Here is a 288358-nt window from a genome sequence, read left to right on the forward strand (position 1 = left end):
TATATATATAGTTTTTGTTAGTATTTATGGTTTTCAGTATCGGGGGGGGCTTGGACCACTTGGACCCCGCAGAGCATATGGGGGTCCTACTGTATTACAGAAAAGTATGAGGATAGAGACAGAGGTCAAGGGGTTGAGTAGGTTTGTCACCTCACCAGCATCCCATTCCTTGAGACATCAGGACCAAAAGCTGAAATTAGGGAGGTGAGGTGACACAGAAGTGCTCTTCTGATATCCTGGGATGTCATGGACTTAGGGCAAGCAAGAGATAGGAGGGAGGTGAGCACAAGCATTCTGTCATCACCTTCGTGTTGAGCCAGTGAACCCTCGTACCAGTTGGGAGGGTGTCCAGGCTTTCATTACACCTCATCCACACCAGGACAACACAAATCAAGCTTTCCCCTCCTTTACAGCCAAAGGTTTGTCTTTCTCTCTGGAGAACTGCGGTTTCCTGAGACTTCAGCTGATGCCCGGAGCAGTTCTGGTGAAAAGACAGTGCATCCAGAACTGCTGGGGGGGCAATGTGCCTTGCTGGGGAGCAAGAAGTTGGGAGTTCAATTCCCCCACTGGGCCTTCTTGACAGGGGCTGGACTGGATGATCCACAGGGTCCCTTCCAGTTGAGCAGCTCTGAGATTATTAAGAAGATTTCCCCACTAGAAGAAAGTACCGTGTTTCCCCGAAAATAAGACAGGGTCTTATATTAATTTTTGCTCCAAAAAACGCATTAGGGCTTATTTTCAGGGGATTTTTTTTTCATGTACAACCATCTACATTGATTCAAATGCAGTCATGTCATCTTCTTCTGGCTGCTGCACAAGGGCAGGGTTTCACTTAACTTGGGCTTATTTTTGGGGTACAGCTTATATTATGAGTATCCTGAAAAATCATACTAGGGCTTATTTTCAGGTTAGGTCTTATTTTCAGGGAAACAGGGTAGCATTTGAATTGCATGATGCTTTATATTGGAATTCGGTTCTTCAAAAAGACTGAATATCAACCAGAGGTTTTAAGTCATTACCAAGGGGGAAACGCCACATTGACTCAACCAATCTGTAATGTGTGTCTACTATAACAGGCAACCATTGTCACTTAGTCCTCTGTATTTCCACCAGGTTAGGGTGCCGTCTATAAATGATTGCCAGAAAGTCCCACTCTTATGTCTGAGGAAGTGGAGTTAATCTCTGAAAGCTCACATTAAAATGTGGAAGTTAGTCTTTAAGATGCCACCATCCTTTTGTATTGTTTTTTTTAAGTGTTTTTTGGGTTTCTTGTCTAAAATTCTTCAAACACATCTGACTCGTACAGATTTTTTTCTTCAGACAGGTTTTTAATTTACTTATTTAATGAGTTTCTCCTGAACTGTCCGAGAAGTTGTGTCCTTCCTTTGGGAAGGATTCAGCAAAAAACTGTGCGCCCCCCTGCCCCCAAATGCACAGGGAAGAGAACTTTAGTTAAAACGCTGGTTCTGGAGTTAATTAGGCACATGAAAATCTTTCTGTGATCAGTTTAGTTGTGCTTGAACCCTACCTGGATCTTTTTCCTACCTTGGATCCACATTGAGTATCAAGTGTTTCTTTTTTACTTCCTGTGCTGAAACCAGCAGGCATACCTAACGCATTTAACTAAATGTCTACATTTCCCCCATTGACTAATGTGGACATCTCCAGCACTGTACATTCCCGTTAGAAGATTGGTACATTATTCTGTGCACAGTGTATATGTTTTCTAAAAGCCCGATAAATGCCACGCCTGTGTCTGTCCTTGAGGAGAGATGCCTTTCCTTTCACAATGCGTCCTGAGAGGTGTGGAAAAGCTACTATTGTTGAGAACGTCTAAAGGGAGCAAAATCTTTCTCGTCTCTATTTTTAACACTATTGAAGGGAGCAATGAGCTTAGACCTCTTACAGGTCCCAAGTCCCTTCCTGTCACTCTCTAGTGTTAACCTGAAATGATGCTTCAGTCATAATTCATTGAATCCAGATTACTCAGAATTTCCAAAGTCCACCCCATACCCTTCTAAACGGTTGGAGAAGGCTGCCTTGCCCCAGATAATCTTCTGGGGCCACCCTCCTCTTCCAATTCACACCACCCACACAGGGGATTTTAAGAGGCCATTTCTGCCCAGTCTTGTGGGTCTGTGGTATTCTCTTCCCTCCTTCCCCCCCCCCCCCCAACATCCTTAGTTTTTTGATTCCAGAGGAGAAGGTAGTCCGGAAGCAAACGGGCAAATTTGATTAACTCTCGTGGCAGATATTCGCATTTTCCACATTCCTTTGGTGCCGATGAGAATGGCTGGCCGCTGGGATTTCAACAACCTCTCGGCCGCCCAAACCCAACGAGCAATGTGTGAGTGGCCTTGTTTATTTCCTCTCCTGGTTTGGATAGTCTGTCAAACGTTGGAGCAGAGAAACGTTTTCTTTTCCAAAACACAAATCCGTCTTTGTATCAGGTTAGCGCTGTAGAGAGCAGCCTGTACAACGTTTTCTGCCCAGCGAGGTTCACGATTGCCCTTCTGTTTCTCTCAAAAGCATTCCTTAGCGTGTATTCACATTCATTTCACTAAACTTGTGGAATGAAGCAGTTCCTAGGTAATATTCCTGCCTGTGTATTTTTTTTATTAAAAAACATTGTTTCCTAGCTGTGGCTTGTTGTGATTCATGTGCTGCCAAGCGACTTTTCAAGTGGGAGTAGATTCAATCCCCTGTTTGGGAATACGCCCATACCAGAACCCATTTTTAAAAAAAATCTAGGCTTCCCCAACCACTTTTGTTAGTCCAGGACAGAGAATGTATCAGGAGAGAAAACCCAGAAACAGTGTTTTTCTCTTCAGAGAGTTGAACTGAGTTTGGAAGAGAGAGGATAACTTGCAGTAAAGGTAAAGGTTCCCCTTGACATTGAGTCCAGTCGTGTCTGACTCTAGGGGCCGGTGCTCACCCCCGTCTCCAAGCCGTAGAGCGAGCATTTGTCTGCAGACAATCCTCCATGGTCACATGGCCAGTGTGACTAGACACGGAATACCATTACCTTCCCACTGAGGTGGTACCTATTTATCTACTCGCCTTTTTACATGCTTTCGAACAGCGAGGTTGGCAGGAGCTGGGACAAGTGACCGGGGGGGGGGCTCACTCCATCATGTGGATTTGATCTTACAGCTGCTGGTCTTCTGACTTTGCAGCACAGAGGCTTCTGCGGTTTAACCCGCAGCGCCACCCCGTCCCTTACTAACTTTCAGTAACCTTGCCTTATTTTGAACCCCGGGAAAGGAGTTTTCTTTTCAACATTCAAAGAGATGACTTGATGGCACATAACAACAACAACAACACCTAACAAGAATGAGTAATACCGACTGAAGCCTCTCATTTCCCCTTTCTTTGTCCCTGTGCCCCTGCTGTCTGTGGGCTAATGCAACAGAGCAATGAAGAAAACGAGTACAGATGTCCTGAGTTCAAATTCTTCGGCTCGTCCTTCAGCAAGGTCTTACCAAGCCAAAACTCTTAGCCTCTGCCCTCCTCTGCCACAAGGGAACATGGCAGGACTCTGTAGGGCTGCTGTTTGAGAGGAGGAGTGGACAACACAGAGCCAAGTATCCCTGGAGTACAACGCCTGCCACCTCTGGCCAGCATTCCTAATGGTTGTCGTCAAACAACAGCAGACAACAGTCTGAGGGTGCCCACGTCTACAGCATGGATCAAGAGAAACCAACAAAGCAGATAGGAGATATATTTACCTCTCACCCAGATAAAATGTTTGATAGAATCCTAATGCAGGAAAATCGCAATTCACCAATGCAGTTCCTATTTAACACTTATCATTGCATTTAAGAAAGACCTGCTGGTGGAAGTAGACAAATCAGGATGGGGTGGGGGGACGCACATGCCCTGGTGCCCCGCCAACCTCCCCCACCTTGGCCTCTGCCAAATATTCACACCAGACTAAACATTTCCCCTTGGTCTCTGTTCTAAAATTAACACAGACCCTGGTGTGTGTGTGTGTGTGTGTGTGTGTGTGTGTGTGTGTGTGTGTGTGTGTGTGTGTGTGTGTGTGTGTGTGTGTGTGTGTGTGTGTGTGTGTGTGTGTGTGTGTGTGTGTGTGTGTGTGTGTGTGTGTGTGTGTATCTCCACTTTTTTTAAAAGGACAGCTGTGGCTAGGCATTGCCTTAACCTTCCTACCTTGGCCCCAGCGTTTTGGAAAGTTTATATTCATATGCTTGCCCTGCCTCCTGCCATTTCCTTAGCTGGCCTTCTCACTCCTTCCAACTGTTTATTTAATAATTCTAAGAGAACTATTAAAGCTTCCTGGGTTTAAAGTTTGCTAAACTCCCTGTCAGTTCTACTTCACTTGAGAATGCCCGGGGTTGGGGTGGGACAAACATTTCAGCTCTTTCGAGGACGGTCAGAAATGTGTTACTTGTTGAGCAAAACCCAGCTGGGACCCCCCCCAGCCCACCCCTTACCCCATAACCTCCTCAGCCTGCAGACCTACAAGTCCCTCGACACAAGTAGGCCTGAGAAACAGAATTAATGGACAGTGAAGGGATTAAGCCCTGTCACACTCGGATCAACCTCTGTTGAAGAGGGCAGGGTCACCCGGGGACCTGGGGCTCGAAGCCCATATGGCTGCGATTAGGGGCCTTTATGGAAACCGGAGTGGCTGGCTGTGTTTACTATCTCTGCATGTCTTGTATAGCTCAAGGGGCTCCTCCAGTGTTTGGTCTGCAGCTGGAGTGGATGGACACAGTGGCTTGACAGGCTGCCCCATGCAGCCCCCCTTTGCCAGAACTATCACGCTCACTTCCTCGGAGCTTGGCCATGTTGTTCTGGTGCGCCCTGTTTCCCAAAGCTCCCCTCCACAGACTCCAGGAGATGTAGTGAGAGCTACCAGGTCTCAGGGTGCTGGCGGTGGTCTTAGGGGATTGATCTGCTCCTCTGGGTTGCAAATCTCAAGGTAGCCACTGGTGGGAGGAGAATGTTTGGTGCCTGCATCTAAAGTAGCTTCAAAGCCTCAGATAAAGTCTGGGTTAGGAGAACGGTGGGAGGTGCCTCTGCCTGGTGCGGCCTGCTAGCCTACCAAAGATGTTTTCTGTCCCCGTTGACTCCCAGTTGCCATATACTCATTTATCCCATGTTTACTTAGGTCTGGATGCCTTCATATCCTTTTCTGCATTCAGTTGGTCTAGCACAGTGGTTTTCAAACTGGGGTCCCCAAATGTTCTTAGACTGCAATTCCCAGAAGCCCTCACCACTGGCTGTGTTGCCCAGGGTTTCTGGTCATTGCAGTCCAAGAAGATCCGAGGACCCAAGTCTGAGATCCACTGGTCTAGACCAGTGGTTCTCGACCTTGGGTAACCCGTGTGTTCTTGGACTGCAATGACCAGAAGCCTTCACTGCTGTCTGTGCTGGCCGGGGGCGTCACCCAAAGTTGGGAACCACTGGTCTGGAAGCAATTCCACACCAACTCTTGTCTGCCCCACCTTTGTGACATCACAAGGAGCCCCTTCCTCACAGGGACACCATCCCTTTTAGAGCCGTGGAGTGCAGCCCATCGCCTTATCCTCACGACGTCTCAGGAAGTTCGTCTCTCCTCGCCGTGTCCTGCTGGCCAGAACACACTGAGCTGCTCTGCCAGTTTCATGGCACGGAGCCGCGGTGTGCCAGCCTTTACACAGAGCAGTACACGATCTGGGTCCAAATTTCCTCAAGCTCGGACTGAAAAGGGGGAACCTCTGCCATTCTCTCTCTCTCTCTCTCTCCCTCCTTCTTTTTATGGCAGAGAAAATGCCCCCGGGGGGGGGGGGCCCTTGGCGTCCACAAAGCCCTTCCAGGTTCAATTCTCCTTGTCCCTAACATAGACCATTTCTGTCACAATAAACTGCACAGAATGGTTAATCTCCCTGGGTAACTGTGAGGTGATTAGATTCTGCTCCTGCTTTTTTGCTGGGTGACTGACCCTGAATGGGGCGAGTGCTCCCTGTTTCCTGCTGGCTGGAAGGCTTTTTAATGGGGCATTGTCCCCACCGAAACCTAAGGCTTTTCAGAGTCTTGGCAAAGGGGCCCGAGAGCCCCGGGTTATATAGGAGAAGAGGCCACCGCTGCGGCAGCAGCTTCGCTGGTGCCGGAGCCATTCGGCGCCCTCACCCAGCTCATTGGGAGGTAGCCTTTCGGGGGGGGGGGGTTTCTCGTCTTCTTCCCCCCCATACATGCTAATATAGACATCTGATCGCAGAGACATTGTGCAAGGCAAGAAAGCTAATGCTAAAAAGATGTCAGCTTGATAACCTAACCTTTGCTGAGCTCCTCAAAAGCCTTGGGAAAAGATTTCTTTACGCAAATTTCGCTCCCTCTCTTTTGCTCCCACACACGAAAATCTGTGCATTTAGTACGGGATTCGGGGTACATTGTTTGAAAGAAAACACAAGAGAAAGAACCTTTTTAAAAGCCATTTTCTCTCTCTCTCTCTCTCTCTCCGGAGCTGTCTTGTTTCCTTGCAGCACTTAGGGAACCCTCTTTTTTCCCCCCAGGAATTTAATCTCCCATTTTGACTCTCCAAAACCGTGTCCCTCACTTTCTGCTTTCCGTGTAGCTTGAAAATTGGAGACAACGGAGACCGTCCTTGTGCTTTGAATTGAGCATTTTGTCAGGGCACTGCATCTGTTTGCAGTTATGGGATGTGGTGTCGCCTGAATGTGTTTGCGGGTTTATGGTCTCTTTAGGACATGGTCAGATTTTATAGACTGATAGGAAACTGTTATCAGTTCACAAATCCTCAAGTCATGAGGGGCGGGGAGGAAGAAGAAAAGTGTTACCGTTGAAAAAGTTGACATTCTCTCATCATGGCCTTAACTCCCGTGGATGCCACCAGGAATTCCTAGGTCCTGGAAGAGTTAAGTTGTTGTTATCATTATCATTATTCAAAAACAAAAGGCACAGCCAATCAAAATTATGAAAACATTGACTGGTGTTACATGACAGATACAAGTTTAGACCAAAAACGTAAGTATCTGTTAAATACCAGCAGAGTATGTATGCTGTTCCTAATATTGCCATTTTTTGTAGCTCTGATGGTGTGATTTCTGAGATGAGTAACTGCTTATAGTACTGTGTGAAGTTTCTTGATATTGTTCCCAATGCCTCAATGACTACGGGGACCACTGAGTTGTGTTTCATCCACAAGCGAGATGTTTCAATGGCCAGGTCTCTGTATTTTGTTAATTTTCGCAATTCTTTATTTTCAACTCTGGCATCCCCTGGAGTATTATTATTATTATTATTATTATTATTATTATTATTATTATTATTATTATTATTATTATTATTATTATTATTATTATTATTATTATTATTATTATTATTATTATTATTATTATTATTATTATTATTATTATTATTATTATTATTATCATTATATAACAACAACAACAACAACAACAACAACAAAAACAAAAACAAAAACAAAAACAAAAACAGATACATGTACTTTATTAAATAAAAATGCCCTGAACCCTATTATGTATTTATGCTCACGTAACTCCCTTGGCATCAGTTCTGAAGGCAAATTGTCACCAGTTAAGGAGTTGGTGTGGGCATTAAAGTTATAGAGCTGGTAGCTGTGTTAGTCTGTGCAAGCTGACCAACAATAAACATACCGTATTTTTCCGTGTATAAGACGCCCCCCCCCCCCAATTTTCTCATCCAAAATTAAGAAATCTAAGTGGGGCTTAGCAAGTGTAGGGAGAAAGTTCTGCAGGATCACTGAACAGCATACTGTCAGCACATGGGGATGCACCAAATGATTGCTGCACAAGTGTGCAGGAATATATCGGGCTGATAGCAGCATTCAGCATTCCATAAGCCACTGCCATTTATACTTGTTGAAAAGCAGCCTTGGCCATTGCTTTGTGTTTTGGTGAGAAGTGGTTAACTGATGAGAAAAAAAGGACTCCGCTTCTAGGATTTTCCCCTGTACGGTGTCACTTTGTGAATGGCAGTGAGCAGAAGAGGGTATTCTGTAGACCATCTTGACTGCTGCCATTGGTGTTGTCAACATTCAGGCTGCCCTTTGCTATGTCAAGCTTGGCACCCTTTTTCCTGCTGGCAACGCGGGCACAATATTTTGCAGCAATATTGGGCCACTTCCTGGCTTGTTGAATCATGGGTCCAGAAGCACAATATTCCACATTCTTAAACCGGAGGCTTCTTTTTGAAGAATTGAATTCATTGCATTAGTCAGAAGGAAAATATTAATAGGGGGCTCCCAGAAATCTTTATTTAATTAGAAGAAACACCCATAGTTGTGGTTTGTTTTCAACCTTTCAAAGCCGGCCTGGTTTGTCTGTTATAGAAATATTTTCCATGTGTTGTCTGTCTCTGTTTTCCCTGGATGATCTTCTGCAGGAAGAACCAGCATCTGCTTATGGGTCAAAGCTCAGAGGACAGCGTGGGGCTGAAGTGGAATTCAAGGAAAGCTGGAATGCAGAGCCTGTGAAGACAACCCCAAGATCCTCCTTAGAGGTTTTCCTTGGAATGCTTCCGTTAAATGAAGCAAGGTGGGTGATGATTGGGAAATCAGCCTGTGGGGTGGTGGCACCCTGCTTATGGGAAAGCCTTCACAGAAAGATTCCCTTCCACCATCTTTACATCTTTTCTTCACCGGGCAAAAAAGTTTTAATTGGTCTTTGACATTTCCCGTGTCCCGTCCTTGATGCCAAAAGACCTTAGAATCGCACTGAGTTTTGCGGAGTGGCTCTTTTGCTAAACCCACGTCTACAAAAATGTGTCCAAAAGTGACTGGTTGGGCAAATTAGCCCCCCCTCAACCCCCCCTGCAGATGTTCACAGAAGCATGACAAATATTTACAAATTGATCAAGAAACAGGTCATGGAGCTTTGAGGTCCCCCCCCCCATTAGTTTATGGACCACCAACACAAAACTGAACTTGGCTAGAAGTCCTTTAAGCAGCTCCTTCCAAACGAGGATTGGTCCCTCCCGGCAATTTGGACGGTGGGCTCTCCTCCCTTAAAGGGGACCTGCAGTCACTATTTTTGTATTTACAGATGTTTTACCTCTGTTTGGAAGTTGGGGCTCTCTCTGGCTGTTTTCTCCTAGTCGTTGAGCACTCTGTTTTGGCATCAGCGCATGTTTTGAACGTACAAACTGGTTTGTGGTAATGACTTCCAAATGGCTTTGTCTAAGGGCATTGGTGCCATTGCGACACCCAGCCACCAACGGTGGAAATTGTCGAAATGTTCTTTATTGAATGTGTTCTGGAAAGTTGTCCCTTGCAATAAATAAATAAGAGAAGCCAAAACAAAGACACATGTTTTAATTCTGAACAGAGAGGGGACATTTTCCATCACATCCTCTTCCACATCCATTCCCGAATCCAGTTTTTCTCTCCTCAAATCAACAGGTGGGATGTGGCTTAGGCATCTGGCTTCAGACCCAGAGGTTGGGAGTTCGATCCCCCACGGGGCCTCCTTGACAGTGGCTAAGAATCCATGGGGTCCCTTCCAGTTCTGCAGTTTTAAGATGCCAATGATTTGGGGGCAACCTTTAGGATGAAACAGTTTTCAAGCTCTTTCCCTGAAGTCTTGAAGAGCCACTGCTTAGTCATGTACAACAGGGCGACAAGGATGATCAGGGGACTGGAAAGCAAGCCCAATGACTGAAAGCACTGGGGAGGTTCAGTCCTGAGAATAAAAGACGGAGGGGAGATAGGACAGCACTTTTCAAATCCTTGAAAGGCCATTCTACAGAGGAGGAGCAGGATCTCAATCATCCAAAGATCAGTGTCGGCTGGTCCCATAATAATGGGCTCAGGCTACAGGAAACCAGATTTAGGCTGGATATCAGGAAAAGCCTCCTAAGTGTTAGAGCAGTATGACAACAGAACTAAAGAACTTGGGAGGTGGTGAGTATTCCAGCGCTGGAGACGTTCAAGAGAAAACTGGACCACCCTCTATCAGATCTGCTTTGATTTGGATTCCTGCCTTGAGCAGGTGGTTGGGCTCAATGGCCTTAGATGCCCCCTTCCATCTCAATGATTCTAGGATTCTGTGATTCTGTGACACACTGAGCATCATGGGCCAAAGAGTCTGAATGGGACAAGCATGTCTAAATATTTTAAACATTATAATATTTAAAAATGATTAACCAATATCACCTGTGTCTGTTTTCCACCTGCTATCAGTGAAGAAACATTCATATATATTTGGGCAGAACAGCTTGGTCCAACATGAAAAAATACTAAAAAGAGAGAAATTTTAATCCAGTGCAGAAAAGATTACAGAATTAATTGTGTATTTCAAACCTCCAATGTAGACATGGATAGTGAAAAATTCAGAGAAGGGTCTTGTGATAGTTCATGGGGGAGAATCGGGTCCTTGATGTGTCTTGCCCCTCAGCCATCTAGAGGTTCAAATCTTAAAATTTCACCCTGAGTGAGGGATGGGGGAAATGAGTGTTTCTCTCTTTAAAATCTGGTCTTGAATTCTTGCTTGTTTAGCCATGTTTGTGGGACTCAACCTTTTCTTTCTGCCTCGTGTACAAGTTGGTCTTAGCCCATGTTGGGAATAGCTGTACTCAACTCAACTTTCCCAATGGAAATATGGCAGTATTTCAGTTCAATTTTTGAAGAATTTTCCGAATACTTCCACATTTCTTTGTTTTTTGGGGGAGAGTCTAGGACAGGGGACCCCAACCTTGGGTCCCCAGATGTTCTTGGATTAAAACTCCCGGAAGCCTTCCCCGTCAGCTGTGCTGGCCAGGATTTCTGGGAGTTGTAGTCCATGAACATCTGGGGACCCATGACTGGGAACTAGGATTCCAGTCTCTAAATATTTAAGCACAAGAGAGAGCAGTACTGATGGATTCCCCAAACACTACCTGGAAAGGAGCGTAGAAATATCTACAAAAATGAATAAAAGAATGGAGGGATGGGGTGACTCCAGGAACATGATAGGTAGCCAAAATTTATCCTATTTTTTTTAATGAGATGTAGGAGGGAAGGATGCCACACATGTCGAAGCTCTCCATGAACCAGCCTGGAGAAGAGTCTCTCCTTACAAAAAGTTTGGCAGGACACACAAAACCAGCTTTCATTGTGTCTGCACGCTGAAGCTCGGACCAAAATTTATTTCTGGGATTAAAGTGGCTTTTATGCTCCTGAGGACTGGCTGAATGCCTCACACAGCACTGGATTCCAATTACGGCCTGGCAAACCTTTGAGGGCCGTCCCTCGTCCCTCACCGCTCCTTCGCAGGGCGGTCTGAAAGCCAGGGCTAGTTTGTGAAGGGAGGGAGGTCAGCTCTTCCAGAGAGCCAGGCGTGAGGGGAGGGCTCTCTCTCTCTCTCTCTCTCTTTGTGTGTCCACCCTCCCTCAACATGCTTCTCCCTTGCTCTTCATCCTGAGATTTGTCTTTTCCCTGGAGGACCAGAGAAGCAGAATAATTCCCTGAGATTTTTAGCTGGCACCTTAAGATCGGACAACTCTACATAGGAAAGGCATCTCACACCTCCCATTGTTAACAAACCAGCTTAGGTTGTTTTGGGATTGGTCTTTGGGAGAGAAACACACCATTTGCAAGACCTGCTTCTCAGACGTGAAAGCCTACTGGAATCGTGTTTCTAGAACACTAGGATGACACCACTTCTAATTCTGGTGTACCTAAAGTGTATATTCTGTTTTTTTTTTTTAATATACCAATAATTCTTCTGCAGCAAAATAGTATCTGGTTTTAGCTGTAGCTCCAGGGTATGTATGGCTTAGGTGCACCTTATACTACAGGTAGAGATGGGCATAAACTTTGGTTTGGAGGTTTGTGTTGATTTGTATATGCAGCCCGGCAGGTCCTGCTTGTTCCCTTCCTCACCACCCTGGCCAATGACCCTCTCCCCAGTTGGTGCATGGCTCCTCTCCTCCTCCTCTTTGGCAGTTCAACCAGTTCCCAGAAGGAGCATGGGGTTGCATGTCCTGCCTCCTTGTCTGAATGGGCGATCCACCAAGGAGACAGGACAGGGAACCCCATGCTCCTGCTGGGGACTGGTCGAACCGTCGAAGAGGAGGAAGAGAGGAGCCATACACTGGCTAGTGAGTGGGGGATCCAGTGGGGGAGGCAGGGGAAGAGAATGCGTGGCGCCTGTGGTTGCTGTGTGTACGAACCAGCACGAACCTCTGAATTGAGGTTTGTGCCCATCTCCAACTACAGGCCAATAACTGCTACCATTTGAAGTTTTTGGAGATCCACCAGAATCCTACTGAGATTTTACTCCTGATTAAGTGATATTGCATAGATTTTGGTGTCAAATTGCAGCTAATTAATAATAATCATGTGCTTGTGTGTCCATTCTGATTTATGGTGAACCTTTTTCAGGGATTTCTAGGTAGAAAGTACTCAGAAGTGCATTACCCTTCCCTTCCTCTAGAGGCAACCTTGGGACTGTGCAGCTGTCCCAAGGCCACCCAGGCTGGCTCTTCTCCCAGGAGGCACAAGTGAGGAATCAAACTCCCAACCTCCAGCTGCGCCGCTAGAGATATAACTCATTGAGCAATCCAGAGGGCTGCAGCTAAATAATGAGATGCCAATTGAAGGCATGTGGGGAGCCGCTCATGTGACGAGGATGCAATCACGTGTGTACCTGCCATCTTGCTAATTTGCTGTCATTTGCTGCCACTACTTAATAAGATTTCAGTTACTCCGAAATGAAATCTAAATAGGATTCCAGCTATTACAATTAAAGCACCAACTAATTGTTATTAATTAATTAGGTTTTTTGGTGGGTGGGTAGGTGGGAAATGGAATTGAAAGTTAACTTTGCAAGTTCTGGACAGATGTGTGCAGGGTTTGACCCTCAACAAGCTGCTTCTGAGCAATTTTAAGTTATAGGGCCTCTTGGCCAAACACCTAGCATGTGGTAGGAGGCTAAAAAAATCAATGACGAAGGATGGAAGGAGGGGGGGGGGAGAGAGAGGCAGGATTGGCACAAGCCGAGATAGGAAGTGCCTGATCCCCTTGGAGAAGTTTTACACTCCAACTGAGCGCCAAATGTAAGCAATGCTGACATAAGGAAAACTCAGCAGCTCTTAAGTGGCGTTTATTTATGAAGATGAGGCTGTCTTTCAAAGAGAGATGGATGACAGGCTTTGCCTGGGAAAGTTGGAGGAGTGAAACCATAATCGGCACTCGGCACTCGGGTGGTCTCCTCGGCCTCACCGCTTTCATTTGCTGCAAGAGCAGGAAGCCAAAGCCGAGACGGGCAGGGCCTCCCCCGGACTATGATTCCATGTGGCGTTTGGAGCCCTCCTGGCTTCGCTGGAGCTGCTGGGGACCGAAATAGGATGTTCCCAGTGAGTGTGTGTTTGCACACTAATCTGGAAGCCGCAGGCAAGCTAAAGAGGAGCAAAGGGCCGAAGGGAAAAGGAGGTTTCAGTCCAAAGAAAAAGAGAGCGAGGAGTGTGAAAATCTCTCAGACAGAGCAGGAGGGAGGAAAGAAGCCCGGCTTACTCCCAATCCAAGCATAAGAAACCCTCTGAGAAAGCCCAAGGAGGTGACCCCAGGTTTGATCCCAAATGCTTTGTCGCTTTGTCAGGAAAACAGCAAGATGATAAGGTACCTGATCCCCAGTCCACATGGAAAAACCCACTGGATTGGCAGGGGACCCTTATTTTCTCACTGTACCCCATCCTGGGGAAACAGGATATCTTAATAGGTCCTGGAAGTTCTGCCTTGTGTACTCGTGAAGGGATCTGTCATGCAAAAAACACATTCAATAGTATTTCATGAATGTCATGTTGCTACCTTATATGATATATCTCAGAACTGCAGAGCTGGAAAGGGGGACCTTCTGGATCATTAAGTCCAGCCCCTGTCAAGGAGGCCCAGGGGGGAAATTCGAATTCCCAACCTCTGACCAGGAGCCATGAGTTTGGGAAGGAACTGTGTGTAGGATCCTGAACTGTGACCAGTTCTGGCAACGTCATTGTCAATACAGTGTATATTGCAAAAAACAAAAAACACCTGTTTTGACTTAATTCTCCTAAGTTCTTTGTTTTTGCTCCGAATGTTCGTACCACTAGCAAATTCCAGCTGTCCTTTTTTACAAATTGCTCACCTTGACGATGCAAGATTCTGTCTTGCTCGTTCTTTATTTCTATTTAGAGTAGGACTCTCTTACCAGTGGATCAGTATCCACTGAATTACTTTTCCACGGTCTGAAAATATTAAATGAAAAAATCTTCAAAATATATATATTGAGGATTTTTTTCATTTAATATTTTCAGATCGTGGAAAAGTGATTCAGTGGATACTGATCCAATGGTAAGAGAGTCCTACTCTAAAAAGAAATAAAGAACAAGCAAGACAGAATCTTGCATTGTCAAGGTGAGCGATTTGTAAAAAAGGACAGCTGAAATTTGCTAGTGGTACGAACATTCAAAAACGAAGAGCTTAGAAGGAGAATTAAGCCAAAACAGTTTCTTTTTTTGCTTTTTAAAAAATGAGGTATGCTTTCATTTCTTTTTTTTCTTTTCTACCAACCTTTTGCTTTAGCCTGGCTTTCCTCATTTCAGTTGTCAAACCCCCCTGCTTTTCTCCCCCTCTTTTCCGGGGTGCCCTTGTCCCATATGGAACACTGTCTCTGTAGGTCCACATTTGTTTTTCTAAGCAATTAAAATACCACCAGACATATGTCGAAAGAAGGCTGAAGAATATCTGTAAAGTTTTGTTAGTACTATATATATATACTAACTATACTATATATATAATATATATAAATGTTGGCGTTTCCATGGGGTCAAAGGGCTTGGCTGAACGTGGGAAGTGTTTATACTGAATATGAAAGACAGTTTTTCCTTAATTGGTCTCCATGTTTTGAAATATCTACTCTGTATTTACTCAAGCCATCTGTATCGCCTCCATACAGCCACTGAAATGGATTCATGGTAATATGTATCTGGTTCTTGAACTTGTTCTTAACTTAACCTTTTACCCAAAACACATTAGGCAGGACAAAGGTGTGGATGCAAGGTCAACATGCGTGGAAAGTCCTCTATAACATGGTCTTCAAAAGAAACATTGCCGTGGCGATTCCCCTCTTTAAAAGGGGAGTTATAAATCTTCACACAATGTAAGATTAATATAAGCATCAGGCTTCAGGACTGTCATTGTACTACTTTATGATTTTCTCGGTGTCATTATCCCTTGATCCTGGACACTAAATTATCCTGGGCAGGTATATTTCACTGCCATGAAACCGCTGCGATGCTACACCTTCATAAATTTACTGGCAAGAATCTTGTAAGTTCCCCCTGCTGGAATAATGCCAGTGGCAAAAATGACAGCAGTGAATTTAAGAAGTTGGTGTAGGCATTTCTTGTCGCACGCCAGGCACATAACTGGGCACACAACAGCCAATGGCGAGGCGTGGATCTGTGAATCCATTCTGAATTTTAGCCAACACTTTACAGGAGCTCTCCTTGGTGCTGAACCCAGGGAGGGGCAGGATTCAGCACCTTGGAGAGCTCATGAAAAGTGCAGACTAAAACCCGGAGGGAATTCACAGTGTCACCGAAGTAGGAGTCATTGGCTGACACTGTCTGTCGGTCACCCTCTTGAGTCAAGACATCCTTAGCACCCAGAAAGAAATGCATCCAGGAGAAATCGCTTATTTACTGATTTATTTATCCACAGTCTGAAAATATTAAAGATATTAAAAGACAAATCCCCAATATATATGTGCGTTTCTCTGCGAAATATATTTTCATGATGTCATTACTAGAACTAGCCGCTAGAGAGAACTAGAGATCACCATATACTGTTCATTATTAAAATAATGTTTGCTACAATCCACTTTCTTCAGTATCGGGAGGGGGCTTGGAACCAATACCCTGCAGATATGGGGGTCCTCCTGTCCTTCAAATAATAGTGTTTTAGGTGCCTGCTCTCAGCCCATGAGTCCATGTCATATAGAATACACAGAACTGTACAACACACATTTGTAAAGCCAAACCTGAGATCTCATTGCGCATGACCTTGTTCACTCTAACGAAGTTCCCTGGGCACATCTCTCTTCCGACTTCTGTTCTAGAACCACGATCCCATTGTTCCTCCCACCCAATTCCAAGGTTTCCCAACATGCTCCGCAATTCTGCTTTGGATCTCGAACTGCATTGCTGGGGCTGCTTGCTTTTTTATTGATTACCATGAGCCAGCTTTTGTGCTAACTTTTAAAATGCATATTGACATGCAAACATCCTTGCAGATTTTTTTTTTAAAAAATAGAAACAAATTAAATTCCACAGAGTAACGAAGAAATGGGATCTAGCAGACCGCAGAGTATACATAGAGATGGTTTAAAGATGGTTTTGCAGAGGGTTTCCAGATTTCAGCTAACTTAACCCTTGGGGCTCTCTTTGCTTTGGAAAACTGGGTGCAGAGCGGCCTGCCTCTCGCAGCTTAAGGGAGATACAATAACTCTCTGTTAAAAATAGCTCCCACTCTTTTATCAAGCCCCACACACTGTTCTGCTATTACAGCACCAGTTCATCTAATGCTCTGGCCACACTTTTGGAAGGAGTTCTGCTCCCAGACAGGTCGGTCTTTGTTTCTTCTTGGGCTTCCCGATCTTTGCATGAATGAATACCCTCCTTTCTGCCAGCCAGCCTTCTGTTGCACTCTGTCAGGTTTTTTAACTCGGACATATCAGCAGATAAGATGTTGCCAGGAGGAGAGCAAATAGCCTAGATGACTTGCAAGAAGGGAGTTTGCCAGTTCATATCCTGCAAGTCTGTTGATGGGTCTTGGCGTACTGGAGGATTAGTGTGGCCCTGAAAAGAAATGGTGGAGACCAGGAAGGACATTCCTTTCTGATAGGGAAAAATCCCTGAACTGGTATTGCTCAGGGGGCTGGAGCACCCAACGACACAACCAGGAAGGAAGGGTTCAAGTCCCCACCATGGTTCCTGTTGGACCATTCCAACCTTGTATGCTGCCTGTAGTGGGGAGGGATCTTTCTGAGTTGGGCTAACTGTCAATCAATCCAGCAGGAATCAATTGTTCCTTCCCTGCCTCTGATTTCAAAGAGAGCCATGACTTTCTGCTTAAGCATCTTTCTCCCTCTCTTTTAGTCTCCTGGCAGTTAGTATTAGCCGTTAGACCAGTTACGTGAATGGAGTCTGCAGGAATCTGTTGGAAGCTGGCTGTTAGTCTGTTGAGGCCTTTGCTAGAAAGCAGGACAGAATACCGTTTTTGATCTGTTCAGCTGTGAGGAAGTGAAACCTTTTATTCTTTCTCTTACCAATGTCTCAGAGTGAGTTACTGAGACTGTAAGTGCCAGTTGATGAGAGAAAAGGGGTGGTCTACTCTTAAAGCCAATTCTGCTCTGTCAGTCCCTGCACTTCTGCTACTTTAACTAGAAATTCAAAACTCTGCAAGACTTTCCAGGAGAAGGCACCAAGATTATCCAAAGCATGTGTGATTGATGGGGACATCCACTTGCTTGGTCTTGGGCAAGCTGCATAGGCTCAGAGGGCTATGAGAAGGCAAGCTGAAGAAACCATGCCTGAGTATTTTATGGCTCGAAAATCCAGGGAGAAATGCCCAATGTTGGAGTCAACAAGATGGCTGATAATTATTATTCTTAGGCCTGGAAAAATATTTCAGTTTTGGATTTTCCCACATTGGGGTTTTATAGATTTTGGTATACTCTGATTTTTTTTTAAATGAATGGACACCTAAACATGGGACACAACACTTTAAAAGGAACTCATTGCATTACACAATATTTCTGGGCAGCCAGGTTGTTATTCTTATTCTCGCGCTGATCGTGGAAGTAATTCATTGCATTGTGAGTTACTGTTCTCGTGTGTTGCCTTTTCCAATGGGCCAGAAAAAAAAGAGGGAACTACTCTCGGGCTCCCTTTAGTGGCCAGTTCTGATATTGCACCTTAGAAATATGAATAATAATAAAAAATCAAGTGCCATCAAGTCTGAGTGAAGGTGACACTTTCTAGGGTTTGCTAGGTAGACTATATACAGAAGTGAATGACCATTCTCCTCTTCTAGGATCACTCCTGAGATGCTGCAGCTTGCCCAAGGCCACATAGGCTGGCTGTTCCCTTAGGAGGCACAGTGGGGGGATCAAACTCCTAACCTTTGGCTCTGCAGTCAGAGACCTGAACCAGTGAGCTATCGAGCAAGTAGAAAAGACAGAAATTGAAGTATACTTCTCTTACTGGTTAATAATGTGAGACATCAAGTCAATTCTGCTTTACGGTGTCCCTTTTCAGAGTTTCCAGGTAGAGAATATTCAGAAATGTTTTATCCTTCCTTTTTTCTGGGGGGGGGGGAGTGTTGGGACCGTGCAGCTTGCCCAAGGCTACCCAGGCTGACTTTTCCAGGAGGCACAACGGGGAAATTGAACCTCCAACGTCTGATGCACTGAGCTATCCAGCCAGCTTTCCCTTGCCAGTTAGGGTTGACAAAAAAAGGGGCCTAAAATCTGAAACATTATTTTTAAAACCGTTCTGAAAAGGTCTCATCGTGACCTGGAAAAGCAAGTTGTTTCTAATCAGCGTGCTGGATCAGATGGATGAATGTTGGTCTGATCCAGAAGGCCGGTTTCAGTGTGGAATTTCAATTTGCACTAAAAGGAAACTGGGCCATCCCAGGGTGGAAACTTTATTTTAGGATCGTCTGAGAGATCTAAGGCTAGTAATCAGTCTTAATCACTCATCACTCATTTGCACAGATGTGGGGAGCAGGGAAAGGGGCCTTCTAAGTGCTGAGAGCACAGCACAGACCCTCTGTGTGAGCCCTTTTTTATCATGTATATTTATATTAAGGTGCCAGTGAACAAGAAGCCTGCAATGGAACAAGACCATCAGAGAGAGGCTAATGAAGGACGCAGCTGATATATTTGGTGGAACTCTTTCCATCATTCCATCCCCACTGAAATAACCCTCCAGAAACCAAATATGCTTGGACCACAGCGTTGATTAAATCCAGACCCCATTTGTACGGCGAAGGGGAAAGCTTCCTGACAGGTTAAAACAAATATTACAAAGAGAGAATAGTGTTCTTGAAGGTCCCGGCGGCTTCTCCGGAGGGGCCCGGTCGCTCCATCTCTTGCAGCCAGCAAAAGGACTGAGCAGAGGTACCTTCTGAATAACTTACACCTCTGCTTCTTGGGACCGTCGCGGGATGATTAATGACGGGAGACCTGGCCAAAGGCTGGGAAGAGTCTAAAGCTGGCGGCTTGTTCAGCATGCAAAGGAGGAGGAGAGAGAATCGAAGAACCAGCTCTGTTATTGGGAAGATCGAGAGAAATACTTAAGACGGGCGATGCTGGTCGATGGCGGGGGGGGCATCCTACGGGGGGGGGGCTGTTTCTCCTGGCCTTTTCCCTCTCTTGGGAGAACCCTCTGGCTGCCCCATAAACTGGCCTGCTGTGGGAGGTGGCTGGAATCCCTTGCAGATGTTGAAGGCCGATCCGCCTCTGCACATAGAATGGAAGGCGTGCACTGTGTTCCTTGATTTTTTATTTTAAAAGCAATCCGTGCAGCATTCACATGTACGTTGTTCATGCCTCGCCATGTGTACAAAAGACAATCTAGCAAATGGCTGAGTCAACGCAATTGAAGTATCCTGCTTCTGGTCAAAAATCACCTACAGTGGTGCCTCGCTAGACAGTTACCCCACGTGACAGTTTTTTCGCTAGACATTGACTTTTTGCGATCGCTATAGTGATTCGCAAAACAGTGATTACTATGGGGGAATTTTGCTGGACAATGTTTGGTCCCTGCTTCGCAAACCGTTTTTCACTAGACGACGATTTTGACAGCTCCCTCTGCACTCACAAAACGGGTGTTTTCGGGACCTAAGCTTTGCAAGACAACTATTTAAACAGCTGATCGGCAGTTCGCAAAGCGGCTTTCCTATGGCCGATCTTCGCTAGATGACAATTCTTCCCCACTGGAACACATTAAACAGGTTTCAACGCATTCCAATAGGGAAATGCTTTTTGCCAGACAATGATTTCGCTAAACAGCAATTTCAGTGGAATGGATTATCATCGTCTAGCGAGGCACCACTGTAATGATCTTAGCATTTTAATTTGTTTTAAATTTTTTCCTATATTTCATAAACACCCATAACTTTAAATTGTGCAAGACCCTGACATGAATAAAGAAAAAAAGACCGCCTTACTTTGGTTCACTGGAAGCAAAATGGGGCAGCCTTGGATTATAGAGCGGGAAGTGGTCTATTGCTTGGGGACAACCTGAAGACCCATCACGACACATCAATTTAAATGCCCAGAGTCCCCCAGCTATCTGTATACTAAAGCCCCTTCTGTGATGGAGCCTGCCATCTGCAATTTTTAGAAATGGGTAGATTAACAATTGTTTTTTTAAAAATCTGCTTCCTGTTTTAATATAGTGGCTTTTTAGTCTTTTAAAAGCAGAGTTTGGAAATAACAGGTTACTTGTTACACCATTACCTTAAATAGTTACTTTTTGGGGTAATTTTAAAGTAGCATAGAAAATTGTTACAAAGCTACGTAACTGGTGAGACCACCAATTCATTCATAAATGAAAGCTGGATAAGAGCAAGAGGCATAGATTGGGGACCTATAGGTTGATATGACAAACAGACTTGTTTCAGCACTTGAGGGAGCACCTTTTCTGAATGGGGGTGCGGGGTAGTGCTAGATGTACTGTCTAGTTTGAGCCACAGTTGGCAAGTTTAAAAAGTTGTATGCATGGCTGGGGTGTTCGGATAGGGCTGGCAAGAATGGGCAATTAACTTTATTTATCTTCAGAAGCCTAAGTCTGAAACCTAGCTTCAGAGGAGAGATTACTCCTGTTAAATCCTTTATAATCAGTACGCTCAAGTATTTCTTCTGAAAACATTCCCCTTCCCCCAGTTTTGGAAACAGCCAGAATATTTATAAAATATGACACCCATTACATTTTGGCACTGATTACACAGCCTATAATTACACCCAAACCTCTTATTTGTGTATTGTGCAGCAGAAAGGCGGCCTCTGTGCTTTGTGTTATTCTTGTTCAACTAAGATAGTGGGTAGGATTTTATTTTTCCTTGCAGGCTCAATCCTCATAAGGAGACTCTTCCCAAAATTCAGCACAAGGCCCCCCTTCTCCCGATGGCTGTCCAGGACTGTTCGAACAGCTTTAACACTAGTTGAGTGGGGAGGGGGAGGGAGGCAAGAGAGAAGAGGGGTGAAAGCACCTGGTATAGCTCAATGGTTTAGTTATCTGGATGTGAAGCCAGAGGTTGGGAGTTCGATTCCCCCCCCCCCTCTATCTATCTAATCATCCTTTTCAACTTTTCATATTGCCTTTCAATGCTCTAAGCTGCCTTGGGTCCTTTTTAAAGGAGAAAGGTAGGGTTAAAATATTTTAAATAAATAAATAATAAATGAATTACTTTAAAAGGTCATGATAAGTCAGAGTTGACTTGATGGCACATTCTTCTTCTTCTTCTAACAACAACAACAACAACAACAACAACAACAACAACAACAACAACAACAACAACAACAACAACAACAACAACAACAACAACAACAATAATAATAATAATAATAATAATAATAATAATAATAATAATAATAATAATAATAATAATAATAATAATAATAATAATAATAATAATAATAATAATAATAGCTGGGGTTATTGTTGCTTGCTTTGCCATTATATCTGCTTGCAGGAAGAAGGTTGCTTTTAGCAGAGGGTATGTGCCTGCACTCATACGCCTTCCTAAAAGTCTGCCTCCCTTTTCTGAACCTTTGCCTCTTTCCTGTTATCTCGGAAAGTGCCACAGCTACCCCAGTACAAACCTTGAGATACATCAGGGAGGAACATCTGGCTCGCCCCTGTGTTGCAACACCTCTGGGCGAAGAGTCTGGTGGCCAGGGATGCAGATGTGATGCCGCTCTGCACCATTTCCCCTCCATCTGTTCTCCAACAAATTCTTGTCCTCCAGGGATGCTGGCAGGTATTTATTTTCTTCCTTGGAGCTAAAACAGGTTTCGAGCCCTTGTCCTTAGGCAGGGTGACTTAACTGCTCCAGGTAACAGATGGGGACGGTCCTCTGAAGATCTTAAGGGCTGGGAAGTGTCCCATGGGGAGATTTGGGTGGAAAGATTGGGGGGGGGGAAGTGGTAGTGCTCCTCCTCCTCCTCCTCCAGGCAGCAGGAGAGCTTGGGCTGAACAGACCGGTCACAGTTCCCTACCTGTTTCTCCTCAACCTCCACATCGTTTCCTCTGCTGTGGACCTAGTTTGCCATGCCACCTGCCTCGGACGTCTAAAGTAGCCCACTGTCAGGTGAGTCAGAGGACACAACCCCATGGCTGAAATCCAAGCAGATTCCCCTGCCGGTCTACGTGGCTTCTGGATGTGGACTTCCTATTGGGCACCATCTTGTTTGATGCCCATCCTGGGGCAGAAACAGTCCATAGAAATATTTGGTGATGGGAAGGAAACCAGCAGGGAGGAAAGAGCTCTGAAGCCCCCTTTCGGTCACTGTTCCCGTGTCGGTCCCCACCTTGGACGCTGTAGCCCAGGAGGCTAATTTTAGCTCAAGGAAGAAGCCGAAATGAAAAAAGTAGTATCAGGAGAAAAAGTTCCGATGATTGATGGCGTGTGCAGGCTCGGCCTTTGGCTGTTCCGCAAGAGGGTCTATTTAATCAATTCTCCATCAGTGTTTTGGGCTGGTGCTTTTTTTTGGTTACCCAGCAGGAAACTGAGAAGGGAAATTTTAAAAGGAGGATAAATAAGGGAAAGGGACCATCTATTTGCTTGGCCTAAGCAAAACTTGTGATGGCTCGGATGTCCCAGCCCACTGAAGTCATAAATCATTAGCGATTAAAGTTATGTTGCCGCTTGACAGCAGAAATCAGAGCAGGGCTGGCTTCATTGCTCTCTCCTTAGGTTTGGAAAACAGCTGGAACTGGCCTCTAGGACAGGGTTTGGCTTTGAACAGCTGTGGCCCCAACGTGTCCGGCTAGCTGGATTGTCCATATTACTGACTTCTCCATCCTGGTGCCCTCTAGATGTATTTATGTCATTTTTAGGAAGTTTTACCCTACTCATCCATACTCTACAATGCCCATCACCCTGGCTGTATTTATTGGCCAAGAGTGGTTTGGGATAATGGGAGCCGCAATCTAACACATCTAGAAGGCAGTCAGTTATGTGTATGTGTGTGAGTGCAGGCTGTTGTAGAGGGCAAACACAAGAGTCACAGGTAAGACCTTGTTAGACGTTGAGGATTAAGTTTCTATTTAGCATGGAAACATTGGCATGAGGGACTGTGACAAACCTGTAGGGTAAAAAAAGTAAATTTTCTAAGTTTTGTTAATGTTCGGGATGAAATGACATCTCTCTCACTGTGGTTGCGTTAGTCATTTCTCTGTTTCTCACCGATGATGCACGGTCATTGTAAGGCTCAATGACAAAGGAACATCACCAGCAAACATATAATTCACTTATAAAACCCTTTCATCCTGGGCTACAGAGACACACACAGAGAGACAGAGTATTTATGTGGACTCTTTTGGACTACAACTCCCTTGACAATCCCGAACAGAATCTAGAAGCCAGCGGGTTGCCTGCCTGACTCTGCCATCAGTGCAAGATTGGAGGTGCAAAGGGGAGCCTGAAGAAATGGCGACAAATGTATTTGTGGAATGCTTCTGTAATCATGTAAGCCAACAGGATTTGGACCCATGAGTGCTAAATTAAGCCTCCACATACAGTTGTGTTCCAGATGCTTGGGACCACGAACAGGGGAAGATGACATTTCCTGCCTGCGTGGAGCATGAAGGCATCTCACTCAGCATCCTTTAAAAAAAGAGCATCTCTTTTCATAAGATAGCAGAGATAATGTTCAGAGAGGGAGTTGGGTTAGTCTGTCCCTGAATAATGGAATGGAGAATAAAAGCTTTATGACTAACAGCTTGTTTTAAAATAAAAATGTCGGGGGCTGCATTTCATTTTTCTTACATCTGAAGATGTGCATTTTGATCTATCAAAGCCAGTGCTAAAATAAATCTGCTACCCACAAGACTCCCCCACCACCATCATTTTCCCCCTTTGGATGATCCCTCAGGGCAGTGGTTCCCAAGTTTGGTTCCCCGGATGTTCTTGGACTACAACTCTGAGAAATCCTGGCCAGCCTAGTGAGTGGTGAAGGCTTCTGGGAGTTGTGGTCCAAGAACGTCTGGAGACCTAGGGTTGGGGAACCCCTGTTTTAGGGAATTCGCAACCCGGCGGAACTGGATTCAAGCCGGGGTCCCCTTGTCAAGCCTAAGCAACTGATACCCCTCCTTCCTTGAACCCCAAGCTGATTTTTGGAAGCATTTCTGCTTCTCTCATCCCTCTGTCTCCCCTGCCCTGCACAGTTCAGAATCTGGGACCCTGGCCCACCTTGCAAGAAGCAGAAATGCACCCTCCATAGTGGTTGGCTGGGAAAAGCTGCTGGCAGCGACAGAGAGATTGATGATGCAGCTGAAACCAGCAGGTCTTCGAGGCTGCGACAGCTGCAGTCTGCCTTGGCAAGAGCAGCAGGTAATGGATGACCCGGGACAAAAATTGGGAGAACAATTTTCTGCTTTCAGTTTGTTTTACCTTTCCTGAACAGCAGAGATCTAAAGTGAAGAGAGCTTGCATTATTTTGTTTTATTTTACTTTTAGAATTGTCCTAGCCATTCCGAAGCCAGGTAAAGAATTTGAAAAAGTGGAGTCTTATCGGCTATTTAAATTAATCAGTATTCTTGCAGATAGGCTGGGAAGTGTTATCACAGCTTCTGTGGATGAGGATAAGTTTAAGTCATGAAACAAACACTGATCCAGTTAAGAGATTATTTGTGTTGTCTTGCCTCTCCAGCTGTTTCATTGGTTAGGATAGTGGGTCCCAACTTTGGGTCACCCAGGTGTTCTTGGATTGGAACTCCCAGAAACGCCAGTGAGCATAATGATGAAGTGGTGGAGGCTTCTGGGAAATGCTGCCTAAGAACATGTGGGTTACTAAAGGTTGGGATGCGCTGGATTAGAAGAAAACAGTCCAAGAAAGGGGTGGATGTGGGTTCCCCATTTATGACCGGCCTGTGAAAAAAAATCATCATGCTCTCTCAAAACTGGATCCCCAATGTGGTATAATGGACAGAGCGAGGGCTAGGACTGGGGGGGGGGGTCTGGGTTCGAATCTCTGCTCCACCATGGAAACCAACCGGTGGTGCAGAACTGGCAAAACCATTCCTCAAATATCCTCTTTCACTTGTTTATTTATTATTATATTTATTTAAAATATTTTTACCCCGCCTTTCTCCTGGAAAGGACCCAAGGCCTTCCAAGGTCTTACCGTGAAAAAGCTTTTAGGGTCACTATAACTCAGTTCTGACTTGATAGCAAACAAATATTGGAACAAATGGTCATAGACTTAAAAGCCAATCCTTATTGGAAGGGGGAACAAGCAAGGATGTCCCCCCCCCTTTCCGCTCTTCTATGTCCTTTGGAGCTTGAGTGTCTGGTCGTTCTGTATCCAAAATTCAAAAGTCGAGTCTCCTGCTTTCTTATAGTGGAGTTGGAGGGGAGAGATGGGTGCCAACCACTCGGCTAATGGTGGTTCTGCTGTGCAGGCTGGCACACATCTGGAAACAAGGACAATTCAGCTGAAGGGTGCCAGGCATGGCGGCTTGAATCATTAAAGAGAGGCACCTGCTGGTAAAGGAAGACAGCTGGTGTTGAAATGCCGAAATATTTTGTTTAGTGGTTCAAGTTTAATCCTTAGTTTATGGAAGGATGATGGGAAAGGGAAGGAGAGAATAGGATTAGGTTGCTTAGTGAACTTCCTGTGACAGTTTAAGATAACCAGGGCCTCAGTTTCATTGTCCCAAGAGGCACCAAGGAGGGAGGAGGTGGTGAGGAAGAAAAGAAAACACATCCTAGCAGTCAACTTCCCATCTAGTCCACATTTGAACAGATTGGCCCCTCAACCTTGTTTATAGACCTGCCTCTCTCTGGTGGGGTGATCTGTCACATTTCCCCCTTGGTATGACAGTGAGTCACAGTTTAAGAAACATGATCTTTTTCTCATCTGAAACACGTAGGACCCTGACATAAATTATAAACAGACAAGAGGCAGACAAAGTGCAGAAACGGGAAGGCTTAACCTTAAGAGCTGGCATGCAAAGCACAGTTCTAGAACCCAGATGGCCTCTACTGCCGAGGGGTCCCCTGAGACATTTCTCTGCAGCCACCATGTGACATGCAAGACGTGCAATGTCTCTCACTTAACCTGTGAGGTTCCTCCTTGCTCCAGCTCTGGGGCTCATGAAGAATCCGCACCATCATAGGCATCCTTCAGTCTCAAGAGACTATGGTAACATGCTCTGAATCAAGGAGTGTCCTCTCCAGAACATGAAGCCCGGGTAAGGTAATGTGGAGGATAGGCTGTTACCCAAGCAGCAGATTCCCCCTCTCCACATTGCTGAAATGATCCAGTGGAAAGGCAAGAGCCAATACAACTGGTTCCAGCAATGTCGCAGGAGTTGGCAGAATGACGCATGCTGCCTTCGGGACTCCAGCTCTGGATTTTGCCTCGAGGTTAACTCCTGAAGACTTTTCCATGAGTGGATATAGCCACAAGGCAGTGGAGGTTTGAAATCGGAGTTTTCCTTCTCCTAGATGGGCTGCCTTCCATGGCTGACAAGCCCCACCTACCCGGCCTGCTCTTTAATAGTGCAAAAGTACGATCTGATCCTTAAAACTTTCCAGACTCCCAGGCTTATGCAAATCTAATTGGCTTTCCTATTTACCATATTAAGGCCAGATACAAAATTTGAGAATTTCCTGGGACACACTCTTTTAAAGCAGGAAGTCCCACCCCTAGGCCCCACCCCCAGGCCATGTGGTCAGGAGACAAAAAGAAAGCCCAGGGAAAAAAAACTCAGCAAGCCATCCATGCAAACAGACCTGGCCTTCGCCGTCAGCCCAGCTTCCTAGGGAAAGCTATGAGACAAAGCTTTGCAAAAATGCAAGAAATCAAATACTCAGAATCCGCACCACAATACTCTAAAGCATCCACCAAGAGCCAAAGAAACTGAGCTAATTGCATTATTGTGATTGTGGCATGGAAGGATGAAGTCTAGGTAGCCCCCCCCCTCAACTTGATGGCAGAGTTGCATAAGGCCACTGCAAATGGAGAGCCTTGTGTGGGAAAACTGAAGCCATCATGGCTGTTTTGGAGGAGAAGACGAGTGATCTGCAAGAAGACCTTCCCATATAGCAAGAAGAGAAGGTTGAGTTATCTTCAGAGTGCCTCTGCTCCTTGTATAAAAACTGACTGGAGAAATCTACCAGATGTGTAGAGGTAGCCATTCAATCTGAAGAAGAAGGAAGACCTGCTTGTTCTTAAGACTGTCAAGCGGCTCATTAACGCAACATCAAAGGGAACTCAGCTGGAGAAGGTCCAACCAGAGTTCGAAAATGTTTTTCACTGTAGACCTGGAGAATGTCAAGGAAGCCTGAGAATCTGGAGGAGGAGTTGACCTGCCTCATTCATCTGGAGATGATCTCCGGGTCTAGGGCGATTTTACTCCGGTGGCATAATCTCTTTATGAAATACACCAAGGACACCATCCAGGCTGCTAAACCCTACTGCGGAGTTACACATTCAGGGAGAAGGAAGACCCTCAATGAACCTATTCACAAACAGTAAACATTGGGTTAAAAATGGAATAGGGCTGTCATGGGGATTCAGAAAGTCAATTGGCATTTGAGAATATGAAAGTAGAGCCAACTTCTGCCCCATTTCTGGCCCATATCAGCTGCCAGGAGTCCAAAGGACTGCCAAGGCATTCAGCTGTTTCCCTTCTTCCCCACACCACCATGATGTATGCCCAGTGGTACATTTCAAGTCCTGTGAAACATGGCCATGGTCCAGCATGTATGGTGAAGGTGGGAGAGAATCCGCCACCACCTAAAAAGCCAGCCTGTAAGAATCATCATCACAGTGATAAATTACAGTCATGAACTCCTCAGGGTGCCAGTGAAACACAAGCCAGACTGATAGGGGAGCTGTGGGAGGGAAGTGTTCCTTAATGAAAAACCCATCCAGGGATATTTCGCAGAAGGGAATGGTCGCATCCTGAAGGATTGCACTAAAGGCTTCACTCGAAGGGTATTGATCTTTCACAGAATTGATCCTTGGGGGAATTTTTCCAGCCCCACCACCCAATCCTGGGAAAATCTGGGTTGAATATTCCACCCAGCCCTGGTATTCCACTCCCTTCTTTCATATTTTCGGAAGACAAGACCTCCTCCCTGTTTCTCTGCCAGGAAATATCCTTTTTGGGATGACAAGGCCCCAACCCAGGGAATTTTGGTAGAGCCAAGAAAGAGGGTTTCCTCAGTCTGCTTCTGAGCGCTGCATTTTGGCTGTTTGGCAATCAGCACCCATGTTTGCTATTTGAAGGGACGATAATGGGCTCCATTTGGAACAGCTATCCCGCCTATCGAGGTCTATTTCAAGCCTGTTTCCCCTGGTCCTGCTTAATGTCATTTTCACCTCATGTGTGGAATGACTTCTCCAAATCATAGAGTGTGGGGGTTCAGCTGCAGAGACACCTCGGTCCTGGGTGTGACAAAGCATGAGAGCAAGGATGGGGTCCCGAGAGTGAACCAGCGACGCATCCAGTGTCTCAGTTTCTCCACGACCTGGCCGATGCTTTTTATATAAACCTTACAAACAACCCTCTTAGGTAGGTCTCTCTTACTGTCCCTCCCTTGCAGACTGAAGCTAAGCAAAATGGCGGCCAACGGTGACTTAAGGAAATGTGATTTTAATTGTATGTGTGTGCAATTAGTATACAAAGTTCTTTAATGTGCAGAAAGCCTTTGGAAAAGCTGAGCAGCCTTGAGACAGGGATGCACAGGGGAGCTAAAGCATTTCTCTCCAAGTCATGGCCCTGATGACAATGGTTTCTGAAGAACCATGATATTCTGCCCCTCGTATACAACTGGTGTGGTGCAGTATGGCCCTCATATCCACAGGGGATCAGTTTTAAGCCCCCACCCACCCCATGGATGCTGAAAAACACAGATCAGAGCCTACACTGTTTTAATAGCTATAGTGCTATACATAGCATGGTCTCTGGCTCCCTGTAGTGGCCAGTTCTGTTAACTTCATCTTTAGAAATATATATATATATTTCTATGATTTTTCTTCTTAATGGTTTTAATTGTTTCAGAATGTGGATACATGAATCAGTGGATACTGATCCTGCAGATAAGGGGATCCTGCTATCTATGTTCTCTTGCAACTTATTCTATTTACTGTATACCATCAGGATCAGGTGGTTACCTGTTTACCAGTTGTGTAGATGGGGGGGCAGAGGATGCCCTGTTCATCTTTCAACATCAAAATAAGACTTACATTTCTTTTAAGGCCTTTGAGGTGCAGTTTTTCTGTGGGGAGGGGGGCAGAAATGCTCTATGGGAGGGATGGGGGGGTCGCTGTCCATAAGCATCTCATAAGGCCGACCCTGTTTCCTCCCCAAGCGAGCCTTGCTCAACAGCAGGAGGTGCGTATCAGCTTGAGCCGAGGATTGAGTGATGGGGTTGAAGCCAGGTCTTCTGCGGTTACAGAAAAAAGCGGGATGTGGGTGGGTGGGTGGGGGGTTATGATCTAAATCGGGGAGGTGGGGGGGGATGGAAGAAACAGCCAGAGACTGGGGATTTCTGAACACGATCTGATAATTAAGATATTGGAGAGGTTGAAGTCCTCCTTCAGAAAGAAGAAGGAGAAAAAATTAAAATGGGGGAAAAGGGGGGGAAAAACACCCACACACGCCCTGGTATGTCTTCCAAAGCTGTAGGAAAATTTAATCTCCTCCTTATTCTCTCTCTGGGATGAAGTCCAAGATGATTTTTCTCTGTATCGTTTCCCCCAGTTGAATAGAGCTAGCGATGCCAATGGCAGGTTTTCCCCCAAAGCGCAGCTGTGGAAGGACCTGGAGGTGGGGGGTCACCTCTATCATGGCTGGAAAAGAATAATTACCTTTCTTTTGAAAAGGACTCCTGTATCTCTCTCTCTCTCTACCCCCCTTTCAGGGCTCCCTGATTCCAGAAGTTCATTTACTTGTCAGCCCAGAGACACACACCTGCTCTTCACGTCGCTCTGTGGGATGAGGGCAGGGTCCTCAGTCTCAGATGCTGATTCATTAAATGAAATGGCCGGATCCCAACCCTGCTTGGCACAATTGATAGAGTGGCGGGTGTTTTCCCCCCCTTTCCCCTAAGGAAGACGGTAAGCTTTCTCTCCCTCCTCCACCCACAAAAAAGGGCCAATTTTCAGCATTTTTGGAAATACCCTCCACCATTTTGGGGGTATGCTGTGTGGCGGCTGTTGTTTTTACCCCAATAACTCTGGTGTGCAGCTGTGCTCTTGTTATGTACCATCAAGTCATCTCCAACTTATGATGATCCCATGAATGAGCGATCCCCCGAAAGGTTCCTTCTTCCGTCACCCTGTTCAGTTCTTGCAAGCACAACCCTGCGTGGCTTGAGTTCGAAAGAGCAAACTTATTATGTTTAGGACAGCAGTTTCTCATGAAGGGGTCTCATCGACATATAACCCTCGCCAACAGCATCAGTTCTCAAAATTCAGCCAGTGATCTATTTTGAGGCTCAGCCAGAATGTATTGTGATGAAATTCACTGCAATAATATTAAAAAGTCACTTTACCGGATGATAACCAAATGGTTTTATTAGGAGAAATCGAAGAAGAAACACAATAATGAAATTCTGTGTCATTCACTGGATTGTTCTCTCTGTGGGCAGAAATATCAGTTATTTGCTGTCAAACAGTTATTTTCATATTTCTTCAAGCCTTTGCAGGCTCCCTATGAAGACGCCGTGACCCCTCGGGGGGGTGTCTTTATTTATTTATTGGATTTTTACCCCACCCCTCTAGACCATGTCTACTCGTGGACCACAGGTTAAGAACCTATGCTTTAGGGACTCATTCCATCTCGTATTTGGTCCTCCTCTTTTCCTGCTTCCTTCCACTTTTTCCAGCATTATCGTCTTTTCCAGATAATATTGCCTTCTCAGGATGTGCCCAAAGAAGGACGGCCTCAGTTTCAACCTTTTTGCCTCCAAACACAGTTCAGGCATGATTTGGTCTCGGGCCCCCTTGTCAGTCTTTCTGGTAGTCCAGAGGGTTCTCCCAGCATGTGGCTATTTCTGCCCACAAAAGGGCACAGCTGGCATCCAAAGAACCGCTGCTTTTGCTTACCTCATCTCCAGCTGGCACACATTTTTGAGTTAGAATTATACAGTCAAGCAGAAAAATGTCCTGGGCCATCCCTGGGGCCCTCTCCTAAGCAAAGGTTGAAACATTTCTCTTCTTCCTGATGAGATCTGGAGAATGGACCCCTTCTTTGCTTTGCCAGCAGATAATCATCATCATCTCCATTCTGAAGGAAATCAACCCTGAGTGCTCACTGGAAGGACAGATCCTGAAGCTGAGGCTCCAATCCTTTGGCCATCACATGAGAAGAGAAGACTCCCTGTAAAAGACCCAGATGTTGGGAAAGTGTGAAGGCAAGAGGAGAAGGGGACGACAGAGGACGAGATGGATGGACAGGGTCATTGAAGCGACCAACATGAATCTGACCCAACTCCGGGAGGCAGTGGAAGATAGGAGGGCCTGGCGTGCTCTGGTCCATGGGGTCACGAAGAGTCGGACACGGCTTAACGACTAAACAACAACAATCACCATCAATCAGTAAGTCAAAACTCAGAAATGGTTGACCATTCTTCTGTGGTGCCTTGGGACTGTGCTGCTCGCCCAAGGCTACTTAGGGTGGCTCTGCTCATAGGAGGAATCAAACTCCCAACCTCTTGCTCTGCAGCCATCTAATGACTAATCCAGCCCACAAATAAAGTGGAGAATGTCAAGAGGCAGTCAGTTCACAACTGGACCCAGGCCTTCAATTAGATTTAGCATGCACACAGAGCTGGCTGACAATCTTTCATCACCATGTATGTGAACACTCCCCCCCCCTTCCTGCCATACTGGGCCAGCATAACATTGGTGCCAAACGATCCGTTGAAATTAAAGGTTCCTGTGTTTGTGAAATGATACAAAAGAATGTTTGTTTTAAATGAAAACCTCAGCCTCTTCAAGTAAAGAAGAACAAATAAACTTTTCTGAAACATTCCCAAGTCCAGAAAGATGACCGTTCATAAGGCTGTAAGTAGGTGTCGGTTCCCACATCACTCAGACGTCTCCCACAGACCCTGATGGTACGGTTGAGGCTGTACTTACTTGACAGGACACAAGAGACATTACTTCCAAGTAAAGTTGTGTAAGATTGTCCAGTTTGAAGCCACAATGATTTAACCCTTGTTCAGGCCGCTTGGAAAAACCTGCATTGAGTGATGTGATGATGGTATGAATTCTCGGGACTAAGTTTCCCTGCACATCCCTGTGGCTTAAATCGCCTAATCCAGTGTTTGGATGGTCATTTTGCCTCCTCCTGATTTTTTTCTAATGACGAATTCTGGAGAACTCAAAAGCTTGCATATTTTAAGAATTTATAAGTCCCAATAAAGGTACTACCCACATGTGGATTTTTTTTTAAAAAAAATTGTTTTGTTTTGCTCTAGGAATACAAATCTTCTCCATCCCGTTCTCTTTGACCGGAGAGATATCCCTCACAATTTTCTGAAAAACCTCTATCTTACTAACATCAGCCACTGGGTGGCAAGCTTTGCTCAGAAAAACCCAATTCGCTATGAAGGCGGTGTGTGTGGAAACTTGTTTAATTGACAAATGCACCATTCTTTGTATTCATAAATAGTTTTGTCAATGTTTTGAGGTGGAAAAGAAAAGTTTAAAATGATGGTGTATGTGCGTAAGTTTGGAACTAAATGAATCCAGTCCCCTGTGTTTTTGGACTAAAACTCCCAGAAGCCTTCACCGCCAGCTGTGATGGTCAGGATTTCTGGGAGTTGTAGTCGAAGAATATCTCGGGACCTGTTTATTAATTTAAAATATTTTTACCCTGCCCTTTCTCTTCAAAAGGGCCCAAGGTGGCTAAGATTGGGAAGCGCATCATCTACACCGTTTTGAGGCCAATATCATGGTCAGGTGGAATAAATGTTTCAGAAGGGAGAGTGTGCTGGCCTCGAACCTTCCTTGGAGTTTTCCATCATTTTCCTAAGAGGAAAAGCTTCTTTCATCAGGAGAGACCCTCTCCTGATCACGGCTGCTGGAAGACCTGCATGACTAACTCCATTGGGACTTCCACACATAGCTTTCCCTTCCCAGGGGCCAGAAACCCATTGCTGATTGATTCCTATGGAAACTCATTAAGCGTCAGTGGCACAATAGTGAGGGGTGGGTTGCATTCCTGGGTGTCTGCCTGATTCAGGCCAGGAAGTCGCTTTCTAGTAACAAATTGTGACAAACACATGCAAAGGGGAGCACACTCGCCTTCTTCACACATGGAGTTGGAGAAAGTTACTTTTGGGGACCACATATTCCCAAACGCCCCAGCCACCCTTGGCCGCTGGCTGATTTGGGGAGCTGTGCTTTCGGAATGGGTAGTTCCCAAGCTCCACTTATGTGTTCGTTCCATCACGCCCGAATCGGGATGTAGTAAAGACTGTAAAGGAAATCCACCCTGAGTGCTCACTGGAAGGACAGATCCTGAAGCTGAGGCTCCCATACTTTGGCCCTCTCATGAGAAGAGGAGACTCCTTGGAAAAGACCCTGATGTTGAGAAAGTGTGAAGGCAAGAGGAAAAGGGGACGAGAGAGGATGAGATGATTGGACAGGGTCATCAAAGCGACCAACATGACTTTGACCCAACTCCAGGAGGTAGTGGAAGACAGGAGGGCCTGGCACGCTCTGGTCCGTGGGGTCACGAAGAGTCGGACACGACTTAATGACTAAACAACAGCAACAATGCTTGGCCAAAGGCTGTAGAGCTAGGAGTGTAGTTGTGGTGGCACTCTGATTTGCATCAAATGGGCATTTTGTTGGTTTCCACACATAGGCATGACTTTGGAATTCCTTCCCATAATTTAAGAAGGAAGAAACTGCCCCTTAGTGGACTGCTGGAAGACTGCTGGATAGCTCAGTGGTTTAGGTCTCTGGCTAAACCACTGAGCCAGAGGTTGGGAGTTCGATTCCCCCATGGGGCCTCCTTGAGAGGGGCTGGACTGGATGATCCATAGGGTCCCTTCCAGCTCTGCCATTCTAAGATGATGATGATGGTGATGATGAAGATTGTGATCCACACCTGCTCCATCTTTCTCCTCTCTAGATGTTAAGTGTTGATTCCTCACGCTTGAGCCATCCACGATCAGGCAGCTGCTCAGATTAGCCAGGAATGGGGAACCTATGGGCCTCCACCCAGTGCCTGATTCTATAACTCCCATCATCCTTAGACAGCATCACTTACAGTGGGGAGATGATAATAGCCACAGTCCCGTAGCACGTGGTGGATGTGGTCGGGAGAGGCATTAGGTTTCACAACCTCTGAAACAGAGGAGATTTGCAATCTTTGTTATTTATTTATTTAAAGTATTTTTTTTTTAAAAAACTTTGCCTTTCTCCTTAAAAGAACCCAATGGAGAACTGATGGGTGTAAAATAGGATGCTTGTAATAGTGGTGGGAAGATTCCGTGGCTGAACTTTGGGAGAATTTGATCCACGCAAGAAGTTTTGATTGGTTTTGAGGGACTGGCCTGCCTTAGAGGTGACCTCTGTTTTATTTAGTTAGTTTTCCCCGTGTCCTTGCAGGGTGGAAACACCCCCCACCGCTTTCTTAGGGTTGTATTTGTCTGAGTTGACTGCTTTAAATATTGCATTGTTTTAAATAAATCAGCAGACTTGAAGTGGCTTTTGTATATTGGGCTGCCAAGGTAATAAAGTGCCAAAGCAGACCCCTTTTCTCTCGACGGAAATGCAGAGCTATTATGTTGAAAGGAGAGAAGACAGCTTGGCAGGCCAAGGACACGGCTCTGATTATTTACCGAAGTGTAGCATCGTGAGCACGGGCTGCAATAGTGGGGTGGGGTGGGGGGCAGCTGAGGGACCCATTCAGGCTAGAACAGGGTAGGTGAGCTTCAGCCTCCCACCAACCATCTGAGGAGGCGAAATGGGCCCAAGAACCCTGTTGTGGATTGAAGTCTGCTCAGAACGATCCATCCAAAACATTAAAAAGATCAAGATGGTTGTTGGAGTTGAACCCTTTTCCACATCTCAAAAAAAACCCAGGAACACTGAGACTGTGTTCTCTCCTCTGCTGTGGCCACACGTCCCTTTTGAGGGATAGGAGCCTTCCGTTGGAAGGACTGCTTCTCTGTTCGGAGGCCTCCAGTTTGATGGCTCAAGGTTGTTCATAGCACATCATGAGAATACAAGGCTCTCCAGGAAAGATAGTCCTGGAAAAAGTTGCAGGCAGCAGGAGAAGAGGAAGCTCAAATGTGAGGTGGCTTCACTCCATAAAGGAAGCCATGGCTTTAAGTCTGCAAATGTGAGCAGGGCTGTTAATACAATAGGACCGTGGCCTCCGTGTGGAATCGGTTCTAAGTTCCCTGCAGATGCCAAATAAATGTGCAAGCGCTATACATAGCATTGACTCTGTCTCCCTCTAGAGACTGATTCTTGCAAATACACTGTAAGAATAAGGATTTCTGTGTTTTTTAAAAAATGTAATTTTTAATATTAATATTAATGACATATTCTCAGGCAGGGGAGAAGTGAATCCATGGATGCTGATCCAGTAGATAGGAGGGTCTTACTGTCAGGAGGTCATTAATTCATAGAGTCACCCTGAGACAGAAATGACTCGATACCCCATAGCAAGTTCAATTAAGAGTAACTTATCGTGAAGGATTGTCCAGTCCAAGCCTAAGGATGTATAACGACAAGTGTGTGTGTGTGTGTGTGTGTGTGTGTGTGTGTGTGGTCTTTAAATTGCCTCTCTGTTTCTAGCAGCACACAGACAGAGATTCAGATGGCCTACAAGACCCCGGGACCCTTCCTCACTAAGGCGTCCTATGTTGTAATCCTGCCTACATTGCAAAAACCATTTTTTGCTTCTGCACCTGCTCAGTTAATGAGTACATTCCGTTTCATGAGGACCGGCCCCTTCTTTAGTCCTCTGTTTTTAAGGGATCTGTGTCCTCCTTTTGGATGACACCTAAGGAGCCCCACCCCACCCTCACGTGGGAGTAAATCCCACTCAGTGCCTTGATCAAAGGCATGGCCCCTGTAGATATACCACATGTGTCCAAGCTGGTTGAATTTTAATGGAAGGGAAATAATCCGCCCTCCGATGACTTCTCCATACTAGTGCGATTTCAAGGTCGCGCTTGGCTGGCCTCCCTCTTTGTTAGCGTCTCGCTTGTCCAGCAATCGTATTATTTTTCCATTAAGGTCTTCTGCTGAATTTTAATCTGGCACGAGAAGCTTTAATTTATTCTTGCTCTTCCTTCCTAATGAGCTGGTTAATTGGTAAATTATGAATCAGAGAGAGTACAGAATGGTCCTAAAATGGATTTCAGGGGCCTCGGGGCAGGCGTGGGCAGGGAAGACGGTGTCATGAGTGTCAAAGGTGGGTGGGACGCACTTGGGCCACAGAAAGAGAAACTCCGAGGGTTTCCTTCAGCAAGCAGCTCTCCAGGGCGCAGGAAGCTCTTGAATTTTTTTTTCTTTTTCGTTTTGCAAAACTTGGAAAGTGAATTTTCTAAAAAATAAAAAAAAGGGTAGAAGAGGTCGCCATGTAAGTCTCCGCTGGCATGTCAGGCAAAACCAAAAGGAAAATTAAGAAGAAGAAAAAATAAAGAAGATGAAAACGTTGTGTCACCTTCAAGACTAAACTGGTAGAATTTAATGTGTGTTTTCATTTTGAGCAGCGACGTTTCCTGCAAATTTGCAGAGATTTCTACTGAAGGAACACCCTCATTGTATCACCCTTGTTCTGCAGGCAAGACATTGTGGGAACTTTATTTACAACCACACATGCTGTCTTTAGTTTTAGCGACTGGGAGGGACCCTTTCTGGGCCGGGGTATTGCCTATTCCACAACTAACCAATCATTCCTTCCAGCCTTTGATTTCAAAGACAAACCTGCCTCTCTGCAGAGATTTTTAACCCTTTTCTTCCCTTGGTTGGAGTCAATTGTTTGTTCGCTGTTGATCTGTTCAGTTGGTTCCTGGGTCTATGTGCATTAAACAAAGCAGTATACAGAAGTCTGTAATTTTAAGCAGCTGTAAAAAAAATTAATGTTTTCTATTCTTTCTCCTACAAAAGTCTCAGCGGAACAGACTGAGACTTTAAGTGCTGGTTAAAGACAAAGGGGTGGACTATCTGGGGAACGTGTAGCTATTCTCTTCTGCGGATCTCTGTACTTCCACTGAGTGGCAAAAAACAATTTTGCCAGAAATTCAAAACTCTGCAACCGAAATCTCACAGGGACTAATGGACTCTAGAAAAGCTCTAGCAACCTATTAGGGCAACTCATCTTTTTGAGAAGGAGCAATTTACATGCCTAAGGGGAATGCCCTGTTTTCCTACCAGTGCTTACACTCCGCCTTGAAAATACTCATTATCCTTGAACTACAAAGCCTCGAAGTGGCCTAAAACGAATTCAGAACATTTTCTGAACAAGCTCCACAGATGCACGCAAACAGTTTGTCTGTGTCACACGACCGTTCTGATGCAATTAGCAGTTTGCTTCTTTATTATTTTTTAATGGATCCTTCTGTGTTTGTTTCCCTAATTGCTTCCTCGGGTTTTTTTTTAACATCTTCTTGTTTGCTTTTTTAAGATGAAAAGGTAAAACTTGGTCCCCAGAACATTCTGAAACTGAGATATGCAACGGTACAAGGAACCGAAAACGAGACGCCTCGCTCTCTTTCCCTCGCTCTCTGATTCATAATTTGCCAATTAATCACCTCATTAGGAAGGAGCACTAAGAATAAATTGGAGTTTCTTGGGATGAGTTTAAAATTCAGTATGGCACAGGATCTTTGTGGAAAAATAATGTTTTTTTTTTTAAAAAAACACATGCACACTCAGATGGCCTATAATATCACCTCTCTGCCAGACAAAGGTGGGGCAGAGTTTGATCTTAATTTTATGGGTGGCATTGTCTGCTTTGAAAACAAAAGGATAATATTTTTAGATGCGCGTGAGTTTTAAATGCGTTTAGCTACAGATTTAATTTTAGATGTCCATTAATTTTTAATGGCTGGTGGGCGGGTGTTGCTTTCCATGTGAATCGTCTGGGGCTTTTTCAAAGCATTTTTCTCTCTCTCTCAAAAGCGTAAAAATATTTTAAAGAGATGAATAATTGAATAAAAGGAAATTTGGGGGAGCAACCCGCCGTATTGTAGTCGAGTCCTGCGGCGTTTTCTGCGTGTTCAGTCATTTTGCACCACGAGAGCAGGGTGACGGCAGTGAGGAAACACGAGCGCACAGAAGCACGCATCCCGATTTGGAAAAGTGTAGTCTTCCATTAAAAGAAACATCGAAGCCGCTGTGTGATCCATGTGCAGATATGACAAGCTGAGCCATGTAATTCAGGCAGTAAAAATGACAAATAAGTTGAGTTAGTGCTTGATCGGTTGGGCCTTCGTCCTGCTGTTGCATGGGCGGGTTGATTTGCTCCTTTTCCCAGCCGTGAGACAATGTAATAGCTAGAGCCAGCCAATCTATCCTGAGACCGCCCCGACATGCACCTTTCTGAGTCCCTGTCAATGTCTTCTACTTTTTTTGGTGCAGGCATATGCATTCTAGTATGGTCCATTTCCAGTGTGTGTGTGTGGCTGCTGGGATTAGACCCAAATTGAGAGTGTTTTTGACACTTGAAGTGTCACTTCAATGAGAAAAGGGGTGGACTATCTGAGGAACTTGCAGCTATTCTCCTCTGTGAGTCTCTGTACTTCTGTTGCAGAGCAAAAGGGAATTTTGCCAGAAATTCAAAACGCTGCAACAGAAAACACAGTTCAAACAATGGATGTGTGCTATGCTTGTCGGCAGCTACGACACCATGTTTTTCATGTCCTTTAGTCTTCCTTTCTACCTTTCTTTTGTAACGTTTCTTTTAATTTTTCTGCCTGTTTCCCTCTTACTCACAAGGCGCTGAACAAGGCCTGGCTTCCAGCATTGGAAAATACCGTACAGCCTGCAGAAGGTCAACGAACTCTAGCCAGCCACAAGGACCGGTGATCATTGCTCAGAAAAGACCTGCTAAAGACACCCATCAACCACAGTGACAGATCATCTCTCCCACTTATCACAACAATACATCCACAACAAAAACACGCTGATCACCCTATCTCCTGAAAAGGACACAAGCTGTTCCCACTGCTATAAATACTCAACTACCCAACAAACAGCAACAGAGCATGGACAGAGTTCCTACTCCTGTTCCTCTGAAGATGCCGGCCACAGAGACGGGCGAAACATCAGGACGAACAACCTTCAGAACATGACCAAAGAGCCTGAAAAAACCACAACAACCATCACCCGTCATGACTTGGAGCGTCCTTCTCCGAGGAGCTCTACAGACCGTTTTACTGCATCCACGGAGGAAAGCCAGGCCAAAACACGTTGGGTTAATTACAGTTTATTAGAATAAGCTTTTTATCTGGCATTTTGAGACTAGATCTTTGCTTTCAACTGTGGGTGGTGCCGTGAAGTTATGCAATCTTCCCAGGATGGGGAAGGCTTGAAATGTTAAGACTGTAGGAGAGATCACCTGTCTTCAACCATCGAGATGGGAAGGACACCTCGTTAATGTTGTGACTGGTGGCGGTGATGAGTCTAATTAGAGGCTCTTTGCTTTGCTTTTCCTTCTTAGTTTAATAAACATCTCATCCTCTCTCTCTCTCTCAATAAAAGTTGTCTTGTTTAAAGAGGAGTAAGAAAAAGCCAGATATGTATTTATTTATTTAACAATGGGTAGCTGCCTCTCAACTTTTTCCCAGAGCAAGACTGGGCAAAGGCTGGCCCTATAGATATTTATTGGACTACAAGGTCCAGCGTTCATCTCCATTGCCTGTGCTGGTTGGGGCTGCTGGGTGCTGTAATCCAATGAGAAGGACATGTTCTACCTGTGTCTGAGGAAGTGGACTTGTCTACGTTAATTAAAACGTAACTGTTAGGCTTTGCGTTGCCTCCGATGGATTGTTGGTATCACCTGGCAGGACAAAGTTCCAAATAGAGTAGTCCGAGAATAAGCTGGAATTTTTAGCATGTATACACTACGGCGTCTACGTTGGCTTGGGCACGTCGTGAGAATGGCTGATGGTCGGATCCCAAAGGATCTCCTGTATGGAGAATTAGTGCAGGGAAATCGCCCCAGAGGGAGACCACAGCTGCAATACAAGGAGATCTGCAAGCGGGATCTGAAGGCCTTAGGAATGGACCTCAACAGATGGGACACCTGAGCGTTCAGCCTGGAGGCAGGGGGTGCATCACGGCCTCTCCCATTTTGAAGAGACCCTTGTCCAGCAGGCCGAGGCAAAGAGGAAGTCACAAAAGCAGCAAAACCAGGGAGCTGGACAGGGGACAGATTGTGTTTGTCTTCAGTGTGGAAGGGACTGTCACTCTCGAATTGGCCTTCTCAGCCACACTAGACGCTGTTCCAAGTCCTCCATACAAAGCACGTTACCATAGTCTTTCGAGACTGAAGGATGCCTAACCTGTTTTTATTTCCTCACGTTGTTCTTTTCTTTTCTTTTTACTTTGTTTTTACTTATAATAGAAAATGAGCAACTTCCTTCAAAGCTGACACAGAGGGGATAATTAGTCAGGTAGCAAATTCTCTCTGACACCTGATGTCCCACATTTCAGTGGCGTTTTAAAGGCAGGGGACTCGTTCCCGAAACGCGATGCTCTCCAAACCCCTTGCTTCCAATGTGGGTCACATCGCATTATACAGCTCATGGGTGACAACTAACTAACAACACTCACGCTTGGCTTCTCATAGCACAAGGTGCTTCTGTGCAGTACAGTTCGGAAACCAAATTTGGAACTCAGTCCAAAGCCGAGGGAAAACGAAAAGACTTGAAGGGATTTCTTGGAAACAGAAACAAGCCTTCTTGTTTGGAAATCATTCCTGGGGCTCGTCTCTGGTGCCCTTCCTTGCTGACTGTTGCTTTGGAAGGAGCAGTGTAAATACACCAAGCAATACATGAAGGCAGGAAGCCTTAGCAACCAAATAAGCATCTCATTCCTGCAGTGCCCACCTCCCCAGGACATGTTTATCCACAGAGCAGGATTTGACGAGATGTTTAAATGTTTAAACCAGCCACCCACAAATGGGTGTCTTCAACCTGTGTTGGATTCCAGCACCTCTAATCCACAACCAGCCTAGTGAGCTGCGGGAGCATGGGATTCATAGTCCAGGTAGGTGATGCAAACTTAGGATGTTATCCGATGGCAGCCGAGGTGAGTTTCTGATTGCTCTGGAAAGGGTAATTCCATCAGGAGCGATCTACCTTACAGCAAGCTTTCTGTCTGCTGCAAAAGTCATTCCAGATGGGTCCTCCCAAAAGGTAGAAGCCCTGCAGCTGGACCAGAAAGGTAGCTGCTTGGGCACGGATTGGGGTTAGACTGGAGTGCATTTTCCTCATACCATGTTCCCCTGAAAATAAGACAGGGTCTTATATTAATTTTTGCTCCAAAAAACACATTAGGGCTTTTTTTTTTAAAAGGGGATGTTTTATTTTTTTCAGGTACAACAATCTACATTGATTCAAATGCAGTCCTGTCATCTTCTGGCTGCTGCACAAGGGCGGAGGATGGGGTTTCACTTAACTGGGGCATTTTTTTGGGGCTAGGGCTTATATTACGAGCATCCTGAAAAATCATACTAGGGCTTATTTTCAGGTTAGGTCTTATTTTCGGGAAAACAGGGTCTGTCACATGATTACCAAGAAACAGATTGCACCAGAGTTGAGAACGCGAGCTATTTCCCCATGCATCAAGCAGTCAAGAACGCAAGCTATTTCCCCATGCATCAGACCCTTCTTGATACTCAGCGAGTTCAATAGGCAGAGTCAATCAAGACATGGCTAGCTGTAGGAGATTTCTGGTTTCTAGTGTGAGAACAGGCCGTGGAACTTTGCTTTTCACGCTTTCTGCAAAGCGCCCTCTGCAGAAGAATAGCTCCTTTCCCCCCCCCTTTGCAAACCACACAGCCTGAACAGGTTGTTGGGAGAAGGGAGAGGGCAAAGCCCAGCTTTACAGGCTGCTAAAGTTTGAGCATCCCTGCCATGAGACAGCAGGTGTGACTTTGTGACTTTTGGAATATGGATGGAAGTGCAGGATGTTTTGATTTCTGTTTGATTTGGGTTTAAAGCCTTGGCACTCCAGGACCATCAGCAGGGCTGTGTGCCAAAGCATTGACATGTAGGTTGTCCTCTACAGCACAGGCATACAAAAAAGCCAGGAACACATCCAGCACGTTGGGTGGAAGCCCTGGCTGGAAAAGGCTGTCCTGGCTAGCTAGCTCCCAATGCGTTACGTTGCTTTGAGTGGCTAGCTTTGTACCACATATTAAACCCAACAAGGTTGGTGTCCTGCCACCAGTCTAAGGCTGGCTATACAGTTCTGTAGCCTATCTTTCATCCAACAAACATATATCTGACTGAGCCGTGGCTGAGGATGAAATGAGCACAGCATACAGGAGAACATGCCCAGCAGTGGCTAGCCGGGAGGGGTTCAGAGTGGAGAAGAGGTGCATTAAAGTGAAATTAGTTCTGCGAGTAATTTTCAGGATCTGTTTTCCATTTGAGAATTACGATATTCCATGTTCATCCATGGCCTAGTTTTTCAGCTGTGTTGCTGCTTCAGACTAACTAATTCATTGATTTGAAAATTTCTTCCCTAGAGTAGAGGCAAAATCTTTCAGGAGACATTTTTTTTCCTGGAAAAAAAATCTGTAATCTTTCTCTGTCTCTCACACACACATCATCATCATGATCATCATCTTAGAACTGCAGAGCTGGAAGGAGACGCTTTGGATATTGAGTCCAGCCCTTGTCAAGGAGGCACAGTGAGGATTTGAAGCCAGAGACCTAAACCCCTTTGTAAAAACAGGGGTGCCCCCTTAAAGCCTAACAGGCAGAATTTTGCACATTTTTAAAATAGATGTTGTACTTCTTTACTATGATCTCATACCAAGTGCCATTCAGAAATGTTATGAGAAAACCATTTAGAACTGCAGGCTGTGGGATCAAAGACATGTATATAAATTAATTTTTTAAAAAACACATTAAAAAGATGTGCATTTAGGTGCACATTCCTATGCAGCCATTTGAGCGAAATTGCTCCACAGATCCTGAAATGGAATGGGATGGACTTTAAAAAGAGCACAAGCAACAGAAATGCAAACGGACAAGAGACAGGCTGGTCCCTGCTCTTGGTCTGCCCCATCTCGAGACGAGAAATCGCCAGCTTCAAAGCTGGCATGTCGGGAAGAGAGCTAAGCTGGTGCTTTTCAGGGTGACAGGATATGGTAGCTAGAATTGAATAAAAATGCCCTTCTTGAGGGAGAGAGTGAGCCTTGAGGTGGAATAATTTTGTATGGAAGAGGCAGAATTCTTCAGTCAATTACAAGGACCGCCCAAATTGCACCTCTGAGGAATGCTGAGGTGTTTTGAATAGCGGTACATCAAGGCTGTGTTGCTCTATAAGGAAGATTGATTTCCTCTTAAGAGAAAGAAGGGAACAGAGATCAGAAAAGATACCGGGATTGTTCCTACCCCATCATTGCAAACAGATGAGGGCAAGTGACATTTTCTGGGGTCAACAGGTAGAATGTTCTTTCCCTTTAGCATGACAATGAGGGGGCCCAAGCCATTATACGACAACCATGTCTCTGGGCAAAATGTTCACTGCCAGAACCTCAGGCTATTCGATGAGCAGAGAAGGATCGCAGGTACCGAAATCCTCGTCTGCTTCTCCAAATGGTTTGGAAGTTAAGGACGTAGTCTTTAATGGGAACAGAGGTTTCTGTGCTTTAACACTTTGCGTGTTTATTTACAAATTAAGCAAATCTTGTGCAAACACCAATGTTTTTCCAGCGAGTGATTCCCCAACCCATCGCTGGCTTGGTTTCTCTCTGGGAACAAGAGGTTGTGAGATTCTGAACCAACCCAACTGCTTCATTGAGGAGAAGGGAGGGGGAAGGGAAATATCATCATCTGCTCTCAAGACTGGTGTGTGAGTTGACTTGATCCAAAGAGCCCGTTGGCCTGTTGTTAAAAACTGGCAACGTGAAGAACGTCACTGCCAGAAACCCAACAAACAAGGAAACCGCTTATGGGATTGCACCTCCATGCACATTTTCAATTCAGTTAGATTTAGCCAGTGAGTTTTTAAGTGCCTGAAAGATTGGACAAAGTATACTTGGCATAACAGGCAGAAGGAGACTGAAGTTTGCCAAAGCTTATGTAACACATGGAATTGGCCACAGGATTCCTGGTTGTACTTAAATGAGATTTCCATGTAGTGTCTTTTTTCAAAGTTTCAGATGAATGGAGAAATTAGGCCTAGAGGGAACAGATTTATGGGGGACCATGAAACCCATGGGCCCATCTTCAGTAACATGGTGGTTCTTCTCCCCCCCCCCCAAAAAAAACACTCCAACAAGCTCACAGCAGAAGGTGTGAGCTTTTTCCTTAAAGGAAGGAGGTCCTGATTAAAACACCATAAGAGGTATGCTATAGTGAACCTCAAGCCGAGGTAGGGACTTGGACTTGCAGAACAGCCTACAAGAGTCTTCACCTTCCTCTATTCCACTGCCCTTTTCTTCAGCCAGATCCATTCAGAAGAGACGTCTTGTGTGAATCTGGCTTCCTTGAAGATCAGGAAAGATCTGCGTTTTAATCCTTTTCCACAAGCTGTGCTGGCAGTATTCGCCTTGGCTTGTCAGCAAGGCCCTGGAAAGAGGGGCGGATTGTGTAATTGTTATTTGATGGAGGGGAAAAAAAGGGGGGGGGAATACATACATAGGGGAGGAGGGGGAGGATTCCTCTGCAACCACAATCGACCAACGGCACATGGCTAGGGGCCGAGTTGTGAGTCAAAGTGAGGACTTCGGCTCCAGCTTTGCAGCTGGACCTAGAGAACGGGGACAGGAGAAAGGGAGGGGAAAGAATGTCACACAAAGGTTCAAACTGGCGAATTTGGAATGAATGGAAGGCACACTCTACCCTGCACGTTCCAGTCGGGTGGATATTTGAAGTTCAAGATCTCTGGCTGAGGTCCTCCCATTTTGCAATTCGAAGCTTGATCTCCTTTGTATGGGATTTTCATTGGACATCCTGCCAGCGCTAGAGGTTGGGATGATGAGCACAAGAGGCATGCCTTGACTTGAGCCAGCCCCTTGACTGTAGAACAGTCTTTGAAGAAAACGGATGCGGACTCGGCGAAGGATAGTGAGTGACTCATCTCAACCTGTGCTCTGGGTTTTAGTCTACGTCTCACAGGAGTTACCCAAGGAATCCATTTTGAGCCAACTTTTCCTCTGCCCAAGGCCTTAATCCTGTGGATAGGGCCTTTATAAATTGCTGGATGGCTCCGTGGTTGAGGTCCATGGCTTGTGGAGCTAGAGGTTGGGAGTTTGATTCCCCACCGGGGCCTCCTTGGCAGAATCTAGACTTGATGATCCATAGAGTTCGTTCGGGCTCTGCCGTTTTAAGATGAGGATGATGATCCTCATCCTATTGTCCTGAGCTTATCTTGACACATTTAGAGACTCACTAACCACGGAAGAGATAATGAGGGTATCTCTGAGAAATCTCCATTAGTCCTGAAGGCCACATTTGGTCCTGCGATTGTCAGGACTTCAGGTGGTTCCCTTTGTTCTATATTTTTTTCTTAATTGAAAAAGCCTTTTGCACTGTCCAGCAGTAAATGTCTTCAATTTTTTTTTTAAAAAAAGCAGGAAGAATACAGTTTAGAGTGTGGGCACCTCAAACCTTGAGGCCCTCTTGCCTTCTTGAGCCCCATCAAAATCCGTGTGTGTGTGTGTGTGTGTGTGTGTGTGTGTGTGTGAGAGAGAGAGAGAGAGAGAGAGAGAGAGAGAGAGAGAGAGAGAGAGAGAGAGAGAGAGAGAGAGAGAGAGAGAGAGAGACTGGTGGGCCCAAGGTGTTGTTGCCAACACAATGCCCACCCTTTGCCATAGGGAGAAGGCAGCCTCACAAGACACCAGGAGAAATATGAGGGGAGGATCCAGAAGAAAAGGCTTTTCTTGACCATGGGGAGATGGGTCTTGTTATCTTCTTATTGACTTGGAAGGGCAAAGGATTCTGGGCTTGGTGTGAATTGGCTCAGTGGGCCCCTGATAAGCTAATTACCGTGTCGGATCCTGAAGCTTCTCTTCAGTTCAACAGCTCTGAGTCTCCTTGACTACCATCAGCCCAGCGTGACTCTCCACACACTTATTAAATATATCTCTGCACAAAACAAGCATTATCCTGTTGCAATGTCAGATGGAGTCAGAGGGAGTCTGCCAGCTTTCTGAAATGTACAGTTGGATGGGTCCCTTTATTCGTGGCCCAGGGTTGGTGTGTTGGCCTTCACAAGCCCATTCTGCCCTCTTTCCAAATGAGCCTGAAATCTCCACATGATGAAGGAGGAAACACAAAGATCTTCCTTCCACCATAAGATGGTAATTTTTTTTTAAAAAATGTGGGGAATTTGTATGGTTTGCAAGACCGATTTCTGTGCATTTCTGTAAGTGCAAAAACTGAAACTGGTAGAGCATGTTAAGATGTGTCATTTTGGCCCTTTGTGAGCCCTCAGCCTTGTGTGTGTGTGTGTGTGTGTGTGTGTGTGTGTGTGTGTGTGTGTGTGTGTGTGTGTGTGTGTGTGTGTGTGTGAGAGAGAGAGAGAGAGAGAGAGAGAGAGAGAGAGAGAGAGAGAGAGAGAGCACCCATTTTTTACACTATTCTATGTTCGTTTTTAAAAATTGAATAATTGATTGTGCTTTTAACTGTACATGTACTTTAATGAGTGGGAGTCTCTTTATGGGAGGAAGGAGGCAAAGAAATTATATACATTTTTTTTAAAAAAATACTTGTACAAACCACTGTGATGAGGAACAGCTTTTGGTGTCCAGACCTCATGCTGGACATCACATCTCTCATGGGAGACTGAGAATCCTTGACAGTCTGTCTTATTGGGTTGAGATGGCCTGTCTTCTTCATTTATAAGAGACTGGTGACATTTGCCCACAACTCTGCACGTGAACTCTGGCAAAAACGGTCAGGTCCTTCTCACATCATGATGACAGCTTTCTAGCAACTGCTCTCAAGCTGGACATGGGAAAGAAATTCATGGAGTTCACATTTTTGTTTGAGAAAATATGCAGTTTATTCCTCCTGAGACTAGCAATGGTATGACTTACGGAGAGCGTGTTTGCTTAGAAATCTCAGCATTTCCAAAGTGAGTGAAGCATCTCTCAGCAAAGATAAATGTGCCCCTAAACAAGGCTTGCTTGTGAGAATGGTGCATGGCTTAAAATACGCACAACCCTGTTTTACTCCTTGGGGAACGTGCATGAAAATGTGTACGTTAGAAAAGCACATGCACGCAAAGAAACAAATATATGTCCCTCATAGTCACACATTTTGCAGGATAGGGGGGAAAATGTCTCACAGCCCTACAGGGAAGGGAGACACAGCGAGAATGCGGACCAGATTCAAATTGTCAGATTTTCGCATCCTTACTCACAGCTACGCTGCAGACTTTGCAGGTGACCAGATGGTTGAATTGCAAGGACTAACCCAGCCTGGATCAGGTGACCCGAGGGACCAGTAGAGCTCCAGATGGCCCTGTTAAAAGCTGCTGACTCTGGGTTTGCTCCTCGGTTTGAACTTGTGTCTGGCTGCGGGCCAGCCTGGGAGTCTGGACGTGCAAGGGAGCAAAAGGCAGGGGCCTCAAAAAGGACTTGGGCGTGCAAAAAATACATCCCGCACTGCATTGCAAAGTCATGGATTTATTTCCTAACCCCCCCACCCCCCCCCCCACAAAAAGAGAGAGAGAGGAAGGGAGGGGGGGGAGAGAAAGAACCTGACTTTGTGGTGCTGTGACAACATTTTGCATGTCTTAGAAAACAGGCTGGTACGTCTGACCTGATGAAACAAAAACTGGGTGGCACAGTTTGTGTGTGTGCATTTTTCAATGCTCTCCAGCTTGTTCTAGATGCCCTTTCTTAAAGTCAGCTTCAAGAGCTGGAGGGGAGACTCAGGTGTGTGTGAGAGTGTGTGTGTGCGCGCTGTTGCCTTAAATGATCCACTGAAGCTGATAACCTAATAAGATTAAATGGTTGTGGAAACGGCTGGCAGGGAGCAGCAATGGCCACGCTTGAGCCTCTAAGGTGTTTATTGACGTCCGAGATTTGCTGCTAGCATTTCCTAGGTGAGAATGTAACACTTTGCCCATGGTGATAAACTGACTTCCTTCCCGGAGATTGATCAATTTTGCTTGGTTTTTTAAAAGAAAGAGGAGACAGAGAGATGCCTCCTTTTTCCATCACCTTTGTCTCCTGAGTCACTGCCATCTCCTGTCCAAACTCTGGAATAGGATCATAGAATTATAGACTTATAGAATCATGGTGTTGGAAGGGGCCTCTAAGGCCATCCAGTCCAACCCCCTGCTCCAGGCGGGAATCCAAGTCAATGCAGATCTGATTGCCCAGTCTTCTTATGAATGCCTCCAGCATTGGAGTGATCACCACCTCCCAAGGTCATTGATCCTACTGACCTACTGCTCTAACAATTCAGAGGTTTTTTTCCTGATATTCAGGCTAAATCAGGCTTCCTATAACTTGAGCCCATTGTTGTTGTGTGTTTTCTGGTATGATTGAGAACAGATCCTGTCCTTCCTCTATAGGATTGCCTTTCAAGTCTTTGAAAAGTGCTCTCCTGTCTCCCCTCGGTCTTCTTTTCTCATGACTAAACATGGCCAGTTCTTTCAGCCGTTCCTCACGTGGCCTGGTTTCCAGTCCCCTGATCTTGAATCCTTCTTAAAGGATGGATGGATGGATGGATGGATGGATGGATGGATGGATGGATGGATGGATGGATGGATGGATGGATGGATGGATGGATGGATGGATGGATGGATGGATGGATGGATGGATGGATGGTCCCATGAGAGATTTGTTCACAGGAGCACCAGCCTGGAATAGATGCAGTGCCTGGGGAATCTTATGGGATTCAATGTAAGTTCACTGACAAATCTGTTCTGGGTTTTTGTCGGGGTTTAAGTATCAGCACCTTGGAAAGCTGTTGTGAATGTCCAAGTCAAACCTAAGGTGGATTTGCCAACTCACTGACATCAGAACCACCATCCCTATGGCAAGCTGACTGAATCATGTCACTGCTGTTTGCTTTCGGTTGCCACCTCCTCCTCCTCCTGCTTGCTATAAGTCTCTGTTTTTGAAGAGGTAACGCAGGCTGTTTTCTTAAACAGCTGGATAGCAAAACCGGTCTATTAGGGCAGTGGTCCCCAACCTTGGGCCTCCAGATGTTCTTGGACTTGAACTCCCATAAATCCTGGCCAGCAGAGGTGGTGGCGAAGGCTTCTGGGAGTTGTAGTTCAATAACATCTGGAGGCCCAACATTGAGGACCATTGTATTAGGGGTTCTGAGATCCAGTGAAGCCTCAGTTCCAACCAGCCTATCAGCAGAAGCAGCTGCTTCACTTTGCTTCACAAGAGGTGAGCCGCTGTCTTAAGCAAATCCTCACTATTCAGGGCTAGCCGGTGACCATTTTTCTTCTCCAGAAATCTTCGGATCAAGAATGGGGGAACCTGAGCGCTCTCTCAGTTTCTTCATCTGTGAATTGTGCCTCTGTGCAAGAAGACTGTCTGGAAAGTTTTCCTTCACACAGGGCTGTGGCCAACCTCAAAATGGTTCCTATAAATGTCTAGGTAAGGGCACGATGTTCAGAGAAGGGTAGATTTATGGTGCTCCTGCCCCTCAGCTCCCTCCCTTCCCTACCTCACAGCCTGCTCCCTGCCAGTTCTGTGATGATTTCTTCAAATGGTGGGAAAAGATGCCCATATCTTTTGTGTTTCTCAGATGCATTTGTCAAATGCACTCTTCAAATTGATGCGGCCAGGGATGTGTGCCCCCCAGACACTGCATTTCAATTGTGAACGTTTTGAAACACACCCTGGGTTTTGCAGCCTTTTTCAGAAATGTGTCCATTTGCTGAAAGTAATGAATTCCCCAAGGAATCCATTACAAACCTGGAAACAGAGAGAATTCCAATGGCAAACTGCAGCTAGAAAGTGCAGAATGGGGAAAATCCATAATAAACTTTATTGGCATCAGTTTCCAGCACATCCCCAACGACAATACAGTACTATGAAAAGGTCAGTTTAGGTAGACAAGTGTGTGGGCTGGAGGCAATTGTGTGTGTGTGGGGAGGAAAGGCTGTTTTAATTTTGTTTTGAAAACATCATCTCTTTTCAGTGGCCTCAAGCTCTTTGTTTAATCTCTCCGGGGCAGCCTATTATTATGCTGGATCATACTCTGCTAGAGTTTAATATCCTTACAAGCGATGTTCTTCCATTGACTGAGCTTCACCTTATTATTTCCACCTGTTCTGAAAGGAAGGCAAAAACCCACTGGACGCTTGCCTGTGGTCCAGCTGGACATTCACAGGACTTCTTCCCATTAACTTGTTTCCCCATCCTCAGCGAGAATGCTTCAGGACTTGGCAAGTAGACATGCAAAGCAAGCCCGTGTTTACCTTCCAATGAACCAATCATGATATAAGGCATGAGAAAAGCAAGGCAAGCAGTTGTGGACAAAGCATGACAAACAGACAACTTTTCTCACTTGAGGGAGCACTTCATCTAAAAACATGCTAAGGTCTTTGTCCAGTTCAGAGGTAGGTGATCTTCAGAGATTTCTGGGACACATTGCTCCCATGTCCACACCACCAATATTTCTTTCTTTCTTTCTTTCTTTCTTTCTTTCTTTCTTTCTTTCTTTCTTTCTTTCTTTCTTTCTTTCTTTCTTTCTTTCTTTCTTTCTTTCTTTCTTTCTTTCTTTCTTTCTTTCTTTCCTTCCTTCCTTCCTTCCTTCCTTCCTTCCTTCCTTCCTTCCTTCCTTCCTTCCTTCCTTCTTTCCATTTTCTACTCAGTTCTCTTGCACCCTCTAGTGGTATTTTTTAAAAAGTTAAAAATTATGGGATGTGTGGTCAGCCACTGTGTGTGTGTGTGTGTATGTGTGTGTGTGTGTGTTTCCATCCTTCCCTAAAACAGGGCTAGTGTGATCCTACAAGCAGAGAACATTGAGTCTAAAAGAGGAGAATCGCTGGTGTCAGTAGTAACTGCCTGCATGAGACAGGATGCTGATTTTCAAGGGCTTTCCTTTCAACGATGTTGAACAGACAGTGTTGTGGCCCCTGTTCTAAACCACGCACATGGCCTCCAGTGTTTAAGTAGATTAATTGCTCCCCAGAAGAGGGTGCCACGGCCTAATTGCAAGGTGAAAAATATTTGACTAAAAGCAGCCAGAGAGGGGAGGGTGATGGATGAATGTCCAAAAGTGTTTGCTTCTTGCGACGCACACTTTCCGCCTTTGGAAAACGTCCAAGCTCCAGAGTTAAGATTCAGATGAATCGATGTGACTGGGAACAGTGAAGGAGTCAAGCTGAATAGAATCAGATGTTTTCTCCTTTCCCTGGCCCAGCCCGGGCGGCCTTTTGGCACAGCAAATCAGAACCTTCCCATTAAGATCCCGAGTACCTGAAATATTTAACAGCCTTAATGTGCTAGAGGCAGGCGGGCTTTCCTCCGCCGTGCGGGTATGGAATCGAAAATTCAATAATTCATCTGTCTGGCTGTTCTCTGTTTTCTCAGGGAAAGCAAACAGGATTTTAAAAGCGTCCTCACGACGAAGCCGTTGAGACCCAGAGGGGTTCCAAGCCGGATGTGGACGGAGAAGCAGTGGGACCAAGTTCACGTCAAGATCGTGACATGTCGTGGCCTACTTAAGAGTTAGGGTTAGGGACTGATTGTATTCAGTCTGACTCCTCTGCCGTTCCCAGCCACATTGGGGAATAGCTGAATTTATTCAGTCTGACTCCCAGTCACATCGGAAGATTTCTCATTTTTGCTTTCCTCTTGTGTTATTTTTAAGACCCACGTCCCTACCACCCCATTTATCAAGAAACGGGCATATTTTGCTAAATTCATCAGAACCAAGCTGAAATAAAAAGTGGTCATCCACAGTTCACCATCATCATCATCACCATCACCATCACCATCACCATCACCATCATCATCATCATCATCATCATCATCATCACCACCACCACCACCACCATCATCATCATCATCATCATCATCATCATCATCATCATCATCATCATCATCATCATCATCAATTAGCCATTTCAAACCTAGCTGATATAAGGCCCGTTAGCACGTGATGCTAACAATGTCTTTGAACATCATGTAACAGAGATCCTTCCCTCTTTTTTTTAAAAAAATGTTGAGCAATCCAGTGTTTCAGTGGTTGAAGAATGGCCCAGGAGATTTGGCCACTTCTCTTCATTTACTTACTGGAAGTTGCCTCCAAAATGGACAATCAAAACTTCAGGCAGAACCTCTGTAGATCTCCGGCTGTGGACCCAGAGGCTGGGAGTTCAATTCCCCACTTGGGCCTCCTTGAGAAAGGCTGGCCTCCATGGTCCAGAGGGTCCCTTCCAGCTCTGCCGTTCAAAGATCATCATCAAATCTCCCGACACAGGAAGAGAAGGAAGACAACTAGGCAGGGTGTTTCCCCCCCCATTCCTTTCTTGCTTGCCAGGAGTGCCCCTTGGCCAGATAATGGGAATAATTGAAGCCTCCTGGGGTGAAGGCTTTATTGATGTGCTTGGGTAAGGTGACCCTGGAGCATATCAAGGGGCAGTGGCAGAGAGATGGGTCGTTGAGGTCACAAATGGTGGTGTGGCTGTTGTAGCCGTCACATTCCAGCGTCTGAGCCTGCTGTTTCAGTCCGGGCTCGCCCCAACTTCAGGATACAACTTTTAGCCAAAGGGAAGTGTGAACTCTACTCACTCTGCCCTCTAGCCCTAGCAACCGTTTAAAAGAGAGAGGTAGAGGAGAAGTAGGATTTAATCATAGACCTTAAGTGTAGCCAAATGTGTCATTTTTAACAGGAGAAATTGAAGGGAGCAGGAAAAGAGGAAGCTATGAGATGGACGGACTTCGCAAAGGAAGCCACCGGCTTGAGTCTACGAGAGATGAGCAGAGCTATTGAAGACATGACCTTTTGGAGATGGCTCATTCACAGGATCGCCATAAGTCAGAAGCGACCCGACAGCCTGTAGCTACAATGTGTTGTCTGATCTGGAGATTTTAACACCAGGTGCTCAGAACTTCCTTGGTGGCTGCGTAATTCTTTTCCACGTTAGGCAGAACTGGCACTTTTGTTTTGGTCTTCTCTTTCATTTCGGCCAGCTGTTGGCAGTCGACGACCCACTGGAGAAAATGCTTTTAACAAATTGGTGCTGTACTTTTTCCCTTTTTAACCTGATGGGTTTTTAATTTGGTTTTCAGCTCAGTTGCTGTTTTCGATCCAAATAATCTGTTTGATTGTATTTTAATGTTATAACTCGCTGTGTTTTAATTGTATTTCTACTTTAATCATGTTGCCAGCCGCCATGGGACAAAGGCAGGGTGTCAAATGAACTAATAAAATAAATAAATAAGGCTGGAAAAGGTGTTTCTGGTGAGTGATATTATTTATCTTATTGTGTCCTGTGCTGGGTAAGTTAGCATGAGGTGGGAACTCAAACTTATGGGGAAGTTTGCTGTGGGCAGAGGGAATGAGAAATGGTTTATTAGAACAGCATTTTTAGAATCTAGATTGCTTCTTGAAGTTCTAAAATAGTGGTTCCCAATTTTGGGTCCCCAGATTTTCTTGGACTACAACTCCCAGAAATCCTGGCCAGCACAGCTGGTGGTGAAGGCTTCTGGGAGTTTTAATCCAAGAACATCTGGGGACCCAAGGTTGGGAACCACTATATTAGACCATAATCCAGAAAATAAAAGAAGCTATGGAAAAGTACTGAAGAACATCCAATCCCATGCATGCACTATGAGATCACACAGGCTGAAACCTATAAGTAAGTCACAACCAGAGTAACTCCACTGAATCCATGGGGATTTAATGAGTCAACATCTACATACATGCCATTGATTCAATGGGCTGTCTCTAGTTGCAACTTACTAGTGGATTTCAGCTACTAAGTCCAGAGAATGGGGATCAAGATGGTGGAAAAGTCTAGAAACCAAGTCAGTAATTGAGGGAGGTGGGTGTAACCTTCTCTAGAGAAGAGACGGTTCAAGAGAACCCTTGAAGTTAACTGAAAGTGGGAGAAAGCAAAACTAAAAGATTCGTCTGTCAAGATTTAATGGCTTAGATCTTTAGAGTCGGGTTTTGAATCCATGTAGATTTAAGTGTGTCCATGAACTAAAGTTTTTATCTCTTCATTTTCAAAGGGACTTTGGTTTTTAACATCTGTTTAAAGACAGGTACAAATTGATCCCCTTCAAGCTCTATGTCCTGTGACTCGTGAAGAAAGTTTACAATTTCACCCTGTTTGTCTTTTCCTTCTTTCCCCAAATGGGTTAGTAAAATGGTTATGATCAGAAATATTTAGTTGAGAGGAAGTTTGATATGATGGAGAGCCTGTTCTGTAACTTCAGCTTGCATAAGGCTGATGATGTTGTAAGTAGAGGCAATTTTTCAGAACTTAAGAATTTCCTACTTCTGTCCAGAGGCTCCTTCAGTTCCTGTGTAATCTCTTTCATCATTGGGAAGCCCTGGGAGCCACACAACAAGGGGAGGAAGTCTTTAATTACCAAAATCACTGTTGCTAGAATGTCTTTACTACTGAACTCCACTTATGTGGGAGTCATGGGACAGAAGTGTAAAAAGTTTAATTTCTGAAAAAGTCACCCCTGCAGTTGATTGGGACAAATTTACCATCTATGAACGGTAACTCTAAAATAATCCTATGTAAACTGAGCATTTCAGCCATTCAGCAAGATAATGAAAAAAGAAAGGAAAAGAAATGAAATGTAGGAAAACTGAAAACTGATTGACTTATCCCCTTTGAGTGAAAATGTTGGGTAATTGAACATTGATTCTTGTGTGTCTCAAATCATCTTATGTTAACTGCCAGTGAAAGTCTCTTATCAAACCCTAACAACTGTTGGCTTTTATTGCAAACTCTCTGATGTTAAAAAAAAAAAAGCTGGGGTTGAATATTACATTTTATAAATATTTGCACAATCCACAATGTATCTGGAGATAATACACTATATTTGCAGAGAAGAATTTGAAGGTGGTGGCCATGATGAGGAGATTATGTCAATCTCTCAAAGTGCATTACAATTTATCAGAGATTTGGAGAGTTATTTTGGGGGAGGAGAATGAAGATTCACAGAAAATCACAGTCAAGCCATGCGGTAGCCCCCCCCCCCCGGACCTTTCCAAGCATGGTTTTTACTGAATATCTTGGCTTTTGGCAGCATGACAACAGTGCTAAATTGCCTCCAAGCTTCTGTCCCCAAATGAAGAAACCGGATATATATCTGAAGTCCATTTAGCTAGAAACTCTTTTCTTCTTAAAAACAGGGGGGAAGGTGGAGAGATTGACAGTCAAGCCCTTAGAAAGCAATCAGCTGGTGCCAGTTAAAACATGGGGGCCTCTTAAAGAATCCTAAGGGATAAGTCTATCAGGGTAGTTTTGGCTCTCAGAGAACACACAAAATCAGACATTGTGCCAAGGATGTCAAGGGGATATTAGGTAACTTTTAGGAAAACGTTCATTATGCCAAGTCCATTTCTCAGTTCCTCTAGCTCAAAATTCCCACCCAGGGTAGGGAACAGCGAGGGCTGGTAACTGAATTGGGAAGAGCAGTGAATCCACGTTGGGTTTTAGTCTGAACTTTGACGGTGACATCCAAGGGGCTGCCCCCAGTTTTTGGGATAAGGTTCAGAACCTTTGGCCACTCCTGCAATGTTTAGACTAAAACCCAGAGTGGATTCACCACCTCTATGAAACTGGACTCCTGAACCTCCACTGGGAAGGAACCTGTAGCCTTCTGTATCATGGTATGAATCGAGACCACCTACTCCTGCTCCTGCTCCTGCTTGCCTCCTGCCTCTCTATGTCTGGACTCCAGTTTTCCTGCACCTGTTCCGGCCTTGGTCCCTGCTCTTGCTCCTGCTGGTCTCCTGCATTTCACCGCCTTGTTCCCACTCTGTGCTCCCAGCCCGATGCTCCTGCCTCCACTTGGTCATGGCCAGCTGCACAGTGGATTCACTGCTCTTCCCAATTCAGTGTCCTTGGGCTTGATACCCTGTGTGGCGGATGGGATCCTGGTGCCGGCCTTGAACACTGAGAGGTTGCCTGGGATCTCTTGGACTTTGATAGTTTTCTAGGATGGCAGTAGGGTTAGAGAAAGGGGTGTGGATTTTCAGATGGGCTTCCTCCAAACCGTCGGTGAGTGGAATGGTGGTGGGGCTTCTTGGAATCCTTCAGGGGGTAGAGTTTGGGGATGGGGTGAAGTTTACGGCAGGGCAACAGAGCTGGCTGGCTCTACATTTGCTGGTAAATCCACTCCAGGCTGTTCTCTCCAAGGAGCTCTCCATGGTGCTGATTGCTGAACCAGTTTATGGCCAAGGGTTCTTCTGCCTCTTGGGTTGCACTTGTGAAGTAGATGCACCACCCCAAGCCAAATCAGAGTCCGCAAGCTTTTCCAAGACTCTTGTTTGGGTGTGGTTGGGTCCAAAGGTTGGGAGTTCGATTCCCCTCTTGTGCCTTCTTGACAAAGGAAGGACTCAGTGATCCATAGGCTTCCTTTCCAGCTCTGCAGTTCTAAGATGACGGTACTCTTGGTTCCTCCGTCTTACACTGGAAAGCATTTCCCAGGAATCCAGGCCAACAGGGAGTCTAAGGGCGTATCTCCCCTAAAGGCAGAGCCTTATTGCTTGCTTGTAACATTTATGAACACATGTCTTGGCTTCCTTTGACAAGCAGGAAGGAGAATAATAAATACTTTATTATTTCGGCTGCCCGCAGGGTGGTGAGCGACATCTCCAAGGCATTATACAGAAAAGGGGGCTACTTTCACACCTATCAGCAGTTTGTGAGGATTTTACTATTATGACAATGATGATCATTCTTTAATGCAAAGTGCATTATTTCTCCCGATCTCAAACAAAACGCCTAGGAAGTAATTGATAGGGGATTAAAAGATTTCCTAATTTGCAAGCGATTGCTGAGTGCAGGCCTCCATGGGAGAAAGAGCTGTCAAGGCTTCGGGTTATATAACCTCAGAAGATTGTTGCAAGTTGGGCCCAAATTCCTTCAGAACTCTGTGTGACTATATATGTAGGTCTGGTTCTCTCTCTCTCTCTCTTTCTCTCTCTTTTGGAGGGGGGGGGTTGTGTTTAAGCACCCAAAGCTCCAGGCAGCTGCTTTAAGCAGCTTGTATCAATTTCAAAGGCTTAGACGTCAAGCTTAACCACTTTTTAACAGTTTTTCAACAGCTCAAGGGGCAAGCTGGATCCTGGAACGTCACAGTTCCAACAGCCTGTGAAACTCCTGTCAAGCAGATTAAGTCCTAATCTGGAAAAGGAAAAGGGAAGGAAACTTTCGCTTTTGCTAAAAACGATTCTGTCTCAGGGGCTCCAGTGTGAAGCTTTCAGTGAGCCGGGGCTCCCCTTTTCTGGAAGTTGTGGGCATTCTCACTGAAACACCCAATGAGGATTCCTTAAATTTTTCTTTACGGGTGCTACCTGCCATTTCAAGTTTTATGGGTTGGTTAGGGATGAAAGAGTGAAAGGTCTGGAGACCATCTTGGGTGTGTGTGAAGTTTTGCCACCCTTGTGCTAGATTTAGTCCCAGCACTACGGATATATCCTGCCTAATGTTAGAATCCTTGATTCCTAGATTTGGCAACTTTCATGTCACAGCAAATCAGACAGGTGAAATTGCCATGAATCAGGCTGCTTGCAGGTTGGGGTGGCCTTCTAAAAAAAGAGACGTTTTAGGTGTAGAGTACTCAGAAGTGGTTTCCCATTCCCTTCTTCTGGGAGTACCTTGGGACTGTGCAGGTTGCCCAAAGCTACCCAGGCTGGCTCTTCTCCTAGGAGGCCAAGAGAGACATTGAACTCCCAACCTCAGGCTCGAGAGCCAGGTACCCAACCCATCGGGTGCCGGGCTGTAGAGCCAGCCAGCTCCGTATAGGAAAGCATGAATTTCCTATAGCTTGACAGCTACACTGGGTTTTTTTAAACCAGTACAAGAATTACCACTTTCTCAAAATTTGTTTTAGGGCTCTTCCCCATCCTTATATCTGGACTTCTGGTGGCATGTCGTGTAATGCAAGCAGCGAAAGACCAAACCAAACTTCAGTGAAATTCAATATGCAGCATGGGTTGCTGTTTCGATGCAGCTTAATCCCGTCTGGTTTCTTGTTTGGGAAGAAGGACTGAGAAGACACGTTCGGTAGCTTTTGCAAGTATCGGATTCCTATTAGGCTTGGAGTTCTACTCTAATGTTCTCACCAGTGCAGAATCAATAAGAAACCCATCACCCTCCTGCTTTTGAATAATGTCAAATTACTCAAGTGGGTCAGGAGCATTTTCTGGTCCTCTTCTGCATTTTACATGCCATAACGGTTGTGAATCTTTCCAGTCGTGAAGGCAGTAGCAAAGCTGAGTCAGAGCATGCCAGGCAGGAAAGCCCAGATTGTTGGAATATCAGGGATTATGACATCCCTCGTTATCCTTCAGCTTCCTTGCTCTGTCCCTGCATAGCTGTACTTTGCACAGTTGTGGGATGTGTGTGTGGTGGTGAGAACTGGATTTTGGTGTGAGTGGGCAATCAAGAGCCGATAGGTCTACAAAAGACTTGCTTGAAATAAGAACTGCGAGAACTGGTTTGTTGGCACAAATCAAGATAGTTAACTGCAGCAGTGAATTCTTCTTAGGGTTGGGTGAATGTAGTGTAGTGGTTGTTGTTGTCATGTGCCATTCAGGTGCCTCCGATTCCTTGTGACCCTATGAATGAGCGATTTCCAAAATGTCCTGCCCTCAAAATAGTCCTGCTCAGCTCTTGCAAATTCAAACCTGTGGCTTCTTTTAGGGAGTGAATCCATCTCGTATTTGGTCTTCCTCTTTTCCTGATGCCTTCCGCCTCCTTTCTCAGGATGTCTTTTCCAGAGAATCCTGCCTTCTCATGATGTGCCCAAAGTAGGACAGTCTTGGTGTCAACATTTTTGCCTCCAGAGATTGTTCAGCCTTCATTTGATCTGGGACCCACTTGCTCGTGTTTCTGGCCATCCTGGGTATCCCCAAAGTTCTCCTCCAGCACCATTTTTCAAACAGATCAGTGCTAGGCTTCGTAAAGCCCTCTAGTGGCCCCAGCATCCTCCCAGTGTCTCGTTTCAGTATAGCGCAGACTGGATTTAATCCTCTAGGAAACACCAGGCAATGCCTTCCTTTGGCTGCAACTGGTTGCTTTTGCCTAGCGCAGCACCGAAATTTAATCTGAAATTTGCTTAATCTGGGGGGGATTGGCATGTGTATCAGTTCTCCTGCTCAGTGCCAATACGAGGAGCACGTGTCCCAAAGGGACAGTTTGTGGAGCTGTCTATGGCCAGGAGGACCAAATGTGGCCCCAGGCCTGTACATAACTCTCCAGGCAACCCAAAGGAAAACCGAAATGTGCTGCGTATATACCACCCCATAACACTTAAAGCACTCTCTGAGTGGTTTACAATTATGCAGGCTACATAAAAGCCCCCCAAGTGAGCTGGGCACTCAATTTACTGGAGGATGGAAGGTTGAGAGAACCTTTAGCCAGTTACCTGAGCCTGTAAGGATCCAGCATATCATGAGCAGAGTCTTGATTGCAGTGCTGCAGTTTAACCACTGCACCCTCAGGCTTCTCCAAGACCATTTTTTGAAGATGCTGGATGATCTACCATGGGGGAAAAACTGCAAAACCAAACCAAACCAACCAAACAAACAAAAAACACAACTCACTAGATCCTATGAAACTGCTGGAAATGTTAATTTCATCTTGGAGAATGCCAGTCAAAAGGTCTCCCAGACACCTTTGCCCACAAATAGCATGAAAGATTTCAAGGGGCTATTTGGTGACAGCTCTACTTTGTTCCTGGGAAGACCCTTTTAGGGGTCTGGAAGTATCTGAGCAAAGGAGCAGGGATGTGAAGAACATCCACAAAATTCCTCATTCTCATTAATTCACTGCGACAAGACACCTAGACACGGAGTTTTAAATATTTAACTTCTTAACCTTCAGATAGAGAGAGAGAGAGAAAGAGAGTCATTTCAGACTTGTACACCCTGTCTTTGTGAAAAGCTAGTGTGCTTTCTTTTTGAGACATCAAGTGCACACCGAGCTAGCACACAATGAGGGGCTGAGCATTCAAAAAGATGTATATAATCCATCTGTGGCTTCTTATTCTTAAAAGTCCATGGAACCAAGCATGAATCATTGTAACTTGCAACATTCTCTCCAGCAAAGGGAATGTGGGAGAACAGGCCAAGTGAGGCTTGGCATCCTTATACTAATAATTATGCGCTGTCAAGTCCATTCTGACTTATGGCTACCCTTTTTAGGGTTTTCTAGGTAGAGAATACCCAGAAGTGGTTGATCATTCCCTCCTTCTGGGAGTGCGCAGCTTGCCCAAAGCTACTCAGGATGGCTCTTCTGAGCTACCCAGCCAGCTTAATGCATCCATTTTTTTAAAAAAATCCCTCAAAAATAACAGTTGATTAATTAAGGATGGGTTTTTAATTGGTCAGAGAGGTTTGTAGTGGACAATCCTATGAGTACATTGCTTGAAGCTTTTGGCTGTGGTGTTTTTAGCAGAGGTTTAGTCATAAGGAAGCACTTCCAAAAATGAGGGGAGAGTAAGGTACAGTGGTGCCTCGCATAGCGAGGTTAATCCGTTCCGGATTAACCTTCGCTATGCTGAAGCATCGTTAAACGGTACAGAAAAGCCCATTAGAACGCATTAAACATGGTTTAATGCGTTCCAAATGGGCCAAATACTCACCATTCAACGAAGCTTCGTAATGGCCGGCAGCCATTTTCGCGCCCTCGCCTCGCTTAACGAGGGCGCGAAAACGCTGCGCGCGGCCATTTTAGGCCATTTTCCGGCTTCCGGCGGCCATTTTGGCTGCCGAACAGCTGATCGGCGGGGGTCGTTTTGCGAAGATCGGTAAGCGAAACGCTTACCGGTCTTCGCAAAGCGAATTTTTCCCTATGGGAACAACGTTGTGCGATCGCATTAGCGATCCGAAAAAACGGATCGCTATGCGATTTAATCGTTATACGGTGCGCTCGTTAAGCGAGGCACCACTGTATATGTGTTTTGCATAAGGAAAGAGGGGGAAAATATGAGTATGTAAAACTGGGTAGCAGCAAATCCATGCAAGAACCACAGAATCCAGTATAATGCTGTATCACTCCTTCCCACGAGAAACGCTTCTTCAGCTGCTCTAAAACAGAAGGTGTCAATCTGGTCCAAGGACTTGTTCTCACAGAAAGCTGTTTACTTCACTGTTAATTTTACTGAACATAAATATATTCCTTTTGATGGTACAATACATTCCCTTTTTTTCCACTTTTGCCTTATAACAGCCGGTCCCTCCTGAGAGCTGAGAGAGGCCGGGGCGGTTGTTAACGGATCAGAACCTGTTCAGTCCTTAAAACCTCAAATAAATGTCAGCAGGCGACATGATTATTTCAAGCGGCATTATCTGGCTTTCATCTCTCTCAGAAAATGTGTTGTTTGATAACTCAGTTGAACAAACTCATGGGGTGGGGTGGGGGTGGGGAATGAAGACTCCCCACCATTTCTGGCAGCGTTATGTTTACGAATGCCAAAACTCAGCCTTGAGACAGCGAAGTAAAAAAAAAAGCTCGCCCTGGTTTTTGGCACCTGAGGTAAAATAGAGGAACAATACCCTGTTTTGGAGACATTTTGAGCCGAAACAGAAGTGCCACCTCTCTCTCTCCTTCTACATACAGAAATGAAGTAGGGAGCAGTTAAGTTGTACTTCAGCACTGTTTGCTCTGGCGTGGCCCTCTCTGCTTCTTCTCTGAGTAGGACGCCAGCTTTGAAGATCCAGGGCAGACCTTGATTGAGGGTAAGGACCTCCTCCTCTCTTCCCGTCACTGCCCCTTGAAGTTGTTGCCTCACTCTACAAAATGGTAGGGCCGGCCTCAAACACTGAGCCAAATAGTTCCCTTGGCACTGAATTCAAGTCACGATTGATTTCTTTCAGGTTACACTTCTTAGGCTTTCCTGGCCACTCTGGCTGGGAGATTTATTTTTTGACTTGTCATCTAAAACAGAGCCCAGACAAACAGTCTTGGCTCCTAGGACTTCATTGCCTTGGTGAGGCAGATAAGGGCAGAGGATGAGGGAGTGAGAAGGAACATGTACATATGAGCACTGTGGTGGCTATTCTGAGTCTGCGTAGAGCTGACCTGTGTTGCATTTCCTTCTGCCCCAAAAGGAGAGAATGGAGTTGGTCTTCACATTTGCAGTGGTTGGGTTTGCATTCTTCCAGCAGCAAGTACTGACAAGCTGGTTTGCACCCTTCTGGCTGCAAATTTTTGTGCCCTTTCCATTTTAGCACTTTGGGTCAAAGACCCAGTTTCCTCTTCACTCCAGCTATGGCTCTCATCCATGGCAGAACTCTTGTTCAATGTTTGCCTTTGGCTTCTGTGTTGTTCGTTACCAGATTGGCCATTTTTCAGGGCAGAACCTGGGGAAGGGACTGTTGTGGATGGCACCTCCCAGAACACTCCAGCAACTACAACCAGTGGCCATCAAGGCTAAACAATGAAGGTACGTCTCCAGCAGGTGTGGGTTGTTTGTAAAGCAAATGAGTCCAGGTTGCCTGTTCAAGAACAAACACTACAAACTACATTGCACCATAACGGTGCTATCTAGAACTTTGGAAAGTGACTTCTGTGAACTCAAAATATTTTTACCAAGATAGTGAATGTCCATGCTAGTAGGAAGATTCCAGAATGTGTCTACCCCCCCCCCCTATTTTTCCTAGCTCTGGTTTCTGGTTCAGCTCCTTCCTTAGGATATCTAGAAGTTAAATCCTAGAACAGCTGATAGATAAATAATCTCTAGTAGCAAAGTGCATGCCCTGTGCATCTATGCTCCACACACAGGCATCCTTCTGCTGGTTCCTTGTGCTGGTGTGCACACTGAAGTTGCCACCGTAAGCTGCAGTTGTCCTTGTTATAGGAAAAGGGGCTGGTGACTTGTATTTTGTAGGAGCAGTGAGCTGCTTCATTTTTAGTCTGAACTTCACAGAGTAACCAGTGGTGCTGAATACAATTCTGGATAGGTTCAGCACTGTGGATAGCTCCGTCAAGGTTCAGATGGATATTTGGCTTGATCTTTTAAGGTTTGGAGTAAAACCCAGAGCCTAATCTTTCACTTCCAATCCTGACATATCTCGAATCAAAAAGAACACTCTCCCAGTCTTTAATCAATGGCTGATGGGTGACTGCAGGACAGAAATGATCTCAGCACACAGAAGGAAAAATTAGATCCTTCTGTGATCTGTCTGGAAGTTAAGAGTGTGTGGATTTGTTCACCATTCACTGGAGGACTGGCATGAATTGGGATTTAGTTCATTTTAGATCAGGATTTCCCAAACTTTGCACATTCTTTCAGATTGCAAATGCTGAGCACCTGAGACTGCCAGATTGGCACTCCCAAGCCAACTACACCAGAGCACAGGTTGCTGTCCTCTGAAGATGTTGGCCACAGAGACTGGTGAAACTTCAGGAAGAACAACCTTCAGAACACGGCAAAGAGCCTGAAAAACCCAGAACAATCACTGCCAGATTCATTTACCTGTGCTCAGAACCTTCATTATGTTACTATTCAAAGTCTACCTTTGAATTCTGGTGAATTTCAACTATATTGCTGGTTAATTAGGAGAGCCAGCTCTCTCCCCCCCCCACCCACTCCATGCCGGGGAGCTTATATACAATAAAGAATCTATATGGCAAGCCAGTGTAAAATGCTCCTCTCTCGGATGAGAAGAGCTGCACCAATTGAATTTCACCAGCATTAGAGGTTCATTTCATTTCACTTTGAAGAATAGACTGAAATCCCTAAAGTTCTTCATATTTAGGATGGAAATAACCCAGACATTTTGAGTATGGGAGAAAGGGAAATACATTCCTATACATACATAAAAACTCAGGAAGTACAGATGGCTCTATTTTCAGCTGAAGCTTTTGACTTGACTTTCCTGGATATGGTCCACCCAGCAGTCATTTTTGTCTCTTTCTCCACAGATTATTGCTTTATTCAGAAATAGCAGCTTAGGTTTCTCATGACCATAAATACCAATTCTGCATGTATTCGGGGGAATTATGCATGTGTGCCATCAGTTTTGAGTGCTATGGAAAATGTTGGAAGGGACAAGTAGAATTTAAAGTGTATATCTTCACAGGTTTCTATCAGATACATTGCAATCTGGGTTCTGCATCTTATGCTGGAGACAGGGCTGGCCCAAAACATTTTCCAGCTGCATCAAGAGACACAACAAGGCCCTCTCCTCCATTACTGAATAAAAATTCAGTCCTGGTAAACAGCAGTACAAAAATTCGTTGCAAGAGTTAGCAGTTCGAACACCTGGTAGGTGAATTCCAATTACCTGCAAGGTGGGAGAAAAAGGGAACAGCCACTATGAAAGGATTTGTAATGATTTATTCTGCAGAATAAACAAATACTCATGGGTTAATACCTGAAAAACGTATCTCAGTTTACAGATGTATGCTAGCATTTATTTACCCTACCAGTCACGCATCGTGGGCTTTATCTAGCTAGTGTGGATGATTTCAGGTATAGCTGACTTCTGATCTCTTTTTAAAGCTTAGGATTCTTTCTCTTTGCTCTCTCATCTATAACATTCCCGTGTCCCCCTCTGCTCTTGTTTCCTTATTTCTTTTAACAACACATTCTACACTTTCCTTTCCTTAGGTTAGTTAAAATGGCCAGGGCTTGATGCTTATAAGATTCTTAATTCCTAACATGGCATGTTAATACAAAATGGTACTATTTATACTAGCCATAAGCATGACTGAAAATAAATTTCTTAACACTTTCAAGGAGCTGGCCATGGTGCTGAAGCACGGTTGGAGGGGAAATGGAATGGCTCAGAGACTCAGGACAATCATCATTAAAGGATGACATCTCCCACTTACCACACCCAAACACCAAATTGAGATGGTGTCTTATCTCTATAGCACTGAGTGGGACCTTGAATGTTATCCCTCCCCCCCCCGCACTGAGCCCTTCCAGTCAAATTAGACTGGTTCCCCCATCAGAGCACATAAACCAGATTTGCCTACATTGAGCTATGGACACTTCCACACCTTTTCCAAAGGGAAATAGACATGTCTGGGGAATTGGCCATACCTACTCCACTCTCCCAGCCCAAGAAATTTCACTACCTGAGGCAACACCCCTCCACTGGAAAGGGGAAGCGGTGTCTTGATCCTGCCATGGCATGCATTGTTTTGCAAGATTCCAGCCTGATGAGATGATCACCTTCTTCTTCTTTTTAAACCCTACTTTACACTAGGACATGATCTTTTATTTCACCCAACATCAAGTGTTTATTTGGAAGTAGAGCAGCATGGGCAATCCCAAACACTGTACCCTGCCTGGTTGTAAAACGATGTCTCCAAATTTCATCCTTTTGTCCTGTAATTTGTCCTGTTATTAGAAAACCTTTGATTTTATGCTTTGGGGGTACTTTTTTTGGTCCCAGATAATACTACATATTGGGACAACAAAAAGTCCCATGTAGCCCATGATCCCATTAGCAATTAATGGATGCACAGATGGAATCGTGAGTTGACACTAATTAACAAGGTACCGGTTGCATTCGTGGTTCTGCAACTAGTTGTGCTGTGAATACCCAGCCAGGGTAGCTCATTAATTAGCTGCAATTTGCTGTGGCAAACGTTTATGCTTTCCACTTCCACTTTATGTACATAATCAATAGGATTCTTTCTCAATGAAACACTGTCTTCATGTGGTTTTTTGGAAAATAGAAATTTCATCTATGGGGAAAGAGTCACTGGTAACAGCCCACAATACAGAAAGTGTATATCGTAGCCTTGTCTACATTATTCTTTCGCTTCCTTGTGTTTCCTATCTCTGGCTGTTTGGATGCCTCATGATGCTCACAGAGCACTCTTTTGGGAAAAAGGGAACTTTACTATCCCATAATTTGGGTGCATTATGAGAAGGCAGGATTCTCTGGAAAAAAACAGGGAAAGGCTGTTGGGAAAGGCTGAAAGCAGGAGGAAAAGAGGAAGACCAAATATGAGATGGACTGATTCCCTAAAGGAAGCCACAGGCTTGACTTTGCAAGAGCTGAGAAGGGCAGTTGAGGATTGGATATTTTGGAGATCTCTCATTCATGGGGTCATCATAAGTTGAGCGTGAGTTGATGACACATAAAAACAACAACGTACTGGGATTCACATTGTGTCCAGAAAATACCACCAATTTCACACAACTGAAATGCTTTTATCCTAGTGATTTGAAAAGCATGTTGCTAGCCCTTATTGTATACGTACAAAGCTAGGATGATCATCAAATGCTTACTCAAACTTCCGAAGCCTAGGGAGCAACTTGCCTTTTCACCTAGTACCAAGAACAGAGTTTCAGAGTCATTTATAATAAAGACTGCTTCTTTGCGGCAGCGAGCGTGAAATTAGAGCAAATTACAGAAAATAATAAAACTGTTCTAGAGAATAAATGATGTGGGGGGGCAGGCAGGAATCTCAAGTTGCAAAATTCAGCCGGGTGCCAAAGAGAATTTATTCTTTAATTAATTTGTTTCAAATATTTTTACCCCATCTTTCTCCTAACAACGAACCGAAGACATATATAATGAAAATCGCGACGTTAAAAGCAGAAGAAAAAAACCCTCCAGTAAATTGCTGAACTATATTTTTTAAAAGAGTTGAATAAACATGATATTAAAATTGTGACATGGAAATCTTGAGGAGCGGAGACCGTGCAGGGTGAACAGGTCTCGGAGTTGTCCGTGAGCATTCCTGAGGACTCATGGCATCCTCCGTGGGAGAGCTCCCTTTGTTCCCATTGACACCAGTTGGCTCATTCTGAAATGAGACCCAACGCTTCTCTACAGAGCACATAATTAGCCTTCCTGGATGCGCTCGCTCATAGCAGCCCCTTGTGAGGAGGACTGCATCAAAGCCAACATGGGCTAGCCAGCGAGCGTAGCACCAGCCGACCAATGGGAACTGCCGGAGGTGGAGCCTGGATTGGGCAAATAATTGCTAAATGCATTTCCAGCCCAGTTGGTCTGGTCTGCTGAGAGATCAGGCTGCAGCAAGTGAGAAAGAGAAGCAGGAATCCAAGCGCCGGCATCATCCTCATCGTGGGGACTGTTACTGGAGCATCCTTCCTTCCTTGGCTCTTGCCGGCTCGCTCTGCATCTTCCTGAGCAAAAGGTACAGCCATCTGGGGTTCAGAAGGCCATCTGGCGTCTTGTTGCTTTTGCAGCCAGGAGAAAAGTTTGCTTAGGGAAAATCAGTGCTGCTCCAAAATCTCTCTCTCTCTCTCTCTCTCTTTCTGTCTCTTTGTCTCTCACAGCTTCTGTGTTTGGCTGGTGTTGTGTGCGTAAGGAGAGGGGGGCATGGTGCTCAGCAATTTTTCGGCTCTTTAAAAAACAACAATACTGTAATACTGGTAGCAGTGTTTTTCCTTATTTTCCCCTGCCAGACTTTAAGACCGAGGTTACTGTGGGTGGTAGGACTGACTGCGTAGGTGCCTTTGAAAGCAGCATGAACTCTGGATCGGGGCATTTATGTGGCTGGCCGCGAGGGAGGTCCGAATTTTCGCCACGTCTGAGCCTCCCTGTTAAGCCACGAGAGGTGCATCTAGTGAAACATGGGGGTGTATTTGTTTATTTTTAAGCCTCCAAGCATCCTCGGTGCATGTTGATGCAGTAGAGAAGCTGGCTGGGTTCTGTGAGGCTCGCTCGGGGGTAAGTGTGTGAAGGACCGACACCTGAGATGCTTGGACTTTGGAAAGGGATCCCCAGATCCCGAGACTCGAGTAGGCTGTTCCCCAAATCCAGCAATGTCCAGGGGAAATCTGTTCAGGACATTGCAGATGTCTGCGGATGGGCAAAGGAAGAAAGCAACAGGACTCCTGGGCTTCTGAAACATGTCAGGAAAACTTTTAATGACATTGACCATTCAGGGTATCTCACCTGGGGTCAAGATAAAGTCAGTTCTGGCTTAGCAGCAAAGAACAACAATAGGGCCTTTCAGGAAGACTCTTATCATCATCATCATCATCATCATCATCATCATCATCATCATCATCATCATCATCATCATCATTTTTATACCGACCTTCTGGCCAAAGGCCACTCTGGGTCATTTACAACATGTATAAGAACCAAGAGGCTTAAAATACAATTTAACAAAAGGAGAAATGGAAATAATACAATGCAAATAAACAAGACCATCGAAATATAAAAAATGCATTTACATAAAATACTCATAACATTTTAAATGCTGCTGGCCATAGGGCTTCTTGGACTTTGAACAGTTGCTTGCTTTCTTTTTTGAAAGTTAGTGCATGGTCAGGCCCATGGGGGCTTTTAAGTCAATGTATAGTAAAACAGATCGGGAATTTTTTTTTTTAAAGCGTTAAAACCTTTTTAAAAAACCACTTTAAAAATCAAAGGCCACCAGGCAGAAGAGGATGGGATCCTGGCAAATTTACTTTCTCTGTAACACCGATTGTGCAGCGGCTTCAGGGAATCGGGCCCTCTGCCGCCTGCCGCCTGCCTCTTTGGACTTGGTTCTCGGAACCTCGGGAGCAGAACACGAAGATTTTCTTATTTTGAGCTCGCCAACCAAGTTCTGCATGCATGGTTGGGCGTACACTTTTCTCCTGTGTTGCCAGCCGTGATCCAGCAGCACCCCTGTGTCAAGGAAGCCAGAAATGGGCCAAGCAGCGCCGTGCATCACAAATGCTGTGTGCTTCTCCCTGGGACGTTCCTGCAATTTTTCTACTTTGGGCTATGCTATATTAATAATAATAATAATCATGTGCCATTCAAGTCAATCCTGAAGTATGGCGATCCTTTCCAGGGTTTTCCAGGTGGAGAATATTAGAAGTGCTTTAGATGAGATACAAAGCAAGGTTTTTTTGGGGGCATGATCGCCAGATTTTAACTGTGTTCCTTTTCCAGTAATCTGAAGTACTGAGAATTAGTCAGTAAACATTGGCTCACTCTTCCTTTCCATGCTAGGAAGTGAATCATGGGCTAAATTTCTGCAAGGCTGGCGTTAACGAGCGGGGGAGCAAAATCAAGTTTTGGTTTGTGCGGGTTTTTTTTTTTTTTTGAAATGTTGCAACTGGACCCAGTTCTCTAATGAGAAATCCAGATTTCAGGTAATCTGGGCAGTCTGAAAAGGATTAAAAAAACCCACAAGGCTGTATGGGTTTTTTCACCTATATGAGAGTCTCAGGACATTTTGCTGTGCTTCTTTGAGCACATGGGTGGAATATCTTTAATGCAGGATAGAAAGCAGATAAGTACGTGGTCTCACCTGCACCTTTGCATCAGTATTATGTGTTGGTTTCAGATTTCAGAGGTGGCAACTCAGCCATCTCTCAACGCCTTGTGTGTAAAAAACAGCCTGAGATAGGTAATGCTGATCCAGCAACATTTTATCTGTAGTTGAAATTACTGGATTTGATATTTGGGTGTTTTTAACTGGTACTAAATGCTACTAACATGGTCCAGGCGCATGTCTTTCCATCTTAAATCTGCTGTGCAGGTTCATTGCAAGAAAGCATATCCATGAGATATTGGATGGGCTTTGCAAAGCTGCACTGAAAATTATAGATGCTGAAAATAAGGTTAGAACTGCACAGCTGGAAGGGACCCTATGGGTCATCAAGATCAGCCTGTCTCGGGGAGGCCCAGTGGGGAATCGAACTCCCAACCTCTGGCTCCAAAGGCAGTTATTTACCTAAACCACCGAGTTGAGTTAGGTATGTTTCTTAAGTCTAAATGTTTGTTCTGGCTGGTAGTATCTCATCAGGGTCTTAGGCAGATCAGATTCCATGGACTGAACCTTGGACTTCTGTTTTTGCCACTGAAAAGAAATCCAAGGTTTATGTTTAGTAAGGTTTTTGTGTCTGTGGCCCATTACTCAGAATTGGCTTGCTGATCTTTTTAATTCTCCTAAGTGGTTTGATGAACCTTGGACCTCCTGCGTGTAAAACTCATGCCCTGTCCCCAAGGCTTCTAGTTTAGTAAGGTACTTGATTCTCCTAACCTTTATTCAGAATTGGCTTGCATGTCCTTTCCAAACTCAGAATTGGCTTGCTGATGCTTTTAAACGGGGAATCATCTGGGGATGCTTACTTAGACCAATCCAGAGTCTGGAATGTATCCTCAGTTTGGAGAAGGCCGGTCGTATTTGAGGCGGTAGTGTGATGGAGACCCTGTTGCCTGCAGCACTTGTACACTTTCCTCTTGTCCTTCTGTCCCTTCAGTTTAAACACATTTTGGATATTTGGGGAACAGGGCAGAAACCTACAAAACTTGTTTGGCCGGGAAGATGAGTGACAATGAGTGATATTTCTATCAAGTTCCTGCCCTGAAAACATCAACAGTGGAAACCTCTTATTTGTATCCATTCTTTGGTCCTTCCTAAGAAAGGGCTGTGTGGTTTTTTGTGGGTTATTTATTTTTGGTAGCCTTTTCCAAGCAGCAGCAGAGATGCTTGTATCTGAGCTGAGCAAACAGGTGTAATTGAAAATACAATCGGATCCCTCCCCCCACCGCATACGAATTCTGTTTCGAAGTCGTGTCCCGAGGATCATCCACGGGCAGTTCTACAAATGATAAAGGGGGCACATGAGTTTTGCCAGGAGGTGAGGCTTCCATGGGTTGGAATCTGCCCCTGGCATGGCATGCAGAGGCAAAACTCTCCCTCTTGATTTTCCGTGCATTGGTGCTCCCCACTGGATGCCCGAGAGTGGTGCAGTTGATGAGGCACGAGGGGGTGGGTGGGTGGAGGAGGGTTTGAATGACAGCGGGGAGATCCCTCTCTAACCCTCTGCCCTTGCTTGCCAGAGTGGCACGTTAAGAGTTGTCTCCTTCTGGGTCTTGCTTCCTTACCAACCGGGGGAAAGGCTTTTCGTTTGACACAGAAGACGAGGAGGGATGGCTTGGAAAAGAAGGTTGCAGACGGAATGACTCATCTGAGGAAGGAGGAGCAAGAGAGGAGGGAGAAAATGCTTGAGGATGGAGAAATGGGTCTTGCTGTTTGCTCTTTCTCCTGGGTAAAGGGCATGTTGCTTTGTGCATGTGAGGAGCACAAGCTTCCTCCGTAAGTCAAAAGTGATCTGCAGCAGGGAACTGAGTCACTTGACAGAGAGCATGCCAGCTCCTAAGCGCTGTGAGCTGTGCTGCAAAATGCTGAGTGGGGGGTCCCCTCACTGCTTACTCTCTTGCTCTTCGCTGTGGGGCACCTCGTGGGCACCTAGATTTGGGGGAAGCCGCGGGGGGAATCCTAACTGCCGCAGCAAAGCCGCCTTTCTTCCTTCCGTCCTCCCTTGGGCTGGGACCTATAACACTTGACCGGTCTTACCTTGGAAACCCAGTCATTTTCACCAACATTTGAAAGATTGCAAGAGAAATAAATGAAAGTGTTTGTAAAGAGAGGGTGAGGGGATTAATTCTGCCCTGTACTATTTGCTCTCTATGAGGGTCATGACAGGATATGAAGAAAACAGTCAGTGCAATTGTGTTTTTCCTGTTTTCCAAATACAAATGTGGATTATACTCTAATTATCTATCTATCTATCTATCTATCTATCTATCTATCTATCTATCTATCTATCTATCTATCTATCTATCTATCTATCTATCTATCTATCTATCTATCTATCTATCTATCTATCTATCTATCTATCTATCTATCTATCTATCTATCTATCTATCATCTGTCTGTCTGTCTGTCTGTCTATCCATCCATCCATCCATCCATCCATCCATCCATCCATCCATCCATCCATCCATCCATCCATCCATCCATCCAGATTATATCCATGGACCTCTGATATTTCCGTGGACATACAGTGTCCAGATTAAAAATCAGCAGAGAGCAATTTTATTTTCGTGGACTGAAGCCGAGGGGGAAAGGCCTGCTGCTCAAACACAGGACTTTTTGATATGTTGGGTTGCTCACCCATTGGTGTCATTCTTGCTGGGGAGGATGGGCGTTATAGTCCAACCTGTCTGAAAGATCTCATGTTGGGCAAGGCTGTCCTACACTCTTTTCTTTGCACACAGCAAGCGCCCAATGGCTGGGTGGAGTGGAGGGCAGAGCTGCATTTGAGCCAAGACACATAATTCAAATCTTACGCAGTCAAATCTAGTATTTATGTTCAGACTGGTGCTCTCTGAAGCACTCGAGCAGATACATGCAAAGCGAATAAAAGCTGGATTTTTTTAAAAAAATGTTCAAACTTGAAAAGAAGAGAAAAAGAAACCCACTTCAAAGCTATTTCAAAACAAATAGAACGAAGCGGCTTTGAATGAAGCAAATGAACCATGAAGCAACACCTTTTACAACTCAGTTTTATGCAGGTCTACCCACAAGCAGGTCCCACTGAAGTGAAAACTAGGATTCCACCCTTATTGCTGCTGCCGACGGTGGCTTCATAAACACCCACACAGATCTATAGGTGCCAGTCTGGGAAATAGTAGCAACTCCAATAAGACCAGTAGAATATCTCAGGCCATTTCTGCAGATCTTCCCCTTCAGAACCGTGAGCAGCTTCTGTGCAGAGCAAGTGGGTGCCCCCCCCTAAATTTAGGGGTGTGGGTGAGGCTCCCTCCATCCCTCGGTCCATCTGCTGCCTCCCCCCAAGAGCCTGTCTAAAGTCTCGCTGGACTCTGGTGTACTATCTTTTGTCCCAGTTCCACAAAATGAAATGCTTCCCTCCGAGGTTCTGGTCTCATCTCCAAGGAGATGTTTTTGTAGTCCAGAAACAAAGGCTATTGTTATTGAGAAAAGGAAAGGAAGGGGGAAAAAAACAACCCTAAAGTGGTTAGGGCTTAAAAATAAAGATGTACCTATTCTGTTCTGGCCTTGCAAAAGAGCATCCAGTGTACTACAAAATAAAAATGCCTGCATACATATTAAAGTGTGTGAGGAGGAAATGTTTATTGCAGGCATTTTTTACAGGGAAGGAGAACAGCACACAGACCATACTAAGTCTTTTGAACATGAATACCTAGACACATTTCTTACAGCAATTTTGGATGTTTCTTTTTTAGAGGGGAACATTTTCACAGAAGGAACCCTTAAAATGTCTCAGGGCCAGGATGCCAGCGAGGGGAGGAGATCCCTTTCCTGTGAATCATGGCTTGCTTCTTCTGGAGCCCTAAGAGAATGGTGCCGTTAGAGAATTTTGCAGCTGAGATGTTGGGCAGGTTGGAAGTCAGAGGGATGGCAATGGAAGAGAGAGAACCACTATTCCAGGGATGAATAAAAGCATTTAAAAGTTTGAGAATTATTGGAGGAGGCCATACGGTCCATGAGGCATCTCCAAAAACCGAGCTTTTTCAGGTTTGCTGCTAGAGTTCAGCTAGGAGCCTGGATGGTGGATTTCTCCAAGCAAGGTGACCATTCCAGTAGACATTTCTATCTTCTATCCATTGAGCTCAAGTCTACCTATGCACAGATCCTACCAAAACCCCGTGAGATAGGTGAAGAGGTTTGGTTGACCTTGGGCCACACGGTGAGTTCTGTGGCACCGGATGGATGGAAGGACCACATTTTCCTTTTCCTTTTCTGATTTTAGCTTTCTGTTCTGTGGACAGATTGTGTCATGATCAGAGATAGACAAGAGCCAAACTGCAAACCAGGAAGACTGCAAAAGCCGGGATCTGTTTTGCTGAGCATGATCCTGCTGCCTGGCTGGTAGGCGGTCGCAGGCACAGAGGCAGTGGGCCCAGATCCTGGAAGGACAGGCCACCCGGCTGCCTCTGAGAATGACAGCAGAGGATGAAAAGAAGGAGGAGGTGGTGGTGGAAGTGACAGTAGGGTTAGGTGGGGAGGCAATGGGGACACCGGGAAGGGGGTGGGCCTGTGGTAGAGGAGGAGGCGAGAAGTTGCTGGTGGGTCACCTGGACACAAACCAGAAAAACAAACTGTGAACTGGTTTGTTTTCCCAGGGTGAGTCATGAACCACCATGAACGGCTGGTTTTCTGTTTTTCTGCCCATCTCTTGTTATGATGGTAGCAAACTCTTGATGGCAGACACTTGTGGATTTTCAGTTGGGAGGGTAGCTAAAATATTGAGAGGTAAAGCAGTTAATTGATGAACAGGCACGTCCCTTGGCAAACTGATTTTTAAAAAGCTAGAATGACTGTTATTGGGGTCTAGAATCTGCTTCGTTGATGTCCCTATCCTGCTTTACAACAAGACTTGATTTGGGCGCCAGCCTGCTTCCTGCAGTGGTCAACCAGATGCATCTGGGAAATCCATACGCTGGGCTTCATGAGAATAGCCTTCTCCCATTGTGGTTGCACTGCGACTGTGATTCTACCCAAAGCTTGGGAAGGATGAGTTAGTTGCTGTAATAAAGATGTGCCCTAATTACAAGTTCTGAACTGACAGTGCAATTGGATGGTGAGGAAGGTGCATGTCGGATCAAACCAAACAGTTCACTTTCCAGGGAGTGAATCTCTTAAAGTAACCTGTCCATCTGTTGGGGAATCAGTCCAGCCTGCTCCCCCCCCCAAAAAAAGTACTAGCTCTACAGCTTGACAAAAAGGTCCAGTTTAGGGATATATAAGGACTGGGCTGGAATGCTGTTGCCAATATATAATGTGATTACCAGGAAGTAACTTACACCTGAGCACAACACAAGTCGTCCAAACTGTACCTGTGTGATTGCACCCTGAATTGGCCTGGTTGGGACTAATTTCAATGAGGTCTTGGATCCCATGGAAACTGATTCAGTTTGGGAGTGGAGAAAACCACATTTTGGTTCAGTACACAAGTGACTCTGGATCAAATAGAGACGTATTTTGAGGCACTGCGCTGATATACAAACTGAATCAGAGAGTCTGTGTAGAACCACGCTAGTTACAAAATTATGAAGAACCCATTCCCTTGAAATGATGGGATGTGTGCAACGAATTGCGAATGGAATCTAACAATTGGGAGCAAAATCCTTTCACTGGCATTACAGGTTCTCGGTATGTTTGGGGCCATTTAGTGAGACGGATGAAATTCTATGCTATTCTCTTTCCAATCCTTTTTGGGAAAAAAAGAGAAGACAGTGGGAGGTGACAAAAAAGTTTTAACAAGAAGTAATTATTTTTGAAGACATAACAGGTATGGATTTTTAAAAAGCAACTTTTAAAGGTTTGGACAAAATCCTGTTGGTGCAAATATGGCTGGGGGAGGGAAGCCTTTAATAAGGAGCCTTCTCCCTGCTGGAGAGAAAGAATCAGTTTTCTGCATCCACCCTAAATGCTTGCCCCGTTCAAGTAATTGCAAAGCATAGTCAGCCCTTCAAACAGCAGCGTTTATGTCTCATCCACGGCAAACTGGTGGGTCAGGTTCTCACTCAGCATCTGCATTATATTATGCTAATTAATTGCCTTTGTCCCTCTTCTTCCTCCCTGGGGCCTCACCTGGAAAGATCAATGCCAAATAAGCAGCCAGACACTCTACCTGCAGAGACAAATGTGCTGCTTTAATATATAAAGATTCTCAAAGATAACGAACATCCAGAACACTGGACACCCGATTTCGTATGAATCACAAGTTTTTGTATCTTAACTCACCTGGAGTCAGTTGCAATCACTTTTAAGATTCAGATGCAGCTGCACTGCTGAAAGCCAGGGTCCCAAATCCATGTGTGATAATACCATGCTTCTCGCTCCGTTCCTACTAGAAGGTGAGCATCATGATGGCTCTCCTGACTTTGAATGTGACAGCTATAAATTGTGATGGGTTGATTCCAAACTAGTCGCACAGATTCTTCAGTCCATAAATTCCCTTTCCTTCCCCTCTTTCCCCATTTATTTCATCTCAAATGATCACTTTTAACAACCTGGGCCTTTTGTTCGATCACACGACCAAATCATCCTAGATTTCTGCATTTTATGCGTTTCATAGTTTCTTTGTATTCATTCATTCACCTTAGTGCTTCTTCATTGGCCTCACTCTCAATCCAAGAAATTCTTAGTATCCTGTAATCAAATACTTTTAACTTTCTTTATAGCTACCTCTGTTACGAGTCCATGATTCCATGCCATGAGAGGGAACAGAAAATACATATCCCTGCGTTATGCATGTTCTCAAGACCCACTGTAGTTTTTCTTGTATGTTGCATTCTTTATCTTAAAATAGTTGCTCTGTTCTGACTTTCCCCCCTCTATGGGCTGTTCATTCGACTGAATTCCATGGTATTTACATTTCTTAAGATGCTCCTTACATTTTGGATCTTTATTGGTATTTCTTGGGCTCCTTCCTTGGTTTCCTTAGCACTCCTTTTCCGACTATGTTCATTACTTACTTCATTAACAAAGCATAAAACACCCTGTGTATGCTTTTCCTTCAGGCATAAGACATGGCTTTAAGATCAATACTCCCCCCAACTTCCACCTTTTTCAAGTACTGCTCCAAAAAAGAGATCTATTGCCTCTAAATCTTGCAAAGTGAATCCTGTGTCTGTATTTTTTTAAAAAGGTGGTTTAATGCAGGTACTAGCAGAACATGGTCTTAAGACTGTATTTTTATTCCAAGAATGGTAGAGGCTTCTAGAGGTGGGTTGGTATGGATTTTACACATCCACTTACAGAGAGCTGGATTGCCTGACGTAGGTTGGTCTGGAGTTCATGGTTTGCCTAAAGCATATCATCACTACAGCTAGAACTCAATGCAGCTGCTCCTGTTGCTATCAAAACACTGATTTTGCTCCAAGTGGCTGCACCCAGAAGAGACTGCAACACACAATCAGTGGGATGAGCCAGCATTCCCCGAGATCCTGCTTTCCAGCTGTGTTGGACTACAACTCCCATCATTTCTGAGTTGGGAAAATCTGGGGCAAGCCATGCCCCCAAGCTCTTGCAGGTTCTGTTAAGCTCACCCCCTTCCATGATCCTTCAATTACCTTGCTAATAAAGATTCATGGCAAGTATTCTTACAGTTTGCTGGCAGAAAATAGAATTATGGTGTGGGTTCTTAAAAGTTACTTTTCCAAATTGATCAAATTACTTTCCCCCAAGGCTCCCCAAAATAGTTAGTTCCATCTTTGTAAATACTCAAAAGGAATGAAATAGTTGTAGTACGCATATGCATTCACCCATTGTTATATTTGTTAATTTTATTTAATGTGAGTCTTATCTCATTCCCAGTATTGAACCCAAACTTATTTTGCTCAGAATAAGAGTAAAGATAAAAGCAGGTGCTTTTTGAAATATATTTATCATTTATCCTGAATGATTTAATTTGCAGGGTAAAAACCACACCAACTTTGTGTGAATGCATCCACTTCTTTTAGACACACAACAACAACAAAAAAAAACTCAACGAGAATGTTTTCCTTGTTGTGTTATAATTATAATGTAAGTCTGTTAAGCCTTAGGTATTGGAGAAAAGGAAGAAGCTACATGCAATGCATTATTTGTAACAAAGTAGTTCACATTTGGAACAGAATTTGGAAAGAAATTACTGCCGAGGATCTAATTTAATATTTGCACCAGTGTACCTGCAAGGGTTTTACTTGGAGTGCTGAAAAGCTGATAATTATAGAGTCCCCTGATTAAATTCCTAGTTATACTGTATGCTGACTAGTGTATGTAACTCATGTGCGACGAAGAAGCCAATTGGCAACTTGTAAATTAACAGTTATTTGCTGCTCTCTGTTATGCCAGTGGGGTTCTGCTGGCATGAATATTCTGCTGGATTCTGGCCACTGTTTGGCTTATTGAGGAATTCTGGAAGCTGTAGTCCATAATAGTTATATTTCCAAAGTGTAGCCTGGAGGGTCAAACTTTCCCCACTCCTGGATGGAATGATAAGGTTATGCTAAACTCTGGCATGCACTCTCTGCTTTTAATCTCCAGTGCATACTATAAACTAGAGTGTTCTTCACCATGTTATCTTTATGACCTGCTGTTTCACAGATTTTTTAAAAGAATGATCCATCTTGTGATTTCTTCAGTTGTGGGTGCTTCACCTACTGACCTCCTTACTGTTGGTGCAATCAAAGGTTTCCAGTCTTTCCTGATTTCATAGAGACCTTCAGCATTTTCCATGTCATCAGTTGAAAACCTTTTATGTTCATGTCTACATTTTCTCCATATTTTATTCTCACTCAAAAAGAAATAGTGGGAAAGTATCATTTGTGAGAGTTAAAATGCATGTGGGGTGCATGGCCATGCCATTCATCTCTGCCAGTGGAGGCTGGTGGCTCCCATGTCAGTAGGCTGGCAAAAGAAGCTATCCATGGTGCTGAATCTATTGAGCAAATATGGTTCGGTACCATGGACAGCTCCTGCAAATCACATGCAAGGAGCTAAAATGATATCAACACTGCACTGACTTCCAAGACCCAAGCCTTTACTGATCTGTGCCTTAACAGGCAAATTTGAGGTGGGAGGGTGGGATATAGGTTAAATTCTCCCTCCCCCTCTCTTTTGCTCAATTAAAAAGTACCAATAACCTTTTGCTTCTTTCCATCCCAAATTTGAAGGCATTTGTTTCAAAAGCAGACCACCACCGACCTCCATGCTTCTCTTTTCAGTATCATGTGATATGGCTTTCAGCCCTATGTATGTGTGTGTGAAAACATGCACACGTTAACACTATAGATCAGAATTAGACCTCTGACCCAAGGAGCCTGCCACTAAAATTTGACACAGGGGGAGAAACAGAGCAAAAGAGCCAAACCAGAAAGCTGAATGGAACTATTTTGTTGCACCCACGAGTGTTTTCTGAGGATGATTTGGGCTGCATCTCCATACATTCATGATGTAATAATGCCACAGCAAACCTTGGGAGGGCATGCCAGATCCCTGGGTGCGCCCTATTTTATTTCCTTTTTTGGCAAAGGTATAAAATATGGAAGATAGATATCAGATCATTCCAAATTATGGCCACCGATATTTGAGATGATCGGCTCCTGATTTGCTCCAATAACAGCCAGTGTGATTTAGGGGTCAATTCCTGCACAAATCACTTTCTCCTTGAACTAGACTGCAGGAAGATTTGCCTTTTTGAATGCTTTCCCTTCTGTTTGTTTTGCTGAAATGCCACCACCCCCTCCACACACCTTTTAGCTGCTGTTTTTATTTTTTATTTTTTGAATTATGGAGGTGGAAGCTCTCAGGCAGTCAGGAATCCTACTGTGAGTGGGGAACACTGTTCCATTAAATCTGTTATATTGATACTGCTATGAATGTTATGCACCATTAGATCCCTTTCCACTTATGGAGCCTTATATTCTATTATCTACAGCCCTTTTCAGTTTTTACAAACTGGAGACCATGGTTTCCTTTACTAAGTCTGTCTGTCTCATATTTCCTCCTATTGTCCACTTTTGCTGCAATTACTATTCCCCCCCAAAAAAAATACAAGTAGCCTCAACAGAGTGATTTTCACTTCCAGAGTGCATTCAGCCTTGATTCAATCTAGAATCCATTTATTTTTCTTTTAAGCAGTCCAGTCTTTAATATTCACAGAACTCTCATCCGCACCATATTCTCTTCTTACCAAAGTTCTTCAGTTTGTTACACACTGGCTGAAATCCTGTTGCTTAGCACTGTAAGTCACAGCTGGAGTAGGCCCATTGAATCAGTGGAGATTTGGTGAGTCAGCTCCCCTGTAAGTTCCATTTTTTTTGGTAGACCAGCTCTAGGTTCAATTTACTACACTGAGCAACAGGATTCCAGCCATTAGTAAATAATGCTGCAGCTGGCAAATTGATTTGCATGACGGCATCGTGTAGGGGAATTTGGAATGAGAGCGAACGTGTTTGTTGTTCTGTTATTTTACTCTGCTAAACGGCAAATAGATTTGACTCTGCCTAGGTAAGGGCGGCTCTGTGAGTCTCATTTTCATTGCATTGGGTGAAACCCCATTAGCATTCTCATCCTGTCCCAGTTCTGTAACAAGTTGCAAGGCTTCTCTCCTTCCTGCTTGGCAATTTGTGCTTATTTGATTCAAAACGTGCACATTTTGGAAAGCAGTTTTAATAACATATGCATGTGCGCCCGGAGTTTCCTCCCTGATTAAAAGCCTTTTTCAGTGTGTATGTCAAGCGTGCACATTTTAAATTCTGCATGTCTTTCAAGTGGTCACAATAGTTTCCGGGTGTCTATTTTTTTCCCCACCACCGTGCTTTGCAAGTCTTAGCAATCCATGGGTGTCTAGAGTGAGAGGATCTCCTGTTGCCAGTCCCAGGAGGTGTGAGGTAGACCTTTTCATATGACATTGTGAACCAGCTTAGCCCTCCTGTTGTTGTGCATCAGATGAGATATGCTTGGGTAAGTAGAAGGGGAGGGGTGATATTTCCTCTGAGCATCATGCAGACTATCTGAGAGGGTCAGCCCTTTGTGGTTCACCCTTTGTAATTGTGCAAGATGGCATGCCAAAGCAACCTTCCCCTCTCCATCATCTTAGAGGACAACTAAAAGTTGGATTTCCTATGCTGGCTTTGTGCCCTTAGGCTGATAGCTTATGGGGATTTTTTTTCCTTCACCAGAAGGACCACCAGGTAACACGGCCAAATGTTGTTGCTATATGCCATCACATTGCCTCCAACTTATGGCAATCTTATGCATGAGCAATCTCCAAAATGTCTGCCCTGTAGATTCAAGCCCGTGGCTTCCTTGAGAGGGTCAGCCCATCTTGCATTTGATCCTCCTCTTCTCCTGCTGCTTCCCATGTTTCCCAGCACAATGGTCTTTCCCAGAGAATCCTGCCTTCTCGTGATGTTCCCTAAGTAGGACAGCCTCAGTGTCAACATTTTGGCCTCCTGAGATTGTTTAGGCTTGACTTGATCTAGAACCCACTTGTTTGTTTTTCTGGCAGTCCACCACGCCCACAAAGCTCTCCTCCAGCACCACATTTCACAGGAATCCATTTCCCCCCCCTGTCACCAGATGCAATGTAACAAAGCCTCAACCACCCAAAGTCAGATGTGGCGTTTGGATGGGGTGGAAGCTGTCTGTCTTACAGAGTCTCCCTGTTCACTTATGCTTTTATTAATTAAAAGGCAATAAAGTTGCCGAGGGAGATACAATCCATACGACAACCCTGGATTGGGGAAACACTCCCAGGGGAGTCATTTAATTTTATTGCCTGCTTAATTTGTTGTTTACTAACAATGGCAATCCTCTCGTTTATTTCCTCCAGTAGCGATTTTGTCCCATTTCAACAAAAAGTGGCTGGAGATAAACATATACTTGATTACAGAGCTGGGACTGATGGGGAGGGAATCAGGAAGAATTTGATTTCGGTCCAGAGACGGAGACAGGATTGTATGAATTTCACAGTGACTGAATTAACACGGGAACCAGAATCCTGTTGTTCTGGGGTATTACTTTTTCTAGATTTTGCAAGGTAGTTCTCCAGCCAAAAGAAAAAAGAAAAAAAAAAGCATACCATGAAGGAAGCTCAGCATGAAATGAAATATTATCACACACAGAGAAACACACATATTCTGCAACTGCCAGAAAACCTTGCTAATATTTGGAGACACTCTTCAGAACCTCCCCATGTGGCTTCTGGGTTTGTACGTCTGTCCTTGTGTGTTGCACGACACAGCTGGAGTCCAGGGAAAGCTAATCTGAAAAGAAGAGACTTGTGCTCTTTCCTTTTTTTCCTGAACATGTCTGAGCACACTGTCGCGCCTCTGTCGAGCACCCAAACTTCAAAGGGTCCTTAATCCATTCCAGGCACAAATGACAAGAGATCGAAACTGGCAGCTTGTGCTGGGGAGCTTAAGACGGGCACTTGAAGGACCTGTTTGCTTTTTTTTGTCTCGGAAGGTTGGCCAGCCTTTCTCAAGGTCAAGAGCAGAATCTTTTCATAAAAGAGAAAAGGAGCTTTAAATATGTTTTATGTTAGACATGGTCGGGTTTTGATGTTAACGTTGAGTCTCTCTCTCTCTCTCTCTCTCTCTCTCTCTCTCTCTCTTGCCAAGCAGGGTTTAGAAGGGACATTGATGGCCAACTTTAATGTTCATTTTTTTCTTTTCTGGAAATATAAAATGCTGGGTGTCTACACTGGAGAGATTCCTCAGCTGTCTTTCCAACATCTGCCAAGGGGATGGATTATAATCATTTTCTTTACTCACAGAAGGTTTTTTGTTCAGTTCCAGAAATTTCTGATTAAAATATAAGTCCAGCCCTTGTCAAGGAGGTGCAATGGGGGAAAGCTCAAGGTGCTGAAATTTCTTGTTACACAACTTTGCCTGCCCCAATGGGAGTCTCTCAGAGTGCCTCAGGGGCCAGGCTTTCTAATGAAGTCCCTGCTGACCACCCAGGGGTCAATCATTACCCAAATCCTGCTAAATGCAAGATACATAGGTGAAGAAAACCAGATATCACAACAAATAGATGCCATTTGTGATTTAGAGAGCACTTCTTCTGAAAACATTGCTCACTAGGCTGCCTCATTTGATCCAGAGTAACAGATCCTGGTGGCAATGGAAAATGATTATAGCAGCAGCATGCAAGTATTTAGTCTGTACCATCCTTTCTTTCTTCTGATTAGAATAAAACATCTTCCAGCCCACCAGATCTGTATGCAGTTACAGATGTACCGTTTAAAAATTAGTACAAGCTCAGAGCATTTGAAAAATATTGTCTTTTTTTTTAAAAAAAGAAACATCCATATTGGAAATTTGTTTTTGTGCTTCTGCTTTGGTTTGTTTAGTTTGTTGTTGTTGTTGGCTTTCACAGGTCAGGAGTATAATTGTTGTTATAAAGCCTGGAAGGTTGGTGGGTTATTTCTGCACTTCCCACATTTTAGTCATTCAACCAGTCTTGCTGGAAAACCGCCACCACCGCAGCGTTCTTACAAATATCACCAAAATGATAAAGACACTCAGCATCTTAACTGAGTCAACTCATCATGTTCGGAGCTTCCTGCGCTAATTTTTTTATTTTTTGGATAGCCACTGCACTTAAAGTGGTTTGGTTGGCTATGTTAGGAGTGACGTCGACAAGTATTTCACACATTTATTCAACCAAAGATCCCTCAGATTGGGATAAAAGAATATTTTCCTGGGATTGGCATACAAACCTCAGAGAATGAAGCAAAGAACTAGATCCATTTTTGTGGCTGTGTCCTAAATGGATGAAAGCGCAGAGGTTCAAAAACAACTGCCCGAGCCCCAAGCCACTATTGCTGCTGGCCAGGCAGACTGAGGGAATTCTGGGTGCTGTAGTCCCTGAAAGTAACTTTTCAAGCTCTGGAAAATGACAAATCCTCTGTCTTAGGAACTCCTGGATAGCTCGGTGGTTTAGATCTCTGGTTTTGGAGCCAGAGGTTGGGAGTTCGATTCCCTGCTGGGCCTTCTTGATGGGCTGGACTTGATGATCTACAGGATCCCTTCCAGCTCTGCAGTTCTAAGATTATGATGGACAGCTCAGGGTCCAGGTCTTTGGCTGTGGAGCCAAAGGTTGGGAGTTCGATTCCCTATGGCCCCTCTTTGACATGGGGGTGGACTTGATGATCTATCATGTCCCTCCCAACTCTACAATTCTAAGAGGATGATAATGATTTAAGGCTTTTAGCTTTGTTTGTTTCTGATAATCATTTGCCCCACTTTACAATGTCTGCATATTCAGGTTGGAATGAACTTGATCTTTAAAACACAATTTTAAAAAAAGTAGGAGAATCAAAACCTGTCATATCCCCCCCATCTGGCCCCACCACTGTAGATGCTTGTTTTGTTAAAGTCTAGTTTTGAGCCCCATTGTATCCACCCGTGCTTGCAGTGTTGGACTAGAGCCGATGCCTCTTTTTTCTCCTAAAGTGGCAGTTCATTTCAACATCTGGATGTTCGCCTGACTTGACACGTGGCTGTCCAGGTAGGGAAGGATTTTTCAACCTCCGTGGAATGTATTTCACTAGAAACAGGCTGGACCCACTTTGTTCCAGCCTGTTATTGAGAAGTTCATAAAAATTCATAGCTTTCTTCATCTCCAGGTTGGAAAAGATCTGGAGGTGTAAAGAAGCCAATGCATGAAAAAGCCAAGCTGACAGATCTCCCTTGGCCCTACCTTTTATTAAAAAGTGGGCCCAGGTTAAAAAAAAAAAAGGAGAAACTCAACTTTGTTGTTGCTGTGAGCTGTCAAATCACTTCTTACTCATGGCAAACCCATGAACGAGTGATCTCCATAATATCCTGCCCTCAACTGCTCTGCTCATTTCTTGCAAACTCAAGACAGTGACTTCCTGTAGGGAGACAATCCATCTCGTATTGGGTCTTCCTCTTTTCCTTCTGCTTTCAACTTTTCCAAGCGTGATTGTCTGTTCCAGAGAATCCTGCCTTCTCATGAGGAGTCCAAAGTAGCCTCGGTTTTTTTTCCTCCAGAGATTGTTCAGGCTTGGTTTGATCTAGGGCCCCCTTGTTTGTCTCGAAGCTAGGCAAACTGGTGTAGAAATGAGGGAATGCGTACCAAAAATTTGAGTCTTTTCGCCACAATCTTGATGAGTGTTCAGTTTTAACATTGCCACCGCCTCGCTCGGTTGGGGGAAACACTAAGCTGGTTATTGTAAAGCAATGCTGAGTGTGTATTGATCCCAATGGTGGATCTGGGTCAGCGCGGTGGGGGTGGGGGCAGCGGCCGAGGGCTCAGCAGCCACTCCGCTGCAGATCCTGTTCCGGTGCGCTTGGAGCACAACCGAATGCCTGCAGATGCCTCTGCTGGAATGCATGCTTTTGATATGACAGCCAAGCCTGCCAGCATGGTTCATGAGAATACCCTGTGGCCACGCAGTTGGATGCATAGGGTTTTTATGGTTCAAGGGCAACCGGACCTTTCAAGCTTCCCGCATGTGGCGCTTGTGTTTCAGAAAGAAATTGTGAGCTGGAGTAGAGGGGGAGGATGACGTGTCTACACTGGATCAAACCAATAGAGTTATTACTGAAGGGAGACTCTAATTTTTTAAAAAACTAAATATGAATCAATAGCATATGCCACCGTACCACCTCTCTTTGAGAGGTGGTGCCTTCAAGAGCATGGGGGCAGGTGGGGGATGGCTGCTGTTTGCCTGGTTCAATGCAGCTCCCCTCCTAATTTACATAGCCCTAATTTAAGGCCGCCCTCTCTTATCCTTTGGGCATCATTTAGTGTGATGAGAGGTCCCTAGTGAAGGGGCAGTGTTCAGTAACAGGTGTGTGTGTGTCAATGTGCGTGTTATAGGTGTAGGATAATATGCGCAACCATTTGGCCTCTAAAGAAGTGGATTTGATGGCATAGCTAAGATGCGGGTTGCCCTGTGCACATACACACACACACACATGTATTGAAATAATGCATACTCTTGTGCATGCACGTGTGCATGTAACCCCGCATGCACAGGAGCATACACATCCATGCACCTGCTTCTCTCCAGCCCCAACAGGAGTGGAAAAGGCAGTGAATTTTCCTGGCGCTATCCAATGTGCTGAACCTGTTTGGGATATCCGGTTCAACACCTTGCAAGCTATTCACTAAAAACCTAGAGGGGATCCATGGGCCTCCCTGAAATCAGAGTCACCACTTCTCCTTGCTATGGAGGAGCATAGTATCTTTGTCCCATCTTTGTCCCTTCCCTCCCATACATTTTTTGGGGGAAACACGGAGACGTCTCAAGACTCTGCTGCCTTCCACCTTTAACCTGCATGCTTGACACACATGTAGAAGGGCAGTTGAACCAGAAGGGGGGCTTATAGGGTCAATCCCACTTGTGGGTCTCCTTCTCTACCATGATCTGAAATGCCTTTCTTTCAGCCCCATCTCCTGACAACCCAGCACCCCCCAAAAAAATTTGGTTGGGAAGCCACCAGGGGTGCAGCTGTGCTGAGAAAGAGACTGTGCAGGGAGTGGCTCTCTGAGCTTGCTTCCCCCCCCCCAAACAACAGCTTTGGTACTGCTGGCACTGTCAAGCATGTATTGTATTACAATATGCAGGAGAAGGCCAGTGGCAGCAAAGGGCACCTGGAACAGATGGGTCTAGAGGCCACAGATTTGAAAGGGTTATTTGCTGGAACTCTATCTCCCAGAATTCTAGCACGGACTCTGATGGGCAGCCAATAGCTGCATATACATGGGGATAGAAATCCCTATTAAACTTCCTTTGCTAGTGCCTAAGCTTGCGGAGAATTGCAAGATCATGTACAATAGTTTTTGAGATACATAGCTCTGCCAGGGTCCACATGAGAAAAGCTGGGGGCTCATAGCGGCCCATCGGGGCTTCTGCTGGCCTCTCTGTGTACTAAATTCTCAGCTCCTCCTCACCAGGCCACAGGAGAGATGGCGTTTCCTTCGGAATCCGCAGAATTAATGTCGCCAGAATGGCTTAAATGTTGTGAGTTCCATTCATTCCTCGGAGGATTTTTTCCCCCTCTGTCTCAGCTTGCCGTCACCCTTGTGCGGTTCTGCCTTCTGGGTTTGCAAGGGTGATGTTGATGGGGACTGACAGGGGATGATTATGCAAAAGACTCGGAGCTACAAGTCCCATCAAAGTGGGAAAGGACAGGATTTAGCGTGGCTTCTTTGCCCACATTTCAGGTCGTGCGAAGGGGGGTGGGTGGGAGGTCCTTTGTCTCTTTCAAATGAGCCCTTCCTCTGGTCACCTACTGTGCTGAAATTTCACAGGTATCGGATATGTCCTTGAACGGAGTGCGGATTTTTCAAGGAATGGTGCATTTCCTATTCTCCTGCCGAAGGCAGCTGTCATGGGATGTTCACAGGGTGCATCCCTCCCAGACACAGAACTGGTTAGAAAGTGACAGCAATATGAAATGGATCGTGATAGACCCTAAAAACTGTCAACTTGGAAATTGTCTTCTGAAGCCCAGAAGCAAGGGGCTCACCATTTGGGCTAAGCGCTCACCAAATTGGGTAGGCTGCTGTTTGTGTGAGCCCCCCTGTTGCAAGAGCTACAGGCGCATTATGGGATGGTAGGCTGTAACAGGGAGGGATGGAGAAGAAGCAACACTTAGGGACTTAATGCCTGATTTTTTTTTTTTTAGCCTGAGAAGGGAGGAAGTGAACCTGGGCCAGAGAGATGTTGCTCCACTCCAAGTCCTATCATCCACCAGCATGTGTATCACTCAGGGGTGATGGAGAAGGGCCTTGCTATCATTTTGAGTTGGGTTTTTTTCCAAGGTTTAATTTGGTGCAGGCTTATTTGGAAATTCCATCCGTTACTTCTGATTACATTTCAAAGACTCCACTTAAATGACCCTAATGGGTTCCCTTGTAGCCTCCAGTTGTGACCACTGTGTGGCCTGTAGTGCCTCCATAGGTAGGGAATTTGGAGCTGGGACACCCATAACTCAGAGATTTGCACATAATGAGAAACCAAGAATCTTGGCTTAATAATCCTAGATGAGATGATCTGCTTGCGAGTGAATGCATCCGATTTCCATCCATTTTACATTGGAACAAGAAGATGGAGAGGGACGTGATGTGATATCTGGTGTGAAAGTTCTGGTAGTCAAGCAAGCCAGGATTCCAAACCAGTAACAAATTCCAATTATAAGTGCCTTATTTGGGTACACTTAACTATCATTCCATTTCCTGGATGTTACACAGCATTCTCCCCTTGGAGTCAATTGAGCTGGGTGCAGGATGGAGACAGGATATTGTTATCTAGGATACTGACCTAGATAACAAGGTGTCACTCATCCCGCCGACTGCCTCGCTCTGCCTAATAGTAGGGGCAGCCCTTGCTGTGCACGCCAGGAGGTGGTTTATCACCACCATATTCTATTAAGCCAAGATTCCTGGTTTATTGTTATGCATGAACATTTGACCCAAATGGTAAAAACAAGTCTCCATGTTGTGGGGAGAATACCTACTAAATTTGTTTGGTACAGATGTGGGGGGAGATTTAATTTCACTTTGGTTTTAAGGAATTTGCCAAAATTTGCAAATATGGTCTGGAAAATTTTGCCCATTCTGACTTGTAAACTTTGATTATGGCCATCCCTCGTGCTCTCAGATCCTCTAGTGTTTCATACATAAATGTGGGGACATGTGAGACTCTCACCTTGCAATCCATCCTGGCTGAACACTCATGTCCTACCCTGCAGCTTCCTGCATGACAGTGCTCTGCCCTAGCTTTCATGGCTCTAGATTCATCAGCAAGGAGTCCTGATACATACTTCTTGGTCCTAACCATTTTTTCATGGATGGTGGTACTACTCATAACAGTTATTGACAAACATTGGTCAAAATCCCACTGCACAATGGCAACTTGAGGTGGCACACGTGGTCGTAGTGCTAGCATCAGGGCGGGAGTGTGATCCCTGATGCACTTCCGTGGGTGCCTTGCACAGTCAGTTGTGCCAGCGATGCACAACCGATGGTGCAATTCCATAGCACAGTTCCTTCTTGCTGGGTGTTAACAGCTGTCACAAGTACACCATTGTACCTTTACATTACGGCAATGTGAACAGAATAGTGTCCATTATTTTATGTCCTTTCTCCTAGAAGGTATTGGAAGAGTCTCACCCGAATGTTGCTCATCCTTGATCTGATACAGCTGGGAAGATTGTGCAGGCATTTGACTGCCTGGCACGTGAAAAGTGCAACAGGCTCGGTGGTGGGTGTCTACTGCCTCCCTGAACGTCGCTTGCAGTGAGAAACTGCCTTTGTGATCTTTGCTTCATCCTCGTGGGCTGGGTCGTGAGTCTCCTTGACTCATATCTGTGTGATGCTGCCTCTCTCTCCACACATGGTACATGTTTGTTGGCAGCCAAAGCAGAAAGCGGTCATCCTGGTAAGGAGATGACAGCATTTCGTTGGCTTTGACAATCTCAACACAAATATTTTCGCGCTTCCTGTGACTTGGGGGCAAAAGCAACAAGCCGGGTCTCGAGGAACTGCAGTTTTATGAGCCGTGCAGAGAAACGAAGTGGGACAAAAATATGGGAACATTTTCAAATGAGAATGATTTGAATGCATTCAATTGGGGTAAAAATGAAAACACACTATTTTAATGGGGCGAAATGGGCGTACATTCAGTCAAATGGATGATCGTATTAAGAAAACTGCTCAAAAGTAATGGAAAGACAAGAACTGCTACAATAGCTCCATCGCCTCGTGACAGAGCCATTTTGCACGTGAAAGACTGTAAGTCTTTGGAAGACCCAGTCCAAAAGATCCAGTAGCGTATGATGCATAGGAGAATCTTCTCTGCCTTTGACATTAAATAGCGGCAGCCACTGATCTGTTGATGTATCAGGCAAAATGCAAAGAAACAAAACAAAAAGTCAAAAACTTGTGACACCTTAAAGACTATTTACTATATTTTAATGTGAGTTTGTGTGGACAAGTCCATGTCAGAAATATGTGGGAAAATGAAACACAAAATGAAAGGTGGAATTCACAAGTAAAGCATTCAAAATGCTAATTGGCTTTAAGAGCCTTTGGTGTGTGGTTACCTCTCACATGCAGTAATTAATGGCCTATGTTTGGTGTTCAGTTCTATTGAAAACATTCCTATAGAAGGCAGAAAACAGATCACCAGGGAAGAGCAAAAAGGAGCGGAGAGAAGGGGTGAGTGGCATTGGGGAAGACTGGTAGAAATAAGGATATCAGTTAAAAACTCAAGAAGGGGGAAGGGAAGGAGAAGTCTATATAAAATGTAGAAGAGGATAACAGAAGAACAATGGGTGTGAATACAGAAGATTCAGTTGATGAATGGTTCAGGAGCTGTCCATGGTGCTAAGTGCTACTCTTAAAATAAATTCAGTACCTTGGAGACCTCCTATAAAGACCCATCTCCTGAGTTATTATCAAGCATCTCCTGGTTTTCCATGACCACATCTGTTATGGCCTGCCATTTGGACGAATGAGTTCCTGATGGCCGTGAAGATCACTGGAAACCCTGATAACCTGACCCAGTGACAATTCTCTCTCTCAGTTATAGAGAATACATTTGGCAATGTCTGTACTGTACATTGTACAATTACAAGGACTAGAAACCCAGGAGGGAGGAAGGAAGGGGGTGGTGTAATTCCTAAGGTGCTAAATCCTATATGCCAAAGGTTTTCTGCATCCATCTGGTATCACAGCAAGGGAAGTTGCTTGCAGACCTCTGGCCCAGGTATTTGGTGACCCCTTTTCATCTCAGACTCACTGCAGGCATGAGGTTTATCAGTAGCCCTCTGATCTAAGAGTGGCTCTTCAGCATTGCCTGGTGTTTCAGAGCCCCATTTGCCTCTTGCCCAGATTATAGCCAAGAATGCCAAGCCGACAGATGGAGGAGTTAGTTACAGATTAGAAGAAAGCAAGGTGTGAAGCCTCCAACAGCCTGGAAGGTTTCTGGTCTGGTCAAGAGATAAGAAGCTGAGCCAGCAGCCCTTGTATCATGGAAGCAGAGAGTCCGGGGCAGGGTACAGAGGAGGTGAAAAGAAGAAAAAACAACAACAAGGTGGTGTTGAGGGAAAGAGCTGGAAATATTCTGAACGTGCCAGTCTCTTAAATGCTTTGTATGCAGCCGGAGGGTTGATGTCCAACTGGTGAAGACCAGTGGTATGTTAATTCCCTGTCTCCCTGGAAGGCAGAGAGACGACAAAAGGCAAGCCAACGGCTGCCATCCCTGTGCTGGCTGATGCCTTATCAGCCGTTGAAGGTACAGAGGAGTGGGCTTTGGAAGAAAGAACGTGGAGGGCATCTGAAGATTGCTTCCTGGGTGGAGGTGTGTGTGGGAGAAGGTGGGAGAAGGAGGGCCATGTGTTGTTGAGCGCTATATCTTGCCGGTGCCTAGGGATCTGTGTGGCCCCTGCAGACACCCCTCCCCCTTGGGAAGCCTGCTTCTTAACTTAAGAGGAGATCTGCCTTGTTGGATCCTAGGGACCCCAAAGAGAGTGGCTGGGTGTCCCCTTTTGCAAAGAACAGTCCACAAACCTGCAGGATCATAAATAGGTCCCAGGGCTTCCCAGCATCTTCTAGCACCCCCGAATACCCATTCCCCCCCCCAAAAAAAAACTAGTCAAGAAGAGGGTAGCATTTTGAATACATGTCTCTGGGTCACAAATGGAATCCAATGGACCAAATCTATATCTATTCAAAAGCCTAGATTGGCTTCTGAATAGAAGTGGACACAAACTTCCTTCCTTCCTTCCTTCCTTCCTTCCTTCCTTCCTTCCTTCCTTCCTTCCTTCCTTCCTTCCTTCCTTCCTTCCTTCCTTCCTTCCTTCCAGGTCTTCAGAAGCAGAATATTGTCCTTTCATCCAGGTTGCCCTCCCCGACCTAGATAGAGGGCACTATGATGTCTTCACATAATAATCACAAGTTCTGTTTTTGTTTTTGTTTTGAACTTTTGGGAAAGTTGCTATCCAAAAGTGAAAAAAGAAGAATGAAATTCTCACTCATCCCCAGCCGTCACTCCTACAGCGTCGGAGGCTTGCAGAGAAAAATTTGGTGCAGTACTGCAGGTTTCTGGCTTCGAAGGAAGCCGGAAGGGCATCTTGGCGCAGTCAGATTTAGAGCTGTTTACAGGAATCTAAACCCCTTCAAAGAAGCAGGACTTTTCCCCTTCATCAATTTTGGCGATTCAGTTTAGAATCTTTTTTTTTTTTTGTAACTTAACATTTTTGTCACACTCTTCCTAAGCATGCATTGCTGTGCAGGTGTATCTTTACACAATGCTGTTGAACATATTATATCTATTATGAGGACATATTATCAATGTATAGGCCCATCTAATGTACTGTTAGCAGCAACTTTTCTGTGGACATATGGTTAAATTAATTCCCCCCCCCCCCGTTTTCTTTCCTGCTTCCTTTTCTCTTGCTAACTTCAGTCTTACAAAACAAAAGAAATTACTTGGCTTTTGAAGTACAGAACAAAATTAATTGTGCATTTCATTTATTTCCACTCACAATAGTCTGAACGCAAGGTTTTGTTGACCTATGTCCTTTTTAAAATTAATTTTATTTTACTACTAATAAAGTAACGAATAAGAAGACAGAAAAGAAAAAAAAAACTAACACCAAAAAATTAACAGAGGTGTTGGTACACCAAATCCCCATTGGGCCTCCTCTAGTGCAACTTGCTCTGCTAAGCAAAAAGATTCTAGTCATTATTTAGCAGCAAATCACCACTGTAGTTTATGCACTTCTGTTTACACTGGTGTAAATCTCCAGCAGGATTCTGGCTAGTCAGTTATAATATTAAAACAGAACTAAACAAATCACATATTGGAAGTGAATGTAAAACTGAATTCAAAGTGATGTAAGAAAATATTCTTTGGGGAAAAAAGTGTGCCACTTTGTCATTATGCCCATTCTTGGGAAGAGGAATTAATTGTAAGGAAGAAGTAACTGAGTATTTGTGGGAGTGATTCCTTTCACGCTTTTGAGGTATTAGTTAAGCTATGCAATCAGATGGGCTGATAGGACTCCCTAATCATTCTCATCCTCATCTTCATGATGTGCCCTCAAGTAAATTCTGACTAACGGCCACTCTTTTCAGGATTTTTAAAGTAGGGAATACAAAGAGGTGCTTTACCATTCCCTTCCACTAGGGGAGTTCTGGGACTGTGTGCAGCTTGCCCAAGGCCACCCAGGCTGGCTCTTCTCCCAGGAGGCACAAGTGGGGAATCGAACTCCCAACCTCTGGGTCTGCAGCCGGAGACCTAAAGGACTGAGCTATCCAGCCAAGTAACTGGACTACCTGGGTGAATAATAATAAGCCTCTGTTGTTGGCCCTCCTTCCTGTCAACGATGCTTACCTGTGCACAAGAGAGAGATGAAATGAGAATTGAAAAGGGCATCTGCTTTATGCTGGGCCATCTGCAGCCCAAGGCACCAGGGACTAAGGTCGCTGTCTTTCCATGGGCTCCTCGGGGTCGAGCAAGGTACCAAGTACAGCCTTTTTTGTAATTGTTTACTTGTCCATGCTATGCGGAGCAAAAATGGGTGGCTACGAGACCATATGGTGTGAAAGCTGGACAGTTAAGGAAGATGATAGGAGAAAGATTGATTTGTGGTGCTGGAGGAGAGCCTTGTGGATACCCTGGGGTGCCAGAAAGACACAGAAGTGGATTCTAGAACAAATCAAGCCTGAAGCATTTCTGGAGGGGGAAAAAAGTGAAGCTGAGGCTGTCCTACTTTGGGCAATAATTTCTGGGAAAGGTGGAGGGCAGCAGGAAAAGAGGAAGACCAAATATGAGATGGATTCATTCCCTAAAAGAAACCACAGGCTGCAGGCTGCAAGACCTGAGCAGGGCTGTTGAGGACAGGGCATCTTGGAGGTTGCTCATTCATGGAGTCGTCATAAGTTGGGGGTGACTTGACGGGACAACAATACGAGACCACTCATGAGCAAAGCATCCGTAGAAAAAGCTTAACCCATTTTATGAATTGTTATGGAGCTAAAAAATATCTCAGCTTATCATAATACAGTATTAGGTAAGAAAATAAAGTACCAAGTCATCTTTTATTATGTGAACCATTGATACAAATGACAGAAACCATAAGACTATCAGAAAAAAATTACAAATAATTCTATGGTTGACCCTGGGGGGCTGGCAAATGGCACATTTCGGTGCTGCTTCTTTCAAAAAGTGCTATAATTGCCCCATGACTAGAAGTGGAAGGTATTACTATTATAGAGACAAAGTGGTGGCAGATTTTTGTGTCTGAGAAATCAGACTGGAAAGGAAACCTGCGTGTAAGACCAATCACAAACCAAAGCAAGCTAATTGCCAAAATACCTGAAAGGAGAAAAACTGTTGTGCACTCAGACACCTTCAATGGTTAAGGAATTCCTTCTTCTATTGATGGAGCATCTATAATGTCTATTTCTGACCTACATTGCCTTCCAGCACTTTCCAGATGTTTTACAATATAATTGCTAGGTAGGAGTGGTCGGATTTGTTGTCTAAGAAATCTGGAAAGTACCAAGGTTGGAAGGGCTATTCTTAAGGCATGGGTCAGTATGTCTAAAGAAGAACACGGTGATCTCTACTTGGCTAGGACTTTCCTGCTATCTAGATGTCTATATCCAGATGCCATCATTGCTTTGGAGTTCCGTTTTTTTCACCTCTTTGCTTTTCCGGCTGATGTTTGGACCAGAGTTTCTTTCATAATGGATTGTTTTAATTTGATTTTCTTGCCGACCACCTTGGGAGACATTCTAGCAGTCTATAAATATCGTAAACAAGCGAAATAATAAGACACGAGCGGTAACTAGAGTGCAAGCAGAGACATTTGTCAGTTGGTCTGCCGCTTCAATGTGAACGCAGTAGCTGGCCTTCATCTCATTCATTTGTGCAATGGATAACCTGCTTTCCTGCTAATCAGTGCAGAAGAGGTTTTAAATCTCCCAGGAAATATTCCTTTTCAAAGGCGCTCAAGATGCTGACCAGCTGCCAGGTGGTTTTAGCCTGAGGACAGTTGGGTCTCTTCTTACTTCCTCTTCCTCCTCCATCTTGTGTGGAAGAGCTTTCCATGTGTTTATGTACAGAATGTGTCCTTTCCAGATGTCCAGATGGCCTGGAAGCCTCCCCACCAGGGGTGATGTGACTGACATGTGACCATAGCAGAGAGGGAAGCTTGTCTACATGATCTACGCCCTCTCCTCACTTACTCTCCTTAACACTGATTTGGGTATGCTTCAGGGTCTCCATCCTCAGAGGATCCACCCTGATCTAAGGCTGGTTCCTCCAAATTAAACTGGAATTCAAAATAAGTTCATTCTGGTTTTTCAAAAAATCTCATTTTTGTTGGGACGAGGGACTTGTGGGGGGCTGTGCTTGGTTCTCAAGGAGACCAAATGTTCTCTAAGTTCTCTCTCGATCTCTTTCTCTCCCATTCTCAAAAAAAGTTTTCTTTTTAGTAGTGTGTCACTGTTGGCTTCTTGAGCATTTGTTTGGGCAGAGAAGCGGTTTATAAATAAAATATAGCCGCTGTGCCTTTTCCTATACCTAGAGAACAATTTCCGACACGGGATTTTAAACAAACCACGTGTCTCCTGTGAGCCAGCATCTGAAAAGAAGGATTCTTAGGCTGTGGTCTACAGTCACTTTCCCAGTCACTTGAGGGACCTTTGCTGAAGTCCACCCCATTTCTCAAGGTGCAGCTACAACATGTGTATCAGTATCTGCTGATTCACTTATCCACGGTCTACAAATATTAAAAGAAAATTCCTAGAAATATATATTTCTAAATATGAAGTTAGCAGAACTGGTCACTAGAGGAAGCCAGAGACCTGCTATGTATGGCATTCACTATTAAAATAGTGTTCACTGTAATCCACGTTTTTCAGCATCCACGTTGTTGTCATCTTGGAACCGATCCCCCATGGATATGGGGGTCCTACAGTGCTAAATAATTTCATCTAGTGTGGCTGCATGAGGAGGACTTTCTTTCATTTAAAGGACTGCCCATGGAGGATCCTCATTTTAGAGGCTGGAGTTTTTACAGTCTTGTGTGCTGCACCTAAGTAGGTGTGGCTAGAAGGGATTTTTCTGGGCTGAGGTGACTGTCAATCTATCCAGCGCTAACCAATCATTTGTCCTTGCCTCTGAATTCAAGGAGAGCCCTGCCTCGCTGCAGAGAGCGTTATTTTCTTTTTCTTTAGTTTGTCAGAATTAGTCTATTTGTTAATTTGCTGTTGATCTATTCACTACTGTAAGTAAGTAAAGGTTTTTATTCTTTCTCCTACAAATGTGTTATTGAAATTGTAAGTGCCAGTTAAGGAGAAAGGGGTGGATTATCTTGGGAACTTGAAGCTATTCTCCTCTGTGAGTCTCTGTATTTCTATTACCTAGCCAAAGGAAATTTAATCATGAATTCAAAACTCTGCCACAGTATCCTCCATTTGAAGGTCTAATCCAAGTCTGATTTAAAGATCAATGGCCTTGAAGAGGGAAACAAGGGACCTTGAACCTGCCCATATACAGTTGGAAGTACCCCAGGGAGCAGACCTGTACCTACCGAGGGGTTTACTCTCTCCTCCTTCTCAAGCTCATTGTATTGTAATTGTGCCTCCACTATAAATCATATCTGGTTTGACAGCGATAACATGTCGATCAGCATGCGTGCATTGCATGTTGCAATTTCAGTGATCATATAGGGGACTGGGAGGGGAAACAGCAGCAGGCATATTCCCGAATGGTGCCACCCAAATGCCAAATCTTTTCCTTCTGGCTGTGAAATGCAGAGTTGCAGAGGTACCTACGGTTTCTAAGGGGGAAGACGGAAGCGTAGGACACTCTGTGTTGTGAAATCTTGAAACGGGACTTTTAATGACAACTCTGAGATCTAAGCACAATTTCCCCCCCTGCTGTGTCAAAGACTCCGGGGCTGTCCTTCCGCCCATTCTTGCAAATTCTCCCAAGACTGATGACGCTGCTCAATGCACTGACCCTGGAGACTGTGGGCCTCTTATCCTTCCACATTTCAAATAATTGCACAGCCCTTTTTACCGATCCGGTCTGATTTATTGTAATGACTTATTTTATTATTATTATCTTTTAACTTTCCTGAAAAAAAGTTATTTGCTCAGCTTTTTTTTTTTTTAACAAAGTGCTGTTCTCTGTCTGCTGCCATTTGGTATTAGGGCTCACGTCTCCTTTGTTTGCTTTGCTTCTTTTTGTGTCCCCGTAAGCAGATGAAGTCTTCGGATATTGACCAGGACCTCTTCACCGAAAGTTACTGCAAAGTGTGCAGCGCCCAATTGATATCGGAATCCCAGCGGGTGGCGCATTACGAGGTAAGAGAGAACTGCGACACTTCATGGGGAAAAGAATCGGGAAGCCTGCAGGGGCTACGAACGGTACTATGGAGAGGTTATGGCTACCCCTTCATTATTGGAAAAAGGAACTAATTGCATCCAGCTACTTACATGCATCTGGTTGCTTCCAAGTTCTGGAATGGTAGATAACAGGGTCCGCTTATTGCCTATAGCAACAGCAATCTGCACAAGGTTTTATTGGCACCTCAAGCAAGACTCTGATCATGTAGGCATGCATGGACCTCACCGTATTTCAGAATAGGGTGACCTCGGTATGCAAAGCTTCATCTGTGCTGCATATAGCTTAATTTTGCAAATGCATTCAGCTTTTAGTTATCGTTGTCAAAAAGCCACAGGCGATGGTTCTATGCCAGGTGTGTGAGAGTGTTTGGTGGAAGGTGCCCGAGGAAGGCCGTGTTGCCTTTTCTCAACACTGCACGGCACTTCAAGCTGCTCAGTAATGATGACACCCACCATGTATTTGTCACCAGGACTGGGGTGTGTGTGCGCGCGCGTGAGGAAGGACAACAGCAAATCGCTCGGGTCCCTCCGAAGCAGAAGCCCGGTTGCTTCTAAAGGACGGGCCTCTCTTGTTTGATGGGGAAGGAAAAAGCTCCTAGCAGAGCCTCGGAACATGACGAAGCGAGGGCGCTGCGGGTGGGTCATGAGATCGTTGTGCGCGATAGTGCCATGTGAAGTGGAGCAGAAAGTGAGTCATTGATGGGTGACGATAATGGCCATTCAAAAGCACTTGGCCACGCTAAACAGCAAATAGACCAAGCAGGCCCACCTACCGGGGGGGTGGGGTGGGGGTGGGTGTTTGGGAAACAGAGGTGCACGCTTCCATTTTTGGTATCCCTGGGAATGCCATGGAAGGCAGACGCCTTTCTCTTAGGCTAGCGGAGGGACCGTTTTGGGATGCCCGGGAGAGAGAACAGAATCGCTGCAACAGAATAGGGTGGGCTTGCTACTACCCTCTGCCAGGCTCAGCTGAAAGGGTAACATGAACTGCTTGACAGCTCGGTGGTTGAAGTCAGTTTGATTCCCCCCCCCTCAATTAGGCTTCCTTGACAAGGGTTGGACTCAAGGATCCATAGAGTCCTTTCCAGCAATTCAGTTCTAAGATCCATCTTCTTGGATACAAGAATGAGCGACAGCATCGTTGTCCTCCTCCCCTGGCAGGGGGGGCAGACAAGATCTTTTCTGTGGGCCTTGCCTGGAGCTTTGCACTCAGCAAAAAATCGCCTTTGAGTGAAGAACGCCAACAATGCAAAAGGTCCCGTGGACTTTTTAAGAATTAAAAGTTTTGGGTGGGATTGTTGGTATTTTACTGAATGGTCCACCTGTCCTTCTGTGCTTGTGTCATGTGTGATTTGCTTATTAATTGGAAAGGAGGATAGTTTTGCAGTGGGACATTTTGCACAAGGAAACAAGAGACCCCCCCCCCCAAAAAAAGATGCTGATCCTCCCACTCTCCTGCTAGAGGCGATGAAGAACAGGTGTCTTGTGGGTTGGGAGAGACTAATTTGGTGCAAGGAAGGGATTTAGTGAGCTTGTTTATCCACCTGTAGCTCAAGCTGAGGTCTGGATGTAAACCCATTGTTGCATGTTCAACGGAGCACTACAGCAGTCTCTCCTCCACGGAATATTTTCTCCGCCAACTCTGTAAAGTCTAGACATGGGGAAGGGTTTCACTCAGCTTACAATTCCTTTGCAAAATATTCTTGGCGGCAGGAGAAAGCACATCTCGACTTTGAAATTAGAGGTATTAGTAAGGTTTGCAATTGGTTTTGACAATGAGAAAGGTACCTAAAATAATGTGTACCTTTGAAAAATCTACCATGTCCTTCAACGATACATGCGTAGGCAAAGTGCATAACAAAAACAACATACTGTAGGATCCCCATATCTGTAGGGCATCAGTTCTGAGCTGCCCTGTGGATGATGAAAAATGTGGATTATTGCTAACACTATACATAGCATGGTCCCTGGCTGCCTCTATTGGCCAGGACTGGTAATGACACCATGGAAGTATATTTCTCTAGGGAAATCTGTACATAACATGGTCTCTGGCTCCCTCTAATGACCAGTTCTGCTAACTTCATCTTTAGAAATACATATTTCTAGGATTTTTCTTTTAATATTTTAAATATTTTTAGATTATGGATAAGTGAATCAGCAAATACTGATCCTGCACATAAGATGGTCCTATTGTATATCAGGGGCAGAGAAGTGAGCACACAAAATATGCATGTACTTTTAGTTAGGGATGTAAATACTGCAATCCCAGTTCGTCTTCTCTCTGCAAATGACACAGTGGAGGGAGGGACTTCTTCAGGATGGTGTGGTGTATTCGGTCAGCGTTAGAGAAATTTGGGACATTGTGGAGACTTGGAAATGGAATGGAAATTATGAAAGGAATGTTGCTTCACTGCAAAGACTAACAAAAATAATCCCATTGGGTAATGTTGGGTCCCTTTGTGATCAATCATGTTGTCCTTTTCTGCATGCTTCCCCCCTCCCTGTTTGTGGGTTTAGCCTCACAAAGGAAAAAACAACAACACCCACCATGAGTTTTGCAAAGGGATAGTTTCGCATAAAAGCCGATTTGGGGGCATTGTGCATGCTGTGATAGGGAAGAACCTTGATTCTTGTGCTAGAGGTGACATCTCTCAAGTAGGATGAGATGCTGTCTTACCGTGTGGAGAGGGCTGTCCTCATCTAGAACCTGTGTCTCACCTAGAATTTCAGCAATGGCGAGATCTCATCTATCTCCGTTTCTTGGCCAGCGAGGTGGGTGGGTGGGGGAAGACTTCTGGAGCAATGTGAACAAAATGATTTTGTGAAATGCAACAGCAGCAGCATCAGCAAAGACAGATGTTCACATCCCTGGTCAAGAAAAGCTCCAGATGTCCCCCAGCCCCTGTTAAGAAGGAACAGGGAAATAAACTTGACAGCAAAAGGTCCCGGTTTTGTAACCGCAACAGAGATAATACAGTGGGTGTCTTCCTAATTGCTGTTCACCTGGGTTCTTAAAATGAAGGAATATGTAGCGAATCCCTGACCTAGCAGCTTGAATTTGCAGTGGCTGAAACTAATTAATGCAAATACAACCATCAACAAATAGGGGGAAAAGCAATTTCTCCCTACAATAATTTTATTGCACAATATGCTGTTCTCTCACTGTCTAGCAAATTTCAGCCTACCCTTGCAGTGACGTCGCCTGCTGGCCCCTGCTTTGGCTGTGCCCATTCCTGACCTACAAGACAGTTGAATATTTTAAAATAATTTCCCACCCCCACCCCCTCCTGAAGCAGAATTGTGCTCGGGTGGGAGTTCAGTTCAGCACCAATGTAAACAGCCTCATCAGCTTTCCTATGCGTGACGCCTTCTGCCAAGGAACGGTTTGGAAAAACAGCAATTTGTATGTCATGTCCCAGGGAAGTCAAAGCAGGCGATCTTGGCTACGGATCTCTGGAAAAGCTCCCGAGTCAGGCAAGAGTGTTTAGAAATAAGGAAAGCAGATTTGCTCCATGTCATAGAGGTACCTGTTTTGCTCCTCACTTCAGCTCTTCTCCACTTTGTCTTTTGTTTTGAATATGTCCCTTTGAATTAAGGACCAGCAATCATCATCATCATCAGAAGCATCATCACCACCACCACCTTGAATCTCAGAAATAGCATCATCAGAACTACAAAAAAGCAGTATTAGAAATAGCATATACAATAAACTTATATTTAACTGATTTTTGGTTAAAACTTGTACTGTTATATAATATCAGTCAATGTTTTCGTAATTTTGATTGACTGTGACTGGTATTTGTTAATAATAGTAATCATAATGATGATAATGATTTCTGGATCCAAGCAGATAAACGGATAGACACCGTGAACATAACACACCAGATGTAGTAGTAACAGAACAAAGAAATGCCTGGATCATTGACATTGCAATTCCAGGGGACGCCAGAGTTGAAGATAAAGAATTGGAAATACCAACAAAATACAGAGACCTGCTCATCCAAACATCTCACCTCTGGAAGAAACACATTTCAGTAGTCCCCGTAGTCATTGGGGCTTTGGGAACACTATCAAGAAATTTCACCCAGTGCTATAAGGAGTTGCAGATCTCAGAAATCACACCACCATCAGTGCTACAAAAAATGGCAATATTAGGAAGAGCATACGTACTGCACCGATATTTAACAGATGCTTAGCTTTTGAGTTAAAACTTGTGTCTGTTATATAATGCCAGTCAATGTTTTTATAATATTGATTAACTGTGCCATTGTTTTTCAATAATAATAATAATAATAATAATAATAATAATAATAATAATAATAATAATGATGATGATGATGATGATGATGATGATGATGATGATGATGATGGTGATAATGATGATGATGATGATGATGATGATGATGATGATGATGATGATGATGATGATAATAATAATAATAATAATAATAATAATAATAATAATAATAATAATAATAATAATAATAATAATAATAATAATAATAATAATAATATTCAGTTGCTCCAAAACGTGGCAGCCTGATTACTAATCAGTGATCAGATAACCCCCCAGATACAGCAGATCCACTGGCTGCTGATCTGTTTCTGGGCACAATTGAAAGTGCTGGTTCTAGCCTATAAAGCCCTAAATGGGTCCAAACTATCTCAAGGACTCTGCTTCCCATTATGAGCCTGCTTGGGTGTTAAGCTCATCAGAGGAGGCCTTTCTCTTGGTCCCGCCACCCTCACAGGTCCACTTGGTGGGGACACAGGAGAAGGGCCTTCTCCGTGGCTGCTCCCAGACTTTGGAACTCCCTCCCACTGGAAGCCAAGCTGGCCCCATCTTTGTGGTCCTTCCGCAAGCAGGCAAAGACCTTTCTCTTCAGGCAAATTTTCCCTCAGTGACTGCCTGCCTGAGCGGGGTTTTTAAATAGATTCTTATGCCTTATTGCTTTGACTGCATTTTTAATATTGCTTTTGTTTACCACTTCTCAGAGTGGTGTTTGTTCCTTTTTAATATTTGTATTATTAATGTTTTTAGCTTTAAATATTATCTTTTGAAGATGTCAGCCACCTTGCATCCTTTTTAAGGAGAAAGGAGGGGTTAAAATATTCTAAATAAATAAATAAAAAATAGAGGCCCTCTGGATCATCAAGTCCAACTCCTCTTAAGGACGCACAAGTGAGGAACTGAATTCCCACTCTCTGGCTCTGTAGCCAAATATCTAAACCACTGAGCTGTCCAGCTGTTGTTTTGCATGGAGCTACATGACTCAGTACATGACAGATAATGCATGTGCTAACTTTATAAATTGCAGTAATTAATCTCCCAAAGTTCTACTGCTTGTGTTCTGCACGCAGGCATAACTAACCGGATTTAGACCTTTACATGACAGGGCCAAACATTCAGTAATTTGATTTCTTATTCTGCAAATCATTTTCCTGCACTTTAAATTACCAACTGTTGAGAAATTCATTCATTTTTTTGTGTATTTTTTTTTTAAAGATGATTCCAAAATGTTCCAGTTTTTTTCCGGAATGAAGTGGAAACAACGAGAGCTTTTTTTTCCTTAGAAAAATTAAATGTAAACAAAGTGAAATTTGACAAATACATTCACCCAGGCTTTTGAGTGTTTTAATGTGTTCAGAAGGCTTTCACAGTCAAGATCTGATGGTTGTTGTGGGTTTTTTGGGCTCTTTGGCCGTGTTCTGAAGGTTGTGCTTCCTGAAAAGGACAAAAGCTGTTCCCACAGCTATAAATACTCAACTATCCAACAAACAGCAACAGAACATGGACTGAGTTCCTACTCCAGTCCTCTGAAGATGCCGGCCACAGAGACGGGCGAAACGTCAGGAAGAACAACCTTCAGAACATGGCCAAAGAGCCCGAAAAACCCACAACAACCTTAGAGTGTTTTGCTTGAAAAAGTCCAGATTTGAATTCCTCTGCATGCAATGTGTTTGTAAGGTAGAATGGGGGGTTGTGACCTTTTTTGTTTAATTTCACAGCTCCTCACTTTTCGTCACTAGACGACAGGCATACAGCCAAGTGCATGGAAGGTCTTTTATATATAAATATTGCAACTCTGAGCTAGCATTAAAATACCGCTTTCAACCTTTGGCTGCAATGCAACGTACATGCTGGAAATGGGTGTATTATAGAATCATAGAATAATTGAGTTGGAAGGGGCCTAGAAGCCCATCGAGTCGAACCCCCTGCTCCAGGCAGGAACAGAAATCGAAGTTAGATGGTTGTCTAACTTTCTCTCGGATGCTTCTAGTGCTGGAGGGCTTACCACTTCCCAAGATAATTGGCTCCATTGTTGTACTGCTCTAACAGTTAAGAAGTTTATCCTGATATTCAGCCCAAATCTGGCTTCCTATAGCTTGAGCTCATGATGACATGTCCTGCACTCTGGGATGATTGAGAACAGATCTTGCCCCTCTTATATGTGACAGCCTTTCAGATATTTGAAAAGTGCTATCCTATTTCCCCTCAGTCTTCTTTTCTCAAGGCAAAACATGCCCAGTTCCTTTTCCTCATGGGGCTTGGTTTCCAGTCCTCATTGACCTCCTCTGAACTTGCACCAGTTTGTTGCCATCCTTCTTTAAGTGTGGTACCTATAGAATTAGGTTGGTATGCATGGGATGAGAGCATTGTGGAATGCTATTTCTTCCCCCCAACCATATAAAAGCTTCCCAATCCTTGACAAATGCCTTTGCATCTTTGACAAGAGGCACTTCTGATTAAAAGCAGCTGAATGTGCCAGAAATCAAAGTTGACAGATTCACCCATCCCTGCTTTAATTGCATATGTCAGAAACTTTGAAAACCTGGCATATGCATGTTGGACATTTCTTTTCTACTCCAAACGGGAGCATCCGCCACTGGTCCTCCCCTGGCTACAAGCCTCTCCCTTCTGCTTAGGGCTTTACAATGTCTTTAGAAATCATTCCAAATACAACGGTCTCTGTAGAGACCGGACACAAAGCAAATGAGGCTGAACACCACTTTGCAAGGCGAACGTGAGGACAGGGCTGGCTTCTGTTCACCTCATAATGCTCATCACACAAGGTGGATGATGGGGGAATATCATGTATCCTAAGCAATAGGATCTGGAAGGGAATTGCCTGTGAATCCATTCCATGGACCTAGTGATTGGGAGTTCGATTCTCCACTGTGCTGCTTTGACAGGAGCTGGGCTCGATGGTCTACTCTATAGGATCTGCTCTAGCTCTGCAGATCTAAGATTATTATTTAAAAATACTGGTCATAGTCCATGAAGACTATGAAACATTGACTGGTATCATATAACAGATAGAAGTTTTAACAAAAAAAACCCCTAAGTATCTGTTAAATATCGACACAATATATATGCTGTTCCTAATATTGTGGCTTTTTGTAGCTCTGATGGTGGTGTGATTTCTGAGATCTGCAACTGCTTATCATACTGTGTGAAATTTCTTGATATTGTTCCCAAAGCCCCGATGACTACGGGGACCACTGCAGTGTATTTCATCCACAAGCGAGGTGTTTTGATTGTCGGGTCTCTTTCTGTACTTTGTTAGTTTTCCCCCCCAATTCTTTATTTTCAACTCTGGCATCCCCTCAAATTGCAATGTCAATGATCCAGACATTTCTTCATTCTATTACTACTATGTTTGGTGTGTTAACGTTCAAGGTGGCTATCAATTTGGATCCGGAAATACCATAAGATCTTGACTTCGTCATTTTCTGACACCTTCTCTACCTGATGTTCCCATGGATTTTTGGAGGCTGACAAGTTATATTTTTTACATAATGAGCAATGCATTAGTTTCATATCTAATTCTGCAATCTGTGCAGTCTTTGGACATTCGCACACGAGGTGTGACTTCTCCTCCTCCTCCTCTTCCTCCTCCTCATTAGTCTACACTGCATTTATCCACTACCAAAAGTTACATTTTTGCATTACACCAAGAGTAGGACCTTGGCCAATGAAGTGGAAATCCTTTTCCTGGAACAGGACAATACCCTAATAATGCCTGTTAAAAATCTAGATAAAATTTTAACATTAAAATCAAAGTATTGTCATTGGCTTGATACAACTTGGTCAATGGCTCTGTCAGAGAAAGTGATATATGATTATGGGTGAGATGGCAACAGTGGGTGGAAACCTTATCTCCTCTTTTTTGAAGGTAGAACTGAAGGGTGGGAGAGCCAGTGCAGAGAAAAAGAGCTACTCCTTAGACGGTGGAATTCTCTGCCACAAGGTTTAGGGAGGCCATGAACCCAGGTGGCTTTCAAAGGTGAATAGGAACATTCATGGAGGATAAGACTGTAGTGCCTACAAGTCATCGGGGCAATATCCTCTCCAAAGTCATCAGACTCAAGTCTTCTTCCCTGTTTCCCCAAAAATAAGACCTAACCCGAAAATAAGCCCTAGTATGATTTTTCAGGATGCTCATAATATAAGCCCTACCCCCCAAAATAAGCCCCAGTTAAGTGAAACCCCGCTCTCCACCATTCTGCAGCAACCAGAAGAAGAGGACAGGACTGTAAAATAAAACATGTCCTGAAAATAAGCCCTAATGCGGTTTTTTTGGAACACATTAGGGCTTAATTAATATTAAAAATTAATATAAGACCCTGTCTTATTTTTAGGGGGAACACGGTACCAGCTGGTGGGGGGCACAAGGGTTAAATGAGTTCCTTTTGATTCATGGGCCATTTGAGTAAAAGTAAGCCACTGAAGGAAAGTAGAGTCGTGGTCAACTCTAGTGTGGCTCTTCTTATATCTTAAGTCTAGTTTGCATTGAATAACATCCTCAAAATAATACTTGTAAAAGGCCTGTTCAATGAGGGACATGTGCGTTATAAATACTGTATCAAGACAGACAGCTCATCTTGCAGACGGTGTAACAGGTGGCATGTCTTGGAAATACTTGGCAGGCACTCAAGACGTGCGGACACCCAAGCGAAACATGTTTGAGAGTTAAAAGAACATTCTGCTTTCCGCACGGCTCCTGGCGCCTCCCCTTGCACAAATCCTCCTGTCGTTTTTCCCTGTCGAGCGTAAATCCTCCCCCTCCCTTTTTATGGCTGCTGAACAGCCAAATGTACTTGAAACAAACCAACAAACCTATAAGCATAATTCCATCGCTGAAGCCAGCAAGAGGCTGTGCTTCTTAAAAGATAGTATAAAAGAGTCAACCTGCAGTTAGCAGTGAGGGCTTGCTCTCCCCTGGCCCTTGCTGTGAATGGCAGGAGGACTCCCTTATCCGTGGGATCGATATCCACTGGTTCATCTATCCACCGTCTGAAAATATTTAAAACATTAAAAGAACAATCCCCCAAATATATTTTTAAATGACGAAGTTACCAGAACTGGCTACTGGAGGGATCCAGAGACCATGCTACATGTACATCATTCACTATTATAATAGCGTTTGCTCTAATCCACGTTTTTCAGAATCTGTGGGGGAGCTTGGAACTGATCTACGGATACAGGGGTCCTACTGCACTTCTGTTATCACTGATGAAATAACTCTGGAAACTCAAGACTCTATAGAGAATTTCTGCCCCATGACTGTTGAGGGAGAGTTCTGGAAAAACTGCTTCCCGTCAAGATTTTGGGAAGTTGGAATTTGACTTGCGTGTGAGAACCAGTTGCTCTTTTTTTGGTGATTTTTTGGTGGGATTCTCACAGTGTTGTGTAGTACAGCCCGGGCTCTCTGAGTTGGGTGCCCAGGCTATTTTCATGAGGAGGGCCAATGTTTTCCACACAACTTCCTCTGTGTTTTGGAGCATAGCAGCAATCCTCCCAGCAGCTGGGGAAGAGATGCTTGCTCCCAGCAACATACAGTGCTATGAACTGTTCTAGTTATAATGCAAAGTTTTAGTGGTGGTTTGCTCTGAAATAGGCAATTATGAGATGTTAAGTTTACAAAAGAACTGCTTTGGTTGGAGATGGAAGGGGCCGGACCTGGTTTGTTGGTTTAGATTAAAACAGCAGACTGTATTTTTGGGGGTCTCCTTGAGGTGTGGCTAAGAATGGCTGTCAGTGATCACAGTTTTAAAAGAGGTAGTGCAATCAGTAACCACTGATTCTTGGAACCCAGCATGAATTTTTTTACAGTATTCCTCTGTGTTATCCACTTCACATATCTTAAGAAGTGTTCTAAGAAGGTCCACGAAATCTTACATTAAAATATAATATAGTTCTTAAGATGTGACAAACACTTTTCTCTCTCTATTCTCTCTTGTTTTTCCCTAATATACCGTTACTGATCAGACATTTAGCAGAGCGTGAGTGCAGTTCACCCTTGATGATTTCACTGGTGAGGAACGAAGCCCAGGCCTGGAAGGTCTACCTAAGGGAAACATAGAGGAGGTTTGGCTGCACAAGGACTACCCTGTGGGTCGTTGTAACAAAAGGATATTATAACAATTTGTTGTCCTTGGCTTTTAATGCTGTTTATTGTTTTCAATACTCTAAGTCCTTCTGAGTCCTTTTTTAGGAGAAAGGTGGTGGGAAAATATTTTAAAAATAAAATAATATACTCCATCTCCTAGCCCTACTGACAAACCCAGACCTACTGGGATCTATCACACAGTTACTAAGCTGCCACCAACCATTCCCTATAATAAGTCACACAGACCAGGGATGGATTTTTAAACAACAAAAGAATAAGGTTTATTTTAAATACAAACAGGGTAAATAAAACAATCAGGTGAATAAAATAAAGTAACGTGGCTTATTCTCACTCATACATACACACAGGTTGGTTCACACAGAACCCTTACTTGAAGCACAGACCCTGAACCTATCAGTTCTGGCTACCCAACAGACACCTGAACCTATCAGGCTGGTACTCTGACACACAGAAGTACCCTGTCTGACACACAGACTCCCACAACAGCTTCTTCTTCCCAGCTGCTGCTTCGTCACAACCCAGTGTCTCACAGTGTCTGTCTCAGCATCTCCTCTTCACCACACAGGCATCACATATTTATACAGTACAGCCCCTCCTCCTGATGTCCCGCCTTCCACTCCCCATAGGATGGAACTTTCCCTCCAAACCCATGACAGACAGGTAACATCAGTGCTGTTATGTAACACCTCCCCTCTTTATAAGTTGTTTTGTAGGGGGAAAGCTAAAAGTGCTTTTCACCAAAAAACAACCTGTATAAAATACACAACAACAGTAATACATACCAAATAATACTTACATCCAAAGTTAACCATAGCAAATATGCATTTAAACATTTTACCATATACAGTACATCAATTTACCTTTATTCTTACAAACCAAATTCAAAACCAGGTACATTTAACCTTTGTCATCATTATATACACATAGTCCATGTTCTTTCGCCGTCTTCATTCTTCAGGTCTTCTTGATAAGGCGTCAGCAACACAGTTCACTGACCCTCTGACCACCTTCACTTCAAAGTCATAGTCCTGTAGGTTTAAAGCCCACCTCATAAGTTTGCTATTGTGGGTTTTCATTGTCTTTAACCATTGCAATGGTGAATGGTCAGTACACAGAATAAAATGTCTTCCCCAGATGTAAGGCTTGGCCTTCTGGATCGCGTAGACTATGGCCAAACACTCCTTCTCCACGGTTGCCAAATGTCTCTCACCTTTTTGAAGTTTCCTACTCAGGTAGGACACCGGATGTTGGTCACCATTCTCATCCTCCTGGCACAGAACTGCTCCTACCCCGCTGTTAGACGCGTCGGTGTAGATGATAAACTCCCGGTCGAAGTCTGGAGCACGCAGGACAGGATAGTTGATTAACGCCTCCTTCAACCTCTGGAACGCCGCCTCACAGTCGCTGGTCCACGGGATGCGGTCATCAGTCTTCTTCCTCGTCAGATCGGTCAGCGGAGCCGCAATCTCGCTAAACCTCGGGATGAACTTTCTGTAGTAGCCCACCAACCCAAGAAATGATTTGACTTTTTTCTTGGTGTTGGGTCTAGGCCAATCACGAACAGCTTCTATTTTGGCCTCCAGGGGTTTTATCATTCCTCCCCCTACCATGTGACCCAAGTATTTTATTTCTGGGCTACCCAGCTGACACTTGCTGGCCTTTACTGTTAGCCCTGCTGCACTTAACCTCTGCAGCACTAACTCCAGGTGTATCAGGTGATCTTCCCAGGTATTACTGAAGATCCCTATGTCATCAATGTAGGCCACTGTAAAGTCACTGAGCCCTGCCAAGGTCTGGTCCATCAGCCTTTGGAATGTGGCTGGTGCATTTCTGAGACCAAAGCTCAGGACTCGAAACTCATAGAGACCAAAAGGGCTGCAAAAAGCAGTCTTTTCTTGATCCCTGGGATCAATTCTTAATTGCCAATATTCCTTTACCAGGTCCAATGATGAGATGAACCGACAACCCCCTATGGTTTCAATCAGGTTGTCTAGCCTGGGCATTGGGTAGGCATCAGGAGTGGTTACACGGTTTAATTTCCTGTAATCAACACAAAACCTAATGCTCCCATCAGGCTTGTCCACAAGGACTATCGGAGAGGACCAAGGACTAGAAGAGGGGACGATTATGTTCTCCCTCAGCATTTCGTCCAGCTCCTTCCGCACCTTGTCCCTATAGGGTCCCGTTACTCGGTATGGGGATACTGCCTGCGGGGGTGCATCCCCTGTGTGGATCCGATGCTTCACTCCCTTCACTATCCCCGGCTTGTTGGAAAACACCTGTTGATATTTGCTAAGCAGCATTTTTAGTTCTTGCTGCTGGTCTTGGGTGAGTGCAGGACTGATCTTTACCTCCTCTGGGTTGTATTTTACTTCCCCTCTACCCTCCCAGAAGGGTAATTCAGCTTCCTCACTCTCAGCTGCTTTTATAGCAAATAGAACCCTCTGTTCCCCTCTGTAGTAGGGTTTTAGGGCATTCACATGAACCACCCTCCTTGCTTGGTTCTCCTCCTGCTCTATTAGGTAGTTCAGGTCTGACATCTTGGAAATGACCCTATATGGTCCTGCCCATTTGAGCTGCAGTTTGTTCTCTCTGCAGGGCCTAAGCCAAAGCACTTCCTCCCCTGGGTCAAAGTGCCTCTCTCTAGCTTTGTGGTCATACCATGTTTTCTGTCTGACCTTCTGAGCTTGCAGGTTTTCTGCTGCCAGCTCTAGATTTCTCCTTAGGTCATTCATCAAGGTGTCTATGTAAGTCACAACGTCTTGTGGGTCATCCTGGGTGATCTGCTCCCAATTTTGTTTTATCAAATCAAGGGGCCCTTTCACCCCTAAGTGTGCAGCAAACATGTCAGAGTGACCCCTTTGTAAGATCATGGGGCGATACTTTTCAGGTACCACCAGCTGACTTCTGATCCCATCTCCCCCTTTTGAGATATTCCTCAGGGTTTCTCTATATAAAATCTCCTTTTTCTCCAGAAATCTCACTGGGGTTTCAGGTGTTAGCTGGGCGTCAGTCACCTGTTCAAAACACTTTTGGAGAGTGGCGTCTGCCTTTTGCTCCTGTCCAAATCTGCTGTCTGTGGTCAAGGTTTCCACCACAGCTTCTGAACTCCCCTCTGCTACCGTCTCTGGCTCATCATTACCCCCCTGAACTGTCCCTGTGGTGGCTTGTGAGCGTGTAATCACTAGCACCCGTTTCACATGTTCAGCCAGGTCATTTCCCACGAGCACGGCTGCTGGCAGAGTCGATGAAATCGCTATCCGCCAATCTCCCCTCCAGCCTTGAAAGTTGACAGGTACCTCTGCTACTGGCAGAGAGATTACCTGCCCCTCAATACCTGCTACCTTTATGCTCTCATTTGGGATTATAAACTCCCGGGGAATGATATCGGGATGGCACAGGGTTACCTGGGAACAAGTGTCCCGCAGCCCCCTATACTGACGGTCAAGTATTCCTACGTCCACCCCGGCTGTCTCAAACAACTGAGAATCTGTTTTTATCAGCAAGCAGCGCTTTACCTCCACAAGAGGACCATTTTCCTCAGCCTGCTCAGCATAGGTAGCTGTTCCAGACTGAGTAGCCATGGCAACAAGCTCCCTCTGTGACACTGAGCCTTGCTCTTTCTGGACACAGAACACAGCTTTTGGCTTGGTCCCACTAGAATTCTGAGGCACCATTCCTTTTAGCTGCTTCAATTTCTCACACTCTGAGATCAGATGACCCTTTCCCTGACAGAAATAGCATTTTCTGGTGTATTTTGATTCTCTCTCCTCTTGTTTGGGTTTTCCCTCCAAATTCTGAGGGCTTGGTTTCATGCCTGAGGGCTTCCCTTCACCATGGGCCCCTCCCCCTTGCTGGCTTTTCCCTGGTCCCTGAGAGTACTTGCTGTAGGTTTCTTTGGGTTTACCTGCAGATTTCCCCTCACCCAAGGGCTTTCTTATTTGGGAGATAAAATCCGCGATCTCTGCGGCTGCTGCCACAGATTTCGGTTTCCTTTCCCTCACCTGGAAGTTCAATCCCCCATGCAGGACTGAATAGAACTGTTCCAGGGCTATCAAGTCTTTAAGCTGTTCATAGGTCTCTGTTCCCTCCTGCGACAGCCATTTCTCAAGCAGCCTCACCAATTGGGCCCCCACTTGGGTAAAAGTCTGTTCTGGCTTCTTGGTGAGGGACCTGAACCTTTGTCTCAGCTGCTCTGCATTTATCCCATGTCTTGCAAACACCAGTTTTTTAAACTCTGCGAAATCTTTCATCCGTTCCTCAGGCATCTCGGCATAAACCTCAGCCAGGCTACCACTGATTAAAGACCGCATGATGGTCATCTTCTCAGTTTCCCTCACTGAGAAGTCCACAAACGCTCTTTCCACTAAGGAAAAGAACACCTCGGGACAATCTCCCTTGTGGTACACAGGGAATTTCTTCAGGTCAGCCTTAGACAGTTGGCCCCCCTCAGAATCCCTATTATTATTATTGTTCTGGTTCATCAGTTCCAATCTCTTTAATTCAAACGCCATTCTCTCTCTCTCTAATTCAAATTGCCGCTGTTTCTCTCTTTCCCTCTGATTTCCATTTCCCTCACCCTCAGTTCATGCTGTTGGGCTAGGAGTATTTTTCTGAGTTCTGGGTTCTGCTCTCCTGTGCTATCACCTTGCACTGAGCCAAATTCATCCTCAGAACCTTGGTCAATCTGGGGGTCTTTCACTTCACTCATGTCTGCTACTTGGCTTCGAGTCAAGGGCATACCCCCCCTCAGAACAGGCTGCTTTAAAAAGTCAAGCCTCAAAATAAAACGACCACTTTTTTCCTTTTTGCCTCAGAACCAGCTCTCCCTAGAGATTGCTGCTGTTCTTCAGCACTTAAATTGCAACAGTATCGAGTCAGAGCCTACCCCCCTCTGCTGGGCCTCTCAGCTGGCAAGCTAGCTCGCTGTTGCTACGCAGTTTTTCCTCAGCTTTTTCCCGCCAAAACTAGGCTGCCTCAGAGCACCTTAATCTAAGTCTCCCCAGTTGGCACGTTCTTCTACTAGCGCACCTCCCCGTGAGGTACACCTAGAAGATTACCTACGCGCCTCAGACTGTCCCTGACTAGACCCCCCTTGCTCTGGGCACACCTGCCAAGGCTTTGCTGGACCGCTGGACAACTGGACCAGTCGTATCCCACACGCTGGACACCAATCAATGTGACAAACCCAGACCTACTGGGATCTATCACACAGTTACTAAGCTGCCACCAACCATTCCCTATAATAAGTCACACAGACCAGGGATGGATTTTTAAACAACAAAAGAATAAGGTTTATTTTAAATACAAACAGGGTAAATAAAACAATCAGGTGAATAAAATAAAGTAACGTGGCTTATTCTCACTCATACATACACACAGGTTGGTTCACACAGAACCCTTACTTGAAGCACAGACCCTGAACCTATCAGTTCTGGCTACCCAACAGACACCTGAACCTATCAGGTTGGTACTCTGACACACAGAAGTACCCTGTCTGACACACAGACTCCCACAACAGCTTCTTCTTCCCAGCTGCTGCTTCGTCACAACCCAGTGTCTCACAGTGTCTGTCTCAGCATCTCCTCTTCACCACACAGGCATCACATATTTATACAGTACAGCCCCTCCTCCTGATGTCCCGCCTTCCACTCCCCATAGGATGGAACTTTCCCTCCAAACCCATGACAGACAGGTAACATCAGTGCTGTTATGTAACATTGTTGTCCTTGGCTTTTAATGCTGTTTATTGTTTTCAATACTCTAAGTCCTTCTGAGTCCTTTTTTAGGAGAAAGGTGGTGGGAAAATATTTTAAAAATAAAATAATATACTCCATCTCCTAGCCCTATGAACCGTCTCTTTCTTTTGGATGGACTCCATGGTCTCCTCTTCCTTCCACCCTGCCTCATGGGTGGGAGCCAGGTGTCCTGTATATATGGAAAGTCCTCTGTGGGGCCTTGAGGAATGAAAGCACGCCATAATCTGGGTCTGGATGGATGAACTCTCGGAAAGCCAGTTTCCTCCACATGGTCGAACCTCCGGTTGTGCGGGAAAATGTGCCATTTTGGAAGTGCTTTTCAACACAGAACCGAAGGAAATGATCAGCAATCCCTCTTTTCTCAGAGGAACTGAGGCTGCTTCAGCAAGAGGGATGCTATAATAATGGATCAGCCCTCCTCTGTATGATATAGTTGTATTTGTTTTCCAAGAACAAGCAAAATGGGAATGGGACAGGCGAATTGGAGTCTTTTTCCAGGACCTCTTGGTTTCTAACATGACCTGCAACCAAGCTGTGCCCTTCGAAGACATCGCTTTGTGACCAGGTGCCTCCTCCTTCTTGCGCTGCTGTTTGTCTATTGCACCTCATCTTTCATCCACACAAAACCTGCAGAGCAGGAGACTTGTGTCTGCACTCTTGGGCATCCTTCCAGTTGATGCAGGTGAATCTGAAACTCTTTTTCCCCTTGTTTGAACAAGAAGGATATTTTTTCTGGCGCTTTCCTGCTGTCCTTGCTTTCTGCTTCCTCTTCTTCTCATCAACCACCATGGCTGTACAGGGACAGTGCTTGAAAGGAAGCAAGGAAATGATGGGAGTGAGATCCTCGCCAGGAATTGTGGTGAAAGAATTGCGAGGCTTTGTGAGGCTTCGGCACCCAGCTTTTGCCAAACAAATGTCGATTTGCTGGTTGTTAGTCTTTAGGGAGCGTCCTTGGTTGTACCAACACTCAACAATATTGGGCACCCAGTAGTAACTCATCCACCATGGCCAGGGGGCACTGCCCTACCTCATCCCAGGTGATGCCAAAGAACCAATGTGGCCAAATACGGAATGGGCAACTGTCCTCACTGTTGGCTCCAAGGTACTGGGGGTCCTTCCACCATGGCACTCCAGAACCCTGAACCAATCATCGTTTATGCTAGCTGAGAAGTCTTTGAGACTGTGCCTGACTTCCTTGGCTAACATTGGCACCAAGCTAAGAGACCGTAGACATGTTAAGCAAGCTTGCTCCTTGGCCAAGGACAAGCAAACACTGTAGAGGGTGCCAGGTTGAAGGACTTCTAGTGTTGTCCTCAACCCCCATCCTTCCAGATGTTCTCCTTTCCTTCATTCTGATGGGCCAAGGCAAGCACCAGTGGGTTTGCCATTGGGTGATGACATCAGATAGTTCAGCCCAATGAGAAGCCTACCTCTGCACATTTCCGGCCAACCAGAAGGTAGAGGTTGGACTCTGGCAGCAGTGGGGTGGGAGAAAATAGGACAGTTGGAGACACCTTGGCCTTTGGAGCATGCAGGCTATGCACTTGGCAGAATGCTGGCTAATTCAATAAGATGAGAAGTCCATGCAAGGAAGCAGCAGCCACCACAGTTTCATGGAACTGCAGAATTCATGCAAAAAATAATTCTTGCAAATGCTTGTGGGGAAGCTTGGGAAATCTTTTCCGCCTTGCATGAACAAACCCAATAATTTTGTAATCCCTTCTCTTCCCATGACAGAATGAGACAAACAAGATCTACACCCCTAAGACTCTGTGAAATTCTTGAAAACAAGTGAACGGTCTCAAGTTTCTACTGAGAAAATTGTGCAGTCAAATTATCCGGGCTGCACTTGTCTTCAAATTCAGCCTGGAGCCAAATTATTTACGCACCCATGTGCTCTTTAGCTGTTCTTTTAACTTGCTTTCCACGTGTTCTATGCTTCGAGTGCTTGCAAATGCTTTAAGAAACTAAGAAACAAACAAAGACAGGGGATTTGTAACCGTTTTGTTTTCGAGAAAATACCCAAAAACATACTCCGAATTTGGTTTTTCAGGACTCTATGGCTCAGGGAGCTGGCTGGATAGCTCAGTGGTTTAAGTCGCTGGCTGTGGTGCCAGAGGTTGAGAGTTCAATTCCCCACTGTGCCTGCTGGGAGAAGAGCCAGCCTAGGTAGCCATGGGCAAGCTGCAAAACCCGGGATACCCTCAGAAGCAGGGAATAGTGAACCACTTCTGTGTATTCTCTACCTAGGAAACCTTGGAAAGGGTGAGCATAATTCAGAACTGATTTGACTGCACATGATTATTATATTATTATTATGGTTCATAGTCTATAGCTGTCAGTTAGCTATCCAAAGTTCAGTTGATATGAAAAGGAAGTCAATTAAAACATGACCACTGCCTAGATGAATTAAAACAATTAAAACATCTCTCACCCTCTGGTACAAGGGCCTGTGTCTTAGCCGCATCTGAGAATTCTCATCTTGTCTTAGAGAAGATCTTTGAGCAAAAAGTATTGACAGCTTCGTCAATGTCTGAAGAGCGCGGATAATCCTAGAGTTAATCTGCTGCTGCTCCGGTTGCCCATTGACCGGCAAAATTACAGATAAAACCAATCTTGTGTAAATGAATGAGTTGCACCCTTTTCGGCTGACACTTTATTGTATTAAGGATCACGATGTGGGGATCCGGGAAAATTCTCCTGGTGCCTGCGATACTGATGTGGGATGTGCTAAGGATACTGTGGGATGTCATTTTGGGAGAGCAGAGTCTGGTGTTCTGTACAGAGCGGAGATGTTTGTCAGCACGAGCCAAAAGGGTAGCTAAACTCCATCTTTACTATTTACCCTTTTTACTACTAGGCTGATCATCCTCAAGAGAGAATGCTCCGCCTCTACCTATGGGAGTAGAGAATCCACTCTGCATTTTAGCCTTAACGTTCAAGCTTTTATCCAAGGCATGGAGCCAGCCTGGGGAACAGCGTTCAGAATCTTCCTGTAAAGTTGAGATTAAAACTTGGAACAGACATACCACTCTCTGGAACTTTGAGCCCCTAGTCTTTACACCTCACGCCCCTCCCACAGGTAGCATGGACAGGTAGCAGTAGGGTGGCCTCTTTACATTTTGACTGGGAAGTGGCTCTCTGCTCATGCTCTATGCCACCCCTTCTTGTCTCTCAACAAATTAAAATAATCGTTGAAGTGCTCTTTTTTCAAATGGATGCAAGGTACAATCAGATTTTGGGAGTATGGCATGCTGGAAGCAGTCATGGGTGTTGGCTCCATTTCTTACTTTCAGCTTATTTTCCCTTTCCTCTTTTCTTCACCAATGCCTGTGGTCAGAGCAGCATTAATAGCTGCTTTTTGTACAGCAGCCTGGCTTCTGTTCTCATCCTCTCTCATTTGTCTATATGCTGAACGGCAAACAATCTCTCAATTTTTACTAGATAGGAGGAGGCACAAAATCACTGGATTTGTTTCCTGTGCATTCGTAAAACAAATTTGCCTGTTACACAAATATTTCCCCATCCTCAAAAGATCTATAGATTTGCTGGTTATGAAACATGCCTTTTTGGTTTTATTGCTTTGGTGGCAGGAGTGGCCAGGAGTCATATCGGCTCTAATTCCAAGTGCCTTAAAAACAAATGACCCCACATGCCACCGTTTCATAGAATAATTGAAAACTGTCTAATTTTCTTTTGAGTGCCTCCAAGCATTAGAGCGCTGCCCACCTCCCGAGGTCACGGGTTGCGTTGTCGTACTGCTCTAACAGTTAGGAAGTTTTTCCTGATATTCAACCTAAATCTGGCTTCCTGTAGCTTGAACCCATTTTTATGTGTCCTGCACTCTGGGATGATTGAGAACAGATCCTGCCCCTCCTCTGTAGGACAGCCTTTCAAGTCTTTGAAAAGCGCTTTCCTATCTCCGTTCTTTTCTCAAGGCGAAACATGCCCAGTTTGTTTCAAACTGGGGCACTATAAAGCCAATGTCTACAACACCATTGTCAAAAATAATGGCCGAACATAATGTTTAATGGGTTCCAAGCACCAAAATCTATTACTTGGCTGGCAGGTAGTGTAGTGGAACAAGAACAATGTGCTTTAATTTACTTCCTTGCTGAGGCTTTGTCCACCCTGTGCTAAACTTTTGAAGTAGAAAGGAGTTCAGTCTGTTTTTAAAAGGGTACTCTTAACTTTTTGAAGGTGTACACGAAGGGGCGAATGGCACCTTCTCCCCCTCCATTCCCAGACTGTTAACAGGAACTGAATTCCTCCTGGGACATCTACAGCCCTGGCCACGATTTACCAGATAAACCCATTAACGCAGAGAAAGCCAGACAGTCACTAGGGGCTCTCAATGTGTTTCTCAGCACTCTGTTATATTCTTCTACCCTAACAGATTTATGGCTCATATTGTGGGCTCTTGATCTAATGTAGTACTACAAGTGAGAAGGATCTTGGAATTGTTGTGGATCACAAGCTGACTATGAGCCAACAGTGCAATATGACTGCAACAAAGGCCAATGCTATTCTAGGATGCATTAGGAGAAGTCTCCAAATCCCATGAAGTGCCAGTTCCCCCCAATTCAGCACTGGTTAGACCTCCTCTAGAGTCCTGCGCCCAGTTCTGGATGCTGCACAAACTGTAGCAAGTTCAGAAGAGGGCCACCAGGATGACAAGAAACCAAGCCCTGTGAGGAAAGACAGAAAGAACTGGGCATGTTTAGTTCTGAGAAAAGGAGTCTGAGGGGAGATAGAAGAGCACTTTTCAATATTGGCATCCAGAGGAGGGGCAGGAGCTGTTCTTGATCACCTCAAATATGGATAAGTTACTCTTTTTTTTTTAGTGTGGTTTTTAACATCCACCAGGAGTGTAATGAGATACAATTTAATATCCTTAGACTTCATTGATTTCAATGGGTCTACTTTTGTTGGGAATAACGTTGAGTTTAGCTTGATGTCTATACATCTCCCAGCACTTTTTGGTAGAAGGGTTGGGAGATATAACTTGGAACGGTTTTGCGTTCCCTGAAATATTTAAGTCCAAAATATAAGATAAAACAGTACCACGAGATAACTTGTTGAGGGAAGGCAGCCTCACTTCTTCGATCTAACCCTTGTGCCTTGCCTTGAATATTTACCAGATGCGAATGTCCTTTACATTCCAGCGCAAAAAAAAAAGGGCAACCAGGAGGGAAAACCTCTGTGAGGTTTTTTTGCTTTGTTTTCTGGAAGCTAAAAACAGAGGTTGAAAACAAGTGACCCCATGGTCTGCAGGAAGCAGTCTCGTCTCTCTCCTCCTCAGGCCAGGAAAGGTCAAGGCAGCTAAGCCAACTCCTGACAAGTTTAATTAGAATCAACACTCTTCCTCCCGTTGAGAAAACTTTCATGAGGGGAAAAAAAAAAAAGAAGAAGCACTAGACAGACTTAATGTGAGAAGAAATTTGGGGATAGAGCAGGGTCTTAGAGAACAGCTCATTTTCTGGTGTAGAAAGATGGCAGAATCTTTTTCACTCTGAGATGGTAATGTGTTTTCCCAAGGAATTATTCCACCGGCTATAACTGTCTGGATTACTCAGTGGTTTAGGTATCTGGTTGTAGAACCAGAGGTTGGGAGTCTGATTCCCTGATTTGCCTTCTGGGAAAAGAGCCAGCCTGGGTGGCCTTGGGCAAGCTGCACAGTCCCACAGCGCCCCCAGAGGAAAGGAAGGGTAAAGCACTTCTGAGTATTCTCTACATGGAAAACCCTGAAATGGGTCACCACAACTCAGAGTTGATTTGATGGCATATGATATGAGCTGGTTGTATAGCTCAGTGGGTTAGGTATGTAGCTGAAGAGCCAGAAGCTGGAAGTTCAATTCCCCATTGGGCTTTTAGGGACAACAGCCAGACTGTGTGGCCTTGTGCAAGTTGCAGAGTTCCGTAAGTGACCCCAAAAGAAGGGAATGGTAAACCCCTTCTGAGTACTCACTACTTGGGAAACTTTTAAAGGGGTCACCATAAGTCAGAATGGACTTGATGGCATGTGATGGCACATGATTTTTATAACAATGTCATAACACTACTCCAGTGATGGCAGGGCGGTCTAGCAACGACCCCTTGGCAGGGATGTAAATCTCTACTTAAGATAAGAACGAAACACCACCAAACAAACCATTCTCCAAACAGGGTGGGACTAGGAGCATTTTTGTGCCCCAAGAATTTAGGGTGGTTGTTTTCCAGGTTTTGGCCTTGAGACTCAGGTTTTGGGGTCCTTTTTTGGGAGTTCAGCCTTGGATGCGAAATCTCAGGGGGTGAGATTTATTTATTTATTTATTTATTTATTTGATCTGATTTGATTTATATACCGCCCATCTGGCAGCCGGGACCACTCTGGGTGATTACAGTGGTGCCCCGCTTAATGATTACCTCATTAAACGACAAATCCGCTTGACGATGAGGTTTCTGCAATCGCCTTTTAAAACGATGGTTTTAAAACAGCTGATTGGCAGCTCTCAAAATGGCCGCCCGCTGTGCAAAATGGATGCCCACGGTTTTTAGGATGGATTCTCCACTGTACAGGCACCGGAAAATGGCCGCCCTATGGAGGATCTTCACTGGACAATTAGGTATTTAGCCCATTGGAACACATTGAACCAGTTTTCAATGCATTTCAATGGTTTTTTTTCCCCACCTGACGACGATTTCACTCTACAGCGATTTTGCTGGAACGGATTAACGTCATCAAGCGAGGCACCACTGTACTCTGGGATGATGCCATCCGACCAACTCTAGATTTGGGAGACTATTTCCACGTCTTTGGGATGTGCCATGGAGCCATGATCAGACAGCCTGGTCTTTTCCACGATTTTGCACACTCTTAAGGCTGCTACTGCTGTTGCTGCTACCACTAGAATTCATATTCATACATTAGTCTTTTTTTTCATCAACGAGTGTGAGGCTGGTCAGTCTGTCGTACATATAGACATTGCTGCTGACCTGGCAACAATACACAAAATGGGTGATGGATCGAGCAAGAGATAATGATCTTAGTTCTTCTGATTCTGTTGAGCAGGATCCTGGAATTTGGCCCCACGGGCTCACTGTGGTGCAGTGGTTAAACTGCAGTATTTCAGTCAAAACTCTGCTGACAGTCAGCATTTGATCCCAGCAGATTCTGGCAGCTAGCTCGAGGTTTACTCAGCCTTCCATCCTTCCAAGGTCAGTAAAATGAGTACACAGCTCACTGGTGTGTGTGTGTGCGCACGTGTGTGGCAATGTGTAACTTGTATAATTACATTGTAAAACTCCCAGAGAATGCTTTAAGCAATATAGGACAGTATATAAGCAGCACACTTTTTAAAAAACTCTTGTGCCACGATACAGAAACTGGGGATTCTGCGAGAGCAGCATTTATTTTATTTATTTATTTTTATTTTATTAGATTCATACCCCGCCCATCTAGACAGATAGTCTACTCTGTTTTCCCTCCACGGACTCCTAAATTGGTTTATTATTGTAATGTGCCTGTGCACATGGGATGCATTGTAGAGTCTTGTGTGAAGCACACAAGTCATGCTAACCTATGACTACGACTCACCTATGACTACATAGCTGTGTCACCTCTCCCACTAAAGTTCCTGCAGACACCCTTGAAAAAAACATAAAACTGGAGGGAAAATGTTCTTTTCTTATTAGGAGTTTGGGAAACAGTGCTGTAATATCATCCTCCCCAGTTAAAGGACAAATGGGCTTCGTTAACACTTGGACACAGATAAAAGATTCCTCTATTAGTCCCCAGATGCCTCCAGATTGCGTGGTTTCATTTGATAATGTAATTTAAATGAAGCTATTTAATATGAAATATTGGTGATCTCATCGTGGGGGGGTGGAGACGCTGGAGGCTAAGTAGCACCTTTCTCAAGGAATCGATGACTGGATGCTATTTAGAGAGGAACAAATTTCTATTTCAAGATTAATTAGTCAGGTGAAACATCTGAGCCCATGTTCCGAGATCCGTCAGAAATGGTAATAGGATGCAAATGAGTAGAACGATAAAGAGGGGCACAGCAGCCAGGAAAGGAGACAGTACATATGGTTAAGTGCAAAACCCGTCTGCAGAGGAAAGAAATAGCTTCAGATTGAGCAGGGGGTGGGATGTGATGGCCTTCTAAACCCCTCTCTAGGATTCTGTGATGGATTTTGTGATTGCATGTTTTTCCTTCTGCAGAGGACAGAATTTTGGTTCATAGGGCGGTTGTCAGAGTTTTAAGTGGAAAGACCTGCCTCTGAGCCTATAAGTGTGAATTGCTGAATAGCTCAGTGGTTAAGGTTTCCGGCTGCAGAGCCAGAGGTTGTGAGTTCAATTCCCCCACTGAGCCTCCTTGACAGGGGCTGGACTGGATGACCCAGAGGGTCCCCTCCAGCTTTGCAATCTTGAGGTTATTATTATTCATTCATTTTTTTTAATTTTTTAAAAATTTTCTTTATAAATTGCAACATAAAATACATAAACCAAAATTCAAATCAATTGTGTTCCCCAGCACCCTCATTCATTCATTCAGTTGTTTGTTTCCTTATTATATTTTTATACCGCACCATCTAGTGGTGCCAACCCACAAATAATGAAAATATAATATAAGACAAGAAGAACATGCCTAAAACAGGCAAGATAGAGACTACAACGACGTGGATTTAGCTCCATTTCATTGCCTCTCATGTGGTTGCCAGGTCCACCTGAAGTTTCACATGCGGTAGAGAAAGTCAAGGTGAAGACTAGAACTCAGAGTCATCCAGTGAAGGTAAAACTGGGAGTTTAGGGCAGAAGTCAGGAAATTCTTCTGCGACGTAGTATTAAAATAGAAAATTCATGGCCACTGGCTGTGCCAACTTGGGAATTCTGGGGGTTGTAGTCCAAAAAAAAGTAACATTTCTAATCACTAGGAATTGGCTATGTGTCCACTCAGAAGTAGAATCTATTGTGTTTCAATGGGCCAGACATCCAATGTTATAAGTAGGTACAGAGTTCCAATCTAAGTCCCATTAAAAACAATAAGGTGGCTAACTCATGCCATTGGCTTCCCTGGGACATGTAGGCCAGCCCGATGCAGGTTTGTTCAAATGTTGTCATATTTTGCAGAGCGAGACTCATTCACAGATAAGCTTGTGAAAGATTGCGCCTTGTACCAGAATCCAAAAAAATCTTCACACTCACACAGAGAGATCAATAAATTTGCAGTCTCTGCCAGTCTCACTGATGTTCCCTCCTAAACCTGATTTCCATCTTGCATCCACATCAGTAGGTTGTTACTATTTTATGAAAAGAAATTTCACAGCTAAATACATGTCTGCTCTTTCCTATGCATTTAACCCCAAAATAGGTATTGGAGTAAGTACGTTGCATTCCACCGTAATCTATTATGTTAAACATAATGTGCTAAACATAATATATTTTGTTATGTTACTTTTTCATGAAAAGAAGTGTTGCAAAGAGGTGTGAAAAACCAAAGGATTATTCTGTCCTGAGGAGCACCTTGGTCTGTAAGCAGGAACCAGTTTGATGTGCTTATGTAATTGCAGATGGAATGGAACCTTGAGACAAGAGATATTGAGTTAAATAGAACTCACTCCCAAGCCTTAATACCAATCTCTCTCTCTCTCTCTCTCATTCCCCCTCCCTCCTTCCCTCCCTCCCTCTGGGTGCTGTCCCAGTTGTTAAGGTTGGCTACCATCATGGACCTCCACCTATCTCTTGCTATGTGGTTTATAGTTGTTCCTTATGATGGCCCAGCCAAGTCTCTGATGTTACTTACTCAAGAAATTAATCTTCTAACTCTTCCATGTTTCCCTCAATCTTCCTTCCAATGATGTACTGAATGGATTTATCACATGATCTATCACAGCGCCATGATTGATCATGGCAAACTACCTGTACAAGAGATGGCAGCTTATGTCTCCTAATATTCAACTCCATTTCTCTTTGGTTTTCTTTCCAATGAATTACTTCTTCATTCTATCAATCCATTAGTCAGGGTCTGCTAGAATAAGCTATACACAAAGATAGACACTGAACTATACCAAGCGTCATGGAGGAGATGATTAACTTCCACCAGACTTTTCTGAGCCATGCTTTGATTCTTGGATATAAAAAAATGAAATGTGAAATGTCTCTACTCTTCAGATTTTTTAATATATATTTTTTGCTGTGAGAATGAATAATCAGGAGTAGATGGCAAGATGGGAGATGAAATGAGACCGGGGATAGGCTTGCTGTCCCTTTAAATAATGGTGTAGAAGGAATAAATCCTGGATATGTATGCAGTTTTCTGTTGCCTTCAGTGTCATGTTCCAGAATCCTGGTCTGGATGTGGAGTCGGAAAGTGAGGCGCCAGTGCAGGAGACAGCCAGTCTGGGCCCCTCCTTGAGCCAGCCAATGCCAACGCTACACAGCTGGCGAAGCCCAGCAGTCCTGAGCCTTGAGCCATTCATGCCTATGGCAACCTTGCCTCCCCTTGGGCCTGGCTGGAAGCCTGAGATGGGCTGCCCTTCTCTAGATGCTCCACAGTCCTGGACATGGATCAGCAAACGGACTCACAGGAGATGCCAGAAAGAAGGGGACATGCCTGGATTCAGGCTTGGATTCTGCCTCCTTTCCAACTTGGCAGGAAGACATGAAGCCTGGAAGGAAGGATCCTGGGGCAGATGTTGAAGATGCTGCAGTCCAGCTCCTACACTCCAGGGAACAAAATGCAGTATACCCTAGGAATGATTCATGTTGTTGGCTGTTTGGTAGCCTTGCTCACCTTCTATGTCCCTGGGAGCTCTCCATGGTGCTGCATCTTCTAGCCGCCTCCTGTCTAGACCAGCACTGAACATATTGTTCTCAATTAAAGTGAATTTCCCTGACCCAGCAGACAAGGTCTTCCTCGCCTTGAAATTTGGAGTCAGAGCAACTTTATGGACAAACACAAATGGCTCAAGATTTAGCCTGGCCTCTTAAGAACTCTTCTTTGGAAATGAATTCTGTGGAACCCAGTGGGACTTATTACTGGAGAAACACACGTAGCATTGCTGGCTGAGGAGTGATAAACCACAAAAGTTTCATTCTGAGATTCTAGTCTGAATGGGAAGTTTTCAGGGGCCTTTTGAAAACTCCAGGAGCTGTCTGGTTCTCTGTTCTGGACTGATGGGACAATGTGAAACCTCACATTGGAGATGGGCCACACCTCAAGGAGAACAAAGAAGCCTAGAGGGCAATATTTTAATCAACAAAATGAACGGTTCAGTCCCCGAGGCAGGTAACCCGAGCCAGGCATCAAAATAAATGACTTTGCTTAAAATGCAAAACTGTTAATGCAGGAAATACCATGAAATAAACCCTCAATGCCTTTAAAGGCATTGAGGGTTCTCACCCACCCATCCTGTCCTTTTGCGTGATTTTCCTATTTTTCTTATTTTGAAACAAAACCTCTGGGAAGGAGGACAGTGGGGAAGACCGGTCTGGAGATCAGCTGCCTTCATTCTGGATCAACTTTGTTCATTGTTTGTCAGTTACAAGTCTGAAGCTGGCCTCTTCCTCCTTGTTTATAGTTTGGGAAAGTTAAATGTTTTGGAATCCAACTCCCAGATTCCTCACCTGAGGCAAGAGTGAGGCAAGGGATGCTGCTGTTTCTCATCAGGCTCTCTGCAAATTGCACAAACTCTCTGTGCCAAAAATTGTGTCTTTTGCATTTGAGAAACAAAGCACACACATTGCAAACACATGGCAATTGGCTGATTTCTTTTTTTAAAAAGACACAAACACCCCATCTCGTGCTTCTAATCCTGAAAGGGGCCTGCATCAAAGCAGCACCTTTTTTATGGTGCGCCATCTGTAGGATTTACATGAAGAGTGCACCTCACATGAAAGCATTATAGGGGCAATTTTGCTTCATCCATGCAAAAACCATTCTCTTCTCTTGTGAGGATTATGACACAACATTTCACCAGCTGCTGCAGTGAAGAGGATCCTCACATTCATTCGAGCCTTCACTCCTGTATGCATGCATGTAAAATCACTCCAGGAAATGCTGAGGCATGGGGTGGAACTCTGGCTGCTATTTCACCCAGTCTATTTCAAATAATTTCCGTTTTAGGATGCAAAACATTTGCACCCTTTTTTTTGCAGCCAAAGTGGTGCAAACACCTCTCGCTGAGAAGAAACAGGAGGCAATGTGGAACTGGCACCAGTACATTACAGTCAATGAAATCAATTAATCAATTAATCAATTGATCAATTAATCAATTAATCAATTAATCAATTTATTTATTTATTTATTCAACTTATATGCTACCCACTCTACCCAAAAGTCTCTGGGCAGCTTACAACAATTAAAATTCAATTAAAATACAATAAAAGATAAAATGATTAAAATACAATTAAAATAGATACTCACATGTCCTCCTGATTTTCATGGACTTCTACTATGTCCCCATGAGCGATGCTGGCCGGGGGCCTCTAGAGCTTGTCAATGAAAAAGATAGGAAGTTTTTTGAAAGGCAAAACTTCACTAGTGGAGGAGGGATGGAAGAAGTGCCTGTTTTGGACAGAGTTGGCTGTAGTCCAAAGGAATCCCCCCCCCCCACGGGATGGGGTGGATTTAAAATGCAGAAACCCCTTGGGAGAGTTTAAGCCTTGCCTTCAGGGTGCAGAGTGATCAACCAAGTGTGGCAGACTTCTGAATTTTTGGTTAAATCCCTTTAGCTGTACAGCAGAAGTGCCCACATTCACAGAGCAGAATAGCTTCAAGGCCCTCAAATTAGTTCACCCCTTTTTCTCATCAACTGACATTTACAGTCTTGATAACTCTATCTGAGACATGAATAGGAGAAAGAGTAAAAGGTTCCATTGCTTACAAACTTGAACAGGTCAAACAGCAAACTGACAGTCATGACTGCTTTCAGTAACAGACTTCAACAGACTCAGGAGAGGGGGGGAAAGCACTTAGCAGGGAGGTTGGGCTCTCTGAATTCAGAGACAGGTAAGGAATGATTGGCTAATGCTGGATAGAATGACAGTCACCTCAGCCCATAAAGGTCCCATCTAGCCAAACCTACCAAAGCCAGCATTGCAAAAACTCCAACACGAAGATCAGAGACCCAGGAACTTACTTTAAAGCCACAAAAAGAAAACAAAGTTTAGTCATGTTTGACAGAGCACATGTTTTAACTCTGAGGGGCTCAATATTTTTTTTCTGTCCTTTTCAAGTTTCTAAACCTTATGGTAACAACACTGCTCGAAACAGTGTGAACAATGACTACTTTAATCTCCGTTTTTAGCAAATGTCATTTCTGCATGTCTTCTCTTAGATTTGTTCTTTCACACGTCCCATATCAGTCTTCAATTTGGAAAAGCCATGTTGGCATACAATTTGCATTTCAATATGAATTTTACAACTCCCCCCCCTCTAAACATATTTCTAAACGAGTGTTCTTTCAAAAACACGTGTTTGAATATGCATCTTGACATATTTTTGCGAACAGCATCAGAACCGTAGGAAAGCATGGAAGCCAGGAGATGGATAACTTCTGCCACAATGACTTGCTTATGGATCTGTTTTGCTGAAACTTAAATTTGGCACAAATTAGTTTGAAAGTTAAAAGAAGGAAGAAAAAAATCAGTTAATGTCAAGTCTTGACTAGCAAATGGCTAGGCAGGATCAAGGCCCTCGTGTGCTTAAGTGCAAAGCTCCACATCTGGTTTAATAAGACTTCCCATGATGGTGGTGATGGGGGGGGGCTAAGGAATCAATGGTTTTGAAACTTTGTGAACGAGGTATGTATTAGGACAATGAAAGAACTGTAAATGTGATTCTGAACACGTCCAAATGTCATGTTTTGAGGCCTTGAGGCCAAACCTCAAAATCCAGACAATGGGCTTCACCATCAGAGGCTTGGAAGCCTTCCTTTGGTGACTTCATAGAAGCACCATCTTATGTTCTGAAGAAGGTCTGTTCTTCCCTAGAGATATTTCTCCAGAGTTCCTTCAAGGGAAGAAAAGGCAGCCTACAAAGGAGACAAAATAAAACCAAATCTGTGCTTTGGAGTGTGTGTGTGTGTGGGGGGACACAGTTCTGCACCTTGGCTATTCAAATGCCATGCCACCCAATACTGATTACTCTGATCTGAAGAAGCTTGAGTAAATTCTGATTTTCCGTAATACGTTATATCCAAATGTTAGTCTTTAAATTCGTCACAGAGTCCACCAAACTTTCAAGTCTGGCTTCCATTCCTCACATGCTCAGCCCTATTTGTGGTGTTTAAGAACTGCTGGATAGCTCAGGGGTTTAGGGATCTGGTGGGAGTTCGATTCCCCACTGGGCCTTCTTGATAAGGACCGGACTCGATGACGCACAGGGTCCCTTCCAGCTCTGTAGTTCTGAGATGATGATGATTAATTAGAATTTCCACTTTTTTCTAACCCCCACCCCCCTTATATAGTAGCCGGGAACATGGTCTTTCCTATCTGGGATATGCATGTATGGCACAGAAAGAAAGACAGGTTGATGAGAAAACAGAACTCTCCAACTTATGCTCCCTTCTGAGAAGTTTCGGCTTACTGAAATCATTTCTTGTCGGCTTTTCCCTGCAGAGTCGGAAACATGCGAGCAAAGTGCGGCTTTACTATATGCTGCATCCGATAGACGGAGGCTGTCCAGCAAAGAAGCTACGGTCAGAAAACGTAAGTTTTGTCACTCCAAGACATTCTGAACTTACATGGGTCACTTGGCTTATTCTGGGCATCACAGTTTTCCTCATGTTGGGTTTCCAGAGCCGTAGTTAGGGCAGGGGATGTGAGCCGGGCCACTGAAATTGAGGCGGTGCAAACGCTGGCTGATGGAGGGCCACAAACCCACCACAGCTATCTGCTGCTGGAAGGGTACAAATCTGAATGTCTGGAGGCCATACCTCACCTCCCCTTGTCCCTCCTTGGTTAGGAGGAGATACAAAATGGGTGGATTCCACACAAAACCACGACAGTCTTTAGATGCACAGACCTGCTCCTCTGCATTGGTATATCCTCTCCCAAGGGTGTCCAATTTCACATCGTAAAGGTCAAGTTTCCCCTTAACATTTAGTCCAGCTGTGTCCGATTCTAGGGCACGGTGCTCATCCCCATCTCCAAGCCGTAGAGCCAGCATTTGTCCGAAGACAGTTTTTGTGGTCACGTGGCCAGCACGACTAGACACAGAATGCCCTTACCTTCCCATCGAGGTGGTACCTATTTATCTACACTCGCATTTACATGCTTTCGAATGGCTAGGTTGGCAGGAGCTGGGACAAGCGACGGGAGCTTACTCCGTCGCGTGGATTCTATCTTACGACGGCTGGTCTTCTGACCTTGCAGCACAGAGGCTTCTGCGGTTTAACCCACAGCCTTTCACATGACCCAAGCTTAATCAAGGAGAACCCTGGGCACCAACCTTCCAACAGCACCTATACATGGAAAAAGGGACACCCTTACTTTTTCATTTCATTTTCCAACCTGTTGACCAAATGACAGTTTGGCCCTGTCAAAATTTTTCCAGCCCCTGTGAACTGTTTGCCCTTGTGTGAGAATGAAAAACTGGGGCCGTTTTTCTCTTGCTTTGCTTTGCTTTTTTGGACACCATCAGTGAGAAAAGTAGAGGGTGCAAAACCCGTGTAAGTTTTGCACAAAACACAAAATTTTGGGGGGGATAAAAACCTTTGTGTTATGTATGAAATACATGCTTTTGTGGTAAATAGGCCTTGTTACAAAATACAGTCTTTTGTGCTAGATGGAACACGTTGGTTTAAAAAGTGTGCCATTTGTTGTTGTTGTTTTGCTGAAAGAAAGTCCAGAACTATGAAAAAGTGCACAAAAATTCTCGTCACATCGAACATAACGTCCCTGCCCAAAACCCAGTTGGCAGCTCAGATCCCAAATACAAGACCTAAATGCCAAACCTGAAATCCAGTTTCCAGTTGCAAAAAGACATTGATGGAAACGAAAAGGCAAAGTCTGAAAGGTAGATGGTCAATCGGCCACAAACATTAATATTTGTGCCTCCAGTGACTTCTGTTCTTCCATTTGCCTCTCTTGGTGTTTTTGTGATAAAAATTCAGAAAACAGCCCTTAATTTGAGAGGTGTTCCATTATGAGGAAATGTGCTAAGTGGCCCTTTTAAGCATTTTGGTTATAAATGACATGGTTCAAATTTATACATTCGCTGAGCTTCCCCGCTAAGCTGGAACGAGAGTATTCTGCATTTGCCAATATTTGTCTAGTGGTGAGGAAAGCATCTTTATTTCTCTAATGGCACTCGCCCTCACAATGGGCTATAATGCTGGCACAACATGAGTATGTGTACATGTGAGGCGGTGCATCTATATATTTTTCCGTATCTCTATGCATCCATCTATTTCTCAGTAGCTTGCCAGGTCTTTCCATCCCCTTAGATTTTAAGGCCAAAACCAGGGTCTCAGAGAAGAAACTCCATCTTGCACATCTTAAAGATTCACACGAATGATTCACAGAATGACATATTCAGAAATGATCCCCCCCCCTCAAGCTTAGAGCAGGTATGTAATGAACACTCCCCATTTTTTTTCATCCTAGTGATTTCTAGGATTTTGCTCCAGTGGGGATTTCCTCAACCATGAGATTTCCAGGAGCAGCAGTGGAGAGAAACACTGAGTAAGGGGTGTTCACTCCTCTTTCACTCCTCTAAGTGCCATAAATAAATAAATAAAATAATTCCCCCCCTTCCAATTGTTAACTGATGGGAAGGGGCCAATAGCAATGCTGCTCTGTCCTCCCAAGGAGCGAAACAGATGCACCCAAGCGAATGATTCGTCAAAGGGTTTTCCTTTATTTATTTACTTATTTATTTATTTAGTTAGTTAGTTAGTTAGTTAGTTAGTTAGTTAGCTAGTTAGCTAGTTAGCTAGCTAGTTAGTTAGTTAGTTAGTTAGTTAGTTAGTTAGTTAGTTAGTTAACACCCCATCTTCGCCTTCAATGTGGCTTACAAAATTAAAACATATTTAAAAGCTAAAAAAAAAATTAAAAATCACAGTGGCCCAAATCCTGTTGCTTAGTGTAGTAAATCACACTCTTGTAGGCCCATTGAATCAACAGGGACGGAGTGAGTTAACTCTTCCATACCTTCTCTTGATTCAGATGGGCCGGCTCCAACTGTGGTTGACTTTAACCTAGTCAGTTACTACATTCAACTTAGTTGCAGTTGGAGAAGGCCCATTTGAACCACCCAAAGGAGCTGATTCGCCACGCTGCCACCGAGTCCATTTCAGTCTAAGTGATTTCAACATCATGTATAACATCCCGATCTGGCTTTTTGAGTTCATTCACCGACCCTTTTCTACCAAAGGATGGTTTCCTTCCTTCAGTGACAATTTTACAGTTTTACCCTTGAGAAAACCTGAAATCCCTTGCATCTTACAATTAATAGCAATGAGCAGCCCAAGACCGAGGCTTTTACAAGACCTGCACTTTTCCAAATGCCATCGTTGTTCCTGACCTGAACAATATTTCTGAGATACAGCCTTATTCCACCTCCCTTACTTATTGAAGAGCAAAAGAGCCACCACCGCTTTAGAACTGTAGAGCTGAAAGGGACCCTCTGGATCACGGAGTCCAGTCCTTCTTAAGAAGGCACCGGGGAGGAATCGAACTCCCAACCAGATGCCTAAATCACTGAGCTATCCAGTAGTGATCACTGCGGAGTTGGAAGGGACCCTACAGATCATCAAGTCCAGCCATTATGAAGCAGGCAACTGAACTTCCAACCTCTGGCTCTTCAATCAGATCTCTAACCCACTGAGCCGTCCAGAAGTTCTTGTTTCAAGGTGGGAAACAAGTTTAACCTCGGGCTGCAAAAATGACAAAAGGCCAGGGACAGCATAAAAACTAACCAGTTTCATTCGGTCTACGCCTTTATAGAATGCAGTCTAAAGTATTTGATGCAGTACATCGAGGTCTACAAAGAAATATTCCAAAAAATTGTTAATCATTGAAGCTTCCTGAGACTCCTTGCTGCTTTTTTTGTGACTTGCAATTTCCAAATTCTTTATTCTCACCAAGGTAAGGTCTGGAAAGATTGCAACCAGTAGGAAGGATCGGCTAAGAGCTCCCCCCAAGCTCATAAATCATAACGCACCAGCATTATCATCCGAAATGAGAGCTGTGGCCAACCACCAGCATTCTTTTAGAGTCTTCTGTGAATGCTTAGAAAGAACGTGGCAGCTATAAAGCAAACTGCTGGGAACTCATCCATCACCAGCTAGCTTTTTCTTGATTTCTTTATTTTTTTAAGCATTGCGTGTGAAACAATCTGCACACGACAGCATCTAGCACAAATGTTAACCTTTTTCTTTTCAACACTGCCTTGCCATAACTCAGTTAAAAGAAACGGTACTTTTCTCTGTCTTAAATTAGCATGCACATTTGTTTTTACTCCTAGCCTTCAGTTTTTAACAGCCTTATAAAAGAAAGGTTTTGTTTGTCATGAGCATTGAGGAAAAACAAAGCCATGCAGGATGTGGGTAGCGCAAACAGAAGGCCATATAATCTGGAAAGTGAAGGTCAAGCTAGAGCTAAATCATCAGTAGAAAAGAAAATTCACGGAATGCTGTGAAGAACCAAAGATTCTCATTGGACATTCTTCTTATGACTCGGGTTGTTTGCAAATCAAATTGTTTGGATGTATGGAAACACAGACTTCCTTTGTCAGTCTAACTGGTCAGGAATGAAGGTCTCCCAGAACTATATCTCTGGAAGGGTAATAGAATCATAGAATAACAGAGTTGGAAGGGGTCTCTTAAAGTCATCTAGTCCAACCCTCTGCTCAAGGCAGGAATCCAAACCAAAGCAGATCTGACAGGTAGCAGTCCAATTTTTTCCTGAATGCCTCCAGTGCTGGAGTGCTCACCACCTCCTGAGGTAATCAGTTCCATTATCATACTGCTCTAACAGTTAAGAAAGTTTTCCTGATATGTGGCCTAAATCTGGCTTCTTATAGCTTGAGTCCATGATGACATATCCTGCACTTGGGGCTGACCAAGAACAGATCCTGCCCCTCCTCTGCTTGGCAGTCTTTCAAGTATTTGAAAAGTGCTATCCCGTCTCCCCTCAGTTTCCTTTTCTCAAGGCTCAAGGATCATTAGCTTTCAATTTCTAAAGCCTTATCTTCAATGTTTAGCTTGACACTTAGGGTGTGATCAGACCCAAAAAGGGTCACTATAACAGGAACAATCTCCCTTAAAATCTTTTGGGGAATTGCTCCAGCCCAGCGCCCAAATTTGGAAGATCCAGCTTGAGGACAGGTTGGGATTGGGCTGAAGTGGATTTCCCTGTGTGTCAGGTGATCACCGGGAAAAGATCACACTGGCATGCTCCACAAGTAGGCCAAATTGCAATCTATTTCCCCTTGGATCACCCTTAGTTTGAAATCAGCACAAACACATGTTTAAATGGAAGGAAGGAAGGAAGGAAGGAAGGAAGGAAGGAAGGAAGGAAGGAAGGAAGGAAGGAAGGAAGGAAGGAAGGAAGGAAGGAAGGAAGGAAGGAAGGAAGGAAGGAAGGAAGGATCTGATAATGGAAGGAAGAAATATCTGAATTAACTTCAAAGCCCTATCAGAGTTGCTGTAAGTTGGTTCCGAAAAACTCTTTGTCTCACTCTCATACTGGAGATGAAACTTCTCTGCTATCAATGTCTACTGAGAATTTAGTTACTATTCCTGGTGATCACGGTAGCCAATCACACCATTCTGTGATCAAATCTCATTAGGTGGAATTTTGCTACATGCCTCCTGATTGATTAGAATTATATATGAGGTTAGTACAGGAAGCAGAAAGGAGCAGTGGCTTTGTCAGCAGGAAATGACAATGTGCGGAGAAGCAGCCTGGTGAACTGTGTCACCAAACAAGATCAGGAATATGTGAATATCTGTAAAGAAGTTTTTCAGGCCTATTTAGTGCTGCCGTAAGATCTAGGACTCTTGAGGCAAGGCTGATTTCCTGGTTGATGCATGAGTTCATTGCCTCAGGATTTGCTGAAACCAGGAGATGTGTACGCTTTATAGGACTAGATTTATCTCACGCCACGGTCCCTCACAGTGTCATGAAATTAGAGCATCCCGGCAGCACCTCTGGCATCGTGTGAGCTCATGATGCCGTGATAAAATCCTCTCAGATAAATTTGGCTGTGGCAAGAGCCATAAGGTGAGGCTATAATTTGTGCTGAGATACGCAGAGACAGGCAGAAGCTGTTGTTCTAGCGGTAATCTTATCCTGGGGAGTGTGGCCTTCCCGTACAGGAACAAAGAGTTGCAATTAGCAAAATTTGTCAGGGGAGGAGAGGGCGGCTCTCAGAATACTGCTTCTGGTTCCACGCTGTGTATTTTTGTCGACTGAGCCAAGGGTTGAGATGTACCATCTTTCAGGCCAGAAGTATGGACCGATCCATTTTACCGTATCTGAATCTCATGTGCTGAAACTCCCCCACCCCCCAATATTAGCTAAGGGAGCAAACAGCAGCGCTGTTAATTTCCTGGGTTACAGTTTTCTTCAAAACAGCAAAAAAAAAAAACAGGACAAGAACAAAAGCCAGAGATTTTCTTTTTCTTATTCTTCCAGCATTCTGGAAAAGAAAGAAGAAGAAACCACTTTGCGGGATGTTTTTCAAATATTTATGGAGCTTCTTTTTGTAACTACAGTGCCCATTGGGGATGTTGGCTGGGAGGGGGATTCTGGACATTATAATTTAGTGGATATTTTTTTCTGAGCTTTACTTCTCCACCTTTTGTTGGCCTGTCCTGTCCTTCCTGTTTCCAACTGTGCCTAAAGATGACTCTGAGTTTGGGCTGTTGTGGAAGATGTCAAAATAGTCACCACATCCTGTCCCTGCAGTTGTGGCTGAAAGAAGCTGCAGAAGGGCTGCCGGAAAGGTCCAATCCTTACCCTTGAGAACAGTTGGAGACATTCTTCTCCTCCACTGGAGAAATGGAACCTGGTAATTTCTTTTGACCATAAATGGGATGCAATATTTCATGAGATCATTTGCACTTTGTTCTGGCTTGTAACATTTTACGGGAACAGAACACAGTTTGGTTTTTAGCTCTGCATTATGTTCTCTGGCTCGACCACTGAGATGCCTTCCAGAAATTCACAAGGACAGTGTGCAGAGAAAGTAACAAACCATCTACATTTGCTCCCTGGGGTGGGATTTGATACTCTCCTTCCTCTGAACATGGAGATTTCATTCTAAATGCCTGACAGTTGTGGACAGAGATATCCTGAAAAAGCTTGTCTGGTCTTCTTCTAAAACCCTTGAAGTTAGTGGCTATCATCAAAATTCAGAATCACAGATTCTCCTGCAAATCTTCTACTACAGCAGTGGTTCTCAACCTTGGGTTCACAGATATTCTTGAACTGCAACTCCAAGATGTCTTCACCACTAGCTGTGCTGGCCAGGATTTCTGGGAGTTGTAGACCAAGAACATCTTGTTACAGCAACCAGATTGCAACCAACCACACCTCTCCATGATGCCGGACCTTGCACCATCTTGGAGAGCTTCTTTAAATTCTAATCTGCATCCACTTTACTATTTTATTCCACGTGCCCTATTTCCAGATTGCTGGAGGGTTATGTTCCAAAAGACAGCTTGCAGTGCCTTCGTCTTTTATGAGCGCCTCCTGCACGACTCTCGGCAAACTTCTTCAGAGCTTGTCTAACCGTTCCCGTTCATTCTGCTGGCAGAACAAGATTTGCTTTGAAGTTTCCTGATGTTATTTAAAAAGGAGCTATGTGAATTAACAGTACGTCTAGACATGAATATGGAATCACAGGAAGACAGATGATTTTGGCATTGCAAGGGAAGGAAATGTAGCACAATGAAATTTTAATAAACCTGAGCGGGTCTGAAAATAATGTGTACACGTCCAAATGATTTTGGTATCGTTTTGGAGGGTCTTTGTTTTGAACAAAATTGGGCAGGGTCAGAAGCTGTGGCAGCTGGCAGGGTAGCTCAGTGGTTTAGGCATTTGGCTGCAGAGCCAGAGGTGGGGAGTTTGATTCCCCACTATGCCTACTTCAAATTGAGCCAGCCTGTATGGCCTTGGGCTAGCTGCACACTCCCAGGGCACCCCAGAAGTAGAGAATGGGAAAACACTTCTGAGTATACCTGGAAAACCCTGGTGAGGTTTGGCAGAAGTCAAAATTGATTTGACGACACAGGATTATTTCACTATTTTAGAACAGTGGTTCCCAAACATTAATCCCCAGATGTTCTTGGAGAAAAAACTCCCAGAAGCCTTCACCACTAGCTGGCCAAGATTTCTGGGAGTTATAGTCCAAGAACACACTGGTGAATCCAAAGCTGGAAGTCATAGTTTAGAAGCTGTTGAAACGGTGTGTGCTGGACCATGTGGCGAGTCTGTGAACTGTAGGTGGCAGTTTCCTTAGGGAAATGTCTTTAGAAAGGGATATATCCCTGCATGTCTTCTTTTTATGTACAAGAACCATAATATGTTTCTTCTGGCTTGTGACACATCCAGATGGTGTGATGTTGTCAGTTGACCTTAGTGAGAATTTTTGCAAAGAACAATTGTAGCTGCTGCTTTGCTGTGTGATCTTCTAAAACTTGGAAGCATGGGATGGTGTGTTTGTATCTTCTAATCAGCTACCCATCTTGAACGTTATTACTATTGTTGTTCTCTATTTTATTATATCGCTTTTATGCCATTTTTTTATTGCTAGCCGCCCAGAGTAGACTTGGGTCTAAATAGGTGGGGTTTAAATTTAATAAATAAATAAATACCTCTCCTGAGTTTGCTTGGTGTGCATGTATTTTCCCTTCATAAAGGAAAAAAGATACTCATTTTGCTAACACATTGATTGAAATCCTGCTGCTTAGCTGCTTAGCATATTAAGTCACAACTAAGGTGGGGCCATTGAATCAGTGGCACCTATGGAGGAGTTGACCCACCATGGATTCAATGGGCCTACCCTAGTTGTGACTTACTTGGCAAAGCAACAGGCTTACAGCCTTTGTTTCCGAACTTTGAGTAGTGCTTACCAGTTGGGGGAAGACGGAGGCTCCAGCATAGTGTGGCTTCTTTTCCCCAACTCAGAAGAAGTATTTCTGAATCGATTTTTTTTCAGAAAGAAAGATTTTGAAATGGAGTTGAATGCCTTTTTAAAAACCAAGAACAGATTGAGAACCTTCCAGAAATGTGGAAGCCTATGGATCAATTCCAATCAACATGTTTGTCAAGAAACTTTATGGATCGGGTCTGTTCCTATTGGAATTCACAAAGAACACATTCTTCAAGAGTCTTTAGGGGCAATACGCTTCTGCTCAATACAGTTGTGTTGAATGATGGGTTTATTTATCTCCAGTGGGAATGCCAGAGCAAATACATTCTGAGAAATGATTGTTGAATCAATCACCAGTCGTGTAGTTCTCAGATTAGCTTTTAGGACCTTCAGTTTTTATCTGGCTTGCAATGGCCTATAGGCCATATGCTACTAATTGAACTGCTTGTTGGAGTGAATCTTATGCCTTGCCAGGAAAAAACAATGTGCTACAACCACTTTGTTGTCTGAAAGGAGAGGCATCTCCTTGATAATTTGGGTGCTCTCCTGGCAAATCTGCTGGACAAAAGGGATCTGGGGTGGAACAAACCTGAGAGGAGTAACAGAGCGGGCTCTGGGACCAGGACCGATAGTGGTTTTTTGGTCCTCCAAATGGCTGTCCAAAGTGTCTTTTCATCTTAGGAACAATGACGACGACAATGACAATCATAACGACGACAACGACGACAACAACAACAACAACAGCAGCAACAACAATAAAGGTCTACTTATGTCTACTCCAGCAAATGAGACTAATTTGACTTGTCATTACCCTGGTCTTGCTCCTGGAACCCAATTCTTTCCAGTTCATTCTGGCTTACTGCCACGCAATGCCTTCCTGCATGGCAAAGCAGAGCTTAGAGGATCCACATGGCAGTGCGCCAGGCTGTCCGCCAGAGCCATGTTCCATGAAAGAACTTGTGAAGGTTCATCGCAGGACTCCGTTCCATTCATTAGAGAATCTCGGGCTTGATCAGATGGGCATTTTGTCCTGCCGTTTGGTCCACAATGGGGATGAGTTGGTTTGCTCTTTTTCCCCCGGTGATCACATGATATAATTTCTGGAATGAACCAAACCATCCCCAGGGTGTCCCTTCCCACACCTTTCTGAGGTTGTCTCCTTTTTAAGTGCAGATAGGATCGCTCTGATTTAGTCCATTTCTGGCACGTTTCCATGGATTCCACTGGGGCCAGTTTCTCATTTATTAAGCCACCTCATTATAGCCGAAGGAGCAAAACAAAATAACATCCCTTTTTGGGACTGGCACATCAGACCTCCACCCCAGGTGACCCCATTTAGTCTGCAGCATCCTGCTTCCACAAAGCTAGTGTAGCCGGGCCCTCAGTTCCATACAAACAGCTTTTATGGTTTATTGCCTCCTATCTCTGATCTCCAACTGGAGATAACAACAGAAGAGCTTGAGGTTGGATGGGGAAGCACTAAAAAATGCCCCTAGCCCATGGATAGGAGGTTTTTACATGCCTGTCATAAGGGTTTGCTCATCTCTCCCTCCATGCCTTTACCCATCACCCCCTCTTTCCCTCCCATCATCATGAAGCACTCAAGGTGGTGCAGAAAAGAATAGCCAATAAAACAATGAAAACAGAGATAAACTGGAAATCCAGCAATGCACAAGATCATGAGATGGCTCATGAGGGAGATGGAGAAAAATGGTTTCCTTGCTCCACGCATGGCCCCTGAAGGTATGCACTGCACAACTCTGGACCTTGTGTTGCTATGGGTGCTACTTCAGTCATTTCTGATCCTTTTGGCCTTGAGATTTGCTTCCGACCCATGGGGTGGTCTCTGAAACGGCAGAAAGGGACGCACAGCACCCACTTAGCTAGGAATAATGTGCTTAGAAAAAAGATCCCCATGTGGCGGTTGCCGTAATCTTGAAAGCAGCATCTGAATAAAGACAAAGAGCCACTTGACAGCGAGGCAGAAAAAAGAAACAGCCCAGATTTCATCTGAGATGCATCTGATCTGGCAAGAGTTTTTTTATTTTTATTTTTGCTTTTCCTTTTAAAGCACGCGCCTCCCGGAAAGTAGGTTGAAAGGAAGCCGTTGTCGCCGAAGCTCAGGACGAATGCATCTCAAGTGCGCCTGTGTAAGCGGTAGGGTCCCAAATGCACAAACGCTCTTTAAGTGTCAGGTTTTCAAACAAGGGCTTTGTGGGTGGCTCTTTGGAACGGGGCCGTGGATGTTGATCTGTAAAGGCAGATCCTCTCTCCCCGTGCTTTGACTTTGAAACGACTTTGGGGAAAAAAATTCCCCTGGAGCCTCAGAGTGGAGGAGGGTTTGATGTACAAAGGATTGGAAGGAGAAAAGTTGGGGAAGAGCATGAAACAGAAGTCTCGAACCAGCCTTTATGTAGTGTAGAACACATCCCTTATTTCTCCATCTTGGTTTTGAAGAGCAGTAAGAAGGCTTAATGTTGGTAGAGCTCTTTCTCAAGCCAACTGAAGGGGAAAAAAACCTGTTGTTGGAGAACCAAGATATGAAGCTCTCCTACTCACCGGTCTGTCACCTTATAAGTGGTGCCTCACTTGACGATGTTAATTCGTTCCAGCAAAATCGCTGTAGAACGAAAATGTCGTAAAGTGAAAATAAAAAAGCCATTGAAACACATAAAAACCTGGTTAATGCATTCCGATCGGCTAAGAAGTCACCATCCAGCGAAGATCCTCCATAGGGGCGGCCATTTTCGGGTGCCTGTGCAGTGAAAAATGGCTCCTAAACACAGCGGGGAGCCATTTTGAGCACCCGGCAGCCATTCTGAAAACCCAACAATCAGCTGTTTTGATCATCGGGAAGTGAAAATCGGTTCCTGAAACAGGGAACTGATCATCGTGCAGCAAAATTCCCCCATTCAAAACGTCGTTTTGTGATCGCTTTTGCGATTGCAAAAACCTCTTCGTAATGCGGATTTGTCGTTTTGCAAGGAACCACTGTACTGTCATCCTATACATTTAACTCAGTAAGACAGAGTTACTTCCAAGCCATTCCACTAAGGATCAGATCATACATGTCGTGTCATCTGTGTAGTTTATTTTAAAGAATACCATGACTTAATGGAAGCTGAGAATGTGGATTTCGCAATGGGATTTAATCTGTTTCAGTTTCTAGTCCTGATCTTAAAGGATCTAACCAAGGTTCTTAAACTTTTTTTGGAAGGATAAGGTTCATTACCTTGAATAGCTCTTGGGAGTTTTGGATGGAAACCCAGTGGGGATTCATTGCCTCCTTGCAGAAAATCAAAGACACTGTCTGTAGACCCTGAGACCTTAGCCAGTCCCTTGAGATCTGGCAACTTGACTGCCCAGCCTGCTTACCCCAATTCTTCCACTTCTTGTGTTTGTACATGTTTTAATAGTTGTCTAGAAGCCACCTGGAGCACATCCACAGGGAGGGAAATGGGTCAAAATGAAATAAATATGTATATAAATAGAGGCTATGAGGATCTTCTGTACAAAGTACGAAGCATCTTTTTAGAGCGAGGAGCAATTTATGTGATTGTTGGTATTTGGTCCATAATAAAACCCAGCAAATAATGAAATAGTAGTAGTAATATTATTAATACAGTGGGACCCCCATCTGCTGGATCAGTATCTACAGATTCACTGGTCCACTGCCTGAAAATATTAAATTATAAAAACAGAGAAATACATATTTATATGTATTTCCATAGTGTATTTACGAGAAATAGCCACTAGAGGAAGCCAGAGATAATGCTATGTGTAGCATTTGCTACTTCTGTATATTTAGGCATCTGTTGCGGTCGGAACTGATCCCGTGTGGATACTGCAGTCCTGTACTGCAGTGGTCCCCAACCTTGGGCCTCCAGATGTTCTTGGACTACAACTCCCAGAAGCCTTCACCACCACCACCTCGGCTGGCCAAGATTTCTGGGAGTTGAAGTCCAAGAACATCTGGAGGCTCAAGGTTGGGGACCACTGCTGTACTGCACTAGTATGGCTGGAAGATATGTCATAGAAATTAGGGATCTACTCATCTGCTCCTCTTAATCCGTGTGGCTAAAAGCTGCTACACCAAGGGAAGCCGAAAAAGTGAATATAATACTTTTCAGTGATGGCACCTAGTCTCTGGAATAAAATGCTGACAGAGATACGCTAGGCTTCTTCCCTTCTTATGTGTAGGAAGATGGTAAAGACCGAACCATTTAAAGCTGCCTTTCATAACTGAATCTCCTGGATGCTGTCAATAACAATTTATTAAACATTAATTCTAGATTTTTTTGGACTGTCCTAATTACTGTCTGTTGTGTCACCGTATTGTTTCTGAATGTAATTGTTGTTGTTATTGTGGGATATTGTAACTTTTAGTCTTCCGTAAACCACCTGGGGTAGTGCTTGCACTAATGAAACAGAATATAAATTGAATGAATGAATGAATGGTCAGTCAGTCAGTCAAACAAACAAACAAAGCTAATACTAATGAATAGCATCACATCACACACTGGGGGTTTCAGCAGCCTTATTAATAAGTCATTCTGGTCAGCAGATAACAAGGAAAGATTCCTGCCTGCCAAGCCAATTAGACCCAGTGGCAACTAAAAATAGCTGCATTTTCTGCCATTTGCTATGGGATATCAGATTAATTGTGTCGGATACAGGAAGTGGACGCAGAGACACCTGGATGATTTGGCATTAAGCGTATGAATGCTGATCTCTGCAGTACATAATATTTTTTTCTGCGAGCAAATGTTTTGGGATTCATCTGGGATTATGTCTAAGCATAGCTACGAAGACCTGGTTACAGAGGCAGACATGAACACTGGTATGCAGAATGCAATCCTCGGGGTGAAATCAAGAGGAATGACAGATTAATTGAACTGCTTTTTACAACGTTTCTGTTCCTCCAGCTTCCAAGGTGAAAAATGGCTCCGTAATGTGCATTCTCAGAAATTCTCCAAAGGGAAAACAAACCTTTCGTTCAAAACAAAATGTTAGCTTGAAAAGTAAAGAAATCTGGACCACAGATCAGGCCGTTTCCTTCCTCAGCCTCCATGTAGGCACACTTATCCTGCCTCTTTGTAGTTTAACCCCAAGTGAATACAAGAGGTAAGGTCTTTTGTATAGCTAACGATTCTTGATTGCCAGTTGAAGAACAGGCCGTGAAACTCCGCTTTGCAACACACCACAGAGAGCTAGAGCTTTGAAACCTTACCTTTTTCTCTTTTTGAATTAACATTTGCAATCCCCAAGCTTTCCATCTATGGGATTCTGTAAACTGTAGCCTAAACAAGTAGATTTTCCAAGCTCCAAGGGTTGGTTGCAACAATGCTGTCACCGGGAACGGCTCATCCCCAGACATTTAGCTGCTGTGAGGACTGTGATGGCCCCTGGCATACGATCCCACTGAGCCAGGCTCCCCACAACCCATCTCTTGTTCAATCCCTCTAGTAGAGGAATGAGCCACATGTGCTGTTCCCAATGTTCTCAGATCACAGCTCCCATCAGCCATAATAACTGGCTATCTGTGAGGAATGATGGGTGAACATCTGTAAGGCTGTCTTTTGCTTACTCCCTGACCGTTTCCTTTTCTTTATGCACCCTCAAGTTGCTTCTGACATACATATGTATCATATGCCGTCAAGTTGAATCCAACTTGTACCTTTTCCAGCATTTTGAAGGTAGCAAATATACATAAGTGGTTGACCCTTCCCTTCCACTGGGGGCACTGTGGGACGGTGCAGCTTGCCCAAGGCCACCCAGGCTGGCTCTTCTCCCTGGAGACACAAGGAGGGAATTGAACTCCCAGCTTCTAGCCCCTCAGCCAAATGCCTACACCACTGAGATTTCCAGCCAGCACTTACGGCCATCTTAATAGATGTTCAAAGTCCATAAGATGCTCAAGGAGTGGCTTATGATGGCCATCTTCCCCTTGCCCCCTGCAAGTTTCCATAGCTGAGCAGGGATTTGAACCCGGGTTTCCTGAGTACAAATCGGACACTGTGTCTACTATGCCACAATGTCTTTAATCTATGTTCTAGTGGCCTGGAAAAATGGGCCGTCTGAAATGGCTGTTGGCTGCCATAAACCTCAGCTCCAAACAGCTAATCTTCCAGGATTTCTTCCTATAAAAATAATATTACCACATTACGATTCAAGCATTTAAAACCAACCACTATTTCATCACATTTGCTCCCTTGCACTTGCCATTCCTTCCGCTGGGACACTTTCCTCAAAATTTCACAGTAACAGTTCCCATTTTTTTTAACACCCAAATATGTTCTTTTTTTCCCCCACGGAATTCAGTTTGAGGTATTAGCAGCACATTTATTGATTGATTGATTGATTGATTGATTGATTGATTGATTGATTGATTGATTGATTTATTTATTTATTTATTTATTTATTTATTTATTTATTTATTTATTTATTTAATTTAATTTATATGCCACCCACTCTACCCAAAGGTCTCTGGGTGGCTTGCAACAATCATTTACACATTTAAATGGCATTGTTGAAAGATGCAAAAAAAAAAAATAATAATAATAAAAAGGCCAGTGTTTCTTAAATTAGCCATAATGCTTATGAGCAATTTCCTGGTTCAAAGAGATTCCATCTTAATGGACCAAAAACCATGTGCCAGGCTCTGGTAGTAATATCAGGGTTAATTAAAACTTTTATATTACAGTACTGGCTCAGAGGGACTACCTCCGGGCTCTGATTCCTTTACAGTGGTGCCTCACTAGATGATGATAATCCGTTCCACTGAAATCGATGTTTAGCGAAATCATCGTCTAGCGAAAAAGCATTTCCTCATTGGAATGCATTGAAACCTGTTTAATGCGTTCCAATGGGGAAGAATCATCATTAGCGAAGATTGGCCATAGGAAAGCCGCTTTGCGAACCACCGATCAGCTGTTTAAATAGCTGTCTCGCGAAGCTTAGGTCCCGAAAACACCCGTTTTGCGAGCGCGGAGGGAGCTGTCAAAATCGTTGTCTAGTGAAAATCGGTTTGCGAAGCAGGGACCAAACATTGTCCAGCGAAATTCCCCCATAGGAATCACTGTTTTGCGAATCACTATAGCGATTGCAAGAAGTCAGTGTCTAGCGGAAAAACTGCCATGCGGGGTAACTGTCTAGCGAGGCGCCACTGTACCTCCAAGTGGGGAAGCCTTAAAACAGTGGTTCCCGACCTTGGGCACACAGATGTTCTTGAACTAAAACTCCCAGAAGCCTTCAGCACTAGCTGCGCTGGCAAAGGTTTCTGGGAGTTGTAGTCCGAAAACACCTGGGGACTCACCTGCCTTAAAGTGGCAGTTCCCTGACCTGGATTCTGAAGGAGCTCCTACTTGGCTGGCATTGTCATCCTGGCTCCTGGGATCATGGAGCTCCTGGAACTTGGGTGGCATGTCTTGGCGATAGCCGTGGACCTTGGGTTTGTCAGACTCGGGCTTCAATGTGCTGGATCAGGACCGCTGGGGAGTCTCTGGGCTGGCGCTCATCCAGTTGGCGCTTGTCATCTGAGTTCGCCATTAAAGAGAATCAGCAGGTAACCGTTTCCTTTGAAACTCTTGGCGTTGGCTGTTCATCAACCATGACGTGCGATTGATCCCGGTGGCCTGTAGCTATTGCTTTTTGCAATCTGCTGTCAACCCTATTATCTCCTCGTAAAGGTACTGCAAGAACATAGTTGGGAGGCCGATAAAGACAGACGGAGCAGATGTGGGCTTGAAATTCACAGTCTTCTTTCAACGATGCCATAGCCGCGGCGTCGAGTTCAGGTACTCAAGGCCTGAATAAGAAAGAGGCAGCTTAAAAGGCTGGAATTCCACAGCTGATGGCGGGAACGCTTCTAAAAAAGCGGAAGAACAGAGACGCCATCTGATGAGCACCCAAGATTAAAAGACGTTGGCCTACTTAACTCTGGTGGGGGGGGGCGTGAGGAGGAGAAGAGACGGATATGATTTATTTCACAGGAATTTCAGAGGAAGGAACGCAGTAGGGGTGTCATTTAGGTTAAAGAAGCTTGAGTGTATGTGAGCTAATGATTATAAATGGAACTTTAATTAATTTGGCTTGGAAATTAGTGGGAGGGGGGAATGGCTTTGAGGTTTCCTCAAGCAGTCATAAAAAGCAATCATGGAGTTTCCATATGGAGCTGAATAGATTTACGGAAACTTCTGTCACTCTTATCATATTTTTTTTTCCGCTCTTCTGTCTCAGCGATGGCAGGTTTGGACTGGAAGTGTTCCCCTTGCCTCATCCTTTGTGATAATTATTTTGTGTGGCAGAAGCTCCGGGACAAGTCTTTTGTGTTCCCTGGTCTGGACCAGAGCTTTGCCCCTCCTCCTGAAAACATGGGACCACTTAGATCAAGGGGCACAGCTGTCAAAGCAAGCCAGAATCCCAACCAGCCCTTCTTACTACAGCTCGCAGTAAAAATATGGTTGTTGTTGTTATTTAGTCATTTAGTCATGTCCGACTCTTCGTGACCCCATGGACCAGAGCATGCCAGGCCTTCCTGTCTTCCACTGCCTCCCAGAGCTTGGTCAAATTCATGTTGGTTGCTTTGGTGACCCTGTCCAACCATCTCGTCCTCTGTCATCCCCTTCTCCTCTTGCCTTCACACTTTCCCAACATCAGGGTCTTTTCCAGGGAGTCTTCTCTTCTCAAAGTATTGGAGCCTCAGCTTCAGGATCTGTCCTTCCAGTGAGCACTCAGGGCTGATTTCCTTCAGAATGGATAGGTTTGTTCTCCTTGCAGTCACTTAACATTTGCTGCTCTTTGCACAACACCCCAAATCTGGCTCAAGCAATAGGTAAGCCCTGGCCTTCGGTCACAAGTTCCAGCTGTCCACAAGAGTCCACAATGCCCAGGTACTGAAGTTGGGGGTGGGAGGTGGAATCAGAATGGACTCTTCCCCTCTGGTGTCAAGTTTACCTGATAGAGCAAATTGCATGTCACAAAGATAGCAAAGATGTAGTGTGGTGTAGTGGTTACAGTGTGGGGCTAAGACTTAGGAGACCTGGATTCAAATCCTCACCTGTCCCTGAAGCTGACTAAGTGTCCTGGCATTAGCCACATTCTTTCAGCTTGAGCTACCATCCAGGGTTTTTGTGATGATAAGGGTGGTGGCGGTGGTCAAGGAGAGTCATCTGGACAGCCTTGGGCTCATGCTTTGAGCCCATTGCAGGAAATGGAAGACACTGTACAAACATAGCAGGTGAATAAATAAGAGGCATTCAGAGTTAGCTGTTGAATAAAACATTTCCCTAGATGATGGGATGTTCAGATCTTGCCAGAATGAGTCCTGTTATAAGAACTACTGGATAGCAATGTGGTTTAAGTCTCTGGCTGTAGAGCCAGAGAGTTTGGAGTTCGAATCCCCCACAGGGGCTGGATTCCATGATCCACGGAGTCCCTTCCAGCTCTGCAGTTCTGATGATGATGATGATGATAATAAAAACAGGATATCCTTGGACTTTTCTTCTGGCTGTGTTGTGGTTTCTAAACATTTATGTATTTAAAATATCTTTTACTCCACCTTTCTCCTAAAAAGGACCCACAGCAGCTTATGTCATTAGAAACACAACATTGAAAGCTAAAAACAGTAAAGTATTCAGATATATATATGTAAGAATCAAAACAAGGAGACCTCCATGTTCCGTTACTGGTTCTGGCTGCCCGTATGTTTTGCCCCAGTAAAGAACCACCATCTGGAACCTATTCGTTGAGTATGTTCTTGGTATCTGTGCATGTCCACGATGGAATGTTTCAGGTATCTCTGTGTGCATTTAGGTCTCTGGACTGGGAGCTATCTCGGATGGGGGGGTGAACGTCTTCTTTTCGTCCCCATGTTCATGCACAAAAGTCTGGGTGGGTGATTTCAGAGGGTTCCAAGAATCATTTCCCCCCCATAGAGAGGTAGAAAGGGGACAGAGAAGTTGACGTCTCACTCCTGGCTGGAGGTGAACAATCTCAAGGGGCCTTTAAAACGACTTCTCAAAAGTTCTCTTTGGTCATATTAAAATTTCCATTCCACTTCATTTCCCTCCCCTCTAATATGTCTGACAAAGTGGATTCTTCCTCAAAAGTTTACACTGGAATATAAAAACCAGTCTTTAAGGGCTACCACATTCTTGTGTTTTGTGTTTTTTTAAATTTTTGTTTTGTTTTTTCCCCTGCTTTTCCGTATTTGAGACTGTGCCAACACAGAAGAGCAAAGAATTTAGCTGACAAACAAGCGTACCGAAAAAGCCACCTCCCTTTGATTTCCAGCCACTGTTAAAAAAAAAAATAAAAAAATAAAGATCCATTCACCTTGCTGGTAATTTCAACTCACCTCTGGAAATACATTCCTTTAGCCCTCTAAGCCTCTATCTGTCAAATTAATCTCACTGGACTGGATTTGGCTTTTCTTCCTGGCTATGCCCACTGCCTCTCTGCCATGGCTAGCAGCTAACATATCTGGTTCTTGCTTTTCACCCTGCAGGGCAGTGACGACGACTCAGTGGATAAGAATAAATGCTGTACCCTCTGTAATATGTCCTTTACTTCAGCGGTCGTGGCTGAGTCACATTATCAAGGGAAAATCCATGCCAAAAGATTAAAGCTGTTGCTCGGGGAGCAGCCAGCTATAAAGGCCACAGGTAAGTTCCCATGATATGGAAGGGGGGGAAAAAAGAGAGGGATTTTTGTACTGTAAATTTTACTCTTAAAGGAACATTCCATTTTGCAGTGCTGAGCAGAAAAAGGAATGGCCATTGGTACAGCTTAAGTCACTGCTGATTTGGAAAAGCAAATAAGCAACAGGAGATGCATGTTGAATGAATGCAGCATTCATGTCTCTTTCTGCCATGGTAACCTCTTTTTTAAAAAGCCTATGTGTCTTCTGAAGAGTTCGTTTCTTCCCAAAAATCAGCCTTCTCTAGCCCAGAAGCGCTCCCATGAGTTGGATTACATGTCTCATCCAATTGTAGTCCAGGTAGGGATGGAAAAGATTTTCCTTAAAAAATTAATAATAATTTGAGCATCTCAATGAAAAATGTTTTACACATCCTCAGGCTGAGAATTTGAAAAATGTATAGGCCACATTGGGATGGAAAAGGGGGCCTGAAACCACCCACATATATTAAAATGCAAGAAACGTAAATGGGCATAGCGGGTAGAAAGTGAAGCTGGTGGCCAAGTGAGCAGAGAGTATGAAAATTAGGAATCTGAGATCCAGAAAGGCAGCAACAAAGGAGTTAGAAGATATCATTAAGTGTAAGGATGTGTCGCTGGAAACCAAGGTGAAGATCATCGCCACTCTTGTATTTCCAATCACCATGAATGGAAAAGTGGCCAGCTAAGAAAGATGATGGGGAGAGAAAAATGATTCATTGGAAGCGTGGTTCTAGAAGTGAGCTTTGCAGATACCCTGGACTGCCAGAAAGACGAGCGAGTGGGTCCTAGATCAAATCATGCCTGAATGATCTCTACAGGCAAAAATGTTGAAACTGAGGCTGCCCTACTTTGGGTACGTCCTGAGAAGGCAGGATTCTCTGGAAAAGACAGTAATCCTGGCAAAGATAGAAGGCAGAAGGAAAAGAGGAAGACTGAATACAAGATGGATTCACTCCCTAAAGGAAGTCACAGGCTTGAGTTTGCAAGAGCTGAGCAGGGCTGCTGAGGACAGGATGTTTTGGAGGTCATAGGGTGGCTCTAAGTCGGAGGTGACTTGGGGGCACATAGCAGCAGCAACAACAATGTAATTAAATCTGCACCTTCTGAAAAAGATGGGAATTTCAGTGTGGGAAGTTAAAACAAGGTTTTGTAAATTGATACAGAGGGGAAGAAGGTGGAGTAAGATTTCATGGTTGGAATTGAGAATTTTCCACATCCTTAGGTCCCAAATATCTGAAAGCAAGGTCAGAAGACCAGCCGTCGTAAGATGGAATCCAGGCAACGGAGTGAGCTCCCGTCGCTTGTCCCAGCTCCTGCCAACCTAGCGGTTCAAAAGCATGCAAATGCAAGTAGATAAATAGGGACCACCTCGGTGGGAAGGTAACAGCGTTCCGTGTCTAAGTTGCACTGGCCATGTGACCACGGAAGATTGTCTTCGGACAAAATGCTGGCTCTATGGCTTGGAAACGGGGATGAGCACCGCCCCCTAGAGTCGGACACGACTGGACAAAAATTGTCAAGGGGAACCTTTACCTTTACCTACCATGCTTTTTAATGTTTTCAGAATATGTTCTTGTAAGTTTGATAGCTGCTGCTCAACTCTCTGGCCGTGTATAACTGATTCAGGAACTTCCTTTCATTGTTAACTCAGCAGATGTGCTTATTTCTTCTCCTGGCATTTGCCGAGGGTAGAATATCATTTTGCTCTTAATTTGGCAATGACGGAGGGAGGGGAGAAAATCTAATCTTTCCAAAAGCGGTTTGAGGTTGGTTGGCCTCTCCAATTTTGCTCGACCTTGTCCTGGCCACACATTCTGGCGTGGCTTCCATAATGTGCACCCCATTAACTTTCACATTTGAAAAGTCAAATGTCAGCGGTAGATGATTCAATCATCTGCTGGTTCTCCTAACTATAAAAAAATCCCTGCAAACCTCAAATAAAGTCGAATTTTTCAGCATTGCATCTAAATCTGAATCAGAAAACGGAGATCTAGTTAAATAAGACACATGTCAACATGCTTTATATAATGCATGTGGCTTGATTTAAAATGAAAGTGCACTAAAAGTGGCCTTTTTTAAAAAAGCTGAAAAGATTAGCACAGGCTATGCTCCAAGTACCAGGCTTCGTAGAAAAATATTATCATGCCAAATAAGGAAGTTTTACATATTCACATGTATTAGGATGTGATAATGATTATCTCCCAAATAGCCATCATATATCCTGAATATCAGGAATGCTTTAAATCAGTGGTTCTTAACCTTTGTTACTTGGATGCTTTTCAACTGCAACTCCCAGAAACCCCAGTCAGGACAGCTGGTGGTGAAGGCTTCTGGGAGTTGCAGCCCAAAACTCCTGAGTAACCTAAGGTTAAGAACCAGTGCTTTATTGTTTTTCTGCCCACCAAGGTCCCCGAAATGTTGTACAAGAAAATATATTTTTAAAACATTTATACATTCAATTAGAAACAGTTTTAAAACCTCATTTTAAAACAATTCTAAAGACAAGAGTCCCCATGGAATAATAAAGGGCAGAGTCCTGTTTGAGCAGTCTGCTTACAGAGCAGGCCAAATGGCATGGAATGCTAGCTTTGTAATTAGAGGCAGAGCTTCCTTAAGCAGGAAAAGATATTTGTTTATCCTACTGCCAAGATTTCTGCAGCTCTTGGAGTTGCAAAGTCACTTAGTTTTCTCTTCCAGTTGGCCACCAGGCAGGAGTCAATAGGCTTTGTTTCCGAGAGTAGATAATGAGGATCCATCATGATCTCAGTCCATAAGTCCTCCAGTGAAGAGACCCCTGAGGAACTGAACACTACAAAGCCTGTTGGGGTGGGGGACCTGGTTGACCCTCCAGTTCCCAGCCCCTCAGAGACCCAAGAGCCAAACCCCATTGGGTGATGGGGGCTCAGGAGCTGAACCCGAGGGGAGGTGGTAGAGCCACCTCCCACCCCTCAGGAACAAAGAAGACTGAAGGCATGAGCCTGGCTTGACATCCCAAGGTGCAGGAGAGGCCTCCTTGTGTGTAGGTGGACTCCTCATGAGTAAGGAGGTACCCAGGGGCAAAACCCTGCCACCTGAATACCTGCAGAAGCATGACGAAAAATGTGAGGCTGCCTTCCTTCCCTTTGAGGGCACCAGGAAAAGGATAAACCGAGAGGAGTCTGGTCCGAAGAACAAAATCTTTCTAGCCCCAGGCCTTCTGAAACAGCATACCCAATACGTTGCCTCACAATAAACCCCCGCCATTTCTACCAATGTGTAACAATAACTTTTTCTTTATGAAGCACTAGACACCCAGAGGCTCCTGCCACCGTTTTGACAAATAATCTGAGAGAAATTGGAAGGGCGGAGGAGAATGAGGCCATTTCCTGCCCCCCCTCCCCAAGTTGTAGAATGTTTATGGCTTAGCCCGGAGTCCTTTCGTTCCTCTCAAAATGGTTGCTTTTACTCTGCACCCTGTCAAAAAAAAAAAAAAAGGCTAAATGCCAATGGTAGTAAAGAAGGGAGTGAAGGGTGAGTCAACAAGGCATGAAAACCTTCCAAACAGCTGTTCTAACTCCCTCTTCCAACCTGCAGCCATCCGCCCTCTGGCAAAGGTTTTTTTTTTGTTTTGTTTCATAGTCTGTGTAGATCTTTGCTTGTCTTATCCCCAAATGCCAGGAGGGGAGCTGCAAAATGACTCTCCTCACCTCATGAGTAGGCAGGGTATTTTGAAGCCCTCTCATTAAGAGAAGAGGACCAGGAAGACCAGCAGTTCCTTTTCAGCCATAATGCCTAGATCTGCATCTCAGATTAAGCCTATGAACATTTCGTGCACATCAGCGTCCTTTTTCTGGTAGTACATTTTTCTTTCTTTCTGGCAGTCTATAAGAGTAGACATCATTTTCTGGAGACCCTCTGTGTGACACACTATTCTTCCCCCATGCTATTTCAGCCCGGCTCCCGGCTGTACAGACGGCTCATTATCAGAAATCCAAAACGCACGGTTGGATAGCATTATTTACTTGATTTCTTCTTTTCCTACTCTTCTTTCTTCCTTTTTTTTTTTGGTCATAAATTTGCCATAGCAACAGCAGTTATGTGATGAGTGCACAAGGTCTTTGCTTATGGAAGCTGAGTACTAGGGGACTCAGTGGTAGAGAAAAGTAAAGGCAGCTTGAGAGGAAATCTTCCATCATTTTAACTCTGAATACTCCCAGGACCTCATTTTCCTAATGTGTTCTCCTCTAGCAGGAAAGAGCTTCTTCCTCGTTGATTCATATATTGGACTTTTTGAAGCAATAATCAGTGAGTGGGGGGTGAGGAGAGCCTACGATCTAGATGCCTTCAAAGATTATTTTTTTCCCCACATGAAGATAAAAATGCATATCACTATTCAAAGCTCCAGAGAGAAAGGATTCCATTTTCTCGTAGAATCCTTTGAGCTCATAACTATTCATATTGAATAGGTTGTGAGTTTTTCTCTTTCATTCTAATATTCTGTGGAGTCAGTTAATTTATTTATTTATTTATTTATTTATTGGACTTATATACCGCCCCATAGCGCTACAAGCACTCTCCGGGCGGTTTACAATTTATTTTTAATTATACAGGCTACACATTGCCCCCCCCCCAGCAAGCTGGGTACTCATTTTACCGACCTCGGAAGGATGGAAGGCTGAGTCAACTTTGAGCCGGCTACCTGGGATTTGAACCCCAGGTCGTGAGCACAGTTTTAGCTGCAGTACAGTGATTTAACCACTGCACCACAAGGCTAATTGAGGTGCCACCACCTTGGCTTTCCTTCTGAGATGAGGTCTCATTAAAGTTCAGACAGAGGGTTGTCTTTAAGGTGATGGGACTCAAGCTAAATGGCAGCTGGTTGATGGTGGTAGAAATTTTACCTCAATTTGTATGTTTCGAATTCTAGGTGGACTTCCATGGGTTTGAACTAGAGGTATACATAAATGGCCATTTGTAATTTTGCATTCTATTTCTGGATTCCTTCCTCAACACTTCCTCAAGTCCCCGTTAGTATTGACTGTAGCATAACTTCTCTCTCTCCTCTCCCCCCCCCCACCCCAAGATGGTGGTGCTACTTGCAAGGAACAAGAGCAACGACAGGGTTGAGATCTTGGCCTACGTTACTGCATTTTGCACAATGCTCTGGAATTAGCTTTCTCTTTTTTCAGGGAGGATCAGAGTAAGAAGAGGAAAATAAGACATTTGTCAGAAAAAGGTATTCAAAGAAACAGAAGCTCAGTTCATATCTAATGAACCAAGAATTGTGTGGCACAGCCTTAGCTCTGCTAGACTCTGCTACACTACCCTCTTTGACAACAAGGATTTTAAGACAATTTCTTCACCCAGGATGTCATGAATGTATAGAATTTATGTCACAAGATCTACCGGTGATCCCCAGCTTGGAGTGATTTTAAGAGAGAATTCAAAAGATTCATGCATCATCCACATCATCATGTAAGAACTACACAGCTATAAGGGACCCCGTGGATCATTGGGTCCAGCCACTCTCGAGGAGGCACCATGGGGGAATCGAACACCCAACCCAGATGCCTAAGTCACTGAGCTATCTAGCAGTTGACCCAATGACTATACACTAGTCCCGATGCCTATTTTCTCTTCTTTATATCCTGTCTTTCTCCTTATATAGAGCGGATAAATGTACAAACATTTGCTGTATCAAAGTAAGTTAAATGTTTATACACAGTGCACCATACTGGATTCCTGCCTCCATCAACTGCCTTCCTCCCTGCTTGTTTGTGTTTGCAGAGACCAACCTGAGTTCCCTAAAACAGCCACACATGGACAGCTCCCCTGTGGTCTCTCCGCCCCATCAGAGAAGAGACTCGGACAGGTACTGCCAGCTCTGCGCGGCTTGGTTTAACAACCCGATGATGGCGCAACAGCACTACGATGGGAAAAAGCACAAAAAGAACGCAGCCCGGGCTGATTTACTAGAGCAGCTAGGGAAGACGCTGGACTTGGGAGAGTTGCGAGGTAAGAGATGGTGGGGTTCTACGAAGCTGTCCCTGTAGGGATGCTTGTAGCACTATGGTTGGGTCAGGTTTTATTTAAACAGAGGACAGCCCTCTTTTTCTGATTTTTGAAGATATCCTCTGTTATGCCACCCTGATATATGTCTGATTTACAGATAAAAAACCATAAAGAGGGAAATTAAGCTCAGGAACCTTACAGTTGCCCATCCTGGCCAGTAGACTTGATAGGCACACGGATCATTTGTTTGGGGGCTTCCCACAAGATGTATGGTACTGTTTCAGTTTTAAAGAGCATCTCTCATATGACCTCTGTACATAATTAGCATCCTTTTTTAATAAAAAAAATATTTTGAAGAAATCTCCAGGATTTAGCTCTGGCAAGAGCTATCCAAGGTGCTGAAGTTATTTTTTTAATGCTTCATGTAACATTGTGACCAAAACAAATAACTGCATGCGGTCCAGTTAATTCTGACTTATGGTAACCCGTTTCAGGGTTTTCTAAGTAGAGAGGACTCAGAAGGGGTTTCCCCTTCCCTTCTTCTGGGAACATCCCTGGGAATGTGCAGCTTGCCCAAGGCTACCTAGGCTGGCTCTTCTCCCAGGAGGCTCAGTGGGGGAATCAAACTCCCAAACTCTGGCTCTGCAACCAGAAATATAAACCACTGATTCATCCAGCCAGCTGATCAACGTAGAGTGAATTCAATGTCTCACCAACACCAAAGCTGTGAGCTTTTCCTGCTCGCTGTCCCCACAAGGGGGACTTGGCTGCCTGCTTCTTCATTGTGATTCTGCCATCAAGCTAAGACCCCTTTTATTCATACAGATCTGCATTCATGTTGAGTCACTGCTCACTGGGGTTTAATTGGCTGGCTTTTATTCTGTCTTTTTATTCTTAGGCCTTTAATTGTGTATTTAATCAGGTCTCAATTGTGTTTCCTTTTGAAAACTTTCTTTCTTTGTTCATGTCAGAAGCTCCACGGTGCCATTAAATAAATGTATCAGATAATTTTCACTCAATAACTGGCAACGTCAAGAGTGTTTCGGGCAGCTAACATCAAGTCTTCGATGGTACATATCGAGGAGTACAGAGTACGCTGCTATAGATGTGGATTGCCTGTTCTTCTCTGCACTCACGAAGTACCGTCTGGATGTGACCATCCTATTTCCTTAGATTTACATTGGTTCCAACTTCATTCCATAGCCTGTTAAATAACTTCCAAGTAACCCAGGTTTCCATGTGACTGGAGGCTCGATTTTCCTGGGGTTCCATCCATTTAAAGACATAAGTAGTTCTTTCTTTACACATTATTGTCTTTCTACATTCCACATTCTCTGCTTTTCCTTCAAGAGACACTGATGTTCTGAAAAAACTTTTCCTTGATTTTGATTTGGGGTGGGTGGGATGATGGCCAAAAAATTACATGACATTTAATGTCAATGTTTTAAATCTTTCACTTTTACTGCTACTTATCTCCTTGTGTCATTCAGTACAACACCTTGGTAATTAATTTTATCAATAGGGGTTTGCTTAAGGAATAAAGTAATAATTTTACCACTTTCATTGAATGCTATGTCTACCTGTTTTTCATGGGCTGAACTACCTCATATTGGGCTGGTATATTTGTCTACAGAGGAATGTAGGCCAAGGCTGTAGTTCTTAATGTTTGTGGCTGTGTGCACCAATTGGTTCCTGATAAATTTTGGAGATTATTGTTCCTTGCAGTCACCTTTTGGTTTTAGGCTGGCAGGGTTTCTTATAGGTCAGGATATGATCCAAAGTAACACCTAAGTATCTGGAGAAAAATAATGATTTAGGTGAACACCCTCCCAAGTAACCTGAAATTTCCAATATACTTGCTTGTTTCTCAGATGAAATGCAAAGTTTTGATACAGTTAAGCTCAAATTGATTTCTATCCTAATATCCATCAAGTTCTGATAATACATCTGTCAGAAAAATTTCTAGTTTGAAAGTTGTGTGACTGAGCACCAACTTGAATTTTATGGTTCACCTCTCGAGTACCATTTCTGGGAGAAATGCAGAATGAACATTAAATAAAACAAGGAAATAAATAAAACCATACTCTTTGTATGATCAAAGCAGATTAAGAGCAATTATGTGATTGTTCCCCACAGGTGCTAATGATCAAAGCAGATTAATAGTAATTATGTGATTGTGGCCACAGGTGCTAATGGACTGTTCATTTGTATAAAATAGGAATTGAGCATTTGAGTCTTTGAACTTGGCATACCTCTATGGAGCCCAGCCACAGCATGATTTGCAAGGAGACCTCTGTTTGCTGTGCATGAAGCTATGTTGAGGATATTGAGAATATTCCATATTTCTACTTTGTTATGAGACAGATAGGATAAATTAGAGTTTATTGTTTTCTGATGTGTCTGTGCTTTTGAATGCTGAAATCCTGTAACACAATTGCTTTTGTATCTGGAACTGCTTCCCTTCTTGAATTGTCCACCTCACCCCTTCTTTTCTTTTTAATTAACTATAAACATCCTTGCAAGCCACTGTCTGGAGGGTGAATGAGAGGGAAGTGTGGTATTAACCCTGAAGGCGTAAACTTGTCCTAGCTACTGAAATGTTCAATTGTTTTATGGGACATGTTGGAAGCCTATTGTATTTTGTGTGTCGAAGGTTGGTATATTTGTCCACAGAGGAGTGGTCTTGCATGCATGGTCTTGCAGGCTGAAAGGCCTGTTTTGGGGGTAGGGTGGGTAAAAAGTCCACAGCCTCTTCCTGTGCCTGCTTGCAATCTCATCCAAGAACCAGTGGGAGGCAGAGTGGCAGAGTGGCTACAGCAAGGAGTGTGACATCAGTGCTTTCACACCATGCCGTCACAAGAACCGAGGGAGACCACAGTGAGAGATTCCCCCCCTTTCCCTTTAAAAACATGTCTTGAACTTCCTACAGTCAACTACTATTAGCTGAAAGCCATCAAATGGAGAGCCTTTTATCCATTTATGGTTCACCAAAGGGAGTTGAAAAAGGGAGGCTTTCCTGAAGCTATGTTATATATAGGTTTGGGGTTTTTAAAAAATATACTGCATGTGTATGTGTGTTTTCCCCCCTGAACTCCATGAAATTCAGGTTGGGTTTGTAGATAAATCACACACTCTTAAATCCTTCTTAAATGGGTAGCTTCCTTCCTTTGGGAATAAGCGTGCATGCCACAAATATTCAACAGAATGTATTTAAAGCACTGAGATGGACAGATTCTGCTCTCCTCTTCCCTAGAGCAGCTAATTTTGCAGCAGAACCCCTCCCTGGCATGTTACATTTGAGATGGAATGAGGTGGTTCTCTCTCTTTGCTAAGTCTTCTGCCTTGAGGTTGAATTGCATTTGATGGCTGCTTCCGGGAGAATAAACATCGTGGTTCAGAGGGCTTTATTTTTCAGTGCCCTTTGGTGCAAAACACCAGTAAGCACAGCATCAAGTTTTCCCCGTGGGTTCTTTCTGGGCCTGTGTGGAAAGCTCTGCCCCTATCCTGCTCTCTGTATAAATGAAGGCCACAGCCATCAGGGCTGACCCTCACTGTACCCCAACCTCACCCTGTTTCTGGCTCTGTGACACAATCTGTACATTTCTGGATCGCTGATATAAATAATAGTAATAATATCGTGAATGAAAGGAAACACAAATGGCTATGATCAGTGTGCGTGCGTGCGTGCGTGCATGTGCGTGCATGCATGCGCATACTTGGCAGCCCCACTCATTTCAGGATATGGTGCCCCTGAAATTAATCTGCCCCTCAAGTGGATTTATTAAGCTTGCAAGTCTTCATCTGGGAACATTAAGATAACCAATTGATTTACAAATCATAGCTCTGTGCTGTTAACTCTATTTTCACATAAGGTGGCCCTTTCTGAGATTTTCTGCCCACAGAAGACTAAGAAGCAATTTATATTTCTTTTATTCTGAGGCCATGACCTTTGCCCAAGGCTACACAGGCTGGCTTTTCTCCCAGGAGCCACAGTGGGGAAGCAAGCCTGTGGCTTTGCAACCAGGCGCGCGCGCGCACACACACACACACACACACACACACACACACACACACACACACACACACACACACACACACACACACACACACACACACACACACACACACACACACACACACACACACACACACACACACACACACACACACAGAAATTCATTCTGCAAATATCATTCACTCTCTGGGAGAGGGCATGCAACAGACTGAAACTACCTAAGACCAATGTTGTTATTCTACCCTCACTTGTAGGGTGGAAGCACTCCAACATTTTGATTCCCGAGACAGCTCCCTCATCTGCCCACCCCCTCTCTCAATCTTCCCTGAAATCCATCCGTTATGCGGAGGTGTCGAATGCATTTTTCCAACTACAGATTGCCGTGCACCCTCCCAGTTGTGTTCTGATGTGTTTTGTGGCTGCTTGGTCTTGAGGGAACCATTAATGCCCATTAGCTTTTAAAAAAGAGACCTGTTTGGCGTTTTTGAAAAACCACCAGAGCAGGTTTGTTGATATTGATTTAAAAGGCTGTCAACGTTTTTGAATTTTCTTCCCAAGGTGCCTATCGGCATTATCATCAATTCAAACTCTGTCACTGCCTGAGCCCAGGAAGAATGTTCTTGCTTGTTCTTTTTTTTCCAGGGTGCTCCTGTTCCTACACCACGTTGTTTCTGTCCTTCATCCTAAAACTAGGATTTTTCTTGAAGAGACATGAGGGGGTGATGGTTTGCTTTTAGTATTACTTGTTAGGTACACGAGAAGCCTGGATTTCACCAGTAATTTGTTATCCTCTCAGGCCTTGGCTGTCGCCTGGAATCTTAAATGATCTCCTGTCCAGTTTCTGCGCCATGGACTTGACGTGTAGCTTGAGCAGGCTGACAGACAACACCAAATCCCTTCGGGGTCCCATCGTAAAACACAGCCCTTTCTCTTCCACACCAGCAAAAAGTTTATACTGTGGCTGCCTTCGCAGAAGGGTTTTCGGCACCCCCTTTTTTTAGGGTAGGGGAGAATTTAGGTAAACAAGACAGGCAGGAGGGAAGGGCCAAGGTTCCTGGTGAGGAAAAGGGACAGGGTGAGTGCCATGATGTCATCTTGTCCAATGGCGTGAGTCACCTTAACATTAAAAAGATTAAACAGCGGTGCGAACAATTAGATCAAGGACTGGGAGGGCCAAAGAGAAATACAGCCTTGTGGCAAAGCCAACATGTTGGTGAGGAGGCTCAGCATGACGCAAGTGTGTGGAGGTTTTTTCTCCCACACTGGGAATTAAAAAAAAAAAACAAGCCCTAAAACACAATAAATAATTCTATCTGTCTTTGAGAGCAGAATCGTGGTAACCTGTTTTCACAACAGCAACAAAACAAGGGTATTATGCCACCCAGTTCAGGCCAATATATATTTCTGTGGGAGTTTTTGAAACAAGATTTTTCAGTTCAGTGCCAGTGGCTAATTTTAGCTAGCCATTTGTAGTTGTTTTTTTTTTTTTTTTTTAGCAAATCCCTGCAGGAATGAGTAAAAATTTAAAAGAAATTAAATGTAAAAATTCTGGAAGTGCGTTGTCTCCAGATAAGTGTGTAAATACAGACTGAATCAGGGCCTTGGTGCATTTTTTGGGGGGGCAATTATGGGGTGTAGAAAAGAGTATCAGATGGGTCTCACAAGGCAGACTGGCACTCCCACACATACTTCATGTCAAATCTAATATTCATGGGATTAGGATGTTAAGTGGGGAAAGGGGAATAAAAAGCTTCAGTGCCTTGTAAGGAAGACCCTAAATATGCACCAAAGGAAGAATTGATAGTTTCAGCTCCTGCCCTGCAAGAAGCTTAAGACTTTTCTTGTATACTCCAGTTGCTGAGTGAAGTCACAAGGCTGTAGCATGTTTTTAAAAAGATGCAGCATGAAGTGAAAGACTTTGCTCATTGTAGGATATTGCATGGGTTATGCTTTATCAGGGGTTCTCCCACTCCCTCTTTTAAAACTTGGTCAGTTACACCAAAAGAAGACTGAGATGATATCATAGCAGTGCTGGAAAGTTAGTCCTACAGAGGAGGAGCAGGATCTGTTCTCAATTGTCTCAGAGTGCAGGACACATACCAAAGCTACAGGAAGTGAGATTTTGGCTGAATATCAGGAAAAAACATCTTAACTGCTGAGCAGTATGACAATGGACACCATTACCCTGGGGGGTAGTCAGCGCTCCAAGAGTGGAGGGATTTAAGAGAAACCTAGACAACCATGTTTCAGATCTGCTTTGACTTGGATTCCTGCGTCGAGCAGGGGAGTAGATCCGATAGTCTTAGAGACCCCTTCCAACTCCATCGTTCTCTCTCTTATTCTGCACAGAGTGTGACAGTGTGCGCACACAAATGCCTTTCCATATGGATTTTGAGTTGTTCCCTTGGTTTTCTCTTACCTTGTTGGTTTGGAGATATCACAGCCAAAGTTCGCAATAGCTGCCTCCTGCTTCCGCTTTTCTTCTGTTCTCTAGGCTCTAGGTCAGTAAATAATTTTTTCCAGGAATAATTCTAAGGATGCGATGCAACCACCCACCCTGTGTCGCCACCATTTGCTCTGATTTTTCCCATGGTTCATGAAGCACATGCATGTCAGTGCAGATCTGGGCAAGGTCCAGCTTGAAGTATTTCACAAAGGGCATTGGGTGCCTCAGGCCTCAATCTGGATGCCCTTACATGCTCCTGAACAAGATCAGGAGCTGGTGTACATCCCTAGTAAAATGTGTCCTTAAGAAGAACAGCTTTGCCCATCCTCATTTCTAACTGGGGGTTTGGAAAGCACGCGGTTACCAAACACAGCCCAGAAAATCCAATATATTATTTGAGCACCATAAGGTTTCCAGGTGGCTCAGAAATGCACACCCATGTCATTCTGATTACAGTCCAGTCCAAATATCTCTTTTGAGCCTTTCCCAGAGGTTTTCAGACATGCCAAGTCAATTCCATCATAATCTCTTGCTCCAGTAGCCAGAAGATCTAAAAAAGCAGAAACACCAGCACCTAATTCCACTCACCGACAGCCTTTTCTACCTGCTGACAAGCTTCAAAGCTTTGAAACCTTCCCTTCTTGAGAAAAACAGGAGAGTTTTGTTTTGTTTTGCTTTTCCCTAATGTGTTGCTTTGCTTGAATCATATTTATACGCCTGCTTCAATTTAATTTTGTATGATAATGTGTTCTCCAGGTAGAAATGTGATGAATGCTCACTCAATTTCACATTCTCTGTGATTTTCCAAGTCTCAACATATCAAAACTGTCTGCCAAGATTCCTTCTGTCACCGCTGAGATTCCCTGGCTTCTTGCAAAAAAAGATCTTAGATTCCCCCATTTTGTGGGTTTTGTCCATTTTTGTGTGCAGAAAACTGCTCAACTTTGTGTGGTATTGTGCCTTTCCAGAGGATCATGCACAGAACAGATGGATGGGTGAACCCAAAGGGTAGAAATCCTGTATAGTTTTCTCCAAGTGAATCCTGAATTGGAAGGAGGTTGTTCTGTGCAAAAAATGTTGCTTTTAAAAACCAAAAAGAAAAAAACACACACAAAAAAAAACCCTGTGCAACTTGACAATTCTTTCAGAAAAATATGGAAAGCCCTCCCTTAAAAGACCTTCCAGAAATCCTGCAAGTTTTCCAATGAGATTTCTTGGGAGAAAGGGGCTTTGCAGGGAAATTGCCCTGCAAGAAATGAAAAAGGATTTCTTTTTGTCTCGGTTCTGAAAGTGAGAATCTGTGAAATTCATATCCCTCTCTCCAAGTCTGATTAGGCTTCACCCCTTTAGAGATTATATTCTCCCCCTAAATCTAATATTTGGGATCTTGCACAGCAGCCTAGTTTTTAAAATATAAATAAATAAGGTGAAGGCGAATAGAAGGAAGATGAAAAGCAGACTTAGTTGTAAACAATCAATATGTATAAGAGTCTCTGCCTGCACTGGAAACTCATATAATTTCCATTTCCATGGAAATGCCACCATTTCTCCCTTCCACCTGACTAACCTGGCAGTCAAAATAGACAAAATAGACAAGAAATAGCAGGTTTCCTTCTCTCCTCTAGCAGTAGGATTTCCTTACAGATTTCGCCTCACCTTCTGCCTTTCCCAGCGCTATTGTCTTTTCCATAGAATCCTGCCTTCTCATGATGTGTCCAAAGTAGGACAGCCTCAATTTCCACATTTTTGACTCCAGAGATAGTCCAGGCTGGATTTGCTCTCGGACCCCCTTGTTTGTAATTCTGGCAGCCCACGTATCTGCAAAGCACCACGTTTTAAGCAAACCAATTTTTAATTAGCAGAGCCCACACTACCCATCAAAATTCCATCTTCTTCTTCCTCTTCCTCTTGCTTTTCTTCCTCTTCTTCCTCTTTCACTTCTTATTCCTCTTCTTCTTTTTTCCTCTTTCTCTTCTTCCTCTTCTCCTTCCTTCTCTTCTTCTTCCTCTTCCTCATTATCATTGTTTGTTTTATGATTCTGTTCTCATGCAAACGTCTCTGTGGTAAAATTAAGAGGTAGCCAGAGAGGTGGATGGGAAGAAATAAACAGGAAAGGCCGTAAGCAAGGCTGAAGGGATTTTTTAAAACCTTCTTAGAGTTAAACCCAAAGGCAAGCAGAGGAAGACATGGGGCAGTGAGCCAACCCTGGAACAGGAATGAGGTGGAATGGCGGACCCATCTGCTCATCCCTAAGCCTAGCACATTTTGCTTCGAAGCCGGTGTAAACAGCTGTGTTCTGATAAGGGATTGAAGCAGGATGTTGGGCGGCATCAAGACAGAAAGTTAGAAAACCGAGTAGGCAGGCTTGGAGGGTGCTCAGCCAGCAGTAATATTTGTCTCTGAACTAAAAGTTCGTTTAACGTCTCCTGCATTTGGGAGGAAGAATACCAAGGTTCAGCTGTACCAGGTATGGTGTGAAATTGTTCCATCAAGTTGTGATTTCACACATTTTGCTTATTGTGGGATCTGTCATTACCCATTTGCTTATTGATGGGTCGTCATGGACCTTGCCAAAACAGGTGGTCTCTGCAAGGGCTATGAATATTGGTAGTGCTTTAAATGTGCTTGTGGAGAATGTGGTTGACTGATATTCGCATTCCAGCATTTTGGCAGACTTCTGATTGCAATGGCCAGTATCCTGATGAGGGAACACGATGAGGAGTGTCAGAATTGGACTCCCAGTTAGTTCTTCTTTGGGGAGATTTCTATGCAACAGGTTCATCAGTCCAGGAAAATAACACCAAAACTATATCCTAGGGCCAGTGGTTTCCAACCTTGGGTAACTTGGGTGTTCTCGGACTGCAGTTCTCAAAAGCCTTCACCATGAGGTGTGCTGGCTGGGGGATTCCTGGGAGTTGTAGTTCCAGAACACCTGGGTTACTCAAGTTGGGACCCACGGTAGTAGGGACAACCACCTTGAGAAACAATTTTCAAAGAGGGAGCTGCGTTAGTCTGTTTCAGCAAACAAAAGATTAAGACAAAAAATCTCGCAGCACCTTCAGAATGTCCCAACTTTGTCGCAGTACGAGCTCCCACCTGTCGTGCACCTGTCTGAGAAACTGGATGATAATCCATGGAGGTTCACACTGGCGTATTATATCTCTTAGTCTTTAAGCTACCCACAAGACGGAGGGCTCAATTTTTGTGTTTCGGCTTGAAGAAGGAAGGAAGGGACGACCGGAGAGCAACTAAGTTCTCATCCTCTAAAATAGCTTTCCATTAACCCATTTCTGTTCATGCATGTCTAACTACGGTTCACTGCAGAGGAGCAAAGACTAAAGAAAAGCTGGCAACCTTAACAAAAGCATAACTCCCGTAGTTTTCTCGAAATCTGGAAAGATTCATTATTTTTAACATGCTCATTTAAACTACTGGTTGCCTTCTGAAATTCCCTTAGCTAGAGACTAGGTTTAATAGAGACTATTTTTTTCATTCTAGAACAATTAATGTTTATAAGACTATCATGAGAAATAAATATATCATAAAACATGCATGTTTAACTCCCTTCTGTGGGATTATCTGAGGGTGTCCCTCCCCCCTCTGTATTTCTCCTCTCTTTGCTGGTCGCCGCATACCTTCTCAGCTTTTACCAGATTCAAATTCACAAAGCAGTGAATAAAGCAAATGAAGTGATGGAACTGTATTATTAGTTAATATCTGCATAGTCGTTTGATTTCAGTAGCATCAAGTGTTATAAAATGTCTTCTTCCAGTTTCATTTTTTCCCCCCAGAAAAAAAGCTTCATCTGCTTAGAAGCTGCTTAATATGGAAAGGAGTATTAGCTACTCCTTATAAATTTGATATCAACTTTATGATTCATGATGCCCTATTTAAGTGGCTCTTTTTACTTAACTGTTTAAATGCAGTTTTTAAAATGGGGAAAGTCTTTTAAAGGCGCAGCACTCAGTATTTGTTTCTATAGATTTTCTGCCTAGGTATAAGCGTCACCTTCCAAACCAAACCTTGCAATATATTCTAACTAGCCTAATGGATACCAGTGTGGTGTATTGGATAGCGTGATGGACTAGAACTCAGGACCTCTGGGTTCTAATTAATCACTGGGAGAGTGGCATAGGTTTCAATCATAATTTGATCAGTGAAGCATGGGAGGTTTGAAGGAATGAGTCTTTGGAGGGAAAACATGTTCTCACCTGCTAATTGCAAAGATGGCCTTTCATCTAGCTCTCCCTTAACCCTCTACTTGAGGCGGTCATCGTCATATCCTTTAGTAGGGCTGCCTCTGCTATGAATATGGGGCTGATGTCTGTTTATTGCAAAATCTGGAGGTCCTGCCTTCCCCCAGATCTTTGCCCTGCAAGTATTCAGTAGAAAGGCATCTGAGGTTCTGCCTGTCGCTTTGACTCAGTGGCTGAGCCATTCTAAGATGCTTCCCCATCAAGCTTTTAACTTTGAAAAGATAGCGTTCTGCGTGACACTGATGACTTCTATAGAATTAAAAATGCATTAGCAGAGGACGGACGTGTCTTTCAATTTTGCATGACAGCAGCTCAGGCTGCTTCCACCACAGAGTCGTGCCATGGCTTCCCCGTTTGGTGAGGATGTGACTTTTGTACACCCCAGATTCTAGTATGGCTCACCCACCTTTCAGGAGAGGCAGAAAACCTGTCCATTCCTTTTTCTCCTGTGAACAGCCATTAGGGACTGCCATAATCCAGATCTGCCCACCGCCCACTGCAATAATTTCTAAATGCCTCATATTTGTCCATTTTGACTGGATCCTGGCTCTACAGGTGTCAGTCTTCTCTTAGGTCATTCTTGCAGGTGAGAATAATGGGAAACTCTTGAAATTTTCTCTTACCGGGTGAGGTTATGAGATGAAGCCCTTTTTTTAAAAAACACAGTAGACATTTCAGGGGTCAAAAACACATGGAGGTGTATTTTTTCTGCAAAAACCTTGTACATAGTGGGAAGGTTATACTGTAGAGGCCAGTTCCCTAGCTTTTGGGTGGGGGCTGCAGTACCATTTTCATTTTATCATCTTCAGGCCGTTATCACCTAACTCAATGCAGGCAATCTAGAAATGTGTACCTTTGAGAAACAGACACAAACATCCTGAAGTGAAAGGGGAACTGAGGAAGCAAATGGACGGATTTGGGAATGAGCGCACCAATGCGCACGCTGATTTCCGTATTTTGAAACCTGGTATGCGCTGCGAAAAAGGCAATCAGGAGAAGAAAATTCAGCAAACCCAAATGGAGAGTGGAAGATTTTCACATCCTTAAGCGTGATGTTCCTCATCCGAGTGTCTCTGAGGGGGGGATGGCTGTGTATTGTTTGGCTGGTTGTGAACAGCATCATTTTCTTACCACTTTGCATCACCAGTCCCACTTTATAATTTAAAACATGCCTTTTATTTGTAAAAGTTTTACATTTTAGATGTCCGAGTTCATCTCCCCAAAGATTTTTTTAACTACGAGGAAACAATTCTCTTTCATAAGAGCCATTTTCCCCTCAGAGGCTTATTTTTTTAAAAAAATAATTATATAAAAATCCATACAATTATACTTTTTTTAAAAAAAGTTCCTTTCCCAAACACCCTCTCTTGCTTTCCCAACCACTGTCTCATCTCTCTAAGACTTTTCAGAATGAGGGGGAAAGAACTCCTGTACAATTTTCATTTCATCACCTTCAGATGATCTGAAATGCTTTAAATATTCAAATTACCATCCACCTGGGTTTTATCCTCCATTTTACTGAGATGATTATTAATAGTAAAGTTAATCTCTTGGTACGTGAACATGAATGTGGTTTGCTGCGGCTAGGGAGGGATGGTTTGATCTTTGTGGCCCAGTTAGAACAGGCGCACTTGAGCTGTGAATATGCTTAAATTAATCCCCCCCCCCAATTTCCATCCAAGAGTCCCTTTTTTCCCCAAGCAAATAAACAAATCTGGCAGAGCAGCGAGACAACAGAGCTGACAGCAGCAAGATAGATGCCAATGAGGTGAACAATTTTGTCTGTAAGACATCACGTCATTCTGATCTACGCAGGGTCCCTTCCGATAGTGTCATTCTCTCATCAAGCCTTCTGTCACCCATCGGGACAGCAGGGCTGAAATATGGTTTCCTTGCCGTGCCGACGACAGCCCTCTCAGCTCAATCACCTCAGATACAGCTTTCATATCTGCTGGAATTACACAAGGCTCAGAGTCTGGGAAAGTTAACTTTTTGGACTACAAGAATCCATCAGCCAGCCTAACCCCTGCTGGCAGGACTTTGGATCCGATTCTGAAATCAGAGTCCAAGTCTTCCATCCCAAGTCTTTCATCCCAAGTCCGAAGTCTTTCGTCCCAAGTCCCAAGTCTTTCGTCCCAAGTCCCAAGTCTTTCGTTCCAAGTCCCAAGTCTTTCGTCCCAAGTCCCAAGTCTTTTGTCCCAAATCCCAAGTCTTTCGTTTCAAGTCCCAAGTCCCAAGTCTTTCATCCCAAGTCCCAAGTCTTTCGTTCCAAGTCCCAAGTCTTTCATCCCAAGTCCCAAGTCTTTTGTCCCAAATCCCAAGTCTTTCGTTTCAAGTCCCAAGTCCCAAGTCTTTCATCCCAAGTCCCAAGTCTTTTGTCCCAAGTCCCAAGTCTTTTGTCCCAAGTCCCAAGTCTTTCGTCCCAAGTCCCAAGTCTTTCATCCCAAGTCCCAAGTCTTTCATCCCAAGTCCCAAGTCTTTCATTCCAGGTCCCAAATCACAAGTCTTTCAACCCAAGTCCCAAGTCCCAAGTCTTTCATCCCAAGTCCCAAGTCTGAATACCTATTAAAAACAAACTATTTTCCCCAGAAAAAAAGGGAAGGTGGATGTGTTCTGAGTTGTAAGTTGAGTTCAAGTCCTTTGAAAAAAAAACAAACCCCGAGTTGTGTCCAAGTTGAATCACGAGGGAGACTTAGGTCCAACGTGACAGCAAGTCCTGTGACTCAAGTCCCCTCTGTGCTGTTAGCTGACAACAATGATATTGTTCTCTTAGAGCAGATGTTTTGTTCCTCCTTGGTGAGATCATAAGACCTGGGGAGATTTTTTTACTAAAAATAAATCAAACTTCCCCCCCCCCCCAAACACAGAAAACCTTGTATTTTGCATATGGAGACCGCATGAATGAGCCATCTCCCAAAGGTCCATGTCCTCAATAGCCTTGCTCAGCTCTTACAAACTCAACTCTGTGGCTTCCTTTAGGGAATCCGTCCATCTCGCATTGGGTCTCCCTCTTTTCCTGCTGTTTTCCACCTTTCCCAGCATTATTGTCTTTTCCAGAAAATCTTGCCTGCTCAACATTTTTGCTTCCAGTGATCTCCCAGAGATAATTGGGGCTTGATTTGATCTAGGACCCACTTGTCTGTCTTTCTGGCAGTCCAGGGTATCCACAAAGCTCTCCTCCAGCACTACATTTCAAACCATCTTTTTTCTGTCAGTTTCCTTAACTGTCCAGCTTTTGCACCCATACGTGATGATCAGAAATACAATCGTGTGGATGATCTTGGTCTTGGTCTCCAGTGAAACATCCTTACACTTGATGGTCTTTTCTCATTCCTTCATTGTTGCCATCTTCTGAATTTTTTGGCGTCAGTTTCCATTTGGATTGATGCTTGAATCCAGGTGTACAAAATCTTCTTTGTCAGCATCAAGGGTGTGTATTTCCCCTTGGTCTTCTTGATGTTCAGTGTCAGTCCTGAGACCCCTAGCACCATTTCCCCCCAACTCTTTGAGGTTTTCACCATTTGCCCAAAGCGTCTCTACAGATAGCCGTGAGGCAGCTATGCAGCCTGAGAAATTTGAAGCGTTTATGCATAAATCCATTCATGGGGACCAGCAGAAAATAATTGCATTAGCAAAGAGCAAATTTGTGCAATGGACAGCTGAGGTCCAAGGCAGCATCCTACATTTCTATGTGAAGAATAAATGTGGAAGATTTGTGGTGCTTTTCAGTAATCATCAGGGAGAAAGGGACCACCGTGTGCTGTGCAAATGCAAGGAACTCATGAAGAGAAGGCCGATTTCAACTCTGTCTTGTTCTTTCTGGATGAAGTAAAACTCTATCTTTCCATTAAACATCATCCTTTGGACAACGTTAATCTCATTTTAGAAGAGGGTATTGGTAGGGAGCCCCTGAAGGGGGCTGTGAGAAATAGACAGATTTATGGTCCATATCACAACTCGGAGTACCATTCATCAGATCCTCATGGAGTCCTGTTCATTACACTGAGTTCTAGCTGTGATAGCACACATTTAAAACCAAAACAACCTTCTGAGAAAATGTCCAAGCACAGAAAAATCTACTTTTCAGGACAATGAGAAGGGAAGGCGGCCACTTCTAGCATGAGGTGCAGTTTTGCAAAAGGAGATTGAACCATAAATCAACTTGGGTCCTTCCGAGCACGATTGCTTCTATCATCTGGTGGAGGAGCTTGAGCTGCATTTATTGGGAGGCGAGTTATAGGGTCCCATCAGTGTTCTGAATGTTGATGCTTTCTGTAGTTTAGGAACATGTAGATCAGGTGCTAAATGCCTGTCGTGGTTTAGGACTCTCACTAAACTGGATTTCCATTGCTGTCATAACTGAGTTAGGACTTAGAGCACAAAGTAGTTCATAAATAACCTAATGATCTAAACAAGTTGTGTCTCCCTCTCATGGCAGATGGCCTTGCTTTAAGTATGAGGGAAATTTGTTTCATGATTTCTGTGGATATTTGCAACTTTTTATGTGATGTGCAGTAGATATACACATAAATCATTTGATTACCAAAATGCCATTAAGAAAGTGGGATTCCAAAATGTAATAGATTCTGCAAGGGTGTTAAAACTACATCTTCTAGTCCCATAAATAGCCTAAATTAATTCAGCAACAACCATAAATTCAAGACCTTTTGTGTTAAGCCCAAAGGACAAGGAGAAAGACCTGTATTTATATGCTATTTTGGAGACACCAGTTGAAAAGGAGAAAAATAATAATATATAGACCTGTCTGCACTGTTAAATTGATGTACACAGGCATGCATATCCAGATATTATCACTGTTAAAATATATGGAACATATCTGCTATTCTACGCCTGCTACTCTGGTTTCATAGGGGAAGTCAAATGTCTCTGGATTTTACACCAAATTTTACATGAGCTATCCATGGTACTGAACCCTTCACGTGGAGGCCCAACAGTGTGGCCAGCTCCTTTAAAATTCAAACCAAAACTGGTGGATCCACCAGTTCTGCCATCTGAACTTTAAAGAAGCTACTGAAGGCACTCAACCCATTTTAGCATCATGGTTTAGCACATTAGATAGCTCCTGTAGCATTTGGATTAAAACTCAGAGCAGAATTTCTGCCCACCATGAAACAGAGATAACTGTCTTCTCCTGGGTGGAGTGGATCCTTTATCTTTTGCCTTTGGAGATCAAATTGTCTGGGTTTTTTTCCCTCCCCATTGTGGCTCTTTACAACACTGCCCCAATCCAGAGAAATGCCATTATGATTTAAGTCTTCTGAAACCAGAAACAACACATTAAGCTGGCGTAAATGCTAAAGTGTTTAAAGGGACTTAGTTCTGTGATGGATAGCAGCTGGGTTCAAGGGTTCCATCTTTTATTTATGGATCATACTAAACATTGTAGTCATAAATTCTTCTAACGAGATGCCCTTTCCATTGCTGAGCATCTTCCTGGGTTTTCTGCCTAGTTCTTCATTTCTAGCTTTAGGGGCGTCTCGCGTATAAATAGAGCAGGAAAATAATTGGTGCATCTGACCTTCCTTATTGTGAGAAATTGAAGCTTGCAACAGAAGCAAAAAAAAAATTAAAGAAACTGGGACATTACTGAATATTACAATATAAATCCTGTTGAGACATTGCCAATCCTCACATGGCTTGGGATGCATTTCAAATGACTAAGCCAGCCGGGAATGGATAATCAAATATGTCTCGACAAAGAAATAAAATGTACAACAGAGACTGTCAAGGAACTGGGGGTAGGAGGAGAGGCAGATTGGAGAGCATGCATGAAAAATTAGCAGGTGCCTCTCAACCTCTTTCTACTCCTGCTGTTTGCAGGAGGCTGGGGCCCGTGATGCACTGCAGAGGCTTGTTTCAAAGGGGATCAAAGTAGGTTTCAGAGTCGGAGCAGGAATGAAGCAGATGGAGATGGACATGTTGAAACATCCCACCCCCAAGCCCAGGATGGAATGGAAGAGGAGAAAAAAAAATCAGAGTGGGATAATTTTTAGGAGTGAAATCTGTTTGCAAAAGTCCAGGTATAAGAGAGAGAGAAAGAGAGAGAAAGATGATTCCACAATAACTGTTGTTGTGGCCTCTGACTTATAGAGATCCCATGAATGAGCAATCTCCAAAATGTCCTGTCCTCAACTGCTCTGCTCAGCTCTTGTAAATGCCAGCCTGTATCATTTAGGGAGCCAGTCCATCTCGTATTTGGTCCTCCTCTTTTCCTGCTGCCTTCCACTTTTCCCAGCATTATTGTCTTTTCCAGAGAATCCTGCCTTCTTGTGATGTGTCCAAAGTTGGACAGCCTCAGTTTCATCATTGTTGCCTCCAGAGAGAGTTCAGGCTGGATTTGCTCTAGGACCCACTTGTTTGTCTTTCTGGCGGTCCTGCATATCTGCAAAGCTCTCCTCCAGCACCACAGCCCAAATGAATCAATTGTAGGCATCTTTAAAGCTAACCGATATATTTCAGGGGAAAGTGTGGTGGATTACACCTGTTACTCAGAAGTGACTGGGATCTTGTAATGTTAGGTTGTTTTTGTTTTTTTCTAGAGAAAAGGGAAAGGGGGAAGAGAAGTGAAGGACGGGCAGGGGAAAAAAATTAAAACGAGCCATTGCTTAATAAATTTTGTTTACATCCTGTCTGTCTTCTGAAGAATTCAAGGTGGCATTGTGTTTAGAACAGAGGTGTGTAGGTTCAGAGATTTTGGACTGCAACTCTTCAGATTTTCCCAGGGGGAACAAAAGGAAAAATACAACAACTGCGTGCTAAAGCTCTTGTTGAATTATTAAACATACCAGGACAGAAATTCTTACTTTTGAAATCTACAGAGAGATGAGTAAACACATCGTGTTACCTGTAGAAGCCTTCCAGTTAGGATCCTTGTTTGGAGCAGCTTTTCCTCTGAGATGCCCAGAAGGAGATTTTGTTTTAGTTCAGTGATTCTCAGAACATGTACTAAAATTTCTGGGTCATCCAGTACAAGTTGTGTAAATCCTCTCTAACTTGCCAGCGGTGAAAGCCAGCTTAAGTTAAGCATTTTGGAAGAATTCCAAAGCCATAACTAGAGTAGGACCATTTGAATCAATGGAACATAAGGAGGAGTTGGCTTACTAAATCCCCGTTGATCCAATGGACCTACTCTAGTGTAATTTAGTACAGTAAGCAACAGAGTTTTGGCCATTGTTTGATCCTAAACATGTTATATTAATATAAATGTAGTGTTGTTTTTTGGTTGAGATATGAAGAAATCACATTAATTTGTTCTTTTTCAATGAGATAGCCATGTCAACAATCTTGACAAAATTCCTGGGCTGCCTTATGAGACAGAATGAGTAGCACTCTCTTCACACAACTGATGCAGGATTTCAGCATCCCACTGATTCTGTTCCAGCTGAATTCTGGTTGCACCACAATAGATCTAACGATGTGTCCATAGGACCAGGAAATGCCACTTGAACCCTGGATTTCCAAGAGGTTTCACGTATGATCCTCAAATCGGAAGGAAAACAAAGATATATATATATATAAATTGGTTAAAACTAAAAAAACCACCACCCAATATTTTTGAAGTGGATATACTTTTCATTTTAAAAAATAGGGGAAAAAGTTTGCCATTGAATGATTTAACTGTAGATGTTAACTGATATAAGAATTGGGTTGATTTTAACAAGAGTTTATAAATTTAATTTTGGGATGTTTTTACCATGGAAATGACTGAAAAAGGAACACGTCTTTTCCCCCTTCATTCTTTCAACAGAATATGAACTGGTGATAGCTCAGTGTTTTAGGCAGGTTGGGAATTCGATTCTCCACCGTGCCTCCATGACAGGGGCTGGACCCGATGATCCATATGGCCCCTTCCAGCTCTGCAGTTACAAGATTTTTATTATTGAAAGAACTGCTGGATAGCTCAGAGGTTTAAGGCATTGGGTTGGGAGTTCAAATCTCCACTGTGCCTCCTTTACAGGGGATGACTTGATGATCTAGAGGGTCCCTTCCAGCTTGGCTGTTCTACGATTATTGGTATTGTTAATATCAACACTGAATCACTGGTGCAATGAGAGAGTGGGATTGCACCCTTAACATGTTTATCATAAATCTTTTTAGTATGGGTTAATTCTACCTTGCAAGTTCCTCTCTTAAAATGGGAACTATGATGTGATATGTTTATTTTCATATAATTCAGTGGCTGGAATCCTACTGGTGTTGGCATAGTGTCTGTATAACTTACTGCAGTGTAATGTGGCAACTTGACAATGTATTGCTTGCACAGTCAGGCGTGTCACCAGATACGAAACTGAGACATACCCCAGCTGCAATTAGCTGTGCTAATTCTGCAAACCTTGACACATACTGTCAAGCATTTCTTTTTTTGCTTTATACTTTGATAGAATTCTGGCCAATACATCTTACTTTGTTGAGTGCACTATCTGGCGAGGGCTACAGTCTGAAAACCAGCCTAGAAACTCTTAAATAAATTGACATATCCTGAAAATAGAAGCATCCATCCTTGATTCAGATTCCATGATGGTGCAGTTTCTGGAGACATCTAGTCCACTGAGACCCAGAGATTGTACTTGGCTCTAAAACTGTAAATTATAGAAAGCAGAAAAGCAAACACAGGGGAAATCTGTGATTTTGCTTTCCCACTAGAAGTGAGAAATTACTTTAACACCAGGAGTTTACTATAAAGGGCAGAAGTTCTTGAAATGGGCAGTAATGCTTGGCTGATTAGCACTAGAAGGGAAGGGAAGGGAAGGGAAGGGAAGGGAAAGGAGGGGAAGGGAAAAAAGAACGTGGGATAAAGGATGTGCTTAGCAAACAGGCATGGTGTTCATGGATTGGTTTGCATGATACATTTACTGATGTGATTTGGCAAATAGTTTTGTATCTGCTTTTCAAGGACATCACTAAAGGGAAATCATTAAAAGTAAATGTTCATCAACTTTTTAAAAAATGCTGGAAGTGGAACAGAACATACCTATGGGTGGATATGTAAGAACAGATTGGAAACAGAATCTGTCCGCCAATTATGGTGTTACTCATAAATTTTTCAAACCATTTTCCCCTCTTCCTATCGTCTTGGTTCCCAGCAGTGAATGTGCCAAGAAGAAAGTCACGAAAAATGTAGGCAGAGTCTTAAATAACTTCTCACCTGATGTTTAGGAGAACCTGGCCAATTTCAGAACCATGGATAGCTCCTTGGTGGACCTACAGGTACCAACAAAACTAAATCCTTCTAAGTGGTGCCTCGCAAGACGATGATAATCCGTTCCACTGAAATCGCTGTTTAGCGAAATCATTGTCTAGCGAAAAGCATTTCCCAATTGGAATGCATTGAAACCTGTTTAATGTGTTCCAATGGGGAAGAATTGTTGTTGTCCAGAGAAAATCGGCTATAGGAAAGCCGCTTTGCGAACCGCCAATCAGCTGTTTAAATTGCTGTCTTGCGAAGCTTAGGTCCCAAAAACACCTGTTTGCGAGCACGGAGGGAGCTGTCAAAATTGTCGTCTAGCGAAAATCGGTTTGCGAAGCAGGGACCAAATATTGTCCAGCAAAATTCCCCCATAGGAATCACTGTTTTGCAAATCGCTATAGTGAACGCAAAAAGCCAATGTCTAGCGAAAAAACTGTCATGCGGGGTAACTGTCTAGCAAGGCGCCACTGTATAGGGGAGCCATGCCAGATGACCATGGAGTTGCAATGGGCACTATCCTGAGCCTAGGAGCCTCCAGGGGTTTCCACCTCAACATGAAACCTACATGTTAAATCTTTCCAATTCAAAATATGAAGACATAGCTGAATGTTGAGATTCCCCCGAAACAAACCGAAATTGTTCCACATTTGCACTACTGAAATTCTGGAAGCGTATCTTTCACCATCACTGAAAGGTCCATGTTGCACTTGTAAATATTAAAGATCAGAGCATTTCCATAACAAAACGAGGTGGCAATAATAATTCAGCATCAGACATGGTTCCATACACAGCGATGCAAAGCCAGAGGTTTTGAAAGTGAAGCATTCAAAGCCTTGCGCCCAGATGGATGAACCTGCCACATTTGGTTTTGCTCAAATTTCAGGGTTTTTAAAAAAGTTTCTCATTCTTTTCATGGTGAATATGAAGAAATCTGTTGATTCTCAGAAAACTCTTCTTAAAAATAAATTGAAACAACATCCTTCTCCCCTGTGCCTGGTGCCACAGAAGCAAGATGCAGTAGTGTAAAACCATTGAAGGCAGCTGCTTTTTCATGTTGATTAATAGCTCTGTTCCAGGAGGCCATGTGCAGGAAATAATGAGAACTCATATTTGAACAGGATAAGTCATTATTTCTCCTACTTAACTTCAAATGCATATAATAATTTGACATCAATGTGTTCATCTAAATGGCAGTTTAAGCAATCTCTCTGTGGGCAGAAAGGCAACTGGTGCTTTGCATATTGAACAGCACAGTCAAAATTATTAGGTGTCCCTGATTAAATTTTGGGGCAGTCTGTTTTCCATCCATGACTCTGGATCAAGAAATATATCTGTGTGTGGACCTATTTCATCTATTACTTTGCCACTTCGGAAAGCCAATGACCAAAGGCAATTCACAACATAGCACTGTAAAATTCCAGAACAACACATTCTAAAACCCTACTGCTATGTCGGAAGACATAACACATAGCCTCGGCATTGCAAAAGCCCCTGAAAAGTATCTCATGAACTGGAGAACACAGCCAACCTGATAGCTGAGTGTTGTTAGGACTGTGTAGCAATAGGTTTCCAGATTTTTTTTCAGGCAGAATTATTTTGATACTTTATTTAGGGATGCAAAGTACGTTGGGACAAATTCGTTAGGATATTCTAAATACAAGTTGCTATCTTGTTGAGCTATGGGAAGAAATTAGTTTTAGCCATTCTCAATTTTTTTTTGTTATGGCCATAAATACAATATGCAAGAAATGTAGGCTGAATTAGACTTGTATGTTGCATAACGAAGTGCGTGAATAATTGTTTCCAGTCTGTGGCCCCCCTCAAATGTGTTAGGGCCCTCCAGAGGGGGCCATACAGCCTCCGTTGAGAACGACTGGTTGAGAGCAACTGGCCATGCCAGGTGGGGAGTGGAGGAAAAGTGAGAAGGAGGAAAAGTGAGAAAGGGAGAAAGAAGGGAGGCAGGAAGACAGTGGTGGCCGACCCACTTTTGGACATTACTTTGCTCATTGTTGACTTTTGGTCTTCAGAAAATGACAACATGTGGATGACAAGAGTTTGTACACAAAGGAAATGTTGTTCAACAGGCAAAACATTCCCTACATTTCTTTGTAAGATTTACCAGATAGGTCACAATTCTTACTTCCTTAATCTTTCTTTATAAATATCTTTCTTTATATGGCAAACTTCAGAAATAAAACAAGTTAAGTGGTTTTATTCTGAACCCAGGCTTTGAGCTTGGAATCTGTATGTATTTAATTCAATTTTGCCATGACCGGTGCCCGTATCAAAGCTTCGTTGACAGCTGTCAGCCTGCTTGCATCGTACGAAGCATCTTTCTCGGCCAGAGGCAAGTCTTATTCAGCCAGATGCCTCATCCGGTGACCTGCTTTCATTCACTCAAACCATTAGGTGCACCAGTATTGTTACATGCTCCCGTTCTTCCAAACAATGATAAAGCCAAGGACATTGCTACTGGATATCAAAATGAGAAAGCAGCGGGTCAAGGGTTAGGGGTGCTTCATAATATCTGATGCACTTACAAATGCACAGAGCACAAGGGAAGCACCATAGATTTCTACAACTGACTGCAAAACCAACAAACCCATTTCAGATCCCCACCAGCTGTTTCACCCTGCTCCACCAAAGGGTCAACTCTCTCTCCCCACTTTCTTCAAAAATTGGGAAGAAGATTCCAGAAGAAACATGGACATGGTATATTTAAGAGTACACCCAGCAGCTTTTGGGATGTGGTGGCGCTGCGGGCTAAACCGCAGAAGCCTGTGCTGCAGGGTCAGAAGACCAAGCAGTCGTAAGATCGAATCCACGCGACGGAGTGAGCGCCCGTCGCTTGTCCCAGCTCCCGCCAACCTAGCGGTTCGAAAGCATGCAAATGCAAGTAGATAAATAGGGACCACTTCGGTGGGAAGGTAACAGCGTTCCGTGTCTAAGTCGCACTGGCCATGTGACCACAGAAGATTGTCTTCGGACAAACGCTGGCTCTGTGGCTTGGAAACGGGGATGAGCACCACCCCCTAGAGTCGGACACGACTGGACAAAAAATTGTCAACGGGAACCTTTACCTTTACCTTTACCAGCAGCTTTTGCAAATGTGAAAGTCAAAACCATGTCGAGATTGAAACTTAAACCAAAGCAGCTGTGTCTACTAATATGGAGGCATCGTTACAGTCAGTGACCCAAACTGGATGAGTCCTGGCTCATGATGGGTATGAACAAGGGTGGTTTCTGTGGTTTCGCCACGAACCACAAACCATCACGAATCAACCAAAAAGCCAAATTGTGAACTGGTTCGGTTCTATGGAGTTTGTGGGTTTTTTCAGTTCATTGTTTGGTACATGCCCATCTCCAGTCTTGACACGTTGACGTGTGAATGCCATGAACCAAGATAAATTGGGGTGTGTGTTTGTCTCAAAAGAGGTCCATGATTTTCCCACTTTTCAAAAGTACACCACAAAATGCTGACAATCATATTGAGGTGGTGATCAGCATTTCCCTATAAATTTTCTGGTTTTAGACATTTTCAGAATTAATCCAGGATCGTCACCAAATGTTAGACATCTCGTGTAACATATGTTAAACTGATAATGGTTGAACAAGCCATCTGTTGCTTCAGATATGCTGTAGAGGCACAATGAGATATTATATATTTGGGGCACAATCCAGCGGAAACAAAGCATCTCGAAGCTCACTGATTCCTGGTGGGGGAGGCAAAAAAACATATTTTTCAAACTGATAGCAAAGACGCTTAACAGAGCTTTAAAAAAAACTACATTGTGGGCTACATAATTATCTCTGCAAGCCAGTATGGTGTGATTAAGGTTGGAGAAAATTACTTTTTGGAAATAGAATTTCCCAAAATATTCCAGCCAGCATGTCCACTGACTGTGTTAGATAGGTAATCTGGGAGCTAGGATTTTAAAAAGTAACTTTTCTCTTCTCTAGGGTACCTACATGAGACTGGAGTTCATCATTGCCTATGGTTTCCAACCCTGAAATGACTTCCTGAATGGAAGTAATAGATCCCTTGTTTTAAATCCATCTAGTGGAGTCAATTTTAAACTAAATAAAATGACATCATGCTAGTAAAATAACTAACACCGAATGCCTTAAAGCTGATTAGGAAGATTTGTATTTTGCAAAAGTGTTGTATGCTCAGTAGATAGCATTACAACCTATAATTCTATATTGATATTTAACCGGCTGATGTAACATTTTGTGGGAAGAAATTCAAAGACCATTTTATGGTGTTTTTTTTAAAGAACTGTACATCTTTTGCTTCATTTCAAGGTGATGATAAAAAAAGGAATCAAATTTGCTGAATTAGAAAGAAAAAGTCAGGGAAAAGGGCAATTTAACTTGACGTAGATAGCAAAGAGGCTTAGCAGCGCTTTGTTTAATAATCATCATCTGCTGTCAAGTCTATTCTAATTCATGGTGACCTTTTTCAGAGTTTTCCAGGTAGAGAATACTCAGAAGTGGTTTCCCACTCCTTTCCTCTAGGGGGCGCCCTGGGACTGTGCAGCTTGCCCAAGGCCACCCAGGCTGGCTCTTCTTTCAGGAGGCATAAGTGGGGAATCGAACTCCCAACCTCTGGGCTCCACAACCAGAGACCCAAAACAGTTTCTGAATCCACTGCACCTCTCTCGGTTTCCCTCTCTAGGATGGAGTGTGAGGTGGAATGCTAATAAAAGAATATAAAAGCAAATTTGAGTCAATAAAATATTCTTGGTTCTCACTTCACCTGCAACATAATAAACATAACATACATTTTGTCTTGAAATCCCAGCAAATAACCGGTTGCTATTGTGATATAACAGTGCAGCTAATTCTGTTGCATTCTGTTCACAGGGCTGAAGCGGAGTTATACCTGTAACATCTGTAATGTGACGCTAAACTCCATAGAACAGTATCATGCACACCTGAAGGGCTCTAAACATCAGACTAAGTGAGTAAGGCTATGTGTCATCTGGATGGTTTTGCCATAAAAGAAAGCAAGCTATATGCAAGATACGAGGTTGAGGGTGGGTGGGATCGTATCTATGACAAACAGATCCCTTTTACCACTTGAGGGAGCACATCTTCTAAAAATGAGCCAAGCAAGTGAGCAATGCTGGGAACACCATTTCCCTCCTCTTTTTTCATCCTGTCTGATTTGGAGATCAGAACCGCATGCTGGGTCTTGGCGAAAAGCAAACCAGAGAAGTTGATAAGGAAAAGGGTAGCACCCCCCGCAAAAAAAAGAGGGTGGGTGACCATTTCTGTTTGGCAGATCAGTGATAAGACCATCCCCAAATTTCTTCATTTTCCAGGTGGAAAGAGGCTGAGATTGAAAATATCAAAACAGGAGGATATTCAAAGAAGTATCTGTGTTAGGCAGCCTCACCATCTTGGCAAATTGAAGTTGAAGGGGTGAGGAGAAGAGGCAAAATACTGTAGTGCTTTAAAGGCTTATAGATTTGTGTCAAGGAAAGCTTTTGTGAATCAAAATCCACTTCTTCAGTCACAAGGAGCGCCAATAGATAACCCTTGCCACTGTGGAGATAAATATAAAAGAGTTGTATATGGATTTTTAAGGAGAAGTAGACTTTCTTTGCTCGAAATGGATGTATAAAAAGTTAATGTGGCCTAAGTTGGAATCCCAGAAGCACACATGGGGAGACTAAATTCTAAGAAATGTCAGATATTAAACCTGTAAAGCTATGTCTGATCATATTCTAGCCTAGGTATTGAACTAAATTTGCATCAGTGGATAACTGTGTACACACACACCCTCCCAGCAAAATTTACATTTGAAAGTATTCCAAGAATTTTGCCCATTATTGAGAATAGGACATTCATGTCTGGGTAGTAATCAGTCACAGGCAGCATTTGGAACAAAGCTAGCATAGTTTGAGAGATGGCCCCATCCTTTTCGCATCAAACTTGCAAATTAAGTCCATGTTTACCTTCCAGTTTAAAAAGAAAGCAAGATAAATGCAAGATACGTAGGTGGATGGGTAGGTGGATTCAATCCACGACAAGTAAATGTTTCTTATCACCTGAGAGAGCACTGCTCCTAAAAACAAGCTAAGCATACCATCTACTTTGACAATGTAATTCCCACATAAGGGATCATATATGTATGCGGAATCACATTCACAACATTCTAGAGTTCGGGCAGTAATCTTCCCCAACACACACAACTATGATCATCTAATTCCTTTTTGCCTGCCCCTTGAGAAGCAGCATTAGAGATTTTCTCTGGTGCATTCAATCTTTGGATTACATTCAGTGCTCAGCTAAGTGCTGAATTTTTTTCTTTCCCTCCTTTTCCTCATCGGACCATTTCCTTTTTTCTACAGCATTTCAGGAGGTCATTTGTGCACTGCTGGATAAAGAGTGTGTGGCATTTTTGTTACGTGTCAAGTCCCTTCTGACTTGCGGCAAATCCAATAGGATTTTAAAGGGACAGGAGATGTTCAAGAGGTAGCTTCCCATTGCCATCCCCAGTGAGCTTCCATAGGTGAACAGGGATTTGAACCCAGGCCTGCTGAGTCCTGGTCTAACTCACTACATCATGGAATCCATGGCATGCTCTCACAGCATCACAATGTGGCCCTTGCCACTTCTTTTACTGACAAGAGAGAAGATGCCAGGTGTTGTCTAGTGTTTTTCACTATAATTATGTCCATCTTGTACCTCATCATCCCAAACGTTTCTCAGTCCCTTTAAAATAGGGTTATTTTCACAAGTAATATTGCATTCCTTAGTGTTTTGTAGAGAACTGGCCGCCTAGAGTAGTCCACCACGACTAGATAGGCAGGATATAAATTAAATTATTATTATTATTATTATTATTATTATTATTATTATTATTATTATTATTATTATTATTATTATTATTATTAATAATAATAATAATAATAATAATAATAATAATAATAATAATAATAATAATAATAATAATAATAATAATAATAATAATAATAATAATAATAATAATAATAATAATAATAATAATAATAATAATAATAATAACTGAACTGGCCCACAACTTGCAGACCCTAAGACTGACAGGAACACCTTTATACCTTGAATGCTATACCCCGTCAAATTCTGCCATGCAGTTCAGGGATCAAAGGGTGAACTAATAACCAAATAGAGGTATGTCTGCTTCAGGATGGTATATTGAAATGTATCAGTTCAAATGCCTATTTAACTGCCCACCAGGAAGATTTCTGAAAATACTTGGCTTTGAAAGAATGTAGAGGTATTTTCCGAACCTATGGGAATTTCTGTAGATTGAAGGATAGGGTTTGAATTGGGGGTGGTGGATGGGTTTGTATTTCCTAATGATCATGTGCTGTCAAGTCAATTCTGACTTTCCAAGGTTTTCCAAGTAGAGAATACCCAGAAGTGAATCGCCATTCCCTTCTTCTGGGGGCATCCCTGGGACTGTGCAGCTTGCCCAAGGCTACACGGGCTGGCTCTTCTCCCAACAGGCACAGTGGGGAATCGAACTCCTTGTCTCTGGCTGTGCAGCCAGATACCTAACTCACTGAGCTATCCCACTGAGAATTTCAATGCCTGCCCACCCACTCCCCAAAAGAGGACAAAATACTGAAAAACAAAATAAAAAGCTTTTGTTTCTTAGCACCATGGCAAACCCAATGGACGTCATGGGCCGTTGTGTGAATTGTTTGCATGGTTTCAATATGAAAATGTTGATCTGTGCAGGAAAGGCACATAATCGCCTTATGAATGAACAGATGTGAAGTTGACACAGACCAGATATGGCTCATCTACTCCATCACAAGCTGACTTATCTCATGTCTGTTCACATCTTTTCTTCAGAGTTAACATTCTTAGTGCTCCTAAATGTACTCCCTCATCACTTATTCATCATGCTTTACATTGGGCTGGTGCCTCCTGAGACATATAATATAGCTGAGGAAACATGACATTATCAAATTCATCAGCAAGAACTTTTGCAAATTTAATTAGAAATGACAGTGGGAGACGATCACCCAACCAGTTTTCAGACACCGATTGCTTTGATCATTCTGCCTGCGTGCTGTGTTTATTCTTACGTTCTTTCATTTGGAGCTGAGAAATTCAGCATTCGGCTGATGTACCGTACACATGGGTGTATGGCATGCATTCAGTGGAAAAATTCTCAGGTGCCCAGGAAGGGAAAAAAGCGGCCTGCAGCAAATTGATTATGTGTTACATAGCCCAACGTTTCACCAAAGCCAGAGCTGGTTTACTTAGTTTGCAGATTTATAGGCTGTTCTTCGGTCTTTACAGCAGAACGAAATATTAAATAAGACAACATAAGGCAAGAGAACTAAGGTATGAAACAATGCCTTTTTAAAAGAAACAGCCATTTATTCTATCGGATTTCATGCACACCGCCTGGAGAGAGCTTTGTATCCTGAAAAGCAGCATAGAAGTACTTTATCTAAATTAAATATAAATAAAAAGAAATGAAGACCAGTTGCTTTAAAATAATGTCCTTCGGAGGGATCTGGCCCCCAAAAAGAGCCCAAACAGGTATGATGCCATTGGCATTTTTTACCTAGGAGGCCTCTGGAATGATGCTGCATGATGACATGGCACCATTAAACAGGGTTGGGTGAAGGCTTACAGGGTCATTGAACATGCAACCAGACAGCTGTCAAGGCACAGGAAAAGGTCACGATAATGGGAGGGATCTCTCTTAAAGTTGCCCTTCTGTTTTTTGGGGAATCACTCCAGCCTGGACCACAAAAGTAAAAGCCCTACAGCTGGACCTCAAAGGTCCACCATGGACACCTATCAGTGTTGGGTTGGAGTGCATTTCCCCGTACATTGTGTGATCTCTGGGGGATAAATCACACCGAACCACTGCACATGACATATGGGGAATTGTGCTCCAGCCCAACTTTTCATCCTGTGCCCAAGTTGGTCCTTTTTTGGGCCAGGTTGAAGCAATTCTTCAATGGACAAATGGATCCTTTAGGGGAGATCACTCCAGTTAAAACCACCCTTTCCAGTCCACTCAGATGGCACGCTCAGACTCTTTCATGGTGTAGGGGTAAATTTAGAAGTTCAGGTACTTATTACAACAGTCTCCATAGCCTCCTCCCATTCCAACAATAAGGCAGGTCCCAAAATACAAGAAGATGAACTGGCCCATGTCAATAAATAGGGAGAAAGACTTACCTAAATTTAATGGCTCTTAGTATTACAATAGGGAGAACTTGCAAGAATGGGCTATTCCTGAAATAGTCAATTTCTCTCCCAGCTGCTGTGAGGACTGCAGGTAAGCTCAGAGCAAACAGGGAAGCCTGGGAAGGCTGGCAGAGACCCCACTTATCAGGAGGTTCCCGGTAATCTTAAATGCTGGAAACAACCCAAATCAGAGCAATCCCACCCACCCTAAAAAGGCAGTACCTCCTGACTGGGATCTAAAAAGATGCAGGGAAGCTCCCCCTCAGGGAGGGGTTGGTGCATGATTGCCCACATCTTGTGTGATTGCCAGGAAAAGCATCAAACCAGTCCAACTCCAGGTTGACCAAACTGTAGGGCTGTCTGATTGCAACATTGGTTTAAACAAAATCCCCGGGAATTTTCTTAGCCAGAGCATAGTATTTGCCATATAAGGCCTTGTCTAATATATCCAGAGAACACTGTGGTCCTATTATGGAGCCCACACTAAATGACTAAAACTATACCAAATCAGTTTGGAGTTTTTGAAGAGCTGAGGTTGATTTATTCCATAATTACCAAGGACTATTCTCTCCCCCCCCCCGATCACATTCCTTCCACAAATTTCCTGCTATATATGGAGATATATAAATTGCTCCTCCCCAACTCAAAATAGCAGTTTATTATGAACCTCTAGGACATCTACCAGCGTTCTCATTAATATGTGTCCAGATTCTCCACAACATCCGTAGCAGAGGACAAAGATAAAAAGTTTAATTAGGGACTCAGGATGCAAGCAGAAATGATTGAGTTATTGTGTAACTGGCTCTTCTCAGTGGTGGAGGGGAGAAGTGGCCTTGTCTTTCCCCCTACACAAAAATCTGAGAGAGACAAGGGGGTGGGGAGGGTAAGCGGTTTCTTGAGGATGTCATTTGTGCTGATGGCAAACAGCCTGTTTTCTGTGGAGATCAGGGTTAAGTGGATGACAGTAGGGACATGGCGCTCCCCTAATGGGATCACACATACCTCAAGAAGGTGGAAGAAAATCTCATAGCCAATTACATGATTTCTTTGGATGGTGGTCCATCAGGGATAAAGCCCAGCTCCTTATCCCAATTGTGGAATATACTGGCCCTTAGGGCTAAAATGGAGTAGGTGCCTGAAAAAGAAATCTGAATTTAACTTGGGTTCACAGGCAGCTGAAGTAAGGCAAGACTTTAAGGACAGCAAATGCTCAGATCTGTTATGCATACACTTTGACGGAGGTAGGATTCTACAAGATAAGAAGCTTGGTCTGCAAGTCTACATCACATGTCCTCTCCTCTCTAGAGTTCTTGCCTGCTCTGCACAGGAAATTGATATATCAATGCCTTTCCCACTGAGTCCTACACAGGGAACATGCTATTTGTGCACAGGAATTCTAACAGTCCTATGCAGCTTTCTGTTTGGAATGTGTGCTCACTAGAGATGGGCATGAATTAAAAAATGTATCACCAAATTTGCTCAAAACCCCCGTTAATTTGTCAATTCGTATTTGCACGAATCAATGTTCCCAACAAATACGGATCAATGATTTTTAAAGCAATTTTTATTTGTCGATTTGTTTGGATTTAAAACAGCCCCCCCCCCCCCCGGCACCTAAATACACCAAAATCACAGGGAAGCTTCTCCTGACTCTCCTCTATAATCCCTCCAAGTTTGCTGAAGACTGGATTACCCCAAACCAGCTGCTATAGGGCACTTTCATGGGGGGTCCACTTTGTGGGTGTATAACCTAGATGCCCTGAAACCCAATCTTCACCAAATTTGTAGGGATTGTAGAGGAAAGTCAGTGGAAGCCTCTCTGTAATTTTGGTTCTCTAGGTGCCTTGAAGGAACTTTTCTGGGGGGACACCTCCTTGTAGGTGCATAATCCAGACATCCAAAACCTAAATATCACCAAGCTTGTGGGGCTTATAAAGGAGAGTGAAGGGAAGCCTTCCTGTGAATTTGGTATCTCTAGGTGCTGGGGGTGCATTTTATAGGGTTTTAAATTGATAAACTGATTCATGAATTCATCAGAAAAAATCATAATTCAAGATCCATCAACCTTGATGAATCAAAACGAATCACAATTTTTCTGTGCAGTCTTGCAGTGAAACCTGTATAGGCAGCTGGGTCAAAATTCCTGGCGTGGGCAGCAGCAAAGCATAATTGATATAGGTTCACTGGCTTCCTTTGCCTTCCATAATGGCCTCATATTGCTAAATCCCATTGACTTTCTGTCACCTGGACAAAATTGGACTTCCTGTGCACTTTTTGATTGGCAGGGATTTCTCAGAAAGAAGAAGAGATGCTGGCAATTGTTTCTACAAATTAATGCAAAGAAAAAAATAGCAAACAAGAATTAAAAGGGTTGGTTTTCATGAATATTTTGTCACCATATCACTCCTCACCCCTTGGCCAAAATCCTGTCGGTTAGCCAAGTAAATCGCACTACAGTTGGCCTATTGAATCAATGGGGACTTAGTGACTCAGTTCCTCTGCAATTTCCATTGATTCAAATGGGTCTACGCAAACTATGACTTCATTTAGTATAGTGGATCACAGTTAGAATAATAGGCCCATTTAAACCAATGGGATTTATGGATGAGTGACTCACTAAGTCCCCATTGATTCAATGGGCCCACATTAGTAGGATTTGCTACTCTAAGCAACAGCATTTTGGCTATTATTCTGAACAGCTGTTGAAACAAAAAAATCTGGTGTAGCAGAGAATAGCCAAGTAGGTTTATATAAGGTGTTTTTTATAACCAGAATCCAGTAAAGTTGTTTGTTTGTTGTTGTTGTTTTACAAAATTAAAACATCCGGAATATCTCCGCCAGGAATATAAGGACTTGTCCTTCAACCAAGCATCATCTCAAAACTCAGGATAAAAGAGCAATCAACCCCAAAAATTGATTCCTCAACAGTTCACGCAGGGGAAAAAAATATCTCCAGCTGAAGCCTCAGTGACTTAATGGGAGCTGCTGGTTTTATTTAGACTGTGAGCACAGATGCCTAATTAAAACTGGTATTTATTAACATAAGCTGCTTTGTCATCCCCAGATCTGAGCTAATCAAAATATTCTATCTATCATGCTGGAGGAAATGTCACCTTCCCCTCACGATCCTGTTTTCGTCTGAATAATTCACTCTGACAGTGTTTGGGTTTCAGTAGCAAACAGAAAAAGCTGAGCTGATTTGGGAGGTGTCGTCCCAGATCCTGAAGTAATTAAAAATGCCAAATAAATATGGATTATAGATAATAATAGGTAATAACAGATTGTCACTGCTCCCAGATTCTGGAATTCCCTCCCAACAGGAAGCCAGGCCGGCTAGTTCCCCTCTTTGCTGTCCTTCTACAAGCAAGCGAAGACCTTTCTCTTTAGGCAGGCTTTCCCTTAGTGATTGACTGACTCAGAGGGGTTTTAAAGTAGGACAGGTTATATTTTGTTGCTTCTAAATCTGGTTTCAGTCATGCATTTTTAATATAATGTTATTAATTATTCTTTTTTAATTTTTTTTTATTTTTAAAAACTAGGGATAAGGTAAGGAGTAAAAAAGGTAGAGGTGGATTTGGGGGGGGGGAAGAGGGGGAAGAAGAACACAAAATGTAGTGTCATCCAATCTGTTCATGTTGAGATATCAGGTTGACTTTCTGCCTTTCTACAATTTGATTGCCCTCCGGGTTTCAACTTATAGTTACATCTTAGTTTAACTCTATGTTATTCAAGCGCTATCTGGTGACTCAAGCCATTTATATAATAAATCCCATCATTCAGTTGCCTTTTTGTATTGGACAGTCTTTCAGCATTTCTGATTTTGTTGTTGTTTAGTCATTAAGTCATGTCCGACTCTTCGTGACCCCATGGAGCAGAGCACACCAGGCCCTCCTGTCTTCCACTGCCTGCTGGAGTTGGGTCAAATTCATCTTGGTAGCTTTGGAGACCCTGTCCAACCATCTCATCCTCTGTCGTCCCCTTCTCCTCTTGCCTTCACACTTTCCCAACATCAGGATCTTTTCCAGGGAGTCTTCACTTCTCATGAGATGGCCAAAGTCTTGGAGCCTCAGCTTCAGGGTTGATTTCCTTTAGAATGGATAGGTTTGTTCTCCTTGCAGTCTGGGGGACTCTCAAGAGCCTCCTCCAGCACCACAGTTCAAAGGCATCAATTCTTTAGTGGTCAGCCTTCTTTAGGGTCCAGCTCTCACTTCCATACATCGCTACTGGGAAAACCAAAGCTTTGACTATGCGGACCTTTGTCGGCAAGGTGACGTCTCTGCTTTTTAAGATGCTGTCTAGGTTTGTCATTGCTTTCCCCCCCAAGAAGCAGGCGTCTTTTAATTTCGTGGCTGCTGTCACCATCTGTAGTGATCATGGAGCCTACTTATGATCCATTTCTGCCGCTACATAGCTCAGTGAGTTAAGTCTCTCATGGGGTAGCCAATGGTTGGGAATTTGATTCCTCACTGTGCCTCCTGCAAAGCAGAGCCAGCCTGTGTGATCTTGGGCCAGCTGCACAGTTTCTCTACCTGGAAAACCTAAAAAGTGTAGCCATAATCACATGACAGCATATTAATGTTGTTGTTGTTTTAAGTATATAAATAAACCTTATTTGTAAACCAACATCTTCCATTAACTATCAGGTTGCTCGATAGCTTGGAAGGTTTTGTTCATTGCAAAACTGACATGTCTGCTTAGCAGAATAAGTGCTTTGAAAATACAAGGAGGAATTATCCAAGAATATAATTAGTGAGGCTTCTTGCTCAAGGTGATGTATGAATGCAGTTGTTCCCATTTCACGACGAGACACTCTGGACAAAGGTCTGGTTGGAACTTAGCTTTGATCTCCCTCAAGTGTATGATGCCACTATGAAAGAAGAAGTGGCTTCCAAGCCCTTCTTAGAACTCTCCACTGCCTCTCTTAGCTCACATTCGCTTTTTCAAACACAGCATCTTAGACACAGAAGCCTTTCTCTTTCTGAATGCTGAGCCACTTGAATAGGATATCTTTATTGGCCTCCTTTCCTCCAATGATTCCCTCCACTGCATTCATCTTCAATGTCTTTTTGAAGTCTAAAGTCTACCAGATATTCCAGTTCGTGTCTCCCCATGGCTTAGTTTTCTATTAAACTCCATGAAATTTGGTTATGCACCAGAGCCATAATGCACATCTGTCTCAAATTAAAAAATAACAATAATTCCGGTGACATTTATTAATAGCTACAAGTTTATTCTGTGCGCTTTCTGCTTTGTGGAGAAAAGTGAGCAATATATGAAAAAGAGGGTTATAGCCACATAATAATTCCAGCCGATGAATAATTATACAAGCTAGTTGAGATATAAAGGGGTTTTAATTTATCACTACTTCTACGCCTCTAAAAAAGAATTACCCTGTCTCGAAAAGTTCTCATCTTTCCATTTTTTGCTGTAAGGGGGAAATAGTTATTTTGATGGGCTTAAGTGTTTAGATCACAGTTTGATAATCACTGAATTGATTGTGGGTATTTAGGGCATTTGAAGGGTTTTGACTGACTGATTAAATTGTTTTTGTGGACCATGAAATAAAGATTTTCTTCTGTTAGTCCTTTGGAGGGCAGTTGACTGTAGCACACTTAAGATCCAGTTCCTATCGGTCAGATGTTCCCAATCTTGGGTCCCCAGATCTTCTTGGACTTCAACTCCCAGAAGCCTTCACCACTAGCTGTGCTGTTCAGGGTTTCTGGAAGTTGGAGTCCAAGAAACTGTGAGGACCCATAGCTAGGAAGCACTGCTGTAGGATCTCTCTCCAAGGAATCCTGTAACATGTAATCCGCAACAGGACCCCCCCCCCAAAGAAAAACTCCTGAATGGTTGGGTGACCAAAAATGGGATCAGAATAGTCTGGATGAAACCAACAAACTTCTTATTTATCTACTAATTCCAGGCTTTTAGAGACCCCATTGTCTCCCCATGACACATCTGTCCACCAAACCTCTGGCCGTTGAGAGCTTAAGCCTTAAAATCCTACTTTTGGATCCCATTTGTGGTTCGGAATGAGGCTGGCAGTTCTCCTTCTTCCGACCCCAACCTTTTAACAGCCGCACAGTGAAGAGACACCCAACATGATTCTGTTCATGCTGAGAACGGGCGTAAACACTGAATTTGTTCAATGACCATGACTGTGTTTTATGTTTCCTGTTTTCCGTGTCCCAAAATCCCCCTTTTCCTTCCTCCATGAGCGAGAAAGAACTTGAGATTTACTGTAAAAGAAAAAGAGAGGGCGATAAAGTCCTCCAAAATTTAGATTCAGATATTCCTACTCAAAGGGTTGGGGGTTCAATCCCCCGCTGGGTCTCTTTGTCAGGGGCTGGACTCCATGATCCATAAGGCGCCCTTCTAGCTCTGCAGTTCTAAGGTGGTGATGATGATGATCAGGAATTGCAAATCGCTATCGAGTCCGACTTGACTTGGATTCTACTCAGGGGTTTTGTGGGTGACTTACGACTCTGTGCGCACATGCGCAGAGACAGGGGTCTGACTTGCCTCCCCCATCAGCTGGCCGGCGTATGCTTGGGTGGGGGCAGCATCACAGTTCCCGGAAGGGAAGCCAGGCCTGCTGCCTTTGAAGATGGTGCTGGCTGGTGGCCGGCAGTGGCAAGTGGACTGATGGGAGAGGTAGGGGTGGGTGGAGGTGGGCAGAGGTGGTGGCGGCCCACTATCTCCAGGCATGCATTGGCTTATCAGCTGAGAAGCACATGCAGAGAACATGTCTTGGGGTCCAACTCCCAAGTCCCAACCCTCGGGACGGAGGACTTGAGACTTGGAGTCGAGGCTGAGGATTTGAGACTTGGGTTCTGCATAAGACTTGCCAACATTCCTGATGATGATTCAGAAAAACACTTACTCTTTTTTTGTCCTGTACCTCCTGGAATTGTCCTGCAGCCATGCTGAGGATAGAGCAGACCTGGCCAAAGTGCGGCCTGAGGGCCACATACGGCCTGCGAGCCGCTCCTGTCGGGTCCGCCGGTCGTCGCTCCAGTCTGGTGTTCAGACTTGTTCGAGCCCAAGACAGACTGGATTTCTCTCACTGAACAAGTTGAACATCAAAACCTTTTATAGCTTTTTGTCTAAAGTTGGTCAGTTGCTTATCTTTAACATACCGCAAAAAAACCTCTTTAGTATTTGTGAAGATTAACAAGTTTAAAATGAAAACAATCATAACATCACTGTTTCATTTTATTTTTAAGTAAAGTTGGTTCGGCCCCCGAACACAGTTCAGATTTTTCATGTGGCCCCCCCTATAGAAATTAATCACCCTCCCCTGAGATAGTGTCTAGCAAATGGAATTCACACAGAAAATTCTCCCCCATTTTTTTTCTTTTGTACTCTGTAGTCCGATCTGAATAGATATCTGCTAGCTCTGTGCAATGGATCCTAATGTGATTCCTTATTTCTCTCGCTGCTCAGTAAGAGATTTTCTCCCTTTTTCCTCCATTTTTCAGTCTGAAGAACCAGTAAAAAATGCAGTGAAATAACTCAACCACAGCTATTTCTTCTACAAGGAAGAGCCTTTTGCCTACGGATGGGACACTGTCTTGGACAATGAACGCTCCCTGTGTGGCATCATTAATGTATAGCTAACCTTTGCTTTGGACAATGAATTGATTTTACTTTTTGTTTTTTATTTGGTGGTGAGTAACAAGACTCAGATGGATTTTTTTACCCTTTGAAGATAAAGTCTATATATTCAACATGAAATCAAGAGTATGTTTTAAAAAATGTAATACGTATACATTTTTAAAAAAACACACACATATATATCTCCCAGGCCGTCTGCAGAGACCATTGGAATAAAGTATTTTTTTCATATTTATTATTAGATTTCTTCACAGAGTTTAAGATACTGTTAAATTACCCATGATTGTGATGTAAGTAACATCAGCAAGAAATAAACATTATATCTCTCTACCACATTCCTGCGTGATGTTTGTTATACGAGTAGAATTCTGGGCTGTGGATGATGGTCAATGGTTCCTCGCCTTTGGGTGGTACGTGATAGAAGACATTGTCCACTTTGGGAACTTCAGTGAGCAAGTGGTCCAGTTAAAAAGAGAAACCCACTGGAAACATATTCTGTCATTCAAATACTTCTTTCTCCCACCTCAAGGGAAGATTGCAAGTGTTATTGGCTTCTTTTGCTTCCACTGCTTTGGCTCCAGCCCATGGAAAGATACTATTCTGTGCAGGAGTTGTAACAATCCTGAGAGCTTAACATTTGTTTTGCCCTCTCTGATCAATCCTGCATAGGAAAGATGCTGTTCTGCACAGGATTTTTAATAATTTTGCATAGCTTGATATATTTTTTCAGCTCTGTCCGATGATTCCTGCCTTTCCTGATGAATCCTACATAGGACAGGTGCCATTGTATGCAAGAATTGTAATGATCTTGCACAACTTGGTGTGTCTTCTCTTCTTTCTGAGGAATCCTGCATAGGAAAGATGCCATTCTGTGCAGGAATTGTGACAATCCTGAGAGCCTGGCATTTCTTTTTCTGTCTCTCATGAATCCTGCATAGGAGTCTGTGGAGGATCTGCAATAATATTGCATAGCTAAGCATTTCTTCTGCCCTTTGGGATGAATCCTTCGAATAAAACGTACTGTTCAATGCAGAAATTGTAATAACCCTAAGCAACCTGGTAATCATGGAAATAAGGAGAAGTTTCCTAATGGCGAGAACCATTAAGTTGTGGAACAGCTTGCCTCTCAACGTTGTGGGTGCCCCATTACTGGAGGTTTTCAAGAAAAGATTGGACAGCCATCTGTCTGGGATGGTCTGAGGTCTCCTGCCTTGGGCAGAGGGTTGGACTAGAAGATCTCCAAGGTCCCTTCCAACCCTACAACAATTCTATGATTCTTTCAATGGGGAAAAATTACAATAATCAAGAAAGTTTTGCGAGATCACTGAGATTTCGTAGGGGAAGGGGGATCTTGGACAGAAAAAAAACTCACTGCAAAGAGAGAGAGAGAGAGAGAGAGAGAGAGAGAGAGAGAGAACCATCCTTCCTTTGTTTCTTTCTAGATGGAGAAGCAGCAACTTTTACCATTGACAGGTTGAATCTGGAGTACTGAGGCTCAGCTGGATGTGTAGTAGGCAGCATTTTGAAATCTATTTCATTTTGTTGTCCCTTTGTACTACTTGAGCTACTTCTGTATTGTGATCACTCCTTTTTAACGGTTCAATGAGAATGTTCTGGATCCTCTCTGAAAGCATTTTGCCAAGGTCCTACCCATTAAGCTCCTGAGTAGCAAGCATGAGAATGTTGAATCATGTTTGGCTTTGTTTCTCGTGATTCATAATTTACTAGAAGCAAGGCAAAAAAAGGATGGAAGCAAACGAAGTCCTAAAAGGTCTAAGAGTTTCTCCTCTGCTCTCACAGCCTCTTTTCTCTTCTGACCCAAAGGAAACTTGGCTTCAGAACAAGGATTATTCATTGTTTGGAATATGAAAGGAGATGACTAAACAATAGCACAAAAGGAAGCTGGGGACTGTTCAAGACCCTGATGAAATGCTGAAAGCTCAAAATAAAGCAGGGAAATATTTGCCCTTTGGATGGACTGCAAACACCCTAGTTCTTACTTTTGGCTATTCTGGAGGGCCTTGGCTTTCATTTTCTGGTGTTTAAGACACCTAGACTTACAATCTTGCTCCACCATCAGGTTTGATTGATTGATTATTTAAGCACTTTAAAGGAACATATGGACAAAATGACTTATTACCTCCATAAATATTTTGCTGTTAAATAATAATCATCATGAGCCATCAAAGCAATTCTGATTTATGGCAACCCTTTTCAGGATTTTCCAAGTAGAAAATACACAAAAGTGCTTTACCCTTCCCTTTCCAATGGAGGCTCCCTGGGACGGTGCAGCTTGCCCAAGGCTACACAGGCTGGCCCTACCTGGAGGAAGCACTGTGGGAGATCATATTCCCAATCTCTGGCTCCTCAGCCAGAGACATAAACCACTGAACTGCCAGATAACTCAGTGGTTTAGGTCTCTGGCTGTGGAGCCAGAGGTTGGGAGTTCAATTCCCCAACTGTGCCACTTGGGAGAAAAGCCAGCCTGTGTAGCCTTGGGCAAGTTGCACAGTCCTAGGGCACCCCCAGAAGAAGGGAATGGTAAATTACTTCTGGGTAATCTCTATCCGGAAAAACTGAAAAGGGTCACCATTACTCAGAATTGACTTGACTGCACATTATTTTGGAGTTGCTTCTTCAAAAATATCTCATGGTTATGCTCCTTTACAAACTTTGTTTCGCTTGGGCACTGGGCTGTTATGACCATCATGATATGGCTCACATCTGATGCTCTGTGATATTGCAGAATGGGAAATTCAACACTGCCAATCAAGAGCTGGCTTCTCCATGAAGCCTAGATGTACAGTTGTTTAAGACAACAGCAAGGATGGAGATTCAGCAGAGGAAGCCATAGAACTTGGAACAGCCCATTTTAAAACATGTTCCCTGTTTGTTAAATGTTGCTTCTTAGTAGCTGTTGTTGTTGTTGTTGTTGTTGTTGTTACATTCTGTCAAGTTTCCTCTGACTTATGATGACCCAATGAATGACGGATCTCCAGAATGTCCTGTTCTCAAGAGCCCTGCTCAGCTTTTGCAAACTCAAGCCCGTGGCTTCTTTTATGGAGTCGATCCATCTTGTATTAGCTCTTCCTCTTTTCCCTCTGCTTTCAACTTTTCCCAGCATTAGAGAGAGAGAAAAAGAGAGAGAGAGGGCATGCATTCCTGCATTCTTGTCTGTATTAGTTTAAGGGTGTTATTTGCTAGAGCATAAGAGGGCTTATCCCACTCCAAGCCTCTTTTGTTTCTCTTTTCTTGTTGGTTTGGTGGTGATTCCACCAGTGTCCATAATAAGTATTCCCTCCTTACTTTTCTGCGTTCTCCAAGATAGAAGTGGGCAAAGAATTCTGGCAGAAATAATTCTGATGGCTCTGTATATCTTCTCATCCAAGGTCACAGCCATTACATCTTTTCATGCCTGAGAATGGGGTTTTCCCCAGACAGCTGGAAATACACAAATATCAGCATGGATCCAGTTAAGGATCAGGTCAGAGTGTCTCCAGAAGGACACAAGGCAACGAGGGCACCAATTGCTGTGCCCATTTTAGGGCATGGACCAGGTCGGGGGACCAGTGCACAGCAGGATCGTAAATTACTTTTCCTAACAGAACTATGATACAAAGTAGGTCACCTCTGCCTTAGCTAAAACAGACACTCTCTGGTTAAATCCTTTCCTTTAACCTCAAAGAATAATTTCCTTGTGTAACTGACCTTCCTGTTGCAGTAATGTTTTGCTAACAAGCTCTTTGGAAGTTTATGACCTGTGTTAATAGTATAGGAGTAATTTTCTGTACCTCATTTCATCCCGGCTGACCCAGAAAACCAGAACCACTGAGCGTATAAGTCTGCAGCTTGAATATTATGCTCCATGCATTTGGAGAAGTGGGCTATGACAGCAGAAGCTCTTGCCCCATAAAAACGGGTGGTCTTAAAGGTTTTTCTTGCAACAGATTAAAACAGCTGTCTCCTTGGAGATGCCATCCTTTGGGCTTCTTGTCCACATGATTGCTCTGGCGTTTTGTGACAGAAACCAGGGAATTATTTTTTTGTCACATCATCATCTTAGAACTGTAGTGCTGGAAGGGGATCCTATGGATCATCAGCTCTTTTATGGAGGCACAAGTGGGGAATCAAACTCCCAACCTCTGGCTCTACAGCCAGAGACCTAAATCACTGAGCTAGTTTTGGCTTGATCTCATTTTGCTGTTGTATAATATTGGTTGCCTTGTTCATGCCAGAACAAAAGCGTGATGTGATTCTAGTAAAGTGATAGATACAACAAATGCTTTTATTTCCTGGATTGCGAACAACCGAATTTCATTTCTCTCCCACCCACCCCCCAATGAAAAGCACGAGAGATGAGATAAACCCAACAGTCATGCGAGAGTCTCACTTTTTGGAGTGAGATGCTTGGGAGTACAGCAAGACCCTTTGCTTGTCATCCATGCCCAGTCAGGAAGGAAGGCTTTGATCCTGAATCCTTCAAAGTCTTTGGCCCGGAAGGGCTCCCCAAACCAACCATCAAAGGACTGATGTTCGCATGGGAAGCCATTGGCCTCGACAGATCTTCCTTCCAAGCAATGTGCCTTCTGATATGTTCTTGTTCCAAGGAATCATTAGGACAGTTCATGCTCAAGCCGTACAAACATGTGCAGCCATGCTAAAGCAAAGGGTTTGGTGGCTGTAGAAAGAAATGCATCCCTCTGGGGCTATGCTAAAATTGGAAGGGAGGAAAAATTCAAGACACACAGCATTTACACCATCGTCTGCATCTGTAAAGGCTGCTGGAAAAGATAATGCACAAGACACAAACATAAGACAGTTCCTGCCTTTGTGTTCACCAGTTTAAAAGATAACAGCACAAAAGGTAAGGGTGTTAGGAAGGGAAGAGATGAATGACGAAACTCAAGCACATGCTCTCAGTGTTTTGAGGATCCTCAGTCTGGTGGAATGGCTTTTGGATGAACAAGGTGGGCAGAGGCAAAGGCAGACAGAGTTACAAGAGCCTCGCAGTGCTGTGATTAAACTGCAGGACTGCAGTCAAGTCTCTGCTCACGACCTGAGTTCGAATCCTGGACTCAGCTCGCTGGCTCAAGGTTGACTCGATCTTCCATTCTTCCGAGGTTGGTAAACTGTGCACCCATCTCATTGGGGGGGGGGGGGGGGGAAATGGGACACAGTGTGTCACCGGCATAATTGAACAGCAAATTTCCCAGAGGAACTGGTTTGATTTATGCTCTTGTGTACAGCCTGATTGGCTATAAAGCAATAAATAAATAAATAAATAAATAAATAAATAAATAAATAAATAAATAAATAAATAAATAAATAAATAAATAAATAAATAAATAAATACAAAATGTAAACTTCCCAGAGAGTGTTTTAAGTGCTATGGGGCGGTATACAAACTACTGTACACACTTTGGAGTTATTGTTTTTTGTTGTTGTTGTTTTTGTTTTTGTTGTTGTTGTTGTTAGGAAAGCAGAAAAGGCTCTCCCTTCTTCCTTCTTCTCCATTTTTGGCTGGTATCTTGTTTATGGCTCATCCAGGCTTTTGGCATGCTGGGACATGGTGGGACATGGGGATTCTCAAGCCCTCCATGAATGATCTCTCCTCCAGTGTGAGAGTGAGACAGCAGGTATGTTTTCTCCCCAATGTGGTCAGTCCAACTCCCTCAAAATGTTTATAGCATCTTTTCTTTCTGTCTCACTGTCTCTGCCCCCCTCTGTCTCCTACACACATACAGCCCCCAAGTGCAAAAGGAGAGGTTGATTTTTCAGAAATAGGGACAGGGCCTTCTCTGTGGCTGCTCCCAGCTTATGGAATGTTATGCCTAGGCTGGCCCCTATTTAGATGAGTTTTTAAAATTTTAAATGTTTTTCATCAGTCACTGTATTTGAATGATTATTATCGTTCAGCCGTTTTTTAATGTATAATTTATTGTGGTTTAAATTTGAGTTTTTAAAAACACCTTGAGTCCCCTTATCTTGTGGAAGACGACCTATAAAAAAGACAAATGCATAAATAAAATAAATAAAATAAAATAAACCCCTCCAGGGACTCTAACAATCCAGGCAACAAAAGTTTCGTGCATTTGTCGAAATTTGTTTTTTAAAAAAAGGCTGTGCAAATTATATGCATTCCCTCTGGGGAACGATTGGAGAAAACAAGTATAACAACCAATAAACATGTTGTTTTACATTGTTTTATTCTGTATAGGGGTTACAGAACTGAGTTTCAGGGCTCAAAGCCTTCACAAGTGAGGCATGTGAAGGAGAGGAGGCTGCCATGGAAAAACTCTAGCAAGCGAAGGGTGGAAAGGGCCTCTTCCATTATTCACAGCTCAGTATTTTTTCCAGCCTTTCACTCCTAAGAGATGAGTCCACAGTCATTCCCGTCACTGAGTTTAGTGAGCCAAAGCAGCTGCAGCTGTCGGAGGGGTGAAGCCGCACAGCGACAGCCTTTCCAAGGATCAGAGCGAGCCATTTCATTGCTTTTTGCCAGCCGCTTGACTTCCTAAGGACATTGTCCTTCCTGAACTTGGATGGGCCATCTCAGAGCTTTTCAGGAGAGATCAAATGGGAGATCAGGAGAGTTGACCCCCGTGATGTGACAGGAAAGAGACCTTTGTGTAATCGTTGCAGAATTGTGTGTGTGCCTGTGTGAAAGTGAACTAAGCAGTGTGGTGTAGCAATGGACTAGGACTCTGGAGAAGAGGGTTCAAATCCCCAGCCAGCCATGGGAACTCACTGGGAGAGTGGAACTGGTAAAACCACTCCTTAAATATCTCACTTACCTTAAAAGTCCTATGTGGGTTGCTATAAGTTGGTTCCGACTTAATGGCACAGAACACACATACACGTATGTATGAAAGCGAGAGAGCGAGAGCGAGCGAGCGAGAGAGAGAGAGAGAGAGAGAGAGAGAGAGAGAATGTGATTTTCCTGCTGTCTTCTAAACAAGCAGTATGTGTGCTACATCCATAAAATCAACTAACACCGGTTATAACCAGCACTTTACTGGAAAAGGTGGATAGTCAGTAAAGCTGTTATAGCAGGGAAGTTGTATAGTAATTTCCCCAAGGTATGGTTAGCTCGAACCTGTGATTTTATTCAGCCTCTGGTCCTGATGCTGCTGATAGCTGCCTCTGATTTCTCATCTTCGAGCTTTCCATATCTTCAGAACTGGTTCCGTTGGAAGTGGTCCCTGATGACAAGGTTACCGAGTCTGCTCCGAACCTTAAAGGAGTTAGCCAAGGTGCTGAATGGAGGGGCAGGGCTTAGCAACCTCGGCGGCTCCGTTTTAGTTCCAACTAAAATCAGGAGCAGATTCACTTCCCCTGCCCCACCTGGACCGGTCAGCCCTTTGAAATAAAGCAACACTTCTTACTTCAGCACAGTGTATGTCTACCATGAAAGCAACGCCCCCTTTCAGGAGTACTGGAGAAGTGAATGCAGCCACAAACTCCCAACGATATGCTACTGTCTCTGCATAGCTCAGAAGAAATTATAATTCATTTGATTAGCCACACACACGTCTTGCCCCAAGGAAAGGAGAGAACACCAGAATCACAGGATAGGGAAGTAACTCTGCTCTGTGCTACATTACGACGACGCTTCCTCCCAATGATTAATTTCTCTTTAGTGACTTTTTAAAGCAATTTATCTTTGTCATTTCCCCACTGTATCCACTTAATTAGCAACTTCTGACCTTTAAAAGGCACATTCCATAAACATTTGAATGATGAATGTGAAAATCAAATTTGATCTCCCCTTCCGGCGACAGCTAGTAATATCTTGGGCCCAGTCCTGGACTGAACGATCACACTCGTAGGATCTGGCAGTAATATTCTCTATCAGAGAAGGCTTCTCCCCTAGCAAAAGGCAAGGAAAATCCAGAGGTGACAAAAGAATTTGTCTGGTGAATGAATATCTGCAAACTCTGAGTGTTAATTTGTGAAAGATGCCTTTAAGTCAAAGACGTAGCTTTCTGATAATCTGATAAAGGAGTCTGTACTCAGGATAGAACTTGAAATGCAAGATAACACGAGCATCAAAGATGATGGGATGTTTTAACATGTAGGCATCTTCAACTGGGTTGGTAGAAGCAAGTTCCTTGCCCTCATGCTGTCCATGGGAAGTGGGTGGCTATATAGTTTCAGTTCAGGCTTCATACGAATTAAACCGAAATGTACAAATCTCTTTGGATTCAAGACAAAAGCAATGTTTTTTTTAAAAAAAAAATAGTGGGACTAGAGGCCAAATTATACACTTCCAATATGGTTCTCTCGCTACAATCTGTCATGATCTACAGTGGTGCCTCGCTTTACGATTGCCCTGCATTACAATGAATCTGCTTTACGATGATCTTTTTTTGCAATCACAATTGGCATCGCAAAACGATGGTCTAAATTTCTCTTTGCGATGATCAGTTCCCTGCTTTGGGAACCGATTCTTCGCAAAATGATGATTTTTCAACAGCTGATCGGCGGTTTCAAAATGGCCACCAGGTAAATAAAATGCTTCCGTGCTGTGTTTAGGGATGGATTCCTCACTATACAGGCAGCGAAAATGGCTGCCGTATGGAGGATCTTCGCTGGACGTTGAGTTTTAAGCCCATTGGAACGCATTGAAAGGTTTTCAATGCGTTTCAATGGGCTTTTTATTTTTGCTTTACAATGTTTTTGCTTAACGACAATTTTCCTGGAACGGATTATCATTGTTAAGTGAGGCACCACTGTAGTTCTATCATTCCACATATACAGATTACAGATATGGCCTCTTTGTTCCTGAGAGATGAATCTATTTGTTTTTGGTGACTGAACAATCGTACTTTCCAACAAAGGGCAGAATTCTGTTGACCGTTGATGAAACAGTGGTAATTCTACTTGATCTCTGCCTGATCTTTACTGCACAAGCTGAGATCATTGGGGAGGCGTTTCTCTCGATCCCACCACCCTCACAGGTGTGTTTGGTGTGGACACAAGAGAGGGCCTTCTCTGTGGCTGCTCCCAGACTGTGGAACTCCCTCCCACTGGAGGCCAGATTGGCCCCATCTTTGCGGTCCTTTCACAAGCTGACAAAGACAGGCTTTCCCTTAGTGATGGACTGTCTAAGAGGGTTTTTTTAATGAAGTGTTGTGCCTTGTTGGTTCGAATCCATCTTTGGGATTGATTTTGTTTACCATTTTAGTGTAGTATTTGTTTGATACCTTTTAATATTTCTATATACTTACCGGTTTTAGCATTTAAATACGATCTTTTACTAATGTAAGCCTCCTTGGGTCCTTTCAACAAGAAAGGCAGGGTAACAAACAAACAAACAAACAAACAAACAAACAAACAAACAAACAAACAAACAAACAAACAAATGAGATTACAGAGTGATAGGGAAGATCAAGCTTCATAATCGTCATGATATTCATGCAGTGGTTTGTAGCATGAGCGGTCTCACCTAAAGTGTTTTTTACCTCTCTCTTAAAGACAAAGTACAAAACTACAGTAGTTAATTTGAAACTACAGATGGTCCAAAAATCTCTTGAATTCAGTACTTGAGGATTTCCCTCTCCTGTCTCCCTTCTATCCCCTAGTGCTAGACTCCAGAGAGTTTCTTGAACGGTCCCAATACCATGGGAATGATGGGCTGTCCGTCCTTGCCCCAAGCTGGTTTTCGAAGACCCATTGCACATGACGGCTAAAACAGCAAGCAATTTAGCAGCGCTCTTCCTCCAGAAGCCGCTGCTCCCTAATCAAGCTGTGGAACAAGCCGGTGGAGTTTTGCCCAATCGCTTTTGTTTCTTATCTTTTTAATCAATTGTGTGAAGCTTTCATTTGCATCTTAATGGGGCTGGTGCTGTAAATGTTGTCAAAGCCAAATGCAGATGGTGGGAATTGCAATAGATGGCTTTCTAGCCAAGAAGAAGAAGAAGAAGAAAATTTGCCTTAGTGTTCAAGCCAACAAAACATTTTTTTTGAAAGTGGTTTGCTGACTGGGGAATTCTGGGTATTGTAGTCAAAAAAACAAACAAACTTCCATGCTGTGGAAATGGAGCCTTCTCACATATTACGACAGGAATAAGTGAGGAGAGAGAGAGAGAGAGATTGCTAAATTATGGGCCATATGTGACAAGTAGAAATACAGGGATTTCTTGAGCAGTGGTTCCCAACTTTGGGTCTCCAGATGGACTGCAACTCCCAGAAATCCTGGCCAGCATAGCTAGTGGTGAAGGCTTCTGCGAATATTAGACTAGAGAAAAGGAAATGGGAGAGAAATGGGAATCTGGAAAATGGGGTTTCAATCCCCACCTGGCCATGCAAACGTACTGGGTGAGTGGAAAAGCAAAAGGATTACTTGTGGCAGTAATTCATTTTGCTTCTTGCTGTAACCATTTAAAACATCAGCCTATGGGTCTTGCCCCGCCATATCATTATTAGCCCCTATAAAGGAAGATAGGGGATGTGGTGGCGCTGTGGGTTAAACCGCAGAAGCCTCTGTGCTGCAACGTCAGGAGACCAGCAGTCGTAAGATCGAATCCACATGATGGAATGAGCTCCCATCGCTTGTCCCAGCTCCTGCCAACCTAACAGTTCAAAAGCATGTAAAAATGCGAGTCAATAAATAGGTGTCACTTCGGTGGGAAGGTAACGACATTCTGTGTCTAGTTGCGCTGGCCACGTGACCACGGAAACTGTCTTCAGACAAATGCTGGCTCTACAGCTTGGAAACGGGGATGAGCACCACCCCCTAGAGTTGGACACGACTGGACTAAATGTCAAGGGGTACCTTTTACCTATAAAGGAAGAAGAGGAAATATATCATACATTTATAGAAGCCTTGTTCTTTTTTAATGTTTGAATCTCTCTTTCAAGCTTGGATGCCTTCTAGTTTTCTCCTCCAGAAGTTTAAATAGGCTATAATAATTCATCTTCTTTTATGCATTTTTTTTGCCTTGTTGAGATTCTTGGTGTTTTTACTTTTGTTTTTGGTCTATTTATACATTCATTCTTACTTTTTATTTCACTTTCTTTTGGTCTGTATGCTTGTCCTTTCCTCTTGGATCATGATTTTAGTTTCCTTACTAAAGGTGGGTTTTCCCCGCACTGTAGGAGAGACACCTTAGGAGGTTACAATGCCTATATCAGCTTGTTCATTAATCTTCTTGGATAATTCATTCATTCATTCATGTGGTTAGCCATTCATGAGATCCATAAAGAAATAGGCCCATTAATGCCATGTCTTTAAGAGCATCTTTAACCCACTGAATATAATGAGTTACTATTTTTCTCCTCTTGCTGCTCAGCCTTCCATCCTCCTGAGGTTGGTAAAATGAGTACCCAGTTCGATGTGTAGCCTCTATAATTCAGTTGTAAACCACCCAGAGAGTAGTTTAAGTGGTATGGAGTAGAATGTAAGCAGCACCCTTTACTTTTTTCAGTTTAGAGAAGTTTCTGTCTTTGACTGTGTAGGGCAGTGGTCCCCAAACTTGGGCGTCCAGATGTTCTTGGACTTCAACTCCCAGAAATCCCGGCCAGCAGAGGTGGTGGTGAAGGCTTCTGGGAGTTGTAGTCCAAGAACATCTGGAGGCCCAAGGTTGGGGACCACTGGAGGGCACCATTCTAAGGCATCTACCAGCTTTAGCATAAAGTTATCCAATACGTCTCCTCTCTTCATCATTTCTGCTCTACTGGCAGCCAAAGTGTTTTCTGAAAAAATCATCTCCACCATCAGGCTGGTAGCACAACGTTGCCAACGTATCTCATAAAGGGGCAGGGGGCAACAAGGATTTGTATTCTAATCAGCACACACACACTGTTTAGGGAGGAAAAAGCTGGCTGGTTTAGCCTAGAGAAAAGAAGACAAAAGGGGAAATCATATGAGAGAACTTTGCAAATACTTGAAAGATGGTCCTACAGAGAAGGTGCAGGATCTGTTCTCCATCGTCCCAGAATGCAGGACATGTATCATGGGCTCAAGCTACAAGAAGCCAGATTTAGGCTGAATAAAAGGAAAAACTTCTCAATTATTAGAGTAGTACAACAATGGAACCAATGACCTTGGGAGGTTTTGAGCACTCCAATGCTGGGCGCATTCAAGAGAAAATTGGACACCCGTCTGTCAGATCTGCTTTGACTTGGGTTCCTGCTCTGAGCTGGAGGTTGGACTTGATGGCCTTCAAGGCCCAACTCAATTATTCTATGATTATTCCATGAGTCTATAATCCTGTCTTGAAAAACCAAACATGATACCAAGCTATAAATCTATCAAAATTAAATAAATCACATCAATTAACAGGAACAGTCCACATCGTAAACCAATTTACAGTTAGACAACTATGTACAAGTGGGTGAGTGGATGGTATAGGGGAAGGAATGGGAAAAAATTAGCACAAAAATGGATGGTTAAATCATTCCTCAGGTCTGAAGCAAATATCATCCTAAGTCCAGATGGCCATTAAATAACCAGTCAGCCATATGCTCACCAGTTGGCCATGCCAACTCTCCTTATGGTGAGTGATTCATGTGTACGTAGATCATGAGTAGCCTCAGGCTGATCTGGGGGGACCACTAATTTCAGATCACTCCAAACTCACTGGATCATCTGCTGATCCCTGGAGCTGACGGAGACTTTCCCCTCTAGGACCACAACAGAGTTCTCGTGTTTTATCTGAAAACTCTGTCCCTTCAGGAGGTAAAAATCCACAGAAGGCCAAAGGAGCTGCTCTCTCTGGACTCCCGACACCCTCTCCAGTGAGCACTCACATTTGCTAAATGTCTGCTTCTTGTTACTACAAGCCAGTGATATTTATCTTTGAAGGAGAGAATAACAGCCATGTTCAAGGTCTGAATCCAGCTTTTTTTGGCTTGTTTAACAAGAATTATTTATTTATCCACTTATGTACTTGTTTGTCCTGTTCCTTAGAAGAAGAACCTCCTCACTGTGAGTGCAATGGGGTCTGCTAATCACTTTTCTTCCTTTCAAGGCCAAGAATATTTATGTTCCATAGTTATTTGTGCCCTTATCTGCATAGGCATAATGACATCCACAAAGCAGCTAGCCAAAGCCAAAATAATGAAATCCTCCGAGTGAGGTCCCTGGCTTCTGTTATCTACAGCCTTTCTTCTCTTAAAAGGCCTTTCACCAAAGAACTTCGTGCTATAAAATTATACAAAAGAAATTGGATTTAAAAACAACATCAACAAAGGACCAGCAAGGGAGGAAGATGATTGATGCATCATACGAGCACCGAGACTCAAGGTTGAAGAGATCTGTAGCAAGAGCTATACAATAAATGAGGACATATCAACATATTTTTCATAGGCAGTAACCAAAGAAAATGGGTTATCGCAAGAATTAGTTATTTCTGTCTATTAAAAATATTACCTATAAGCACTGAAATTTCTTTAGGATGCTTTTCTGGAGTGCGGGGAAGAATAGATGTCTAAGCTTCATCATACCTGGTGTTTCTTGGCTTCAATAGCATTTCACAACGTGCCCTTCTATAGCTGCGCCGTTCGTGGAAACAATTGCATGCCCAGCGCTTTCATGGGAGTGATACTTGGTCAGTACAAAGCCCTCTTTCATCCAATAGTTGACAGACAAGTTGCCTGAAGTGACGACCTGCAAAAGTACTGTGTAGAGAGCTTCACTTTACCTGTCCAGCGCATCGGCAGAGACAGCTGGCCTGCCTCCCAGAAAGGAAGCCAGGGCATTGTCCCGGAAGAGGGTGACAATGGAGAAGGAAGGGGAGGAGGAGACACCACCAGGTAGGAAGACGATGGAGGCAATGGGAAAGGGGGTGGGAAGGTTGGGTTCCTCTCCCCCCTCCAAGCATGAACCACAAACTGGTCCATTTCTTCCAGGTTCATAGGTGGTTCTTGGTTTGAGGGTAGTCATGAACCATGAACCACCCCAATTTGGTGTTTTACCGATTCGTGCCCATCTCTACTGTGTAGTGTAGAAACATCATAGGTCCATTCACTTGTTATCTCCACAGGAACACTCACTTGTACTTAAAGAGGGACCTCGAGTCCCTCCCTCCTCTATCCTCACTTTCTACATGTGAAAAACAACACATATAGAGTGAAGATACAGTGGTGCCTCGCTTAACGACGTTAATTTGTTTCAACGAAATCACTGTAGAGCAAAAATGTCGTAAAGCGAAATAAAAAAGCCCATTGAAATGCATTGAAAACCGTTCAGTGTGTTCCAATGGGCTGAAAACTCACTGTCCAGCAAAGATTCTCCATAGGAGCAGCTATTTTTGGTGCCTGTAGAGCGAGGAATCTGTCCAAAAACACAGCGGGGAGCCATTTTGAGCATCCGGTGGCCATTTTGAAAACCCGACGATCAGCTGTTTTGATCGTCAGAATGCGAAGAATCGGTTCCCGAAGCAGGGAACCGATCTTCGCAAAGCAAAAAATCCTAGTTTAAAACATCATTTTTCGATCACAATTGCGCTCGCAAAAACATTGGCGTAAAGTGGATTCATCATTATATGGGGCAATCGTTAAGCAGGGCACCACTGTATTCCTGCTCTTATGTAGGCCCTATGTACATAAGAACATAGGAAGAACCCTGCTGGATCAGGTCAAGGTCCCATCTAGTCCAGCTTCCTGTATTTCACAGCGGCCCCAACAGATGCCTCTGGGAACACATGAAACAACAAGAGGCCTGTCTCCTGATCCCCCTCCCCTGCATCTGGCATTTGGAGATCCCTTCCTTTGAAGCCTGGAGATTGCACATCCCCATCATGGCTTGTCACATGCGATGGACTTTTCCTCCAGGAATCTGTCCAATCCCCTTTTAAAGTCATCTAGGTATGCATGATGCCATCACCACACCCTGTGGCCAGGAGTTACATATTGACAAGAACCTCAAGAGGGAAAAAGACAGATTTCATCTGGACTTGATAGAGAAGCAGAAGCCAGTAGAAGGGAGAGGAGCAATAGAGAATCGTGCTCGAAATGACAGACATCTCTGTAAAGCTATAGATGAAAGGGCACAATCCATCAAGTGGCAGCAATAGAAGGTGCAGGGAGAACCTAGTTTTTGAACCTTACGTACCATGGTGATTTGCATATTGCCCAGAGGTATAATATTTGATTGTAATCATTGTGGCAAACTTGGATCGGGGCCTTTGTATCTTTGTGTCACCATGTTTCTCCTGTAAGGGGATAGCTGGGTTCGCTGCTACTTCAAGTGATCTGCAGGGCACAAGGATCGCGTCGTTGGGCAGGGAGAAAAGAAGCGGAGGAAAAGGAACATTTTCATTCCCCTGCTTTTAAAAACAGAGAAGACTGAGCTGAAATAAAGGATTGCTTTGATATTAGTTGAAATCATTCTGTTGAGATCATTGAGCTCTGAAATCACAGGGGGCTCAGCCGTCCTTGTTGCCTTGGAGCTGAATTGCTCCTAGCTTTCTTGAGGCACGTCTTGGTTGCTGCGTCTTTCCTGGTGCACCTGGTGGAATCTTCTTCCGTGATGCACCGAGAAACTGTTAAGACCACCTCTGCATCTGCCCACACCCTGCGACTTTCTTGAGAAGGCTGTGATTAAGGATCAAGGATGCAGAGCTTCCTGAGACCAGCTGGATTTTGGGACAAGGTGTTGTGTGTTGGCCTATGGCTGTCTGAGTTAAGGAAAGAGGGCTACCCAGACACCAAAACTGGGAAGCTTGAATCAAGCGAAATAATTGAAGACCTCTCAACATTGAACCTGGAATTGAGTGTGAGCCCATGGGTGACATATAGATATAACCGTAATGCAGATGTACACACCCAGTGTGACATAGTGGAGACCTCACTTCAAATTCCTGCTGGACCATGAAAACTCTCTAGGGGTACGTGTGTGTAGAACTGATGGAAAAGTTTCCTTTTCTAGTTCACTGCCTTTCTCATCAGTTCTTCCCTTGTTTGTATAATTGGTGTGATCGGCAGCAGTTGGTTTCTCCCCAGAAGGTTCCAGCAGATGGTTTGGAGGTTTTAGCAGAAGCCATTGCGGGCTTGTGAGAAACTCTTGATGTATGTTTTTTAATAATTTGTTAATGTGATTTCAATACAAAACACTAGAGCCTCGTTTAATTAAATGTGTTGTTAAGGAATATTTACAACAACTTAAGAGTGATGCAGTGTGGCTTTTGCTTTCATTAAAAGATCCACTAGGGTGTCTTTCTCTTGTGCTCACTAAATAATAAACACTGAGAATACAACAAATGGCATTTCCAGGAGAGAGGCTTCCTCATGGGCTGCCATTTTGGGCCATGAGTCATGGAGTCAGCCATGTCGTAGTTTTTTTTTAAAAAAATGCATTTACTCATCTATCCTCTCCTCCAGTGTCTTCCATGGAAGAGTTGTCTTCTGTTCCTCCATCTAAGCAGTAGGAGATAGTGGAAATGAAATGCAAATCGTTGTCTGGATGGCTACAGTGAATTCACCCAGGGACATCCAATTTCCAAGCGCAGGAGGTCAAAGGATATTTTCTGAGCGGTTCCATCCTTATGGTCTTGACCGTGGAGGAGATAACCAAGGGAGACGAGATGATGTTTTAGCTCCTTACCCGTAATGGTGGCGGGCTATTACGTTCCTTACGCTTATAAAATGGATTTGTGTGTCTGACATTTCACTTATGAAAAATACATTAATCCAATTACGGTGTAGTAAATTAGATTGTTTTTATTAGCCAATCAATATCTATCTTCTTGTTATAGATACTCGTGCAGGTATTTACAACCTTCCATGAAAATAAATGACAAGGGCATTAGGAAAGAAGGTGAACAAAGATCCTTGTCTAGTCCAATGATTCCCAACCTTTTTTGAGTCATGATTGCAATAGCCAAGTAACCTGGAACACCCCACCCACCATGTTTCATAAAAAGGAATTTTTAACGCGGTAAAGTCATCCCTTCTCAGAAAGTAGAGGCTTCTTTCTTTCCTAAAGGGCCCTATAAGAGTGCTACCCAAAGGAAGCAAAGTTTGACTTTGCTTGACTGGACTTGGCTTCTGTTTGTTGGGTCTATTCCACCGTTGGGCAGACAAATAATGATCAGCTTCCAGCCTGTCTGGTTCGGTTTTATTTTTATTTTATTTTTAGCTACAGATATGCAAGGGCTGGTTTCACCTTGGGCCAGATTAGAGCAAACGCCTTGGAGTATCATTCCATGTCAGGCCGGTTTGCGGAGGCAATTTATCCTGCCAAGCTTGCAAAACTCCTGTTCCCTGAATTACCTCCTGAAGTAAATTAAACTAATGATATTTGTGCAATAACTCAGGTGCTCGAGAGAAAAAGACTGGGTGCAAGCCCATTATGGAGCAATTCCGCAAAGGTTACTCTGGAGGTCTGGGGAAGAAAGAACCATAAAAACATCCGTGTACTGCTGAGCAGCAGTTAATTAAAGGCAACAATCCTTGGAGTCACTTCCTTGGGAGTAAGCATCATTGCTCCGGCCAGACTGACATTGAAATTGACATAAAGAGCATCGTTTGGAAAGGAGGAAGCTGCAAAAACGCCAGCCCTTGGAGGGAGAATTCCTCAGAGTTCTTTCAGGGAGGCTGAAGGAGTCCCTGCTCCAAATCTCTTCCCCATCAGTGGCCAAGAACAGTAACTCACAGAGCAGTCATCCTCCTCCTCCCCTAATACAAAGCTTGGGACTAGCTTTAGCCATTGTGGAGGACATTCAATCTTGGGATACTCTCCAGAGTCCAGATAGGAAAACCTGTCCCAAAACCCTGCTTCTTATTTATTTTATTTTATTTATTTATTAGATTTCTACCCCACCCCCTAGATAGCATCTACTTGAGGCGGCTTACAAATATCAAAAATATCATAAAATATAATAAAAACATCATAATCATTAAACAATTAAATCAATAATATGGTGTGTTCAAGATGGGGAATGATAAAAAAACAAAGAGATAGAATTCAAGAATTGACAGAAGGGAAGGCCTGCCTTAAGAGCCAAGTCTTTAGATGGCCCTTAAAAACACCCAGCGAGGGTGCCAGGCAGATCTCTGTTGGAAGGCTGTTCCATAGTCGAGGGACCACTGCCGAGAAGGCCCGGTTTCTTGTTCTTTCTTTCTGGGCCTCTCTCAGCGTTAGGCCCCTCAACCATCCTTCCTGGCTGTGCCAAGTAATTCAGGTAGATCTAGGTGGGAGAAGGCGATCTGCCAAATATCGAGGTCCCAAACCATTTTGGGCTTTATACATTATCATTAACACTTTGGAGTCAATGCGGAAATGAATGGGCAGCCAATGCAAGGCAGCCAGAGTGGGGAAAATATGCTGATATTTTCTCGTTCCACTGAGAAGTCTGGCCACCGCGTTCTGCATCATTTGAAGCTTCCGCATCAATCTCAAAGGTAGCCCCACGTAGAGCGCATTACGGTGGTCATGCCATGAGTTATCAGCTTACACGTGCAGAAATGTCACCAGGTGTCTATGATGCAAACTGGGAGTGAAAGCTCTTCATTCTCAGCTATGGTTGGAGATAGGAGGTGAGAAAGATGCGCTGGAGATTAAAAAGAAAAACACCTTACACTGGACATCTGAGAGCCCGTGGACTGCAGTAGATAAGTTGTCAGACTAGGTCTCCAGAGATGTGGGTTAGAATCCTAGCTCTGACACTGAAAACACACCAGCACTGGCAGAACCACTCCTTAAATCATCTCATGTCCTTTGGAAACCCTGCTAGGGTCTCCATAAGTCAGAGCTGACTTGGCCACATATGAGACATCACTGGACACCAGCTTTTCTTCGGCTGACGTATAAGTGCCTTTGTGCCTGCTGGGAACCAACACTGAGAGATGATAAGCGAAATTGCGATCAGTCTCAGGGAGGCAAATAGAAAAGCGCTTTCTGCCTCACCTCTTCCTTTTCCGCAGCCAGGCAAAAAGGGCTCCTCCAAGATCGTTCTGGAAGAGAAGGAGAGAAAGCAATACCTCCATTCAGTCAAGTTATTTGTAGCGTCTCAGTGTATGAATGCTCCAAGGAAGGATCGGGATTTTTGTTTCCCCACCCCATCAGCCCCCTCAGCAGAAGGAAGGATGCTGACTGGATGTGGTCAACCTCACATCTGTGGCTGGGAAGTCAGAGACAGCTGCTACCAGCCTGCTCTGCAGGCAAAGAACCACAAAATGGGGGAACAGCTGTTTCTTTCCAGCTCTGTATTGGCTGCTGCTTCAGAATAAGGAAAAATGTACAGTAGGACTCCCATATCTGCGTCAACTTGTAAAATGTTATAAGAAAAAACAAAACAGAAATATGTATTTCCATCTTGTAATTACCAAAAATGGCCACTAGAGGAAGCCAGAAACCATATTGTGCATATTGTTAGCTATTATCCACAGTTTCTGGCATCCACGGGAGCCTCCGAACCAATTTCCTGTGGATACAGGGGTCCTACTGTACAGAGAACTGGGATACCACTGAGCAGAAGTTCTGAGAAGTTTCTGCAACTCCCCTTCCCACAGTGGGGCATCTATGCTTTCAGTAATTATCTAATGGGAAGAACACAAAGAGGGTAAAACTTTTCCCCAAGTCAGCAACAGTATTACCAGCTCAGTCTCTACCCATAAGTTTGCCCTAAAGGCAGAGCAGCAAGGTCGGCTGAACACTCCAATATATGATGGCCCTGGTAGCTCCTCTCCTTGGTTTGCCAAAGAGTTTGACCCCCTTAGCTTCTAGCATCTCACTCCCTTGCCCTCTTTTAAGATATTGTGAAGGAGACAGAAATCTGAATTACAGATCACATCCTGGGACTCAACAGCTCTACTGCCTGAGGTAGAAATTACATGCAAATTGAGTGAAACCCCAGTGGAGCTGACCTTACATTCCCCCAATTATAATAACACAAGGAACACTGCTTTTAAAGGGCAAGATGTCATTTAGAAGACTGTTGCACACCTATTTTGTTTCACATTATAACTCGTTATCAGCATCTTGGGTGGCCTTTGCTGAGATGCCTTTAAATGAGCTAAATTGGCTCATCTGGGCTTTTTAAAATCAATCTGGTTTGTTAATAGAGCTCTGGCTTACAAGTAGAAGCTTTAGACTACAAGAGGGTGAGAAACAGAGCATTACGTTTGCAGAACAAAAAGGGAGGGATCTTTGGCAAACAGCGTGTCTTTCATTCATTCCCTAGAAAGTATTGCTGTGCTCTGCAGAGGACTGTGACTATTACTGTACAAATAAGCTTGGAAATTTCCAACCCGAGATCACAATCTGCTGGGACTTGATACAGTATTTGAAACAGAATTAGATGAAACAGTCAGCAAGTCAGTAGAAAGAAAAGGATGTGTAATCTATCTCAAGTTTAGCTCTTTCTACATGTTGCAAGTTGCTTTTGTTTTGTGATTAGTCATCCAAAGAGAAATATATACTGGTTGTCAGGAGACAAAAACTTCCTATGCAAATCTAACAGCTCAGGCATGGAGTTTTGAAGGAATTGCGTGTCTGGAGGAAAAAGTTATAGAAGGAAATATTCTTTTTTATTTTTAAAGAAAATTAACAATAACATAACTAACATACAGTGTTTGTACATACACAATACGACAGGGTGAAAAGTATTAAAATGATATCTTCGGTTACCTAGTCTCGAGGGTGAGGGTGGAAAATTCTAGAAGGACATATTCTGACACTGAAATCAGCCTCAGAAGGATCTTTAGAAGAAAGTAAAAGAAACGAGGCTGATTTCAAACTCAGAGCCAGGTTTTCCCCAGTTTTTATTTTGCATTAGTAGACCGTAACCTACCTACCTACCCTCCCTCCCTCCCTCCCTCCTTCCTTCCTTCCTTCCTTCCTTCCTTCCTTCCTTACTTACTTACTTACTTACTTACTTACTTACTTACTTACTTACTTCTGTCCGCCTGTCTGTCCTTCCTTCCTTCCTTCCTTCCCTTCCTTCCTTCCTTCCTTCTCTCTCTCTCTTTCTTTTTCTCCCCAGCCTTTACTGGCTAAGAACTCTGAAACAAAAAAGTATTGTTTGTTCCAAACTAGATTTCAGATGCAGGTGATACCCGGAGAAATATTATGAGCTTATTTTGCAGATGCAGCGATGTAATTGCACTCCACCTCTGGGCTTCCAATTAAGCCCTAATGCAGAAAATGACACTTTCAAGGGAGAACAGGGAGAAAAAAACAACCCGCAGCTTCGTATCATGTGCTTCTCAGAGCAGCTGCGACACAAGATTTTGATGGCTTCAAGGGCAGCTGCAAAGTCCTGAAATCTTTGCCAAGTCAGGGTCAAGGTGTGCCCATGAAGCTGCACAAAAAGAACAAGAAGAGAGGCAATGTTTTTTTTTTTAAAAATTACCTTTTTTAAACGATAAAAGAATAAAGTAACATTTAAAAGCTTTGTCTGTATTTACTGCACAGTGGTGGAGGGGACCGAAGGGTTAACTATTGTTATGAAAACATTCACAGCATTGATAAACGACCATTTTTGTACACATTTCTCAGTTCATAGATTATGTTTTCTTAAGCAATAATTTTGTAAGCAAAAAAACACAAAAAGTGATCGTTCCCAGCCTCACCTGGAGATGCCAGGGATTCAAACCCCCCCCCCCAAAAAAAAACTTGCAAGCAAAACCATGTGACTACTAGCCACCTCTTGATTTCATCTTACAACAACTCTTCCAGGAATTTCCAGCTATGACGTACTCACTGGCCCACGTGTTCCTTCTGGTGGTGCTTTGGACTTTGCAGCTTGCCCAAGGCCTTACAGAGGGCAGAAGATGTGTCACTGTAACAGCGAAAGATGATTGGGTGGTCCTGGGTTGGCCCCTCTTCTAGAGGACATGGGGAAGTTTAAATCTCCCAACCTCTGGCTCTGCAAGCAAGCATTCAAATCCATGAAGCTGTACTTGCTCTCCCCTGGCTTCTTAAAAGATTGAACATTCATTGATTTAGGCAACTCATATATTTGCTTCCAAGCTAAGGAAATGAAAGACTTAAAAGGCTGGAAGCGAGTAAAGCACCAGGTCTTGGTGATTTTGTACTGGAAAGAAGCTAGTGTTATTTCCCTGTGGAACTGCAGCCCAAGACTGTGACTCTGAATTTCAACAGTATGGCACACACACACACACACACAACATTGACTTATGATGTTATTAAATTCTTTGTGACTTTCTGTGACACTGGTCCGTTCCAGAACGGGTCCAATCGCTCCCTACTTCCTCTCCATGCCATAGCCCACGCAAGCATACCTGGAAAACACTAGTGTTGTCTGGAAGCCCCCACCCACCCACTCTGTACCCAAATAAAAGGCATGCAGATTCGTGCCAATTGACTGCGTATCATTTAGGATGCTTTCTGACCCACTCTGTCTCCTGGGCCTTGATGTTATCTGTGCATTTCCAGATCTTCCTTTTTAAAAACAAAAATCCCCATAGATGGAAGAAAATGTGGATGATTATGACTTGAGGAGCAGCTGTGCAATATTCCAGTTGTGTGACCCGTCCACTCAAAGCCCATGCAGTAATCCTCCTCCCACAGTCACGCGCACGCTGAATCTTAACAACACCATAATATGACACTAAGGTTTCATGGAATGAGGCATGAGTGAGAAAACAGAGGAAAAGAAGAAAGGATATCTAAACTAACATATCCTCTTTTTTGCACCTTAATGGTTTTGTGAAATGATAAATGGACCAACTGTAAGACAATATATATATATACACACCACGCGGTGACCTCAGTTTGACTCCCCCCCCCCGCTTTTTCTATTGGCTTTCTTTCCCATTCATTTCATTCAACTTTGTTAAATTATTATTTCTGTCTTGTTTTGTTCTTTCCTGAAACAGATAAATATGGCTCCCTCTCTGGAAGCCCTCAAGTCCAGCTTTTTACGGATTCATTCTGTTTCCCAAAGACTTCCATTCAGAAGAATTTTAAAAGATCTCAATTTTGGATAGATAGCTCTTTTGTAAATAATTAGCTGAAGTCAGTTTCTCAGCTGTTCCCACCCTGTCCCTTTAACGTCTTTGGTTGCAAGGCATGTATGCTGTCCCCTCACCCCTTGAACCAGATGTCTAACAGCTGGGTTGAAGGCTGCGTGTCAGTGTACAGGTGTACAAGATGACTGACCCTACATACATAAGAAGAATAGTAACAGTGATGACTTGCCTTAATGTTGCTTCGGATACAAATGCCTCCTCTGATTCCACTTGTTATAATTAGGGTGTGTTTTGCATATTCTGGTTGTATTTTTTCCCTTCTGGGATGGTTATAAATAGAAGCCACCACTTTTTAAAGAAAGCTAAGGAGGAACCAGGGTTAGGAGCCCCCACCTCTGCCTGCATGAATAAAACATTCTCCTCATCCAAATCAAGACTCAATGGGGGAAAATGAAAGTAGTGATTGTGTCAATGTGGAGCACTCTTTCTTGTAATGTAAATGAATCACTAATCACATTCTTTGAATACCCAGAACCATGTCTGTTATGTTGTTTCCTTTGAAGTTGTCCCCACCCAATCCATCTGTTAAGTACTAGGTCTCAAAACATGGATGCTTTGTTCCCTAGAAAGCCAGTCCAAGGGAACAGGAAAATAATTGATGGACCACTCCAGAGAAAGGATTATGAACTAGGTATTTCATGCCTGAACAAGGTTTCCTCTAAAAGGCATCTGGTACATCCTCACGTGTGTGGTTCTCAAGTGAAGAAGCATAGCCTGGAGTTCCACCCCCACCTCCAAACAACTGGAGATCATGGGTCCCAAGAAAAGTCAGTAGAAGACCTTCAGATATCAGGAGACCTTCGCTCCTCAGTCAAGGTGATCAGCAGAAGGCCCTCCTTTACTGAGTACTAACTTTAGTAGAAGACTGACCCTAACCCTTGTTCTCCAGTTTCTAGATTACCTAGACATTTCTACTCATGTTGCAGCAAACATATATAGAGGCTCTCTAATTCAGCACTAACATGGTGGAACACATAGGCCCTCAAGCCAAGATTTTAAGCGCTTAAAGGCTGGGAGCTAGCTTGACAAAATGCTCGGCTTTATTTCCACCCACAGTCATCTTTTTCCAAATTGTTGTTATCATTGCTGCTTCATTGATTTTTAAGACCTTTCTATTTATAACAAGAAGGGCATTTGCAAATTTAGAACAGAAAAAGTAGCTGAAACATGATCCCCCCCTTGATACTTAGAAATTAGGAGTGGTGTTGGTAGGGTTGCAACACCCCTGAATCTCATGTGGTTAATATCTATCCCTGTATCTTATGAGGATATCACTTGAATACAGTGGTGCCTCGCTTTACAATCACTCTGTTTAACAACGAAACTGCATTATGATGAACTTTTTGCAGTCGCTTTTGCGATCGCTTTACAATGTTTCCTATGGGGGAATTTCACTTTGCGATGATCGGTTCCCTGCTTTGGGAACTGATTCTTCGCAAAACGATGATTTTAGAATAGCTGATTGGTGGTTTCAAAATGGCCGCCAGGTAAACAAAATGGCTCCCCCCGCTGTTTTCTGGGATGGATTCCTCGCTGCACAGGCAGCAAAAATGGCCGCCCTATGGAGGATCTTCGCTGGATGGTGACTTTTAAGCCCATTGGAATGCATTAAACAGGTTTTTATTCGTTTCTATGGGCTTTTTAATTTCGCTTTACGATGTTTTCATTCTATAGCGATTTCGCTGGAACAAATTAATGTCATAATGTGAGGCACCACTGTATAGCTCTTTCTCCATCTCCCTCTGTCCCTCTCTGGTAGCAATGTCTGCCTGACTTGGGATCTTTCCAAGGTGCTGAAATCATTCTCTTATACCAGTGGTTCCCACCCTTGGGTCCCCAGATGTTTTTGGGCTAAAACTCCCAGAAATCCAGGCCAGCACACCTAGTGGTGTAGATTTCTGGGAGCTTTAGTCCAAGAACATCTGGGCACCCAAGGTTGGGAACCACTGTCTTATACTATGCAGTTCAAAGGTTCCTAAACTTGTTTCTGCAGGTGTTATAACTTCCCAAAGCCCTAGCTAGCACAGGTGGGGCTTCTTGGCATTTTCATCTAAGAGAACCTGGAGTCCCCAAGTGTGAGAATTACTGATTTAGATCTTGCTCCCTGGTGCTAATATTTTGTGCTGGGTTATTCCCATTAAGTCATTGCTCACCACCCCACAAGCTACCTCCAGCTGGTACAAGCCAGAGGGTGACAACATAATTCTTCTTGAGGAATTCCAAGGGAACCTTCCCCTCAAATTCTAGAGTGTCCTCCAGATGTGTCAGACTACATCTGGCATCCAACCCATCCAGCAAGCTGTCTGGGGATGATGACATCAGTAGTCTAGTAGACTTGCAACGCAACACAACCGAACACCATCAATCAGGAGAACTCTGCTCTGGGGCAAACAATGATTGGTGATCATGAAGCAGGATATATTTCTCTCCAGGTAGTCCACCCAATTTCCCATCAACAAATATGAAAGCAGCTTGTTTTGTAGTTTTATTGACTTGGCCCTGTGCTTGCCATTTTCCTTGCTGTTTCATAGCTTTAAGGCATCTGTTCCAATTTCTTGTTTCTGCGACTCTTTTTTCAGACCCAGCTGGAATTTTTTTGTCTGTTTGTTTGCTTGCTTTTCATGTTTTACCTACTTTCAGGAAAAGAGTTCACCGTTCCCCCGGAAGTCTGTAGAACTGATGTTTGTTGTAAAACAGGGTAAGCAAACTCTGGGGTGCCCAGCGGCTAACTCCTGGCACCCACTGCAGATCCTACTAGGCCCACAAAATGGTAAAAATTACCAGAACATTTTGAGGGGGAAAAGGCATAGCCACATTTGGGTCTGGTTTTACTTTGGACGCCTTGTGCTTCTCCCTAACTCAACTAATACAAAAACTGCCAGTTGTTGGGGACTTTGCTGTTGCAAACTACCTAGTTGAACCCAACATCTGGCAACCTATGGATCAGTAGACTCCGAAAGGTGCTATTGGTAGCAGCCCAAACTCAAGACAGGGCTCCCTTTAGTGAGTCAATCAATCTACTCTTTTGTTTCTCTGTTCATCTATAACAGGGGTTCCCAACCTTGGGTCCCCAGAGGTTCTTGGACTACAACTCCCAGAAACCTTCACCGCTAGCTGTCCTGGCCAGGATTTCTGGGAGTTGTAGTCCAAGAACCTCTGGGGACCCAGGACTGGGAACCACTGCTATATAACATTAAACTTTTGGTAACATTAATTCCAATACATATTCATGACTTGGGAGGATCCTAACCCCAAAACTAACGCTAACCTTAACTCTAGGTAAGTCCATTTTAAAAAAAAATCTCACTACAAAACAGTTTTGCAAAAGGCGTATTGAGTGGGTAGCCACAAGCGGACTGTGGACCCAACAGTGTCCTAGCAGTTAAGAAATTGCATAATCAACCCATTGCATTTCAAGGGAGAAAGACCCTCCTCCTTCCCCTTAAAGACATCAATGAAGAAAGCCGCCGTGTTTCCCTCTGGATTTCAACTGGGTTTCTGGTTCCGCAGCCAGAGACCTATGGAGGTGGGCAAAAGGGGGTGGGGAGAGAAAGAGATAGGCCAATCCAGTGGCTGAGCAGCTAGTGAGGGGTGGCAGTTCTTCCACCCTTCTAAGCTCTTTGCTGATTGAAATGACCACCCTGCTTCTGGAAATTCTGTTATGCTTTTCACTTTGATCAAAGTATGTTGCATTCATTCATTCATCCATCCATTCATTTATTCATCCATCCACTTATTTGCTCATTCAATATCTTTGACATTGTTTTCTGTATGTTTTATTTCTTTTTAAAAAAAAAAAAAAACTTGTAAGACCCTAGTTGCATCAGACAAATTTCTACTTAAATCACACAAAAACTTTGAGTACTGGGCATCTATTTTTGCATCAGAAGCAGAGGGACGTCTGGAACATCCAGCCCCTATTTTATGTTTTCAAAATCTCTCTTTGGCATTTTTGGAAAAGTTTGTTTCAGTGTTGTTAAGAATTTCAATTAGAGCCACAAGACCTTGCAAATTTCCCCCCAGAGCCTGTTTTGCTTCTTGCTTCTATTCACTGTACATTAATTATCATTAATTATAGATCTGGAAGATGCTCAGGTGTTTGGATGCTTGAGGTTACCGCTGGCTTCTTAATTCAGTCTAGATCATTATTCTCTATGCTGCTGCCTCATTTAGGGTATGTGAAGATAATTTAAGCCTGATCAGTTTAGGTAAGCTTTAAAATGTATAACGTCTTATAGGGTCTTAGAGGGAAAGCAATGTGTAGTACTTGGGCCAGAACTTGGTGGCCATCAAATCGAGAGTTACAGTCAAGGAGTGATGTTAAGAGTCAGTCTAGAATACAGCACAGGCTGGAATTATTCACCCAACAAAGTCTTGCCATGATCAGGAACTCATTTCTAGCCCTTCCTGCTCAAGAGGTCCCAACAAACAGTAGGGTCTTTGAAGTCAGTCCGAAATTTGAGGATCCTTCATTGTCCCCGGCAGGTGCACCATCCAACCTTCAGCATGGTCCATAAACTCCAGGCTCAAAGATGAGATGCATCTTGTCAAGGCTCCTTTATAGGCCCTCCAGAACCTGAGCAAGGTTTCTGGACCTTTCTAAAGGTCCATCTTTTAGCTGCCTAGAGTGGACGAATAGTCCAGATAGGTGGGCTAAAAATCAAATAAATAAATAATAAAAGTGAGGGGCACAGGAAGGTGGACTCCTGTTAGAGGCTTCAGCCTGAAGATGCTCTGAGATGTCTTGGAGCCAGGACCCCTGACCAAGTAACACACATTTCACTGTATGTACATGAATGGATGGGGTGTTTGTAGTGGAAGAGAGAGAGAGAGAAAGGGCCATGTCCGTGTCTACTTTTCAGTTTAGCTGTACCCACACTTGGGATTTTAAAAACCCCAAAGGATTGGAAGTGGAAGTGTAGCTCTGCAGCTGTACAAAAATCCTTACTCTTAGCATAGGTCTAATTTAGCTCTCCTTTCAATCCTAGAACAAGTTCCCAGCCTTGGGTGACCCAAATGTTCTTGGACTTCAACTCCCAGAAGCCTCTGTGCTGCCCGAGGTTTCTGAGAATTGCAGTCCAAGAACATCTGGGTTAAACAAAATTGGGAACCATTGTCATAGATGATTCCAAGAACTCAAAAAGCTATCTGGGAAGCTATAGCGCTCAGGCCACTAGGCAGTGGTCCCCTGGTTCAGAACAGAGGCCACTTCTGATTCTCAGTTCAGTGGTTTTGTGTCTTAGAAAACTAAAGAGGCTAAAACTTTGATGTACATAATGTACAGGGGCATGTATTGGACTCTAATGAGATAAGCAAGTCTGCCACGTTTCAGATAGATATTTGCAGGGAGTTACATACCAGGTACTTTTAAAATTTGTGGTTTGTTTCAAAAGAAAAGAAAACTGGCCATTTTATGTCCCATCTGATTTAATATGTGTCTTGGATATTAAATGATTTACATGTTTCAAATTTGCTTCAGAACTTGGCTATTCCATTTTGCTCCAGACCTCTTGCAAATAGACCTGAATCAGATTACTTTGGCTAGCAAAGCAGATTTTGGCTGTGGCCACTGCCCTCATACCTAGGTGTGTAGTACAAAAGAGATCTAAGGACAAGCTACCAAATCAACCACTGAAAAAGTGATAGCAATAATACCTCTCTAGGGTGCTTAAAATATTCTTTATACTACAGTAAGAGAGAAATAGACATTATACACAAGCTGGTACCATTCCTGTCCTTTCTGGTCAAAGGTCTACATTTGCCTGCATTGGTCGTTGGGCTGTCATTCAAGAAGATCAAGGGTCTGGCCATTATTGCCAAAAGCACGGGGCTGATAATGTGAAGCCTGCTATGTGTCTTCATCTCTTTGTCAAGCTGCAATGCCCGTTTCCTTGGCCACCATCTCTCTCAGAAGCCCAAAGGCATTTATTATCCTGTATGGAGTGCATTCCACTAAGTATGTCCCATGGAAACAGAGCGTCTGCTCTTGTACTGAAGGCGTTTGGCTTGTTTCTGAGCATATTAGCAAGAAGGATTCAATTGCTACGGGCTTCCTGGGTCTCTGATATTATTGCTGAGACAGCCTTTGCCCGTTTCCTAAGATTTTAGGTCCAAAGCCTGGAGCCAAGAGAAAGGCCCTGGCTATATCATGAGGTGGGCCCCCGTCAGTGAAAGTAGATGGCCCCAGGGCCAGTGAATCTGTTTTGCATGTGCCATGTGGGAGTATATATAATAATCTTAGAACTGCAGAGCTGGAAGGGAGTCTACGGATCATCAATTCCAGCCCCTGTCATGGAGGCCCAGTGGGGGAATCAAACTCCCAACCTCTGGCTCCACAGTCAAAGACCTAAAGCACTGAGCTATCCAGCATGCATAATGCCTGAACCTCTCTGTTTGAAGAACTGGGGTGTGATAGCCAATCAACAGCTTCCTCAGCTGTAAATTTAAAACCACACCTCCTTCTCCTTTCCTGACTTACCTCTAAGAAAGAAGCCTAACACGTCCATCTGCCATGAACGTCTGAGACTCTAAATTCTCTGCACTACATATAAGATGCTGGTGTATGCCTGAAGAAGTGGGCGTTGATCAATGAAAACTAGCCGTTTGTATGGTTTTTAGTGGCCTAATAAAAGTTATCACCTACTCCCACGAATCTGAAATGTGGAGGAGCTATCCATGGTGCTGAACCAAGTTTGCCAAGACAGCTCAGCACCATCTCCTGTCACTACGCTGCTAACATTAGCTCCACCAACCCTCATTGACCCTTTTGTGACAACTGCAAAATAATACATGGCCAGTTGGCCACACATGTCCTGCAGTGCCTCCTACACAAATTTGAGTTCCCTTGTTAAGTGTTTCTGTTGTGACATCTGCTGGTGAACCACACTATAAAATCCTGGTTTCCTTCTACCTGGTACAAATCACCCTGAGGTTTCTCCTCTCATTTGTGGACTTGGAAAAGCATCGCAGCTTCCCGAGACTTCAGATAGTGGCCTAAGAATGGCAGCCTGCAACATAGGGATCAGATGTTTGAAATGGTTGAATCTAGTAGTTTTCCAAAGCAGTCCATTCCACTGCCAGATTTTACTATCAGAAAGTCCTTCTTAATCTTTGGCCAGGATCTCCATTCTCCCAGTTTGATGCCATTGGTTCAGGGTCTCTCTTCTACAACAGTGGAACACCATATTACTTTACCTTTCTTCTGAGAGACTTATTTCACCCTGATTGGTGAATTCAACAGCACATTGCAAGAAAAGAAGCTTTATGCAGTAGCCACTAATAGCTGAAACAATGGTGGTGACCCCAGATCCAAAAATTCACCAAATTCAAAAGCCAAAAGGGCATGATTTTGCATACAGTCTACTCACATGCCCTCTTCTGGCTATTTTCCTTTGATGCTTCATGCACATTTAGCAGGGCTAGTACCCAAGGCTGGACACCATAAAAAGTTCTCTTCTTTCACCTCCAATCTTGAGCACATTTGGACCAAGTCTTCTGCCTTTGCCCCTTGCCCCTTACCTACCTTCTAGCATGGGTGTCTCTTAGATTTCAATCTTCTTGATTGAACCAATCCACATGAAGCGGTCTTGCTGTCTCAGCTTGATCAGCTTCTCTCCTTTCTCAACACACAGAGAGACACAGTTCAACAAGTCACATTTTGGGGGGGGGGATTAAAACTTCCAGAAACCCCTGAGAAACAGCACGGTTGGCTGGAGAATTCTGGGAGCCCACCAAAGTAAGTGTTTAAGGTTTCATCAAAGTCTCATATCTTTCCTTTTGACATTTTGAATCCTGTGGTTCAGGTCCCACCCTCTGCAACAGAGGAAGGCAAAATAGGAGGCAGAATCCATTTCCTTGCATAATTGTTCATTGCATAGGCAGGTAGACAGTTTCCAAGCTTGAGCAGGAGCATTTAGTAACACCTCCCTGTGCAAACTTAGAAACATCTCAGCATTGACTGTTGAGTGAGCAGAAACAACCAGCAGGATCCTGCCCATGGCATTCTGCTTTAATTAGGTTGCAATATACAGCACGGGCCTCTCCTTTTTCCAGCACTTTCCTCACTTAGCATTGCAAAGGCTGTCAAACATGCAATTTTAATTTTTAAAAACCATTTTAGCACCAAGCCTCACTTACAGGTTTTGAGCCATTTGTATGATAAATGCCCAGTTGCAATGGGACTTCAGCTAATACATCGGTTCCTCTGTGCACAAAACACACACACCCAAGTTAATTAGGCAGTCTAAACATTCCATCATGTGGAAGGTCTGGAAATGGTCTTTATTTGATAAGGAAATCATTTTGCAGTACCTTGGCAGCAATTATGCCTGCCTCTTCATTTTGATAATTAGCGTTAGCACTGCAGTCCAGGCTTCCTGGGCTTGGAAATATTTGCTGTTTTCTCTAGGACATGCGACACACTGCGTCTAAGAAGCACCCGATGTTTGATAAGAGAAAAGAGAAGAAATTTGTATTGCTATTGCTTCCACAAAGCAGTAAAAAGCCTGTGTAGGTGGGTTTGTTTACAGAGGAACGAGGCTGACAAAATGACCCTCAACCTGGCCCAATCCAGATGAATTACCTAGATGCAGAGTTGCCAAAATTTACCATGCCATCTGAAATATCAAGGAACGGCTGTGTCTTTCCTGGTTTCCAGGCAGGGAGCAGTGCTGGAAAGAATGAAAATTCGTGTTATTGAGAGAGATGGCCTTAAACCACCCACCCCCATTCCCAGCAGAAAGTCAATGGCTCAGCAAAAGATGTAATGTAGTGCTTCCTTCTGAAGAAAAAAAAAATCTCTTGCCTGCCCAACCTCTTTGACATCACAAGGACCTAAACTGAAGATATCACAACTTGCTTGTGGTGTCAAAAGAGCCAACACCTCATCTTAGGTTTGAGGCACAATATCTCAAAGAATGAGATACTACTGATCTGGCAATTCTACCTGAATACCCACTGCATCTACCCAGTTAGAATTATATACATAGGCCAAATTAGGGAGAGCGCAGTATAAGGGGTCTTCCCTTTGGCCTCCCCTGCTGGACTCTCTTGTCAAACTCCTGTTTGCTCTCCCTGTTCGCTCTCTCTCTCTCAGTTTTATCCCTCTGCTGTGCTCTGTTAGGAGAAAGTGAATTTCTCATTTGCTTTGCAGGCCTCATTTTGATGCTCCTTATTATTTATAACTGCAGGGGGGAACTTGTGGTCCAAATATACCTGCCACCACATCTGACCCTTGGCCTTTCTGGACTCAGGAGGATAACACTAGGAATACACCAATAATATGGACAAACCTTTGCTTCCTCCCGGAAGCCAGAGCCTGATATATATTGATTGATTCATACAAGGTGCAGGCGCATGAGGTGTGCTTGCTTTCAGGCCCCAAAGGAACAGTATTTATTTATTTATTTTATTTTTATTTATTTATTTAATTTATATGCCGCCCACTCTACCCAAAGGTCTCTGGGCGGCTTACAACAATTAAAATTCAATGCAATAAAATAAAATGATTAAAATACAATTAAAATACAATTAAAATACAATTAAAATTGCCATCATTAAGACCCACAGTTAATGTTATTTCAATTAAAAGCCTTCTGGAACAGGAAGGTTTTGACCTGGCGCCGAAATATCATCAGTGTCGGCGCCAGGCGAATTTCAGTTGGGAGGGCGTTCCATAGTCTGGGGGCAGCTGCCGAGAAGGCCCTTTGTCTACAAGCCATCCCTCTTACCTCCTTGAGGGATGGCTCTTTCAAAAGGGCCCCCTGGCTAGATCTTAACAGCCGGGTAGGCTCATATGGAAGGAGGCAGTCCTTCAAGTAGAAACCACATGTCCCACAGCTCAGCTGGGTGTGCCTCACCAAAGCAATGTTGTAGCCCCTTGGATTGGATATTAATTCATCCTTATTCTGATTTTACCAGCAAATACAAGTAACATACCTCCACACGTTGGGGGAAGATATTCTTTTCTAGAACAGGGTATATCATAGAATAACTGAGTTGAAAGGGACCTATAAGCCCATTGAGTCCAACTCCCTATTCAATGCAGGAATTCAAGTCAAAGCAGATCTGACAGGTGGTTGTCCATTTTTTTTTCTTGAATGCTTCCAGTGCCCACCACTTCATTGGTTCCATTGTTGTACTGCTGTAACAATGAAGATTTTCCTAACATTCACCCTAAATCTGACTTCTTGTCGGTTGAGCCCAACTGCTAAAAGCTGCTGCAAGGTTGCAAATCTGAAAAATTATTCATAGATCCACCCTTGTCTTAATGGTTTAGGAATCTGGCTGCAGAGCAGAGGCTGAGAGGATGTCATGAGATATACAGCCAATCTGATTTGGCCACCACAACATCAGAAAGCCAATTCAGAGTGATGGCAATGCTTTCAGCATTGTCCTGATCCAAGATGGAGGGACATCTCAAGTCTTTTCTCTTTCCCAACCACTAAGAGGCTTCCCAAAAGTACATATGTGGGGAGAAAAGGATTCCCTTTTTAAAATCCCAGTTCTAATTGTAACTGTACTGATTCACCTCTTCCACCTCACTGTCAGCTCCTATGATAAATGATTTCTCCTTGGAAACTCCTGTTAATTTCAATGATGCCCTTGAAAGCCTCTATAAATTGTGAGAAAAATGACTCGAAGCCTTCCCTTTCTTTCTGTCATGGCACCAAGGATAATCAAGTTCTTACATCTTTTTTAAAAAGGTTAAGCTGAAGATTTAGAGACCTTTCTCTATTTCTAATCTTTTTAAAAATATTTTCCCTCTAGACAATTAACCCTGCCAAATTTATTCCAAGAATAAGGGTATGGCCCACTCTCTGTTTGGGTCTAAAGGTTAGGGTACAAAATGGGCAAGCAAACCTGAGGCTGGTTTCTTAACTTATTTCAGAAAATGCTCAGTGAAGGAGCGAACCCACAATCTTAGCCCTCAACTCTTCCCGATGCATTTTCATTTGTTTTTTAAGTGTGTGGAGGAAGGTTGTTAAGATGAGCTGAAAACCAAAATGCTCCTTTAAAAAAAAGGGAGACAAAAATATTCCTTCCATTTCTAAAGGATATTCTTCATCAAAAATGGAAGTCCTCTGTGAACATACAGCGTGAAAACTTGTATAACTCATAAAGATGTCATTCTGTGCAGGTCTGAAAGACCTTCAGAAAAAGGGGAAGGCAAGTAAGGCTTGGAAAAGTTACCGGCTGAAATCCTGTTCATTAGTTACAGAAAAGGAGTTACTTTTGGAGGTGAATGGCCAGAAGTTAAGAAATCTCTGCTAGCATTATCTGTTGTGTACTGATGTGTACCCACTGTATGGCTAAAGGCCAGTCGTTTAAGGCAGGCTTTTAATAATCACAATTGAGTCCCTGAATGTCTTTTCAAAGTTAAGATAGTTTTTAATGTGTATTTGCTCTTAATTATTCAATTAGTTTTGATTTGCATATAGTTTAACTTTTAAAAATGTATGCAACATTATTTATTTAATTCTATTTGTTTAATATATATTGTGAGCCGCCTTGGGTCCTCTTATCCGGAGAAAATCAACCTATAAATAAAACAAGGAATAATAAACAATAATAATACTATTTTTATGCCTCGTGTATTTGAAAACACACATCATTCTTTTACTTCTTCATTCATTCATTTTATTTGCATCCTGCTTTCTCCAAAGAAAGAGACTGAGGGTGGCTTTTTAAAAAAGACAAATGCAGCTAAAAAATACATGATCATACTATATGGAAAAAGCTATTAAATATATTGCATGACCAAGCTGAATGGAACTCGTGTAAAACAATTTAAAGGTACATATTTTAAAGCTCTGTCTTTTCCTCACCACGAGTAAGTTACAGAGATGCTTGTGGCTAAAAAATAGCATGGTGTTGCACGTGCCATGTTTAAAAAGACAGCACCAGCCAAGCCCCTTCGTATGTTTCCTTCATTTGCGACTCCGTCCATGACCAGCCTACGGGTTGATAAATGAGCCGTTGTTCTCAATTAAATTTTAAAAGTGTACCTTCCTCCTTTTGAAAACCACAGTCCTGCTCACTCCAGCTGAGCTGTGAGCTTTCTCCTCTGCTGTGCGCACCGGGCCTTTCCTGCCTGTGACATTTCCAGATAATTACACCATCCTGAGGGGCCCATATTTAATAAATTGGCTGAATTATTCATTGCAAACGCATCCACATAAACAACCAGCTCCAGTCACACAGTCCAAAAGGGTCCTCAGTCCACTCCTCCAGAGGCATGGTTTCCCAGAAGTAAACCTCTCGACCTGACTTGCTTGTAAGTCAAGTAGTTGCCAAATTTGCCCCAAAGTTACATTTTGAAGGATAGTTTAGACATTAGAGGGGGGGGGGCTTTAAAGAGCTTTAATGGAAGAACAACCTGGTTGGATAGTTCAGTGATTTACTTATCCGGCTGTGGAGCCGAGAGGTTGGGAGTCCAGTTCTTCACTGTGCCTCCTGCAAGTAGAGCCAGCCTGGGTAGCCTTGAGCAAGCTGCATTGTTCCAGAAGTGACTCCAGAAAAAAAAAAACGAATTGTAAACCACCTCTGAGTGTTCTCTACCTGGAAAAAGGGTTGCCCTATTTCAGAACTGACTTGAGGACACACAATTATTATTATTATTAATGGACGGCCAAGAGAATTTTTATAAGACTAGATACATTTTTCAGGAACGTTTTGCTCAGCCCAACAGGAATGCAACTTTTCAGGCTGAATGTGCCAGGAGAAATGAGCAAGAATTTCCGTTCAGCTTTGTTTTAATAAAAATTGGCAAAAAAAATGTGTGAAATCTTTCCCATTCAGGATGGAAAATATCTGAACTTTGAAGTAGAGCAGAAACTGAAAATGACGAGATGTCCCTCCTGGCCCAAGGCTTTGAGTGCCAAATTTGTGTCTGGGTCCCTCCGTATTACGCCATATTAGAGCCATCATAATATCTTTTTTTTTCTTGCAGTCTCCTCCTCTTTAACAGCCATACAGCAGGCAGATACAATACAATCTTCTCCTCGCTAAGAATTTCTGCATGTTAAACTAGGCTGGCAGCTGTGGGATAAACTTTTCTTTCAGTTTTCAAGAAGTTACCCAAATGTTGAAATATCTTCATGGAAAGAAATTAAAGTTTTTTGCTAAAACCCACTACTCGTTACCATTTAATGTCAGGTAGCTGTGAGTTATTGAGACTATAAGTGCCAGTTGATGAAAGACAAAAGGGCGGTCTGTTCTGGAGAGACTTGAAGCGAATTCTGCTCTGCAAGTCCCTACACCTCTGCTGCACAACTAGAGGTTTTTAACCAAAATTTGAAACTCTACAACACAAATCTTGCCCAGCCAGGTTCCATGACACTCCTAACAGCAGGGCCTTCTGCTTGCAGAGCATTTACTCTGCCACCCAGCTCTGCCTGTTGGCACCTTGCAGAAATCCAGCAGTTCCTCTTTTTTTTTTAACTCTGGCGCAGAGTAAAAAACAAGTGAAAGGACTCCAACTTGCATGGTTTTGGAAACAGCTAAGCAAAAGCTCCTTCAGTACACCTTCCACTGTCTAATTCTAAGACCACAGGCATTGGCTTCGTGCCTTCCCTTGCATAATGCAAGAGCCCATTATGTTCATCTGAGGAAGAAAGAGTATTTGCTGTTCTTTCAGTTGCTCAGGGCCGGTCCCTCGTTTTCCACTCTTTGCTGGAGAAGATGATCTTGGTGGGGCAAGAGGCCAAGCACGAAACGCAGAAGAAGAACCTAAACACAGAAAGAATATGTTAAGGAAATAACAAGTGAGATCTGCATTCTGTGTTGCTATCTTTCTATCTGGAATGATCTCTCCAGACATCTGCAGAATGGACTCCACATAATATTCAAGGGGATGTGGAAAACCGCAGAGAAGAAGCAGTGGTTAGAGTGGAGGAGAAAGCAGATCATGTTCAGGTCGCTGGAGAGTATGGTTCCATGATCTGCACAAAGGGTGTGTGGCACATGGCTTCACGGTGATTTTTAAAGGCAGCCCATAAACTCATATTTGGTGGCACAGAAGCATATCCCTCTTCCTTTCCCAAGCCAAAACAAGGCATAGAGAGAGCGTGCACCTCCTTCGGAGGAGAATCAAACTCTTGGAACCCTCTGAGAATGACGACTCCCCTCTAAGCCAAGGCATGTGCTCCCCGCCTGTCTTGTTTCAATAGAGCAATCTGTCTTCTTCAGCAACCAGCTGTGGGTGCCCCCCCCCATTCTTTGTTGCCACTCAGTGCAATAACGCCAGCATGTCACAGTATGGGGGCAGAATCCAGGGGATGAAAGGCAAGCCCATGGACACCATGAGATGCCCCCCTCTGCTTCATTCAGGGGGAAAAGGCAAAATGACCGAACCCAATTGCTGCCATGATTGATATGAATGCATCTCATGTATCACACTGTTTGGAAACCATCCGTGAGTCCATCTATCATAACAGACATTTACAGTAACATAATATCACAGGTTTGCTTATTGATTGCAAGAGCTTTCTGCTCAAATTCCGCAGAGGCTGAAGCACCCTCCTCCACCATGTTGCTCTGCCAGACTGCAGGGCAGAGTGTCTCCTTCCCTTCCAGAAAGGAATGGAAAAGCTTTCTGCAGTTTGCTTTGTGGATACAGGAGACACAAGAGTGACCTGGGGGCCCCCATAGGCAGCCTGTGAATGATCGGCTTCTCTAAGCTGCCTTGGCAGGACAGGTCAATCTAGGGTAGGGAGAGAGCAGTGCCAGCTGGCCAACAGTATAAAAAGCAAAACACTGGGGGAGAAATGCTTTAGTACAGGGTTATAACCGTAGCGCCTTCCAGAGCATTCAGTAGCTTAGTAGCTGGACCATAAAGAAAGCAGACCACCGAAGAATTGATGCCTTTGAATTGTGGTGCTGGAGGAGGCTCTTGAGAATCCCCTGGACTGCAAGGAGAACAAACCTATCAATACTAAAGGAAATCAACCCTGAGTGCTCACTGGAAGGACAGATCCTGAAGCTGAGGCTCCAGTACTTTGGCCATCTCATGAGAAGAAAAGAGTCCTTGGAAAAAACCTTGATGTTAGGAAGGTGTGATGGCAAGAGGAGAAGGGGACGACCGAGGATGAGATGGCTGGACAGTGTCTGCGAAGCAACCAACATGAACCTGACACAACTCCGGGAGGCAGTAGAAGACAGAAGGGCCTGGCGTGCTCTGGTCCATGGGGTCACGAAGAGTCGGACACGACTAAACGACTAAACACACACACACATAACCGTAGCGCCTTCCAGAGCATTCAGTAGCTTAGTAAAATTTACTTAGTCTTTTCATCCTTCCATCCTTCCCCATCATTGCTCCATGCCAAAATCACTTCCCCATCATTGCTCCATGCCAAAATCATGGCTGCTTGGTTTTGAGTTTTGTGATCTGCTGGGGTTTTAATTGAGAGTCAACAAATGCCTACAGAAAAGCAACTTATCCCGGGCAGCTGACTCAGAAGACGAGAGGACGATGAGAGACGACATTCCTTCGCATTAAAACAAGCGTCTTGTCAAATGGAATAACCTTCACGGGTGAGCCCAAAGAAGGCCCCAGCGGAAGGAAAGGTTCTGAGACTGGGATGCGGAAGGAGCCGATGGAATTTTAAAGGAGTGCTGCATAAAACACCAGCTTCCTCTTAACGTAAGGGTCAGTTTTCAAAGCAGACACCCGTGGCCCTTGAAGGTCTTTGCTGGCTCCCAGACAGAACGCAGGACGCTGGTATTGGCCTATGAATCTCTCAAAGGTCTGGAACCAGACTGTCTGAAGAACAGAGCATGCAAGCAACTTAACAAAAGTAACATTATTGTCTGTAGCTAATGGCTCCTGTATAATAAGTAGTTTGACAGTTACAGAGTTACTGTGGAAGTAAAATGAATAACACCTAATGAATAATTAGGTGTAATGAATAATGCCAAGTTACTTTCAAGGTTATTCTTGAAAGCATTTTAAGTTTTTTTTTTTAATTTTCAGGTTTTATACCACTCTCTTATCAATCCTAGTTGGCAAAGGGAAGTATTCTTTGCTTCTGTTACCTGTATTTTTATAAGCATTTCTAAGATGCATTATCAGAAGCAGCCACTAGAGGGAATGAAAGAGTATATCGCTGAGTTTTTTCTGGCCTGTTGGTAAAGGCATTAACAATACAACATATTAAAAAAAAATCACTTGAGTAGCTGGAGCGTGCTACTTGAGTAGCTGTAGCTGGACAGTGTCATCGAAGCAACCAACATGAATTTGACACAACTCCGGGAGGCGGTGGAAGATAGGAGGGCCTGGCGTGCTCTGGTCCATGGGGTCACGAAGAGTCGGACACGACTAAACGACTGAACAGAAACAGCTGGAGCGAAAAACGACGACAGCGGCAACTTGGTTGCTGAGAAGAGATGAGTAGCACAAACTCCTTTTAAAAATGCAACATGTTGAGCTCTGCTGAAGAGCCAGATTGGATGGGTTGGTTTGCCTCCAGTAGCGATGCCCACTCTGGAATGATCCCCATGCTATTATTCATCAAGCCTCAGTGGTGTATTACATATCTGTTAAACATTTCTCTTTATTATCTTGGTCCTCCACCCACAATATGAGCTGTTTTGCAATCTGTCAGATATCCTGCTATTGTATGTTCATTGTTCTATTGTCTTAGAAATGTGCTTTATATTTTTGTGATAAGCCCTTTCCACTTCCATTGTGCAAGCGAGGTGCTGTATAAAAATAATCACAACATATGAAAAGATAAGTAATAAAGAGGCCAGAAAGAATGTCTCGGTTGGTTTCTGAGTCTTTTGAAGCAGAGAAAACAGCAGGCCAAGTTTTCACAGCAAGATCATCGTATTTGCCAAGCCGCCTACTGTGAATGTGAGGGGATCAATGGCCAGTAAAGAAGTTGGCAATCTTGATTTCTCAGAGCTGAAGGCGCGTCTCCGTCTGCTGTATTTATTTACTCTGCAATCACCATGCCTGGCTTTGGGTGTGTTGATAAATTAGCATTAATAAATTAAATCAGTGCGACTTATTTTACAATGAAACGGAACTGTGGATAATGCTCGGTAGAAGAGTCCTCCAAATAAGATAGAGGCAAGATTGAGCTTGTTGATCAAAACTCATTAAGCATTGTTTATTCTGTCAATCTGCAAAACGAATACCTATAGAAAGGGTATTTAGGAGCATCTCACGGAATCAAGTTGTTTTGAAAGCTATCCCGGTTTTCTCCAAAGGACAACACAAGACTATGTCCTCACATATAAATAAAATCAAAGTAGATAAACATGCCTCTTGTATCATAATATAGAGGCTGTAGGCTTTATGTAGGGCTTAGAATTTCAGAAGGATCAAGAAAGATAGAGAACATATACAGGACAGCTGGGTGCCATGGGAAGAGCAGATCCCATGCCCCCTAGTTATCTTGAACAATTCATATGTTAGATCATCCCGGTGCCTCCGAGGAATCTTCGTGCAGAGAACAAAATGCTTGAGCTTCAACAAAAGCTGGGTTTTGTGGCCAACCAGCTTTCCCCAGGCCTCCTTTTTTAAAGACAAGAAAAGGGAACAAGATACCCTGGAAGACCACCAGGAGTGGCAAGCCACCATATCCAGATCATATCCAGTTTTACAGAACCAGAAGGACATTTAGAGTGGTGGTCATCTGTTCTTGGTGGTGGTATTTTTGCAGTCTTTGTGGTGGGTTCCAAAGGCACAAAACCAACTCCAGGCCCGACAAAGTTGGCCACTGTGGGTCGACTCTTTTTTTTGTCTCTGAAGCTGCTTATGTAATTCCCAGGCTAGAATTTTACTGGTGTTTCCATAAGGTTTGCATAACTTGTTGTAGCTAATTGCTACTAATTGACAAGGTGCCAGGGTGTGTCTTGGTTATGGGACCAGGTCTGTGATGGAGGCACACCAAGGCACCTTGTCAATTATTCACAGTTAGCTGTGACAGATTGCAGAAACCTTATGCAAACCGCCAACAGGACTCTGGCCTCCCTGATTTCAACGTAATTTATCAGCCCCACGGAGTGTAATAAGGTTCCATCAAAAATCAGCCTGGCGTGGTATGGTCACTTCAGTTTCTATAGAAGGCTCAGTTAGAGAGCTAATGGGTTTAATGAACCTGAAAGCAGAGCACGAACAAAGCTGGACACGGCACCTAATGTGTTTAATCTACACCGAATGATTAAGTTTTCCCATTTGTGTTGCATAAACAGAGTAACGTAGGAGGCACAGTCAAGAGTACCTTTATGTCTGCAGTATTACTTAAGATTACTTAACACAGAAAATTTACTTTACTGTAACCCACCTGTATCTTATTAAAAAGACACAAGCTTTTTCCAATGAGTATATTGAACCAACATTATATCAGAAGAGGAGAAAAGGGAAAAACTTGGCAGAAGGAAATAAATGGGTAGAAAGACATACCAGCCTTACATAATAAGTCACCCACCATGTGAAGCAAGGTGCAGGAGCTGCGACTGGTTCTTTATTTTGTTGCAGGGTTAAAAGGAGGCCACTATGGTACAAATGGAATCTCTAGAATTAGTTCCATTTTCAAATCCTGTGATGTACAAATACGGCACTGGTTAGGCCTCTTCTTGAACACTGTGTCCAGTTCTGGATGACACACTTGAAGAAGGATGCCAATAAACTGGAGCAAGTTCTGGGGAGGTCAGCAAGGGTGACAAGGGGACTGGGAAACAAATGGCATGAGGAAAGACAGAAAGAACTGGGCATGTTTAGCCTTGAGAAATGAACATTTGGGCATCTTTAGCCTTGAGAAAAGAAGACAGAGGGGGATACGATAACACTTTTTAAACACTTGAAAGGCTGTCATCCAGAGGAGGGGCAGGATCTGCTCTCGATCATCCCAGAGTGCAGGACACGCAACAATGGGCTCAAGTTACAGGAAGCCGGATTTCGGTTGAATATCAGGAAAAACATCCTAACTGTTAGAGCAGTACGACAATGGAACCAATTATCTTGAGAGGTGGCGATGGCTCCAGCACTGGAGATGATCAAGAGAAATCTAGACAGCCATTTGGCAAATATCCTTTAATTTGGATTCCTGCATCAAGCAGGGGGTTGGACTTGATGGTCTTCTAGGCACCTTCCAACTTCTCTGTTCTATGATTCTATGAAGACTGAGAGGAGATAGGATAGAATTTTTTAAATATTTAAAAGATAGTCATCCAGAGCAGGGGCAGGATTAGTTCTCGACACGTGGACTCAAAAATCTTCTAAAGAACCACCATTCTCTAACTGTTAGAGCAGTACGACAATGGATTCTATGATTCTATGATTCACAAACATTTTGCGAAAGGACTCAAGGCATAACCAGATGTTGTGGCACCTTAAAGACTGCTATATTCTAATGTAAGCTTTCATGGTTTCCTCGGGGAGTATTTTTGAAATTCCAACCTGAAGTCCATACCCCCAAGACAGCTTGTTGACAATAGCTTTTTTTTTTTTTAATGAAATGGAGTGCTGATTGGAAGGCTGCAATCAGAGACTCTTCTGATGCCAAAATGAGTTGCACTGTGGAACTGCTGGATAGCTCAGTGGCTTAGGTCTCTGTCTGTGGAGCCAAAGGTTGGGAGTTCGATTTCCCACTGCACCACCTTGACAGGGGCTGGACTCAATGACCCAGAGGGTCCGTTCCAGCTCTGCAGTTCTAAGATCATGTCAAATGCTACCTGCACAACAAATTCCAGAAAAAGAAAAATACAAACCAAACAAAAGCCATGCTTTTAGTGGGGATTTTTATAAAGCTCCCAAAGGCACAGATTTGTCACTTTTTTAACCTTCGCGACCCTTACGTCATACAGACAGTGGGCGAAACTCTGACAGCATTAACGACCAGCCAGGTTCTTTGAGAGGGAACAAGCCCCAGATAGCAACAAACTATTATTTACAAGGTCTTTTTTTCCCTTATCCATCTCCCTGCCCACACCGTGCAATTTCTTTTCCCCCTTCTCCTCATAGAAGGCAGAAATTAGATTGCAGCCAACGCATCCAGGACAACACGAGCAACCCAAAATTACACATAGCCTCTCCTACCGCTATATATAGTGCCTCAGACTTTCGAAAAGCCCTTTACAGAAATCTTGACAAAAAGCTTTTAGGATGATGGAGCTAAAATTAGTCCTCCAGTGTTGTAACAGATGGCCAAGAGTACGTTTCCAAAGGGTGTGAAGTGCGTCTATTTGGGACCTTTCCACACCTGGTCAGAGTTTGAGAGAAGAATGGAGTTTTACATAAATATCTTCCAAGCCGACAATTCACTGTTTTTATCTTTTAAGGTTCTTAAAAGAAAATGGGGAGATTACCCATAGATGTGGGGGTTAAAAATCCATAGCTGGCAGAGAAGGAGACCATTTTAAAAAAAGGAAATGAATTAGCCATCATCCGTTATTCCAGCAACAGAACCAGCTGAATGTAATTCATTTTATTTTATGAATAATATTAAAACATAAATCTGTTTAAAAAATGATTCCAAAAGCCCCTAAACCTCCCCCACATCATTTGATAATAATAATAATTTTAAAACAGCAGAGCTGGATGGGACCCTATGGATCATCCAGTCCAGCCCCTGTCAAGGAGACCCAGTGAAAAAAATTCAAACTCCCGACTCCTGACATCTTCACCAAGGAGTAAATGCTATACATTACAATAAAAAGGTAACATTAGCACTCGTCATGTTATTTTGTGAAAATAGAGTCTTCTCGCTCTCCAGCTCAGAGGAGTCACGTCATTACTTGGAAGGCCTTACTTTCAAGATCAGACGAGGAGCCGGCTCCTCTCAAAGTGATGATTATCGACCCCCTTTTAATTTAACCTGGGCAGCCGCCAGAGGACTGAGGGCAGAACACACCTGCATTTGTATTATAGAGGGCTGGATTCGTTGCCATGATTCCCAGCTCTCAAATTTTTTTTCTCTCTCTCTTTTTTTTTTTTGTCACTCTTTAAAAAAGCTCAGTTGAGACCCCTACTGGCCAAAATATTTTGAAAGATTTCAATTTTAATTTTGGAGGTGTAATGGGAGGCAGTCAAAACACAGCAAAAGTGTACCGATGTCCCTCAAGACGGTACAGATTCACAAGGCACCTGTCATCCTTAAAGAGTGGAGCAGCCTGAGAAAGAGAGAAGAGAGAGTCCTCAAGGATCCTGGCCACGGGGAGGTTGTCAATAGTCGATAATGTGTCCGGGAATTTAGTTATTTATTTATATATTTGATTTATATCCCGCCCATCTGGTCTATACGAAAAAGGTGTGGATTTCTGGTAAAATTCCCTTTTTGGCTACATAGTAGAAGTCCAGAGATCTACGGTGGAGAATAGCTACAAGTTCCTGAGAGGCCCACTCCTTTCTGGTTAACTGGCACTTAACGTCTCAGTAACTCACTCTGAGATGTGTGCAGAAGAAATAATAAAAGAGCTCATTACTGTACTTACAATTGTGAACAGATCAACAGCAAACCATCGAACGGATTCCTTCCAACAATTTAAGAGAGGAAAAAGGAGAGGCACAGCACTGAGGCCGAGCTGTCTTTGAATTCCAAGGCAGGAGGGAACAATGGGTTAATATTGCATAGATTGACAGTCAACCCAGCCCAGGAAAGGCCCCTCTCAGCCAGAAAAATAAATTACGGGCAGCATTTAAGGTTGTAAAATCTCCAACAAAAGGAAGATACAGTCAGGTATCAGATTTAACTCTTTGAAAAATGAGACAAAGTTTATATAACAGCGGAGAATTGCAAGCCAGCTAAGTACATTTAATCAGCATTTTACGCTACACCCACCATGGTGTAGGGATTACCGTTTTGGATATGATTTTGGAGATACATATTTGGATCCTTAGTGGCCTCGGTTCAGTCAAGATCTTTCAGCCTAACTCGCCTCGCAGGCTTCCCGCCAGCCCATAAACGGGGAAGGAGATCTGGAAGACCACTCGGATTCCTTTGAAGGAAAGGCAAGAAATAAATGTAAGTGGGCAAAAAACACCAACCGCCCCAAAATCATAAACCAGGCAATTGGAACAATAGCAACATCATTAATTCCTCTAAACCTGAGCAGAAAAAGAGGAGGTGGCACTATGAATTTGTATTAATATTGTGCTGGAATGAGATGCTCCGGAGACATGGGAAAACTTTTGCAGCTGCTGTTGGCCTCTTAATGAGCCTCATTTGCAGCTTACTACCTTGTGCCGGTAAATGGATCGACACGGCGGACATAAAATGTTAATTCACTACCTCCTTGTCAGTTGAATGGGGCAACCCAACGCTCCGGCAAATTTGATTACTGTTATATCACTACGGAATATAATTAGGGAGCGTGCCATTAGTCTTACAATGTAGACTCTATTTATTTCCCTTGTAGACGTATCTATTTTAAGTCCCTGAGAAAGTAAATTCAGCTAACTGGGATAGTCAACGATGCTCAACTAGAAGGTCAAGGAAAGATAATACTCTGAGCTGGGGTGAATGACGAGGAAAATGGGAAACACTGCAGTTCAAAGCCACCTAAATTAAATAAGCCTAAGGAAAACGCACCCCCAGTGTGCAAATGTGTGGTGTGTTTTTATTTCCACTTCTACCCCCTTGCTGCAGGCAGAAAAGCACATGGCAAAATAAAATATTGCCATTTCTCATAAATGCTGTTGCATGTCCTTTAACAAATGCTAAGTGCTGTTGCATGTCAGCTATCAAATGCAACTGATTAGTAAACACCAAGGCAGCTATTCGTTGCTTCCAAGGTTTAAATGTCATTATGTGTCACCTATGACTAAAGTTCATATGCAACCTGAGAAGTGTAGCTGGCAAATATTTGATAAACGTCTGGTCACTGAACATCAAAATTTGCAGAGCACTGTTGTCTCAGCTCTTTTGCGCTTATACCTGACACACACTGTACGGCGTGATTCAGAAAATAAATGCTACATAATTACTTGTGGCTTTTCTCATTGTCTCAAAGTAACTTGTTGCCTGAAATTAGTTATTCCCCTGGTTTAATTCTAGGAAAATCCAACCATCCCCAGCTACTGCAAGAATTACTGCTAAGCTCCCACGAGCAAGGATGCTTTAGAGGGGTGGCAGGTGACCCTGCTAATGTGAAAATCTTAATACTTTGACTCTGTGGTCCCTCATTCTGCTACTGCAGTTGTAACCCCTATGAAATTTTGGTTCAGCCCAAAAGGATGGGACTAAGAAAGAGAAGGGCTACGAGTAAGAGGTTTGAATCCCAGAAAGAGAAGGGAAAAAGCTGAAGAGGCTGGAGCTGCCAGCTGGACGACTCAGGCCCTTGCCAATTTGGTTTGGGTATCACTTCTATATGATTGTGCTGAAGGGATGAAACCAGATAGTGAATTCATGAATTGCATACAATTGCATTGATATTTTGTTTTAGGGTTTTGAAGATCCTCCTGTATTATAGATACCCAATCTAGTTGAGAAAGGTACCTTGGATTTTCGTCTGACTTTGAAATCAAAGAGACACTTGAACTATGCAAATTCTACAAGCAACTTCTGGGTTGGTGCTGAGGGCTTGCGTGCACAAATTGTAGCATTTTGTTGCTGTTGTAATGGGTCATGTTGTTGGTCAAAAGAATGCAAATTAGAAGAGATTTGCTTTGTGTAAATGTGTTTGCAAGATTCACCAAAAGTAAGCAAAAAGCTTCGCAGAACCTGCAAATGTGGGACACGGTGCTCTTCCCTCTGTAAGTCTCCTGCTGTCCTTCTTGCACGTCCTCATTTTGCTCACATTGAGGTCCTTGTTGACGTGACCCATCTTCCTTTCTTTGACTGCTTCAGCATCCTACATCCACCATTCCATCACCATTTGAACCCCTTGAGTAGAGGGGCCGTTAAAGGATAGCTTCGTGCAATGCAACAGACTCCTTAAATGGCAATAAATAGAATTCCAAAGGCCTGTTAAGGTTGTGTAATTAGTTTTGAGGTCTTCTGCATTCAACAGAGATCCACAGCTAACTCTGACAGATTGATACAAAGAGGCCCATTAAAAAGAAATAGAATCTGAGAAGAACAACACAAAGGGAGAAGAAAATGGAAAAACAAGGTACAAAAACTTCAGAGATAATGTCCAGGAACTGCAGATACAGACGCAGGTCCAATTAAGAAAGAAACTTTAAATGATGTTACGACTGCTGAGTGGTTTAACTCACCTTCAAGTAAAACCAACCAAGAGATTAAATCACTTATCAGTGAATAAAAGCACTCCGACACTGGGAAAAACATGCCATTAAGGTGATTCTGTCTCCAAAAGACAAAAGCAATGGTTAGAAAATCAATAGGAGCTTTTGGATTTGGGAGCAGTGCTTGTCATTTCTGCTAGGCATGTGAAAACTGGTCAGCTTCTGTGTTGTTCCACATCTTTGGATCAAGGTGGACATCAAGACCTCTCCAGAAGCATAAATGACAAACATAAGGACATCATGCTATCGGCACCTCATGAGAAGGCAGGATTCTCTGGAAAAGACAATAATGCTGGGAAAGGTGGAAGGCAGCAGGAAAAGAGGAAGACCCAACATGGGGTAGAGCGACTCAGTAAAGGAAACCACGACCTTGAGTTCGCAAGAGCTGAGACTTTTAATAATAGGATATTCTGGAGGTCACTCGTTCACAGGGTTACCATGGGTTGGAGGCAACGTGACGGCATGTAACAATGCAAAACGAGCAAGTGAAGACAATCACACGATGTGGCAATAAAGACTCGTCTTATACCATTTGTGGAATACATCTGCAAAAAAAAGAAAGAAAGCAATGAGTCATGAAGATTAGACAGCAAGATTCTCTTTCCCCATGAGGATATTCATGCACACAACACGAATTTCCTAAATATACACATTTTCATTTATTTTTCCCGTTGATTTAGCTGCATGCACATTTTTCACACATACAAATTTTTAGTCACGTCCATGTCATTGCATGTCATTTGAAGAGGAAGAAAGCAGTCTGACAGTTACGGCTTTCCCCCTTCCTTCACAATCTGAAGTTCCAGGTTTTGGGGTGGAGAGGCCTGAATGAGACATTTTTTGTGGGTCCCAGCAGTTCCTGCTGTTGCTGTTCCATGCACGTTTTCGATCCTTCTAGGTTTCTGGTAGATTACGCATGAGCCACTAAATGTTATTAGACTGCAAGTCCCATCATCCTGCATTGGTGGCTGTGCAAGTTGGCAGTTGTACATCAAAGCCATTCTGGATAGATACCCATCATCCACACAAGACAAAGCCATTCTGGATAGACATCCATTGTCCACCGTGTTGTCAAGGCACAAGAAACAGCTCTTTTCCGCTGAGAGGATGGGCTAGAAAACCAAGTCTTACTGCTACTTCCTCTTCATCTTCTCACTGTCCACTCATTTCAAAAGGTCAGGTGCAGAAATAACTAAAGAAGACAAAGATAATGCTGAAAGGAAACTTCAGGGATTGATCGGGGAACATCTCATGGGGTATTGGAGGGTTGGCAGTGTCCATTCCTTTAAATATCAGGCCCAAGCTTGAAACCTAAGGATGTGTTCTTCTGGTGACATAAGATGTTTCTCCTGGTGATTCTGAAACACGGACAATGGAGCACAACCTCAAAGACTCGAGGCCAAAGTTTGAGACTTGACAGTTCTCGAGGTGGGCTGGGCTTCAGCAGGCCACCAGTAATGATGCTCTACATACCTCCTTAATTAAACGATACTAGAAATACTGCAAGAAGACAAGCATGACCCCTGGGCAGAGGTTGGGGGAGTATTTTTGTTGGACTTAAAAACTTGCAGAATGTGTCAGCGTTCAGAAAAGGTGGCTGCTCAAAATTCCTCTGTATTTATGCTCAAGAAACAATGAAATGGGCCCACGTGCCCGTTACATATTCCAAAGGACCCTTGCCATTGAAGCGAAGGGGGATAATCTGCGCTCATAAATTACATTTCTGTATTTTATTACCAACGTCGACAAATCAGCACAAGATATGCCTATCTCTTCATTTTCGGCCGAAATAGCCTCCTTTCGGAGCACAGCTCCTTTAATCTTGTTCCCTGCCTGTATAAAATGACATTCTGCCTCAGCAAGGGTGGAATAGAAGCTTAAAAATGCTTGAAGGACTTGTCTAATGCTGAAAACAGTCTAAAAGCCAGAGGTATGCATGGATAAGCGTTGAGCAGGGAGTGTGTCAGATACAGTTATTATGAAGAGAACAGATGAGCTGTCCCATTTTCCTTTATTTGACAAAACTCTCTGACAATAAAAGGTGCGGGGAAACTATCAAAGGGAGACGAGCAGAGGCAGGAAAAGTTACTTTGGAGAACTGTGAAAAGTGCTGGCGGAAGGGCTCTGAGAAACATTTGCTGTTGTTTTGTGCTATCCAGTTGTTGTTTAGTCGTTAAGTCGTGTCCGACTCTTCGTGACCCCACGGACCAGAGCATGCCAGGCCCTCCTGTCTTCCTCTGACTCCCGGAGTTGGGTCAAATCCATGTTGGTCGCTTCGGTGACCAGTTACCTCTGACTTATAGCAACCTTATGAATGAGCCATCTTCAAAAGGTCCTGCCCTCAGCTGCCCTACTCAGCTCTTGAAAACTCACGCCTGTGACTTCCCTTCAGGAGTCAGTCCAGTTTGTATTTTGTTTTCCTCTTTTCCTGCTGCTTTCAACCTTCCCCAGCATTATTGCTTTTCCAGAGAACCCCGCCTTTTTATGAAGTGCCCACAGGAAGACAAACTCTATTTCATCATTTTGATCTCCAGAGATAGTTCAGGCTCAATTTGAGCCGAGACCCCCTTGTCTATCTCTCTGGCAGCCCATAAAGCTCTCCTCCAGCACATTGCAAAGAAATCAATGTTTTTCCAGCCAGCTTTCTTATGTCTAACTTTCACCATAGGTGGTGATCGGAAACACAAATGTGGGTGGTCTTGGTCTCCAGTGACACTTCCTTATACTTCATGTAACCCCCCCCTCTCCCCCCCCCCCCAAAAAAAACCACACACCACCCCAGGACAAGTTTCAATGCTGATGGCCCCTGGCGACCAGCTGTCGGATGATGCCAGCTCCATTTCTTAGCTGCAGCCTTGGGAGTCCCTCTCAGTCTTATACCCACTGAAACCAATGCTTGTCACGTAAAAACAAAACTAAACGAGGAAAAGGGCCAAGCACTCTTGCTGAGGGAATATTAGACTCACATTTACCCGATATTCCACACGAGCTGAAGCACTTTAATAACAATATTAATCGGAAGGCTACATCAATAAAAGTGATCCAGAGTGTTGAATGCCAGTTAGACAGGGGCGGAAGGGGGGGGGGAAGCGGTATTAACATTTAGTAGGAACATGGGGTCACCTTGCCGTTACAGCATAAATTCCTCTACCTTAATGGTAGTTTAATTAGATTTACTGTAGGGAGTTTCTATGTAAGAAGGCAGTATTCCTCACTCCAGATTGCAGGCAGGGTTTTCATAAATAAAGCCAAAATAAAATTTAGCCAGGGGGGAAGAGAGATCCATGCATCTCTCTTCATTAACTTCGTTTTTATTCCACACTGTATAAACAGCTTCTGCCAGTAGCTGCCAGATTTCGGCTCATGTCAGTTTGGGAATGAGATAAAGGTGTGAGGAATGTGACTTGTTTTTTTTCCCAAGGCATCAGGACGCAAGCTGGGAAAAGAAATGCTTTCGGACTGTTAATATAGCACTTAGAAGACAACCTTGCTTTTAATTGTTTGCAGGCTTTTGTGTGTCTTCTTCAACATAACCGCTTCATTCATCCAAAGAAACAGGCTTAGATGCACAAAAGCTTACAATTTTTTTTTTTAAAAAAATGAGTTTGTCTAATAGGTGTGTGTGTTCTGTGCTCTCCCATCGGAATTGACTTAAAGTGACTAGAGAAGGGTTCAGCTGGTTGTCCCTGTTTCTTTATTGGACAAACAGGTGTTTGGTGCTTCAAAGCCCTGCCTCCTCCAGCAGGCATCCACTCAGTGGGTGCCTGACAGAGGAGGCAGAGGTTTGAAGCACAGAACACCTGTTCAATGAACGAACCAGCACAAACCACCAAGCTGGCTATTCCTGCCCATCTCTTATAGCAACCCTAATGGGGCTTTCAAGGTAAGTGAGATATTTAAGGAGTGGTTTTACCAGTTTCACTCCCCCCCCCGTGAGTTTCCATGGCTGAGCGGGGATTCGAACCCTGTTCTCTGGAGTCCTAGTCCATCACTCCATCCACTACACCACACTGGGAATCCCAGTCTTATAGCTGCTACATCATTATTTCTAGTATAAACTGTAGCAACAATACAGCTTTCTACTTCATTACCTTTTGGGGACTATAACGTCCAGTATGTCCTTGGGATTTTGGATGGAAAACTTTAGGATTTTTCTCCCCCAAAGATAAATTTTCTGGACCAAGGATGGGAAGACTTCTGAGTTTTATGTTTTCCCATATGCATTTTTTTCTCAAAACCCTTTAAATCCTTTTTCAGAAAATTTAAAAGTTTTAAATTAAAAGAATATTACATTTTAAAAAATTAAATGTGACCCTCAAGATGCTGGAACTCCCATCCTCCTTCACAATTGGCTAGGCTGCCTGTGGATGATGGGAGATGCAGTCCATCACCATCTGGAGAGCTACAGGTTCGATGAAATGAAATGAATATTGAAAGATAACAACCAGTCAATGAAGACATGTGAACATGCTACTCATCCTGTAGAATACTTTATGAACAATCAGCTATTGAGCCAGAAGGCCTCTGTGGCACATGGGTTTTACAAATCTCTAACTGCCTTATCCTTATGGTCTTTCCTGTCCCCCTTTCTTCCTCCCCTTCTTCCTCCCAGTTCCTGACCCTTGTCCTTTCCACAAAACATAGGGACACCTAGCAATGGGCGTATTGATCTTTCTCTCAGTAGATTTATTTAAAAGTCTTTTAAAGTAATTTTTTTTCCAAAATATCAAAATTAGACCAGATCAGCTTTTCAGCGGATTTTTCTTCTTCTTGTTGACCACAGGGTAGAATTTTTCATATTTCGGAGCCTTCAACAAAACTTCTGCTCACTTTAGCAACGAATTGCCACAGGGTCACTTTTTTCCCCCACTTCCAGGCCCCCCCCTCCACTTTGAGCTGAAATTAAGCTGTTCAGCAAAAGCCATTTTTAAATCCCAGCAGAATGCTGGAGGCTTCCCTCTAGATGCACATTCTCATTTAATTCTTTTTATGTGCCTAAAATTTTGCATTTTTTTCCCAGTTGATTGTCCTCGTGGAAAGAGTCATTCTCAGCACTATTTCCCCCTGATTTACGGTATAATACTGTACTTTATGTATGTTCTTTGCGAGAGTGTTGCTCATTTTAGGAACAGAAGCAGATGACAAAAGTTAAAACATCAATTTACATAAGACAAGCAGGCCAAGTCTGTATGCTAAAGAATAAACAGACACCAATTTCACATTATAAATAGTAACATTCAAAAAAAAGAGAGAGAGAGAGAGAGGGAGAACACTCCCATCTCCATGATTACTCTGTTTCTGAACTCAAGATAGACTGCCTTGAACACCTGGCATACTGGGAAGTTATGTCCACAGACGTTCGCAGAAAGTTATGCCAAGGCAGTCCATGTGTCTGGATGTGCAACTAGATGCACAGTTGCTTGTACAAGAAATTCTGCAGCTGAGCCCTTTGAACGGCTTCCTGGATAAGTTTTCACCTTGGTGCAAATTTTGGAACAGATAGCTCATCTTCACATCATGTAAGAGGAACTCTGCAACAGTATTTGGGCCATGATATTGGGCTGAGAGAGCCTTCGGCTTCTGCCTTATGTGTCATTCTCGTTGTATGTGCTAGTGTGCATTGTCACCTTTGAACTGTTACAGAGTTCTGAAATTTTGGTTAAATTCCACACTGGCTGTGCAGCAGGTGTGGGGATTCACAGAAAGAATAGATCCCAGCTCCAGTCTACTTTTAGAAGAGGGCATCCGCAATGTGAACACTCAAAATCTGCCAGTCCCTATTTCAACCGGTAGCAAAATCCATCGGAATGCCTTCGCACCCCAGGAGAAATTATACCAATAAGAGATGATCCATACCAATGAGGAGGGGGCAATTCTGCCCAATTTATTTTCTCCCCCATGAGTTTTTAAAATGCATATACCGTATTTTTCGCTCCATAAGACGCACCTTTCCATAAGACGCACCAATTTTTTAGGAGAAGAAAACAGGAAAATATAATCTGTTTTCTTCGCTCCATAAGACGCACAGACTTTCCACGCCCCTGTTTTGTGGGGGAAAAGTGCGTCTTATGGTGCGAAAAATACGGGGTATTTCAGATTCTTCCCATTCTGTGAACGGGGAGGGGGAGTAAAAATCATTCCAAAAAACAAACAGAGCAGAGTTCGCTCCCCACGCTCCCACCCTACGCAGATTACTGTTCAAAGATGCAGCCATGTTAATCTGCTTCGAAATGTACGACAAATAAAAAAAAAGAGTTGTACCACCCACAGAGACTGACAGGTTTATTTCATGGATTATAACCTGCTTTCTCCAGGACTTGCTACATAAAAGCGAGGCCACTGGTTCATCTTACACAGAGAACATGACAGAGGGTGGGGACCACGTGAAAAAAGGAGGTGACAGCTATATTTGCAATGGGCTCTCAAAATGTCAGTAGCACTATTAATAATTTTAATCCTCTGCCTTCACTTAATGATATGCTGTCAAGTCATATGGAAAGCCCTGGCATCGTTTTTCTAAATATAATGTACTTAGAAGTGCATTCTTGGTCGCTCCAGGAGTGTGCAGCTGGCCCAAGGCCACACGGGATGGAGGGCGTGGAACCCTATCATTCTCACATATTCTGGGTGATCTCGGTGAGCATTTCTCCTAGGAAGGCACAGCTGGCATCTGAACTTTCTGCTCCACACTCCACAGGCAGGTCCTCCAACCCACCGAACCACACAGGTGAATAATCCTTCAAAAGGCTGCTTATCCAGACATCCTGTGAACAACAAGGAGGTGGGTTGCAGAAGGTTGTGCTCAATTAGAGCTATGGTATGTCAAGGGAAGAAGGGACATGGTGGCCCTGTGGGTTAAACCGCAGAAGCCTCTGGGCTGCAGGCTCAGAAGACCAGCCGTCGTAAGATCGAATCCACACAACAGAATGAGCTCCCATCGCTTTTCCCAGCTCCTGCCAACCTAGCAGTTCAAAAGCATGTAAAAATGCAAGTAGATAAATAGGTACCACCACGGTGGGAAGGTAACGGCATTCCGTGTTTAGTCGCGCTGGCCACGTGACCACGGAAACTGTCTTCAGACAAACACTGGCTCTACAGCTTGGAAACAGGGATGAGCACCCGCACTAAAATGTGATACCAGAAACATAGTTAAATGTCTTCAATGGAGACAATGGTATCTCAGCGCAGTAAGACTAAATGTTTTATTTCATTATGCGCGCACACACCCAACACACCAAATAAATATTTTAAAGACTACAAAACAGTAACAGGGCACTGTGGAACAAACAAATGCTTTCTTGAAAGCCAAATTCATCGCATTATTATTCAGAGATAATAAACAGCTTAGCAGTACTCATTAACAGATGCTTGTCATGAATTAACAGCCTTATGTGTCACCAGGATGTTTATGCTCACCGGCCTTTTCAAAATTTACAAAAAGTATTAGTAATCCACTCCTCATTTCACTCTGATCCTTCCTTCATAAACATTTCAGCTTTGCATAGGTACCTGTGGATTGACTAGAATACTTTTTAAATTCTAGGAAGGACTGTGTTTGTATTCTAGTTTCTCCTACACTCATCTATCTATCTATCTATCTATCTATCTATCTATCTATCTATCTATCTATCTATCTATCTATCTATCTATCTATCTATCTATCTATCTATCTATCTATCTATCTATCTATCTATCTATCTATCTATCTATCTGTGGTGATCCAGTGTGATCTTTTAACCCATGATCCAATGACACATGGGGAATTGTGCTCCAGCCTGATCTTGATCCATGCTCAAGTCACACCTTTCTGGTGCTGCCGTAGGGCTACTACTTTATTTCCGGGCAGACACTTTAAAGCAGTGATCCTCAACCTTGGGCCTCCAGATGTTCTTAGACTTCAACTCCCAGAAATCCTGGCCAGCAGAGGTGTGATGAAGGCTTCTGGGAGTTGTAGTCCAAGAACATCTGGAGGCCCAAGGTTGGGGACCACTGCTTTAAAGGACATTGCTCTCTGTAAAGCAGTGGTTCCCAAGCTTGAGTTCCCAGATGTTCTTGGACTGCAGCTCCCAGAAGCTTTCACCAACAGCTGTGCTGGCCAAGATTTCTGGGAGTTGTAGTCCAAGAACCTCTGGGGTCTCAAGCTTGGTAACCACTGCTCTAAAGCAACCCTTTCCAGTATGATCAGACACACCTTTCCAGCCACCTGATCTCATCTTTCATTTCAATAGCCTTAAACCACGCATGTCGACTGTCTAATACGGAATAGGAAAACACAATCGGACATGAAATCTGCAGTGAATGGCAGGCCCAGTGCTTCATACTATTTCACGCCAAGTCTCAGATCCCAATAGCAAAAGCTGCCAATCGCTGGACACAAGTTCACATACAGTATTCAGAGACTGTCAAGGACAGATACGAATTGAAGATGCACAGAAGGAAATTTCGATATTTGTGCCTGGGGCACACTGAGAGGGTTGATTTCCATGCTTTTCGAACAAGACGTAGCGCTGGTCCAATATTCAGGTTCAGATGGAACTTGCTCTCCACTCTCTCTTAAGCACAAATCATTGCTAAACAGCCCCCGTACAGGTGACTTGAAAGCCAAGGCACGGAAGAGGAGAGGATGACCCCCTCATTCCAGTTTTGCTCTCCTCCTGCACGACTGGCGCTGCTCCTTCTCCCGCTTCCCGACCGGCTTATGAGGAGTCGGAGCCGTTCCTTCTTTGAACAGCCGGGGGCTCATCCATTTTTCATGCCAAGACATCAATTATGTATGGAGAACGACAGATCAGTTAGACAGTTTATCTCCCGGGTGAAGTGCCGTGTTTTTCATCCTCTGTGTTTTTGGGGATGATACTCCTGGCTCTTTCCGAGCCGTCGGGCCTTGCACGGCGCTATTATTTCTGTGCTGGCATGAAAAGCAGAGGAAATGTGGCTTTATCTGATCACAGTGTGGGATCTCAAGTCTTGATGGCTTCACCTTGATTGTAAAAAGGTGTGTGAGAAAGAGGGAAAGGAGGGAGAGAGAGGCAAAATGAAAGTGAGAGCTTGTTGTAAAGTAAAACAGATGTAACACGATTAGAGATGGACACAAGCTGGAAAACCAAACGTTTGTGATTCATGGAATTATCATGAACCCCTCAAAATACTAACTGGTTTGCTGCTCATTTTTCAGGTTCATGCCAGGAGGGGGAAAATGTTCAGCACTTTGTTTTAGCAAAGCAAACCAAACAATGAATCAGCCCAGATTTGAGGTCCCCCCCCCCAGTTCTTGGTTTGGTTCATGACCATCTCTAAATGTGACTCCTTAACTTGAAACGACAGAATCTTCCTGTACACGCAAAGCACTAAACAACACTTAGGTACTGCAGTCTGTGATTAACATTCAGACAGAGGACCATGCCCCATAAATTAGGACCCACAGGTGCCTCCAAGTTCAGAAGTAAGCCATAACGTTTTCCGGTTACAAAGATATAACTTAGTGTGTGACGACACTGAGAAGCCAAATCAGAGCGATTCAGCATGCTGTGATTTGATTTGCAACCAGTATTGTGTTTGAAATTGCAATCAATGCTCACACAAAGGCTGCAGATTGATTCTAAAGTTCACTGCTCATAGTGGATACGATGTGACTCACATTCCAGCCTTCAGCCCCTCTTTCTTCCTTCCTTCCTCCAGTCCCGCCTCTGCTGATCTTTCTTTTCTGCTCTGGTCCTGCCTCTGCTGATTCTTTTATGGCATATAGATGCAGGAAATAATAATAAGGAGGACCCAGCAAAAAGGTGATAGGGTGATCGATCGATCGATCAATCAATCAATCAATCAGGACATTCTGGAAGATCCATTTTTTAAAGAAACGGATGTGTTTTCCCCATGTTCTGGATCCCTTTTACTACCATTGACGGCTAGGCTGAAACCCTACAAACAAGAGGAAGAAAATGAGATCCAGTTGTAGGTCATTCTTGAGCATGTTTAGAGATATTTAAAATGGTGGTGTTTGTCCTCAGACTACAACCAAAAATTACAGAGTCTGATGCCGGATCTGGAATTGCCATCCTGACAGTCGAAATTCATCTTCTTCATTTCTTTCTTGTCTTTATGGCTGCCCTTCCCTCCAACCCAAAACACCTGGAAATATTTCAGTGCCTTTCTGCTCTTTCTGCTTCCCACCTTCCTTCCTTTCTTTCTTTCACTCTTACGGAAGGAGATGCGGAAGGAGATCCGTGGAAGGAAGTTTTGAAAGCTGGGCGAGAGCAAAAGAGGAGAAGGGACAACTGAGCTAGATGGATTGACATTCAGCCACAAGATGGCAACACACCACCACATGTCCTCCACGTTTTTTTGTGGAAAAGATTCCAGAAGAATAAAGCATTTCCCCATCCCTAAATGAGGACAGCACAACAGCAATAGCAAAGATTATAGTACAGTCTCTCCCCTTCTGGTGTGTAGCACGTGAAGCATAGTGGAAGGGTCAACCATATGAAGACCTTCTCAGGCAGAAAAAAAAAAAAACCCTGTAGATTCTAAAACATGGCCGTTGGGGTCCAGTTTTCAAAACAATTTTGCAAGCCTTCGCGAATATAATTTTGCAATATCTTTCCTTTTTGTAAGATTCTGTGTCCGCTTCAATGACAATAAACTCAACAACATTTCATCTAGTTTATTAGACTCTGTCTTGATGACAACCCCATGAAGTAGGTTGGGATGAGCACTGGGGACAGTTTGAACCAAAGCATGATGGCTAGGAGATTCTGAGAGCTATGGTACAAAAAAAAAGAGAGTAACTTTTCTAAGCTCGGCTTTGATCTCCAGTGACTCCAGTCTAAGTTCAACACTTCAAGCTGGGGTAGCTCCAAGTATGAGCTACTTCCGTGGCAAGTTGTCCCTGCAGCATAACCACAACTGATGTCCTTTTGCCCTTGGGGCTTTTCCAGTGACAGCAGCTGGACTGGGGAAAATATCCCCCCCCCACGATAAAACTTCAAGGTCATCAGGGGTCCCATTGCCCAATGTGGAGAAGAACATCTGGGCAGGGGTATCTGGCCTGCTCCCTCTGGGGAATCTATAGCTCACAGCTGTGCAACGTGGACACTGCCCTGTTCGCAACAGCGGTACTTTCTACTTGTTCAAGGGATTCATGAATTCCTCTTGTGTAGAGATGGGCATGATCCAAACTGAGAATAAAAAAAAAAAAAACTGAAACGGGGCTGGTTGGTGATTTGGTTCACAACCCAGTTTGGGGGGGTCCGATTTTGCTGAAATGGAATGAAGCACCGAACATTCCCCCCCCCTCGGTGCTTCATTTTGTGTCAGCAAAATGAAGATATGCCCACCCGCCCCCTTCCCCCTGCCCCTGTTGCGTCTCCTTACCTGGACCTGTTAATGATGCCACGTTCTCTTCCCCTGCCACCGCTGCCATCCTGAGAGACAGCAGGCCTCGCACCTTGCGTGGAAGCTGGGCCCACGGCTTCTGCGCATGCGCCAGGCACTCCGCTATCAGAAGCAGAAGCAACAGGCCTGGCTTCAAGCCCACCCCCACTCCCAGCACAAAACAAACTGAAAAGTGAACTGCAAACCAGTTCATCTTTTTTTGGGGGATGTGGGCCTTGTGATAGTTTGGAGTTCGTGGGTATCCACAAACCACAAACCATCGCAAATCACCAGTTTTCAAGGTCATCTCTACTCTCATACAAGCCGGGGGGGGGGGAACTGAACATGTGGCAATCTATGCATGTTTTAGACCAGATGGGAAAATGCCCCAAATGGCCCCACCTGTTTTGCTTTAGCCCCACCCCCTCTCTTTTTGGCCCCACCCCCTCTCTTTTGGCCCCACCCCCTTGCCCATTTCCAGTACTGGAAGTCAGCCTCTGGGATCCCTCTCCAATTAGAATTCAGTCCTAGGACCAACAATCACCACCGCCATCATTATCATCATCATCATCATCACCCCCTGCTCTAAGACATTCACTGAGATGAATGATGGGACGAATGAAGCAAGATACAGACTCTCGTTCGCAGCCTCTTTTGGCGTTTGGGAAGTGATTCTTTGAGCGGTGAGCACACGGTTCAAACTGTCACAAAATTATCCTTCCATTTCTCCCTTCCAAGTGCTTCTTTTAATTATTAGCATAAGCACACAGGGCCTGTAATTACCAGCTACATTTCCTTTCAACAATGCCAATCAAGGCCTTGGCGCATCAGAGAATCGCTGTCACTTTTCGGCAGATGAAAGGAGACACGCCTTGGAGAGCTGGCTCAGAAGGCAAGGCGCTGCGCCCGCGTCTTGAAGCTTCTGCGGTTCCATAGATCCAAAATAGTTCGTCCGATTCCCTGCTGTTCGATCGTGCGGCGTATGCCACGTGCCATGTCATGTAGCAACTCAAGACTCATTCAAGTACAAATACTTGATTGCTTTTTGTCAACCAGGCTATACGCAAGAACATAGATTAAACCAATCATTAATTAAACCAGAACCTATTCTTTTTCCTCAAAAAAACAAAGTACCTAACTTACCCTTACCAAATATTTTGGAGACTTCTCTAGACGCTCTTTAAATGGGGGATGGGGACTGAAGTCACAGGACTAGCTGTCAAGTTAATTCGCACTGTTGATTCATCTTGGGTTTGGTACTCCCCCCCCATGACTCAGACTTGATTCACAGCTTAGAACCCACCCAACCCTCCCTTTTATCTTGGGGGGGGGGTTAAAGCTTGCTTTTAAATAGAGACTTGGGACTTGGGACTTGGTATGTACCAAAGACTTGGAGTCAGACTTGGGACTCAGCCATAAAGACTTGCCAGCCTCCCTGCCTTAAACTCTTTCAAGATTAATTCCATGACATCTATAAGGGCTGGGCACTCATTTTTAAATGTAGTTTTGGAATCTTGACCTACGTAATTCTGAGTCCAGCATCATATACAACATTATTTACTCAAGATGGCAGAAATATGGCATATATGGTCTTCTATCTTTACTAGAAGGCATACATAAGGAATTTTCCAGTCTTCCTATTCATTCCCAAATGGCATCGAGATTTCCTGTACAGTCTGCTACAACCTCCTGCTTCTTCCATTCATTCATCTCTTCCCACCCCAACACCACACTGTGGATTTTTTTTTAGCACCATACAGGTGCACAATGATAAAGCAGTGCACACACACAAAAAGTCATCTTGGACATGTCCTTTCTCTGCAGAGTTTCACAGATAAAGCAGTAAATACCACACAAAAGAATATTTGATGCAATGGAATGGATGGCAATGTCAAGGTAGCTCTTTTTTGTTGTTGTTTTTGCAGGATGCGGTCAATTCACACTGAGAGAGAGAGAAAAAGCACAAGGAAACAGAAAATCCTTTCAGGCCAAACTTGACTGCTGTAATCTCAATGCAAAGCAATTTCAGGAATAGATCTATGTAACTAGATTGATGAAGGGGTGCTGTTTTGCTGGGTTTGCAGTATGTGGTTAAATATCTCTTTCAGAGTTTCCGACCTTTCCCAAGACCCTCTTGATCAGAAAGCAGTTCATTTTCAAGGTTTCAATAAGTTTTGGAGGAATAAAATATAAACTAAATCTAATTGCTAGTCACAGACAAATTAGACCTACTGAATCCATGGATGATTGCTAGGACAGTACATCAGTAAATCCATCTGATTCAATGGCTTTGCTCAAAGCATGACTGCTAATTAGACCTTCGCATGTGTACTTTAAAAAAAACACAGTAATGGCTAAAATGCTGGCTGGATAGCTTTGTGGTTTAGGTCTCTGACTGCAAAGCCAGAGGTTGGGAGTTTGATTCCCCACTTGTGCCTCCTGGGAGAAGAGCCAGCCTGTATAGCCCTGGGCAGGCTGCTCGGTCCCAGTGGAAGGGAATGGTAATACACTTTGTGTACTCTATACCTGGAACACTCTGTAAAGGGTTGCCATAAGTCAGAATTGATTTGACACCGCCTGATTATTATGAATGGCTAAAATGCATACATACAGTCTGAAGCTCAACATCAAAAAAGCTCAGATCATGGCCACTGGCCCCATCACCTCCTGGCAAGCAGAAGGGGAAGATATGGAGGAAGTGACAGCTTTCACTTTCTTGGGCTCCGTGATCACTGCAGATGGTAACAGCAGCCACGAAATTATAAAAGACGCCTGCTTCTTGGGAGAAAAGCAATGACGAACCTCGACAGCATCTTAAAAAGCAGAGACATCGCCGTGCCAGCAAAAGTCCGCATAGTTAAAGCTATGGCTTTTCCAGTAGCAATGTATGGAAGTGGGAACTGGACCATAAAGAAAGCTGACCGCCGAAGAATTGATGCTTTCGAATTGTGGTGCTGGAGGAGACTCTTGAGAGTCCCCTGGACTGCAAAGAGAACAAACCTATCCATTCTGAAGGAAATCAACCCTGAGTGTTTACTGGAAGGACAGATCCTGAAGCTGAGGCTCCAATACTTTGGCCATCTCATGAGAAGAGAAGACTCCCTGGAAAAGACCCTGATGTTGGGAAAGTGTGAGGGCAAGAGGAGAAGGGGATGACAGAGGACGAGATGGCTGGACAGTGTCATCGAAGCAACCAGCAGGAATTTGACCCAACTCCGGGAGGCAGTGGAAGACAGGAGGGCCTGGCGTGCTCTGGTCACGAAGAGTCAGACATGACTTAATGACTAAATAACAACAAAATGCATACAAGGGGAGGGGGGATATGATATTCGGTCAATGAGGACAATGCAATATCAGAATTAGAAAAACCCACAGAGAGAGGAAAATACAAGCATGCTTTTGTCAGTGAGGACATGTGTAAAAATCTGTGGTGTTCAGAAATATATATATGCCAAAAAGTATAGATTTGTGTGCTGGAGGAAACCAGTGAAGTCTCATACCCAGGTGTGAACAAAGGATAGGATGAGAATGGAGGTAGAATTTGGAGAGAGCTCATGGAATTGAAATGGAATCTTTTTCACAGCTCTATCTAGAGTTGTTAATGATCTACATGCTTTTGGGAGGAGAGGGGAAAAAGAGACCTTAGGAATAAGAACTATGAAGAGAATAGCTCATGAAGACAGGGGACTTTTGTTATCATTCCATTCTGGGAAGCAGAGCTAGCCTAATTCCGCTTCCAATTAATGATCCTTTAAATAGGGCAAGCGATTTCGCTTATTAAATTATTGCCCTTACTGCAGCATTCCAGGTGGTAACGGGGACACGGAGAAGCGAAAGCGCCAGCAACCAGGCAGGGGAAACATTCCGCGTTGTATCAACCTGTATGCATTTGTTCATCATAAACATGCTTCATTAGGCAACTGAAAATGAGGCTGTTGCAACAGGCGCAGCTGGAAGCAATAAAAAAATGGTCCGTCTGCTGATTGGCGCGTGTGTGCGTTTTTTATAAGCATGATAAATTGCGCGGGTGGTGGTTCAGATCAAGGAAACACAAGAGTTCAAAGCAGGCTTGCATTCCCTTAAAAAATTTCTGCTCTGACAGAGCTCCCCTTAATTGTGATGAGTTTCAGCTCCCTCATCTGCGAAGGTGACATTTCACGGCAGAGAAGCCCACGAAATTGACTGGAACCGGGAAGGGTTTCCTGTCTATTAAGCGATTTCCCATAATGAACAAAACGCAGTGATGAAAGGGGATGGCTGGATACTCCTTTGAAGTTCTCAGGGCACTTTCTCCCATTATCAGGATCGTGAGGCTGACAGACTCTCCACCTAAAATCACTGGAACAAAGAATCTCAGGGCCCCAGGTGTTCTTGGACTACATCTCCCAGAAGCCTTGACTGTGCTAACTGGGAACCAGAGTTTGAGAGCATTGGAAGGGGCAGACCTGGAGACTTTTTCCATACTGCATAGTATGATACAAAGGTCAGAGTGTTGATTGTATACAACCAAGTAGGGCCTGGTGACCATACATGGCCTCTAGATATCCCGGTCTGCTTGCCAAAGCCTCCCAAATAATTTGTCCCCAAAAGATGAATCTCTTCTACCAGCACCCAAAAACGGTCAAGTAACTCTCCGTGGTTGGGCTATTTTGGAGACTTCAACAGGTCCTGCAGCCTTCAGAAAAAGAAAGAAGTGAATCTTTGGTCCCTTGCCTCAAAATATGGGTAAGTGAAACCCATAAGAGTTTTTTGGGGGGGAGGTGGAAGAGGGACTTCAGGCTTCCTTCAGCTGCCCACATGGCTTGGGTTCGGAAGCAGCCAATGAAGTGAGCTGCTTGATAGTTCAGGGGTTTAGGTCTGGTTGGGAGTTTGACTCCCCGCAGCGTCTCCTTGAGAGGGGCTGGACTTGATGGTCTATAGGATCCCTTCCAGCTCTGTAGTTCTAAGTGACAATGTCCTTCTTGGACTGTTATCTTTAGACTCAGGGAGGGGGATGATGTTTTATGATTAATAGTGCAATCCTACACCTGTGGTTGGACGTAAATAGTGGAGTCAAAGTGGTAGGATCGGTCCCATTGATTCAATGGACCAACGCTAGGTAGGATGAAACATTGGACTTGGCTGTTCTTAGCGGCCAGCGCTGGGCTCTATTTGCAGCACGGACAGAAATCCCTGCATTGTAGAAAGGGGAATCCACTATCATTCCCAGCACTCTGGAATAGCACCCACCATGAGGCCATCCAGGCTGAGACATGGTCGAGCGAAGCCGCTCCCATCCAGCACCCGATTACAATTTGTCAGTGCCAAGAACAGCCTACAAGGAAAGACGAGAACATTATATTTTTCTGCCGATTTTCCAGGTGGCCGGATTAGTGGTGGAAGTTTTCGCTTTCTCTCGGTTCCTCCTAACAATCTGGCAGCCACGGCTTTTAGTACAAGGCATTGTTTAACGCGTACCGTGTCTGGGGTAATGGAAATGTCAGGGAAATTGTGCAGCATAATGGGAAGAGCTCATAGACTGGGCCCACTTTGGGGGGGGGGGGGGACAGAGCAATGCAGCAGTTCCCTGAAACTTTAACCAAAGCCCAAGGAGCTGCCCATTGCTATCCCATTTAAACAGAAGGAGTGTCAACCATCTGATCTTAAGGAAGCTGATGGCGTGGGCCCTCCTCTCTCTCTCTCTCTCTCTCTCTCTCTCTCTCTCTCTGAAGAGGTGATGATCAGAATGAGAATTCAGCTTTCCGTGGTGCAGAACTTGGGATATCTTAGCATTGCTCTTTGTAGAAACGTTTACACACATCTCTCACAGCCGACATGAAGCTCAGGAGCCAGATTTTCTTGCTATGAACGGCAGGGCATAATCTTGCTCTTTGCCAAGGACCTGGCATATCAGATCCAGTACATTGGGATTTTTTTTTCCCTCTTCAGATCAGCCAGGGCAAGTGGCAACCTGAGATGCTGCTCATTTCCATTGGCCTGCCCTCAGCTGGCAAAAAAACTCCCTGCCATGCTTGGCCTGCCAACGGACCTGGCTGCAAGACTGTGAGCCTTCTGGATCCAGGGCTATTGACAGCTGCAATGACAAGTGAAGGAGAGCCAGAAGGGAACGGATGGAATCTCAGATGCCCCCAAAGCTACTTGATGTACCCATCGGTCCCTTAGGACAATTTTGTTTTAAGCTATGCCAACGTTTCCTTGTCTGGTTCTTCCTCTGCACCGAAACAATCAAGTGAATTAAAGCAGTGGTGTGTCACAGGGGCAATGTGTTTGGGATCAAAAATGGCTGGTTTCCTTTGGGATAGCTTAAAACAAAATTGTGCCAGTGAGTGTGTTCTTGAAGTGGAAACTAGCAATTTGAATGGAGGAGATTCTTTTTTCCCCTGAAAAGCAATAATAATAATAATAATAATAATAATAATAATAATAATAATAATAATAATAATAATAATAATAATAATAATAATAATAATAATAATAATAATAATAATAATAATAACATAAAAATAAAAAGAAAACTGAATTTTCACACATGCACTCCCAACAGTTTTGAGTGAATTTCGTGGGAAGCACCTTGCCCAACCCGTTAGGGTCAAAGACCAATGCCCGTGGGCTCAGCTGGGACCAGAGCATGGGGAGATGCTTTTAAAAGTCACTAGTTACAGTTAGAGTTCCATGCCTCCAAAGTAGTTAGTTAGCATTATAGTTACAGTTTAAAAGTTACTACTTTGTTTCCCATAAGTAACTAAAAGCTTCAAAGTTCAGTGCAACTATCTGAATGCTACAAGGCACTGGATTGGGTTCCCAAACATACACTCCTTCTCTTCTGGTTGTAATCTTCACTACGCCCAATGGTGGAGCACAAGGCCACAACACAACAGTCAAAAGCAAGCAATATCCTTTCTCCGTTTAGTGAGACGTCACTCTCACAACACACTACAGCTCCCAAAAGCCAGCATGGCCAACAGTTAGGAATTACAGCGGTTGGTTGCCCCAAACACCCAAAGGACATTGACTGGCCTACGGGTAGCTCTGCGGTACATTGGCTTGCTACTTACTTGTTGGAAAACTGTCAAATATTTGAGGATTCAGAGAATTTCTGGGAACATTCAGTGTCCAGTTTTAGAAAGGAAGGGAGAACATATTTTCAGACATCTCTGAACTGCTAGCTGCAGAGATATGATTTCAAGTGTACATGACACTTAAAAAAAGAAAAGAAAAACACTCCCCAATAATCTGTGTTATCAGTGCTGCCTGTACACTATCAATATATCTTTTTTTCTCCAGGCCAAACATACCTGGTTCCATCTGCCCCTGTTCAGACCCTTTCATTTATCTTCTCAGACTTTTCTCCTCCTCTTCTCGAATTCTTCTTGGCCCTTTTCAGACTTGTAAACGTCCTGTTTGAGCAGCCGAGATCAAGCCTCAAAACACAGATTTCCACACACCGCCCTGTGGCTCGCACAAGAGCCCGGTGGACCAGTTGTGGAGAAACAACAGAAGAAGACACCTCACTCAAGAAATGATAGGTAGCCAATGAAAAATGGTCATGAGGACTTCCATACACCCGCATCTCACTTAGATAGCCTAAGAAAATATGGATGCATGTTCTCAGGATCGTAGCAGGTAACATTTCAGACTGTGGCCTCTGCTACTGAGCATGAAAAAAAAAACACCATCATAAATGGGAGTGACCGATAGACTTACTCTATCTAAATTTTTCTAGTCTCCTTATGGCCTGCACAACATTTTGCTGGCAGCAAGAACTGTAAATAGAACTGTTCCCATGAAACAAGTAGGGAGGCTTCTCACCCCACAAATTCTGGAGGGTGCCTCTCTGCTCCTACCTTGAGTCTGAATAAACATGCATAGGATTCGGGCTGTGGGTAGGTCCCTCAATCTGATATGTAGGCCAATCTGCGGCTTCTGAATTTATGTTGATCCTACGTGATCTGTACCCTATTCAACTAAATTTATACCCATCACCCAAATCAATCTGTTGTCTTGCATGGATGAAATAGAATTACTTTAACTTTATTCCCCCCCCCACCTTTTGCACCGATGCACATGAAACCGAAGGATATAACAAACCCTAATGTGGGAAGTAAAGCTGCAAAATTTCAGACAGCTATCTCTAGTTTCACCCTAGGCATCTTTAGAGTTTGCTTTAAAAAAAAACACCACCTAGTGTGCTGGAGTGATTTGTGTCTAAAACCCATTCAATTTACACTCTTGGCATAAATCAGCTTGTAAATTTACTTCGCTTGGCTCTGGAACAGAATCTGGCAAATCCACTTTGATCTGGATGGCATATAAATCAGCCTGGAACCAATGTGGAAATTGTGATTTACCAAATCTGACACAGAGGCCAACATAAGATTGTGTTTTAAGTGTTTTGTTGAGAGATCATGATGCAGCTTTTTGTTCCATCTGTTAACAGGTACTTTCTCAACTTTGATGCTTTCCTCTGTTATTAAAATGTGGTTTCTCAGGACACAATCACACAGGCCATAGGAATCCCAGTTATATTGATGATGCCATTATTAAAATCATTTTATAAATTTCCGTTCACATGACATATGGGTAAAATTGATTCGTTCATCCAACCAATCGATTTCCCCCCCCCACCTTGCCAGGATGGGCTTTTAAAAATGATCCAGTCTCTGAATTGCTTCTATCTGCATCGATTTGGCATGTGTAAACATTGCTATTAATTTATTTTGCATCCAGTTGTGTTTTCAGCACCACGGGCACTACATGATTGCTGCATTTGTTCCCCTTTTATTTTTTTTCCAAATGCTAAGCGATGTATCAGTATTCTCTCTCCCATGAGTTTGCCCCTCCCTCACTTCCTTATTGTAACACAGATTTAGACGCTGCTTTAGCGATGTATCATTTAGGTGCTTTTAACAAAAGAAAAAAGAAAAAAAACAGTTTCTGGAGCAATACACATGCTCCTGAAACAGTCAATTTCCTTGGGATGGCATATGTAACCTACGAAACCTGCTCAAAGTTCAAGAAATGGATTAAAAGAAAATAACAGCCATGAGAACACTCCTGCTGATTTATGTATCATGTGACTATACATTAATATCTATCTATATACCATATTTTTCCATGTACGTATAAAACAACACTTTTTCCTAAAATAACTAGAGGAAAACCTGAGGGTCATTTTATACCCTCAGCAAGATGCTTTGATCCCTGCTTTTCCCCTCCACTTTCTTGCAAGGAAAGAAATTTTGTGTTAGAAAAGTGAGGGGGGGGGCGTCTTATACATGGGGACATCTTATACATGGAAAAATACGGTAAATGAAGCAGAAGCTTCTGCAGAAGCTCAGCTGGCATTAACCAGCAGAGGAAGGTTTTTCATTGAAATGCTGACTCCCTATAACAGTGAAACTCTCTGTGCAGGCTAACTGTGTGAGGGCCCCCCAGCCCTTGCATAAAGCTGTTTGCAGTGAACAAGCCTGAATAAGCTACCCTGGAAATGCCTTTCTTTCCATGGCGAGAAGTCATTTCTTTTTAGCCATGTGTTGATTTAGAGGGGTAAATAAAGCATCCTCGCACAAGGTTAGAAGCAATTGCACAATCTTTCCAGAGCAATGGCAGGCAAATAGGAAAAGGCCTCCGTGCGATTCAGATTCTTCCTGTGGTCTTTAATTAAATCAAGAAAGAAACTAGAAACCTTTCTCCATGTTGACATCCAGTAGCTCAGGGAACAGTGGAACCAGGTGGCGGCACTCCGTAAAGATTTGGCAAGTTGGGGAATAAGTTACCTTTCACTGCACCAAAAGCATGGAAACCAAAATGGATTTTATAAACCATTCCAGGGTTTTACAAAGAGTCCTGGCCCATGTGGCTCCCTGGATTAAAAACCAGGAGACAAGTGGATGGGCTTCAAGAGTTGCCCAGTCTTCCTCATCCTGAAGCCATCTCACCTTCCGAGCTTTGCCAAGCTTTGCTCCCTTGCAGAGGCGCTTGACTTATGGTGATGTCAGCCCTTTGAGCAATGGAGGGCAACCGGAATTGGGCATCTTTTTAAATGAAAAAAAAATTATACACTGTTGGGAATTGCAAATCCCAGAATCCCCCATGTTGCATGGGAAATGCTAGGAGCTGCGATCCAGAAAATGCTTTCTCAGAACTCTAAAACGTTTGCAGTCTCCAACAGCAGCAGTGTGTCTGTAGCCTGAAATCCAAATTCCACATCAGAGGGATATTTTTATTTGGCCATTTTTAAAAGCCAGATTTGCCAGCTCCCTGCTCTTTTCTAAGGCAAAAGGGAGCCGGAGAAGACAAGCTGGGTGAGGGAAGGGGCGTTTTAAGTCAGAGGCGAAGAAAACCCACTTCATTGGACTAAACCCAATGGGCTGCTTGGTATTAATCAGTTCAGCGAAATCTCTGCAGGCAAGCAGCCAGAGATATTATCATAAAAGAAAGATTATGCTGTGCAGTTTGTTGGTTTTTTTGTTGTGATTTTTTTTAAAAGATCAGGCTGGACAGATCAATCTCCCCACAACAATCTCTGAGTCACTGGGGAGTTTCGGAATCATGCGATAAACAACCACCGTCGGAGTTGGCAACAGCCAGACGCTCCACAATACACCACTGTGAAAGCCTAGGGACCTTTCTGTGTGACTCAGAGCAGGCGCTGGGTGTGCCAAACTGGTTGGAACCACTTCACAGCAGTTTGAAACCAGTGGCCTGCCTGAGTCAGGAGAGGATATTTCCCACACACGCTGGAGGGAGAAGGAAGAGGGAGAGCAGTTGTCCGGAGAAGCAGAGAGATCTTTTATTACGAGGCAAAGAGATACAGCTACCTCCAAAGCAGCAGATTCTGGTGCTATTAAAGGTGTTAGAGTACAATCATATCAGGATTTGTCCCACAGATCAATCTGGTTTGGGGACAGGCTGGTTCACTTCTTTTCCTAGCAACTACATGACATACGGGTGATCCCAAACCAGCCCATTCTTAAGTGGATAGAGGGAAGCAAACATATTTTTTTTGCAAACATTTTTCAAATGTGGTATGCGTGTGTGTGTTTTAAAACAAATTATCCAGAACACAGGTCCTCAACTTGGACAGAAGTTGATCTTAGTGTGCAGTTTTCATGGGTGCACAGACAATGCTGAAATGCCATCGTGTTTCCTGGAACGTACGCAGCAGGAGTGCATCTTTGCTTATGCATAAACATAAAATTTTCTACCGCTAAATGTTATGTTTATCTTCCACTGGTGTGGAAAAGAAAATTCCCAGAACAGATTTTTATGTTTTGAAAATACTAGTCACCTTTGGTCTGTGAATGCGATTCAGTTCATATCGGTGGAAGTGTTGGATCCTGGCCACGTAAGAAGCCATGGACAATGAACACACTGGGGTTGTGCACCTCCTTAACAGAAATGTGTTCAGTTGCAGCAAGGAAACAATATATTCTCGAAGGCAACAATAACTCAGATAATTTTGTACTATTATTTACATGTCTCTCCTGCCTTTTTTTTAATAGTAAGAGATAATAAGTTGGCCCACTAGCATCCAGAGACCAAAAAAAATACAGTAGGGTTCCAAGGAATAAATGAGAGCAACATTTTCAAATGATGTTTCAGGATGTTCCTAGACTGCTGTATATCAGGTTTCAGCCCTGCTTGGCTCCCTTCCTGTGTCTGCTTTCCATTCTGGAGAACCTGAAATCTTCACAGAGATCTTTATGGAGCCACTGAAGTATTTATTCCTTACTCTGACAATGGCTAACCCCAATGAGATAAGAAGGAGGATTCTGACATTGAGCAGAACTCCTCAGGGGGAGGAGATTAGATACAATCAGATTCAGAATCACCTCTTCTTCTTCTGATCATCATGCAGGAGACCAAGAAGCCACCATAGAGGGTGAAAGCAATGAAAAGGGCATAGCCTCTGCTCAGGTTCATGTTTAGCTTTTGACATTTGATTAGGTATGTTATTACTTATCCACTTGTTCCGAACCTGGGGGTCTCCAGATGTTCTTGCACTACAACTCCCCGAAATCCTGACCAGCCCAGCTCGTGGTGAAGGCTTCTGCGAGTTTTAATCCAAGAACATCCAGAGATCCAAGGTTGGGAACCACCAGTTTATACAAAGAGCTGGAAAGAAAAAAAATCAGGGGAATTCCTGATTTTGGATTATAACTCCTATAATCTCAGGGATTCTGGGCGTTTTAATCCAGAAACAGGAAACTATCCAAATTCTGCTCATTTATGTTAAAGCCTTTGGTTGTTGCAAACTTGGTGTGCAAAACAGAGGAAATGAAAGAAAGCTGGGAGGTTGAAGGTGTCGAAATAGCTGCCTCTTTCCCAAGCTTGTTGTCCGTTGTGGGTGTCTGCCACCAATGTGGCTCTAGCTCTTACTTGGCTGTCAGTTTTGGCTCTGTTTGTTCAAGTTGCCAGTGAAAGCCACTTAAACTGACATTTCAAGGTGAATTTGGAGGGTAGTTTGTCCTCCAGTTCTGATAGTTTCAAATAGCCTTGAAAAGGAGAGATGCAGGAAAGGGTCAGCCTGATCAGGGCAGTGTTTGCAGCAGGGGGGGTGGGAAATCCTTTGTGGGTTTTTAGTTTACTGAAAATAGTAGGTAAGGAGGAATGGGGTCAAGATTTATAAAGTTTGCATCAGCCATAACACCAGAATCTGGGGAATTATGCAATGATCTTTAGATTTTCACAGATCCCAGCTAGCAGGCTACATCCTATATTGACTCTTATTCAAGCAGACCCACAAAAATGAATCATCATCATCATCATCATCATCATCATCATCATCATGTGCCATCAACTCAATTTTGATTTATGGCCACCCTTTCCAGAGTTTTCAAAGTAGAGAATACTCAGAAGAGGTTTCCCATCCCCTTCTTCTGGGCTTGCCCAGGATTTGTGCAGCTGGCCCAAGGCTATAGAGGCTGGTTCTTCTCCCAGGAGGCCCAGTGGGGAATCGAACTCCCAACCTCTGGCCTTGACCTACCCAGCCAGATTGTTGGAATGAATGAGATGTGTTAACCACAAGTAATGTGAGCTCTTTGGGTTGCTCAGCTCAGAAGCAACATAGGATTTACCCTACCACAAAAGCAGTTTTTCTTCATAACCATTAGAAGACATGGTAAATTCAGAGCTTGGGTGGATATCTGTAGAACTTGGGAACTTTTACAAGCAGCTGCATCTATTTGGGACAGGGGGAAGATGTTTAAGTCTGATTTTGGATCACAATCATATGATGTGGGTCTTATATTTTTCTCACCACTTCCAGTGCCTTTGACCAGGCAGAGGTCCAGCACCGAGGCAGATTTCTTAGCGGAACGTAAGATTTTGTACTAGACAAAGTCAGACCATTGCCCCATCGCACTTAGTACCTTCTGCACTGCCTGAATCTCCGGAGTTAAAATGGTGTTTTTCCCAGGAGGTGCTGAGAACTGAAGCTGAGACCTTCTACACGTCAGCCTAATGTTCTACCACTGGACTATGGTGTTCTATCATAGGTCTCTTTGACATCCCGCTTGTGCTGAGCCGTTGGAGGCAATCTTTTCTCTGCTCAGAGTAGCAGAAATTAATGGAGCTGTTCACTCTGCATCCATTACCTAGCACTCACCTGAGAAGCTGTAAAAGGCTTGTATTGTAAATTTTGCAATTAAACATTAAATCACAAATGGATGCATTTGCTTACTGCGGAACAGTCTATAAAGCTACAAAGTTGAGTATATAAGAATTCCTAGCATGGTCATGAGACAGGGAAGCAAAAGTACTTTTGTTTGCTTAAAGAATTTTCTGATGGGAGGGGGGAAATTACCAAAAAAGGGAAAGAGCTGAAAAAATGGGTGACGGAAGGGATGTCTTACCTGGGTCCAAGTTGGAGGGGATGACATGAATGGCACACCCCATTATCACCTGGAAGAGGAAGGGGATAAGGTTAACCCTGCCCTAACCCAATGCTCTCTACACAAGTTAGACTAGGCTTCCATGATTCCTGTCTGGGACTTTTGCAGAAGAATTTTTCCAGAAGGATGGATTTTGAATCTTTTTTTAAATACACATCTGTGTAAACAAAGAAACTTTGGTGAAGCACATGTGTTACTAGGAAATCCCTGTATATTACAAAGACTTGGCATTTGAATTTTAGCTTAATGGCCTAAATCCAACCTCTCATTCTAGTTAAAGCTGATCCATTGAATCAACTGATGAACAAGAAGCCGGGGCTTCGTTGGAAGCCCGCTGACTGAACGGGCCAAGCCATTGAGCCCAAAATGTTCCTACCAGCAAAAAGACTTTGCCCCTTTCCCACAAAATCTCACTCGTTGTAATTCCCTGGAATCGAGCGATGTTATTTCTGGCCTCTTCCCTGACTTCTGTGGAAACTTTTTAAAAAGCATGTTTCTTCCAGTACGGGGTGCCCGGGAGCATGAGGAGGTCCGTAAGCTGGTGGTTTTTCAAAGCTCTGCAAGTAGCCTACAAAAGTGTCCGGAGGAAGGTCTCAGGCACAGAAACAGCATCTCGCTTGCAGCCACTTAGCCGAGACTGTGGCAGAAGCAAGATTCAAACCGAAACCTTCTCTGTTCACAGCATCTCATTGAACAAGGGCTCTCTTTTATAGAAGAGAGCCCTCTGCTTGAAAGCATGTTCTTCTTAAAAGCCATCCAATCCAACTCTACCTCACTTGGGTGCGAGATACATCTCTTAGCTGGAAACCTATGTGTGTGTGTGTGTGTGTGTGTGTGTGTGTGTGTGTGTGTGTGTGTGTGTGTGTGTGTGTGTGTGTGTGTGTGTGTGTGTGTGTGTGTGTGTGTGTGTGTGTGTGTGTGTGCATGCATGCGTGTGTGTGTGTGATATTTCTATAGCTTGCCACAGCTAATTTGGATAACTGATAAGGTGCAGGGGCACATGTCCCCTCTACGGTTGGACATGTGACCCAGACATGCCCTGGCACTCCATGAATTAGCCACAATTAGCTACAGCAAGTTCTGCAAAGTAAACCTTAAGCAAGCATAGTAGGATTCTGGCCACTGTAGCCCTCTTTGAATTATGAATACTGTACTTCTCTAATTTTGCACCTCTGCAGATAAACCAGTTGACTTAATTTTATGTAAGTCTATGTCTTCTTTTGCCCTCTTTTTTGCTGATGCGTAAGTAACCACCCTACCTGTGGTCACTATGCCATCCAGGCTCACAGAAAACGCTGGATCAGACCCAGATATTTGTTTCCAACAGCGGTCAGCCAGCTAGCTGGTACCTTCAGACACTCACAACCGTGCCTACTCTCTTTGCTTGTTTGATATCCAGAGACTGGCTCTTTTTATTACACTTTTTGCTTTCAGTATTTCCCATTCAGTTGGGATCTTGTTTCCATCCTCATTCTGTGAGGATTGCCGGTGACTGATCAAGAGTTATCGGGGGTCAAGGCAATTTTGGACAGTGCCTCTTCCCTCCATTATTATACTATCATGAACAAAAGTACAGATGTGTTTTTTCAGGGTGTGACTGCACAGCTCTAAAAAATGCATGTAAATGCACAGAAAACAGTAGCCCCAAAAAAGATGTGGGTAGGCACCAGGATGGGCTGGTTTGCGGTGCTATGTGTGTCATGTGGTTGTTGAGCAAACGTATGAACCAGCAATTCCCAAACCAAACCAAACTTTGGGGCAAATGCCAGTCTGGTCACACCCAAAGTGTGCCATCAGAATGTGTAGCATGTGGACTGAATACTATTTCAATTTGTCTCATACATTGTTTGCCATTTCTGTGAGCCTCCGTTTCCAGCCCAAATCAAGCCGTGTTATGAGACAATGGGTAGGCGTGCTGAGTTGCCCATCCTTTGCCCATCAAGATTGAGAAGAACAAATATCTGCATGGCCTGCGGTGAAATCTTGCCTTGAATTAGAAGATCTTGGTCACTCCACCTGGCTGTGATGTGGCTGATGCTTCCATTCTTCTCCTCCTCCCCATCCACCCAGTTCAACGAGGCCAAACCAGATGAAAAGACTTGCTGGATCTAAAAGCTAGTGAGTTTTTATTGGTCTCATAAGCCACCCTTGTTTTTTGGACAAGGAGAGAGATTCTAAGATTGGGAGAGATTAAATATATCAGTCCCTGCTACCAATAAATACCTCTTCCTCTTTCAAATCTTGGGATAAACACATCCCAACATAACCATGCAGTTCTGAAATTTGCCGAAAGCAGGCAGGTTAATCTTCAGAGGTTACTGCTGGCGGCATCAGACCATTTAATTATACCTGTTGAGCACGTCAGAGCCAGGAAATTGCAGGCATTCATTGGTCCTTTCTCCTTGTCTAGAGCCCTACTGGGGTCAACTTGATTCCCCAAAGAGATGAAAAGATAAGGAGTGCTTAACCCTTCCTTCGCTAACTGCTTTCCTTTTGAAATTTCCACCACCACCGTCATCACCCTGCAATATACAGCAAGAGCTGCTTTTGACCAATAGGGAGATTGGGTTCCCAAGTCAAAGGGGTGAAGTGTAATATGTAGTTTGCCTGTCACATAGTAAAAATGAAGAGATCATGGAAAGGACATTTTAGTACCAGTCAGAACATGGAAATATATGTACATTTGCTAGTTGGTTGATTTGTACGTAGGTTGGTTTATGGGACCGTAATTCCTTGAATCTCCCATTGAGTATGGACAGAGCCCATGGTAACTAGGATGATTCTGGTAGTTACCATTCAAAAAAGTAACTTCTCCACCCTATTGAGGGCCATCACAGTGTTCCAGATTTGGGGCCATTTCCTCTTCTCTGCAAAGGCCAACAGGAGCCTAGGAAGGAGTGGATTTCCCATTGGGCTCATTTATTACTACAGAATGCTGGTTTCCGTTGTAGGTTTACTTCTCCTTAACTGTGGCTAACTAGAGGAATTTCAAAAATGATTTCCAACACTGACACTCATGTCATCTGCCTCAGTTTTCTCTTGAGACGTATTTCCATCTCAACACTGCCTGTGAACAAATAAATGTGCCCTACTCTGATCTTGATGCGACCCATTATGCATACTTGCATTGAGTCTTTTTGCGCAATGGTTTATTGATGCTCATCTTTGTTCCTGCTCATGGAAGGCAACATATATTGAAGCCTACAGGCACGTTATTAATTTGTGGTAAGGCAAATAATGTGAAAGACTAAAAGAAGCAGAACATCCCATGTTCAAAATCCTTTGCACATAGTCTGGAAGATTAATCGAAAACTCAGTTTACTTTTTAAAAGGGACCCAGTGTGGTATAGCACTTAGGGGGTTAGATTATAACTTGGGGGATCCAGATACTCGATTGCTCTGAGCTATGGAACTCACTAGGTGATCTTAAGTCACTGTCAGCTTGACCTACCTTGCAAGGGTGTTCTGAGGACACAGCAGGCAGGAGGAGAATGGCGTGGACTTCCTTGAACTTCCTAGGTAAAAGGATGGGACATAAGCCAAACTAACAAATGAATAAATAGGACCAGGTTTTTCAGAACTCTGAAAGTATTCCTAGTTGGTGCTTTTTTGTTTGTTTGTTTGTTTGTTTGTTTGTTTGTTTGTTTGTTTTTGGCTGGGGACCTCCACTTAGTTCAAGTTGAAAGATCTCTCTTGTAACTATGCTTAAATTTCATACGGCTCAAATTTCAGTGTCCAGGAGTAGCCTTTAATGCATGTGTGATTTCAGAGGAAAGAGAGAACCCAGGACTGGCTCATACATGTCTGGGCCATTGGAAATGTTGCCTTTTTCAGGCTTATGAATCCCAGATTCCACAGGTTGGAGCATCTGGGGACGTGGGGCTCGAATGGATCCGACCCTTCTCCAAGGCCATCCCTCACTTTCACCCACATCGTCTTTGGGTCTGCTCTCCGTTCAGAGTAGAGGCTTTCTTGCCTTTTAGGAAACGTTAATGGGGGTGGTGGGGGTCCTGGGACGTTCTCTACCCAGACCCTTCAGGCCATGGAGAGAAAAGAGTGAGTCAAGTTTCCAACTGGCCCGGGCTTTCCACAACTCCAGACAGGAAACAAGGCAGAGATTAGCAATATAAAGAGGCTTGTTTGTTCTGTAAACATTATGAGGTAAGATGTCAGGACCAAGAAGTCTGTACCCTGGGGCTGAGCTAAGCTTCTTTCCATGATGCTGAGTGAGAGGGAGGATGATTCATCCAAACAGTGACCACTCTGTGGTCCGGATTTCTGTCCGAGCAGCTGGGACATCAACGTGGAAGGAATAGGGCCAATGCAAGAGGCCACCACACCAGTCACAGGCCAGGGATCTCATGACCTCTAAAGATGTTCTTGTGTGCAAGAAAAGATAGATAGATAGATAGATAGATAGATAGATAGATAGATAGATAGATAGATAGATAGATAGATAGATAGATAGACAGACAGACAGACAGACAGACAGACAGACAGACAGACAGACAGACAGACAGACAGACAGACAGAGGCAGGCAGGCAGGCTGGCTGGCTGGCTGGCTGGTTGGTTGGTTTCATATTGTTTTATGGATTCTAGTTGTCTAGAATCTTATTATTTTCCATTTAAACTAGTGTTTCCCAACCTGGGAGTTGCAAAGTGTTTTCAGGGGAGGGGGGTCATGGGTTGCTTTCAATGTGTTGTGGGTTGTGTTAAATAATTTTTTTCTTTGAGAAAGACACCTCTACTTTCTGAGATGGGATGACTTTACCCCATTAAAAATACTTTTATACAAATGTGATGGGGGGGTCACGTGACTAGTGGTGCTTTGTGCCCATGGAGCTGCTTGCGGGATATGGCTCCCCCCCCCAGCATGAATTTTTTCAACTGCTTGTGCAACTTTGAGTTATGCGACAGGATTCGGGTGTGAATCTCATCTTCACTGTATTTCACACACACACTGAATCTCAGGTCAGCGAGGAAAAGCAGAGGAATAGACCGGCAGTCCATCCCATTGGGCTTCAAGGCATACAATCACATCAGTGTGCATAGCGAAGTGGACATGCAAGTATCATTTCTCCAGCCCTGCAATTTAGTGCCTGAGGAATCCAGAGCAGCCACCCCCAAGGGGGTGCCATCATCCAATGCACCTCAAAGATGCCAGATTGAGGTGGGCAAAATTGCAACATATTCACAACACAGCTCCCAGAGTTCCTTAGGCAGCATGCCCTTTGGCCATGGGGGATTCTGGGAGATGTGGTCCCCCCCCCCTCCACAATGAACTGCCATAGCTCCCTGCTCCTCCCGCATCGGGAAAATCTGCAGAAAGGCCATCTCTGAAGGCATCTCCCCAAACTCCAAACAAGGATATCACTTTCCCAGACAAAGCTCCCAGGAGGGCTAAGATCTGTCCTGCAAAAACAAGCTGCATGCAAGCTCTCCTCCCACCCTGGTCTTTTTATAAAACAAAGCAATTTAACAATCTAAGCAGCTGGACTATTGAGCCCTGTCTGCCCACACGAGAGCCAAAGGCTGGCTCCACCCTGAACAGAGTACATTGTTCCCTCTGGGGCTGATTTACTGTTTACTCATCAACTTTGTGGTCTGAGCTGTCGCCAGCTCATTGTTGACGGCTATTCTCCTGAAACGATAGCCTGGCTAGAAAATGCCGCAGATGTGATTGAAATCCGTGGGGTGGGGGGCGTAGGAGGGAGGAAACCCTTTGTTTTCTACGGTTGTGGTGCTGTGTCTTAGAAACTTTCTCCCACCACAGTCGTGGCAGAAAGCCCACTCCTTGCTGCGAGATCTATGGGCTGGCAAGTATCTGTGGTCTTCTTTGGCCCTTATACATTTTTTTTTCTTGTTGAAGGATCCTTCTCCATCCCAATATTTCTCCCTGGGTCTGGGCTAGGAACCACATGGAAGTCTTCGCTAGACGTGATCAGGCTAGAAGACACCACCCCTCCTTTAAAGAAGGAACTCAAAAAAGACCCAAGAGACAAAAACGTTGTGGCACCATAAAGACTTACTGCTATATTTTATTTAGCTTTCTGTTGCAAAGTTTGGAAATTCTGGTCAGGCTGCGGCCCTAGGAGTCAACTGTTGCCTTCCTATCCCCTGTTTAATTCATATCATAAATTTGTGGTCGCATGACACACGGCCATTAGCGAATCATTTACTTCTATTTTTTTCCTTGCAGATATATATATATTTTTAAATGATGCAATGATGCATGTGTGAATGGTCCTATCACAACAGCTTTGTGCGACGGTCACCATGCATGACCTTTTAAACAATTTTTAAAATTATTTTTCTGCAGGATTTGGGCTGATGCGTTAGTTAACTTCAGTCAAACAGTGCCAACAAGAAGGTTTAGGCGTTTACTATATTGGAAGGAAAAGACTCGGTAATCCAAAAACACATGGGGATGCACATCCTGGAATAAATACCACGTGACCACACAGCATGACAGGAATACAATTAAAAGTTGTGTAACCACAGGGGGACTGTAGCCTAAGATTCCTCTTGCTACACAGCAAAAGTACAAAGATTCACAAACGAGAGTAGCCAGCCTGGGTGGCCTTGGGCAAACTGCACAGTCCCAAGGTTGCCCCTAGAGGAAGGGAAGGGTAATGCACCTCTGTGTATCCTGTACCTAGAAAACCCTGAAAGGGGTCAGTTAGAATTCAATTGATGGCACATGATGATGACGATGTTTGATAGAAATTGAGGGGAAAATCTGAACCTTGAATGTCTTCCTCTCAGTTTGGAACTGCTTCTGTCCAAATGGCGGAGTGGGCCCACTGACTCTCCCCTCCAGTCCCTTCTCGATTCTGGGTATGCTGACATGGCACAGGTGCAATACGCATGATGCATAACCTTCCCAGTGAGCCAGTGTGCCCTGGCAGCAGCCCAAAATACACAGGGATGGGTGCCCAGGCTTCAAAACCACCTCATCCGCAAAAAACCAAATACTCTCTTCCTGAAGCAAGGCTTGCCATGAGATTAGTCTCCCGGCTTGGAGACCTGGGGAAGCCCACAAATGGCCTCAGGAATCACGTACTCTTCAAATCCATCATCAGGGCCCCAGCAGGCTTTCTACGTCTTAGCTGCTCTTTGCCAGTATCCTGCACTGCTCTTTGTACTGTGCCGTGTTGCAAAGAGCAGGAGAAGTCAGAAGCTGGCTGTGCTTCCCCAGGTTGACCACAAGCCAGTTCCATGGGGCAGAAAGATGAACCGAGGAAGTTATATCCACAGTTGTCTAGCAACCACCCACCCGTTCTCTTGACAAAACAAGCTGGAAAGCAGCTAAGGAACCCTGCATTTCCTGACCTTCTTTCCCAGAACCACATTAATAATTTCTGGCCTGTGGCTACATTTCAAGGCTTACTCCGTTCGCCTTACATCTGGCACACCCTGGGCTCGGCCTTCTCCAGCCAGTCCCTTCTCCACCAGAGACCAGTGACTCCAATAAATATACAATGGATGTCCCCAAAGGTTCATAATTTTATCAAATTTTTATTTTAAAAAGCGTATGAAAATGCCTTGTCCAAAAACTAGACAGCTGCAGAAAGATTTTTCTCTCCCACACATGAGTAAAAAGATCCACAGTTTTCTTCTCAGTAAAGACTGGTTTTTTTTTCAAATGAAAAACCTGGAAGTATTGCTGCTGATAACTATAATCTGTATATTCAACCTGTATATTCAGGATGGCCCCATCTTTGTGGTCCTTCTGGAAGCAGACAAAAACCTTTCTCTTGAAGCAGGCTTTCCCTTAGTGACTGGCTGCCTGAGAAGGATTTTTTTTAAAAAAAAAAAAAATTGTGCCTTGTTGCTTTTAATTGTATTTTTAGTGTTGATTTTATTTACAATTTTAAACATAATATTTGTTTAACTCTTTTTAAATATTTATATACTTACTGTTTTTGGCTTTTGAAAATCATATTTTAATGATGTAAGCCAATTTGGGTCATTTTTAAGGAGAAAGGTAAGGTAAAGGCATTTAAAATAAATAACATGCAGTATATATTTGTGCAGTGCCATTTGTTTATAATGGTTTATTTGTACATTGTATTTGTTTCATGCTTTATTGGTGTTGACCCCCACTTCAAAATTTTCTGATCCAAGTACTGTAGTTTCTAAGCAAGGATGTGGTTAATTGTTTTACCCTCATCCTCAGTGAAAAAGGGACACTTTGGGGGGGGGGGAATCCAATAATCGCAAAATTTGCCACTTCTATACGAACAGCAACAGTACTCACAAAAACTCACATAATTTGCCTCACTTTTTTAAAAAAAATTAGAAACTCTTCATTTGCGCAAGATAAAAATGTTTTCTCTGAAAAAGGCGCAGTATTCTGCCTTCGACATTTGTTTTTGCACAAAAAGTGCCAAAATACAGAGAGGGGAAAATGAACAAAAACTCTTGGAATCTTGTCCAACAAGGAGAAAACTTTCTCTGTTGCCTGAGAGGAGAAAAAAAAATAAGCACATCTGTAAACTCCAGAATATGTGATAACTCCTTTGTTTGTTTGTTTGCTTTTGCCCTAGCTGTAGGCTTCCTTTCGAGGAGACATTTGGAGTCAAAATGCAAGAGCTGCGGCCAGGGGGCTTCTGTCTGTCCAGTTTCCCAAACCTTGGTCTCATCATGAGTCAAGGAACAAATAGGTCTGCCCCTGTTTATCAACTTTGGTCTTGCTGGAACCAGAACGGCTGACATCTTCACCCAGAGCAACTCAACTTTTGTTGACTATGGACACTTGCTCTTTGGACCATTGGCGTTAATCACTGCCTCTCTGTTTGGCTTGACACCAAAGACAAGAGTTGAGGTTTCTCCCTGTCCCTGGAACACCTGAGATATTGCGGGCCTGAAATTTCACGTCCTGTCCTCATTCGATTCCTGCAATATAGTTCTGTTATCTAGTTGGCCCGAAGTTCACATGGCCGGCCAGGTGAAAGCTGGCATAAAGATCGCTCAGTGTTTCTGTTTGACTAGAAGGAGACAGTTAAAGTGACTATGTTTTTAACTCTCTGTGTTGTATGCTTCTGGTTTTTGTTTCTGTAGAGCCTGCTCACACTGGCATATAATTACAATAATAGCCCTGTTTGGCACAGGAAAAAAACCTTCATCCATTTGTGTTTCTACTTAAAATGATCCATCCTTCCCCTTTAAGAGCTGGCCCGTATTTTTTTTGATACAGGGCTACAGCATGCAATCTTTTTTTGGGGGGGGGAGGGATTTATTAAGATTAGAAAAACAACAAATCAGGGCGGTTTGTGGCTACCCATGAGCCACCTCTAAGCCCTGGAAAAAGGTTCACAGTTCATTTTTTCCCAGTTTGTGCCTGGAAGGAGGAAAACCTGACAGCAAGAAGAGGGTGAGGGTATCTGTTTTGCAAAGGCAAGTGCCAAGCAGAGGTTCGGTATTTCATTTCATGTTGGCAAAACAGGCAGCCCGTTTCATGGGGTTTTTTGGTTTGTAGTTCAGTTTGTATCCATCTGTAACTGAGATGCAAACCAGCTCTTTGTTCTGCCTTTGCCTCTCTCTCTCTCTCTCTCTCTCTCTCTCTCTCTCTCTGTGTGTTTGTGTTCTGTGCCATCAAGTCACAACGAACTTGTAGCAACCCTAATAGGGCTTTCAAGATAAGAGATATTTAAGGAGTAACGTTAACCAGTCCCACTCACCTAGTGAGTTTCTATAGCTGAGTCGAGATTTGAACTCTGTTCTCCAGAGCCCTAGTTTGTCACTCTATCCATGACATGACACTGGGTAACCAGTGGACAGGAAATTGAGTTAAAATAGATTGCACCGAAGGCAAGCAGAGGCCAGATCACACTAAATTTCACAGTGTGGATAGGCCACATATTGTGAGTCTTCCCCACAGCCCACGTCTCCCAGATTCCAAGCTCGGCTTGAGCATTTCCAAAATTCATTCCAGAACTGGACCACAGAGTCTGCACAACCAGTGCAGAGGATCACTTCCAGATCCTCCTGTTCGTTTGCAGTTGGTTCTCTCTCCTTGAGGGCCATGAACAAATAACACACTGCTAAAAGAATGATCCACCACCCCAGTCACGACTCTCAGCAGCACTGGTTGGTGAATTCAGTTTCAAGGGTGTGGTGAGTCAAGTCTGGTTTTAAGCTGTACTTTTTTCTGGAGCTATCCGTGGTGCTGAACTGGTCCCCCACCCCAAATAGGTTCATGCCCCAGGATATAACTCCAGCAATGAGTAGATTAACCCACTTTCTCCCAAAATTGGGACCAACAACTTCCACTGGTCTTACACTAGTAGCACTCTAGTAGAACATGATATTTGTTTAGTGCAGAAGATCCACGTTTTATCCATCTCTGGTGGGGACACAGGAAAGGGCCTTCTCTGTGGCTGCTCCCAGACTCTGGAACTCCCTCCCACAGGAAGCCAGACTGGCCTCATCTTTGCTGTCCTTCTGCAAGCAGACAAAGACCTTTCTCTTTTGATAGCTTTCTCTTGGTGAGTGGTGCCTGAGTGGGATTTTTTCATGGATTCTTATGCTGTCCTGCTGTGGATATGTTTTGATGTTGCTTCTGTTTACCATCTTTCACTGTGGCATTTCTTTGATCCTTGTTAGTATTTGTATACTTATTGTTTTAGCTTTAAATATTGCCCTTGAATGATGTACACCAGTGGTTCTTAATGTGGGCGATAATGCCCCCCAGGGGGTGATTTCATTTTTCAGGGGGGCGGTAGAACGAAAAGGGGCGGTGTGGGGGCGCTGGAGCAGAAGGGGGGCGGTAGGGGGGCGCTGGAGCAAGTCAAACCTATGAAGATGGCTGCAGCCTTTTTACAGTGTGCATGAATATATATTTTCTTCCAATTTTAATTTAGTTTCAGACTTTTTGTCTTGAAATTTTTAGTTCCTGCATTTGTTTTTATGCCCTTTTTATATTTCTTTTTGCGTCTTAAAATTCACTTGCAACTAAATCATTAAATGTTACTTTTTGGGGGGCATTTCATTTTCTTGGAATTTAATTGTGTTTTCAGGGGTCATTGGATTTAAGTGTCTAAATAAATAAATAAATAAATAAATAGATTGATTGATTGATTAATTAATTAATTAATAAGATATCATCACCGCGGGGAGGGGAGGGGAGCGATGCTAACTTCCTCAATGGCTCAAGGGGGCGTTTCTTTCAAAAAGGTTAAGAACCACTGATGTACACCACCTTGGGTCCTTCTTAAGAAGAAAGGTGGGGCAGAAATATTTTAAATATATAAATTAAAGAAACACATGCACGCATAATGTGCAACAAAAGGTCGCCTGCTGTGACACCACAAAATGCAAGTCCATTGCTTTCAGTTTTTGGCCATGAAAAACTGTTGTTGTTGCTGTCTTTAAAAAAAACCAACACCTCTGTTCCCAGTAATGAGACCACATGCCACGGTTTATCATTTTATAGATTACTAATTGATCAAATTCACTACCTCCAAATTATACACCTGTAACTGTGTACAAGTAAAAAGGTGTCAGTTTTTTTGGGGGGGAATTGCTGACTTTTGCTCAAACACACACCCACATGCATGCATGCATACTTCAGTAAAATAAACTGTGTGCAGCAGAAAAAGCGGCAAAATGAATTTCCTTGGAAAGTGCCTTAAAATATGCTTAAATTTCTAAGCAAGAAGACAAAAAGGGCCTGGAATTCAAGATGGAGTTTGGATGAGACACAAATTTTGGGGGGATTAGGAGGATTACAAATAAAATGAAACTGAGGGGTTTTTCACATCTCCCCTCATGAAGTCAGCGTCCTAGAAAGACTGCTGTCCCACATCCTTCTATTACAGGGTTCGTGGGCCAGACCTTTCCTTTTTCACTTTGAAGATAACAAAACCTGGTTGTCTCGCCACTTCCGACTGCCGAGGCCGATCTGCAATATCGGTTGGAGTACATTGCGTAAAAGTTTTTACGATGTGGCTGTCAGCACACCCATCCCCTCATGGAGCAGCTCGAGAAGACCAGGATAAAATTAGCCTCCGAGGAGCGGAGGACAGTTCGCCAAGACACGGGGACGCCCAGCGGCAGCCTGCGTGGCTCAGTCCGAAGAATAAATGGAAGCACGCGGCTGCTGCAGGCAGGAAGTCTCTGGCAGGGCCTTTTCCTCTCTTTGTTAGGTGTTGCAGCCTGAAGACTCAGCCCTGTTCAAAGCCAGACAGATGTTCATCCTCACAGACACAGAGTCTGCACAACCAGGCACTCAGGGAGGGGTTGGTTTGACCCATCTGATCTGACCGGCCCTGAAACTAGCGGGCAGCTGGCTAAGGGTAAGGGGCAGCAGGCCCAGCAACCACAAGTGTACAGAGCTCAGGATGACAGGCAAAATTCAAGCAAAAGTGGACATACACACACACACACACACACGTACAAGGAAGCAAGAAATGGTTCAAGCTGGCAGAGCCAGGCAAGCTTTCACTCAGACACTTCTTCCTCACCCAACAATCTCTGCTGAGACACAGAAAAATACATCTGAGCCAGAATCCAGGGCCTGGATAAGGGTAACTCAGATTGGTGCATAGCTGCTACTTAATGACTGAAATCCTGTTACAGTGGACCCTCTACTTAAGGAATTAATCCGTATTGGAATGGTGGCTGCAAGTGGAAAAGTCTGTAAGTCGAATCTCCATTGACCTACAATGCACTGAAAACCAATTAATCCCATAACCAGTGGTTTTTAGTCTATTTTTATTCCATTTTGGTTTTTTTCTGGTCTGTAAGTCGATTCTCTGGCTGCAAGTCGAATCTAAATTTTGCAGCCAGAGAAGTCTGTAACTCGAAAAGTCTGTAAGTCGAGCCGTCTGTAAGTCGAGGGTCCACTGTACGTTGTTACAAATGTGGAAGGGCATAAAAAGACATAGCATTCAGTCATTGCTTGCTGGCAATTAACAAGTCACCACTGGGATTCTCGGGGGCATGCACCTCCACTGTCTTGGTGCATGGTTGAGATTCCCAGCAGAGACTCTTCAATTGCTGGCTAGGAATGGCTGGATGTCATGCCTTTTGCATAACAAAGCAACAGGACTGTAATCAATGAGTTCCCAGTCAAATTCCTCCCTGTGTGCTGCATCACCCAACGGTAGCACCACTAGGGTTTCAGTCAGGGAACTGTTAATTAGCAGCTACTTGCTGCTCTAAGTTACACTCAGTGACCTTAAGGGGATTCTGGCCTCCAAATTAGGCCAGCTTAGAAATATCCTCGCTTGTTGCTACTTCCTTCTGTGCCTGGTTCCAAAGATGAGAACTCTCATACGGTCTCCTGTTTTCATCTGGTCTACACTTTCTCTTGCACCGCACACACTTCGGAGGGAAGGAGGGTGTGAGTCCAGCAAGAAGGGGATCCAGGCAGACTCCAGACTCCAGGCCTGTGCTAGAGAGGCAGGTAGAAGTTATGCCATCATGACCCTGAGCTGCCATTGTTTAAAGCTGCACATAGTTCTCAATGAGGGCCGGGCCACTCAGAGCGAAATAGCTTCTTTTGAAGCTCCATTCTAAATTGGGTCAGGGCAGTAGCTCAGAACAAGCGGATCATTTTCACGACCCATTCTGTTTCCAAATAAATCTGCAGAAGACTCCCTGGAAAAGCCCCTGATGTTGGGAAAGTGTGAAGGCAAGAGGAGAAAGGGACGACAGAGGACGAGATGGCTGGACAGTGTCACCGAAGCTACCAACATGAATTTGGCCCAAATCCGGGAGGCAGTGGAAGACAGGAGGGCCTGGCGTGCTCTGGTCCATGGGGCCACAAAGAGTCGGACACGACATAATGACTAAAGAACAACAAAAAAAGAATAATAGTAGTAAAAACTCCAGGAAAGTTAGTGTTTAAATATATATTTAGATTGGAGCATTGAAAGGTTATTTCTGGAAACTGTTACCCAAAATTATTATTTTTTTAAACTTTTTCCACTTCTCATTTAGATATACATTTTTGCATGCATTGGCTGGAATCTTACTGGCAATTTACTTTCACTTAAGTGGAAATATATGACTCACAGCAGCACATGGCCAATTGTGAATGAGATGACCAGAGACAGTCCTGGTTGCATGCAGACAGATTCAGGACAAGGAATGAAACCAACCAGCAGCTCCCTAGAGAGGGGCAGTTTGCTACTACATCGTACGCAATGGCACTTACACATGTGCCTATGGGATTCAGGTCATTTGCTCTTGAGTTGTGTATTGCAAAATATATTTAGCCTGAAAGGTGATAGTAAAGTGTGCTGCTTTAGTGGAAATTGTAGCTGGCTGGATATCTCGGTGGTTTGGATACCTGGCTGCAGAGCCAGAGGTTGGGAGTTCGATTCCCCACTTATGCCTCCTGAGAGAAGAGCCAGCCTGGGTGGCCTTGGGCAAGCTGCACAGTCCCAGGTTGCCCCTAGTGGAAGTGAAGGGTAATGCACTTCTGAGTATTCTGTACCTAGAAAACCCTGAAAAGGGTCGCCATAACTCAGAATTGACTTGAGGGCACATGGTTATTATTTATTAGTGGAAATTCAAATAATGGTTGCTATTTAATCCTAGCAAATGCTTATTTATAAATTGCCTGCCACACATAACAAGAGAAAGCCTCTCTTGGACTCTTGTGCTGTTCCAGCTGCACTGTTAATTGATCCTTATACCTGAAACAAAACATTATCAGATTGATTGATGGATTTGCAAGAGAGGAATTGTCTCCTATTAGCATTAGACCATGAAGCCACAATAGATAAAGGGCAACCCTTCGTAGAATAATTGAATTGGAAGGGGCCTAGAAGGCCATGGTGTCCAACCTCATGATCAGTGCAGGAATCCAAACCAAAGCAGAAGGTTGCCCAATCTCCTCTTGAAGGCCTCCAGCATTGGAGCGCCCACCGCCTCTTGAGGTCATAGGTTCCATTGTCATACTTCTCTAACAGGTAAGAGGCTTTTCCTGAGATTCAGCCTAAATCTGGCCTCAGATGAGGTTGGACTGCAGCTCCAAGCATCCTTGACAGTTGGCCGTGCTGGCTATGGCTGATGGGAGTTGTAGTCCAACAGCATCTGGAGGCATATGCTTTGCCCATCTCTACTTTGCAGCAGAGCGATGGGACATGTTTCCAGGATGAGGATTTGCAGTAGAGCAACCACTTGGGAATCCTAAAGAGGAACAGATCTATCTACATGAGAGTAACGTCCCCAAGTTTCTACACAGAGCTGCCAACGTACCAATAAGGATCAGGACTTAAGAAGAAATGCTAAGCAGCTCTCAGCACAATCTGGGAACGTGCTGCGGCTCCTCCCATTGCAGACGGGCAATTTCCCCGTCTCTGCCCTGCCCTTGTTAGAGGTCTTTATTTTTAAACCAGGCACAAACTGGGCAGCCCTTCAAGCCGAAACTGCTTCCAAAGGGTTGTCCTCGGGCAGCCTTCAAAGAGAGGAGTGATTTACAGAAACAAGGTCACCCCACCATCTTACTCTGCAGAATTTCCATTGGTATGATGTCATGATATAAATGAGAGTTGGCTTTAAAAAAAAAGGTTCCCCTTTTTGTGCAAATGAATGGCCTGATCTTAGATGCCCAAGAAATGCCACAGTTTTCCCATCAGACTGGAAGATTCACATCTTTTAGAAATCTCCCGCGGTTGGCCTGAAAGCAGGGAGGAGCAACTCCCATCCCTAGTGGCTCTACTAGCTTGGGGAGGGTGAGTGGGCTCTTTTATGTTCTTGGAGGGCTCTGGGAATCCCCCAAGCAAAATTCTGGGAGTTGCAGCCCACAAACACATGACCGCAGACCTCTAGATCTCACCCTTTCGAAAGGGGCTTATTTGCATCTGAAGTGGCCCCTTCCCTTCGATCTGCTCCTTACTCTGCAATGCTTTGTGGGAGTCGTAGCTCTTCGGGGAGCGCCCTCTACACTGCCTAATGGGCCGTGAGACTATGACTCCCAGAAAGCACCACAGGGAAGGCAGCTGACGGTGGGAATGCAGCAATGTTGAAGGGAAAAACTAGAGGTCTGCAAGTTTGTTGTTCAGCCTAGGGAATATCTGGAGAATTCGTGGTGGTTGAAGTCCAACAATACCAAAGAGCACACCCCTAATGCTGACTAAAGCCGATGGCAGCTGTCATCCAAGAACATCTGGAGGGCCATACATTATCCGTCTCATGCCCTTCTATATGCATTGCCTCACCTTAGACCCCATCACCTTAAGATAATAATCTGAGAACAGCAGAGCTGGAAGGGACCCTACAGATCATGAAGTCCAGCCCCTGCCAAAGAGGCTAAGTGGGGGATTCGAACTCCCAACCTCTGGTTTTGCAGCCAGAGACCTCAACCACCGAGCTATCCAGCAGTGCCTATCATGTCCTACTTGCTCCTATCGCTTAAGGTTGTGGCGTCTTCTTAGGGGCAGGTTCAGAGGGTGTGAGTGGAACATTCAACTCTGATGGGTTCCCCTGCCAGAGGTAAAGAGGTTCTCAAAGTTATGGTCCAAAAAGTGATTTTCCAAGTTCAGGTCCCTCTGAATTTTCTCCTTCTATTGGTCCGAGCCTAGGGGGTACCAGATTTTAAAAACACAAGAAGGGCAAACGAAGGGAAGGGGAAGAAAACCGGCCTTCTCTAGTTCATCTGTTTCTACCCATCCCATAATTTTACCTATACAGCCTTCTCTTTCAGCTGCCTAGGAATTGAAGTCATTTGTTCTGCTGGGGGCCAGAGAGAGAGAGAGAGAGAGAGAGAGAGAGAGAGAGAGAGAGAGAATCATGAGACAGGTGCAGTTTTTCATAATTTTCTTAGAACCTTATTTTTTAAAAAAATGCCAAGTCCACCCTGCCTTTTAGGGAAACCTTTGGAAGCTTCCTAGTTGATCCTAAAGGAAATGTGGGGATCTGGCCCACCTCTGTTGGGAGCATCTTGCATGGGAAACAACCTGTCAGCATTCGCTGTCATCCTTGCATAGCCAGAAAAAAACAACAGATCTCTGCTTGTTTTTCAAATGTCCTTGCAGCAGTGGATGGGCACATAATGCCAAGAGAGTGCCATATCCAGCTATCTAAAGCATGGCAGAGAGGAGGCCTTGGGCAGGAATCCCTGGCATGAGAATAAGGACAACTACACACAAACACACACACACACACCCTGATAACCTCTGAGATATTGGAGAACACAAGCCAATTCACCAGCTGGCTTCTCCTGCTACGCAGGGTTATGCCTCCTGAAGATTATTATTATTATTTTTTTTTGCTGAAGTGAAGCCTCAGGGAAGAGCCTCTCACCTGATCGAGCATCTTCTATAATCCCAATGTTTTGAAAGCACAGGTTAGTCCTAACAGATTGTGTTATTTTATTTATGACCAATGCTGTTCAGGGCGACATCTGTGCTCATCTTAGTTCCAGTGAGACATGCAGAAATCTCCTGTGTGTTGAACTCTGTGTTATAAAGGAATGGGGAAATTAACCATTGCTTGTACACCCCTGGGGATTCCACCACCCCCCTCTTATAAACGGAATCTTTTTCCCCCCATGGAGTGATTCAATTTTGAGGAATGCTCATTTAGAACCTATTAGTTCAGCCAGCAGCTCAATGAGAGGCTTCAGATAAACCAGTTTATCTCAGCCCTCGGTGTTCCTCACCTGTAAAATGGGAATGATTTCTTCCCTGCCCCAAAGGCCTGGTAGGAACACAAGCAGATATAGATTACCGGTATGTAAAGAATGCAACGTTGAAAAAGTGAATTTCTTATTCTCTAGGTTGACTGCTTGTGTATATAATGAGGACTCAGAAGAACAACAATGAAACTCAAAGCTAACAGAAAATCAGCAAAAGCCAGCTATGATATCTGATCTCGGATGTATCTCAGATGTGTCATGGATGCTTTTCAGCCTCAGAAGGAACTTTGCACATGTTTAGGATTACAAATCTCAATTCTTGCATGATTTTCAAGGCGGAGACCTAAGATGTGAAATAGTTTCTAAGAGTATGCCCTCCTTGAATAAGCTGCATTTAGGGTTAGCTTCAGGGTTGCATGCTATTTAAACAAAAATGTAAATTGTAAATTATTATTTTAGCTTATTGTAGCTCTGAAATATCCCTAACATTTTGCTCTGGCATGCCAAGTCAGATTAGACATAACCCCCCCCCCCCCAAAAAAAAAGACAGGGAAAGGGAGACAGAAGGATCACAGATATTTTTGCAAACCTGCTCCTGTTCAAGTAAAATGTTCCAAACTGAGAGCAATTTAAATTGACTTTATAATTTATTTGCTTCACAAATTAGCATATGTAATAAATTAATGCCTGCATGTAGCATCACTGTCAAATATCAACATAGTTTGTCGCCTGTTAAATTCACAACCTTAGTTTCGGTGATGGCAAAGATAATAATTAAACAGGCTTTTTGATCTAAAGAGAGTGGAATGTCCCAAAGAGACTTTCACAGTTCTGTGAAACAAGGAAGGAATGTCCTCCTTTAAACAGCAGCACTAACAAGCAAAAACTTTGGGGCAATTAGCTTCAGAATCAGAGAAGACACGCGCTGGCTTCCATCATGTCTGGAATGAAAGTTTTCTCCCTGAAGCATGTGAGCCTTCAGCGCATAGATGACGAGCATTTCTACTAGCACATTTTAAACAAATGCAAATAGACAAGTCACGGATCGCTCGTTAATCCTTTTCCATCCCCGCAAACAACAGAGAGGCTTAGGGAAGGCTTTATGCAGTCAATAAACGAATATCAGGAAAAGACTCCTCAGAGAGTCAGTGACACAGTCCAAGAGGAAACATATGTTCGCCACTGGTCGGCTTGTCTGTGCTCGAGTCCCAAGCCGACCTTGAAAAGGTATGCCTGGCCATGTGGCCGTGTCCCTTGCCTTCCCTCGGTGGGACTCAGGGTCCTGCAGCCTTGATGACCCACTGGCCCACCTCGAGTGCTGCCTTGGCAAGCTCAAGCCATCAGACGGAGTGGATAATTCTGGAGTGTCTGGAAATGGGTCACAGCACCCATGGCTGATTCTCCCCAGCAGTTTCCACCCTCCTGTTGTCGCAGCCGGCGGTATGATACTTTCCTGCAACAAACGACGAGTCTGGATGAAGAGTGGGCTCAGATGACGCCTTCAGTGGACTTTGATGGAGTGTTTTCCGAACCTCAGGAACTGGAAAAGCTTCTCCCTCGTCCGTTGCTTCAAAGCCATGAGGGACTTGGCTTTCTCTTCCAACTCCTGGTCAGTGGCCAGGATGATTTTGGCCCGTTCTTCTGCTTTCCGGTCCCCCGATTTCTTGAAGAGCTTCTCCAGGGAGTCTTGGTCCATGCTCTCGAAGATGTTGGCCACTGCTTTCTTGCGCAGGGCCGTATCGAAGTGATAGCCGTGGACAGAAGGGCTGACTCTCAAGGAGGTCGACATGGCTGGTGCAAAGCTGACGGTCTCTCCCAGCTTCTGCTTTCTGCTTTGGAGTGCTCGCCTTCAGCCCGGGGAACCCTCAGAGAACTCCCGGCTACCGCAACACTATTTAAAGACGCTTCAGAGTGAAAAGCCGGAAGCTCAAGTTACAGTGGTGACATCAAAAGGAGATCAACGCCCAGTGGCCACGGGCCAGATTAACAGTTACATTCCCAGATCTCTTGGCTCTTGATGGAACTAACAAATGCAACTCCCTCTTTCAAAGTTATCTTGCCAGCAGCACACACACAAACTTTTGCAAAAAAGTATTCTGCGGTGAGAGAGAAAGGAAGGCATGGATTCCTTTTCACATACAAGTACTGGTTTGAAGCGGGTTTGGTTTCTTGATTTCCTCGGTCTGTTTCAGAGTAGTCAGTGTGAAGGCACCAAACCAAATCAGTCCGGAGGCACATGAGAATAATTGTTTGAAAAGACACAAAAGGGATCACACTTCTGTTTCTGACCCCTTTTTCTGAACATCAGTACATAAAATACATTTGCAAATGCCATTGCAATTAAGGAGAGTTTAATCCGTATGTTTATGATTTGTGGTACAGATTTTTTTTTGTAACCCATGGACCTCCATTTGAGCTTTAAGTGACCCATAAATTTATTCCCTTTTTTCATTTTAGCTTCATTCTGCAGTTAAAAAAAAACATGTGTGAAGATTTGGATACCTCAGTGGTCTAGGCATCTGACTGGAGCCTGAGGTTGGGAGTTCGAATTCCCCACTGGGCCTCCTTGACAGAGGCTGGACTGGATGATCCTCGGGGTCCCTTCCAGCTCTGCAGTTCTAAGATTATTCACATTTATATACTGTTTCTCATCATCATCAATAGAAGTGGTATTTACGCTATAGCCCATTTTCCTTCCTGTGGATTCAAGGCCATGCACATGGGTTTCCTTCTGACTACTTTTTCCTCACAACAACCCTGTGAGGTAAATAGGGCTGAGGCAGCTGTGCTCCAGTACCCACAGATAGAATAACAACTCAGAGAAATATTCTCCATGTCTAAGAGCTGGAAACAGCATCCACCAGTGACTGGGGCCACAGCCTTGTAACTAGAAAGGAACTAATCAGTTACAGTGCAAAAGAGAGTGAAGTAGTCTTACACTGAAATTATAATCCTAACAGCTGAAATTCTGGTCTGTCACTTACGCTACAATAAGGCTGATGATGCCTTCAGCCCTAGAGATTTTCCAGAAATATAAATTTTCTGATTCCAGCCCCGAAGTTCTGAGATTCTCAGAGGATTCCTTTCCTTGTGGGGAGGCCATTAGGAGCCACAGGACCGGAGGAAGTAATTCCCCAAAATCACCACTACAGATAAAATCTGCCAGCAATAAGATAGTTATTAACTAGTTATAATTAGTTATTCCAGCATTACTCAGTTACTGTGGCTCTTGCTATGTCTGCAAATTCATTTCCAGCATTTAGCAACCCTGTGGATTAGTGAACTTCAAACAGACCCACTGAGATCTCAAAAATTCAAAGATGTCTCATGTTAGGATCTTAAATCATCATCATCATCATCACAGAACTGAAAGGGACCCTACGGATCATCGAATCCAGCCCCTGTCTAGGTGGCGCGGTGGGGATTTGAACTCCCAACCTCTGGCTCCATAGCCAGATATCTAAACCACTGGGAAACAAATTCATTGCTATTTATTTATTTCTAATCATTTCTATCAAGTTATTTCCAAGCTCTGGCTTGGTTTTGGCTCATGCAGACCCACTCTTTTCGTTTTCTTTTTTTATTGCCACTGGCACAAAGTCTACATGTATCCTCTCCAGTGATGCCAATCTGAGGGAGGATTCTCCAGAAGCTGCTGGCTTGGAGACAATTCATCCCATAGAATGGTCAGCAATAGGAAGCCCTTTGCACGGACTCTGCACACTTCCCGTACATCCTCACCCGGCCTTGCAAAAGGCGTGAAACTGCCCAGGCGCCGACGCCACGGCTGGAACCTTTACAAGGACGCTTGTGAGGACCGGGCAGGTCGTGGGGTGGATAACCCGAGCAGATGGACAGCCGCTGGGCTGAGCAGTGTGTCTGTTTCCTGGCATTCATATTCTGAGGCTTAACAGAGAGTTCCTAACAATGGAACGTGGGCAGGCGGACTCCTTGGCTGTCGCCAGACTCTTCGGCTTCCTCTGAGGCCCAAGTGGGGCCTGGGGTTTGTAATTTTTCCCTGGGAGGTTCAACATTTGGGCGCAGTCAAAAGTTCTTCATTTTTTGTAACCATTGTTCCATCCTTCCCTTCCTTTCTTTCTTTCGTTCCTTCATTCGTTCATTTTCTTTCTTTCTCTTTCATTCTTTTATTCATTCTTTGTGTAATGATTGTAGCTCAGAGGCAGAGGGTCAAAAAATCTTTCTACCATTCCCAGAATCGCAAAGCTGGCATGGCTAACTCTATAGATAACAACAACATGCTGTCAATGTATTTGACCCTTTCCAAGGTTTTCTAGATAAACAGTATTCAGAAGTGGTTTGTTTACCAAGGCTCATAGAGCTTACATTCCAGGTTCCTATGCAGTATTTTTCTTTGCAGCATCGGACTTTCCTTTCACTTCCAGGGGTGTCTGCAGCTGAGCGTCCTTTCGGCTTTGGCCCAACCACATCATTAGCTCTGGAGCGACTTGTCCTCCACTTTTCCTCAGTAGCATGTTGGACGCCTTTTGACCTGAGGGGCCCATCTTCCAGCACCATATCTTTTAGCCTTTTGTTTCTCTTCATAGGGTTTTCTTGGCAAAGATACTGGAGTGGCTTGCCAGTTCCTGCTCCAGGTGGATCACATATAGTCAGAACTCTCCACTATGACCTATCCATCTTGGGTGTCCCTGCACGGCATACCCCATAGCTTCTCTGAATTACTCAAGCCCCTTCGCCATGACAAGGCAGCAATCCGTGAAGGGGCAGAAGTTATTTACCATCCTCTTTTTCTTGGGGTGCCTTGGGAGTGTGCAGCTTGCCCAAGGCCACCCAGGTTGGCTGTACATAAAGGAGGCCCAGTGGGGGAATTGAACACTCAACTTCCGGCTCCACAGTCAGATGCCTAACTCCCTGAGCAATCCAGCCAGCTTTGCCCCTTGTGACCAGTAGACATATCAGATAGATGTATAAAAAGAAACATTTCCAAACAGATATGCCTCTGTGAGGAAGTTTTAGTCTCTCTTCATAATCCCTGGCAAGCTCCCGTTTCGTGAATCACTGTGCCCTTTCGTCCAGGAAACCGAGGCAATGATAAAAGGCCTTCCAAAGAAGTGATACAAGCATGTCAATGTAATGCAGGAGGTAATTTCTCCTTCATTGTGATCCCACGGGGGGGAATTGCCCTGAAGTAGACCCTTCCTGAAGACGGCTTCACTGCTTGTGATTCTCATGGCGAGGGCTGCAGCTGTTCTTCTGCATCTCGGAAGAATTAGGCATCTGGAATCCTGCCCAAAGAAACCTCATGGAATGGAAATGAGAAAATCACTTCCCACAGCGCACAAGACAAATATGTGCCTACTAAATTTGGATTTGGAGGCTTTTTGGACTACAAATCCCCTCATTCTCCCTTCTGGGTGTAGATTCACAGGGCCAAAAAGACACTTCTAAGTCTTCCACTCCCAGAATCCCTGAGCCACCATGGCTCATTCTTTTTAAGCAACAACAACATGCGGTCGCTGTATGGCAACCCTTTCCAAGGTTTTGTGTCTAGCGAATGCTCAGAAGTGGTTTCACAGTCCCTTCTTCTGAAAGTTGCCATGGGACTTTGCAGCTTGCCCAAGGCTACCCAGGCTGGCTTTTCTGGGAGGCACATGTGGAAGCATACTCCCCACCTCCACACAGCTCCTCTAGTCAACGTCATAAAGCTCCTACAGATCCAGAAACATCTGGGAAAAGTGAACCACAGTCTACAAAATGGAGGTGAAATAAAACCTGTTAAGCCTTTATCAGACCCCTTGTTCCAGTCTGGGGGGAAAAAGTGACTTTTCCAAGCACTGACCTGGGATCTGATTATGCTCTTTGTCTGTTGCTATCTTCACTCCCATAGATCAAGCTTTGATATTTGTAGATCTCAAACCAAATGAAATGGAGTCCAGTCCTAGGGACTGATATAGCCTCCCAGGGTTCAGGCTGGTAAAGGGATTTGAAGGTAGGGGTCATCCTGGAGGATCTCTTTCCCTGTGATCAGACTACGATAAAGGTTCATGCCTGATTGTGCTGGAAACGGATGCTCCTCTGGGAGCGAGCGCCTTGAAAATGACCCTTCCGTACATGCAAGAAGGGCCAGACTGGTTTGTGATCAATTGTGCATCATGTGATTTCCAGAAAACAGCTTGCCAGAAGCGGTTCAAAATGTTAAACTCACTCTCAAACAGGTTGTACCTCCGGTGTCCAAACAAGCGTGTCTAATTTTCTCATATGCTTAACACTTTCTATTTTGCCATCATAAGTAGCTAACAAAATGCATGGCTGGAGAGGGAGGAGGTTGTATGATGACCAGCATTCTGCTTTTTTTTCCTTTTTTTTTTTTTAAGCTTTGTTGGCTGATTTATTGGTTTCCTCTAACACCCAGTCTGGAGAAGAAGCCTCCTTACTTGCTTTGTGACCTTCAAGAGGTTCTGCTTTCCTTGAAGACTTTTTTTTCTTTTTCAGCATATTTATGGGATTTTAGAACATGCGGAGAAGGAGGAAGGGCTGGTACTGCCTGGGGCTATTGCATCTCACCTAACCACATCCACCAGCCCCACCCAGGTCTTCCCCTGGTCCTCAGCAGAAACAATGCAAACAACCATCAGCAGTAACCAGGGGAAACGTCAACACAATGCAAACAGAGGAGGTCCCTCCATTGCTGATGAAAAAAGACTCACCCAGTTTCTTAATCCCACAAATCAGGATATTGGCTGATAGCTAAAGTCAATGGCCTGGCTACATATTACACTCACCATTCTGCCTGTTAAGAATGCGGAGGTTCTGTCAGTCACAGGCATGGGGGGGGGGAACACTGCCTCTTAAAACTGGAAAGGGAATTCACATTAAATGAGGGAATTCACATTAACTGAGGCCACTTTGCATTGGCTGCCCATTCATTTCTGCGTTGATTTCAAAATTCTTACGATCACATATAAAGTCCTAAACGGTTTAGGACCTCGATATCTGGCAGACCCCCTTCTCCCACCCAATTCTTCCAGAGTCACTCGTTCTAGCCAGGAGGGGCGGCTGAGGGTCCTAACACAGAGGGAGGTCCGGAAGGAAAGAACGAGGAATCGGACCTTCTCAGCAGTGGCCCCTCACCTTTGGAACAACTTGCCAGTAGAAATCCGCCTCACTCCCTCTCTGGATGTTTTCAGGAACAAACTTTAAACCTGGCTATTTGGGCAGGCTTTCCCTCCTGCTATATCTTAATTCCTTATACTTTTGCCATCTTGGAATAATAATATACGCTTTTTGGTTTTATTGTTTTTAAATTTGTAAACTGCCCAGAGTAAACCTTTGGTCTAGATGGGTGGAATGGAAATCTAATAAATAAATAAATAAATAAATAAATAAATAAATAAATAAATAAATAAATAAATAAATAAATAAATAAAATTCTTAGTTGTGCAACTATGAACTAAATCACATGTCTTTCTTTCGGTTTCCCTCTGTCAGATGGAGATCACAAGTTTTGGTTCCTTCTTTCCTTTTTAGAATTCTACCCATGCAGATGATGGGAAAATACGTGCTGAGGAAAATGTGTGCCTATCCTTTCTTCAAATGAGGAAATGCACATATTACAAAAAAAATGCTGTTCACACACAAGCAAAAGTGTTAGGTGTTAGCAGCCAGTCAGGAAAATAAATAAATAAATAAATAAATAAATAAATAAATAAATAAATAAATAAATAAATAAATAAATAAATAAAGGGAGCAACCCAAATTCAACCCTACTCCTGTCAGGTTCAGTTGATCTAGCTGTGGAACAAAGGCTTCCAATGTCAGTTCATTCACCTACACACTCTTGTTTCTTCCAACCCTCCAAAGCAAGAATGAGCAAAAAAGGACAGGGTCTCAGGATGTTGTTTGACTATCTCTCCCTGCATCCATCCCTATTGAGTACATTGGGTGGGCCTGATGGGAGTTATAGTCCATCGACATTTGGAGGGCCACATGTTGTTCATCCCGGCATCAGAGGCTGAAAGAATCTCTAGGCAGTCTTTTCAAACCTGGTGCCATCCAAAGAGTATGGACTACAGGTTCTATCATCCACAGCCAACATGATCATGGAGATGACAAGCTCTATCATCCGACAACTTTGAATGGCACCAAATGGTGGCAGGATGTACACCCCAAAGCAGAATCACACTCCCCCCGACCTCAGAAACCCAGATTAATATATACTGTATTATTTTTTTCTCCACATGAAACACAGCCACCATGCAGGCCACCACTAACATTTTTCAGAAACAAATTTGCTAATGAAGGTTATAGTCCAACCTGATGTTGTTGCTGCTGCCTAAGGCAAGTGCTTTTTAAAATATGTCCTCTTTTTTTAAAGTCATAATTTAAAGATAAACTGTTCTATTTTCAATTTTTAATGGGTGACTCATCCAAGAAAAATATGCCTTGGGTTCTTTTTTTTTCTACTGTTGTTTTA

At 43.8% G+C, this 288358-nt stretch overlaps 2 protein-coding genes across 5 annotated transcripts; one reads left to right on the forward strand and one right to left on the reverse strand.

Moving 5' to 3' along the window:
- The first annotated feature begins 62850 nt into the window (after window positions 1-62850).
- Window positions 62851-190240, forward strand: ZMAT4 (zinc finger matrin-type 4). 4 transcript variants are annotated; one of them, XM_020780399.3, is made up of 7 exons: window positions 62851-67676; window positions 97077-97181; window positions 128003-128092; window positions 146995-147151; window positions 152934-153161; window positions 177950-178046; window positions 189775-190240. In XM_020780399.3, the coding sequence occupies exons 2-7, from the start codon at window positions 97080-97082 to the stop codon at window positions 189788-189790; spliced, it is 690 nt and encodes a 229-aa protein (XP_020636058.1). In that variant the 5' UTR covers window positions 62851-67676; window positions 97077-97079; the 3' UTR covers window positions 189791-190240. The 4 variants fall into 4 exon arrangements, with proteins under 4 accessions (XP_020636058.1, XP_020636057.1, XP_078235809.1 ...); XM_020780398.3 differs by having other exon boundaries at window positions 97080-97181; XM_078379683.1 differs by lacking the exon at window positions 152934-153161.
- Window positions 190241-280534: 90294 nt separating this feature from the next.
- TCIM (transcriptional and immune response regulator) lies at window positions 280535-283641 on the reverse strand. The gene has a single exon (XM_020780393.3). It carries the CDS (start codon window positions 281693-281695, stop codon window positions 281408-281410), a length of 288 nt encoding a protein of 95 aa, XP_020636052.1. The 5' UTR covers window positions 281696-283641; the 3' UTR covers window positions 280535-281407.
- Between the last annotated feature and the right edge of the window lie 4717 nt (window positions 283642-288358).

The sequence above is a fragment of the Pogona vitticeps genome, chromosome 8 (genome assembly GCF_051106095.1).
Source record: "Pogona vitticeps strain Pit_001003342236 chromosome 8, PviZW2.1, whole genome shotgun sequence".
NCBI lineage: Eukaryota > Metazoa > Chordata > Lepidosauria > Squamata > Agamidae > Pogona > Pogona vitticeps.

Coding starts and splice junctions, on each gene's coding strand:
- ZMAT4 (XM_020780399.3), top strand. CDS start 97,080: ATGAAGTCTTCGGATATTGACCAGGACCTCTTCACCGAAAGTTACTGC. Junction 97,182..128,002: donor AGCGGGTGGCGCATTACGAG/GTAAGAGAGAAC, acceptor TTTTCCCTGCAG/AGTCGGAAACATGCGAGCAA. Junction 147,152..152,933: donor GCCAGCTATAAAGGCCACAG/GTAAGTTCCCAT, acceptor TTGTGTTTGCAG/AGACCAACCTGAGTTCCCTA.
- TCIM (XM_020780393.3), bottom strand. CDS start 281,695: ATGTCGACCTCCTTGAGAGTCAGCCCTTCTGTCCACGGCTATCACTTC.